We start from the raw sequence: 284220 nt of genomic DNA, 5'->3' as shown, positions 1-284220 counted from the left end.
CCTTGAGGCTTCTTTATATGAAAGTTAGAGAGCTTGAGGGAGTTCCTCACGATAAACTAATAAAACTAAATCTCACCTTCTTCCCTTCAATTGTCTCGGGAACATCACCACTTGCAATTCTTTGTGCAAGGCCTTCGGCAATGGCAGTCTTCCCTACACCAGGCTCTCCAATAAGACAAGGGTTGTTTTTGGTTCGACGACCCAAGATTTGGACAACACGTTCTATCTGTTGCTGCCTTCCCACAACAGGATCCAGTTTACCCTACAAAAGCAATACAGTTTCACTTTAAAGTAGGCTCCATCAGAAACGCAACAATAATACCCTATATGAAACAGCAAAGAAAGTAAAAGAACCGCTACTGACCTCCTCCGCCAACTTGGTCAAGTTCGTCCCATATTCCTCGAGTGTTGGCATCTTGTTGCCACTACTTCCGCCTCCAACACCAGCACCAACAGCCTCAGTACTCTCTCCAACCATTCTGATAACCTGCCGTAACAGGATACAACCATGTCACACATACTACGCCACAGCCATGTGGATAGGGTCTCCCCTATGTGTTTAGTGAAAGTAAGCTCGCCTGCGTGCGGATATTGCCAGGGTCAGCACCCAAATTCTCGAGAACACGAGCTGCCACCCCTTCACCCTCTCGAAGCAATCCAAGAAGCAAGTGTTCAGATCCGATATAATTATGGCCTTCAGTATACATGGGAACAGTTTTTGTCAGCCACAGAACAACTTCAACCAAGACAACAATCAAAAAATACATTGGCAACAGTGAAGGTTAGGGTGACAAGCTCAGATAAGATAATTTAAAATGGTAGAAAGGGAATCTTTCCCAGTTGATTTCGGGCAACATTATTTGCTTCATATAACAGACAGGCCATTCCAAACTCTTGGAAATCAATTACTTTATTCCACTGAATTGAAGTTGACTTGAAAAACTACTGACTGAATAGCTCTATGGTTCTGATTCAGGCTGTAACTTATAATTAAGAACTGTGTGTGGCAAGATAATCAGGTTAATAATAGGCAAATACAAGAAGAGAAGAATGCGTCTTACCAAGTTGACGTGCTTCTTCCAGTGAGAGCTCCAAAACACGCTTCGCCCTCGGAGTAAATGGAATCTCCACAGCAACAAACCCACTCCCCCTTCCAATTATTTTCTCCACCTCAACACGTGCATCTTTAAGATTGATCCCCATTGACTTGAGAACTTTGGCAGCTATGCCAGTGCCTTCACCAATAAGACCAAGTAGGATTTGCTCTGTCCCAACAAAATTGTGACCTAATCTGCGTGCTTCCTCCTGGGCAAGCATGATTACCTTAATTGCCTTTTCCGTAAATCGCTCAAACATGGCTCTAGCTACACAACGGCGGCCCCTTCCCCCGGGGAAGGAGATCGAGCTTGCCACTTTAGCATTAAAATCAAGGCTAAGTCCAGTCTTAACTAAATTGTCGAGAGCATTGGTCCCTCGCAAACCGGAAAAGCCTCTCATAGTGAGAGAGGGTGCTTGAAGAGCAGACATCATTTTCCGTTGCAAACCATAAAAGCCTCTCATAGAGAGAGAGGGTGCCTGAAGAGCAGACATCATTTTTACAGATCTTCTAGGCCTTCCTGACCTGCTCGAGCTGCCATGCCTCCGACTAGCAACCACAGCAGGTACATGAGTTGACTGAGCAAGGACCCACGTCATGACGCACTCTGCTGTCCTTGACCTACAGATTAGATTTCACGTGTTAGCAATAGGAGCAATAGGCAAGTAAGTCACTTAGAATCACCATGAGAGAACATAATTTTTCTTCTTCTTTTTTGGGGGGAGTGGGGATAAATCATGATACTATTGAAAGGCCAAAAGATTTACAATTACGCATATCCCAAGGAAAGCTCAAGGGAGCAGAACTATCAGCAAACTATACAATTTAACCATGAAAAGCTAATCTAAAAGGACAATTAGCAAGTTTATACTGAAGGTTAGGAGTCAACGAAATTCTTCCTCTCATATTAGCAAAAATCTGTGCAGCAATCACATCAGGGGATGTTTCATGCTCAACAGAATTAATAACCAGAGAAGCTTGGAAATGTGCAGCAAGTAGAAGCAATGGATAAAAGCATTATCAACCTATCATGGCCAGCAAAACGGTGAAAGCTCAATATATTGAATGCAGGAATATCCACACCACAGTAATGCTAATGCACGCACAAACAAGGACCAAAAAAAGGCAACATAAGACAGCTCAAAGAACAGGGGTGGAGAAGGGGAGAAGACGAGAACTGCAAACTAGAAGAAGTAGAAGAGAGGGTTGGGTGGGGCTAGCCATGACTATGGTCTGGGGTGCAAGTTAATTGTAAAGAGAACACGAGCCTTGATTGATGCTGTTAGGAAGTTAGGATGAGCTTCTCCATCGCCAAGAAATATTCTTCAGGTTATCTAATCTAACCGTTCCCAGATGACAATCCCCAGACACAAACGACCGGGAAGTAGGATGCACTGGTCACCAGAGGGAGCCGCTCGAAAATCAATAAGCACGATAAGTCAGCTCAGCTGTAGGTCGGATTGTATATTACGTATAAGAGAGGCGCAGACCGGAGCTAACAGAAAAGACAAAAGGGGGAGAGAAGCAGAAGGATTGAGAATAAGCATACGAAAACACCGGCGAGGCGAAATTGAGGACGGACGGGGGAAGGCGCTGTGTCTGCGAAGCAGTGGAGTTAGGTAGAGCACCCAGAAATGAAACCAAACCCCTCTTCCCTTTCTCTTCGTCGAATAATGGACGGCGGGGGGAAGGAAAGAGTGACTGAGAAGATGTGTTTCCTCAATTTATCAAAAGCAATCAACTTCACTCAATTTATCATTTTTAACATGAACTTTAAAAAGAGAAAAGTCACAAATTTGATTTTTTTTTTTTTGTCTCGCCTAATATGCCATCACTTTCTCCATAATTTTAACTGATTTTGCTGACATAATACTAACACTGAACAAATGAAACTAACGGTGGACAAATAAAATTTTTGTAATAATTTAAAAAGACACGAACTTTACCCATTTCATTAATTTTTAGCATCAACTTTCAAAAATCGTACCAAAAATCAGGAATTTTGACTTTTTGTCTCGTCTATCGTGCCGTTACTTTTCCGTCAAGTTTAACTGATTTTGCTGAGGTGGCATTAATGGTGCACCTGGGCATTAACAGTGGGTCCATATAATCTCTCTCTCAAATTTCTCCGTGCTCTGACCTGGGAGCAACACAGCAGGAGGGCAGTGCAAGCAGCAGAGCACGGCGAACCAATTTCAACAGAGAAGACAGCGTCGGGTCCTCGGTCATCGGTCACAAGCCAGTACCTCCTCATCCTAGCGACCACCTCTCCGACTTCGTCCCATCTCCTCCACCTTCAATGGGTCCGTCCTCCGATGTCTCTAGATCTGCACAAGTCTAAGCTGAGCAACCACTGGCGCCTTGCTCGACGTCCTCCAAAATCCGCAGCTGCAACACCTCCACGAGTCCTCCCAATTCCTTCTCTCAGCTCCCGCTTCGTCCTTTAGCTTTTCCTTCGGGCTCGTATCAGCTCCTGTGCACCCCCTGAATCGACACTGGGGTAACTCAGTCTCGGACCTAGCAGAAACAGTCGCATCCAGCAGAGTTTCGGGCTTCTATCGAGCTCGAAATCACCCCAAAATCAACTCTGGTCCACCCACGGCATTACCCACTCACGCGAACAACAAGAGCTCCCTAATCGCACCCAAACCAGCTCTGAACAAAGGACTTCTATAGCAAAGCAATAAAGACCCGAATCTAACATCTCGGGTGGGGAGGTTAGGACCGAGCCTTTGAGGAAGGAGGAGGAGCGGAGCCGGGTGGAGCCTATCAAAATCGTATCGTCAGAAAGGGAAGGTCTCCGAAAAGAGATCGCCGGAACTGGAGATGCTGGAGCCGCCGACAGGCGGAGGCTGCCGCTGCTGGTTCCTTCCTCCCTTCACCATCCTCTCCTGGTTTCTTCTTCCTAATATGGTTTTTCCTTTTTTTATTTAAGTTTTTTTAACAAACTTAAAATTATTATCTAATTAACCCTAATAATAATAAGGGCCATTATAAACTGAAAAAACACCAACTTTGACATTTAGGTCAGCTTTAACCATTTTTTAGCTAAATTTTTTTTTTCCTCCATTGTATCTGTCTAAATTTTCGTCATGTGGACGTTAACGGATGTCACTTGGCAAATTTATTTTATGATGCGATGAGCCACGTCATAAAATAACAAAACAAACGAAATTGAAAAATAAGGAAAACATTAAACAAATGATGATCATATATTTGTCAGTGGAGGAAGCAGTGGCAGCCTCCATAGTCGCCTCCTGTGAATTTCTACGGAGCCCACTCGATCGAGTCCTTTGTGGCTTCGATTGAAGCCATGAGCAGATCAGAAATCAACGGCATCAAGTGGCTCATATGGGTTCCATGAGCACAGCACCACTGATTGATCAAATTTTTCAGAGCCCGGTTTTGTACCAAGCTTTGAGTGAGCCAGCATTTACCCTATTTTCGGACAGGTAACATAGCCTCCTTACACACAACTCGAGATTGAACTCCGATCATATGTCTGCCCCATGGATGTAATACGGGTCCGCATAAGTTCCAGTGAAATTGGGCAGCATAAGCCTTCTGGGATTGCGATGAAGGTCTTGGTGATCCTCTGAGTGTCCGACTGTTGTTCTTCTGAGGTTCTTTGAAATCCCATGCTCAACTTCATCATCCTCTGCCTCAAACCTATAAAGTAGGAACCTGCATTATCTTTTAATGAGAGCAATAAGCCCATTAAGCACGAAGACCGCAGGCTCAAGGTACTTGCTCCTCTAGAAACTCGATATCAACCCTACAGCTCTTAGCATCTAGAATTTTCAATTTCTCCATAAAGAACACCCTCAGCTGAATGGGATTGGGGACTCATCCATTCTTGAACTCCTCAAGGAAACCGAAGATCTAAACTCTCAGGGCCATGTCATGCTTGCCTATGTACAAGCGGTCCCTCCTCAATTTCCTCTGTCACAGCTCAATTTGCTCCCTTATCTCTTCACTCGATGCAATATCTTTTATTAGGAAAACATCCAAGAGGTTGTATGTCTCCGTGTGCTTTGAGGCAAGAGGCAACGGAGGACATGGTGAAAATGATGACGGGGGCGACGGTAGTGGGTGGGCGAGGTCGAAGAATTAGAATTTATAATGTCACAAAAAAAATTATTTAAATTTATATTTGAAAATAAAATTATTAAAAATGTTAATTTTTTACCTTAATAAAAGGGAGAGAGGATTCCAAACCCAACCTACTAGCTCCTTCGTTCGATGGGAGCAAACTTAGTAAAGATCATACTAACTAGAATATCATACGATCTTAAACTAACATTTTTACCTACTAACTTTTATTCTGAATTTTCATTATTTGCAATTATAAAAGCATGTCGCAATATAATAGGGTTCAAGTAAATCCGCCAATTTGGAGCAACGAACCTTACTGATAGTATAGAGTTCGAAATTTGTTATAAGTATCTTTAGTCATGGCAAAATAGCATAAGCAAAAATTAGTCTGAATTATATGCTAGTAATGCATTCTTACATTTTACCCAAAAAAAATAGGACGCAAAAAGGGCATAAATGAAAAGAGCATGCTTAAATTGGTTATCCATTCTAGTAGGTATTTTATACTAAAATGAAGAAATTAAAAAAAAATCAATTAGTTTTAGAATAAGTGGATGGCACTTGCGAGTGAAAACCTACTGACTAATTTAAATTGGTGATCAATTCAAATAAGTATTTTACACTAAAACGAAGAAATTGATTATATATTAATTTAAAAAGTGTATGGTGACTGCGGATGGGGAAAACCCACCCACATGCCACTTCGATGGCATGGACCAAAAATAATGAGATTATTTCTAAGGTGGCATTTATGGTACTGTGGTAATGGGATTACTAGTAATCCACATTGGTTCAAGATAGATTCCTACCAATTAGATTACCAGTTATCCACATTATCACATTTGGTATCTCAGTTAATATTACTAGGAACCTTTTATTATCCTTATTTTATTATAATACTAAGGTGCGAGATGTTTAATTCCAAGGTGTGAATTAACATTTCTACCCCTTAGCGATAATCTACATTACCAGTTGAGTGAGAATGTGCAGTGGGAATGTGGATTGCCATGAATGGCCGAATCAAATATGGGAATTCTATGCCCTAGGGAACTTTAAAAGATCAACTTTTTTGAGAATCCATATAGATTCTCATGTATCCAATGTCTTCTAAGGGCATAAATGAAAAGAGTATACTTCAATTAGTTATCAAATTATGTAGATATTTTATAATAAAATAAAGAAACTAAAAAATCAATTTTTTTTAAAAAAAAAAGTGGATGGCACCTGCAGATGGGAACCCACCGACTCGCCTAAACCGATGATCAATTCAAGTAGGTAAAATGAAGATATTAATAATAGAATTAAATGCACTTTGCCTCCCGACCTATGAGGTGAAATTAGATTTGCCTCCTGACCTATGAAATTTGGCAGAGTGCCCCCTCACTTAATCTGAAAGTAAGCAATGTGATTCCCGGACCAAATTCCGGTCAAAATTCCGGCCAAAAGAAGTCACATGCTAGTCACATGTCAATTTGAAGAGGGCAAAATTGTCACTGAGAAATAATTAATCAAAAATTGGGTTTTTGCAAAATTGGGATTTGGGGGTTGGAGTGGTTCTATTGCGTTATTTTGTCAGCTTTCTTGTGCTTGAAGAGTTTCGTCTTTGGCTGCTACTGAGAGAATTGGATTTTTGCAAAATTAGGCACCTCTGATAGTTTGTCATCCTCGACTCTCTGCATCTCTTCCCCGATCACCAGCACCAATACGAAGACTCCGTGATTGCTCGGCGACTGTCCGTTCAAGTGAATCCGACGACCGTCTGCCTTCTCTGCTCATCTGCCACGGTTCACCCTTCTCTACCCGTTCGTCATCTAGCCTTCTTCATCTGATGATTTTCCAATTCCTAACTATTGAGTGCCATTGATTTTCCATTGTTGCATTTGATGGTCCAATAGGTTCAATTTAGTGTATGGGCGTTGTGGCCAGCTTGAAGTAATCATCATCCTCGTTGTCTTTATGCAATTTGCTGGTTTTCTTGAATTCCCATACCCCTACTATCCCTGCAGACATACGCTCGTTGTCTCAGACAAACCCAGTAACACCTACACTCTTGGCGACTTCCTACAAGCCACTCGCCAAGTGACTCCTTATAGCTACACGCCGACAACTGTCCTCGACAAAGGTGAATGAATTTCGTCTTTCAATAAATGAATTTGATGCATCAATAATGTTTTCGCCGTCTATCCGAAAACAAAAACAAAAAGAATGGTACCACATGAAAAGTAATTTTGCTCAATCTTATATGAAATTATAATAGTTAATCAATTATTGTAGTTCTTCTTCGATAGTCTTTGTAGGCACACACCTCCCCTCAATCGGCACCTTGCGATGGGTTGGAAGTCGAGAGAGGGAAACCATGAAAATTCAACTCCAGAATATTGTCACTTTAATCTTCTTGAAGCTTCTCTTTTTTGTGGAATGGAATACAAGACTGAGAGAGAATATGCATCCTCGTTATATCAAAAAGAAAATCAAAGTTTGTGGTCCTACAAGCTTCTAAAACAGAGTAGAAAAAGAGGTTGTGTTGTTTTTTTATTACTTGCTATGGTCATTAAAAAAGACAATGCGCAGGTTTTTTTTATTTTTTTATTGCCATGCACCTCTATTATAATATGGAAAAGGAGAAAGACACTTACTGAACAATTGTTTGGACCAACTTTATTATATGCATTTGTTTTGGTTGTTGTATGGGGGACTCTCTCATGTTTTTATTTAATTCCTTACTTTGTTACTGTTGTACCTCTATTATTATATGGAAAAGAAGAAAAACACTAACTAATATGTTCTTTTAAAATTATTTTTATTTAATTCCTTACTTTGTCATTGTTTTCATTTGATTTTTCTTAGTTATTTCCATATATTGAACTAACACTTTTATGAATTTTTGCAAGGGATAACAATGACTACTTCAGCATCAAGATGCATCATTCTGGTTGGTTTTATAACATTGGCTACTCTATGTGCTATGTTGGGGGAAATGTCAATTACTTTGACTACTGTGATGGTGATGAGATGTCTATGATATAAATTGATTATATGGTCGAAAAAATTGGAGTAACAGAATTTACTGCTTTTTACTTCAGTAGGGAAGGGACAAATAATTACAATACTTTACAACTTATGCAACATGACCATGATGTAATGAAATTGCCTTACTTTGCTGATCCAAAGAGGATTGTTGAGATTTTTATTGAGCATCAAAAGATAAATAGTAATGTTAGTGAGGATGCATATGATTTGAAGAGTTGTCATGCTAATTTTTTTGAGTTATCTGAACCTACTGATGCTGAAGAAATTAATAGGAGTATTTACTTAAAATGGCCCATGGTTTGCCCATTTTGTCAAATCTATCCTATGCTTTTTTTTTTGTCAAATCTATCACATGGTTTATTTTTTGTATCAAATCTATCACGGCGTTATCTTTTCCGTCGACATCTAACGGCCATGCTGACGTGACGCCTACGTGGCAAGTGTGACCCACTATCTCTCCACGTGCCACATCAGCACGGCCGTTAGATGTTGACAGAAAAGATAACGCCGGGATAGATTTGATGCAAAAAGTAAACCATATGATAGATTTGACAAAAAAAACCTAGGATAGATTTGACAAAATGGACAAACCATGAGCCATTTTAAGTAAAAACTTCAAATTAATATGGGAGTTGATGTTTCTGATTTACATGAAGAGCCCTTTTGGAAATGTGACTATGGATATTGAGGATGTTGTTTTAGACAACAATGATAGTGGGGAGGATGATGAAGCTTCCATTGGAGATGATATAGAGCACTCTGAAGAGCTGGTTGATAGTGATCAGGATCAGACAGATGACGTGGACTTTATGAACAACATAGACTTTGAGGTAGAATGGGTTGGGTTGTATAGTCAATCAATTGAGAAACAAATGAAGGGGAAATATGCCATGCAGTTTATGAGAAGATCAACCAAGATAATACAGAAGTGACTTATGATGGATACAAAGTGTTTAATCCAAAGCTGAACATGGATGATCCAGAATTTGAAGTAGGGTTGTGCTTCACAGATACTAACATACTGAGGGCTGCTATCAAACAATACTCTAGGGTGCACGGAAGGGACATCAAGTTCACTAAGAATGACAAGTTTAAGGTACAAGCTAAGTCCAAAACTAAGACTTGTTCTTAGAAGTTATATGCCTCTAAGCTTCCAAATGATGACACAATGATGATTAAGACTCTACAAAGAGTCCATAAATGCTACAGAAAGCATAAGGTGACTGTTGCAAACTCTACATGGCTAGGCAACAAGTATCATGACAGGATAAAAACTTATCCTGATTGGAAGATAAATTCAATGATGGTGGTGATGAAAAAAGAATACAGGCTATCATTTAGCAGTATCAAATTTACCGGGCTAAAAATAAAGTCAGAGATATGGGGATCGGTTCAGATGCCCAACAATATGGTCTTCTATGGAGGTATGCAGCAGAGATCAAAAGACAAGATCCCGAGACAACTGTGAGAATCAATACCAAAATTGTAGGGGATGAAATGAAGTTTAAGCGATTTTACGTGTGTTGGGCAGCTCTAAAGAAAGGTTTTCTCGATGGCTGCAAAGCTTCCTTCTCGTGGTTTGCTAAAAGACCAGCTGCAAATTGGTCTAGTTCATACTTTGGCACTCAATTAAAATGTGATGTATTGTTAAATAACATGTGCGAATGTTTCAATGCCATGATTCTTGGTGTAAAAGGTCTACCAATACTTGACATGTTAGAGACTGTGAGACTAATATTGATGAAGAGAATTCATGTTAGGATGGACCAAATTAAGAAGTATTCAGGAGAGATTTGTCCAACTATTCAGAAATTTTTGGAGAATCTCAAGAAGAAATCAAATGCTTCATTGTTCATTGGAACGGAGATGCCAAGTTTGAGGCTGAGGATTCTTATGGTGATAGGCTGAATGTCAGTTTGAGGATGCGAACATGTTCTTGTAGAAGATGGCAACTTAATGGTATTCCTTGTGCACCTTTAATTGCAGCCATTTTTTACATGGGAGAAGAGCTTGAAGCCTATGTCGATGAGTGTTATCACAAAGAAACCTACTTGAGGATCTACAATCATCTTATAAATACTCTTGATGAATCTGACAGTTGGCCAGACTCTGAGATGCGACATTTGCTCCCTCCAGAACATGAGAAGTTACCTGGTAGGCCCAAGAAGAATAATAGAAGAAAGCAACCTGATGAAATTAACTTGGGAAGCAAGAAGGTAATAGATACAGCTAAGTCCCTTGTTAAGGGTAAGTCCATTGTGAATATTGGAAAGATAGAGAGAAAGGGGATTATCATGACCTGCAGTCATGGTTCTTAGAATCATGATTCGAATCGTAGAATCGTACGATTCTACGATTCTAGGGGGGTCGTGCGATTCCGATACAATGGGCTGAATCGGAAATTCCAGAATCGCCTCTAAATCGGGCCGTGAATCGCTGAATCACGGAATCGGACCGATTCTGCGATTCCGGATTCGGCTCAGACTCGGGCGAATGACAGGCCCGATTCGGGCCCTTGGGCGAAGGCCAGGCTAGAGTGAGCCGAAGCCCAACCCATTGGCCTTGAGCCCGACAGGCGACAACTTTTTTTTTCCCCTCTCTTCTCCCCTCCTTTCCCTTTCTTCTTCAGCGCTGCTCCTTTCTCCCGAGTCCTAACAGTCTTGACGCCTGCACCTCCCGAAATTTCTATGCCCTAATCCACCGGACCGGACCTTCGACTCTCCACCAAGCATCAGCAATTTCTTCAGATTCTCCGACTCCGGCGAGCTTGAAGCTCTGGCTGCTCCGTAAATCTGAATTCGACAAGTTCCGAGCTCTGAGTTCTGAGTTCCGACTTTTCTTCGGCAGTTTCGACTTCCGACCTCCATTTCTTCCGGAGTTCCGACCGCCATTTCTTCCGACTTCCGCCATTTCCGCCGCAGCTTCGACCTCACGAGCAACACAGCTCAGAGCTCCGCTTTGCTCTGCCCGACGTTTAACTGACCTGTCGAGTGTCCAGCTCCAGACTCCAGGTACCTTGAATCGAACATCTGATCGCGTTGTGCTTCGATTCCTTCGATGTAAACTGAATTGAATGTTAGCTCAACGTTGTTTCAGTGGTCCTGTTATAAATGGTTAAGGTCCTGTTATGTCTGGTCGTTCCTGGAGTTGGTTCAAAATAATTTCTTCGGTGTTCCTATTCTTGTTGCAGCTGTTGTTGTTGTTCAGCTAGTTTATGTTAGCATAAGCTTAAGATAGCAAATTGATGGGGTGGGGATATGGAAATGAAAATGATTCAAGACAGCAACTATTTGGCTTAGTAATTAGCTCAGGACTCGGGATTGGTGGTTAGGATATGCACACAAAAGGGTTGTCTTCGTGAGTTCGTTCTCCGAAAATTGAATGGGTTTTACTTCCCCAAGTTGGATCTCTGGCATTGAGTTCTCTGTGTAGTGTCGAGCTTTGTGTCTCCTCAGTCAGTGTTTCTAAGTTAAGCGTTTCGGTGTTTTTATGTAGAGTTGATATTTGTGTTCCTTGTACATGTATGACCCTATAAAGGACTTGAAAACTCCCCGATTTAGGGGGCTCTTTCAATGAGAAGCTCCGTCAGTAAGAAACTATTCATAGCCAGACCGAACTGTATGTTTCTTGAATCTTTAAGGCGATGCTGATGCTTCTCTTGTTTCCTTTAGTTTTTGAGCATACACAGATATGTTCTTTGATTTTTTTGGCACAGAAAAGTATAATACATATATATATATATATATATGTTATTTTTTTTAATTATAGATAGAATCTTACGATTCACGATACGATTCTACGATTTACGATTCTACGACCCTCGACCGATTTTAGGTAGAATCGCGATTCTGAAAACCTTGCCTGCAGTGTCTGTAAGTAGAAGAAGCACAATTTGAGGACATGTCCCTCATTGAAGCATAATCAGATAATTGAACTAGGCTTGGACATCCTTGCATCACTTCGTGACCATACAAAGAAGAAAAAAATGGTTGGTTTAACTTTTAATTTTGCTTGCCTAAATTTGATCTGTCCCTTGCTTATAATTATTTTTTATTTTTCAGGGAACACAAGAATTTGTTGCCAAACCTACAAGTAAGAGAAAAGTTGAATTAACCCCGCTGCAGTAAATGAATCGGAGCCGGCAGCACATGCAAGGAAGAAATTGGATGTACGAAGAAATTGGATGGCTTCACAGTCTTTAGTAGCGGGGTTATTACCCAAAGTGAATTTGGAGAACGAAGTTATTTTTCTTTTGTTTTATTCTGGAACATACTGATTTAGCTCTGGACATAATTTGTTTTGTGTTTTTTCCCATAGATTAAGCATATACGGTTTCTAGCTTTTTTTTTTTGTTGTTGGATGGATGAATGACCGCATTTTATTGCTGTGAAGAATGAATGATGTAAATGGTGGATGACTGATGTAAATATTGATCTATCTTGCAAATCTAAACTCATTTTGAATGGTGGTAATACTGGCTTATTTTCTTGATTTTGACTTATAACCTGTTAATTCTAATTCTTTTGCCAAACAAAATGTTGACAGAAAATGGCATAGTAAGATGGAGAAGGGTCATGTTAGTGGCATGTGAGCTCATTTGACCAAATTATTGCCGGACTTTGATATTGCTTGCAATCTCACAAATCGGATCATGTGAGAAGGTTGTGTTATAGCTTGCAATGTCATGATATTGCTCATCCCCATTGACTAGTAATGCTTACAAGCAGAAGAATGTGCGTCACCCGATAGCTACTTTCACTGAACAATGCAGACTTCATTCTTATACATGCATTCAGTACGTACATATTAAGTCTGGCATAACGAAGCAATATTTACATGTCTCCAATTGATTTATATTGACAAATAAGAGCCATACACACAAAACAATCTGTAAATTCCATTAAAAACTAAAGTGGTTCAGCATACAAAGTGGCTCAGCAGTCGGATGAATTAGGGCACCGATCCTTCACTAGTGCCTTCTTCCCCTACGTCCAAAAACTATAAGATGGCCAATGCCTTCCCGATTCTTCCTTCAACATAGAAGTCCAAAGCCCAGGACAGTGAATCCAAGCTTGGGTTTGCTTCTAAGCTGCTAGAACTTATGCAAAGGTACCAAAAAGAAATGCTAAAAGTAAGTGATCTTCGTTGTAACCTGTTAAGGTATTTGGCTTGTAACTAAAGATTAGTAAAACGGTGATTTTCATACTATGTCACGTAACACGACATAAGCATTTAGCACGATCACTTAACAGCTACAAAAATAACATTTGCACTGCCAAGTTTAGGTCAACTACATGTGAATTAAGTACAAAATGGAGGAATTGTTGCTCGGATACAGGGCTCATATCGGGGACAGTGGGTCAGTCAATTATTTCCTGCAATGGGTAGTGTAAGATTTTCTGTACGTTAAGCAGTATGCAATTGCAATAGAAAAGAAAAGGTAAAACACTGAATATTATTTTCAAGTAAGACAATGGAGCACGATAGATTCTAGTATGTTAATCCTCATACAAGGTCCTTGACCATTCTAGCCAAACTTTATCTCTTGAAGGTTTCTTTGCCAATAGCTCCTCTTCTGCTCTACTAAACATTTGTCTCTATCCAACTCTATACTATATTACATAGGCAACTCAATCTCAGAAGACCCAACGGACTCGGCAAATTCATCAACTGAATTGAAAATTACAGATTATGTGTCATTAGTTCTCCAGCTTATCCTGTGGGAATGAAAACCCCCTTGGAATGGCCTTTTGCACTGTTCCTCTAACCTTAACACCCAACCTTGGTGTTTGCTCCTCCCATCAGCTCATCCTTCCAATATAACACAGCACAACAGCCATCTCCTCATTAAAGCTCAATGTAATCCATTAACACGACAGTTATACAATAGACAAAACTGTATAATAATGACTTCGTCCTAGGTTCACTTAATAGCACAAAAAACAAGAGACATTCTTATACAAAGCAAAAAAGACTTCAGTTTCTAGCTTTAGCTGAGGCAACAATTCTTTCAAACAAATGCAACGACCGTATACAAAAATGACCAGAAACAAAGACTTCAGAATAGAGTAAGCACTTACTTGTGGTGTTCATTGGAGAAAAAAAAGAACTTCCTCTCTGAGTTGCTGCAGAGTGCCCTGACTCTATTGTAAACAGCCATGTTTCTTCTTTTCCAGAGATATCTACTAAACTATAGTGCCCAAAGAAATTCATAATAATTTACTTGAAGAACTATCAGGATTAGATCTTATTCAATGTAGGCATACGGGAATTCAAGAAAACCGGCAAAATCTTTGGACAGTAGCGTATGGCAATTCGTAGCTTTGGATTGTGAAGATGGGAGAAAAAAGCCCAGAAAAAACTTAAAGAAAAAATAAATGTGTATTAGAATGGGAGCAATGCCATCAGAATACGAAAAATCTTTACCCATCAATGTTTCGAACGGCTTCCATTACATCTTTGGCATCTCCAAGCTGTTATATGGCCCCCATCACTTCATTATTTCCTTTATTTCTGGAACATTTCACAGGAATACCAATACAACATGCTACAGTTCCCCAACATATCAACATGCTACAGGTTCATATGGCATACTGGATCTGATCTTGTACCCAGAATTCTGCTCATCATATTGTCTATATCCTGAAACAGAATCCGGCCAAGCATTCCTAGGAATGTTCTGCCAATCCATTCCTAAAGAAGGATCATTCAATGGAGATCTAAAACCAGGATCCATTCCAGCAGAATGTGATGATGATGTTGAGGATCATTATCCCCTAAAATCAAAAATAAATCCATCGGTTTATACTAATCAAATTTTTACGAAGTTCAAATTACACAAACTACCAAAATACCCATTATCACTAAATACCTCTCGATCTCCTACATAATGACTACATGATTTTTGAGATTTCTTTTCAATTTTTTTCTTAGAAAAAAAAAAGAAGTAGAAAATATCCGGGACAATGTCGAATCCCACCAAAAGATGAGGTAAAATGTAGAATCGTATCCAGTGATCACTCTTTCCACTAGTATGTTCCGAGATCATCTAATAATTAATTTTTACGTGGTTGCCAGTCCATGTATATAAAAAAAAGTGATACCCTCACTATGGAAAAGTCATTTTTGCTTTTGAAACTTTCTCCTGCAAAACTCTCTCTCTTTCGTTTCTGGAAATGGAGCTAAAGCAATGGACTATAGCTGCAACTCTGCAAAATCAAGAAAACCAGAAAAATCTTTGGACAGTAGCGTATGGCGATTCGTAGCTTTGGATTGTGATGATGGGAGAAAAATACCCAGAAAAAACTTAAAGAAAAAATAAATGTGTATTAAAATGGGAAAATGAAGAGCAATGCCATTAGAATACGAAAAATCTTTACCCTTGAATCGATGGAGATCTCAATCTAAGATCTCTGTTGATTCGAAATAAAAGGGGAGACACTGGCGGCAAAGACCTCTGGGAAGGGGCGGCCGCTGTCGGCAACTCCGTCTCCCCTGAAACGACTCCCCCGCCATCCCCAGAACGCCGTCCAAACCAGCAATTTTTGGACAGTAAATTGCACAGAGACGACGAGGATGATGATTACTTCAAGCTGCCCAGAACGCCCACACACTCAATTGAACCGATTGGACCATCAGATGCAACAATGGAAAATCAATGGCACTCAATAGTTAAGAATCAGAAAATCATCAGATGAAGAAGGCTGGATGACGGACGGGTAGAGAAGCGTGAACTGCGGCAGACGAGCAGAGAAGGCGGACGGTCGCTGAGCAGTCACGGAGTTTCGCAGTGATGCTGGTGGTCGGCGAAGAGCAGCAGACTGTCGGGGATAAAGAACGATTGCAAAAACTCGAAAGGCGAATGCCTATGCCTATTAGAGCAACCCCAAATTTCATAAGCCAGGGACAAACCCAAGTCGGACAAAGTACATTTAACTCTTAATAATATATAAATTAAAAAACAAATCGTATGCTGGTTGCGGGTGGAAAAATCCACCCACTCGCCACTTCTATGGCATGGACCAGAAACAATGTGCTACTATAATGTTGTTCTGTTTCAATTATTTTCTTTGATTTGTTTTCAAATAATACATTTATCCTTTTATCAATTTTTTTATTAGACAGAATTCTAATTTTGATACCTAACCTTTTTTAATTACTTTTTTTCCTAATTCTTTTCTTAGTTCATTTTTTCTAATATTAAATACTTTGTTTCTTATAATTTTACCGCTCAATTTTTCATAAAAATGGCATTTTTTACAATAAAAAGATCTTTTTATAATTTCAAAAACAAAATAAATTAAAATAATAAAAGGAAAATCGTGAACCTACTAGAGAGAATGAACGGGGCGAGCATTTATGCTATAGGCAATCTTTGTAGGGGTAATAGTGGTTTGCGTTGGGTTTGCGAGCAATGAAATAGAAAAATATAGGTGATTTCAGCTTGATAGACATGCTTGTGAGGTCGGTCGGGATCCTTGATGCAAGAATAATGTCGCAAAGTGTAGTAGTAGTTGTGATTGCAAATAGAGATGTTGACAAATCTATAAGCGTAGACCTAAGGTGACCTCCCCTAATATAGTGGTGCGTGGTGTCATCCTCTATGGCTTGCTCTCTCCCTTTCAAGTTACCATCCTCCTTTTAATAGTTAGTAATACCTGAGTTGAGGTTATATAGTGCTCTAGTTTTGAATAAATTCACAAGTTTCCTCCTCCTTCTCCTCCTCCTCCTATATTACTATTACTACTACAACAAGAAGTAGTAATAGTAATAGCAGCAATGATGATGATGATGATGATGATGATTAGGGGTGGCAATTAGTATCGTGTCGTGTTTATACGTGTCGTGTCTAAACGGGTTCGTTTCCTCGAAGTCATAACCCGTACACGACATGATTATTAAACGGGTCAGGTTTGTACATGATACGGTTATATCCGTGTCAACCCGTACACGACACGTTTAAACTCGTTTATGGAAATGTGTCATAATAGGTACACGTATACACGACACGATTATAACTGGTACCCGGACATGTTAACACGACATGTTTATCCGATCAACCCGTTTATCCGGACACGCTTACACGACCCATTTATCCAGACACGTTTACCCGGTCATGTTTATCCAGACACGATTGCAGCTATAACAAGACGCAGAACACTTAGCTTCACTTATTTGAATTCTAGAAATGAGAGAAAAATGGACATTATGATGAAGAGGCATTTCCTTGGCAAACAAGAACATCAAAATTTAGAATAAGTATTTTACATTTGGCTCAGCTATAATATTCCGATGTCAGTCAAATTCGTGAGCCAAGCCATAAAAGCACCAAGCTTATAGTTTTGGGCATTTGCCGTTGGTAATGGTACTGTCAAGTGTTCAACCAAGACCTCACCATCTGGTGATGTCAGGAACTGAGGAACAGTAGGGTGCTCATGAACATGACTCCATCGGCACTTCTAAATTCAGGGAATCTTGAATATCTATTTCTGGAAAGAACAACATTCAGGGCCATGAGTTCTGAAGTAAAAAGATAAAATTCAACACCAATGATATCGTTGTTCCAAAAATAACCTCTCTATATTTGTCTCCTTCCTCATATTCTCCTATTAAAGGACCCATTTTATCTGAATGCCTCTCAACTCATCAAAGCTGTAATATTCTGACTTTGAGTATTTTATAATGACTACATGGACAGTTCCACCCGCATGAAAACAGTCCAGAAGCCAAATTCATCTTAAGACAAGTCATACAATCCATGATCAGATTCAGAAATCAGAACAGAGAAGCAGCTGACCAGAAAAAAAAAATCCTTCCAAGTGAAACGTACAATCCTTCTAGTGTTCAAGTAATAGCTGAAAAACTGAGCTAATTCCGGAAAATTCAGAAAACACAAAGCACATCACAAGTTTTCCTTGGAAAGCTTTTGCCATTACCATGGCCATGGTCATTAAATGAGTTCCCCCAAACTCTAGAAACATCACAAGTTTTCCCTGGAAAGTGCCTGCTAAGCAAGAGATCGATTTCTAACGCAACAGATATGTGAATCATGAAAAATCGTAGAGAAGCAGAATACGATTTTTAAGGAAAGGAGAAAGGTTCCTGCTTCCTGCAGAGCAGAGTCTTCCAACTACACGTACGAAAAATCGGTTGAATACAGGGAAACAGAGTTGGCTACAGAATCAACTAGAGGAAATTCCAAAGATGATTCGAGATTGAACGAGCTGCCATTGCTCATAAGTCATCGTCTACTTCTTAACATCAAGATCACTTTCTACAGTTTTTGAGTAGTTAATAGGCAATCGAACAAACGAGACTTCACATCAAGATCAAGGGCCAACACATGAAAAACCAAGAAAGATGATACCTTGACGGGGGGGAAAGATGAACTTCAAACTTTCAAGGGCCTCTCGAGGTGGAATCTTAAGCACAAGACCTGCACATTGACAAGTAACGAGTTGCTGAGATCTCCAAGTCCAGGGAACGGCGTTGATGATGATCGATTGCTAGAGAAGAAATGCAAAGGACGGTGATATCGAACTTGCTTCAGAGAGGGAGGTCGCGGGGTCGACCCGAGATCGAGGAGGCGCAGTGAGGTCGCCTTCGTCTGGGACCCTGGGTGTTGTCGACCGAACAGCGGAAGGTTGCCTTCGTCGTCTAGGTACTGTCGTCTGAGCGGACGGTCGAAGGTGTCTTCGACTCAGATGGAGGCTGGATCTGGAAGAATTCAAGAAATAAGGTCTGTCTTCGATTTCGAAGGAAATCGGGTGGAACTATGCTTGCAGGAAGGAAATCAGGTCTGTGAAGGCGAAGCAGGACACTGGAACAGAACGATCGATGGAACTAGAGTCTGGATGGAAGGAGGTAATTTCGAAATTAGGGTTACTAGTGTAAGGATAGTTTAGTCGTGTATAAACGGGTTAACGGGTTACACGATTAAATAACACGATTAAACACGTCTAAATAAACAGGTTTAATCGTGTATAAACGGGTTATACAGGTTCAACCCGTTTAGACATGATTATTAATCGTGTATAAACGAGTTGAACCCGTTTAAATCGAATATCAAAAAATGTCAAACTCCATACCCGTTTAACTCCGTGTCGTATTATCGTGTCGTGTCAAATATTGCCGGCCCTAATGATGATGATAAATTTAAGTGCTTTGAAAGTGTTTCGCTGGATAGTTGTGGTCCCAGGCAGTAAATCCTAGGGACAGGCAGTGAAACCATTGGTCAGTGACGATCATGAAGCACCCAAAGGCACTTAAAATTAAACTTACTCTCTTCAATAAACACAAGATTTTGAGGAAAGAAATTAATATGTCTGCATTATTCAAAAAACTCTCTCACTGAAGATCTAGCGTTGGTTCAGATACCAGTAGTAAATTCTTTTCATTCCGCTGAAACTGAATTTTTCACGCCAACGATGGAATCTAATCAAGACCTTCGCAATTCACAAAAAGTCCAAGAGAGAGATTAGAAGCATTAATGAAATTTAGAAAAATGCTTTTAGAAAAGGATGAAGATAAATCAGAAAAGGAGATAGTTATGTACAGCCTTAAAAATATATTTGACACATTTAACCTGAAAGTAAACACGCTACAATTCAAGATTTACAAAAAGAGATAAATGAAATTACAAGACAAATTAGAGAATTAAGGCATGAAATTTTTAAAATAAAAAATCTTCTTACCACTTTCGAAGGAGTTTCAAAAGATTTTCAAAGTAAAGACCAAGAAAATGTGAAGGAAGCACAAGACGCAACTCGTAAGTCTCAAGGCCAATTCCTATATGTAATTTCTACAATACCCATACAAAAATGACACGTAAGAGTAAAGGTAATAATATATGGAGACTTTAAGTTAGACACCATAGCCTTACTAGATATTGGAGCGGATATGAATTGTCTACAAGAAGGGATAGTACCTATAAAATATTATGAAATAATTATTGAAAGGCTTCATGGTGATAATGGATCAAGGTTTAATTACAAAATCTCGAAAGCTCATATTTATAAGGACAAATATTGTTTTAAAACAACTTTTATATTAGTCAAGGACATTTCTATGGGAATAATTTTAGGAACGTCATTTTTAACGCGATTATACCATTTTCAAGCAATGCCTAAAAGAATCAGTACTAATATTTCAGCGAAAACTCTTTGTTTTGAATTTGTAGATCCTGTTAAAGAAAAAGATATTTTGACCTTACAAAATAGCTCAATTTTTTAAACGATAAATCTAATTACAGCAAAAGAAAATCATTTAAATTATCTGAATGAGGAATTAGGGGAAAAAATAATAGAACACCAGCTTACAGGATAAAGTAAAAATTTTGCAAGAAAAATTTGAAAAAGAGATAAGCCCTACCATACCAAATGCCTTTTGGTGACGTAAGTATCATATAGTTTTTTTACCTTATGAAAAAGATTTTAACGAAAGAGATATTCCTACGAAATCTAGACATAGTCAGATGAATGAAGAATTACTAAACTCTGCATGAAAGAAATTGACGATTAATAAAAAAAGGGATTAATACGAAAAAGTAAATCTCCATAGAGTTGAGCTGCATTTTAGGGAAAATTGAAATAGGAGCTTCAAAATTAGTGATAAATTACAAACCATTAAATAAGGTATTAAATTGGATACGATATCCATACCTAATGAGAGAGATTTATTAAAAAGACTATATGATGCAAAACTTTTTATAAGTTCGATACGAAATCAGGCTTTTGGCAAGTGCAAATTCGCGAAAATGATAGATATAAGACAACCTCCATAGTACCCTTTGGACACTACGAAGGGAAAGTAATACCTTTTGGATTCAAAAATGCCCCTTCGGAATTTCAAAACATAATGAATGATATTTTTAATCCATACATGGAAGTTACCATAATTTATATAGATGATGTTTTAGTGTTTTCAAAAGATATTGATCAGCATTTTTAACATCTTCATGCACTCTTCTGTATCATTAAGAAAAACGGATTTATGGTGTCTTCAAGCAAACTTTCTAACAAAATTAAAGATAAAAATCAACATCAAAGATTTTTAGGATGCTTAAATTATGTTTTAGATTTTATTCCAAACTTATGAATAATTTGCAAACCTTTATTTCAAAGACTAAGAAAAAACCCACCTACACGGAACGAAAAAATGACTAAGGCCATACAAATCGTTAAAGAAAAGGTACATCATTTGCCATGCTTAGGACTACATCATCCTCAGGCTAGTCTCATTATAGAAACAGATGCGTCAGACATAGGATACAGATGAATTTTAAAACAACAGCCTGACAAGGAATTGATTGTAAGGTTTTAATACGAGATATGGATAGGGCTACAAGAAAATTATTCTACAATTAAGAAAGAGATTTTATCAATTGTTTTATGTATTTTAAAATTTGAAGATGACTTATATAATAAAATGTTTTTATTAAGGATTGATCGTAAAAGTGCGAGAGGACTATTGCAAAAGGATGTTCAAAATTTAGTTCACAAATAGATTTTTACAAGATGGCAAGCAATTTTATCTTGTTTTGATTTTGAAATTGAACTTATCAGAGGAAAATCTAATTATTTACCAGATTTTATTACAAGAGAATTTCTACAGGAAAAACGTCTTCGACGAAAGGATCTCCCAAGACTAAAGAGTCTTACGCAAGGGAATCACCCAATCCTTCTACCATTACTACTCTTCCTTCGCCTCCATTACTTTATCCTTAATATAGGACTCCTAGGTTGATTTCTCTGTCTACTTTTAAACCCATGTCTGCGTTAAGAATTTCATATTCTCCTTCAGCTCCAACTGTTCCTTTCCACTATCCTTCTCCTTCTACTGCCTCTCCTAGCGAAAGGCCTTCTTCTACTTTTGCCCAACTAGTTAATCCCAAAGTCAAAAATAGGAAATGATTCATATTTAATGCCACCATTCATCTATGTCCCATAGAGACAAAATTCGAAAATCTTCCATCTTACGAAATTGTGAAAAATATATATATCCCAAAAGTTCTAATTTTCCAGTTTATGGCGGGAAAACCAAGGAATTTTATGAATACATCCTTGTAGGTACCGATTTAGTTCTCATCATGGAAATACATGACACAAATAATATCAACAAGATCTTATATTGCAAGGCCAAAATCATGAAAATCCTTTCTATTCCGATTGGAACACTCGTATAACCACCCAATGAAAGTTCTCCCAACCCTATTCTCCTCAAACATATGATTATGCAGATTATGTTACAGCTTGGAGTCGAGCCTTTCTTTACTCCAGCTTTGCCCACTAGATAGTCTAAGGTCAAGTGGTGACCAAGTTGTAAACAAGATCAAGCATGTCCACAAGCAGTTCAAAGATAGATCGATAAATGAAAGACACCTTCGTTAGATGTCACAAAAAAATTCAATTTTTTTGCAAATGAAAGCACAGATGCTAGCCAATCTGCAAAAGGCAGACTCTCTCGCGGAAATGTAAGCTCCAGTTTAGAAAATTCACTCTATGTGCAGTCCGGAAGGTTTAGTCTCAAGGTCTGCAAACCCACCAGATGACCCATTTTAGGACTCTCATATTCCTTATGAGCTATAATCCACTCATCAAACCGGTCAAAAACTGCCCTTTATATTTATTTTATTCACTATACGTGAATAAAGCAAGACAAGCGACGTAAAGCTGCAAGATTCCTTGCTAGCGGAAGATCCTTATTTATTTCATTGTTTTACTTTTCTCTATTCAAAGGGTAATAATGTATCTGCTTTTAATTTGGACCATATGCATGTAAAGTAAGAAATAGTGTAAGTTATCGAAGGTTTTGGTTTTCTATTGTATAAATAGGATAGACGAAAGAGGCAGAGATCATCGCCAAAAACATCCTAAAATCCTATATTAGAATTTAGCCTTGCTCAAAGCCTGTATCCCTTTTCCCTGAATGTGTTTTCTTGCTTCCTCAGCTCGGTACAAAAAATATCATTGACGAAATAAAGGAAGATTTGTAAGTATTTCTGTTGTTCAAAATTATCTTTTACTATCTCTTATTTGTTTGAAGTGAATTATTATCAAAAGATAAGATACATAATGTTTTGTTAGAATAAATATTCTAAAGAAATCGAAAGACTAAGATTTAAACTTGATTGTTTATTTGCGACTCTAAGATATCCCCATAATGAAAGTATTGCTTTAAATAACAAAGTTATTTTTTATCTAATGGACAAAAATATTAAGATGATAGTAGATACAAAGAAGAAACATGAAGAAACTAGGTTATCAATAAATACATGCATTTGTTAGAATTCATTGCATATATCATAACATTGTAAACATGAATGATTTTGAAATCTGGATGAATAGAATAGTCTTAAAAATATTAAATTGGTATAAAAGATATAATGAACTTTTGCAATTCTATATTGATTCTTTAATATTTTATCATGCAAGTTTGCCAGGATATTTATTTAATAATCACGAACCTAGTCAAAGACTAATTGAAACAATGATGAATGCTTTCCATGAAAGGATAGAAAGATTGAGAAATGCAAGCGTAGAAAATGAGAGTCAAGAAAGTGAAGGACTTAGAAGTGAAGAAAATGAAAGCATAGATAGTTATTGGTTTCAAGGAGACGATGGCCCTAAAGCATGAATGAAATGAGTTATAACCAAAAGATTAAAAATTTAATGGATCACTTAAACGTAGATATGGATGATCTGAACGATTGGATGAAATACACCAAATTGTTGATAGAGAGAATAAATAATTTGAAAAGTCTATCAAAAATTTCAAAAGTTTATCAAACGCCGTTATTTAAAAAAGGTCAGGAATTAAACACTTATAAAAAAACAATTAAAGCAAGAGTGTTTTACGGATTTACATTAATAGAAAATGAAATGAAAAGGATTTCTTCATTTATTTGCTTGTAAGTTCGAACTCTTATTACTTATATTGTTACCTGGGTGTCATAATGGTTAACATAAGAATGAAAATTCAATTATAAGTAACGAAAATTCGAAATTACTAGCAAATAATTTAAGAAATCCTTTTCCTTTCATTTTCTATTAATTTTTGTTTATTTTCTATTAATGTAAGTACGTAGAACAACTCTTGCTTTAATTGTTCTTTATAAGTGTTTAATTGCCTACCTCTTTCAAATAATGGCATTAGATAAATTTTTGAAATTTTTGATAGACTTTCTAAATTATTTATTCTCTCTCTCAACAATTTGCCGTATTTTATCCTGTCATTCAGATCGTCCATATCTACATTTAGTTGATCCATTAAATTTTTAATCTTTGATTATAACTCATTTCATTCATTCTTTAGGGTCATCGTCTCCTTGAAACCAATCACTATCTATGCTTTTAATTTCTTGACTTCCAAGTCTTTTACTTTCTTGACTCCCATTTTCTATGCTTTCTTTCTCAATCTTTCAATCTCTTCGTGGAAAGCATTCATCATTGTTTCAATTAGTCTTTGACTAAGTTCATGATTATTAAATAGATATCTTGGCAAACTTGCAAGATAAAATATTGAAGAATCAATATAGAATTGCAAAAAATCATTATATCTTTTATACCAATTTAATATTTTTATGACTATTCTATTCATCAAGATTTCAAAATCATTAATGTGTACAACGTTATGATATATGCAATGAATTCTAACAAATGCATGTACCTATTGATCGCCTAGTTTATTCATGTTTCCTCTTTGTATCAGCTGTCATCTTAATCTTTCTATCCATTCGATCGAAAATAACTTTGTTATTTTAAGCAGTACTTTCATTATGGGAATATCTCAGAGCCGCAAATAAACAATCAAGTTCAAATTTTAGTCTTTCGATTTCTTTGGATTATCTATTCCAACAAAACATTTCATGTCTTACCTTTTGATAATAATTCATTTCAAACCAATAAGACATAGTAAAAGATAATTTTGAACAATAGAAATACTTACAAAAATTTCCTTTATTTCGTCAATATCTTTCTTATGTCCTTTTAACAGTAAAAGGAAACAGTGAATTTAATAATGGTCTTCCATCGGCAGGGAATCTTGAAGCTTTACATTGCTTGTCTTGCTTTAGTCTTGTATACATCGCTTGCCTTGCTTTATTCATGTCTTCTTTCGGATTACAGCTCATAGGGAATCTGAGAGTCTTGAAAGGGGTCATTTGGTGGGTCTGTGGACTCGGAAATAGAACCTTATGGACTGCACATAGAATGAATTTTCTGGACCTGAGCTTGCATTTCTACGAGAGAGCCGATCTTGTGTAGAAGAGTTAGCATCTATGCTTTCATTCGCAAAAATTCTGAATTTTTCATGACATCTAACAGAAGCGTCTTTTGTTTATCAATCCATCTTCGAACTGCTTGTGGACATGCTAGCTTTTCTTTACAACTTGGCCACCTCTTGACCTTAGATTGTCTAGTGAGTCTAAGGAAATGATGAACACACATGCGCGATTAATCCGTGGGCATTCTTCCGAAGAGATTCCTTCGATTTTGAAATTCCGACAAAAAATCCATGGAACTAAAAATTGAGCAAAAAAGTGAAGTCCTTTGGTCTTAAGTTCTCCTCGCTCAGTTGTGATTTCATCTCTAAACATTTTTCATCCTTAGTAAGTTTTGGGTTGCCGAATTTCTAATAGAGCCCCATGAAAATCCCACCAGTCGTAAAACCATCTTGAAAATTTTTCATATCTAACACTAAAATGAAAAAACCCTGTGTGGGCAAAGCCGGAGTAAAGAAAGGCTCGACTCTAAGCTATAATATAATCTGCGTAATCATATGTTTGAGGAGAATAGGGTTGAAAGAACTTTCGTGGGGTGGTTAGAGGAGCGTTCCAATATGAAGGAAAAAGGATTTTCATGATTTTGGCCTTGCAATATAAGATCTTATTAGGATTATTCATGTCTGGTACTTCTATGATGAGAGTTGAATTAGTATCTACAAGGACAATTCATAAAATTCCCTAGTTTTCCCACCATGAACTAAAAAATTAAAACTTTTGGGATAGATTCTTTTTCACAATTTAGTAAGGAGGAAGACTTTCGAATTTTGACTCTATAGGACATAGATGAACAGTGGTATTAACTATGAATCCTTTCAATTTTTTGACTTAGGAATTAATTATTTGAGCAAAAGTAGAAGAAGGCCTTTCATTAACAGAGGTAGTAGAAGGAGAAGGATAATGGAAAGGGAGAGTTGGAGCCGAAGGAGAATATGAGGTTTCGAACGTATTTATGGGTCTAAAGGTGGATGGTGAAATCAATCTAGGAATCCTATATTGAGGATAAAGTAATGGAGATGAAGGAGGAATAGTCATGATAGAAGGACTGGGTGACTTCCTTGTATAAAACTCTTTAGTCTTGGGATATCTTTTCGTAAAGGATGAAAATAAAAATATTAATATTCAGGTAATCTCACAAAAGGATCAAAGTGAAAACGAAAGTGAAGAAACTGAAGATGAGATTGATAAATTAGTCTACCCGTTTAAGGAAATACATAATGAAAGCAAAAATAGAAATAAAATACAAAGATATAATCCAGGCAAAAGGCATTTCGTTACAAAAACTTACTACCCTAGACCTACGCCTCCTGATTTACAATATGAGGAACCAACATTTGCTACTTCACATTTTGGTGATAGTATTTACGAATGGAATCTAGTCGAACAATTGGAACATCAGATTATTAATATACTTAACGAAATGACTATAATCGCTATGGCGTATAGAGGTAAAAATAATAATGATCACGCAATTGCTAAACTACTAATAGCGGGGTTCACTGGTCTCCTAAAAGGATGGTGGGATAATTATCTAATGGAAGAACAACGAAATTACATTTTAACTATCACGCAAAACATAAACGGAGAAGATATTAAAATAGTTGTATCAATCCTAATTTATGCGAGTACTAAACCCTTTGTAGGTGACCCATATCAGCTGCAAGAAAGATCCACGGAATTGCTAACAAACTTAAATTGTCCCACTTTACGCAATTTTAGATGGTATAAAGACATATTTTTGGCAAAGGTGTTTCTTAGAACGGACTGTAATAAAGATTTTTGGAATTAAAAGCTTATTTTCGGATTACTGCCTTCATTTGCAAAAAAAGATGAGAGAACGAATAAGGGAAAGACAAGATGGAAATATACACTATTCTGCTTTAGCATATGGTGAAATAATAAATTATATTACGAAAGAAGGATTAATGTTATGTACATATCTAAAGTTAAAATTTAAAGTATCATAAGATACAAATGGGTTTAAAAGAGAATTAGGGTCATTGCTAACGAAAGGTGAATCTCCTCCTTCTAAACGTGTGAAAAAGTCTTTTCAAAAGAATTATAGATGAAAATATATAAAACCAAGCAAAGAAGAATATAGAAATTATTCTTCAAAAAATAAGAAAATATTTATGAAAAAACTTTTTAAAGGAAATAATAGAGAAATAGTTTGCTATAAATGTGAAAATTGAAATAGGGCCTCCAAGATTAGTGATAAACATTAAATCCCCTAGATAAGGTATTAAAATGGATACGATATCTCATACCCAATAAGAGAGATCTATTAAAAAAACTTCATGACACAAAAATCTTTTCAAAATTCGACATGAAATCGAGGTTTTGGCAAGTTTAGATAAATGAGAAAGACAGATATAAAACAGCTTTTACTGTACCTTTTGGACACTACGAATGAAATGTAATGCCCTTTGGATTAAAAATGCCCCTTTGGTATTTCAAAACATAATGAATTAGATATTATTCCATACATGGAATTTACTATAGTTTATGTAGATGATGTTTTAGTGTTTTCAAAAGATATAGATTAGGATTTTAAGCATCTCCATGCATTTTTCCATATCATTAAGAAAACCGGATTAGTAGTGTTTGTATCAAAGATGAAATTATTCCAAACCAAGATTAGATTTTAGGACATGATATTTACCGGAGTATGATTAAACCTATATCTCGATCTATAGAATTTGCAAGCCAATTTCCTGACAAAATTAAATATAAAAATCAACTTCAATGATTTTTAAGATGTTTAAATTATGATTTAGATTTTATTCCAAACTTACGAATAATTTGCAAACATTTATTTCAAAGACAACATAAAAACCCACCTGCATGGAACGAAGAAATGACAAGGCCATACAAATCATTAAAGAAAAGATACATCATTTGCCATGCTTAGGATTACCTCATCATCAGGCTAGTCTCATTGTAGAAACGAATGCATCAGATATCGGTTACGACGGAATTTTAAAACAAAAGCCTGACAAGGAATTAATTGTAAGATTTTATTCCGTGATATGGACAAATCCACAAGAAACTTATTGTACAATTAAGAAAGAGGTTTTATCAATTGTTTTATGTATTTCAAAATTTCAAGACAACTTATAGAATAAAAGGTTTTTATTAAGGATTGATTGCAAAAGTGCAAGAGAAATATTGCAAAAAGATGTTCAAAATTTACTTCACAAACTGATTTTCACAAGATGACAAGCAATTTTATCTTGTTTTGATTTTGAAATTGAATTTATCATAAGAAAATCTAATTATTTACCAAATTTTCTTACAAGGGAATTTTACAGAGAAAATGTCTTCCATGAAAGGATCTCCCCAAATAGAAAGATTAAGATGACAGTAGATACAAAGATGAAACAAGAAGAAATTAGGCAATCAATTGGTGCATGCATTTGTTAGAATTCATTGTAAACATGAATGATTTTGAAATCTCGATGAATAGAATAGCCATAAAAATATTAAATTGGTATGAAAAATTAATGATTTTTTGCAATTCTATATTGATCTTCAATATTTTATCATGCAAGTTTGCCATGATATTTATTTAATAATCAAGAACCTAGTCAAAGACTAATTGATACAATGATGAATGCTTTCCACTAAGAGAGAGAGAGATTAAGAAATGCAAGCGTAGAAAATGGGAGTCGAGAAAGTGAAAAACTTAGAAGTCAAGAAAATGAAGGCATATGTATTGATTGCTTTCAAGGAGACGATGACCCTGAAGCATGAATGAAATGAGTTATACTCAAAAGATTAAAAATTTAATAGATCACTTAAATGTAGATATGGACGATTTAAACGAATGGATAAAATATGCTAAATTGTTGAGAGAGAGAATAAATAATTTAGAAAGTCTATCAAAATAAAAAATTTTCAAACGCAATTATTTGAAAGAAGCCGGGAATTAAACACTTATAAAGAATAATAAAAGCAAGAGTTGTTTTACATATTTACATTAATAGAAAATAAACAAAATTTTATAGAAAATGAAAAGAAAAGGATTTCTTAACTTATTTGCTGGTAATTTCGAATTTTCATTACTTATAATTATTACATTATTATATTACTACCTGGGTGTCAAAATGGCTGATAAGAATAACAACAACAACAACAACAACAACAACAATAATAATAATAATAATGTATAGTTTTAACAAAAAATTTGTACAATACATACAAATGATGGAAAAAAAAAAAGGGAAATGAAAAATACCCGCACTTCAGTGATTGAGGTGGGAAATGAGTGTTAGAAAATGGAATACATGCGCACTGGAAACCTTAAAATCGGTAAAATCAAATTTAATCACATGCTCCATTTTAATCAAAAACTCGAAATCACATCTCGACATGTCACCTTCTAATAAATAGACAATGATATATATGAATCAACAAGTAAAGTTACTACCTTTGAACTTACTCTTGTCAGATTCAGTTTATGTTGATTGGTCAATGGTACCATCTAATCGCCTGGCCTTTAACTCGTCCAGACGAACATGTCACCGCCAAGGATAGCGTCCTCTCGATCCATCCACTGTGATCTAGGTCACTAACTCGAATGGAATCACCTTGGAAAGAAAACGCTTGAAGGTAGTCTCGAACAATACCGATTCACCAAACCAAGTCTGGAATGGCCTCCGATTGGTGAAGCACGAGGGGCAAATGAGCGAGGGAGTCTCAGCCGAGCCTTTCTTCCTCTCTTTCTCACTTTTGCCAGGATGGCCTCTAATCGGTGAAGCAAGAGGGGCGGCTGAGCAAGGGAGTCTCCGCCGAGCCTCTCTTCCTCTCTCTTACTTTTCGGGTCTTAAGAATAAATGACAGACTTAGGGTTAATCGTATGACGCTTCATCTATATATAGACTCTTAGATTTACCCTAAGGACTTAGATGCAATTATTAATAATCCATATTAATTAATAATTCACAAGTTAGTCCTTACACTTTAAGTTATCCAATGACTTGCCCTCTAAGTAAGAAAGAAAGATCACTTTTGTCCTTGACCAAAGTTTTCACATGAAATAGCGTTTCATTTCAGGTCTAAGAACTATATGCACTAATACGATCTAGATAACATTCATTGACATTAGTAAATTACCATGTGAATATTATCTAAACGCCATGTTCGACCACTTATCACATAAGCATCCTGTCATAACAACGATTGTCAAATAGCATGAGACTCACTATTCTATCTTCATTAGTATCTATATACTAATCATTGATACTGTCAGCACCCCATTTCGGTCCATCGACTCCAAGGGGCAAAATCGTCATTTTTCCAATTTATTACCTTTTCTAAAAAAAAATAATTTAAATTAAATTATATATATATATATATGTATAAAAAAAAACGATTCGGGCAGGCCGGGCAGCGCTCGCCGGCTGCCCGCAACCCCGCCGGCCCAGGATCCCCCAAAATCGCGATTTTCGCGATTTTTGCCAAATCGGCCGAAATCTCAACGGGAAGCGGATGAAATTGAAATCAAAATAAACAGAAATGGAATTGGGATGAAAACAAACAAGACCCATTGAGAGAAATCGGAAAATTTGCTCCCGTTTTAAGGAATTTGGAGATCGGAGAACTCGGAAAACCCTCGCCAGAAAACCCCAAAATTCTCCCCGATTCCGACTGTTTAAACGCCGGTGAGACCCCGATTGACCACGGCGAAGCCCGAGCGGTGCCTAGAGCCATTTCCCGCGTCCATTCCGGCCCTCATCGCGGCGTCCAGGGGCGAGAACCGCCGCCCGCAGCTCCGTGGCCGCCGCTGACCGCCCAATCCCGACCGCCCTTGGCTAACGGGCCTCGGCCCAATTTGTTCTTTTGCAGGCCCAGCCCGGAAGCTTGGCCCATTCAGGCCCAACGCCCAGTCCGGCCCAGCTTCTCTTCCGGGCGGTTTCTCCTTCGGGCGGGCGATCCGATCCGATCCGACCCGATTGTCCGGCGATTTTTTTTATTTACAGAGAAGCCCCTCAACTTTCCGGATTAGGTAAATTCTCAACTTAGTGGCATGATTAAGGTTCCTTTCCTGAATATTATTGCTTGCTTGATGAATATAATGTAAAATGAGTATTCTTGGGTCGCGTGGGTGATCAGATTTGTCCCGAACTCGATTTTACGAACTTTCTATTTTGTCACATTTCAGTCCAGGGGACATATTTTATTTTTTTAAGATTTGCCCCGAATTTCAAAAATATTTTCAATCAAGCCCCGGTCATTTTATTATTTTTCAATTAGTCCTTGAATTTTCCAGAATTTTTCCAAGAATCCCAAAGAACTTTACAAATTGTTTCTGTTTAGTCCTGGGGCCATTTTTTTGTTTTCAGATCAGTCCCGATTTTCAATTCATTTCAAATAAGTCCTAGGACATTTTCAGTAAATCTTTTACACAGTCCCCATTTTTTAGAATTTTCAGTTCAATTCCCAATTTTTTAGAATTTTCAAATCAATCCCCAATTTTTTTTTCAGAATTTTCAAATCAGTCCCTGCTCTTTTAAAATCGTTCAATTCAGTCCCCTAGACATTTTTTAAAAATATCTGGCCCTTTTCTACTTGGATCACCCACCGACAATGTATGTGTCCCATTTAAATATTTCATATTTGTAATTATGTGACCATGTCGGAAATTAGAGTTTATCGGACGGTCAACTAATGGCTATCTCGACGGCTCAAAATCCGTAGACTAAAGCATTCGGCAAGTTTTTTCAATTAACCTAAAATTCTACACACGGGATAATCGGGACGTTAAATTTGGCTAAATTAAATCACTTGATTTCTTTAATTGGATTGCACGAATTGATTAATAATTTGTAATCGCGTCGACAGTTCAAGAACTGTTAGTCATGCCCTTTTCAAAATTCATAATTTCAAAAGCACCGAGATACGTACAACGTAATCTTGATTTTCATGCACACACATATTTACCGATTCAAAGACATGATTACCGGTTCTTGTTCTGCCGTGATCCTAGCGTAGGTTTGTGCATAGAATTGGTCAAAACATGAGAAAACAAATTAATCACAAACTCGGCTTAAATCAAACATGGACAAATAGTCAAGTAGAGGGTTAGGTTTTGGGTTTTAGGCGAAAATACTTTTAATCTGTAAAAGCCATATTGTTACGATACAGAATAATCTAAAAACAACCCACACATTCGAGACTTGACTATAGACATCACGTCTGTCGGGTCCGTTTAAATAACACCGAATGCTACATACCCTATCCATCATCCCTTTTGTTTGTTTTTTAAGGTAGGATTTGTATGTCAATATACCCCGGTTAATAATCAGTTAATTCACGTAAATTCGACAATAACAAAACCCCATTGTTTGATTATTTGTGCTTACTTGTTACATTTTTTTTGCACTCTTTTGTTATGCGGGTCGAACCCGATCCTTTAGGACACGATTTACATGGGGTCCAACGCCCCAATCATAGATTACGGGATCGACTCCCCTAAACACTGAGTGCTCATCTTAATTTCAGTTTCAGTCTTTTCAAACCACACGGTGAGCACGAGTGTAATAATGACCGAGTGCGAACTGATCGGGATTCAGATGTTGTAATTTTTATTTTTATTTATTTGATAGGACAATGTAAGGATTTATATTATACATTTATTCATGTAAGAATCCCGGTCGGAGAGTGGACGGTCGGAGTGTTTCTTCGAATTTACGGTGTCAAAACGCATAAGATGAGCGGAACTTAATTAAGCGGTAATTAAATTAAAATGGCAAGCCTAGACAAGTTAGAGTACCGAAAGGGCGTGTGGGATATAGGTCCACACGTAATAGAACCCCCGAATTCGGAATTTTCGGTTCCGTACAGACAATAGGCCTTAGCAATTAGGTGTATCCCGTACCCTTAGACCCGGGCGACTCACCGGCCCTCGACCCTCGGGTCGTAAACAGGTAGTGGCGACTCCTTCTCACGTGCGTCCGTCGCGCGTCCCCGGGAAGATGGACACTCCCAAACTGCGTTGAATAGGCGCGCGCATGCGTGCCCCGACGAGACGAAATTCGGGTGTGCACAGATACAGACGGAAGTGACGATCTATCAGGAGAGATAATACTCAGTTAAGTCTCGTACGATTGTGAACAGCTTAAAGATATTCATACTGAAATATTCCGCTTCTCATATTCTTAACTCTTTAAGAATGAAACATTTATAAAATATCTTATAGACTTTATTCTAATAAATATAGACAATATATGGACATGAGTATTATTATAACACCTTGAAATTTTCTAATATATTTTTCAATTATTCAATATTGTAAAAATTTAGATATGAATGATTTTAATAAATATTATTTACTTCTTTTAGAAATATATTATTGGTTACCTATTATTCTTTTTCATTTTGTTGTCTGTTTAAGAACCCCATTTTGGTCTACGCTCGGTCTCGAATAGAAGTAAGCTTTAGCGCATTATCAATCTAAAGAGCATACACAAGCAGAAGAAATTGCCAAGGGATAACCTCGAAAGACAGTAATCAAGACCCATCAGATAAGTCCTCGACTGCTATCCTTAAGCATTTCTATATATTCGGTGTCATTTTAAAATAGGGTTAATCACTTAAAAAAACACAATCACTACACTTTTTTTTAAATATAGCACAACTTTTGAAAAATAGTACATAAATGCACGACCTTTACATTTTTTTTTCTAAATATGGCACGACCTTTAGAGAGTAGCACAAAAAGATACGGCATTTACACTTTTTCTTATATATAGGAAGACCTTTAAAAAATAGCACAAAAAGGCACAGTCTTCTTTTTTAACATGCTAGAATCGTAGCTAAACTTGAAGATCGTGTCTTTCTATGCTATTTTTTTAAATGTCATGCTATATTTAGGAAAAAAGTGCAAAAGTTGTGCTTTTTGTGCTACTCTAAAAAAGATCATTCTATATTTAGAGAAAAATACAAAGGTCGTGTCTTTATATGATATTTTTAAAGGTCGTCCTATATTTAGGAAAAAGTGCAAAAATCGTGCTTTACAGGGTAATTAACTCTTTAAAATAATACGGTGATGGGTAGTGTTTCCTTAGCGTTTACACAAAATCAATTTTCCAAAATGATGTGTAATTCCCAGAGATTGTTATTTTGAACCCGATTATCTGTATTTTTCCTTAAAAATCGACACCTTAATCATTATTGACTGATATATACTCAAAACCCTTTGATTCCCATAATTTATCCAATAGGAAAAATGACCGAGACGGAGAAATCGATATTCTCCAGTAGTGAGAAATATTCATATCGAGGTGTTTTCAGACAAATAATCATCTTCCGAAATTGAGAATATTTTTCGGTAATTTTTCTCCACTCAAATATGCTTGAGATCTTCAAAATGGGTGAAAATAAAGTTTTTTTCAATAAGTTCAGGGATGGACAAGTTATTATTTCTGATTAAACTAGTTTGGTTCCATCAAAATGCGAAATTTAGGACTGGAGTGCAGACAGTAGCCACACCTCTATGCGGAGGCGCGGTTAGTGACTGCTCCTAGTAGCTGGACCGTGCCCAACTTGCCAGCTAGGCGTCTAGATAAAGCGAGCTGGCTTCGTCTAGAACTTCAAAAATCTCAAAAAAAAAAAACCATTTTCACCCACAGATTTCGTTAATTGCAAAATGACCCTCGACTCCCCTTTTGTATATAAATAGGGGCTATTTTCAGCTCTTAGGACTTTCTAGCCAACTTCATGTGCTGAAGTTCTGCCGAACTTACCCTTAAAATCCTAAATTACTTAATCTAGTAAGGACACACCCGTTTCTTTTACCCGGTGTATTATCTAAAGGTAGTTCTTCCCGGAAAAAAAGTGAGTAAAAGGTATAGCATGGGCCATGAGCCCTCTGGTAGGTGCTGATCCGCACCTCGAGTTATTTTTACATCCTATGTCCATTTCTAGCTAAAATCGGGATTTCGGTTAATTTCTCGTTATGTATGCCCAGGATAGATGAAGTTATGCTAGAAATCATGTTTGTAGGGTGTTTTAGAGTATGATTGGATTGTTTATTTCATGAGTGAACACTAGGATTAGTTAAATCTTGCTAAATATTGCTTATTTTGCTTGATTAGTGCCCGATTAGGATTAATTGAGTAGCGGTATACTTAATTAGGTTCAAATTTGGCTAAATTTTCTTCAATTGCTTGTGGGTCAGCTCTGTTCTTGTTGAGTCCGAGTCGAATTAGTGGCTAATTAGGTCAATTAGAGTGTTAATTGCATGAAATTGGACATCTAATGACTTGACCTTGTTAGGATTAGCTCTAATTGTGTTTAATTGGACCGATTGAGCATGAAATTGACTTCATTAGTGTCTGCCACATTCTGGTCTGTGTCGAAAAATGGGGCTTAGATGGGAACCACCGCCCTATGGTTTCTACAAACTGAACTCAGACGGCTGCTCAAAGGGCAATCTGGGGTTAGCTGGCTCAGGGGGCCTCATCCGAGACTCCTTAGGACGATGGATTATCGAATATCAGATGAATCTAGGACATGCTACCAGTCCTATTGCAGAACTTAAAGCCCGTAGACAAGGGTTAATGATAGCTCGGGACCTTGGCATTGGTTGCCTCATTGTTGAACTGGATGCACAGCTAGTTCTAAAATGGGTGTGGGGCGATTATGCCAATAAAGCTCTAACTAATCTGATTGATGACTGCAAGACTCTTTGCCAACATTTTGATGTCATCACTGCAAAGTATACCTACAGGAAAGCTAATCAAAGTGCTGACCATCTCGCCAACCTTGGAGTGGAGCTACCGAATAGCCTTCTTATTTTACAACAGCCTCCTCTTAGCATTAGGAAGCTTTTATTTGAAGACGTTATGGGATTTTCGTTCCCGAGATCTGTAAGCGCTTTGCGCATGGATACTTAATTTATAATGCACCTCATTTCTTACAAAAAAAGAAAAAAGAAAAATGGGGCTTAGATGAGTCAATTTGGGGATTTTTGGCTTAACTGTACTAGATTATGCATTTTTATGGGTAATTACCCTCCAATTTAAGCTAGAATGTGTTTAATTCTTTTCAATTGATGCATGAATTAAGGATTGACACCTCTGTTGGTTTCGGATTTGGGTTGGCCGAGTCGGCATTAGAGAAGATTGTGTCCAATTTTTATTAATTAGGGCTTAATTAGAATTAATTAAGTGAAATTAGCATAATTAGGACTTGGCCACTAAAAATTAAAGTCCAATCGAGTCCAATTTTTTGCCAATAGGTGTAAATGATGTCAATGTGCATTCTGTGAAGTATATATGTGTGGCCATGTATGTATATCTGTGAATATGTCTCAATTTGTGGTCAATTTGTAAAATTAGAGTCCAAATTGTACATAATCACGTGAACGGGACCTAATTATATGGGATTGAGGGTTAATAGACACCAATTAGGAGTCTTAGGAAGGGCCACGTGGCCTTGAGGGTGGGTCATTGGGACCGGGGTCAACAAATTGATTAAAGTCCTCCATTTGATTTAATTGACAATTAATTGGATCAAAATCCACCCTTGTGAGTAATTTTGATTAATTAAGGCTAAAATGCGTAACTCACGTAAGCTTGAACACAATAATCACGGGTTAAAGGGGACAACTCGCAATTGAGTTATAGGAATAAATTTGAAGGTTATTTGGACGTTGTGGGAAATAGGAACCTTTTAGAATGTGTTTGGATTGAGAGTTGAGTTGAGTTGAGTTTTGGTTTTAATTAGTTTGTAATGATTGTATTGTTGAATTATGAGAAAAAGTATAAAAAAATAATAAATAATTGAGAGAAAATAATGATTAAGTAATAATTGTGTTGTTGAATTGTGAAAAAGTAATGAATAGTTGAAAGAATTTAATATTAAAAATTGAATTGAATGGTTAAAAATATTTAAAAAATAAAAAAGTAATGATTGTGATGTTGAATTGAAGATAAGTGGAGTTGAATTGAGTTAAGTTGAACATTATTCCGAAAAAAAACACACCCTTATAGATTCTTGGGGAAATTGAATAAATCATGTACAAACGACTTTGTGAATAAAATTATAAAATAAAGGTTAAAAATTGAATAAAATAAGTGGACGTAGGCCTAAAGCACAGGTTTTTCATAGGTGGGAGTTATAGACTCATCTATACCTTTTTGGGCTATAGGCCCATTTGAAGGCCCGGTTGGCCCGTTTGTCAAATTGGCCCTAAGGAGGGGCCCATAAATGAGATTCGGCTCGAACGTATGACCCGTGAATGGATGAAGGCCCGAATGTGTGGCCCATTTAAAAATGAATGGATGATGCATGTATGATGGAATGTATCTATGTAGGCTTGTGTGTAACGTGCGAAAACCTTGTAAATCTCGATCTACTTTTGTACATATACATGTATATACGCGTACATACGATCTAAGATCCTAGGTTGAAGCAACTGGACTTTAATAAAATGTGTTAGGAAGTTAGAAGTCTAAGTGGGTATAGAAATTATAAGTTATTGGCTTGCGAACCCTTAATCCCTTAATAGAGCTCCGGATCTAGCTCTTTAGTTCGAAAACCAAGTCAAAAGATTAAATCTATAGGTGATTAGTGTCTTGATCCCTTAGACTTAGGTGGCTCATCAACCTTAATGAAATTGGTATAGTGGCGACTCCAAACCAATCTCAAGTATCACAGACTAATCTAATCATTCTTTGTCGGGTCGGGAAATTTCCCATTCGACAGTCTATATAAATTATTTTTCATATTTATCATCCTAATACAATTCAACGATTATTTTCTTAACCCGAGCCGTTGTCTTTCAATTATATTTATATATATTTGTATAAAATAATAAATGTAAATAATAGCGGGCCTTGTATCCAAGTATAAAAACACTTGGGCTGAGCAAACCTCTCCCACACAGGATGTTTTCCCTTTTTGCTTAACCCATTTATCGCCGCTTCAGATGCGCTTTTTTCACTCGTCGCTGGTTTTTGTAGGTTTTGCGGCTTTTACCTTTCGATCAGACGAAGGAAAACATAACAGAAGAGGGAAGCAAGTCCGATAGCGGAGAACAAAGAGAGAAGGAGATACATACGGGAACTCGACAGAACATCGAGAGAACAGGTAGAGAGAGAGAGAGAGAGAGAGAATTCGAGAGAACTGAGAGCGAGGGCTAAGAGAGGGGGAGAGCTCCTACCAGCTACCTTTCGGTCTGTCCTCTTCTTCCTCTCTCTCCAACGGAGCGTCTGCTCAGTACGTCCTCTTTAGTTTGAGTTTTGGGGGGTCGAGGCTGCTTTATGGTTTGATTGACTTTTGTGGTTCAATTTTATTGTTTCCCGCGCTTAACCCAATTCACTGCTGGCCGCGCTCTCCTTTCTTACTTATATTATTATAAGTGAGTATTTGAATTTGATTTGATTTATCAAAGTAAGCATTTCATTTGCTCTTTCCTGTTTCAGGAATCAATAGATAAGATTAAGAGCCGCAATATATATACAAACAAGGAGAAGTAGACTGGGGGAGTTATAATAATGTTCAAGAAGGCGTTCGAGGCTAAGAACCAGCAGAGGCTGTCTGGAGCTGATAAGAAGAAGCTCCGAAGAACCCTCCGCGACAAGCTCCCCAGAGCCTCCGACTCTGATTTTGATGCCCTTCTTCCTCCTAAGGTAAAATCTGTCTCCACGCTAGCGGTGTCTGATTGTGAAGAGTCCTGGATATGTCACGAGCTTCTCCCAAGTGCTCGTTTTCTGTTGAACTTGATTATCCCAGTGGCATAATAAGCAGAATTTTGCCAAGCACATCGGGGGATGTTTTACTTTTGTTGTGTCAAATTTGACAACTTTCATTCTTTCTATAAAAAATAATAGCACCCCCATATGTCCAAAGAGTCGGCCTTAGTTGTTTGGTCATACTATTCACATTCTTTGCTTTTTTGCTGCCTCGGATGGATGCCCTCTTCCCGCAGACAGAGGTAACTGTTGCAAAGCTTCAAAATCGGGTGCATGTGTATACTGTGGAAGGAGGATTTCCCATGTTCTTCGATGTTGATGGAAGAGGCTCCGAGATATTCCCCACAGGTACAAATATTGCAACCCAAGCCAATACCACTGACAATCATAGCTCGTTTCACGTCAGAAATCTTGTTTGAAAGAAACATAATAGAGGAAAACGTGGTTGAGACTAATCAGTGGATTCGATGCATTGTTTTATTCCAGATATATTCAAAGAGATTGCCTATGTCAATACTAGCCCCTCACATTGCTGATGTTCAGCAACTAATTAAAAGTCCATTTCCTACTTGAATACTTGTCAATAGGAAGCTGGCTGAGAACATCTGTAAATCCTTTACTCGTAATACAATTCCATGAACTATTCCAAATAATCTCATAGTTGATTTGGTTGATTTACATCACTTGAAAAAGACTTAGCGAGTGATGTGACAGCAAATCACTGAATATGAATGACTTGCAATTACTAGTCGTTTTGACAAAAAATCCTGAAATGGGTATATGCGTTTCACCTCAACAATCCGCTGAACCCAATACTGGAAAGATAGTCTCATACATCAATATCCCTTTTTGTTTTATCCCCCTCCCATAACTCTTTTCTTTTCTGTATTTCAAGCTATATCCCTCCTCTTCTCACTTGAAAATGGAACATAAAAATAAGCAAGCAAAGGCAAAGGTTGGGAGAAGTGGAGATTCTTGTTCTTTGGGTTAGGATTTTGTGTGGAATGGTGTGCCTTCATGTTAGTTCCACCTACAACTGAAGCTCACTTTTGGGGCATTTATGATTAACTCATAGTTGCAATTGCAGTTTATGCTTTGTGGAAAGCCCCTGAAATCTTACCTGCTTTCACACTTAAAGGAGGGGAGGTTTCTCGCTTTATCATTGGAGGAGCGGATTTGATGTTTCCTGGGATAAGTGTACCGCTTGAAGGCCTTCCTTCTTTTACAGCTGGCGAACCATGGGCAATAAAAGTTCCTGGTAACCCAGCTCCAATTGCCGTAAGTGCCCATAACAGTTTGTCTGCCATCAACTTGAAGCTCCTGCATCTTCTAAGGATCATATTATCAGTATATTCCTTATGAACAACTGATGAATTCACATGCAGGTTGGAGCTACCACCATGAGTAGCACTGAAGCAATAAAAGCTGGATTGCGTGGAAAGGCTTTAAGGATAACTCATCACTATGGAGATTTACTTTGGTAAGTATCTCTGAAAACTAATTTTGTGTTTATTTGCATAATAATCTCTATTGGCATGATCAATGGGTTCAATTATTTGCTCAGGCAATCAGCGGAGAGCCACTTTGTGCCAAATGCCGGGTTCTTAGAGGACATGGTTTTTGAGGATCCTGCTTTTTCATCATCTTCTCAAGCTTCAGAATCTTGTGAAGCTATTAGTGTGGCCTTTAGTGATCAACAGAATGATGTTGAATATAAAATGTCTGAAACTGCTAGTGATATGAGTGTAAATCCAGGTGACAAACTGATTCCGGTGATAAGCAAGGATGCTAGTAAAGATAGTGATCAACAGCTAGCCACAGATATTGGTCACCTTGAGGTAACAGATACTGTTTCTGCTGATGGATCAAGTGCTAAAGGGCTTCATAATGCCAATGCTGAGGATGTTGATACACTTCTCGACAAATGCCTTTTGCAAGCCTTGCATACAACAGTTAAGGATAAAGACCTTCCAATGCCTGGAAGCACTCTATGGTAAGGATGTACATCTCTCAATGGGTGTGTATGTTGTTTTAACTAGTGCCTTCCGATTCTCTACTTCGACTCTTACTGCTTTAAAAAGTGTGCAGTGGTCTTGGTCTCTCCTGTATATTGTTCCATCAATGACTCTCAGTCAACTCACTCCCTCCCGTTTAGTGAGTCTCTGTGGATGACTAATCTCGTGACACTAGCATATTGGTATTCTTTAGTACCGACTAGCAGGGCTAAGCTTGATTATTCTTTGCATTAGGATGTTTATTTGTAATTCTTAAGGGCACAGAATGGAGATGATGAAGGCTATGCTGGTGCATTTATAGAATGCATTGTCATCTTTATTGATCTATACATTATTGCTATGACAGAGCACAGATGTATATCATGAGTATTTGCCCCTTATGTTTGCATTTTGCTGTGTAAACTTTTACTGGTTCGGGCCATATTAGTCTGAGAATTGCTGTTGTTTGTGCTTGCTGCAGGTCAAGTCATGTATTACCCTGCAGGCCTTCAGGTGTCACCTTAGATATCAAGAAATCATCGTACAAAAAATTGTCAAAGTGGTTGCAGGCCAAGTCAGTGGCAGGATTGGTCAGTTTTTGCTGTTTCTTGTTTGTCTTGTCTGGTGCTTGTACTTCTCTTTCAACTGGCTCTTACAGTTTCCACGGTTACCTAAACTTTCCCAGATTACTGTGAAAGAAGACAAGTACAAGAAGGAAGTCGTATTGTTAAGTGTCAACCGCAATATTGCTGAGTACACAATGTTCAAGCCAGAAAGGCGGCTTGTGGTTAAAGCTGAGCAATTGGGTGATCATGCTGCTGGTGAAAATAAAACTCTTGAGGTTGTTGAGGTCTTTAAGTCAAGCGTCCATGTCAACGCCATTTTCGCTTCTGTTGGAGCTGAAAAGGAAAAGCTTTATACTGCCTCAGAAGCTTCTGATGTCGTATTTAGGTATATTGACCAAGAAAATCTGGTCAAGCCGACTGATAAGTCCATTGTGGTTTTGGATGCAATCCTATGTGATGCTCTTTTTAAAGGTTCCATAAAGAAGGGATCAGCATATCCTACTGAAGTTCGTAAAAAAGATTTAGGGTCGATGTTCATTAGCCGTATGCAACCGCATCATTTGGTGAGAAGAGGTGGGGATTTAGTTGTCAGAAAAGGAGCCCTTAAAGATATTCAGATAATGACAGAACGGAGGCAGGGCAATAAGAAAGTGACAAGACTCTCGGGTTTGGAAACATTCATGGTGGATCCCGAGGCACTGGCATCAGAGCTACAAAAGAAATTTGCCTGCAGCACGACTGTGGCAGAACTTCCAGGTATCATATCTCTTTGATATGGTGTATAACTCATTACGTCTTGGAGCTGCGTCCTGTCATAATATTTGGAGCAAGTGACCAAGGACAAATTTGAGCTCTATTCAACTGAAAATTTTCAGTCGAATGGTATAACGCTTCCACTTTGCAGAATTTCCACTTTAGGGATTGGCAAACGGATGGTTGCAACTGAAATGATGTTATGTTGGGTCTGGACCACAAATTCAGTGTGTACTGAAGTTGGGACAGTAAATCCTCATAACCACTTCCATGATCTCCAAATTGCTCTCTTCCTGACATTGAAAAGTCTACTTAGATCCCCTTGAGTATAATTTGCCATATTAAAGCAAGAAAACCTCTTTAAATTATTCGCCTAAAGTAACTTCTTTCTGCCGACAGTATGTAACCTCCACCTGCTGCCAGTATGATCAAAATCATTGTTTCATTGTTATTGAGCGACTTCCCACCAGTGTGTTGTTTTGGTTTATGTATTGCCCTGAACATAAGAGTTATCTGATTTAATCATCTATAACATCTCTTGTTCATTTTGATCTATTACTTCCAGGGAAAAAGGGATACGAGGTTCTGCTCCAAGGTGGTGTGATTGAAGATCTGGCAAGACATCTCATCGAACAGTATGGGATCCCGAAGAAGTATATAGAAGTTCTTGACAAAACAAAGAAATGAACGTGTTTGTGCTCGATCAGATGTGATGGCGGCTGTATATAGTTTACATGTGAACTCTTCTTCCTGCTGCCGTGTTGATCTTGGACCTCCACGCCTTACATGAATACGACCAAAATAACTTGTTACTTCCGTGCACTACACTGCGATGGTATTTATTTGGATTCTGCAACCAAAATGATCTTACATAATAGTTCTTTTTTATATTTTAAATATTATTTCCCTTCCCTTTGATCTCATTTGGTATGCAAGAATGGTATGGAATGGAATGGATTTTATTGAAAGAAATGTAGTGGTATTTAGAGAAAAATTGTGATTGAGCAATGTTCAGTCGATCAAATTAAAGAGAACATTATTACGAGGGGTTGTCCTTCACAACTGACATAAGTAACACCAAATGAGAAAAATGAAGTGGAGGAATAGGTGCTTACTCTATTTTATTTCATTTCTGCGTAGCAATGGAAATATTGTTCTTTTTGCTTACTTTTTTCGCACAACACATGGGAATGTGACAACAAGTGCTGAAATGTTAATTTGAGCACTTAATTTACATTCTCAAATGCATGCTGAATATTTATTTGCCTTCACAATTTTCACTTTTTTCATCTTTCGCTCATAATTTATAGTGATATATCTATTTGGTAAATATTTTTAATTTATCGTTACATACATTTTTTCAATTTATCTTTATTCGCATCATATGGGTTTATAAAAAATTTTGCTAAAACATTACTGCGCAATGCGCAATTATCAACTCACTTTCATAATTTGATGGCTCCTAATTATTATTTTATTTTAAGATAGGCTTTTTTTAGAGAAGAGAAGTTGCACCAACTGCTTTTTATAATAGTGTAGGAGTAATTTTGCAAGTTTATTGATTCTTAACCTTTTAAATTTAATTAACTCATTCTATTGTCTTATAATCTTCTTGAAATAAAATATTGCATATAGTGTATTATCTAAAATAATTTACTTTTTTATCTCTTAATTCACGTCATTGAAAGCATAATTTTCCTTTACTCATGTACCTTAATTAGATGAGAGCGCCCGTGCATTTGTGGAGCATATTAATAAATCGGTGGCCATAATTGGAATGGTCATATAGATAGCATAAAATTCCTTCCGTAACTAAGATTTGTTCACAAAAAAATAATTTTAATTTTTCATTTACAGTCATATATATAATTAAATTTTAATTCTTATTAATCATACTTTTTTCAAGTTTCTTTGATTTTCTCAAGAAACTAATGCCGTTATGAAATCTTGAGTTTCTGTGACTAACAGGGGGAACAATTTCTTTTTGGTTCATAATGAGGCAATGTAGCTGCAAAAAGTGAGTTTTTCTATTCTTTTTAATAATACATATATATACATATATATAACTTATCGACTTCTAAGCGGAAGAACCTTTGAAAATTAGGAGTGGTGTGGCCCAATAATTGCATGTCACTTATGACATTATGATTTGTGGAAACTCTAAAAATCATTTAACTTCTTACATCCTATGTGGCATCGTCCGATGAGGCGATTAAGCTTTTATAATTTATGTAGATAGAGATATAGATGATATACAATCTCTATTAGAATTCAACAAAATTGACAAAAGGCTTGTATGAGGAGGTCTGAGACTTCGTAGGTCACTCGACCTCAGGAGCAAAGGGAGAGCGTGCGGTATCACCAAGTACCTCCTTCCCAAGTGCATGTGCAACGATTCAAAGGTACAAATACTTGGATCCATTTCTTGATGGAAACTCAAATATCTTAGTAGATTTCCCATAACCTAGCCCACCAAAATCATTAAGGATACTGATGACTGTCTGGACTACCGTTCTAGAAAGGGTGGTGTTGGTTCGTAAGCCCTATAACTTCAAAAAAATTCTTTGAGACTTATCAAAGAGGTAAACAGGAATACGACTGTGAAAACAAATTAACATTGCGGATAGAGATCAATCAACATAATAAAGACAAGAGTAATTCATTTGCTAGTAGTCAGAATTACTTACCAGAGAATACTATCATAGGGCTGACACAAGAAAGAAACCCATTTTCGGGGCAAAGAGAGAAGGTTGAGAAAGTAAATCAAAAAGAGAGGTAGCAGCTTCGTTAAGCTTATTCTGTCATTGATTACTATTTAGATCGAGAAAGCTCGCTAAATTATTACTCAAGGTGCAGCTTCGTAACGGAAATTAATTCCCCTTGGAATTGATACTCAAGAAAGATGATCTCATCAAGATCATAGCTTTAAGTTAAGACAGAGACTCCCTGCAAGAGCTAAAAGAAAGGTAGATCTCCTATATCTTGGGGGTTTTAGTAGTATCTTCATCCTGCACATGCCCCAGAAAAAGGATGCACAATGGAGTACTTTTAACTCGATTCCAGAATTGGCATACAAAGATTCTCTAACTAGGTAAATGGGGAAGTGCTTAATAAGTTATGAATGAGGCAAAGATATTAATCACCACAAAGAGCTGGAGCTAGTAAACCACTCGGTGCCAAAAAAGAATGTCAACGAAACTCAGTTATCATCTTAACAAAATAACTTCATTTTTATACAAACTCTCCAAATCACACATATAAATTTAATGCATAATCACATTAAACAATGTGAGAGGTATTATACGATCTTTATCAACTCAACTCATGCAATTGCAACTTGCTAAGTGGGTTGAGTGTTTGCAGCCATACGGTAAAAGGCAACATTCGGAGATGGGGACGGTGAAAAGGAGAAAGGTAAAAGAATAACGACCTTAGGACAATGGAATAAATTGTAAAAGCATTAAGACCACATTATTTGAGGGCATACATAAAATATACATAAATAATATAGATAATAAATATATCAATAATAAATCTATTACCATCATAAAAGTACCGAGTTGGATAAAGTGTTTCTCAATTTTCTTAATTCCAGTTTTACCATTTCAATGAATTTAGATATATTTTAGTTTATATTATACCGATTCAATGAATTTAGCCTCTTTTTATGCATTCAATGTATCTAGATAAAATTTAATTCATTCTTGTATCTTGCCACATAAGTTTCTTCACATCTAGAGTGACTAAATATGTTTTTTTATACATCAAGACACATCCATTCATTTTATCTATGCATATTAACTAAGGGATGGATGCATGCCTCTTCACTTAATCTAATATATTATTCTTTGGTATGATATAATTATCATCTTATGATGCGTTTTTACTCATTTAATTAAAGAACTTGGAATCTTCTCTTATTCTTATTCTGGTTGAGTGCATCAACAATCATGAACCTTACTTAGTATCTAACATGATTTTTTTTATTACAGAAATACACTAGTAATCATTTTAGTTTTAAATCTAACGTTCATCAATTTTGACATATTATAGCAATCAATTAGTAATATGACACCATAAAAATATTAAAAGTAAAATAATAAATTGCATAAAAATAGAAAGAGTAAAACACATAAAGTTCAGGAAAAAATAAGTCTTAGAAAAATAAAATATATAGAATTAGAAAATTAAATTTAAAATAAAAATTAGTATGATTCTAAATAAATTCCAAAAGAGTTAGAAAATTCAAAAGTAAAATTTAAACATAAAATTCAAAATCTACAAAAAAAAAATCAAAATTTACACCTATAATAAAAAATGTGAAATAGCTTGAAATATTTTTGCACTTGGAGATGTCAATTGGCCTTTTCATAAATTCATACTTTTTATCTCTAATTTATTTGTTTTCCACTAATGCATCTTTAAGGCTTCCACTTTCCGTCAATTCCCTGTTCTTTTTTCAATCCCGTTGATGGTCGCCAATGGTGATCGATCTCTATCTATATATACATCCATTCCCACAGTCATAGCACCTAGCCCTATATTTCCCCCTTTCTTCTCCTGCACCCTCTTCATCTATCTCTCTCTTTGCTTTTCATTTCCTAGACAAACTTCATAGTTTGCACAAATTACTCCAATGAATGGTGCATGACTACGACTACAAACTGTGATGAATCAGTCTTTGATTAATCAACTGATTATAGAAAATGGAAGTTTTTTTTTCTTTTATCAACGAGCCACAAATAGAAAGCACCAAGGAAGAACGGAAGATGGAGAGGAACAAAGAGGCGGTGAAGGTGAGTTTGAAAGTGAGAGCGAGAACTAAGTCATACAGCCTTTGGAGATGTGGAAATCAACACAAGAGTCTTCTTTCTTCATTTAGTGAGAAACTCAAACACTCTTTATGGTTAAACTTATGATTTCTAGAGTTAGAGGAAGAAAACTCGGTTTGCAGGCTTTTAATGACAACTTGCTATAAAGATGTTCATTTTTACGAAAGTCTTATACATTTAGACTCATATGATCACAAGGAAGACGTAAGAATGTACAAAAATCATTTTCGTTGAACAGTTCAAGAGTTACGGCAATCTAAATCTTCTATGGTTATGGTAAGTAACGAATTTTGACCTACATTTTTATCTGATTCCTTCACCTTGTGAAATCCTATTAATTTCTAAAACAAAAGTTCATTTTGTAAGGTTTTCATAGACACCAAGATTCAGTGGTTTATACATAGAGAAGCAACGATTGAATTTAGCCAAGCGAAAAGTTCGGGATCTCGCAGCTACTACGTACAACCACTTCGAGAGGCACGTGACATCCTATTAATACCTTTTCTACTACTTTTTTATCCTTCCATGACTAGAGACTGAGAAATCTCTTATATATTAATGTTTTCTAGAAAATTTATTTTTTTTGCAGGAAATATTTAAATAATTTAACTTGCATTTATAGTATTGACTTAGAATTCACAAAAAAAAAAATTTCAAATTGTTGCATAGCATGTCCCATTATCTCTCCTTACCCAAAAATATGTCATATTATTTCTCTATATATACATTAGAGTATTTTAAATATATTGTTAATTAGAGTTGTATTTTTTACTTCATGGACAAACTATAAAATTATTTTGTTCTTTTCTGATACGTATAAAAAAATTTATATCTTTTTTGGCGTACAATCTTTTTATATTTTTTACTTTACTCTTTGATTTACATCTCTTTTTGCTGGTTGATACATTGTGCTCCTGACCATTTCAAAATAAGTTAAAGATCAATTATATATATATATATATATATGAGTACTGCGTAGGTTGTATGTGTCTCTTCCATTTTATACGAGCAACATTAATGTCTCCAAGTTGTACATTGCTTACATTTCATTATTTTGATGAGACGTCAAATATTGTTCAATTAAAACTTTATTGGTGATGCTATGTAATTTTAACTTGATAATTCTTTCGATATTTTGTGCATGCAACACGCATGCTTCTATACTAGTAAATACAAAAAAAAAATAGAGAAGGGGACTCGATGGTCTAGAGAGGCGAGCCTTATAAAAGCGCGACCAATGGTGGAAGTTTGGGGGTTCACGGGGCGAAAAGGCTCAACTTGACTGGGGCATATCTGTTCAAGTGAGGGCTAACGGGGATAGGTGAAGGTGCTAACTGATCGATTGACGGTCGTGACCTGTGATATAGAGCTGCCCATTCGGTTCAAATCAAAGCGAAAATTGAACCGAATCAGCCAAACCGAAATTTGTTTTTGGTGATATAGGGCTATCAATTCGGTTCAAACCAAACCGAAAACCAAATCGAATCGGCCAAACCAAATTTGTTTCTCTCTCTTAAAGTTCAAACCGAAACCGAGCTGAATATACTCCAGAACCGAGCCATTTTCGGCTCGGATCGGTTTAAACTGAATAGAAAGCCCCGGCTATTAAATAAAACAGAGCATATAAGCTTTTCCACTTTATAGAGATCTAGAAACATCTTTTCTTGATGAATGAGATCTAACAAAAAAACAAAAGATCTAAATCCGCAAACAGCCTACTAAATTAAATAAAAAACACCAATTACGCCTCACACCAACACTTGCCCTTTTCCCTTTCTTCGTGCTTCGTTCTTCTTTCTTCTTTCTTCTTCTTCTTCTTCTTCTTCAGTGTATCTTCACCTATCTCTCTGCTCTATATGTCCTCTGCCTTTCCGGTTATGGCTTCAGGAGCTCCTCCTCATCAGCTGTTTCCTCCCTGCATTATCCCCTGCATCAATGTATCTCGAAATCTTGAGTTTCGACTCCCGTACGAGGACACCGACGAGCTGGGAGTGGGAGGCAAGCTGTAGGCCGTCAAGGGCTGGTGCTTGGGAGAGCGACACCGGCGAGCTGGGACACAGAGAAGCGACGCCAGCGACAACGAGAAGGCGTCGCTTTGTGTCAGGCATAGAGAGGGGACGAAGCTGAGAGATGAGACGTAGTGCTGAGAGGCAGAGACTTCGAGAGAGGCGGAGCAGAAGGAAAAAGGGGAGAGGCAGAGCTTCTCTTATCGGTTGTTTGGATTCGGAGAGGAAATATTCCCTTCGCATTTTTTTTCTTTAATTTAATAATACAATTATTATTTTTTTATAATTTTTTAAATTTTAATTACTATTTAATTTAATTTTTAATATTAAATTCTTTCAAATATTCATTACTTTTATCACAGTTCAACAATACAATTATTATTTTTTTATTTTCTTCATCAACTCTATTATTACAACTTCACTTAAATATATATAAATATTTTGTTACCAACATATTTATTTGTCTTTTAACTATCTCAATGAGAGTTGAGTTAAATTTCAAAATTTAACTCTATTGTTCAACTCTATCCAATTTAATTCTATTCTTTTTAAGATTTAATAATATAATAATTATTATTTTGCAGTATTGTCAGAACTGGACAGAATGGTGAACTGGAAGAGGTATGAGTCCATGGGTTTATAGGTGCAATTGAGATTTCGATATGTCGAACCTCACGTTTAATTAAAATAAAATAAGTATTGATATTATTAAAAAAATTATGATAATTAAGATAAAAATATGATGATTTCAAAGAAATATAAAGATATTGTAAGAAAATGTTTAAATTTAATATTTCTCATTTCAAAATAAATATTTGATTTCAATAAGTACTTAAAAGTAAAACTAAAAGAATAAGAAGGTAATGGTGACTTGATTGGCATCATGCTAGTATGTGAAGCAAGGTTCAAAACTTTATACAATCTCGCAATTTTTACATTAAAATAAAACCCATAAAACTCATAGAATCGATCGATTCAATGAAATTTTGCTTAAAAATCGACCGGTTCAATGGTTTGACGATTTAACTCTGTAACTTGGGTCTTTAGGTAGATCAGATTGGACATGGTGTCGATTCCCGATCCGACCGATCGAACCGGCCGATCTGCTCCGATTCGGATAACAATACTACTTTGTCTTTTTTGTCAATTAATAATAATTTCTTATTCATACTTTTTTCTTAATTATTTTTATAATTAATTTTTTAATAATAAATTTCTCATTTACTTTCACGTCTATATATACATACATATATATATTCTCACACATCAATATATTTATCAATTTTTACAATTATTACAAAAAATCAAGTTTAGTTGGATAATTATCCGACTCGAAAACCAAATGCAAGCTAATCTCATTTCCTCTTTTTTTTTCCCTTTTTTTTTAAAATTTCGGTTTTCGGTTTGGTTTGATTCCTAAATCCTGAGAGCTGAAGCTGAATCGAACATTTTAAACTTTGGTTCAGTTCGGCAAAAACTGAAATTTTCAGAGCTGAAACTGACCTGAACCGATAATTTTCGATTCGGTTTTCCGTTTAGGTTTGAATCAAATAATGGACAGCCCTAATTGGCGGTGAATTGAAGGATGTTGTCGGAACTCGGAGTCGGAGCGTGTGCAACTTGCAGAATGAGAGCGGGGCGAGCTTTGTGGAACGGGGAAGGTGACTGAAAGGATTTGGGAAAGTGCAATATTTTGTGATTTGTTGCGTCGTTCTGTAGTTAAGCGATACAGTACGTTGTATTTGGACTTAAAGGCATTGTAATATTTTGAACCATCAAGGGCGTGATATAAATTTTTAAAAATAAAGAAATAATTGATTGAGTTTCATATTTTAATAAGGGTTATTTTTATAAGGGTTATATATGGATTAAAGATTAAAGATTTAACTTTTTTGTCACGTAAACCATTACAAAAAGAAATGTGTCAGAAAGACCTATAAAATTTGCATGGTTCCTTTAAAAAGGAACTAGGAAATCTTTCTTCCGCGGTTCCAAATATTGTTGAAGCATATAGATTCGTGACAGCAAAGTACCAATTTTAAATTAAAAAGGTTAACGGTCTGTTTATTTATGAAGATTTTTTCAATTTTCCAGGAAAATTTTCTAAAATATATTGATCTACAAAAAATATGTTTCCTTACACAAACTTGAAATGAATTTTTAGTTCTATAATTTTTCACTAGTCAATTCTTTCCTTATCTATTTTTTAAATTTATGACTCTCTTTCCTTATTTATTAATCATAATTTATTTTCACAAGATTTGAGGCTCAATGCTAAATTAGTGATTGATTTACTACGAATTATGATTTTCTAACTTTGACATTAGTAAACATATTATTATATTATTCAGTGGAAAAATAAATTTAGAAAAGGAGAAGAAAAATGAGATTTAGCTTTTTAAAAGTAAAATCGTCCTAAATCATCCTAAAAGATGTGCCTAATTAGGAGAATTTTTAGGAGAGTTCAGAAAAACTCATTTTAGAAATAAAGGATGAGAATGAAAATTCTCTGAATATCAAATATTCCAATAAATATTTTTTTCTTTTTGCAAGTATCTCAATAAAATGTTTAATACATGTCAAAGTATAGGATTGAAATATGAAAAATGACCAAAATGTCCCTAAATAATTTTTTTTAACTCCTCAAAATAAAAATAATATTTAAAAAATGTGAATTGAATTGCGGATATGTGAGAGCAAGCATGACCCAACTTTAACTACCACTACCCTACCCTATCTTCATGAATTTACGAAATCAGTCATTATTTTCACAATTTTTAAATTTTATAAAAAAATTATAGATATTTTATGAAAAGAATCAAATAAAATAAATCACGTAAAATCATATTTTATTTTCAGAAAAACAAATTAGATCACATTTTCGTAGGGGAATGTGTTATATATTTGCTTTTGAAAATGCAAATAAGATGATATTTCTTTTTTAGATATAGATATGTCATTTTATCTTTATTCTATTACGCACGGTACGTTATAAATAGTGGAGGTACCACATGTAAATTGTGACTTATTCGACTCTGAAAATTATTACCACTTGAGTTCAACTTTTCGCTCGCATACGAGCTTATTTTTATACGCCTAAAATTACGCGTTTGAAGGTGATTTCTTCAACTTTACATTTTTGTCACATATAAACTTTTATAAAATTTTGAGTTCTCCAATTTTTCATATGTAATTAACATAATACAAAATGTTCCACGCTCATAAAAAAAAATGTAACACCATATGAATTTCGACAATATTGAAAACAAAAATTTATCTTGTTGTGTTTGGACTTTCTCATTTTAATTTTTATGCATAATCTTGACAATGTTGAACTATTCAAGACTTCTATTGATTTATCTTCTTTTATGTAATTTTTTCTTATTTTATTCGTCAAATTAAATTACTGTTAGTCTTAATCTAATCATATAATGTATTGATTGTAAATATATTTTTAATAATTTATAACGCATATTTTATATAATAAAATTAGAAAAGAAAGAGATCACATCCTATCCCATGCATATCTGATAACTTCATGAAAGTAGAGTTAAAAGGTCACATTTACATGCTTAATTGATATTAGATGTTCGAGTTTAGGTTTATTTAAGGTGTTTTAAAGTTGTTTTAGGTTAGGTTAGTCTAATTTAGCCTTAGTTTTATTTTAGTAGGTTTTTATTTGATTTTAATTCGATTTCTATGCGATTGTTGTAGCCTCTAAATTCATGTTATTTTTTGTCAGAAACACTAGAAGAAATTGGCAAAATTGATGTCTACAGATAGCTTATCAAGTAAAAAAGCCAGCGGATCAAACCGGACACATGTCGGAGTTTAAATGAAGAAGTGATGAGCAGTCAAAGTGACAAGGTCAAGAAGACCACGGTCAGTTCGTTAGAGACTGCGTTGATAGAACGCTGATTCAAGGTTTCATTGTCTCGTTTCCCCGAGTCAGTGTGGTTACGAATTTTTGTTTTTAAATAAGAATATCTGTAGCTAAGGGGGTATTTTTTTACATTGAGGAATGTCTATCTATAGAGATTTGGTAGATATTGTATTTGCCATTTAGATTAGGCAAGATTTTAGGATCTTTGGGGGATATATTAGTCTCGAGGCTGCACAATATTAGGGGAGAGGCTGGAGCACTAATTTTCAGAGAAAGTTCGAGGCAAGGAACGAGAGAACGATCAAGAAGACGTATGTGGATTTGAGTCGGTGGACCAGATTCGTTCTATTCTTTGATCCTATCTTAGTCCATTGTTTCGAAACTATGACTTCTATTAATTCGATGTTGCTTTTGATGAACATGAGGAGCTAAATTTCTTTTTTTAGGGTTATCAGTGGAACCTAGCATTCGATTTTAGATTTTGTGACTTCTCTCCTATTTTATTAAATGAAATATATGTATTTATGCTTATCTTGTGTTTAATGCTTTTCCATTGCTTGATCACCAATTGAATTGATTAGGTAATCCAGTTGAACTCGGAAGAGGAATTCTAGGTTTAGCCGTGGATAGCATAACCTAAGTTTGATTTGTGTTGGAAAATAGAATTGATTCGTGGGGAGGATAGGAATATATCCGATTACCTTATTGATCAGGGTTGATTTTTAATAGGTTTCCACTAGTTAATTGCTTAGGAATAGAGTAATTAATTCGATATATGGGAATACATTTCCTTATGACATTCGGAAGGTGCTTAAGGAGATATTAGAACTCTAGGTTAGCACATAATCATTCAATAGATAGAGAGAGGAAGCAAATATGGATAGGTGCTAGGGGAAGTTGTATACCCTAGGTTTGTGTCCATTGATTGTCTATCAATTAAATTTCGTTGCTTGCTTTAGTTATTTGTTAATTTTCTAAATTTTCTGAAATCACTTGAATTTGATCATTTGGATAAAAGTAGCCTGCTAATTCTAGTAGTTAGTGAAAGTTTAGAACAGTCTATGTGGAACGGTGCTCTTATTAACTCAATATTACTTGTTCGATAACGTGCACTTGCGTTGATCTTATTTTATTGTAACACGTTTTTGGCGTCATTGCCTGTGATTGTTTCTTTACTTTCTGCTACTATTAATACCAAGCAGTTCGCTTTTGTTTAGACTTTTATTATGGTTAAAGCACTTTCTTTTTCTTAATAATCTTTTCAGGTGATGGCATCATGTAATTATCGTTAGTTGGTAGGGTTGATGTGGTCAAGTGCGAAAGCAACTAAAGTTGAGCTTGAGAGCCCGTTTATAAGTCATGATTTTGTGGAGACTACCATGCGACTAAGCATTGCTCCAATTAGAATCCATGCTCCGACATATACAACCAGAGCTGGTGGAATCCTCCTCCTAGATTTGAGTCGCAACCAAGTCTCCCAATGCAAGAGAATAAGCTAAGTATTGAAGAAATTTTATTGCAATACATTTCTAATACTAATACTCTCTCGCAGGAACACGCCATATCCCTTAGGGAACACACCACATCCCTCCGGAAAGTAGAAAATCAAGCCGCCTCTCAAGCGGAGGCCATTAGGAATTTTGCAATCCAACTGGGGCAAGTAGCCCATGCTTTGAACTCTAGATTCCAAGATGTCTTGCCAAGTGACAACGAAGTTGACTTGAAGGAAAAGAATATTAATGGAGTCACAACAATTATGGCGCAGAACTAGAGCGAGCAACAACTGTAAGAACCCATGCGCACTTTAGAGCCCAAGAACGATGTCACACCGATAGAAGAGGAAGACAAAAGAGGAACTCAATGCCACGATATCTGCCCATCCAGCTCTCGATGCAAGCGATCTCAAAGTTCCAGGTGAAGTTTTCTTTATCCCTAAATTTACGAATGGAGATGTTGATTTTATTGGTGTACTTCAATTGCTCGAACCCACACAAATTGCACAAAGGGTGATAATGTGGAATTCGAGAAATATTTTATTTGCCCAAACTAACTAAAAATTTTGTTCCCCAAAGGTGAAGTGAGAATTTAAGGAGCGGAGTAGTTGCTTGAGGAGAGTATTGCAGTGCCTTTATCAAGAGCTAAAGGAAAGAGTTCATAGGCAGCAAAATGAGCTAAAATGGCAATTAAGGAAATAGAGAAAACATTTATGCCAAGAGGAATATTTACTTCAATTCATGGGAGTCTTCTATCTATCATTTTTTTTGTTCGAATTATATTGGTATTGAGGATATTATTTAGCTTTAAGCTTAGGAATAAGAACTGGAATCAATTTTATTTTGTTAGTTATTTGATTTGATTTGATTTAGGTTTAATTCGGTGTTTTTCATTTTTAATGATGCAAGATCGACTAGTGACCACGGTTTGGAATTGAGAACCGTGGTCTAATATCAAGCTTCGAAGTCAATAGCATGGTGCATTGTATCAAGATCATGGTCTGGGTTTGAAAGACCACAGTTTGAATACGAAAGGGTCAAAAGTCAGTAGCATATGAAAAAAATTGAAGAACACGGTCTAGGTATAAGAGATCGCAGTCTGAGATAGAGAGACCAAAAAACCAGTAGCACAGGGAAAAAAAGGAAGACCGCAATCTGAGAAGGAAAATCGCGGTCTCCTGGAACCGATTTTATTTTAATTGGCCGTCGAGGGATTGAAATCCCTAACCCCTAAATTCAATCTCAAAAATCCATTATGATATCTCCATCCTCTTTCTCGTCTCTCTTTCTATGAACGCTCACTCTTTCTTTGTTCATTCTTTTTCAGTGAAGAGCAACATAGGATGGATATGATCTTGCAACTTTCCTGAGATGCCTGATTGGTCGACCTTCCAAGTCAAGCATGATGATGACAATGAGCAACAAGAGTGAAGAGTTAGGGCAACACAACAAGAAGTATAGCTACTTCAATAATTTGGGGAGTTCCTTCTGACATTATCTTCTATTGTATAAATTTACTTACACGCTCTTAACATTGAGGACAGTGTTAGAACTAGGTTTGGGGGTGTCTAATGTGTATTTAGCTAGTTTGGTTGTTGCTTGTTACCAGAGCTGACTTGATACTGATTGTTGATCCTGATGATTAGTTGGTTAGTTTAGTTTTATTTTATGTTGTTTGAGTATTAGGTTGCCTCAGCTTGACTCATTTGAAATCAATTATGAATTGGTCCTTGTTCAATGAGGATTTTAGTGGTTGCATTCATATCTTGTGGTTAGAGGATTTCCTGGACTTGTGTTTAAGTTAGAGTGCATTTACTGTCGAATTTTGAGCTAAAATTCTTTTTCTTTTAAACCATGCATATTTTAAGAGTAGAGGAAGATTAAGTTGAAAATTATATGAATTGATTAAGCATATTAACTTACCATTTGAGTTGTTCTTGGAGTGATATTTAATTGAGGAATCAAAGCATGTTTGCATAGTGGATTAATTAACCCTGTAAGATTTTGAGCCTTCTTGCAAGATTGATGTATCTTTTATCGATCAAGATTTTCTTTCATGAGGGTCATTCCATGTCTATGACACTTTAGAACTTGCTTTAAATACTTATCGAGACTACATTCATATGCATACATGAAGAAGATGAAGGCAATTAGGTTGAGTTTGAGCTAGAAAAGCCTGTCTATTTTATTTGATCCACTAGGGAACCAATTTGAGCCTTATAATTTTCCTATTTCTTTCTTCATAATCCATGGGATATTTGGATTATTGATTTACAAGGTGAGTGATGGTATTCATTTTTGGGGATGAAAGTGAATTAGAAAATTGAGTAAAGGTGCCCAGTATAAGTTGTTTATTTGTAAATGATACTTCTCTTCTTCTGAAAAAATTAAAAAAAGAGAAAAGTAAAAAAAAAAAGGAATGAAGAAAAAATAAGTGAAAGAGAGAATAAAGAGAGGAAGAGAAGTCAAGAAAAGCGAAAGAATTAAGCTCTTGAGACTAGAGGTTTGTGGTTAGTTAAAGTTGGGAATTAATGGTTTTAAGGATAATGGGTATTTGAAATTCATTTTTGGATGTGTACTATTGAGAGATCTTTGTTTGCGAGCAGAGAGAATAGGGTAGTCTTCTAATGGTTTAATCCCGGGATTGATTAGTTCTATTAGTTTATATGGGTTTTGGCCACTCTCTTTTCCCCATATATTTCAACCATATAATTGGTTGAGATACCTAGCCATATTTTAACCAAATAAAAGATCTTATGATTCATGTTTGCATTTGAGTTTAGTAGTGGAGGTGAGATGGATGAGCGAGCATATGGTAGTGCATTTTCATTGGAATTGAATTGAGTATATACACATTGCCCATATTCATGAGAGCTGAGTGCATATACATTGCTTGGTGAGGATTTGCCATGTTGATATATTAGGTTTTTCGATGAAATATCACGCTACGACTCTTAAGTTGTTAGAATAATTTGTTTATGAAAATTCATTCTCTTGGACAACTTGATTTATACCTTGCTTTTAGTGTGTGTGGTTCATAGATATTTTTGGACAATGATAATGCAGTATTTCTTAAGTATGAGTAAGTGATGAAAGGAATTAGATCATTAGTCTGGATGCAGTCATTTCTGAGAACTTTGAGGGATTTATTCATATTGATTGACTCGTGTTAAGCTGAGGATTGTTTGCTTTGCTTGGTTTTAGTGTGTTTTTCTCGAGGACTAGCAAAAGTTAGGTTTGGGTGTGTGATAACTCCACGAAAGTAGAGTTAAAAGGTCACATTTACATGCTTAATTGATTAGATGTTCGAGTTTAGGTTTATTTTAGGCGTTTTTAAGTTGTTTTAGGTTAGGTTAGTCTAATTTAGCTTTAGTTTTATTTTAGTAGGCGCAAACTCCTCGACTAATATATGTATTCTTAGGTACCATAGCAAACTCCATCGTTTTTTTTTATTTAATGAAACAAACTCACATATATATATATGTTTATTTATGGTACCCTCATTAAATATAATTATATATATATATATATATGTATATATATTTAAAATTATCTGTATCATAATTTAGTTGTTTACTAAGCTTGTAATTTTGAAGTTTTCGAAATAATAAATCATTCGCTTCTGTGATTTTACGATTTTGGCCGTTATCTCTATTCTTCTTCTTTTATATTTTTTTTAATAGATATAGAGCTCAAACATTACGCAGAGTAGCACGGGATAGAATGTTAAAATTTAAAAATCTAAAAAAATAAAAAGAACCCTTCTATCTCCAATCCCACGAAATGTAGTGTATAAGGATTTTTCTATGACTACGAATTAAGACCCGGGCTTTCAAAATGCAGACCGCCAAATATTGTTGCCTAATATATGGTATATAGTTTCAGGTTTTGGAACGATGGTCGCTGCCATGAGATGTTGGTCTGTTCTACAAATGATTTCCTCATCCTCAAAATTATTCTTTTTCCTTTGTACATTTGTACATCTTTTTGGTTTTTTGCGTAAAAATTGTGGGAGATATTTGTATATCTGTAGTAAAACAGTCTAATGTAGAGCTTATCTAATATCGCATGTACTTTTCTTTTGTAGTTAATCTGGGTGAATTTGTCGTATTTTTCCAATTCTTGTCGCCTTTTTATTGGTGGGTTGGTGGGGTTGGGGTGGTTTGGGGTGGGTGTGGTTATGTGGATGCAGGTTTGCACCCTCTTGGTGCTTTTTCAGCCTTCTGTTAAAAAAGGATGATAACAGAAAGAAAACAGAAGATGCAAATCATGTGCATGACAAGTGCACCAAAATCCCTCTGCCTCTGGAACGTACAGTGAGGAGCAAAGGGAAAGGAAATCAAAGACCTGTTTCTTCTGCTGCAATTCTGCCATCCATCCTGGTATTTTGATTTTTCCAAACTCTGGCTAAGATACCTCAATTTCATAATTACTTCTAGCATGGATTTAGAGGTAGAAAGGGAAAGTCTCTCTCTCTCTCTCTCTAATCCATGGATGTCGAGCCTTGTGTTCAAGGCTCGGGGTGTCTCTCAGCTGCGACTCAACCAAGCCACCATGATTGATGCTGATGGTCGCCGGTGAACCATCATGGCAGACAGTCAAAATATTATCGTCAGAGATTGTTAGGATTGACAGGAACCAATGGCAAGTATTATTAAAGGTCATTTAGGTTAATTCAGAAAGTGGGATCCGGGGCCAAAAGTGGCAACCAAACGAAGGAATGTACCATCCGATGGAACTGAGCCGAATTTATGAAATCCCATTCATCCCAACCAAACATGCACCCTGCTGTGGTTTGATGGTCAACCCCCAAAAAATTTGGTCACATAGCAAATTTTCTATCAAACTCCGAAATCACGGTCAAACCCCAATTTTCATGGCCAAAATCTGGTGAAAACCCATCGCAGAACACAAAATCCAAACAGCAACTCCAGAGTAAGATATTCAAATGTGGTGCATCTAAGTAAAGCAAGGGGAGCCAGAGCAACAAAATTAAAGCATCAGCAGCAAGTTCGAAAGTTGATAAAAACGTCAACGATAGTACTAATTATTACCACCAGATAAAAAGGAAACTTAAAAAGGGTCCTGCCCTTTATTCAAACCAACATTACCTGTCTACTGCTTGCAATCTCACTTGCCCTTGAAGCTCATTAATCAGCCTCGGCATAAGCAGACTCGAGGTGGGCTTGCTCAGCCTCTTGTACCTCCTTCTCAGTCTTGCGCCCTTTCTTAGACTTGTAGTATACACTCATGAAGGTCCCCACAGCTCCATACTTCTTCCTGCAGTGCTCATACAGTGAAGCATCAAACATCCTCCAGAAATTCTTCTCAGACAGCTCGGAGACTGCGTATTGGGGCTGGAACCCATGGTTCTCTATCAGCCAATTCTCCAAGCGACGCGCTGCCTCAGCTCCATCAAACACCTCCCCTCTGAGTACTGGCCCTGGCGCATAGTACACCCCTACATCAGTGTACATCTGGGCATAGTGTGTGTCTCCCTGTCTGCGGTGTGCCTCAAAGCCTGGCTCCGGATACACCATGGTTTTCACGGGCAGCTTGTATAGTCGGTGTGGGCACAGCCATATGGGGTATACCTACTCATATTCAAATGCAAGTAATATCAGATGCGGTATGTCCAACTCCAGTTACATAGATATACATCAGGATGGAAGACAAGCCATCAAACTGGAACGACTGATTCTTAATGATAATTGTTTCGAACAAACACCAGCATAAGCAAGAGGGAAACCAAAAGAACAAAGCATCCATAACAGAATCACGTGTGCTTTCTTACCTCCATCTCATGGTGCACCCACTCGAGCGCATCTCCAACCTTGTAAAGGGGGATGAGCATATCCTGAATGACATGCATCTCGTGATAATAGTTCCTTATGGCTTCTCCCTGAGTGGCCTTCAGAAGAGAGACCTTTGGCGGCATCATCCACCCAAGGAGAAACCTAAACCACCACTGGTCCGCGAAGGGAAGGATCAGCTTTCCCTCCCAATACAAGCACCTCGTGTGTCTGTGGTAGTACTCCCTGGTGGGAATGTATTCCACAAACTCGCCCTTCTTAAGTGCTGTCTCTGCATGCTGATAGAACCAGGGTTTAAACCACCACCCTACATTATTGATCACATTGCCCTTTCTCTTTGCCTCCTCTTTAGAAGCATATCTCCCTGTCATGCACACAGCTCGAGTCGGCGAATAAACCATGGTCTCCACAAAATCTGGAACCTTCTCCGGGTTGTCCTGGTCTCCATCCCGGGGTGCAAAGGAGTCCACATATGCCTGAGCAAGATCTTTGATATTGCCTACGATGGGTTTGTATGTGAGTTTCATGTATTCCTTAACGGGTATGAGCTTGATCTCTGCAGAGACAAGAAGCCCCAGAGTTCCCTGGGACCACGGGATAGCATAGAAAAGGTCAGAGTACTCATTATCCTTAGTAGCTCTCACGACTTGCCCATTTGCCAGAACAATCTCATAAGCCACAACTGTGTCTGAGAAGAGCCCATACAGGTGGGAGCTCCCCTCAATGCCATAGCCATTGATAAGGCCACCAACAGTTAGGTCATCAAGCTCAGCAACCACAGCAAGGGAAAGATTCATTGGCACTGTCACCCTGGATATCTGCCCCATGTTGACAAGTGGCTCCACTCTCGCTATCATCCTCTCCTTGTCAATTTCAAGGATATTCCTGAATGCTGATAAATCGACTTCAAAATGCCGAGCCCTCTTGTAGTCAACATTACGCATTCCAACAGCAATCCAAGGCTTGCGGGCTGTGCACACCAGCCCATCCCTTTTCGGGTTCCTTTCCTTGAGGCGCTTCACCACTTTCTTGACATTTTCATCATGTTCCTTCTGGCGCTGCTTGAAGGATTTCATCTCTGATCTGACATCCCCCAGATATGTGAGGAAGTACAGGGTGACTGAGATGGGGAGCACAACAAAAATGACAATGATCCATCGGAACTGAATGAAATAGTCCACCCAGACCTTCTTCCTCTTGGGCCTTACTAGAGGAGCCTGGAGATCAGACATTGCTGAAGTTTACACGCCTATGGGTAGAAACAAGGACAGATCAGATGCATGTCTACAAAAGCAGTTGTTCAAGTATTAGCAGTAACAAGAAAAAAGTTTAGACAATTAACATAAGAGGATTTTACGTTCAAACAAGTGTATTAATTAAGCAGCAGGTGCAGTCCAGAAATCAGTAACCAGATTCAACATGTGTATGTCATTACAAGTCAAGTGGATGAGTGATGCTCAAACTTTAGGAGGCACATACGCATATTGGACAAGCGAAAAAATTTTCTCGTGTACTTTTACAGAGACAAACATAGAAACATGTGTCCACTGAAAAAACATAAAACATAATGGATCTAGGATTATTACATACACTTTACCCCGTGAGGATGGACATATAGACCGATCTATGATTTTTCACTCACTTGGCAGAACGTAATTCTTTTCAGGCGATGGAAATTACAATAGTTGGGAAACTTTTAACAATTCCAACGCCCTTTGGCGTTGCAGAAGTCCAAACTGACCGCCGGACATTTAGCTGAAGTTCTTAGTTTACAGTAATAATCAGTCAGGTAAATATTGTGGCACTCAGTCACACATACATGTACAGAAAAGCAATTTCTTTTTTTTTTACAGCTATCTGGAAATGCAACCTTACCTGCTCTGCAATGCTCTTTGATTAAAATCTAGAACAACGACGACTGACTGAACTGAAGACCTAATATCACGTATCGAACAATCTCAATCAAAGTTATAATAAGGGGTGAAGCAACATCCGACATGAAAGTAAAACAAAGATCTGGGCCTTGAAATCACAAAACACAAATGTGGCCAACGAATTAAAGAAAAAAAAGCTCGCAGAACAAGAAACGGAGGTGCAACGAAAACAAAAAGGGTATGAGAGAGAGTTGTCAGTTAACATAAAAATTGAAGAAAATGCAAAACATAGAGAGAGGAACATCGCAGAAACCATGTTGTGGATTTGGAAACCCTAGTCTTAGTCAAGAGGAAGAGAGAGTACCCGGCTGTAGAGCTGCGGAGTGAGTGGGGGCGGGGGAAGACAGACAGCAGAGAAAGGGCTATATTAATAATGGAGCTCCCTTCCCTTCCCTGCCCTGCTCTGGAAGTGTACAAACTCACTCACTGCGTCTCATTAATATATAGACAATAACGAAGGTGCGAGGAGTGAGCTGTATTTTATTTTATTTTATTTTATTAAATAATAATAATAATAATAATAATAATAATAATAAAGGAGTGTGTTCCCGGCGTCTCCCTGTCGAGCCTCCGGTTTTCAGATCAAATCGGTCCTAAAAAGTTTTTAGGAGGAAAAATGATAGCAAATAGAAATTTAGAGAATAACAATAACAATTAACTTTGACAAATTGACATAAGAGTATAGATAAGGGAGAGTCTATGCGTGAATAAGGGCTTATTTGATTTGTGGATGAAATTTTAGAATCATAATTTTAACTTAATTCTATCAATAACAAAACAAAATAATTTATACAAATTCAAAGAGTGAACTCCATTTATATCACTTTTTTTCCACAACAAAACAAAATAATTCATACAAAGTTAAAAGGTGGGTCCTATTTATATCACTCTTTTTCAAAATCAAAATCTAATTTTAAAATTTTACTATGAAACCAAACGCAACATAATAATTTAGCAAAAGAAAAATGAATAGAATATGGAATTTTTGAATTCAGGCGACAACTTATAACATTGTATCACATCCTTCCTTTGGGAAGTTTTAATAATTTATTTATATACCTCTCAGGTGTTCTTATTATATATATATATATATATATCAAGTTTCTGTTTTTGTTTGGATTTGTTGAATCAATTCCTCCTTTTTAAAGAATTTTCTTTTCCAGCTTCGTGCCTGCTTGAGTTTTGGAATTCCTCCCTTTTGTTTGTATAAATCAAGTAATCAAAGGCCGATCTCTGTACATGCACAGGGTGACAAATATTATGTATGATACAGTATCAATACGTACATTTTTTTTTGTGCAAGACAATATTAATAGATATATGCAATATTAAGAGTCGGGAATTGGAGGTATTCATGGTGAGGGAGTCGAGTGGGTAAAATGGTATCGGACGAGTCAGAATATAGCTTATTTCGCATGTGATAAGAATCTGAACTCACTAATCATCCATTGGTGCACCACATCAACCTTTCATTTAATTTTCACGAAAATTTGACGTCATGTCATAATTAACACTACATCATAAGGCTTTCTCCAGTAGAGGTGTCTCTCTCCTATCTCTGAATTGGGCCACACAGCGTCACATAGACTCCACATCAAACAGAGACCAAGTCTAAGGAAGAAGAGAGACACTTACTCCATCAGTGTCTATGATTTTGGTGTCTCTAATCCGAGCTCACATACATATTAAATTCATCAAACGTATATAACTACTATTATATATAATTAATATATATTTTTAATTAGTTTTAATTAATTAAATTAATTTAAAAATACAAAATAAATAAATTAAATTATTAAAATTAAAAATAAAATATGTGTTAATTAATTAAATTCATTAAAATAAAATAATATTACATAACGTTAAAAAATACACGACGTAAATAGAAAAATACACCCGTTAAGGGAAAAAAATGTCGAAAGACAATTTTTTTTATAAAAATTACACCCCGTTGTGGTTTTCCCGTCGTTGCCATATATGTTTCACCAAATCGGCCTGTAGTTGTCGATGCTTTTATCTATCCCAAAGCTTGATATTATTTTGGAAAATATTGGAGAAAAATTTTGCTCTCCTTGCTCCGGTTATGGTAAGCCGCCCTTGGGGGTTCATCGTACAAGGTCGTCATATTGACGTTGACATCATACGTTTCTCGTTCATCCTCAACAATCATATTATGTAATATGATGCAAGCTCTCATAATCATTATGAGCTTCTCTTGGGACCACAATCTAGCAATGCCACATATAATTGCAAAGCGAGCCTTCAACACTCTGAATGCACATTATACGTCCTTCTGTGCTGATTCTCGAGCTTTCGCAAATAACTTACTCTTCTCTAAATGTGGTCGGGGGATTGTTTTGACGAATGTTGCCCATTGGGGTATATAACATTCACTAAATAATATCCCATGTTATAATTGTTGCCATTGATAGTGAAATGTACCCTAGAGCATGACCTTGTAGCACATCATCAAAGACCGATGACTGGTCTAAGACATTGATGTCATTATTGGACTCGGCTACTCTAGAAAAAACATGTCATATCAACAGGTTAGGTCCTGCCACTGCTTCAAGTACTAAGCTTGGGTCACTATGATAACCACTCCGATACATACCGTCCAAGCTTTTGAGCAATTTCTCCATTGTTAGTGCATGCAATCAGTGCTGCCCATCACACTTGGGAAGCCGCGGGCCTTCCCGATTCATAGCAGGCATTCTACATCGGCTATGTTAGGCTTTGCAAGTATTCACCCCCGAACACTGCGATGACACCGAAGACGAACCTTTCCAAACATTCTGTTGCAATGTTCTCGATCATCCAGAGATATTCGTCCACGGAGTCAACTTCAACTCCATAAGCCAAAATAGGCATGGCGACTGTCCACTTTTGTAGCGGGGAAAAGCCTCGGTTGCCTATCACATTAGACCTCTGTTGCAAATATGGAACATGATTTGAGAGGCCCTCGACAATGCGAAGGAGTAAAGGTTGTCCCATTCGGAATCTTCATCGGAATAGCTTAGGAGAGTACACCTCCTTTTTAGTGAAGTAGTCCTTCACAAGTTAATTGTGCCATGTAATGTGATTTTTGTTTACTTTCTTCCTTTGAGGCCTTGAGGAAGAGCTTCCCCAAAACAACCCCCCACCCTACCCCGCTGGATCATCTTCAGTATTTCAAGGCATTGCTCTTCTGTATCATTGAACAAATCTTCGAGGATCATATCTAAGGGATCCATTGAGTAGTTAAATTCATCAAAGCTTTCGACCATGTTTAGAGGATAAATATTTGAGTAGTGGTTTAAAAGGACGTAAATGGATAGAAATGAGAGGATGTTAGTGGGTCAATATGATATGAGATTGAAAGCATTTTATAGAGAGGAATCTATACAAATGGCTACCTTCCAACAGCTAGTTCTCAACGGCTACTTTTCCAACGGCTATGTTCCAACGGTTATTTTTCAATGACTAGTTTTTTTTAGATTTAGATAATTTAGTAATTTTCAATAACGCATGTTATTAGTAAAATTTAAATTTCACTAAATAGATAATATTACAACGATACACAATTCGATTAATTTAGAAATTAAAAATATAATTCAAATGAAAATTACAGCTACATAGCTAATTAGAGGGGTACAACTTCTCCAAAAGATCTGTTATCAGTTGTTTATGAATGGCATGTGCTTCTGGAGGCATGATAGACTAGTATATAGAAATGAGATGTGACAATAATTCCATATCCTTCGCTTTGATGCGCCCTTTTCTTTATAGCAAGTTCTTCTCTCTTTAAGCCGGCTTCAATCTTCTTGGCCTCCGACTCCTTTTGTCTCATCTTGAACTCCTTTGCCTTCATCTTCATGGTGTCATCATACCGAGAAGCTTTCGAATCACATCAGGTAGAGATAACTTCCAACGCTTCATTTACAGAAAGAATAGATTTACCTTTACCTTTTTTCTTTCTCTTTGCAGCATCTCTGCCTTCTGGGTGAGGTTGAGGGCCTTCATCTTCATCGAGGTTGGACGATGTCGTGTAACCCCTGGAAGCATTTGTCTTAGTTCTCTTCGAACTATCAGTTGGATCCCAAAGTGCTCTCATTTGGACTCCTTCCTAAGTATGTTCCAATGTAATAGGAAGGAGAAAATTGATTTTATGTTATGCTTATCTTTAAATAGCTTATGCCACCTCCATGACTTCGTCTTCATTTGCTCTGCTTTGACGATGTTGCTCAACAGTCCGGTAGCACCTTTCGAAGCCCTAGCAGTTTTGCTTAATCTTGTACCATCGTTGCTTGCGGGAGTTTTCTATTTTCCTCGAGAAGAAGGCATTGTTGTGTTGGCGACAATGTTCGTGGATTTGGTACCAGAATTGGCTAGCGGTTTGATCGTCCTCGTCCACATAATCTTTCTCATATAATAGCCACCTATTGATTAGCAACTCATCTTGTTATCACTACCATTTAATCGAACTGCGAACTCTTGTGTCTTAACCTTTAACAACTTCATCATCATCATCGCGGGGGTTCATACCCTCTAAGCCACCAGTTGGAGGAAGAGTGAATGGTGAATCCTTCGGTGTCGAATGTGGGCATTAATCGAAGCCAACAACACTCCTAGATGCGGACCCGGTACCACCCATAAATTGGGAGGGTGAACCCGTATGTCCATAATACGGAGAATGAACCGGATGATGATAAAACCCGGGATGATGATAATTTGGTTGTGTAAAATTCAGATTTGGAAAGGGAAAATTAGGATTTGGATGGAGAAAATTGGGATTTGGAGAAGGGAAATTCGGATTTGGATGGAGGCGAAAATTCTAATATTGAGGATTTGGATTTTGGGGGAAATTAAGATTTGGGATGTAAAACCTAGGAGAGTTCGAAAGTTGATTTGGCTTGGCCATTTTCTATTTTATAATAGAAGAAGAAATAAAGAGAATTTGATGTGGATTTTAAGTGGAATTTGTTGGGTGTTTATAGGAAAATTTTATGAATTTTTTTAAAAAATAACCAAACGACCAATTTTCTAATTGGTCATTGGATGCAAAGGTTGCCGCATAGGGCTCCAGGCTGCCACACGACAGCCCCCTATTGGCTGCCTCGTCGTCTCTGGTCAGAGGTGCACGTTGATGAGCTCTTAGATCAGAATGGATCAGAAAGTAAGGTGAAAGGTAGAACTAACTAAACTCACTCAATAAGATAAATCGTCACAAGCAAAAAGAGTTGTTTTGATTCAACACGCTCAAGGATGAACGATAAAAATCAAGGTTTTGCCACTAAACAAGAAACTTATTCAGTTAGGAAAAGAGAGGAAATGTTCTAGCAATTTTGATTCAAAATATTCATCATCTTCTCATTGATCAAAATAGAGCTTATATAGTGCTCTTATAACCACTTAACCATAATGACAGTAATGGAAAATGAAGACAACTAGTTTTCAAGCACATAAAAGATAAATTTAAATGAAAATGGTTGAACAAGAATGTCCAGGCATTAACTCCCAATCCACCTTGCTGCAATTACTCTTATTTGAAGGAAATTCGTCCAAAATGTAGGCGGGTAATTAATGAGCCACCTACTTTACTTGATCAAATATTTGACTGCCTATTTTCATGCACTTAAGTATGGTAATGGACTAGGACCTTGTTGCATCAAGTTTCTTGGCCTTAGAACGTGTCATTGGGCCCGAAACAAATCTGATTGCTTCTTGGATTGCATCCTAAGCAAATCATTCACTTGCCGCTGCAACTCCTTAAGTTCCTCGGGATTGCACCGATATACTAGTTGATTAGGCAAAGTAGCACCGGGGAATGTGATCGATTTGATGTTAAATCCCTCTAATCGGAGGCAATTCTTTTGGGAATACAATGACAAACTCCTTTAATAAAGCCAGGAATTGAGAAGGAAGAGAAATCTCCTCTTCAAGTGTTGCTTCTTTCATGAACAAAATGAGAACTAAGTTGAAGTTCATCAAATTCCTCTCCAGCTCTCCCAAAGTCAACATCAAGCTTTCCTTCTTTGGGCCATTCTTGCTCTCACTCTGGTCCTTTTGCACTTGTTGCTGACTGAGTGCTACTAGGACAATGTTCTTCCTCTCTTTGGTGAATGAATAAGTGTTCTTGGATCCGTCATACAAAGCCCTACAATCATATTGCCATGGTCTTCCCAAAAGAAGATGACTTGCACTCATTGGAACCACATCGTACAACACTTCATCTTTATATGTTTTTCCAATCGAGAGAAGGACACGAATTTGCTGAGTAACACGCACCTCACCTTGGTCATTCAACCACCTCAACTCATAGGGAGATGGATGTTTCGTTATGTGGAGATTGAGCTTTTCCACTAAGCTAGTAGAATCAACATTGGTGCGACTCCTACTATCGATAATAACTCTATACACCTTGTTGTGGATGGAGCACCTAGTTCAGAAAAAATTTATCCCGCTATTCCTCTTCGAACTTCACTTCCGAGCTTAAAACTCGTCGAATCATGAGCATCTCACCCTCATCAACAAACTCCACATTTTCTTCACAAGGAACTCCCGAATCTTCTTCAATTGCCTCTTCATCTTCACTTTCGATCTCCTAAGTGCTCTGAATGGTCATCACCCACTGATTAGAACATTCGGAGGCAATGTGTCTGAGTCCAAGACATTTGAGACACTTGATATCTTGGCTTCGAATAGGGAGTTGTGCATCAGCTTTCTTCTCCTTCCCCTTTGCCGGCTCAACTTGAGGCTTATGAGAGCCCCCAATTTCCTTTCACTGCTCACTCTACTTCAAGGAAGACCCTTGGGATACGAAACTAGCAACTGAGCATTTCGAACTGAACAACCGTTATAGTGGGTTTGTTGCGTTTCCGCTACCTTTCCACCTTAAGGGCCAACTTAATCACATCTTCCAAAAACACATAAGACTGCAATTCCACCATATCTGCAATTTCCTTGTTCAAGCCCTAGGAAACATGCAATAGTTTTCTCCTAGGGCTCATTAAGCTCGCATCTCATTGATAACATCTCAAATTCCTTGACATAATCTTCCGCCGACGTAGCACCTTGCTTAATGCTTTGCGGTCGAAGATAAATCTCTTGTTTATAATAATCAAGCACAAACCGTCTATGCATGAGTCTCTTCATCTCCTTCCAACTACGAATCTCATCTTCCCTATCTCTTCTTCGTTGGGCTTTCATGTTCTCCTACCAGATATTTGCATAATCGGTAAACTCGATGGCAGCAAGCTTACACTTTTGGACTTTCAAGTATTCATAGAATTCAAACACCTTCTCGACACGCTACACCCATTTGAGATACTCTTCGGGGGAACTAGTGCCCTTGAACTACGAAATCTTCAACTTAATGTGGTTACCGACGCCCCTTTGTTGTCGTTGTGGAATCAGCTGCACTCCCTCATCCGCAAATCCTTCCTCGTCAACAACTTCATCTTATACACGAATATTCCACCTTGGATCTGCTCGTGCATGCTGCGGAGGAGCTGGAGGTAAAGCCAACCTTTCGAGAGCTTGGGTCGCTCGATCGAGCTGTGCTAGAACTTTCTCTTCCCTCCGCTGGAACCAGAAGAACTAGGCTTACTCGAGAGTGAGTCCTCTGAGAATCGGATTCGGGTTGTCTTTAGCCATATCTTCGACTTTTCAGCAAGGATTCCTCACAATCACTCGTGTTTACACTCCCTAATGTGTTTCACTTGACCAATAGAAGATGTAAACCTTCGCTTTGATTCTAAGTGATGCGCTTTCAAATCATAAATGGATAAGAAAGAAGGGTTGAAGATAGAATCAACTAAACTCACTCGATAAAATAAATTGCCACGAGCAAGAAGAATTGTTTTGATTCACCTCGCTCAAGGATGAACAATATGAATAAGAGTTTCGCCACTAAACAAGGAACTTATTTTGATAAGAACAGAGTGTAAATGCTCTAGGTAATTTTCATTCAAAATATTCATCATCTTCTCATTGATCAGAATAAAGTTTATATAGTGCTCTTACAACCATTTAGACATAATGACATCAACAGAAAGTAAAGACAACTAGTTTCCAAGTATAGGAAAGATAAAGTTTAAGTGAAGATGGTTGAACAAGAGTCTTCAGGCATTAGTTGCCCATACACCTTGTTGCAACCACCCTTATTTGAAGGAAATTCGTCCAAAATATAGGTGGGTAATTAATGAGTCACGTACTCTACTTGATCAGGTGTTTGACCACTTATTTCCATGCACTTAAGTATAGTAATGGGCCGGACCTTGTTGCATCAAGATTATTGGCCTTAGAGCGTGTCATTGGGCCCAAAACATGTCCGGTTGCACCTTGGCTACATCCTGAAGCTCTACAAGCGCGCCGTTGCTCCTCTAGGGTTTTAGAGATAGCATAAACAATGTGCTTTATACTGTAATTTTAAAATGTTATGATATGTCACAAAAACAAAAGGTTATGATATGATTGACACTACACCTTAAATGATGTGCTATATAGTATAATTTTAAAAGGTAATGACAAAATTGATACAAAAGCAAAAAGGTCGTGTTATGACATATACTTTTTCCTTTTTAAAATAAATTTAAAATATGTTAAAGGCTATAATACAAACAATAATTTGGTGGAAAACACCCACTCATTTCACATTGTGATCTTTGGTTCGAATCTTGTCAACTTCTTTTTATTTCTTCCCTCTTCTTTTTATTTTTGTCTTTTTTAAATCTCTTTAAAAATTTAAAAAAATCAAAAAAATTTCAAAAAAATTTATTTGAATAATTTTAATTATTAAAAGTAATATTCTTTATGTTTTTTTTAAAGTTTTTTATTTTTTAATTATGATTAATTAATTTAATTAATTAAAACTATTATTAATATATTATATATAATATTAGTTATATTCATTTAATTAATATAATATGTATGTGGACCCTCATCAGAGACTTGGAAAGCAAGACTTGCATTGGAGTGGGGTATCTCTCTCTTTTTTTCTTTTTTCCTTTTTTTAGTGTTGTCAGCGCCCCATTTTAGTTCACCTTTCCAAACAATGATACTAGTAATGGTCCAAGCCACAACTTGAGCAAAATACAGAAAAACGACTTAACAGAGCAGAAATCACTATTCATCCTCAAGTCGGCAAAATTAAGCAGAAGACATGCACATATGATAGAAGAACTCCAGGAGTCACCAAAGGGTAACAGAGTGGCTAGAAAGCTCAACGTCCAAAACCGGCATTTCCAGTGTACCACATGGACAGTCCTATTTTTCGATAGTTCGCTCGACCGTTGGAAGATAGCCAACATTGGACTTCAAAAATCCACATCGATGACAAACCGGTGAAAAGTGTCTTCAAACGCATTTCGCAAATCATCTGCTCTATACAAAACAACTTTCTGTATACAGACAACTTTTCAGTGGAAGTCCAAAAATGCCAATTTCTCGGAGAAAAGTTAATTCCAAATATCAGATGCGGCCATGCCCCACAATCATACAAAGCACGAGCAGTGCTTCAGATTGTCTTTTGGAAGCCATACAAACACCTTGAATGACTTCCGAGCGACAAAAATGGGCACACCCCTCTTCAGAATAGCATAACCGGAGACTAGTCTGATGAAATTACGGCAAACGAAGTTCACACTACATTGCCCTGAAAACTCCAGCAGACATTCGCAATTGGGCAAAATAGACAGCAAAACCCTTCACGGTTTCCCGAGTAACCTCCGAGGAGCACAAAAGGCCATTTTCAGTGAAGATCCATATCCGGAGGTCCTCTTTGGGGAAACTTGACGCCGGATGCTTACGTTACACAATGCTAGCCTTCTCAAGACTCAATGTGGAATCGTCGGAATGAATCACACAACTCATCTAGACCCCTCGAGCAGTGCTTTAAGGGTCCCAGATGCACTTTTCATATCCTTAGAGGCCCAATCTCAGCAAACAGAGATCACAGTGATCTCCGGATGGCCCAAGAAACTCATAAAGCAATCTGAAAAATCCAGTTTCGGCTTCCTAGGACATCTCCGGCTCCATATTTGCATTTACCGGCTTAAAGGTCAAGTGCCCACGTAATTTGACAATTTATGTCAAAATGACCGACGTGGGATGCAGATACAAGATATGCTGTCAGAAGTGGGTGACCTCGCTCTGAATGCATAAAAGGAGCAAAACTGGCTTCCGAGCCTCATACAGACATTTGGCAATTTTTCACGAAAAATGCCAATCTCAGACTCATTAAATCCATTCCCTCGCGTATATCGACAATTCGACGTTCAATTCAAACCACGAACTTCGAATACGAGACCAATTGAGACCCGAACTTTTTCCCGATTTCTCCTCTTCGGTCATGGGATCCACGGGCTACCCAAGATGAGTCACCCTTTACTCTAGAAGCTTCTTCTTCTTCTTCAATACAAGAAGCCAACTTGCCCTCACTTTGCCAAAATATCTTGGAGAGGTTGAGGACAACACTCAACTTGTCATCAATGCTCATCAATGTTCATCAATGTCTTATCTCTTCTCCATTAATGTAATGGAAGAAGATGAGGCTTGATATTTTCTTAATCAAACCGAAATTTGCTAAGCATGGAGGTTAAGAGCATTTGCTTTTGCTAATTGTGTCATTAGTTTTGCCTATAAATGGCCCAAAAGTGATTAAGATAATCACTTCTCCTTTTGCACACTCTCTCCAAGCTTTCTCCCTCAAGAAAAGCTCTCAACTCCATAGACAAAACCAACAAGCTTCAACACTTCAAAACCAAGAGAGAAAAACCGAAGAAAACCCAAAGAAAGCTTTGAGTTTCTTAAGTCGGAAGCCGATGTTCATCATCCCGACTTAAGTTCAAAAATTCTCAAACTCCATGGACCACATATTTTGGACCCAAGGAGTTCATTTATGAACTTAGATTTTTGATTTGAAGTCATTTGCCCATCATTTCAGGTCATTTAGGTGATTTCGGGTGAAGGACGTGCTCTCGAGTGAACAGTACACCCGTAGCCGCACAGACGCACACACCCGCGCGCCTGCTGCCCGCGCACGCCCGTACGCCTGCGCGCCTGCCCGCACGCCCCGTGCACCTAGCTCCCCGAACGTGCATGCCCTTGTACCCGAGCACTCTTCCAAGCGTTCAACCGAGTCACCCGACTCTTGAACACTTCCCCGACTCTTTCCTTGTATCCCGAGGCTAGGTAAAACATTCTCGACTTAGAGAAGTTAGAACCTTTTACATTATTTGCATGGCTATGGAGTAATATGGCGTTTTATGCATGTTTAACTTGCAAGACTTAATTTTTATACACTTTCATGTTATATTATGCATGTTCATCATCATATAACATGTTAGCATGTCGGGAAACATTTGGATCGACCCTCGGAAGACCTTCCTGACCCGAAATAAGCAAAAGAGCTCTCGGGTTTGCCTCAAGAAGAGTTAACCGAGACTTGGCTTGCTTTCCTCGGGTTAAGAACGGCCTTCTTAACCCGATCTAAGTTCAATCCCGAGTTTTCTTGTGTTTTCTTACATGCATGAAGTCGGTATTGTTTTATCGATTCCTTAAATAACTTGTTTGTGCATGTTTGCATGTTCGAATGCATTATTCAAATCATGGCAATACCGACTTTCGTTTAATCGTGTCATTTATCATGTTTGTCGTTTAAGCATGCGAGAAATGATTCAAAACGAGACGGGGAAACCTCGTGGAACCTCATTCGGGCCATGAGACCTCTCGGCTATCTCCAAGGAGAAGTAACCGAGAGCCTCTTAGACTCGTACGGGTTGCATGAGGATTCCTCTTCCCGTTTTGAGTATGTTCTCGGCTTTCGTGTAATTTGCAATTTATATTATCGTCACAATATCGCATGAAAATGTCTTTTCAAAACAAAGCATGCATGGATTCGGGTATCGATGACTCATTCGGGTCCATTCGGTTACGAGGGTAGTTTCGGTCATTGGACCAAATTATCCTCGATCCTTATGGAATTGTCTTTGTCGCCGAGTCACGAATCGTTTTCATAATTAATGCATTTGGCACAACCCTTAAGCATTAATTCCACAAACGGGTTAATCGGGACGCTCACATGATTAAACCCACTTCACACTGATAAAGTTTACACGAATTGGCCATTAACTGATAACTCGCGTCGATGAGTTGTCAAATGACGTTGGTGCCCTTTTCAAACTTATCAATTTCAAAACCGGAAACGCGCGGTCCGATATAGCATGGACGCCTGAAAAGGGCTTCTGTGTCTCAACTTGAGTTTTTACCTAATTCCAAGTAACTCAAGTCAGGATACAGAAGATCTTTCTAGATCACTTTCGGGCAGATCGACCGGTTCTTTGGCTTTTTCGGGGTTCTTACACAACCTTGGATGATCCAGGGAATTGGTTGACACCGGCTATAGGCCGAGGTGGCCCGCACTGCGATGTTTCCCCTTTTCTGAAAATAATTTTCAAATAAGGGCAAAATCGTATTTTTACAATTTAGCGACACCCTTAGGGTTAGCATGATAGAAACACTACAGTGCGGGATAAGAACGGGCTACCTGTTCAGGTGCAGGTTCATCTGCATAGCCTTTTCTTATCTAACTGATGAGTTTCTGTCATCCTAACATAAACTCGGGTAACTAGAACGGTTATCTCTGTCAGAAAACATGCAAAATGCTGATTAACCTTTCACTCGACCTAACCAAACACTAGATAATGGTTAGGAGGAATTCTAGATTCCAAATCTAGAGTCAAAATAGGAGTTTGGCTAATTCAGTGAAAATTCAGTGTCACAATACAGAACAACTGTAAAAGCAATCCACACACATGAGATTTGACTCTCCTTTTCAAGTTTCAAACCAAAGTCGAATCCTAAAACATTGGCACGTGTTTGATTGCTTAGCATATGGCATTTGCTTGCAAAAACACCACTGGGTTAATAATTTGTTAATTCACGTAAACACGACAATAACAAACACCTTTTCTGTTATTAAGATGTTGCGTGTTATCTTTCCGCACCTGTTTGCCATGCGGGTCGAGCCTGATCCCTAGGCAGAATAATATTAGGGTTCAACGCCCTAATCATCGATCACAGGGTCCAACGCCCTAATCAACACTCACAGGGTCCAACGCCCTATTCAGTGAGAGCGTGCATTGAATTTCAGTTCTTCGGTCTTTTCCTTAAACTCAAGGTGAGTTAGAGCGGAATAATAACCGAACGCGAGTCGACTGGAATTCGGCCATTTGTAATATTTTATTTATTGTTTTCGAGAGCATTGTAAGAACTTTTATTTTGTACATTTGTTCTTTAAGAATTCCAGTCGGTGAGCGAACGGTCTGAGAGTCGAATTAATCGAATCGGTCTAATACTTGCCCAGACACAAGTAAATCCAAGATCTTGCGGTTTTGGTTCACGCAGGGATTCAACCTCCATGGTTCGATGAACTGTAACGCAAGATTGTGAACCAACTCCTCGACATACGGGTTTACTTCTTTCTCGGCTTCTCAACCGACATCGTTTAATTCACCGAATCTCCGGTGTCAAAACGTGCGAGTCGAGTGCAGCTTAATTCATGCGGTAAATCATAAAACATGCAAGCCTAGCAAACCAGAGTACCGAAAGGGCATGCGGGATATAGGCCCGCACATAACATGAACCCCCGAACACGGATTTTCCTGTTCCGCACAGATCAATGCCTTAACGACAAACTAGGTGTTCTATGCCCCTAGACCCGGGTAACTTATCCGCCCTCGACCTTCGGGTCGTAAAATGATAAGTGGCGACTCCTTCTCTCATGCATGTCTGTCACGCGTCCCCACGGGAAGGTGGACACTCTCAAGCCGTGCGATCCAAAAGCGCGTAATGCGAGCCCCGACGAGAGTCTACATTCGGGTCCATACAAGTGTCTTTATTTAAGGCGGCGCCTATGTAACACCGTAGAGCCCACTTCGGATTTGAGGGAGAGACGTGCATTGGAGATGGCCTAAAATGTAATCAATATATTAGCAAGTATGTTTTATTTATTAGAGGACAATCTATCTTAGAAAGAGGTTTTATCGAATATTTTTCGAAATTATTTTATTAGAATTTAAAATTGCATGCACTTAATTAAAATTAACGCACCCATTAAGTTTTCCTATTTGCGTATATACTTAATTACAAACAGAAAATAGATGACTATAAAAAAAACACAGAAAATAGATATCAAAAAGGTGCCTTCGTGTATGCTCAACCTTCAATCTCAATCATGTTGAACAAAACCTCTAACCATTACTAATAGTATAGATTATCATTACTTATAGAAAATACATAGAGATGATTACATATACACATATATAAATATGAAAAACCACACTAATAAGAATTGAATCCGAAATTTTACATATATTTTAACTGTTATTACGTCAGATATCCCATAGTATAATTGGTTTCTTAAATTTATTTGTGGTTTAAAAATTACCCAAAAATGCCCATGATTTACATCTAGTTCCAAATCTATCGTGACAATAATTTCTCCATCAACATTTAACGGTATTGCTGACGTGGAAAATAAGTGGACCCATTCTTGCCACTATGACTCTTTGTTTTAGGATAAATTTGAGATAAAAAATTAAATCTTGGGATAAATTCGAGAAAAAAATAAAATCATGTGATAGATTTGAAGCCCACCTACGTTTCATTGACGGATAAATTGACGGCGTGATAGATTAAGAAAAAGATGTAAATCATAGGCCTTTTCGGGTAATTTTTAAAGTATGAGATAGATTTGAGAAACCGATGATATTATGAGATATCTAACGTAATAATCGCTATAATATATATTATGTTGATACGACAGGGTAAGGATGAATGCTATTGCTCCATTTGGATGAATGCCATTGCTCCATATGGCAACCTGAGGCCCCGTAAAATTTCTCAAACTTTCTACTACTTTAAATCTAAAGTGTCATTATGGCCCTCTTGAATAATAAAATTTCTCAAACTTTGTATTATTTTCAACCTTAAGTGTCATTATAACCCTCTTGAATAATAATTATATCAAGAAGATGAAAGTCAAGCTCCATACAATTTCTCAAACATCTTAACTAGTTTAATCTATAAGTTTCATTATGGCATTTAATTTTTACATAAAAAATCGTGAAAAACTTTACTAACAAGAAATAGGAAAAAGAAATAATTAAGGTGTGATTATACCAATGACGTTCCCCGATGTGCATATGTGTGTCATAGGACTATTGGTCAGGTATATTTAGGGCGGCATCTCTTAGAATATATAAAGGGCAGGATTTCACCCAAAAAAAATATAAAGGGCAGTATAGCTGTAATTAAGATTAAGCAGCTACTCACTGTTATTTCCAAATTTCTTGTCATTGGCCGCTCTAACTAATATAGAATGCGACCCCAAGTTAATTCTCAACATATCTATATCTATATTTATATCTATAAACTGGCAGTATTTCAGAAGTTCTCGCGGAGAGAACATTCGTTTTTCATACTCTCGAATTTCTCTTTTATTTTTTTAAAAATGCGAATAAATTAATGTAAATATAGACATTACTTAATCATAAAGTAAGTAATTATATTATTATGTAATTATATCTTAAAATAATAATATAATATAATACATCTATATATAACATAATATAATATATTTATATAATATATCTATATGATATAATATAATTTTTCTTAATTCAATCTTATAGTCCAATTGATAAAGTATTTAGATAGGGATTGTTACTTTTGAAACTTGAATAAACATCAATATTATGGATAAGATGCATTAATATAATGGCATAATAAGGATCAATCGAAGAATACATCATGTATTTTTAATAAGGATATTGAATTGTCAAAATTTTCAGATGTTTTATAATGATTTATTAAATTGAAGTAGAAATTAATTATGAAGCAAATAATATATGTTTTACATCATATATATATTGTGTATGATTTTATTTATTAGTTTTCTCGTGCATTGCACGGGCAACCCTACTAGTATATATATATACCGCTTGGTAAATATATACATGCTAGCCCTCGGCACACGTGATTACTTTTGCGTTTCCATGTAAATTCGAGCATTAGAATTTATTAGCTTTTTTTTTTCTCCAGATAGAATACACTCCTTAAGCTCGAAGTTTTCTTGAATGACAACGACCCCAAAGTTTATTAAAATTGACACTTCCTAAGTCGACCGAGTTAACTAACGGAGCTATTAATAGGGTTAATAGAAAAAGTTAACTTTAACCACTATTTTATACCATGATAAATAGAAAATATTCAAATTATCAAAACTATTATGTAAATAATCATACTTATTAAAAACTATTTATTTAACATATAGAACCGTGTAACAACTACATGAGATAGTCAATATGGGACCTCACCAATCGTCAATGCATGGGGTTCTTGTGCTCATCCTCGCTCTAGATGGTGAAGATATTATTGATTGTAATATGTTGAAAAGGAAGTAATTATATAATTTGCATTATGACAAGTTATCAAAAATTTATGATTGAGTGATAATAATATAAAGAAGATATTCAAGAATTTTTTTTATATATTATGTAGATAATAAAATCTTATTAGAATACTCAAACAATATTTTATCTTAGAATAATTATTTAATTTATTTAAAAATTAAAAAGTTTTTGATGTATTAATTTTAATGATTATTTCAATTATGATGTTAAATTTTTAAAAATCCTTTTGAAAATGATTACTCTAGCAAAAAAAAACCCGTGCATTGCACGAGCAAACAACTAGTTAACTCTTACGCGAGAATTTATGTTGTTGTGTTGCCCCTCTTTCTAACAAGAAAAAGAAAAGGATATTTAAGCTCCGTTTGTTTGGAGAAAAGTAATTCCTTATTTTTCTATGGTTGGAAACACAAAATTCTTTAGTCAATAAAAAAGTGTTTTCAGTCAACTTACAAATTAACTAAAGGTAAAAAAAAGGGAAAAATGAATTCATGTAAAAATTTTCGGAATTTATTTTTTGGGATGCATTACTCTTTCTTTCTCTCTCTCTTATATACACTCACCTGACACGTCTCTCCAAGCAAATGAAGATGATTTCATTGATATCCTACCAAACATCGAAAAATAAATTACATTTCCAAAAATTGTTTTCCATGTAAATAATTTTTCTTGAAAACTATTTACATGAACAAATGGAGCCTCGTACCAAATAAGGCAAAAAAGTAAAATAAAAACAGTGCAGTATTTACTTTTTATTTTATTTTAATTTATTTTTTGCTGATGGTGCAGTGCTAAAACAAATGGCACTCTCCCCTGCTCCAAATCTTTATCATCATCGTAGCAAAAGCTTGTTGTGTTCATCAGCGCTACATACATATACATATCTTCGAGCATCAGGCTTTCTCTACATACAATGAAGTGATTTGCCTTATTCTAGTTTAATTTTTGTTTTCTCATCTATATTAATGACCTATTATGTGTAGTTAAACAAACTATTTACATGTCCCTCGTGCGGCCACCTCCCAAATGTGGAGAAGTCTTATCATCGCTTAGAGACTATCGCAAAACAACATCGTTACTTTAATTATACAAATATTATATAGTGAAATATATATGAAACATTTGATATGCAATGGAATCTATATATTAGCATGTGAAGATAACATATAATGATACATTTTATAAATATATATGCGCTGATACAATAAAATATGTAGTGTAATTCTTATGTTGGCATATATGTGTGTATGTGTGTAAGATGTGGTTTTCTCTAATAGACGATATATAGATATTTATGAATATATATAGATGAGTTAAGTTTATATTTTTATTGTTATATATTAATATATATTCAACAACTTCATATTAATATGAAAGTATATACATGTTTTTCTTCTTTCTTACATATATATATATATATATATATATATATATATATACATATGATCTATTTGTTTAGGAAAGAGATGATATATTTAGCATTCCGTAAAAAGAAATAATTGGACGTAGATAAAATGATATTTCCTATTTTGATATTTAATTTTTATTCTATTTTATATTTTGACATATTTACTTTGAAAATTATATTTTTATTGGAAATTGTTAAATATCATGCAATATTTAAATAATAAAATCAATAATATTTTAATTAGCATATAAAATTCATATATAAGTATTTATTGTTAAATTTTTAACATCACCAATTTTTTTATTTCATTCCTATTCTGACACGATAAATTTTTGCTTCCTCTTCATTCATATATCTATGTATATTTTCCCTCTTTCTTCTTGGATTTTAGTTCGATCTCTTATTCATAATATACAAATTGTTCTTTTTACTTATGAATATTTATTCTATATATTGTCAGATATAGTTAATTACTTTGTTAAAATAATTTGTATGTATTTGATCTGAATGATTTGTTATGATATAACATGTATAAATATTTAAGCAAATTAGTTGCAATTAGAAAATAATTAAATTTCATCAAAAGCAACTCGCTGGTCTTCATTTAATTTATTAAATATAAGAAGTTATCCTTCTTATTTTATGTCTCAGAGATTTATGGATGTAAATCCAAGGTAATTTCTCCAGGAGCGAATCGAGCCATCCAAACTTGACATTTACGTTGCCCAAAAAAAAAAAGATATTTACGTTGGGTTAATTGCACCGGTGGTTCAAAAATTTTCATGAATGTTTCAGGTTGGTCCAAAATATTTTTTTGATAACTTGTTGGTACAAAAAGTTTCAAACCCGTTTCAATGTAGTGTATTTCGTCAATTGCCCCTGACGCCGTTAATATTTTGCTGACGTGTCACGTCATATGTATCACTTTTGTTACGTGGAACCAATCATTGTGCGCCACGTTATTTAAGAGGATATAAAATCCGAAAAAGTTCAATAAAAATACATAAAATAATAAAAAATACATAAAATACTAAAAGTATAGAAAAAAAAAAAAATTATTTTAAAATTATTTTAATTATTTTAAAAATTTTTAAAATAATTTTTTTAATTATTTTTAAAGTTTTTAAAATAATTTTAAATTTTTTTAAAAATAATTAAAATTAAAATTAAAAGTTTAAAATTATTTTTAAAAGTTTTTAAAATAATTGTTTTATTATTTTTTTAAATTTTTTACTATTTTTTGTATTTTTCAAATTTTATATCCTCTTAAATAACGTGGCGCACTATGATTGGTTCCACGTAACAAAAGTGACACATAGGACGCGCCATGTCAGCAAAATGTTAACGGCGTCAGGGGCAATTGACGGAATGCATTACATTAAAACGGTTTTAAAACTTTTTGTATCAAGAAGTTACTAAAAAAACATTTTGAATCAATCTGAAACATTCATGAAACTTTTTTAATCACCGGTGCAATTAATCCTATTTACGTTACCTAGCATGTTAAAGGGAATTAATTATTTTCCACGGCCCTCTAACCGGATCCGAATCCGATATATATATATATATATGTGCTCAACCTTATGTCTGCAATATGTTATCTCATTAATTATATGCATATATTTTTTCCAATAGACAAGATTAGTTTGAATAAAAAATAGTTGATCGGAGTGATGTATACTTTACCCAAATGATCAAGATCAAGAGATCCTTGATTCTACACGTATTGTAGCATTTTCCATATCACTTTATTAATTAGTAAAATTTTTATTTTTTAATAGGGTAAATTGCACTAGTGGTCCAAAATGTTTTACAAATATTTCATTATGGTCCAAAAAGTTTTTGTCACTACATGATGGTATAAAATGTTTCAAAGTTTTTTCATGATTGTACAAACCGTCAACTCGAGCTTAACGCCGTCAAGCCGACGCTGACGTGGCTACTACATGTCACCTCCTTGCTGACGTGGCCGAAAAATTTAAAATAATTCTAAAAATATTAAAACTTTTAAAACTTTTAAAAATAATTTTAAATTTTAAAAACTTTTAAAATAATTTTTATTATTTTAAATTAAAACTAATTTTAATATTAAATTTACAAATTTTATAAAATTATTTAAATTTTTTTAAAAAAATAAAAAATATATTTTAAAAATTTTAAAAATTTAAAATTTTTAAAAATAATTTTAAAATTTTCAAAATTTTAAAATAATTTTTTATTTTTTCTAAATTTTTACTCTTTTTTGTATTTTTTTTTTTTTGTATTTTTAAAAAAAATTAAAAAATTTTAATTTTTTAAAAATAAATTTCAAAATTTTAAAATTTTAAAATATTTTTTTCAAAATTTTTACTCTTTTTTTGTATTTTTTAATTATTTTTTGTATTTTTTTGGACTTTTTAAAATTTTATTTTCTCTTAAATGACGTGGCGCATTATGATTGGTTCTACGTAACAAAAGTAACACATAAGACGCGTCACGTCAGTAAAATGTTAACCGCGTTAGAGCCAATTGACGGTTTATACCATTATGAAACAACTTTAAAATATTTTGTACCATCATATAACGAAAAAAACTTTTTAACCATAATGAAATATTTATAAAACATTTTGAACCATAAGTGTAATTTACCTTTTTTAATATTATTAGATTTATGGGCTCTTCCGTAATGGAGAACAAGATTAGTTTTTTTCCCTCTTAAAATAAAAATACTCTGACAGCGAAAGAAACAAGAAGAGAGAGCTGACAGACAACACACGCAGGTGAGGTGGCGACAGAGAAAGCGGCAAAAGGAGCGAAGATATCGAAGAGGGATCAATCAATCAAACCCAAAGATTGGCTTTGGCCGGCACTCTAACTCACACACCCCCACGTGATTATGATCCTCATATGATGCCGTAGCGTCTGATTTCAAATATCTTTCTTAATTCTTAATTTGTATCAGTATATATATATATATATATATAATTATTATTGGTTAAAATTCTATAATGCATATCATCGTTTCTTTGTGCCTAAATATCATACGATATTTTCTTACGAGAAAAGCAAAAATTACCACATCAACATTAGCTAATTATTGAGATATTTCCTCCTGTATTGCACATCCTCTGAATAGCAAAATAGTCAGGTTAAATCGCCCTATATTTGGAAGAGTTTTAATGAATCGATTCGAATCAAACTGAATTAGTCATGATATTTTAGATTATTAAATATTATATTTTTATCTTCTTGGTAAAAGATTTGGAACAAACTTTACAGCCAGGGAATTGTTATTGCACCTCCCAGGCTGAAGCAGATTCCAAGGAATCTTTCTCGGATGGAGAAAAATTAAGGAAAAAATACAAAATCCCCTTTGTGATTTGGCGTAAAGACAAATTGCACCATGTATTTTTGTTAGAAACAATTAGTCCATTTGTGGTATATTCCGTTAGCCATAGAGAGTTACGATATTAGTTTTTTTCTTTTTTAGTCCTCAATTTTTAGCCTTTTAATAATTTTGGTTCTAAATCTTTTTTCTTTTATCATTTATATCCTCAACTTTTTTAAAAAAATTTTAGTCCTCGAAAGAAAATTGAAAAGAAAGGAGTCGAGGCAGCTGATTGGCGGCCCCAGCCCGCGAATCGATCGGGAAACTCCGACTCAAAGCTCTTGATCGATTGGGGGGTTGAAGCCGCTAATCGGAGACCCCGACCCCTCCACCGAGGTCGCTGGTACCCATGGAGGACACTGGCGACCTCAATGGAGGGGTTAGGATCGCCGATTGGCTACCCCAGCTCGGGAATTGACGATCCCGACTTCTCCATCTAGGTCACTGGTACTCACGGAGGACGCCAACGACCTCGGTGGAGGGGTCGGGGTTGCCGATTAGCGGCCCCAACCCCTCCTTCACTTTCGATTTTCTTTGAGAACTAAAATGAAAAGCTGGGGATAGGAATAATAAAAGAAAAAAGTTTAGAACCAAAATGATTAAAAGTCTAAAGATTGAGGACTAAAAATGAAAAAAAAAAACTAATGTCGTAATCCCCTAAACTAACCGAGTACACTACAAGGGGCTAATTGTCCTCAACAAAAAACACAATGTGCAATTTGTCCCGACCTCAAATTACAAGAGGGATTTTTGTACTTTTCCCTAATTTTTAATTTATTAGTATTTTAGCTTAAAGGTTTTGTAGTTTGGAAATACACAAAATTATTAACATTAATAACTAAAAGTACTTCAATTGGTCTAATTTCAGTACTACAATAGTATTTAAAAATAATTAGTATCTTAGCTCAAACGTTCGGTATTACGGAAGTTCTTCAATCGGTCAAATTTCAGTACTACAATAATCCTTGGTATTGCAATTTTAAATATTTAGTATTTTAGCTCAAACGTTTAGTATCGTGGAAGAGGTACACACAAATACTAACATCAATAACAAAAAGTACTTTCGTCGGTCTAATTTCAATACTATAATAGTGCTTGAGTACTACAATTTAAAAAATATTTAGTATCTTATTTCAAAAGTTTGGTATTGCGCAAATACTAAATTTAAATACTAAAATAAGTATAATTTCAGTACTTTATTAGTACTTAAAATATTGAAATATCAAAATATTTAGTATTTTGGTTCAAATGTTTAGCATTTTGAAAGTATAAGCAAATATTGACATCAACAACTGAAAATTCTTCTATTGGTTTAATTTCATATATAGCTTCTTTTATGAAAGCAACAAAAGGATCGGCGAGCTTAGCGTGAAAGGCTACTGAGCTTTTCAAAGAAGAATAGGCTCCTTGAATACTGCAATTTTCAAATACTTTTATTGAAAAGTGTGGCATGTATTTGTACTATTTAAAATTTTTTCGATAATTTTCAGTATATTTATTTTCAATATTAAATTGGTGTTATTTTCTAAAATTTTCCATGAAAAATGGATGTTTTCTTAAATTGCTGTAATTTTTTTCTTCTTCTATTATTAGAAGTTCATATATATATAAATATATAAAGGATGTTTATAATTTAAAATTAAATAAGTATCAAATAAAAATTAAATTAAATAAGTATCAAATAATTATATTTTTTCAGTATTTTTCTCATTATATATTAACAATACTCAAGAACAGTAGGGAGGGGGGAAAAAACGCTTCCATTAGTTAGATGCATTGTTAGCAGAACTGAACCAAACCGGCCAATTCGACCGGTCGGTCCGAGAACTGGCGCTATGATCGGTCCGATTCTATCTGTGGATCCAAAGTGTATGAATGAACACATGAACCAAAGAACCACGTGATTTTGGAAGAAAACTCACGTGAACCGGCCAGTTCTATGGGTTCTCTTTATTTTGAAAAATTGTCAAAATAGCTATTACTATGAATGAATTAAACCTTAGGCCTCCAGACTATTACGATGAAGTTTTTGACCCACTAATCCACTGAGCCAACTTTTTGTTGTGCACTTTTTACCATTCCATTGTTATTTATCTAAGTGACCTTCCTAAATGTCTATTCATAATCATATTTTAATTGTTTTCTTAGTAATATTGTAATTATTGTATATTTATCAAATTATAATTATTTTCATTGGTAATATTATTTTTTATTTAATTTTAAATTAAACGTGCAGTCCTACTTATCGAGCTCCCGATTGAACCCATAAACTCGTGAATCCATACCTTGATCAGTTCGATATCCGATCCAATTCTGATAACACTGGTTAGATGCAAGGAGACGATGTAAAGGGGAAAGGGGAGAGAGAGAGTGCAGGAAAAAAAAAGGGGGAAGAGAGAGGAGGTTAGGAGTTAGTGGGTAGTCATGCTTATATAATTTATTATTTTGGCCCCAATTTTATGGTTATTATTAATTGAATTATATGTAATATAAGCAATTTGAGAAAGTAAATGCTAGACCAAAGGGGTCTTCTTCTTTTTATAATAGCATTGATATAGATATAGATAATCTTTATTTTGAAAATCGTAATTATTCAAATCGGTTTAAGAAAAGAAGTCATCGTTAATTTGCCTATATTAGTGGAGACAAGAGAGGCCCCATCACATGTGATGTCATTAACAGTGGAAAACTATGGCTCGAACAAAGAACACGAAGGAGAAAAGGGAGATTTTAAAAATTAAATATTTTGTTTTATTTATTACTACTTAGACGTAGAGTACACTTTCAAACATATTCTTTCAGTTATTTTACATGTTAAATGTCAGTGAAAATGCGAGATTTATCGAGATCTTTAGTTATCCAATTGATTTTGTATTTATCGAATGTTTGGATCATGTGAAATATTCAGAATTTATATCGACTGAATACATAAAATTCGTATTTAAATTCCTTTCAATTTGCTTTTATTCGTAAAATGGTGGTAGGGCAACCGGCGAGGACGCTGAGACCCCAGAGTGAGTTATATGTAATATTTTAAGCAAAGTTCACATTAAAAAAACACGAAAGAGATGCTGGATATTTAAGCAAATCTCAAATTTCTAAGTGCTAATACATGATTGCATATATACATATCCAACATATTTTCTTAATGACTATTTGTTGAAATTTTTAAATAGATATATGTGCATAGAAGATGAGTTTGGAAATAGCTTTTCAAGTGTCACTCTTCCTTTCAACCCATAGCCCCGTATATTTCTCCTCCACCGCCAAAGTTTTGTTCCCTCTAAAATGGCCTTTCATGCTTATAAGCTTTACAGTCCGGAAAAATCCGACCTTGAATGTATGCCTCCCCTGTGTGTCTCATGAATCTCGAACCTCGACAAACTCGGCACGATCAACCTGCAAAAAGGGGTAATCGAGAGGAATATTATGGAAAGATTTCCTTTCCATTGTAACTTATGTACATAGCCTTACATACAGTACTTAGGACACCCTAGTTTAGCCATAGATATTGCTTTCCTTTTATTTGTCGAATCTGGTTATATACATACCATTTTGGATGAATGAAACAGTAAAAAAATAATCTTTTCGCCCAATTCCGTTCTTGACATGATATCAGAGCGGTGGTCTTGAGGCCAACCGACTCACCTCATTGCCGGCTGATATAGTCGAGCTTCCATCTGCCAGCGATTCTTGCTGAGCATCTTCCTTCACGCTTCTAATCTATCCTGCATTTTTTTTCTCTCACATTTTTCTCTGATCCATCATCATGTCGAAAGCCACAGACCAGAATACTTCGAGTGGAGGCGTACCACTTGTCTATGTCTTCACTCCCTTTGATGGCCATGGTACTCAGGTTATTTCCTGTAAACTCAATGGCAGGAATTACAATACTTGGTCTCAATCGATGCAGATAGCACTACAGGCAAAGAACAAGCTCAGTTTCATTGATGGCAAGGTCAGGCTACTGACAGAAGGAGAAGCTTACCATGAGTAGTGGGTGACATGTAATTCAATGTTAGTCTCGTGGATTTTCAATCACTGGGATGAAGACTTGCAGAACTCTGTTGTAGGGGCAAGGAACGCAAAAGCGTTTTGGGACGACCTTAAGTAGCGTTTTTCTCAGGGCAACGAAACAAGAATCCATCAATTAAAGACCGATATTTGCCTGCTCAGACAGGAAAAGAGGTCGGGTTCCAAGTATTATTCGAAATTGAAGAGTCTTTGGGATGAATTAGACTTATACCTTGATCTTCCGACTTGTACTTGCAATGCTGGAATTCAACTTGCTGCTCACAAAGAAAGAGAGAAAGTACATCAGTTCCTCATCAGGCTCAATCCCGAATTTTCGACAATTCGCTCACAAATTCTGAGCATGGAACCCTTACCGAGTGTCAATAAAGCTCACTCCATGGCCGCACATGATGAAGCTCAACGCCTTATCAGCCAGGGCAGGGATTCTAACACTGAGGCGATCGGTTTTACGGCCAAGATCTGTACTGAAACTGGTAGTAGCTTTAACCCTAATTTCGGCTCGAACAAGGGCAATTGCAAGCCCCGTGGTCGTCCTTTCTGCGACTTCTGTTGGCATAATGGTCATTATTGGGCCACATGCTATCAATTACATGGGTATCCAAGCTCCGAGCAGACGAATCAGAGGACTTCGAAGGGCAACTCGTCAAGGCAGTCTCGACAAGGAGGAGGAAGGAGCTTTTCGCCCAATTCCATTCTTGACAAGGAAATCTCGATTTTCCTCTTCCGATACCTAAATGAGAGTGTGTAGGAGAACGAATAGAGAATTGAATTTAGAATTTAAGAGTACCTAGAAAGTATTTATAGAGGTTAGGGATATTTATATTGGATTATCGTAATCTAAATAAAAGTACGTGATTGCACGTAATATCCATAGAGAGATTTCTAAAGTAAAAGGATATTACCAGAATAGAGAAGATCGAGGTGGACTTCATTTGGTAAATAGGGTTGATATTTTTGGTTCCTAGCATAAGCCATGTCATTCCCATGGTTTGAGCGAGTGATAGATTGTAATTATTCAATGGACTTCAAGCTCACCCACCAAAGCATACTCCTAAGTTATTTTTATAGGTCAGAGCGGCAGTGAAAACTTGTTTATTTGGATTTTATGTATTCGGTGAAATTTGTATTTCGTAATATTTATCAAATTTGTTTTGAGAATTATATATTTTAGATCATGTTTGTATTTATCGAATATATGGAATTTGTATGGGAAAAGTCATGTACTATCGATTCTATTTATTGGATTTTGTTTTTAAAAAATTGGGATGTTACAATTGGTATAAGAGCCATTTTTCATAAAAAGTTAAACGATGGTGGGGCAAATCTTAGCGAGGACTTGAGTCCCTAACAGGGGATGTATGTGATACACTAAGCAAATCCCATGCCGATAAAATACGGGAAATCTGGGGTTTTTCATGGTACAGGCAAATGTTTTATATTTTTCAAATCTTAATTAAATTTTATCAAACATATAAGGGTAAATTACAAAAAAAAAATCCAAATTTTGTAAAATGTTTCAATTTTGTCATAAATTTTTTTTTGTAACAAAAAAAACCATAAGTTTTCTAAAATGTCTCAAAAATGACCTCCGTTATAACTTCCGTCAATTTTTGCTACTGATGGTGGGTCCCTTTAACAGTCCACGTAGGTCATACGTAGGCTAGTGGGTCCCTTTAACAGTCCACGTAGGTTACACGTAGGCAAAAATTGACGGAAGTTATAACGGAGGTCATTTTTGAGACATTTTAGAAAACTTATGATTTTTTTTGTTACAAAACAAAATTTAGGACAAAACTGAGACATTTTACAAAATTTGGATTTTTTTTTGTAATTTGCCCAACATATAAAGCTGAAGCTCCTCTATAACATGCATAAAGCCAGTCAGGTGTGTCTCTCCACCCGCGGTGAACAACCTTCCTCTTACATACATATATATATATATATATATATATGTTAGGTTTTTAATTTTTTAATTTTTATTCAATTTAACACTTACTCCCCTTGGTGTGCACCACCCGGTACTAGGAGTTCCACGGATACAATTAATTTATATTCAAGAGAAATCATCTTGCTAAGCTTTAAAGGTCTTCGGATCATGAACTTTCTCCAATCACAAGACTCGCAATCGAGATCTTTTTAAAGAGATAAGTGTTAAATCACCTAAAATCAACCCACCTCAATAAAAAAACCTATTTCAATTTATCACCAAATTAAGTAGTATCTTTTTATTTGTAATGTTATAAATATTCTTATATTTTTAGGTGAAATGCAAGATTATGCTAGTTTATTAATGAAAACTAACAAGATGCTTTTAATTAATATTGAATTGGCATAAGTAAAATTGGTCCATGTAGACTAGGGGTATGGAAGGCCTATTATATTGCAATTATGATTTTCTAATTGGGAATATGGAAAATTTAAATGAAGATAATTGGAAAAGATATTAGCTATACAGTATGTATGAAATATTAAGTCGAACTATATTTTGAAAAATTAGGATTTGGATCATTTACTATCAGTTGAGAATTATAATTTTTACGCATAAATAGTTTATTATTTGTTTTGATGAAAATTTTTTTAAACCAAAACATGGTCCGGGGATTGCTAGTGACAAGTTATAACGATATAATGAATTGCAAGTTAAATAATAAGTTTTTTTTTTCGATAAGTGCATGTCTAATTTTGGAGTTCCAATGTGATTCAATGCAACAATGCTGATATGATGCACCCAAGTTAAATTATTAAAGAGGATATAGTGTAATGGTGCACGTTCTTGTAGGGTAATCAAAAGATTTCATATTTGATATTCGGTGGGACTACCTGTACCCCTTTATTGATTATTATTATTTTTATTTCACTATGTTACATCAATGGATCTCCCTTATAATAAGAAAAATTATAATAAGTTATTCGACGAGTCACCTCACAAATTGCCATTTGACAATAGACGGCGTGTATAAGAGCCGAAATTTTTATAAGATGAATACACATGAATTTCCTTAAATATAGAGTGTATTTCAAAAAAGACACAATTAAATAGATTAGTACAAATGAATATCCATACAAATTAAAAATACTCAGAGAATTACAAATTTGAACAGACGAGTAAAAATCCCAATAAAATTTCACGAATCCACTGCCTTTTTAACTTGTAAAACACTGAGAATATATTTTGGAGCGTGAATTTGACGCTCAGTGAATAACCACAACCTAAACTAGTCGGATCATAACACGGGTTCAGTAATATTATAAAATTATCGTCGAGACCTCTAGAACTCAGATCGCTCATGTGCCTATTCCCAGCTCCCAATCGCAATGACGGCTTCACACTGGCAGCCTCTTTGCTCAAGGCAACCATTTCCTACTGCTCGGCTTACAACTGGCTTAGGGCGCCACAGGACTCACTGACTCCCATCAACCTCATTTACACAACTCAATACCTCACTTTTCATTTCCAAATATCATAATCAATTATATAAAAATACAAGCATGATCCGTGATACTGACATGATCATGACAATGCAGTTCTAAAAATATCGATATAATAATAATAATAATAAAAATACTAGTTTAAGAATAGGTTACTCACCTTGATAATTCCCCCAAACATCAAAATACCGAAATCAATTGTTCGCTATTTTTCTCAAAATTTCTCACGTTGCTCTCGGCTTTTCTCTCAAACGGCTGAAACTTGAAATTGAAGGAAGTGGCTGAGAATTGAACGAGCAGCAAATTTATATTGAAGAAGAGGACATGGCCGTGGAAATTGATTCATCCTAGTGGACCGCGGGGAAAGTGAGGGGTTGAAAGAAAATGGACACATGGAAAGCAAATTGTAAGCTTATCTACATCAAACAAGAATTATACTATAAATCAATTAATAAATTTTGGATTGAAATTGCAAAAATTAGAAATTACACGTGAATGAGAACATGAAATTTGGGATGTTACAAACTCCCCACCTTTAAAAAATTTTGTCCCCAAAATTTCAAGTTCCTGAAAATAGATTTATACCCCCATAGACTCAGGAGATCGAAAAACCTACGTTCTAATACCATTTGTAAGATCCGAAATTTTTATAAGATGAATACACATGAATTTCCTTAAATATAGAGAGTATTTCCAAAATGACACGATAAAATAGATAAGTACATATGAATTTCCATACAAATTAGAAATACTCAAAGAATTGCAAATTTGATCAGACGAGTAAAAATCTCAATAAAATTTCACAAATCCATCGCCTTTTCGACCTGTAAAACACTGATAATATATTTTGGAGGTGAGCTTGACACCCAATAAATAATCACAATCTAAACTAGCCGGATCATAGCACGGATTCAGTAATATCATAAAAATATCGTCGAGACCTCCATAACTCAGATCGTTCCTATGCCTCTTCCCAACTCTCGACCGCAGTAGTGGCTCCACACTGGAAGCTTCTCTGCTCCAAGCAACCCTTTCTTACTGCTTGACTTATGACTGGCTTAGGGCTCCACATGACTCACTGACTCTCATCAATCTCATTTACACAACTCAATGCCTCACTTCTCATTTCCAAATATCAGAATCGATTATATAAAAATACATGCATGATCTGTGAGTAAGGAGTGAAACTTTTCAACTAAGGTGAGTAACCTATTCTTAAACTTTTCATCCGTGAGTTGAATCGATCAACTAAGAAGTGAAATTTTTCAACTTATTTAATAGAAATAAAGTTTTTTTTTCCTCTTTCGGCATTCACCCTTTTCTCCAAGGCGATATACTAAACTTTGACGATGGAGTCATCGAGCTCCTTATCAGTTGGATTGTCATGTTGAGAGGGCCCACAAAAAGCTGAGACAGAGGCAGTTGCTTAGCCGTGTGAAATTGTTCCATTTCACCACCAAGGTGGTAGCCCAGCTGGTAACGAATTTCGTCTTCCAAATGGGAGGTCAAGGGGTCCGAACTTGACTTAAACACAGAAGCGTTTTCGTTAATAGACCCTCATCATCTACCCTATAAGAGCTGTTTTGGTCCACTGTGCGTCTTGGTAGGATCATGGTGACCTAGGGGAGATATGTCTCGCTAAGCCCTTTACCCATTCAGACGAATGAAACATTTCATGATGACTGTGGAGCCTCTCTGGTCTCCAGAGGGGGTTGCTACGCTAGTCTCCCCCTCCTGACCTTTTATTAAGCAAAAAAAAAAATATTTGTTCCATCTCTCCATGGGTCTTGTTCTTGAGAGTGGGCGTAAATAAGGTTTCACGTTCTATATTCAGTGAGACTACATGTGCCCATTTATTAATTATTAAAATTTTCATTTCATTATGTTAAATCAATGACCTCTCTTATAACAAAAATAATAATAAGTTATTCGACAAGTCACCTCACCAACTAACATTTGACAACAGATAGCGTGCCTTGTATATTTTGCGATTTGAAAAAAAAAAGGAAAAGAAAAAAACAGAAGAAAAGATATAGGATTCTGATCCACCTCGGAGCAAACTAACTCATACATGGTCGGAACCAATAACATGTGAATGTTGTCAATTTATTGTGAGCAGGGCGTTATTGGCCATGATATCAGTATACTGCTTTTTTTTCCCTTTTCGGGCCTGGTATATAAAAGTCCATAGACACTTACTAATTCAATTCGGGCCGAATCAATCTACTAAGGAGTGAAACTTTTCAACTTATTTAATAGAAATAAAGTTTTTTTTTCCTCTTTCGGCATGCACCCTTTTCTCCAAGGCGATACACTAAACTTTGACGATGGAGTCATCGAGCTCCTTATCGGTTGGATTGTCATGTTGAGAGGGCCCACAAAAAGCTGAGACAGAGGTAGTTGCTTAGCCGTGTGAAATTGTTCCATCTCACCACCAAGCTGGTAGCCCAGCTGGTAACGGAATTCGTCTTCCAAAGGAGAGGTCAAGGGATCGAAACTTGACTTAAATACGAAAGCGTTTTCGTTAATAGACCCTTATCCTCTACCCTATGAGAGCTATTCTGGTTTACTGTTCATTTTGGTAGGGTCATGGTCTCCAAAGGGGTTGTTATGCTGGTTTCCCCCTCCCAACCTTTTAATCGGCAAAAAAAAAAAAATTGTTCCATCTCTCCATGGGTCTTGCTCTTGAGAGTGGAAATAAATAAGATTTCATGTTCGATACCGATGAGATTACATGTGCCAATTTATTAATTATTAAAATTTTTATTTTATTATGTTAAATCAATGGCCTCCCTTATAACAAAATTAATAACAAGTTATTTGACAAGTCACCACACCAACCAACATTTGACAACAGATAGCGTGCCTGGTATATTTTGCGATTTGAAAAAATAAAAAAGAAAAGAAAAAGAAGAAGAAAAGATATAGGATTCTGATCCACCTCGGAGCAAACTAACTCATACATGGTCGAACCCAATACCATGTGAATGTTCGTCAATTTATTAAGAGCAGGGTGTTATTGGCCATGATATCACAATATTTTTTTTTCCCCTTTTCGGGCCTGGTATATAAAAGTCTACTATACGCTTATTAATTCAGTTCGAGCTGAATCGATCTATTAAAGAATGAAATTTTCTAACATAATTTTTTTTTTAATTTACATATTCAAATTCTAGAATTTATTTAATAGAAATAAAGTTTTTTTTTCTCTTTCCGCGTGCACACTGTTCTCCAAGGCGATACACTAAACTTTGACGATGGAGTCATAGATTTCCTTATCGGTTGGATTATCATGTTGAGAAGGCCCACAAAAAGCTGAGACGGACGTAGTTGCTGAGCCGTGTGAAATTGTTCCATCTCTCCATGGGTCATGTTCTTGGAATTTATCGGCAGTTACTAAATTAGGCTCCCCTGAATCAATCGGTCAATCCACTCCAAAGATAGTAGATATAGATGTATATATGTGTGCATGGAATGGGGTCCGACCAGGCCCACTGACTGGTCCTCGAACCAAACATATCTTATATAACTAAAACTCTTGCGCATATTATCACATGTCAACTCTTTATTTTTCTAACTTCTTTTCATTTATTTTCTTTATATTTTGTTATTTTACTTATCCATACTACAAATATTAATTAGCTTTATTTGATAAATTAAAGTTTATATAATAATAATAATAATAATAATAATAATATCAATTGTTATTGAGGTCATTGGCCCTTACATGTAAATCCAAGATATCTTCTTTGCACAACCGATGTGGGATTCGGGGCGTGACGATCATTTTATGATATTTTATATAAAATCTAAAATATTATTATAAATTGAGAATTTATAATTTTCATGAATATTATCGAAACTAGAAAATTGGATTTGTATAAATTAATTTATATACTTGTAATATTATTGTCGGCTAATCAAAAGGTACACAATCAAACAAACTTTAATTTTTCCCTTGTAATAGAAAGAAGCACTTCCAGTATCATGTGGGTATTTAGAACATTGACTCATGGATAATTGGATCGGAAGTTCTATAAGTATGCAAAAATTTGAGGTTGAGGTATAAACGGTTAAATTTGAATGAATAAATTTGTCTATATATACATATTTAATGCAAATCGACCAATTTTTTGTTATGTCTACGCCACCAAAATATGTGCATTATACAAGCTAATGAGTAATGAAACTAATAAAAAATAAGATATACATAAACTAGTTTAATCAGAACCAACAGTATGAAAAATTCAATAGTCAGGCAAAAGATAAAATATATTTACAAATACAAAATAATAATCATATTTATAACTGTTTCGCGTAAAATCAAGCAATCCCACTTTCGGCACCGGCTAGGTGAATTTCTTACGAGATCGATGTTGTCAGGCGTGCCGGGACGCAGTCCTAAGGATTGGTAGTGAAACTACCAGCCGATCTCACAGTGCTAGAGCTTTGCACCATGGCCTAGAGGTTCGTAGGTCTAGTGGGCAACTGGGTTTTGGAGAGTTGTTCATGGAAGCAGTGGATGACGAATGAAGCGCAGAAGATTACGCGGCTCGATGATTTAGTTGCTATGATTGTCCCCAAATACAAGTGAGTGCTAATAAGGATGATGTCAAGAAACGACTAGAAACTGATTTTTGTGCTTTAGCTGGCTAGTGAGGGGCTTGGATAGCTTCATGGCTGAGTTAGCCGGAAGTGGAATGAGGCGTTGGGTCCAGCTACTAGGAGCCGAAAAGAGTAAGCTTGGGTCGGGACCTTAGCTCACGGAGACCTCCTTGATCGGAACCAAGTAGGGTAGAAGGGATATGTCGACGGATTGGCGGAATTGCCTCAAAAGGCTATTGCATGGTAAGGAAAGGGTGCATGAAAAGTAGATATTGTAAGGTGCGAGTGCAATAAGTAAAGATAAAGATAAAGGTGTGTGGTGTAGAGCCGTTTTGTGATTGATGTTGGGGGTTTAACAATAGACAGACTTAACTTTTATAGGCTAACACACATGAGTGTCGCCCAAGATAATGGAAAATGGGAAATAACATAGCAAACTAAGCAATTAGCTAACCTTGGGACTACATGGGAAATATCATCCACTTATTGCCTAAAACAATAGACTAATGAAAGAAACAAACATCTAACTGATATTTGGAGAATAATTCTCCATTTATTCCTAATTGCTAATAACATAAAGAAATCAAAATGGCAGGAAAACTCCCAAATGTGCAGCAGATATAATCTCCTTTTCTTGGCAATTTCGAAGACATCTCCTTCCTTAGGGATTTCTACCATCTTGGAGTCAAATATTGCTTCCATATAATATCTTCTTCTTCTTGAAAACTCTTGTATGGAGACAATTAAATTTGAAATGTCCCAAGATTTAGGGATCTTGCCAACCTTGGAGTCGTCCATATTCATTCTAGCCTGTGTTTGAAAACTTCTCACGATTTCCATCCTTTGAGCAATCCCACCCTATGCAGCTGTCCATGATGGGGTTTTACCGCAAGTTTGGGTCGGGTTGGATTTTGCCTCTCAGTCGTGGACTAATCTCCTTGCACGAGTTGGTCTCGTAGGCTACACACATCTAGGCCCCATTTACTGTGAAGCGTGGAAAATGAGTGTAAATAATAGCATCGATCTATTTGCCAACTGCAAAGCGCATGTTTGCTTCGTAGTTTGTTCTAAAGCATTTGTTCCTTCCTACAATATTGTAGGACCGACCCTGCAAAGGCCCGAAGAAGTATCTCGCGCTAATGGAACGAATGATATGCACCATTGATAGGGTCGACAACAATTGCACTGGAATGGCCTATGGACCCCAGCCTTACACCCCATGTGGGGGGCCAGGGCTCCGCGAGCCCCTCCCTAAGGCTAGGAGTCTGGTGGACCTTGACTGAGCGTAGCTTCGTGGGCCTCGACTATGGGCTGTTATGGGCCCGACCAGGCCTCCATTAAAGTAATGGGTCTGCCGGCCCAAGAACAAGAGCCACATTAAGCACGCCTGATTAGAGATCAAGGTCCTACCAGCAGTAGGTTCAAATTACAAAAGAGTATGTCTTTACGAGTTTTGCTATAAATATACGCATCAGTAATTAAACCGATACGATGTTTGTTTCACATTTAAAAAAGTTGCCTCTTTTTCCCAAATAATTAATTTGAGCAGGGGATTCCTTTTTTAATTCCTTACCGATCTAATTCATGATCTAAGTCATTGGCCTAGTTTTTAGGAAGATTTCGAAATTCCAAACCCATTGTATTTCCACATCAACCATATAAATTTTCAACCAGTAAACCTCATTAACCTCAACGAAGGAGGAGTCTTTGGTAAGTCAGTTTGGCTTTGAGACATTATTCCGTCGATTGAACTCTCTCCCGGGTTTTCCGAAATTGCAACATGAGCTGCCAATGCCCTGTCAAAAGCCAATAATTCACATGGAATAGCTGCATGAAAGGGAAGGATCATTTCTGGGAAGAGTACAAAAACCCCCTTGTGGTTTGGAGTTGGGAGAAATTGCACCATTTGAATTTGTTATGGACAATTAGCCCCTTATGGTGTACTCTATTAGCCAAGGGGATTACGACGTTAGTTTTTTTTTTCATTTTTAGTCATCAATCTTTAGCATTTTAATCATTTTAGTTCTAAATATCTTTTCTTTTATCATTTCTATCCTCTACTTTTCATTTTTTCATCTTAGTCCTAAAAAGAAAATCGAAAGGAAAGGAGGGGTCGGGGCTGCCAATCGACGACCCTGACCCTTCCACCGAGGTCGCCAGCATCCTTCGTGGGTATAGGCGACCTCGGTGGAGGGGTTAGGGTTCGCCAATTGGTGGCCCCCACCCTCGAATCGACTAGGGACTTTGAGTTGGAGTTCCCGATCAATTCGCGGACTGGGGCCACCGACCCCTCCACCAAGATTACTGGCGTCCTCCGTGGATACCGGCGACCATGATGGAGGGATCGGGGTCACTGATTGGCGACCCCAACCCCCGAATTGATTGGGGACTCCGAGTCGGAGTTTCCGATCAATTTGTAAGCTAGGGTTGCCAATCAGCCACCCCGAACCCTCTATCAATGTCACTGGCGACTTCGGTGGAGGAGTCAAGGTCACCTATTGACAGCCTCGACCCCTCCTTCCATTTCGATTTTCTTTCTAGTACTAAAATAAAAAAATGAAAAGTAGATGATATAAATGATAAAAGAAAAAGGATTTAGAATCAAAATGATTAAAAGGCTTTGATTGAGGACTAAAAATGAAAAAAAAACTAATTCGTAACGCCCTATGGCTAACGGAGTACACAACAGGAGGTTAATTGTCCATAACAAAAGCATATGGTGCAATTTGTCCCGACCCCAAACCACGGTAGGGTTTTTGTACTTTTAACAATAATAAAGAATGCCCTTTATGTACTTACTACTGTATTCATTGCAGTCCTCAATAGATTAAAAACAAAAAAAAATCAGAAATGAATAGAAAAAGTTTATGTTGGAAGAATCTTACTCCTTAATAGATCGATAGGGCTTCCACTGGATTAGACAAAACTAATTGGACATCCAAATACCTAGGTGGATACAAAAAGAAATACCAAAGGTGCACCAATGCTGCATTTTTTTTTCAACAATCAATGAATATTCATTAATGACAAAAATGAGTACAAGGTAAAGTGACCAAGAGAAAGATGACAGGGTATAAGAAAGTATAGCTACTGAAAACGAGAAGCAGAGTTATAAAAAATCATATAAGTAAAAATATAGTTATAGAAATCCTTACATTTGTTGTAGACCTGCTCTCGACGCCTTGCAACAACTTTGTATGGGCCCAGTCAAAATCGGGAAACAGGGTTAAGCGTAATCCACAGAGACTGCTAATATGTGGAGACTGATGAGTAGAGTCAATAGGGCCTTAGACCAGTACTCGGCGCAAGAATAATTCAACCATAGATCGAATCGGCTGCCATTCATCACCACACCTCCGACCAGCTTCAAAGGAGGATTAGAAACCTAATGGCAACAACTAGCTGGGAAGGCCACATGGAACCGACCAATCCAATAAATTGGGGACTTCTCTGACAACCAACCAATCCCGCCAGTAAGCATCGACCAACAACCGGTGATTCTGGCCATAAATCTATCGGCAAAGTTGCTTCAGGCAGCGAAAAGGAGACAAAAAGAGTGGATCGATCGAAAGTCGACCAGATCTGGCCAAAAAAACAAAGACTATGCCAGGCCAATCGAATTTCTTGCTGATCAACCAACAAAATCTCAAGTGTTCAGCAGGCACAGCAAGATCAGAACAAGCGCCGATGATTAATAATTTGTCTCGAGGACAAGGAAAAGCATGGAAAACATTGCGCTTAAAGGGAACAGGGGAGCCAAAGATAAAAGAAGCTGCCACCAGAAGAAGGGGAGAACTAGTTGAACAAGGTGATCAGGGAGGAGGAGGGAACCGCCACAGCACCACTAGTCATCGGCATTGGTCCATGTAGGGTCGACCACAGCAATCGACCTTTAAACCCTAGAACTGCAGTCGATTTGAGGCGAACCCACATCCGCAATCAACGTGACCTCGACAGGCCGGGAGTGCCCTGCTACCTTAGTCGACTCAAAGACACCTTTATCCTACCGTTGGTCAGACTGCCGGAGAGGGAGAGGCATGATCACCAAAGGGGAGGGGAGATCTTACACCACATTCTCCATGCTAGACACCAAGATGAGAAGGAAGGCCACTGCAACAGTCGAGGGCACTATCAACACAGTCACCGCCACAACTATGTGCTGGTGTAGGAGAGAGATGACACCTCAACTGCAGGGGAAGGACTGAACTTTAAGCCTCGGGAGGAGACGATGTTGGACAAAAGGTGGAAAGAATGGCACCGTTGATGCCTTCTCCACAACTCCGGTTATTGAGCCACCAGACAGGGATAGAGGGGGGAGGGGAGAGCTCATCGGAGAAACAAAGACCATTTGAGGAGAGAAGGGTCACCCAACTATCCAGTGGGGGAAGGGTGGCGCTGGACGCACTGGTGAAGGGTGGTAAGGGTTTTTTTACAGAGGTGAGGAGAGCGACAATTGAAAGAACTTTAATTAAAAGAAAGAGGAGTGTTTTTAACTACTACACCCACACCAACATTGCATTACGTATGTGTTTAGACACCTTCTACAGTGTTGAAAACACCTTAATTAAAATAAAATATTAGATGGAACTTAAAGAGATGGCAAAGTATGGTTGAATCCTCACTCGTAAGGTGATGTGAGTATATTCGATTATAAATACACTGTACATGATTATCAAAGGAAAATATAAAGCACATAAATGTGTATAATACATGTCTAAAGTACAGTAAGTATAAATGGAAAACTATGATTTCATATCATCCTTTATTACTCCTCAGCAAGCTGAACGAGGAAGTCTTCACGTGAAGCTTGGAGCAAATATCAGCAAAGCGGGATGAAGATAAACCTATTATGAGTCCATCAGCTAGCTGATCATAAGAATTGATAAATCGAATAAGAAGTTACTTGTGCATGAATCTTTCTCGCACAAAGTGATAATCAATCTCAATGTGCTTAGTTCTGAAATGAAAGATAGGATTCGTTGTAAGATAATTCGCCGAAACATTATTACACCAAAGAATAGGAGGATAATGTTACGATATTCCTAGTTCCTAAAGAAGAGATTGTAACCAAAAGATCTCAACATCTCAGCAGTAGAGTTTGCAAGACTTTTATACTCGAACTCAGTACTGGACTGAACGACAGTCTGTTGTTTCTTCAAGCTCCAAAAGACTGGATTTGAGCCAAGGAAAATCACAAATCCACTAACTGATCGACGATCATCAGGATTTCCGGCCCAATCCTCATTAGAAAAGTCATGAATAGATTATGTAAGACTGGGATGAAGATGAAGTCCAAAAGTGATGGTTCCCTATAGATACCGCAAGATTCTTTTCACAACCTGCCAATGAGTAGTGGTGGGACAGTGCACGAACTGACAGACCTGATTAACTGCATAGGCAATGTCAAGTCTAGTGAGAGAAAGGTAATAGAGATAGGGATCCTCAAAGAAGCTTCCATCATTAAGAGAGGAGTCGAGACCTTGTGGTAATAGGTGAGCTAACAGGCTTGCAATCTAGCATGGAGGTGCAAGCAAGGATGTCATGGATATACTTGGACTGAGTGAGATGGAGTCCAGTGGAATTCCTATGAGCCTCCATGCCAAGAAAGTAATGAAGCGAGCCAAAGTCTTTCATAGCAAACTCCTTCTGCAAGGCAGTGATTATGGACTGAAAAAGGTGCTCCTGGAGTCCCTGTAGAATGATATCATCAACATAAACCAAGAGGTAAACAATATATTGTGGTCCCCAAAGTATAAAAAGAGAAGAGTCAGCCCTTAGAATCTGAAAAGCCAAGCCCTAGGAGCTTGCTTAAGCCCGTATAGAGAACGACGGAGTCTGCATACATGATCAGGACGAGATGGATCAACAAAACCAAAAGGCTAGACCATATAGACTTCTTCAGTGAAATGTCCATGAAAGAACACATTCTTGACATCCAATTGTCGAATAGGCCACCAAGAAGAAACAACAATTGAGAGAATTGACCGAATAGTAACCGTCTTAATAACTGGACTAAATGTCTCTAAATAGTCGACCCCTTCCTTCTAATTAAACCCTCTCGCCACCAATCGAGCCTTGTAGAGATCGATGGTGCCATCGAGTTTCTATTTGATACGGTAAACCCACTTACAGCCAACGACATTCTAAGCAAGAGATTGTGGAATAAGATCCCACGTATGATTTTGAAGTAGTACTGTATACTCCTCCTGCATTGCTGCTCGCCAAGCAGAATGTTTGCATGCCTGAGCAAAAGACTGTGGCTCCTGTAAATCTGTAGACATAGTGAAAGCAGAAGGGTGACTGGAAATCATAAAATGAAGAGGAGAAAGAGTTCCATCCTTGGATCGTGTTGTCATCTTGTGAGTATTCTGAGGAACAAGTACAACATCAGAACACTCAGTATCCTCAACCGGTATTGTAGAACCTGCAGACTGGTCAGGAATCTCAAGAGTAGTGAATCAATGGGAAAAGTGGAGGAGTTACGAGAATCATGAAATGGTAGTGAAACAAACGGGATATGAGTGATGATGGCACCAGAAGAAGAAGGATTAGACATACCAGCAGCACATATGGGCCCATAGGAAGATCTTACAGCTCTCTTCGAGATAGGCAACACTGTCCTGTAAGGAAATGAATGCTCATCAAAGATTACCTTAGTTGACGGGAAAATTCGACTTGTGACGGGATTAAGGCACTTATATCCCCAATATTGATAGGGCTACCCTAGAAATACACAAGGTTGAGACCAAGGTTCTAACTTATGACGAGTGTAGGAACAAAGATATAGATAACAAAGACATCCAAACACTCGTAAATTGGAATAGTCTGGAGTATGACCATGAAGGACTTTATATGGTGGTTTGAAACTAAGGGACTTTATAGGCAATCAGTTGATAATATACACGGCGGTTTCAAAAGCATAGTCCCAGAATTTCGTAGGGAGCGAAGAATGAAAGAGTAATGAGAGACCTATATCAACGATATGATGATGCTTACGTTCAGCAGACCCATTTTGCTGAGGTACATGAGGACAGGAGATTCGATGAAAGATGTCATGACTCTGTAGTTCAAATTGAAAATCTATAGATAGAAATACCTTAGCACCATCGAACTAAAAATATTTTATACGATGTCCATAAATATTCTCATTTTGAAGACAAAATGTACGAAAAACACGAAGTACATCATAGAACCGGGAGAACTTACTATAATCATCAAGGAAATGAATATAGTAATGATGCCCCAGTATGTGAGGTAACTAGTGCAAGTCCCCAAATATCAGTGTGAATAAGCTCAAATAAAGACGTGCTCTTATGATGAGTCGAAGGAAATGAATTATTTATTATTTTGCCTTGTTGACAAGCAGAACAAACATAGTCAACATGGTCATTATTGAGGGAACAAAAGGAATTCAAAGCACAACGAACAATGGGAAAGGATGAGTAACCAAGACGCTGATGCCATAATATACTGGAACTAGATGTGGACATATGAGCCTGAGGACTATCAGTGTGTCTGTCTCTTGGGTGGAAGCAATAGAGATTGTCCTTAACTGAATCACGCATAAGCTCCTGGCGAGTGTGAAGGTCCTTCATAAGAAAACAATCTAGGTGAAGTTCAAAGAAATATCTATTATCCTTGGCAAACTTAGATATAAAGATAAGATTTTTAAAAATATGTGGCACATACAAAATATGATTTAAGTGCAAAGAACATTGGAAAATTTGAATAGTGGAGGAACTATAGGCAAGAACCGAGAGTGCTTTACCATCACCTACAAAGACATGATCTTATCATCACGGAGATTAAGATTGGATAAATCGGATGTCACATGATGTGTTGCACCTAAGTCCATATACCAATCGAGATCATGGAGTCCCGAAGAGGAGTCGTGGGTTAGATGAGCCTGAGCCCCAAAAACTTGACTAAGTTGACAAACTGGTGCGATGTGACCGAAATGATTGCATAATTGACAGAAGACAGCGGATCTGGGCCCAAAGTACTGAGCCAAGCCAAGAGCATGGCTACTACAAGGAGCTGGGCCACGAGCAGCATGGGTAGATGAGATGGGCCGGTTTTGGAAAGGCCCAGCAAGCCTAGCAACCAGACGCGGGTCGCGAGTCTGACCCGCGTGCAACCTACCCAATCCGGAATACACGGCCGACTTGAAAGTCGAATTATATTGCATGTCGGAACCGAAAACTTCTCCTCCTCCACCTGACATCTAATTAGGGTAGAATCCTGCACTCCCCGATCCTTCTCTAGTGAAATGCTTCCCAGAACCACCTTTACCTTTTCCTTTCCTTCCTTTGTCATTTCCTTTTCTACTTCCATTGCCACGACCTCCATAATTACCATGACTATTGGCATAGTTGATCTCGATTGGGACTAGACCGAGAATACCTGAGAGAGGGGCCGAAGAAGAAGTGACCGAAGGAGCGTTTTGGACTGCTGCATAGAGGCGTCGCTCCTCATGACTGACCAGAAGGGATTATAGTTCCTCAGTACTCATGGTGAGCATTCTTTCCAACTGGGCAAGCACAATCAGGACCAAGACCTGTGTAGATTCGTCAATTAATCTCGGCAGGTGTTTTTGGCTTCCCTATTTGTGAATAGCGTAAGGCATGCTCTTTTACTTCTCCAATGAATTTCGCCATTGATTGGTCTCCCTTTTTTCATGTCACGCCATTGTTGATCAAGGAGATCCTCTTGTGCAACAGTCTGAGTGAGAAAAGCAGTGGCGAGAGATCTCTAAGCTTCGTAGGACGTCTTAGCGGAGAGGAGGGTTATAGCAATTTCCTCCGCAATCGCCAACATTATGCAGGTAAGGGAAAAATTATCCCTTGACTGCCAATTAAGATAGTCCGAGTTTAGTGTGATTGTTCCATCTACCCTAGTTATAGTCTTGCTCGATACTGTGACTTTGCCTTCGACATAATCGAGCAATCCATATGTAGTAAGTAGAGAAGTCATTACTTCTTTCCAATAGAGATAATTTCTGCCATTAAGCTTGACAGGTATGATTGGAAAGGATGGAGGAATAGTAATAGAATTTGAGTAAGAAAAGGGAAGAACTATGAGGGTCGAGGAGGAAGAGCTGCCAGCCATTTCTGCAAAGAAGAAGAAGATAGGCGAGTTAGAGGGATAAGCGGAAGCAAGCTAACCAATTGGGAGTTATCCGGTTAAGGCTCTAATGCCATAAACTAGACGCCCTCTATGAGGTATCCTACCTCAGTGAGGACAACAAGATCTCCTCTACAGACCTTCTCTCATAAACCCATACACCGCCTTTTCTAAACAACCGTCATTCTCTCTCATCAGATTCATCCGACAGCTCATCCGTCAGTCTCCTCACCGGGTTAAGGAATATGTCCAATCTACAAGGTTTGACCAACATCCTATTCAGGCCTCGGAAGCTGAATAGTTCGTGACTCTCTAGATCCCTCCAGAGTTTCCATGGCAGTGGATCTCTCGGGGATATATGCATCTGCACTTCGGTGCGATTCAACTTGCCCTCAGTTACCATGACAGGAAGGGTTCGCCCGTCGTGGCACGCATGGCTTTGCTGGACACCAGATTTCTAGAGTACCAGCATGTCTACATAAGGACGATAGAGACTACCCTTCACGCAGGGACAATCTTTGTCACCCTCTTCCCCAACTTCAATATGGCTCTCTCAGATCCGCGGCTTTTAATAGCCCTCAAGGTCCAGCTCCAGATCACTGGAGCCCCACAGGTTCAAGACTCTGTAGCGGCCACTCTTCACTACCAGATGGCCTACTGAGTCTAGAACCATGCTCTGGATCTTTTGCTCCTAGGGTCCGAAGATGCCCTCATCATCTCTGTGGACTCTATGAACGCACCAACTTGCGTCCATGTTCCCAGACAGATCTCTAGAGCAGACCTCGTGAAACTACTCCCAAAGACCTGGGTTACGAACTATGAGCGTCTCCACTAGAACGCTCAGCCGATCCAGTCCTCAGAGCCCAAGTTTAGAAAAAGACCATACGGAAAGGTCGTGATCTCCTTCGACCACCATCATGTTGAGAACCCAGAGTCATCTGCTCCTCTCATGTTCTAGACCATAATGATGATGCGGCCTGCAGAAGAAGGAGTACGTGACAACCTGAAGGCTCAGAAGTAGATGCCTCCTATTCACTCATTTTTTAGTAATGGGATGCCAGTGTATTTCTTCCGAGAACCAGGAGGAAAACACTATTATTGGGATATCTGCGACTGTGGTGACTGTAATGTTTGCCACAAAAAGAAACGAAAGGAACCTCCTTGTTCGGAGGAGACCCAAAAGAAAGCAGATCCCAAGCCAGATCCGAGTGCCGACGAAAGTTTATTGACTGTTCTGAAGAAGAAGGTGCTATCCTCCTATAAGCCCATTCTCAAGTGGGTCAGGAAGCAAAAGTGGGAAATCCTGAAGAAATTCGGGACTATCTCAAAGATATGGTGCTTGCCTCTATTTTTGAGAGGCTTGTCCACAAGATGGAGTAGGAAGGTGAAATAGCTGTCATTCCACAAGCAGCTCTCGCCTGTATGTTTCGCCCGACCTCGCCAAGTTATGATGAACAGTTCCCCCAGTTGGGACAGTTTACAGATGGCGATGGAAGGCATACTCATGCCTTTAAAGTTCCATACCCCACATATCGTGATGAAAGGGGAAACCCTAAGTCCGTTACCCGAGGAGAAGCTGTCCTTAACTGATAGTCTAAAAATGCGATATCCCAAAACCGTGTACTCTCCTCTATTGGAACTAAAGTGGACGCCTTAACTTCAAAGGTCAACCAACTTGACAGCAAGGTTGACAGGCACCATCAAGAAACTCAGTCACTCCTCCGTACACTCCAAAAGCATCTTAAGGAGATCCAGGATACCCCTCATATCTCCTATTTCCATATTGATCTGGATCGAAAGGATGAGAGATTCGCAAGCTCAAAAATCAGATTGCGATTCTCTCTAGAACTCAAGCACCATCACTGCCAACTTCCTCGACCACAAGCATCTTCAACTTTTTGGAGAGACCAATTGGAGAAAGAACCAGGCCGGCAAGGCTTTCACTGTTCTCTCCTTCTTAGGAAGAACAGCAACCTAAAAAGGCTACACTTGTGGAACTAAGGGAAAAGGCAAGACAGGCTACAAAGGCAGCCAAAAGAAGAGCAGAAAGAAAAAAAGAAAGTGTATGAAACCCCTCCAGGACTAGTTCCATTTGCCTCTAAAAGAAGAAAAGAAAAAGAAGAACGGAGACAGTGAAGAAGAAAAAGAAACGCGGGAAGCCTTCATGGTTTTCCCTAAAGAGAATCCTCTGAGCTCTTTCCTTAAGGAGCAGTGCGAAGATAATCAGATGCTGGTAAAGGATGAAGCGTCTGATTCAGTATCAGAGGAAGAAGAATAACAAGAATCAGAAGCCTCTTCCGAAGAGTCAGAAGACTCATGGGAAACAAAAGACTCATATCCTCTTGTAAAGATGATGGGAATGGGAGATGGAGTTAATTCAGAAGACACCATATCAGAAATGGCAGATCCACCGCCTCCAGTGGCAGCAGCAGTACCCTCAAGAGGGAATCTCGTCTTCACCTTAGATGATATCCCTTACTCCAGGTGGCCAGATAGGCTCCAGGAGTTTTTGGCTTATCTAACTATCCAAGCACTCACCATTCAAAACAACCACGTACTCATGTTTGAGTTTGTATCCCGTTTTACTGGGACATTAAAAAACTGGTGGATAGGATTAACTGAGCAAGACCAGCTCTAATTCCTCATTAGAAGCCCTGCATAAGTCATCCATATTCTGCATGTGCATTTTATAAGGCATCCTAAAGATCTCAGAGAACTAAAAAAAAAAAAAGAGTTCTTTGAGAGGAAGTGTTGTTCCTACAAGAGAAAGCATCTGGACTTGTACTTCAAGCACATGGTCCGGTTATTATATGAGCTCGGGGCAGATATTTCTCTAAAGCAAGTTTTCCTATCCTCTATTCCTGCATCATTGGTAGGAGCAGGGGAAAGGTTACTTCAGGCAAGAGGCAAACGAGTCATTAACTGCACTGTTGGAGAAATCCAGCAGGAGATTCACGTGACCCTTGAAGATGCCTGTATGAAAAAGCGAGTCATCAGAGAAGTCCTAAAAGGAGATAAGTCAATGGAAAAGGCCTGCAAGCGGCCTGAGTTGTACATCAAGTGCTCTTCTAAGGACAAGACCTGCAGCTACCCAACCAAGAAGAAGAAGCACTACAAGAAGTGGAAAATGTTGAAAGCAAAGTCCAAAAGATATTCTGGAAAGATATGGAAGTACCTGAGGAAGAAGCGAAGGTTCGGAAAGAAGTACAAATCCTTCAGGTGCTATATTTGCAATCGACCAGACCACTTTGCTAAGAATTGTCCAAGGGCCTTGAAGCAAGGAGTAAAGCTTGTCCAAGACTTGCAGCTACCCAACCAAGAAGAAGAAGCACTACAAGAAGTGGAAAATGTCGAAAGCAAAGTCCAAAAGATATCCTGGAAAGATATGGAAGTACCTGAGGAAGAAGCGAAGGTTCGGAAAGAAGTACAAATCCTCCAGGTGCTATATTTGCAATCGACCAGACCACTTCGCTAAGAATTGTCCAAGGGCCTCAAAGCAAGGAGTAAAGCTTGTCCAATAGTTAGAGAATGCCACGGGGATCTCACTGGAGAAAGATGATGTGGAATCCCTTCTCTCTGGATGAAAAAGCTAGGCCATCTTCCATAGCAGCCCTAGAAGTTCTAACTGACTCAATCTCTGGTTTTTCAGGGTCTAACTCATACACATTCTACGTGGCAGTCGAGGATACTGAAGGAATTAATTTGGTGAATTCAGTTCCTCATGTTCCAGTCTCAATTTACATGTCCAAGTACGAGAAACCTATCGAGGTTATTGCGTTCTTTAACACTAGAGCTGCCCAAACGATCATGAACCTAGAGGTACTACCCAAAGAGTGCTAGAAGCCACACACTAAGCATTTCAACACTGCCTTCAGTGAGGTGTTCTCCACGCACCTCATCAGCCGACCCATCAAGATCCAGTTCTTTCATGGATGTTATCTCATTACTAGGGCATTTGGTTCAGCCTTGCCCAAGAAGAACATAGTGGTTGGTTGGGATATCATAACCAAGATAAACAAGCTCAGGATGACGCCAAAAGAGTCCGTTTTAAGCCCTACTTTCAATTGTATGTGCAAACCCCTCGACTCTTCATGGCGCAAGAAGATGAAGTCAAGCAAATCCTTAGTGAACTGGTACAGGAACTAAAGCAGCATTCTTGTGCGGACTCTCATTCGGAGTCCCTCAAGAAGTGTCATCACCCATTGTAGAAAAATGAGCAATTCTTTGTCAGACTGCTCTTCAAGAAAAATGAGGACATCAATCCTACCAAAGCCAGTCACTCAGGGATGAACCCTGAGCACCAGAAACTTACTACCGCTGAATGTGCTGAGCTACTCCAACAAAATCTCATAGAGCCCTCTGATTCACCATAGGCTTGTGAGGCCTTTTACGTCAACAAGCAGTCAGAGCAAGTTAGAGGAAAGCTGCGGCTAGTCATTAACTACCAGCCCCTCAAATCATTTCCTACAAGATGACAAGTTTCCATTGCCCAACAAACAGACCCTCTTCTCTAATCTTTCAGAGGCTAAGGTGTTTTTCGAAATTTGATCTGAAAGCGGGCTTTTGGCAACTCGGGATCCATCTAGAGGACAGGCCCAAAACTGAGTTATGTATCCGAAATGCTCATTATCAGTGGAAGGTCATGCATTTTGGGCTTAAGACAGCTCCTTCATTGTTTCAGAAGGCTATGTGTCGGGTCTTTGCTCCCATCATGGATCAGGCCCTTGTATACATTGATGATATCCTTTTGTTCAGCCCATCAGAAGAAGCTCATATCCACTTGCTCCAACAATTCTCAGAGATTGTTCAGGATTATGGAATCATGCTCTCTAAAAAGAATATGATAATTGGTCAATGAGAGATCAACTTTCTTAGCATGCAGCTTGCCAATGGCCAATACCAACCAGAGCCACATGTAGCTCAGGAGCTACTCAAGTACCCTGAGGAGTCACTCACCAAGAAGAAGATCCAACAATTTCTTAGCACAGTTAACTTCCTTAGAGATTTCCTTCCGAAGATAGCCAAACTCACTTGCCCATTGGAAAAAATGCTGAAGGACGCCTCTGCTTGGAGTCCTACTCAGACCAAGGCGATTAAGGAGCTTAAGGCTCAACTGCAGTCCTTGCCTCCACTCCAGATTCGCTTTACAGGGAAAAAGATCCTCCAGACAGATGCAAGTGACAGATACTGGGGAGTGGTCCTACTTGAAGAGCTCAATGGAAAACGTCATATCTGTGGCTACCGGAGTGGAAGATTCAAGCCGTCAGAACAATACTATCACTCCACTTTCAAGGAAATCCTAGCGGTCATGAATGGGATAAAGAAGTTCGAGTTCTACCTGGTTGGATACAAGTTCCTGGTGGAAATGGATATGTCTAGCTTCCCCAAGATGTTGAAGTTTAAGCAGAAACAACTGTCTCATCCGCAACTACTCAGGTGGGCAGAATGGTTCTCCAAGTTTGACTTTGAAGTCGAACACATCAACGAGAAACACAACACGCTAGTGGACTTCTTGTCAAGGAATAAACAAGCATTGACTCGGCAGACTCTGCAGGTTTTGCCTATAATCTGCATGTTTTCAAGGTTGCAGTTCACAACCCTGTGAGCACAAAATCAAGCCGCAGGCGTTCATTGGAGAAGTCCTAGAAGGATAAGGGGAGATATACCCCCTGAAGTCCATGACTTAGTGCGGGAAAAACGTTTCCAGACAGAGGCACGCAACCTCTTCTGGCATTATCAATGGAGGATATTCTGATACTATGGAGGACTCACTCTCCTTCCTTTCGAGATGCATCCTCAGTTCCCGTACATTCATCCATTCAAATACTCCGCAATTGCTCTATATCCTGAAGACATGAAGTGGTCTTCTAATATGCATGACACTGCTACACCATTGGCATCCAGTTCAAACTAGAAGAAATGCTCAGGTTCTTTAGGCGCCATGCTACAGTATGAGACATGATTAGCTACCCTATTAAAACTAGGAATTCAAACTCTCATTTTATCCAATTCCTAGAATGGTTCAAACTTCTTCAGGAATGAGAAGCGCTCTTCACCGAGGAAGTAAGAAGGGTACAACCACTACCACAAATGGATAGACATGTCATTTTCTTGTTCCAGCAGATGTGGTATGTTGGTCCTCCAAGGAAAAGGAGCACTGGAGCCCAAGCTCGAGCCTTCATAGTTCCAACGGACCTACTCTTCAGAGGTCTAGAAAACTCTGCTCACATATATCCTTGAAGATGGAGATGAATACAGGGAATTCCAACGGATCATCTGTGAGAAGAATGGTGTAGTCACACAGATTATATGGCCACCAACCCAAATTCCTATGGAGTGGGACTATCCGGAGGATTATCATCGCACTTAGCATTTCCCTAATCATATTCCTCCTCCTGACTCTCAAGACCCGTATTCTCCTGATCCAAAAGCCCTCATGCAGCTGGATATTGGCCCTTTAGACAGCTCTCCAGCACAAGCCCAATCCGATTCTACTGCCCAGCAGACAGCCCGAGCCAATGATCAAGCAGGCCCAAGCGGAACTGCCAACCTACAGGACCTTGATAGCTAGCTTCAACCTATCCTACCGACACAATCACATCTGTGAATGGTGGGATGACAACTTGACCATTGAAAATATTAATTGAGCTCTGAACAAGATAAAAGATAAGCAAAGAAAAATAGTCAACAAAAGAATTATGCGCAGTAATTACAGCAGCAACGACGACTCTTTAGAAAGCGGAAATGACCCTACTACTTCAACTTAAAATAAAGTAGTATTTTGATGACAGACACTGTATCAGTTACTGTAGAAAAATCACTGTAACAGTTACTATAGCATTTTATCTTTTCGTGTCGGCGTGATTATCGTGTCCGTAATTGTAGGAAATTTCCGCCACTCCGGAACTTTCCTGTGTTCACTATGTTTGTCTGCTTGTATTGAACCCCGCCTATAAATTGCAAGCTCCTCCTTTGTAATCCTCAAGATCAGATTGAGCAATAAACTACTCTTTTTGAAATACTCTCCATGACTTTCTAATTCACTCTCTTCTGGATATTGAACTTCCAGATACTAAAGTTCATACCGAAAAAAATAATAATAATAATAATAATAAAATCCCATAAAATAAACAACCTCCCCCTTCCTGCAGTTCGAAATATTGTAATTGAAAGCAGAGAGATCCGTGATAATAAAACGCGTATTCCCTGTGAGTCCAATTGTCAAAACACCCCACCCCCCCAAAAAAAAAGTGTTCCAAAATGACAAGTAACGCAGGACCCAGTCTCAGTTTCCTGTGGCGTCTGTAGTCGGAGGGAATAGAATAGAGATGATGATAGAGATCATCATAACCAGTGTTAAATCTATCTGCATTCAGTTTTACATTAAAAATCTGGAAGGTGGGGAAGGAAGGTAAATTAATTTAGCTCACACACACACAAGGAGGAAAAAGAATGGCTGAATATATATGTATATTAGTATACCATGCTATACTTTCTATTGGCACTCAGCGAGCAAAATGAAAAGTTCCTCATCAGTGATTGCTCCCATCTCCATTGCTCTATCCAATGCGCTTTGGCCTCTGCCATCTTTGATTGACGGACGTGCTCCCCTGCAATGCATGATCTTCATGTATGTTAATTTAACATGGATGGGAAAAGAGCTGGACCAAAAAGAAAACAAAAGAAAGCGGGTTGGGTTGGGTTGGGTTGGGGGGCGCATGCATGACATGACTTGTGGTGACATGACAGACGCTTGCGCTCTCTGAAACTAAGCCCACTAGACTAAACTCTGTTTTGCAGAGATAAAAATAGAGTTGTGAATTTCAGATATTTGATTGATTAGATGAAAGAAAAGGTTCCACTGCAGTGCTTAGACTTTGCAAAAAATTTTGCCTGCTCTGATATTGGTTACTATGGAAACATCATGGTGAGACACCAGTGGTTCAGATATATAGACACTAGGAGCTTCAAGAAAAAAAAACAAAAAAAGACGGCGAGAAAGATATGGATGGTGCATGTTAATGCATTTATACGTACTAGGCAAAATTGTCAAAAGTACATAAGGATTATATAACAGCTACATAAACAGCTACCAGCTGCTATTACTTGGAGCATGCACTCAAGTAGAGCAAAACCTGATTATTATAGTTGATCAGCTCCAAGACAGAACAGAAGGTCAATGGCCATCACAGACAGTTACTTCAAAAACTCTGACTTCAATTTTCAGTCACTCTGGACACACACATATTATTGATTTTGGTTGGCACCATATGAATAGTGAATTATATTACCTCTTAAGCAGAAGTTTTGCTAGTGCGTTGCGCCCCAAAGATACACAGTGGTGCAGTGGGGTTCTTCCATGGAAGTCCTGAATATTTATATCAGCACCAAATTGCAACAACAGTTCCACCATCACTAGACTGCCGTGTTGACATGCCAGATGCAATAATGAACAACCTTCCAGGCAATTTGCAGGATTCTCCTTCACATTCTCACAATTTGCAGGATCAGTTTGGTCCGCTTTGTGAAAGATATCCCCACCCACCACTTCATCGAAAACAGTATTGATCATACTCCTCTCTGTTGTCACTACAAGGCGATATACTTCTCGCAAGTTGTTATTCTCGACAGCATCCCAGATCGTCCTAGCAGCGCTTCCATTTCTATTTGTATCTCTGACAACCATCAGTTTGTCTACATACTACATGAAAAAGAAAATTCGTGAAATTCAGACGGAATATAGAGCAAGAACAGCGCTCTCCTGAAGTGAGAGAAAAGAGGGACAGTCACAAATATAACAAGTACACTGCTTGGTAGTGTGATTGTGCAGATATTACAGTTCTATAAGAAATCCATATCACAATAATGTTCAAGATGTTATATGAAAACTATAGACTTGTCCATATGAACAAATAAAGAGTGGGCTATCAGATATAGTACCTTAGCATTGATAAATTTCTCTTTGTACCCAATGCCATCACCAGGACATGGTTTTCTTATTGGTGTTGAGATGCTATCTAGCTTGTTCTTACTGCAGAGTAATTCTCAAGCCAAAACTTATTATTGAGGAATGTAAAAATAGCTACGATATGTTTCAATCTTTGACTATGCAGTGTTACGAGATATCTGAAGAATTCACTTGTCAGACGAGCAAGAAACTCAAAATGCGCTAACCTCAACAAACACTATGTAAAAACCTGAACAACTACAGCTATTCATGCTTTCTTACTCTGATCAACTGGCACCCCAATCTTAATATTGATAATTTCCCAGGCGATGTGGTGAAAGGGTACCAACCCTGAGTTCGGATCTATAATACTATCCCCTAGTACTTGCGTATCATATGATCTTGATGTAGCGTGACATGCTTGTGAACTAATCTTTTTTGCTCACATCTTTCCTCAATTGTTTTATAAGAACAGAAAATAGTTACTTCACATGCATTTCACATTTTTTCATAAAGAATCAACTTTCAAGTTACTTACTGAAGGCTGCTTCATAATTCTCACAGCTTAACATTTGCGCTGTTCTTTGTAACATTTTCGCTGTTCTCTCCTTCAGTCTTTTTGGCTGTGATAATTGTTTGTATTTCTCATAGGTCTCTTATAGAAGGACCACAAAGACTTTAAATGGTGGAGAAAGGAAGCGTGGGCTAACTGTCCTTCAGTTTCTTTTCTGTATTTAAACTTGAAATAACTTCCCTAAACCAATTGTCCCAAAAACTTCAGCATTCAAATAAAATAATCTGAAGATTTTTTCAGGGTAACATTTCCTGACGCAAACAGCTCCAATATATTATACTCTTAATAACTCTTGAGGAAGCAAAGGCACTATTACCTCATTGACCCGTCTAGCAGAGCCTCCTCCCATATGGAATTACAGTAAGCATTACCCAGACTGCGAAATAGGTCCAATACTGCAGGTTCCCATACTTTAACATCTAATACTAAAGACCGCACCTGCAAGCATTTCAAAGGGAAACATAATGTCAAAAGTGAAGATGGCCCAATCATGGACAGGCCAAGCTTTTAATGACAAGTTATGAGGCTGAAACCACACTTGGAAGGTTTGGCCACGCCAGGTCTCACCTCTAGAATGGCCAGAGTGTTCAAAACAGCTCGTGAAGTCTTTTTGAGGTGGTGATATGGCAATGGAGAACATCTCCCATTCCCATCATTGGAATTGACTCAGTTGAGGGTATTATGGGATTTGGCAGAGGATGCTAGAATTTGGAGGTTCTCGGTTGAGGGTACTATGGGAATGATAAAGAAAGGCGAAGGGTATTTGCACAATCAAGAATCTAGGGTTTGCATTGAGAATCCCCTCAGTCAGACTCAGACTGCAAAGGAGAGAGCAACTGCACATGCAGGGAGACATCCCTCTCAAAGGGCTGCTTGGAGATCAACACTATCATACATATGCGTCAAGAGTGAGTGAAATTGCATGAGGAATTGCACCTTTGAAATATGAACACCAAGATTTCGATGAACTCCAGAGCATTCGATGCAAAGTAATATGCCAAGGTTAAGAGAGGCCCAATCAGGTTCAGGTGAACGACACTCCGCACAAAGGTCATTTCCTGGAATTTTTCTCAAAACCTTAGCAACAGAATCAGGCTCATTGACATCAATACAATCCTTGTAGCTGTCACTGCTGCCCAAACATGGAACATACAGAGAGTCACCACCTCGGTCATCTCTTCTTCTTTGAAGTTTTCCACCGCCTAGATATGACTGCAGAAGACTCATCAGAAATTCATCATCAGGAACTTTAGCGCTTGCTCTCTATGCAAACATAGTTAACAAGATGAGGAGGGAGCAAGGTCTGCAGGCATCAACCTGTTGCAGAAGATGTGAACTCAAAAGAGATGCAATGACTCCTTTGATTTTGGTTATCCAGTCCCTTCTATCTGCCTCATTTTCAGCCTGAAGAGACGATACAAGCACAGGGTTGCAATTGAGTCCCATAACATTTACCAATGACAATCAATTTAGGCATATAAAACAGAAATAAAAGAGAAGGAACAGTTCAAGAATTCCAGTCATCATTAGCCAGTATGGACATTTCATCACCATCTTAGTACAAACATAGAAAATATTTTCTGCATATGCCATAATAAAGCAAAAAACTACAAAGGTCTTGTCAATTGTGCACAGCTTTGCATCTGGGACTGCTAGAACTCCAATATCATATTTATCTTGTCAATATCAGTGTCATTAATTACTTGCGACCTCAAAATTTTCTAAATTACCAAGCTAGATATAGATAATTGAATTTATTCTGCTAATGGATCATTCTGTGGTCATAAGTAAGAGTGTCTCATCATCAAGAATCAGTTAAAAGTTAACAAGTCAATTGGAGGCAAAAGCCATTCCTTCAAACTCAACTGGACTTGATGGCAAGTTAAATATCCATCCCCCAGGAGACAAATAATAAGCGTAACCACAACTACAATGACAAGCTGGGTAAAGATGATCAACATTCTCATGTAAGAGAAAGCACTAATACATTTGAATACTTGATGTGGTTGCTACGTGGAATCTAAAAAGATAGGACACGCTCTTTGTTTTACAGACTCTAGTCTCCTCAATCCTTTAACCCAGCCATTGTTCTTCAATAACCTTTTCTTTAAACTGAATTTCTTTCATCTTTTCCTGTCTCAATTCCCCAATAACTTCTTCCACCAATTTCTTTGCACATACCACACTGGCCCGTTTCTTTCTTTTGTGATAAAAAAAAACTCAGCTCTCTTTCTCCCTCCCTCATGTTGGTCTATCTCCCTCTCTAACTTCTCAGCTTCCACACGGTACAAGTAATGAGTTCATTCTCAGTCCAGATCCCCCTCCTCAACATTCTTTTCAAGAATATCTCTCAACCATCTTTATTCATACATGAGCGGCAGCAGATGATGACCAATCCAAAAATGGACAGCTAGTACTCTAATGCCTGCTATCAAAGAACTCTTCGATGGCTGTTTTACCATCCAATTTGACCAAGCATTTGACTGTTTTCATATTGTTCAAGCAAATCAACTGGCTTTTCCTAAGGAAGCTGTATCCTTGGATAGGCCTCCTCTGTTGTTGGTCAACTGGTTTAAACAAACTTCAAGAACATGAGCCAAGATGAGGAATCTAGGTAACTAAGAAATTTGACATCAGAACAATGTAAACCCTTGATTTTTGTATGAAATCAACATGTAATTACTATAAATAATCGACTACAGGCTGACGATATCTAACCTGCAACGTGTAAGATTTTAGCGGAGAAATTATTCTGAAACAAAGCCGCAGATCTGTATCCTCAGCATCAATTTTTATTGTGGAAGTGTGAAGATCAACTATACAATAGTCCAAAGTTTCTTCACCAAGTGATGATGCCCTATTGTGCTTCGAGCGGAACCTACCAAACACGCTGCTATTATTTTCAGAGGAACTGCTGGAATGATGTGACCAAAAACCCTACAGGAAACATGCAGAAAAATCTGTTTCGTTATAGCGCTTGCACCACAAGTGAAGAAAGTAAAATTGAGAATTGACAGCACTCTTAAGGGCTCAAACACAATAAATGCCCCTACAGTGTATTGATAGATATGAATCCATTGCCCCTCATGCATGCAGTTTGTGCACACTGGGCAGACAAAGATTCCAATGGACATCATTACTTGTCACAATTTTTCATCTATATATAAGACAAACTTCGTGAAAGACAAGCCATTACAAGGGAGGAAAAAGGTTCCAGTGCTCGTACATGGTGTGATGTATTTGGGAAACTATGGAAAAAGAATATGCGGAAAAGACGCGAGTAAAGAAGGTGGAAAAGCAAAACTTTGAAGAGAGTACATTGCCACGGATGATGCTAAAGGAAGCATCATTTTCTCAAATTTTACTATGTTGACAACACGTATAGCTCAAAGTTGTATCATTATTATCCAGCTCATGGCGATACTAATATAGCACCAGGATTTGAGTTCCATCCAAGAAGAAGGTACCCATCATAAGAGAACAGACATGATAAATGCAGGAATTTTCAGTTGTTATAAGTTAATGATAAGAATTCTAACAGTATGACATACCACAGGATTGATGCCCTTATTTCTGCAGTAATACAATTTCCCATGACTGTCAAGAATGAAAAATCTCCTCTTCCAGTCACTCCTTGAACTTGAAGACCGCTTCAAAAGATAACCTTGTCTAATTGTTTGAACCTTGGAGTCAAAAGTGAAAATGCAAAAAAGACAACAATTCAATACAACTCAACTTGAATTAATAGCTAAGGAATCAAATCAACAGCATCTTGTCTATTTAATAAATCATCTTATCTAATAGTTACCTCGCCATTGCTGGAGGATTGCATGATTGCTTCTATTGTTTTGTTGCAAGAACTAACATCAACCGCATGAATGCCATTTCCAATCATACTATCATCAACAGTAGCCGAATCTTGTGAACTTTCATATTCAGTTTGCGTCCTGAACTCCTGAATTCTTTTTGCTAGCTTATCTTGCTCGACTATAGCCATCTCTTTAGATTGTTGAGCATAGGTTAACACCTGATTTTAGTAGAAATAAAACAAACAGCCATTCATTCAAACTAGGTGAGAACTCGCACACTGCGCATGAAAGATTTTTAGGTTTTATTGGGTAGGAATATTTAAAATCAAATACATTATGAACTGCTATCCAAGAAAAATATATTATGAATTAAGATTGTTTCACTTGAAAAATTAAATGAGTTTAGTTAATGATGACTGTCCTTTCATCAAGGAATGAGATTATGATATCCTAAGCGGGGTTTCGTGACCTGAAATGAAACAATGCGGTCTAAGATAGATATCTTCGGAAAGCAAACTAATTGGAAATTATACAATCTGAAATTAAAAAATAAAAATGTCAAAAAAGAAGCAATGTGCCGATTTTTCAAGTATAGGAAAACACACCATCTTAAATTATTATTTTAGGAAAGCAAATAACTTGAAAAGACAGTTGTCGGAAGGTACTTATTCGAGGAAATGTTTTCTCTAAGATAACACAATTAAAACCTATTTGAAGAAATCTCAAATTTTGATTTGATGATGCAGTAGCAGTTGAATATGTAATCTAAGAAAATTATTAATTTTGAAAAATAGATTCGGAACATTTATTTCTATTTAGGAAACTATTAATATCAATCTGGTGATGTGTATTGACATAAATTACAAAATATATATCATAAGAGGTCAGTTTATCACATTTACTGACATATTTATTAGGTAGTGTGTATTTAAAATATGCACATCCGTATGGATATCTAATTTCTTCTGTTATCATAAGAAAATTTACAAAAAAAAGTACGATATTCATAAAATAAACCTATATAATAATTATGAATTAAGAGGGTTGAATTTGTAATATACATGATATGGAGAAAACTTTAGGAGGAAAAGCCCTAAAATATTTTTTGGATATTGAAGTAAATATTTATACGAACCTAATACAAAAGGTAAATTTTTTCTCGAAAATATAGAGAAAGTAATACCAAACTTTCTAAATAAAACAATTTCTTAAATTCTAAAGAATAGACGAATCATCACCTATCGAGGAAAATTGATAATATTATGTTCTATTTTGTAAACCTTGTCGTAAAAATTTTAAAAAGAAAAACAGAGAATCCTACAAATGTAGCTAATAAGTCTTCGCGTCTCAAATATATGAAAACTAATCCAATAAAATAAAATAATGAGTCCAATGATATGAAAAATGAAATCTTTCGATAAAAGGAAAAAGATAAGAAGTAAAAACTTTCAACATATAAAAATTTCAAAAGTATTACTGAATAGAAAACTTCAAAAGAACATTGACTCTTCGTATTCTTAAGAGTGTTAGATTTATATGGAGGAAATTTTAGGAGGAAAATTCCTAAAATATTTTTTCAATTACAACATTAAAGTAAATACATATACAACATTCATACAAAAGGCAAAAAATTTCTCCGAAAATATAGAGAATAACTTATATCGAAATTATATTTGATATTGTAAACCTCATCATGAATCCAGAAAAAAAAAATCAATAGAGAATCCTACAAACATAGTGAATAAGCTTTAACATTTCAAATCTACCAAAACTCAAAAATAATAATAATAATAATATGAGTCTTATCCATAGTTTTGGTTGAGAAGGTCATGTGGACGACCATGACAAGAAAGGAAGCCATCAAGATTTTGAGGGAGGCTGTTTAATAGTGCTGTGAGGTTTAGATTAGCTGGCATTCTTCCTACTCATCTCGAAAAAAAAAGACACGCATACAGAATGGTATAAGTAGTATGTATAAAACACTGAGTACCATGAACTAAAACTTGCAAAATGCTTCCTCATTAAGATTCACAAGAAGCACCAAGGACATCGGGGGTAGGTCATGTCTGATTTTAGAGTCTAACTGAAATTTCACATATTCAAAAAATCATAAGGATATGATAAGGATAATTGTGATTATACCTGATGGATAAATGGCTCCATTTGACTTAATAGTTCATAGCCCTAGTAATACACAAAATGAAAAAAAAAAAAAAAAGAGAGAGAGAGAGAGAGAGAGAGAGTGAGATAAAACCTCAATTGCCAAGACATTATAGAGAAGAAAGTAATACCGATTACCAACAGATTGGAGAACGGACCAGCTTGAAGTATCTTAAATGTGCATCCATGATGGCACTTATAGATTCCAAAAACTCAAACTTCTTTTTGGCTTCTATATTCATAAGCGCATTCACCTGAATTCCTTGAAATGATTGGTGAATAATTATAAGGATTAATATTGATGGAAAAGGATAATTTTGCAACAAAAGAAGACATGCATATAAGAGGACATACTAGATTGAAGCGGCCTCTATCAAATGCCGATTTTGAATTTTGCAGATTCTGTAAATATCAGACGAGGTCCATTAGACTTCAGAGATAGTAATCTATCAATTTTAAGACAACGTAACCAAAAAGAAAAAAAGGACAAGTTGATACACATGTAAAGCTCAAAGGCGATTTCGTAACTTCTAAGTTTCTTTGCGGGTACTATGCTTTTCTATGTATATTTATATGTAATAACTTCTTGACTAGAAATGATATAATGCAGCAGAATCTGGGTTCCATCTACAGATTGTATAAAACCTTGAGTTTTCAAGGGAATTGAAGAAGCATTGCTAAAGGACATATGAGAGAAACTAGCATTGGGAATACATAGAACATCAAAAAAAAACCCTGACCTTCATTTTCTAGTTCGCATCAAGGCTCATAGCTATAATCCCTCATAATTCAGAAGAGGGGAAACTTTTAAACTATGCATTAGAGGGTTGAGCTACTAACGGGGAAACAATTAGAGGCTTCACACACTCATGCAAGCCTAGGAAGTAGGAAGACTTCTATTTTGATGATGCGGCGATGTGAAAAACAGAAATTCTCCACACAGAAATTCTATGAATATATCACATAGGGCAATACATATGAGAATATTTATAAAATATATATCCTTAATAGTTATAAAAAATAATATTTCCTTAATATAAACGATTGATATTTTGATGATGTGGCGGCATGAAAAGGCTATATAGCTCTGGTGTCATGGCAACATGAGAAAGCTCTATTCAGTTTTTATGACGTGGTGGCATGAGATGCCAGCGTGATAACTACTTATTATGTCATATGAGTGCTGCTGGGCTTCAAAGCATCTTTAAAAAGATGCTCCAAAAAATAATAAGACTCTTATCATTTTGCAAGATATCTTGTTAGTTAGCAAAAGTCTTGTTGTATTGAATCTTATAAACTTTTTACAAAATAACACGTTTAAAAAATAAGTTTTTTTGGCATGTGCCTTACTATATTTAAAAATAACATCACACACACAATGTCGTGCTGTCCATATCACACACACACACACATTATGTTTAAAAATTGCCCTTTAAGGAGCCTGCGGATATATATATATTAGTTTTTAAAATAGTTCTTAAAATTTACATGTTTAGCTTCTACCCAAAAAACAAAAAAAGAAGTTACACGTTTAGCTTGTAGCTTCATTAAAGCTTATTTATACATTAACTAGAGAATCACCCGCGTTACATGTGGAATTGCTAAAAAAATAAAATGTGAATAAGTTTATTCATTAAGAATGAAATTTTTTTTGTTAAAGGTATTAATTAATAAGTAATTAAGGAAAGCAAGAAATCATAAAATTGAATGAGAGTCTAGAAAAGAAAGGATTTTATGTGATATTAGTGCTCTCGGCAAAGAGAAAGGAAGAGGGAGACAGAGGAGAGGGAGAGAGAAATTTATGGGAGTGGGTGACAAAATGAGCGGTTATTATTTGTGATTTTACTTTCTTAACCCTCATCTAATGGCTCTTATAAATCAATATATATATGTTACAGGTATTTTCGAAAAACAAAAGTGAGACCAAGAGTCTCACCTTTCCCATTATATATTAGTATATTATTATAATTTTAGTTTTGATTGATTCGTAGTTCTATTTATATCATTTGCATAATTTTATTCTATATATACATGGGCAATGAAAACATGAACCTAGATTTAATATTAACATGTCAATATATAATGCTTTTAAAATGATTGATAAAATGTGGATACTTAAATATGGGGTCCATCAGTTGTTTGCAGAGATGCTTCTTGCAGAGTCAGCAATTGGCCTCATAAATTTCAACACAGTTGGCGGATTATGTTTTCAACTCAATGGAGCTGTGTTATTTAAATTGTTCGCAGCTAAGTATTATTATATCTTCAGGTGGGGAACATACATTAAAAGGCAATTACCTCTCAAAAATGAAAACAAAGATGAAGCACGGACTCTATGCACATCCAGGTGGGGTACATACATTGCAATGAAATTAACTCTCTCAAAACTGAAAATAAAGATGAAGCACAGAATCTATGCACATCCACATGGAGACATAATAATTTATTAAATTGAACCTGACATCGTGATTTGGATATTTCAAGTACCTCCTCTAGTTCCGTAACAACGTCCAATGGTGTACTCTTTTTCAAGGACACAAATTTCTCACGTGCCTGTGCAAGATGTATGAAGACAATCAGGTCAATTTCCTAGAATAAAACCTTCATATGAAGGGAGGCGACAAATGAAAATAGATTATAATTCATAGTATTGACCATGCAAATGTTCCAAGAATTCCACAGGTTCCCTGAATACAGCTTTCAGATTTGGTAACAAATTACACAAGAATAAGATGAGAACGTTGCCAGTGATTGGTTGTAGCAGAATATTGAAAATGAAATATTTCAGAGATAAAACAAAAATTTTAATTTGTCATCCGTTTACGACCTCCAAAATTTTCCTGCACCTATAGGATAGTTTTGCATCATTCCACTGGCACAATATAATTTACAAAATAAATGCATCAAAACCTTCTTTCACTGACAAGATTACAGTACTGCTTTCAAAGATCTGGCAACCTGAGAAATGGTGCTCGTAGTGGACAATCTCAACTTGTTCCACCAGAGATACTGAAACTCAATAGTAATTCATAACTATCCATCGATTTAGTCTGTTCTTCAATCAAATGTCATCAACAATTCACCAACTTGGGTCCCTTCAATCTCTCACGTCTCTCAAAACATGAAGGAGCTTGAGGACTTCTGGTACCCCGAGGAAGAAACTAAAGACATCGGAGAGATTGCTTAGAATAGAACAAGAAGCATGTGAAATCTTAATTCTGTGAAACTTTTTAACATGTTATGGGCTCTTTTTTGCCCATATCATAGTTATGTTTCTATTTTTTTAATAGCCAACATAGTTATGTTTCTAGGCACTAACATTGCTATATTATTAACATGATGATATTCAAAATCCAATCTTTATATAAAACTATAGACAAGTAATATATTTACTATTTCCCTACATTAAAAGTCCACCTCAAAACTTAAGGTACTAAAGATATGCCCACAAGTTTGTAAAAGAAAAACTACAGAAAAATAAAATAAAATAAAGTTTGAACATTCCACATCACATGAGATGTCTGAATTTCCCCCAACTTTAGAATAGATATATTTCTTTGTTCTTTATTTTCCTTAAGCACTCAATTTATCATTCAATAAACCTAACAAGTTATTGCAGTGGCTTTACATTTTGCACATTCATTTCTGATTTTCTGTGGATTTACAATATCGATTTGTCTATTGTTATTTCCATGGGTTCTGGTTTCACACATGGAACTGATGTAAGGCAGTTTTACACCACATTCATAGAACCTAGTGAATTTGCAATCCAAGTTCTGGACTCTCCATACAGATCCGTGGTATTGTCATGAGTTTGACCAAAATAATAGCACACCATGTGGTTGCATCTGATAGTTGAGTGCTGACTCCATTTTCACTATCAAAAGGTTTTTAAGATTATAAAGTCATTCGAACTCTTTCCATAGTCCTTGCCCCAACAACACCAAGTATTCAAGCCTAGGTGGTCCAATCCCAGCCACCTTGGCCCTAGACCAGGCTGCCAGCTTTTTCCACAGGAGCCAGCTGGCTACCTGGGTTTGGGCCGAGGTGGCTGGGATGCAGCCTCCTCAACTCACCTTTCCCAGTTGGAAGATCAGCCCAGTGGGGTCAAGTTGCCTGAATCTCAGCCACTCAACCCCGGACAAGGATGCCGGCATGGTCAGCCGGTGCTGGCAACCAGGTCTTCATTTGAAGTGGCCAAAACCAAGGTACCTCAAACACTCTTGAGCCTAAATCAGATCTTGGCAGAATGAAAGGTGGTTCTACTTGAGCTTACTCAACCTGACATCCCCATGAAAATAGTGGACCCCGTCTGGGATCTAGGTGGCTCGATCTCAGCCACCTCAGTCCTGGCCCAGGTTGCCGCTGCAAAACAATGTCGGTCACCTTGGCCAAGGTTCTTGGGATCGACCAACCTTGTCCAGATCTTTGGGTTTGTGTGGAGAAGGGTATCTTCTCAGAAGAATGAAAAACAGACTGATGACTTTGCTAGAATGCTACCTACGTGACCAAGGCCAATACACTACAATAAGAGCCATCCAAAAGGGGGAAAGTAGATGAATAACACTATTTGTCCTGTATCACAATTGGAAGCCAAGCTAACAGATGCATAAATAATAAATTATCAGAATGCAGAATAGCATTCTCTTTCCATCACACGAGCCATTGACGATTTAGATACAAAGAGAACTCAAAATAGCATCAATAGACAACCAGAAACAATGGATGGTCTGTAGGATCTTCAGTACCTGATCATAGGCATGCGCAGCTTTTTCAAAACGTCGGCGTGAGTCCTGTAAAGAAATAAGGCGTAAACAGGATAACACATTTGAAAATAATACAATTGCACCTTAATCCATCCACTGGTCACACATTTTAGACTTTAAGAAGCATGCTTGAAAAAACCAGGCAAAACATGCAGAGGGTTAATAAACAAAGGAGACGAATCTGAAAACTTTCATAAGAAACCCAGAACATAAGTTTGAAGAAAAGCATTTATTAGCTTCTCATTAGCAAATATATTGTCAACATCATTAACCAACAACAAAAATATTGTGAAGTAGCGTAGCTGACACCTGCTAAACACACCCAAAGTTTACCTAAGATGGCACCTTTGGACTTATACATACAATTACCAAAACTTTAAAAATGAGATGTATAGATATAAAAACGAATGGGAAGGAATGACAACATGTTTCAGGCCATTGTCCAACCAATAGAAAAATAGGAAATCATATATTAGGGATATTCAAAGCGAAATATCACTAGTTTTTTCTCTACCATTTTGATTTCTCAAGAAATAGAGATCTCCAGAAAAAGAGTGACCTATGAGGAGAAAGCATGAGCATCATGAGAACGGGATGAAGATAAAGACCAGGTGAACCGGTAGAAATGAACTAATGGAGTACACATAGGACGCTTTCCTCTTTCAGTTTTCTGGTTGGTTTGGAGAGAAAAGTCAGCATTTCAAGATGCCGGGAAAGCCGACAATTGTTGCCTGATAGATGGTGTGTAGTTCTAGGTTTTGGACCAATGATCACTGTCATGGGGATGTTAGTTTGTTCTACAATTGATTCTCTCTCATCCCAGTAATTATTTTTTCTCTTTGTCCATTATCTTTGGTAAAACCTTTTAAGGTAGGTTTGCACCCTCTCGGTGCCTTTAGCATTTTATAAAAAATAAGAAGATAATAGAACCCTTTTTCAATTAAAAAAAAACAAAGGAAACTGGTGTAAACAGAAAATGCAATAATGTCAATGACGATTGCACCAAAATCCCTTTGGAACATAAAGTAAAGGGCAATGGATAAGGAAACCGAAGAAAGAAAAGAGTTATTCCTAGCTTTGACGACTAAAATTTTTATAAACTCCCTTACTGTGCGAGCCACCATTTGCCCATTTTGAAGGGAAAAAAATTCTCAATAGCGCATCAAATTTTCATGGTTGTTAGAGAGTGCATGACTATCGTCCCACATTTTTTGATAGGTCACTGTTTCCTAATTTCGTGATACTATTACAGTTCTTGAATAAATTTATCAAATTAGTAACGCGTTTGGTTCACTGGGGCACAGGGCGGGGGGCATCACTATCATCTAGATATGAACAAAAAGCTGCAATCCTGCCATCCTGGTATTTTTGCTCTTCAAGCTTTGGCTAAGATATCTCAATCTGGTAAACGCCTCTAGCAAGGATTTAGTGCTGCACCTAATGAACTTGGTTTCCAAAAAATGGTGTGAATGCCTTTAGCATATAATTCACTTTGTTCTGGGGAAGCCGTAAACATTCGTTCACCAATGACATGCTCCTATACTTGCTTAGCAGACCAAAATACCATCGAACTTGGCTAAATACACTTCAAAGATCCTTTAGAATACAAGCAAAAATTACTGAAAACTTGTAGCAAGTGCAAAGAAGAGCTTGGCTTTCAGAAGTCCAAGACTACCCACAACAATTTGCTGTCCACACTATCCACATTTCTTTGATCTCATCAACTTCCTCCACATTGATTACACCACCAACAAAAATTGTGAACAGGAAATTAAGGTTTTAACCTGGAAAATTGACCTTTTGAGAAAGAGATGCTTTTTTCCTTCAGGCTTTTGATTCTCACATTTGTTGGCTTTGCGGTTCTAGAAAAATTTCATAAAGTGTTTCTTCTGCTGTTTAAGCTTCTAGATTTTGCTTCTTGTTTAAAGACCATAAAGTGTCCAAAATTATCCAAAAAGCAAGTAGGTTTCCTTTGCAACTCGCCCTAAAAACACATGTTAAATGCAATGCCAATATCATTTCTTTTCAATTTCCAAAACTTATTCAAACATATTTTAAGACAAATATGAACAGTGAAAACATTTATCATATTTCGTGGAATCCTCTAAATGGCAAAAGAAAGAAAGCTTACTTTGGAGATACAGGGCTAAAATATGGGGTGTTAAAGGGAATTCAGTCTTTTGGGATACTCATGTTTGCCAAAATGCAGCATCAATTGATATAGGTGCACTGGCCATAAATACATGCTTACCAATCAAAATTTAGCAGTGCCACGTGTCAAACATAAAAGATGTTACCAAAAGGAGGAAGAAAAACAATGCTTAATCCCTCTTATCACAAATTGGAAATCCTCGGACAAGAAAGTTCTACCTTTGCCTCCTGTAGATCAACCGTTATAAAGTGCATCAACCGATCAACCAAAACATGTTCCACCTGTAACATATGTCACAAGATCCTCTTATAAGACTAGTGTGTGTGTGTGTTACTCTATATATATATATATATATATATATATATAACTTACTACATCAAATTTCATGCATCCGAGACAAAACTAGAGCATGTTAAACAAAAGCAATATGACAAATTGGACAGACTAAATGAACTGATAATACATGCCAGAAAACAAGTTGGCCATCTCTAAAAATGTATAGGCTCCCGAAGATTACAAAGAGATGCAGAGGAAGAACAGATAGAGAAAGGAAGTAAGAGATAAACTATCACATCACATAAGGAAAAGAGAAAAAAGCTACCCCTTTTGGGCCTTTTTCTAGGTTCAGCATCTTCACAGGATTATAAAGCAATGACTCCACTGACCAAAATTGCATGTCTCATGTAGTCGATACATGCGAAATTCAAGAATAATCATTACCGTAACATAAATGATGTATAATAGTTTCAAATGACATGTACTTCCTCCTCTATATAAAAGAAAGTCTTTCTTCCATTAAACTATTGCATGCGAGTGAGCTGACTCTGTATATGTTTATTGCATAATCTCATATATATGCTACTCAAAATATGTCTTGTATGATATCATAAAAAAGCTATTTCGGTGATTAAGTATGCACATAAATGTGTTTTCATATCACATGCAACATAAACACATACTTACAAATGATAAGTGTGAGATCAAAATTATAATAGGAAAGGGAAAAAAAGCCAAATAAAAGGAAAGAATAAAAAAAGAAAATTCCAAATCCAAATCTGCTGTACTAGACTGCAGATAGTAACATTTTCTAACACAAATTGCTATAAAAGTATTGCAGTTGCATCACAAAGCAATCAGACCACTCACTTGAGAACGCAGGAGCTCTTTGTAAGAAGCAATCTCATGGAATGCTGTAATAAACTTGGATATAACTGGACCTGAGTAGAAAATAATAAGAAAATAAGGAACACTCAGCTTGCAGAATACCGTTGCTAGGTACACAACTTTTTTCCGGACAGAGATGCCACAAACCCATGGCCAATTTTAATTTTTTGTTCCTTGCGCAATTGTGCAGCATCTAGTGTCATAGCCTATGGGCAAAAGCCAACAATCCCCGTATGACTTGTAGCAGCGTGTAAGTAGACTAAAAGGGCCACGTATGTACAATTAATTTAATGAGGACATGAAGGGAAGTTTAATCATAATATTTCGTATTGCTTCGAAAGATTCCTTTAGAAGAGGACCAATGGAAGAAATCACCAGCGTCAAGGGTCGTACTCACTGACCAAAGATAAAAGACTGAAAAATGAACACGAGAGAAGGACAACTAGTATATGCCTCAACAACCTCCTGTAGATATACTAATTGGATCATCCCCACCACAAAATGCTTCCAAGGAATCTGCAAATGCTGTATCTCCAGTACATGCTTCTCCAAGAGCTACCCTGTAAAAGATTATACAAATATTCTCCAATAATCACAAGGCAAGTAATAGCTGTGAACCTAGCTTCATAGTACAACAGAGAATACACCAGATCTTCCTGCAGTATTTTTAGCAAAACTAGTTCCGTTTAAAATGGTGAGAATCAAGTCAACAACAAAATATTTTAGATGATCCATTCACATATACTTCCAGCCAGGCAACTACTCATTTCCAACAGTATAAAATGTCCAATTGTAAGCATAACCAATGATAAATCCGATGTTCCATGACATCAGAAAGACATTAGAAAGATTCTGATTCGTCTATCAGCTCAATGTCATGAGATACTTACATAAATTTCGTACAGCCTCTATATAGAATTTGGCAGCGGTCTTTTAACTCCTCAGCTGTCTGTTCTAGAGAATGTATCTGTTTAGCAGTTGAAAGATTGAGAAAAGGATGGTAAGTGAGATATATAAGTATCCGGAAAGCAATGAATACGTTTGACACGAGAAGAAAGCAGCCTCCAGTACAACAAAAAATAAGCCACAAACTTACAGACTAAACACGCTAACTACATGTCACGCACTAAGTAATAACAATGATATACAGTAAGAGTGCTAGTGGACTATTGGAGACCCCTCTGATGCTTCCATGAGCAGTAAAGCCACATAGAAGCCCCAAAGTGACACGGACAATCTAAGAAGCAGCAGCAGGAACTCAGACTGTCAGTTGACACACATCTTATGCATGGAAGGCTAACTACATATATATATATGGGAAAAAGAGCAAGACCCACACCACTGATGACAATGTTGCTGTGTATCGTCCCATAGCTCCACCCCTTTTTCCCCACTGGCATTTTCATAAATTCATAGCACATTCTAATGTTTTCAAATTTCAGATTCCCCATCAACATCCTTCTTTCCTGGGTTGCTCAGCCACAAAGTACACAACTTATAGGTAGGAAAGAAGGGACAGATTGGTGCTAGTAAGGTGGAGTTTCTTCAGCAGTGATAGATGGAGAACTGGGAGGCTACAGCGTGCAGAGGTTCGTCAAATACTTGCCAAATCACGAGGATTAACATCCAAATAACATCATAATCAGTGAAGGATAAATTCGATTGCGGGTGCAAGAAATGGAAAAGTAGAAGGCATTCTGGTACAATGGCAATTAAGACAGGCAGCAAAATCGATGAAAAGTATCGTAGTCATAGCCGGATCCAGAGAGAGCAATGAACGAATGATGAGCAGAGCAGTGAGGTGAGAAAGTGGATTTGATTACATGCTTCTGAAACATTGGAGAATCCTCCAGCTTCATAAATGCTGCCATGCTTCCTCTCTTTCTATTTATCTCTCTCTATCAATCTCTTACTCGCTGAGCTTGAAGCTTGAGGCTTGAGGCTTGAGCTTCAGCTGAGGAGGATGGCCGCGAGATCTGTTTGGAAAGGGGGGACTTGGGAGGGACCACCTTTCCACGACATAAATCCAAACTAAGAACATCCTGTATGGAAATTTATAAACCAGCTGAAAACAATACTAGCATACCTCCTAGCCTGGGATGGGTTGCAGAGAACAAAAGAGAGAGATGGAACTGAATGGAGGAGCGCAGATTAAGATGAACGAAGGAGAAGAAGATGATGATGATGATAAAAGTGCGCCGCGGGCAGACAGTTCAGTTGACGCCACGGAGTTTCGGGGTTGCCTTGCTGCTTTACAAGTCTTCCTTGGGTTGGGGCGAGGCCTGGCCTGACCAGACTGACCTACTAAAGTAGCACGACGTAACGTAATTTCTCCTCTTCACACAACGATCACAAATCCATCCACTAACCCCAAATGACCTCTTTCACTTAAGTTGGACAATTTCATCGCAGCTGCATCGGAAGAGGTAAGCTTTTCACATACGGATAGATACAGATCGGAGATCAGCGACAGGCCACCGACAGCGACAGCGAGAGAAGAGAGAGAAAAGTGGTGGAGGTATGGAAGGAGTCAAGGTAAACCAAGGCTTAAGGCTAGGCAACCGCAAATAATAGAATAGTGTCCGCTTTGGATACCCTACATTTTTCAAGATAATCGAACATAGCACCGGTTCAATGGTTTTGGAACCGTATCCTACCCTACCTTGTTTAGTTAAACCGAAGTCTATCTGGAATTTGTATTATACACAGGTTTTCGATACCGTTTAAAACCAATAGTATTCTTTTTCTTTTTTCTTTTTCGTTCACCCACCTGTGGTAGTCTCGAGGAACTCCCGCAGGACGTTAACCACCGTTTCGAAGTTTCGAACCCGCACTAGATTACATTGTTGGAGCACTCCGAGCAAAAGGATAAGGAGCCATCGTCTTAGAAGGGCTCCGAAGCATGTCAGTGGCCACTTCTTGAGCAACAAAGCTTCTTAGTGCGGCTAGCTCATGGTAGTTGTTGAGGATATTAATCACATATAGAAAAAATGAATAAAAATCCATTGGTTTACATGAGATTTGGGTACCACCACTTATCAGCTTAAGCTTTTAAGTGAATATGGGCCCAAACCTTGTATAAACTCAATGAAAATTTAATATGGTATCAAAATAAGTTACGCTTCTGCATGCCCACGTGGACTCACATTACGCCAACCCAATATCGAGAGCAGCCAAAAGAGCGCCTCATGTTAGTTCCCCCTTGCCCGAGCATGGAAAATGAGCCTGGCTGGAGGTCAATTGTTAAGGGTGGGTGTTCAAGGCCACATGACAACGTATAGGCAGAAATAGACCACACGTTACACGTGAGGGTGAGTGTTGAGGATATTAATCCCACATAGAAAAGATGAATAAAAATCCATTGGTTTACATGACATTTGGGTATCACCACTTATTAGCTTGAACTTTTTAAGTGGATATGGATCCGAACCCGTATAAACCCAATGAAAATTTAATGTCGGCAAAGAAGAGTAGCGGCAGCTCACGCCTCAGGTGGTGCGGAGAGCAGGAGATGAAGTGCCTCAAGCCTAGGGAGCAACAGCGGTAGTCGGCCTGAGAAATGATTGCGGTGGCTGAACGACTCTGGAGTAATGGGCGTCAATGGGGAGCTCAAGGGAGAGATGAATGAGGCAGAGATAAAGAAAGCTAATTCTAGGGTTCTCCCTTTTATCTTTTTCCTTTTCTTTTATTTGAGATATAATATATATATACTTATACCATATAACCTAACGTTTGAAGGAATTTTTAGTTTTAACCAAAACTTAATTTTTTACCTGACATATCTCAATATTAACATGTTAATTTCACATCTTGTTTCGATACTAACTTTCCGTCCAAAATTGACGGAATTGCACACGCGGCACGTTAATTTTGTAATGTTGTACAACGTTACAAAATTAACGTGCCGCGTGTGCAATTCCGTCAATTTTGGACGGAAAGTTAACGTCGAGCTAGATGTGAAACCAACACATCAACGTTGGGATATCCCGTTACAAAATTAACGTACCACGTGTGCAATTCCGTCAATTTTGGACATAAAGTTAATGTCGGGATAGATGAGAAACCAACACATCAACGTTGGGATACCTCCGGTAAAAAATTAAGTTTAGGCTAGAACTAAGAATTCCTTCAAACGTTAGGTTATATGGCGTAATTAATCATATATATATGTGTGTGTAGTATATATATAAGCAGCAAGTTCCAGATTCCGGTTCTAGTTCTGGTTTCGATTCTGCGTATTATGTCTATTGGAACCGGAATCGGAACTGGATTTCACCGGTTCTTAGTTTTCATATCCGAACCCTATTATATTTTCAATATGAGCTATCTGAACCCTATCTTAATGGATAGGTTTCATCCGATTTCGGGTATACTTTGTATCCGTGCACGCCCGTAAATAGAACTGGACAAAGCTGAAATTTTTTGTTTTATTAATTTGGTAGCTGCCATAACAATCTTTTCCATCTCTTCCAAAACAATCCTCCTCTCAAATTCAAGACCAAAATGGCTCTCCCTCTCTCTCTTAATTCTTCGAAATTCAAGCTCAGTTTTTTTTTTTCGTAATGAATCTTGAGAATTCACCCATAACATGAAAAAAAATTTCTCGTGAATTTTGAGGATTCATTCATAACAAGAAAAGATTATAAGACATAAGTCCATGACAAAAAGCTCAAGAAATTAAAAATTACAACATCAGAAATTCAAACTGAGTTGATCTTTGCTTACTATATAAAATTAACATATTAACTTAATAATATAAGAAATAATCTCTTTTGATTCATAACATTTAGATGTGTTTATACCCATTTTCCACACCTTGTAAGAATTGTGGGGTTGAGACATGTGGCCACTTAATTTCGTTAATTTGGGGTTGTATTTTTTCGAGCCCGGTCTGATGAAGATGAAGCCCGCGTCTAACTAATTGAATATGGATTACATTTAAATGGAGCCAGGTTCAAGAAGAGGATTGAAAAGAGCTCATGTCGGAAGATTGTCCAAGTCTTGGACGTGCAGCCTTGTTGAGAGAAGGTGGAGGAAATTCAAAATGGCAGTGTACTTGTTCAGCAAGTATTTACTTATGCGATATTTTCTCAATTTTAAAAATCGATTATCTTCTCAGGTGTTTCTAGAAGATTATGTCTTGGCGATTCTATGATATTTAGATAGCTATTTCCTTTTAAATAATATTTCGATATCGTATTTTATAGGCATATCCGATTTAGGTCGATTTCTAGAGGATTCTATTGTTACGCCTATATATACCAAGTTCGGAATTCATTATAATTCTCGTCGGCACAACTATTAATCCCACTACATTTTTCCATCTTTTTTTTCTTTGCACTTTGCTTTCTCGCACTTTCTTTTATCGTAATTTACTCTTCATGCACTAGGAGTAGTTCGATCCTTCGACCGCTTTTCACAAAGTCGCCCAAGTTGGCTTTAGCAAGTCGATTCTCTTGAAACTTTTTCCATCTCTGGAGCCTTGGACGTTCAAGGCAGGGACTTCAATCCCTTTAGGCAACGCTTGCCGAACCTTCAGTGGGATTTAGGGGTTCAATTGGTCAAGTGTCCAAGCGAATTAAATCAGATCGTAACTCAATATCTTTGAGTTGTCTTTGACCGAGATTAGTGGCTGGCCTTTTTATTTCGAACTTGTCCCATGGATACTAGGTGGAGAACTCAAAACTACTAATGTTGTGTTTGGTTTTTAAAAAAATTTCAACTCTACTCAACTCACCTTTATTTATCTTCAATTCAACAATACAATCATTAATTTTTTTTCATTTTTTTAAAAAAATTTAATCATTCAATTTAATTTTTAATATTAAATTCTCTTAACTTTTTTTTTCACAATTCAGCAATACAATTATTACTTAATTATTACTTTCTCTCAATTATTCATTACTTTTTCATATTTTTTCTCATAATTCAACAATACAATCATTACGAATTATTTAAAACCAAAACTCAACTCAATTCAATTCAAAAACCAAACACATTAAATTTTCGAGTCAATGGGTCATTTGAGGCGCATTTCGACTTTGTTTGTTAGAAACTCAGCCGCCATTCAGTCTCGCGAACTTTCAAGGCCGTGGCACAATGCTTTGTATCGGTGGAGCCGATTAATGACATGTCAAATTACTTGAGACCGCTTCCTGACACGCCTGAAATTTCCACATGTTAATAATTAGGTGTTTAGATTATTCTTTTTTGCGTGAACATCTTTTTGACACACCCAATGGGACCCACCTTCCACCGAAGCAGTCTTAAATTTGCAAAGATGTTAACTCGTAGTAAGTCTCAAGCAACTTTATTAGTTGCGCAAGAAGAAGAAGAGAAGCGTTTACGCGATATCAGAAAAAAAAAAAAAAAAAACTCTCAAGACGGCGTCGATAACCCAATGCCATCTAAAGAGATTATGCCCGAGTGGGCATTTAAGTTTATGAAGCAGATGAAAGATGAAAATAGAGATTAGTTCCAGCGCGTTGATGAGAAGAGAGATGCTTTGAGTGTGCGACAAAGCCAAGGAATTACTCGGGAAAGGCTCATTGAAGAGCATATTAGCAAAGATTTGAATTTGGCAAAGGCCAAGACTTTCGAGGCATCCACTTCTTCCAATCAAGGGATTTCGAATTCTGCCGGTTGCTTGAGCATACCATGGTGTCCTCCAGGATGCTTCCGAGCTTTTGTGCCATATAAAATCTTCAATTCGGCAAGTAATATGCCAATGTTACCGATTCATAACTTAGTCGAAACACAAGTTCCGACTACATCAGTGTTTCCTTCAATATGGCAAGCGTCAAACCAGCCAACGGCGCCAACGTGTCGTTAATGCAGCAACAGTACGGGGAAGCACAGGTTCAACAATCACCTTACGAGAATTCGCATAAGACCCAACCGAATTCGCATGAGACTTAGCTGAATTCGCATCAGACTCAGTCGGTTGTCCAAACTCATCCGGCCCAACCTTATGTGCAGCAAACTATGCCATATGCTGCAGCCCATCAAATTGTTTAACCTTCAATGCGCAAGCTCAACAGCAACTAGCGAAATTACCTCCAGCGCCAGGGCCACAATTGCCCGCAGCACCCCCTGCTCATCTTACCTTACGGGCAGGCTAATCATAATCAACAAATTTCCTCAATCTTGTCATCACCACCGTCACCGATGAAGGTAGAAGTCGATCATAATGGTAAGAAAGTCTCATCTCAGTCACCACACGAGGAAAATTTAATGGAAGAAAGGATGGCCGATCATGGATCGTTCTTGTAAGACGAGGTCATTTGGCAGCGTCCGGTTTTGCCGCAAGCGAGGGCAGTAAAGAAAGGCCCATGAAAGTCGACACCAATCCTTTACCGCCCACGGAGCCTGTCCTTACCGGTGCCGCTGACTTGAGATTGATTCTTTCGAAGCCGGAAAAGGTACATGCAGCTTGCTCGAATGTAGAACTTCAAGAGGAAATTTGCAACCGACCTTTCCGAGGCTGTCCTAGGGTAGCAAAGCACATCAAACCAATCAGCCACAATTGTTAGAAAAATGGCTCCCGAAATCGACGCCACAAAGTAACGACACGAGTAGAAGTTGAGCAGATGAAAAGTCGTTTGGAGCCAAAAAAGACTCGAGGAGCTGCAACATTTGGGGGGTCATGCATAAGTTTGATCCTGAACCAGCATGTAGAGCTCGGGGGGTCCAGTGTAGACCTGAGATCATGCTTCAAAAGTCGAGGTATGATGGCTACAATGTCCAAGGCTCAAGATACAAGAATTCTAAAGCTCGGGTTGAGTGTAAGTTTGAGCCTACATTCCTAGATTCAAGATACAAGAACTCCAATGCTCAAGGAGCCGTGCACATGTTTGATTTCGGGTCTTCGAGTAGAGCTCGGGGGGTCGAGTACAAAACTGAACACTTGCTCCGAGAGTCAAGAAATGGGAGCTCTAAGATTTGGCGGGTCAAGCATAAATATGACCATATGCACAGAGGGGTGAAAGACATGAAGCACAACACCGTTTTGCATGGATCTTCAAGTAGAGGTGATGGAGTTGACTCCAAATTTAAGCTCACATACAAAGAAATGATCCATGGGAGTAATAGGCCTCGGAGGGTTGACTCTCCATGCTAGGCCGCATCTCAAAAACACGTACGCTCAGCCGAGAGACCTGGAAGATTTCACACAATTATTCAGCGTGTCCCGCCCATGGAACGGTTGGTGGTTCCTCCCATAGGCGTTCCTAAATATGAATGGTGAAGGCTACAACATCCTAAGAGGCCCGAGCCATTGACTCGAATACAACGTCATGAACAACGGCGAAGTCAAGCGGAGAGGATTGCGGCCGGTCGAGAAGGCCACCCCGTGAAAGATGAAGTTCGAAACAAGATGCTTCCCATGAGGAGACTGGAGACGGTTTTACATGGATTGACAACCACGAGAAGAAGCCTCTGTGGGTCAATGGAATGAAGCCATCGTGAAAGGAAATGTGACACAGCGTACACGCAAACAACCTGTCACAAACCCGTTGATTCCGCAGAATACCGAAACTACGACCTTCAATCTCTATTGATTCTTCGAATTCCTAAGAAATTGGCATCCAACTCGAATCAAATTCTGAGAATGGGCAAAGAGTATGGTAGCTCCAAACTTTATTGAATGAACAAAAAGACAATTGTCTTTAACCATAGGGTTTACAACTTTAAATATATATAAAAAAAACGAAAAGATAACGAAGGAAATAAAATATTCCTAAAAATTATAAAAACGCTCAAATAACATAAAATTGCATATTTGATGTTCTAAACGATGTAATTCGGCCTAAATATCGTCTTTTCACGGCCAAAGGCGGTGAGTTGTGCTCTAGAGGCCGTTTTCCCTTGAGACAGGGTTGTCAGAACATGTTTTTCTTGAGGTACCGATTTGTCACATCTTCTACCATATCATTCTCCCATGGGTGGAGAGAATTCGTTCTCAAATAATCATCGTCCGAGCTATCACCTTGATCTTCAAGAATAGAGAGATTAATACGCTTTTGCTACTTTCTCACTTGTCACTTGAATGTTTTATTCTTTTTGCGAAATCTTTCTCTTAATTCTTTGTACATAAAATTCCACACACCTCTTAGCCAACACTTTCATTGAATCTTTGCTTTCTTGATCGAGTCGCATGCACTTCGACCAACTTTGGCAACTGAATAATCTTCGAAATCGGCACCGTAAGCATCCATGCATATTTCTTTACATTGAAAAATTTTTCATCTAAATATCCTCAATATGAGCACGATAATGAAAAATTTTATCACATCTAATATCCTTTAATACGGATTTGTTGACAACGAACGTTGGTTTTCCTTGATTATCAAATACAAATTCTGTAACTTCTTCTTAATCTTTATCTGGGTATATATCGAAAATTGGATTGGTTTCATCACATGATATGTCTTCGATCCTCCAATACAATTTGTCCTCCTTCGCAGCACGACGTTGATTAGCCGTCCTTCGGGGCGGCATCGCTAATCCAAGAGCGAACTTGGCTCTGATACCAACTGACGCAGCGAAACTACCATTTTTAGCCCTAGAGCTTACAACGCTTAAATAGAAAAAAACGAAATTATAACGATGGAAATAAAATATTCTCTAAAATAAACTATTCCTAAAAATTACAAAAACGCCCAAATAATATAAAATTGCATGTTTGAGGCCCTAAACGATGGAATTCGGCCTAAATCTCGTCTTTTCACGGCCAGAGGCGATGAGTTGTGCTCTAGAGGCCATTTTCCCTCGAAAAGGAGTCGTCAGAGACTCAGAACCTATTTTTCTCGATGTACCGATTTGCCACATCTTCTGCCACATCAAAATGATGAACTAATTCTTGGTAAATCGAAGTTCGATGACCGCGACATCGAGAACTTGGTACAATTCAAAACGTTACTCCCGGCTTCATTCATGGCTAGGGAGTCTATACCTCAAGTTGAAAAAATTCAACAAGCTGGAGTTATCCATGCTCCTGAGTCCCCTGAAGTAGACGAGTTCTCGACCAAGGACGTTCAAGTGGCTGAGAAAATAAAGAAGTTGCATGGGCAATCCTTTATTTTTGAATGAATTCTCGAGGTAACGTCTCAACATATTCGTCATTTATATATATATTCGTTCACATGTGTTGGATTTCTGGTTCCAAAGTTATGGTCGATAATGGATTTGCGGTTGACATCATGCGGACGAGTACCATGTCACGGCTTAACATGGTAATATTGTAATGTACTGATAGAAGAGATGGAAAAACTTCGTCGAGATATGGAGCGGAGATGGCGGCCGAGCCACGGCCTGAATCAAAGGAATTTTAATTCCTAAAGCTGAATCACAGCTTGGCTGAACTACGGCTTGAAACGTTAACATAATATGGTTGCAACTGATTTTAAAGCCTTGACCAAGACGAAAAATTCAGCTATTATTGCACTTGGGGATAGCGGCAATGTAAGAGACCGTGATCAAGATCAATATTTTTTTATTATTTTCGTTCTTGGGGGGTTTGTTTTGAGGCTGTCCGTCACAAAGAATCATGTTCGGCCACATTTTCCAGATTCATGCAATCTCGCGAGAAAATTCATTTCTTGCTCTAGGAAGCTCGGATCGAGATGATTCAAGATACTATGGAAATATAACAGCAAGATCTACAACTTTCATGTTTTGAGCTCAGCCTAATTAAGATCAGAAGATGCTCAAAATTGAGGAAGAACTGAAGCTGAAATAGAGAATACAGAATTGCAAGGGTTGGTGCCAATGCCTTAGTTCACTATTAAATCATGCACAACGGCAATTCTTGCCGAGAGGTATACGGTACTTTCCTTCAAGTGTCCATCATATTGCTATGATCATGAGATCGTCCGGCAAAAAATTCATATATTTACATGTCAAGTCGGGCTCAATTCGATTTCGTGCGACTAGACATGTGGGGTATTATTTACACCAATTTTCCACACATTGTGAGAATTGTGGGGTTGAGACACGTGACCGATTAATTTTGGTTAATTTGGGATTGTATTTCTTCGAGCCTGGTTTGATAAAGAGGAAGCCCGTGTCTAGCTAATTGGATATTCAACAAATTAATAACAACATTATCGAAAATGACATATATGCAATATATTCTGAATAATTGATGTGAGAAACGTACTTCATTTCACTGGTTGCTCCGCTTAAGAAGCAGTATAACTTGTAAAATTTGTATTTTTTATTATAATATCAGTAGTTAACTGATTCACAAATATCAATTTCAAATAATGGCAACACATACACATAGGATAATACAACTTTGCCCCGACAATATCAAAATATACAATAGTACTTTTTTTGTTTCACAACTACTGTATACTCAAACTATTACTACCCGTTTGATTTCGCAATCTGATTTCAAGATTTTAACTCTAACTTTAGTTCTACTCACTACACAACAAAAATCAACAACACAATTATTACTTGTTCATTTTTCTTCAATTTTTTAACCATTCAATTCAATTTTTAATAATAAATTCTCTCAACTATTCATTACTTTTTCCATAATTCAATAATACAATCATTACTTTTTTTTACTTTTTCACACTTTTTCTCATAATTCACAATCATTACAAATAAATTAAAATAAAAAATCAACTGTAAAATCAAACGCACAATTAGATTGTTGGACTTGACCTTCAATAATCGTACTACGTCACATCAAAATAACATAAAATAAAAACGTATAAACTACAGCAATAACAACAATGCAATCTACCACCGCCAAATGCTATTCCGTACATAAGCATTTGATGGATAAACCAACACCTAAGAAGTCCACAATTAACAAAATGATGAGATCAAATTCTAAAAACCCGTTTGATTTTACAATTTGATTTTAAAATTTTAACTCTAACTTTAACTCTACTCACTACACAATAAAAATCAATAATACAATTATTACTTTTTCATTTTTTTTTCAAATTTTTTAACAATTCAATTCAATTTTTAATAATAAATCCTCTCAACTATTTATTACTTTTTCCATAATTCAACAATACAATCATAACTTTTTTTAACTATTTATTACTTTTTTACACTTTTTTTTCTCATAATTCAACATCACAATTATTACAAATCAATTAAAATCAAAACTCAACTCTAAAACCAAACACACTAATATTCTTTCTAGAAACAAAGGTCTACAATTAAGAAAATCAATAGAGCAAACTATATGCTCATATAATAGAAACAGAGGGATCCATCTCCTATATATATATACACACACACATTCCTTTTTGCTCCATAAGTTAGTGACTTTTCGTTTGCATGGGTTGAAAATTTTTGAATTTACTTAGAGTTATTTAACTCTATGACTTTTCCAATGAATTAATGACTTTTGAATTACCATAACTGAGATAATATTACAAATTATTTATATTTGTCAAATTTTCATTGGCAGTGACTTGAAAAGTCACTCAATTATAACTTGGGTTCATTATACGTGGTACTCTCCTACACGTTGCATCGGGTTTTATTATTGTATATAGATATAGATAGATAGATAGATATAGATTGGCTGGCTACTTTCAGTTTAAGAGGGTCAAAGTGAGCCTTCTCTATAAGTATGGAGACTAAAAATGCAAAAACCCAAAAGGCGGGGTACAGGACAGAACCTTCAAAGGGAAACCCCAAATAAACCCTCGTCTCCTCAACTCGTCCTCGGCTCAGTCGTTCCTCCGTCCGTCGTCTCCCTCCTCCCGACTCTCTTTCATCCTCCGGCGCCGTACGATTCTACTTTTAAGCTCAGCTCACTTGACGGCAACGACAGCGAGGAGCTTCCCGGCGCTGAGAAATCGATCACCTTCTTTCTCGTGGCACTTGGGTTCGTTGTTGGTGCTGCACACGAAAGGATTGGATTGTTTATGACCATCGATAGCATTTCTTTTGACTCGTCGAGATGAAGAGCTTGAGGGCGCTGAGAGCACTCACAGCTCTAGCCCGAAATCCCAGCTCGGCAGCCGCCGCTACCTTCTCCCGCCGTTTCTATTCTGCGCAGCCTCAGGCTGAGCTCTCCCCCTCCACCTCCCCTGCCTCCTCCGACTCCGAGGGCTACGATGATGATGCAGTCTTCAACAGCTCCCACTTCCCATTACCAGGCGGTTCCTCCGACATTCAAACCCCTCCACAACCTACCTGGGATGAGAAGTACCGGAGGTTAGCTGATAAGGTCATATCTGAGGAGGAGACCCCCCAGAAAGGAAGGTTGAGAATCTTGGAGGAGGAAGAGAAGAATAGGCAAAGGATGCTCGCAAGGGCGCTGCTCGGGGCTGCCCTGGAGCCCCCCGACTATGAAGAGGCGGAGGGAGAGATGGTGGTGAAGGAGGAGGATCAGAAATCCTTGGCTGTCGGAATAATTGGCTCCCCTAATGCCGGCAAGTCTGCTCTCACCAATTACCTGGTCCGTTTGACTCATAAAAGATTGAGCCATTTTGAGATTCTTGGGATTCATCGTTTGGTTTTGGGTGCATTTCTTCAGTTGCTTTCTGCTTTTTGTGTTGTTAATGTAGGTAGGGACGAAGGTCGCTGCTGTCTCCCGTAAAACGAACACAACTACGCATGAAGTCTTGGGAGTCATTACTAAGGGAGACACTCAAATTGTAAGTTCCCGTTGTTTTCCTTTCTAAGTTTTGCTGTAATTAGTCACATTACAGTCATTGTGATGCCTTGAATTATAAGACCACTTTTTGTGTTCGTGGAGATGATTCTTGCTGCCAGTGTTGTTGCTCCAAGGCTAATGAGGCTACCTTGATATGATCTTCTATGCGTGATGAATTATTACTTCCTTGTTTCTTAGCTTGTCAAATATTTGTATATAACAGATGCAGTTTCCTGGGCGCTTCTGTTTTGTTGTTTAACTTGTTTTGGCATAAGGTATTTTTCTGTCAGTCATGGAGATTTAACGAAATTATAGTGCCGTTACTTTGGTTACATTTTCCTTTGTGGACTGCAGCAATGGGGGCTTTCATGACATGTCCTTGTGAAGTCTCGAGCTTCCATTTTACTTTATATTAAAAGAATCGGAGAAAACGGTGTCGCAACTTTGGTTGTCTCAAGGAAATTTTTTTTCCTTACATTCCATGCAGTGTTTCTTTGATACTCCTGGACTCATGTTGACAAACAGCGGGCTTCCTCACAAAGACATGAAAGTCCGCGTTGAGAGTGCATGGAGTACCATCGGGCTGTTTGATGTTCTCATCGTGATATTTGATGTCCACAGGCACCTTAACAGGTTATTGATCTTCTGATTAGCTCTCCTGCCTGTTCATCCTTGTATGAAGTACTTTGTCCATTTTAAAGTACATAGTCCCTCTTTGTCTCTGTAACCTGTATGTGATGCTCAACTTTGGTCCGTCCTAGCATATTAAGTGATAAGCTCAACTTTGGTCCGTCCTAGCATATTAAGTGATAAGCCCTTGCAGTGAATGGTAATATATGAAGGCTCTATATTAATATGAAGTTGCATAATATGACTTTAAGGCTAAATGTTAATGTAGGCAATAATTCTTCTTTCCCCTTTTCCATCCATTTTTTGCTGCTTCAAAGTCTTATCTAATCTCTACCTGTTATAAATTTGTGCAGACCTGATACGAGAGTGGTAAAGTTGATTGAGCGGATGGGAGCAAAATCCCACCCAAAACAAAAACGGGTTTTATGCATGAACAAGATAGATTTAGTTGAAAAGAAGAAGGATCTCTTAAAGGTAGCTCAGCAATTTAAGGATCTTCCAGCATATGAGAGGTTGGTGTCGTATGAGATTATCAAATGACAAGATGCAGAATTCAAGGTTGCTTCCGACTGCTGATTTTTCTCTTTTTATTAGGTATTTCATGATTTCTGGACTAAAGGGTGCTGGAGTAAAAGATCTTACTCAGTACTTGATGGAGCAGGCAAGGGCCAATTTCTTTACACATGTCACTCTTAAAAGTCTATAATGACCATTTCTTCTATGAATATGAATTGCAATTTCTATTTCTACTCTGAAAGGATGTGCCACGCGTATGCTCTATTGACTGCGTGGTTTTAAAAGGAGAATGACAATGTGGAGATATATTTATTTCTTAACGCAAATAATGGGGAAAAAAGGCTTGTTAGTTGTTGCTTCTTTAGATGTGCTTATGCCCTGACGAACACTGTTGCAAGTGGGTTATATATGGTATCTGGTTTCTTTATTCTTTGAAGTTGGCAAAGAGATCCAGAAACTGTTGGGCCAATGAGACAATAAATTCTTGCTGCTGGCTGTTGAAGGACCCGCATTCCTATGTTTTGCTATAGGCCTCTTTTGAAATTAGTTGGTTCTGCTTGCAAACAAACCACTGACTAGTTACTTCCTGTAAACCATGAATCAAGTACATATACATTCTATTGCACAGGCAGTTCAAAGACCTTGGGATGAAGATCCATTTGAGATGAGTGAAGAAACCATGAAAAATATATCACTGGAAGTGGTCCGAGAAAAGTTGTTAAATTATATACATCAGGTACCTGTCTAAGTTTCTCTGTGTACTTATAGGCTCCCATACTCTCCCCCCACCCCCCCCCCCCCCCCCCCCCCCCCCCCCCCCCCCCCCCCCCCCCCCCTTCTCTTTTTGTTGAACTCTGATGGAACCATAACCAAGTACACATATCTGGCGATTTTCAGGAAATTCCATATACTGTTGAGCATCGTTTGGTTGATTGGAAAGAGTTGCGAGATGATTCTATACGAATTGAGCAACACCTTATCACCCACAAGCAAAGCCAGCGCAAGATTCTGGTTGGGAAGAATGGTTCAAGAATAAGGTATGAATCTGTGGATTTTGTTTGAATGTTCCATTTCACAAACTGAGAGCTTTGTAATCAAAGATAGTTTGGAATGAGAAACTTCAACTGCAAGAAGAGGATTGGACTCTTGGTTTGTTTAGGATCCTCTTTCTTTTATATTGCCTTGCAAAACATGTAATGGTTCATTACAGTTTTCAACACTATGGTGACGAAAACCATTTGTTGGCTTGGTGTAATGTATTTTGCTTCCATGTCCTGTTTCTCTGCTGCATGTCTGATGACCAGGTAGTAAATAGAATGCAAAAGGAAAGATGATTAGCTATGTTACAGTATGGTGACTGTTGGTTATGGTACAGGACGATAGGGATGGAAGCCAATGAAGAGCTGCGATCCATCTTTAAGAAGGAAGTGCACCTCATCCTCCAGGTCCGAGTTAAATGAGCATATTATGATTATCATTGCCATCAGATCGGTAATATGAACCAGGAAACTTGTCCCTCTCCTCATCTCTGGCGGAGATTCGGCTGGACAGCTAAGAGGCAGTGGTGTGGGCACATGGGATTATGTCATGAAAATTGTGTGGCCTGGTGATAATACACTATTATGAAATGAAGAAAGAGGGAGTACAAGTGCAAAAAGCTGGAATACCTGTGGGATGTGCTGCTGAGCATTAACTGTGGGCTTGTGCTAAATCCAAACACTGTCAAAGGAAGAAGCAGGGGTCGGCTTTGAAGGGAACGATAATATGTTACATCCTCTGTTTGTCTTGTAACATCTTTGTTGCGGAAATTTTGAGATCCCCTCCCGCGTCTCATTTAATTTTATCTGTTGTTTTCTTTATTTTGCTTCTCTTTCTTTCTTTGATATATCGGCGACATATAGATAGACAAATAGGATTGCTATGGTGGGGAGTGGTCTAGGGAACGTACTACCTAGTCCCATCTTCTATCAACAGTCGATCCGTCCTTGGCTGCATGTTTTTTTGATAATCTGCACTGCATGTAACAGTCAGTTATTTATTGAACTTTCATAACTTTTTTTCTGATCTTGTAATAATAACTTATATGTGCGTAGAGAGAGAGAGAGAGAGAGAGGATTACTTTCATCAAGTTTGTGTGTGCACTATGATATATTCACTACACGTACAGCTCCTCCTACAATATAATCAAATGGACTGCGATGATCTGTTGAATCTTTTTCCCATCTTTCTGGGTAACGTCGCTGTGTACAATACGGCTTACAAAGTAATTGTCGTTTAAAAACTTGCTGCGCGAGTCATTTCTACGGTAAAAATGTGCCTTTTCGCTTCTGCTGAGTGGGGTGTAGTTCAATCGAATCGCGTACACTCACTGCAGGCATCAAATCTTCTCCACTACAATACCGATTGACTTCTGGTTGGTCGAATGATCACATCGATTCTACACCAGGCCTTCACATAGATTCTGTCAAATCAAATCAGTGACGGGCCAAAGCCAAGGCCTATCCTACTCTTGAAGTCTCGACGGCGAGAAAGGGAGGAGGACAACACGCGCGCGCACACAGAGCAGCGGGCGGGGCTGGGTTTGCCTTTTTGTTTTCTTCTATTTTATTGGGTATTTCTCTTTGGCGCGCTTTTCCGACCCGGAACTGAAACCTCTCTCTATCTCTCTTCCCCAATTTGATTTGATTTCATGTCATGAATGAGTGAAAGCGCAGCAGCCCAAAGAAGACGACAACGGCAACGACGACGTTGATGGTGTTCTTCTTCTTCTTCTTCAGTTTCTGGGAGCGAATTGTCTCTGAAATCTGAACCACGGAGGAGAAGAGAGGCCAGGGGGATTGATTTGGATTTGGGGGAAGGGGAAGAAGATGCCAGTGGCCAAACCCGAAGCGTCCGATTCTCGAGTTATTGCTCACATCGACATGGACTGCTTCTATGTCCAAGTGGAGCAACGGAAGCACCCCCAGCTCAGGGGCTTGCCCACTGCCGTCGTACAGTATAACTCATGGAAGGGCGGAGGCCTCATCGCCGTCAGTTACGAGGCCCGCAACTATGGCGTCAAGCGGTACTCTTAACTCTCAACTCATACATAAATACCACTCGTCCTCCTTGTCCTATCCCCCAAAAACAAAAACAAAAAAAAATTCATCCTAGCATTGCACAGTTTTCACTTCACTTTCATTTCAGCTCTATGCGAGGGGATGAAGCAAAGGAAGTCTGTCCTGAGATACAGCTTGTCCAAGTTCCTGTTGCCCGCGGTAAAGCCGATTTGAATACCTACAGAGAAGCTGGTTCTCAGGTCGGTCTATCTACCTATCCATCATCACTCCCTCCCTCCATTGGGCTGGCTGGCTTGGCTTGGCTTCTCTTCCCCCATCACTTTATCTTGTTAACTTCATTTTTTTTTCCTTTTTCTTATCATCAGGTGGTATCAATTCTCGCAAGGAGGGGCCGCTGCGAACGGTCCTCCATTGATGAGGTCTACCTCGATCTCACCGATGCAGCAGAAAGGATGCTCACTGAAACTTCGCCTCATAGCCTGGAGACAATAATTGAAGAAGCTTTGAAGTCGCACGTTTTGGGGATTACTAGTCGGGAGGTGGGGGCATACTAAAAGTTAAGACTTTGCTGCTCCTCAAAATGAATTATGGACTGAAATTGATGCAACCATTCTCAACGTTTATGCATTGGCCCTACTGTTTCAGCAACTGGAAATGTGTTTTGACAGGGATTGTATCTGGCTGGATGCTTCTTAATCTGAATATTGATCTATTCATATAAGCAGGAATGTTCGTACCTTTGTATTATAAATGTACTTGCTGCTGAGCTGGTTTGCTCGGTTTTCAGCTTATTTTTGCATTGATAACAGCCCCCATACTGTATGGTTTATATTAAACAGGATGGCATTGATGTGAAGGAAAAAGTAAGGGAATGGCTCTGTAAAAGTGATGCTGATCGCCGTGATAAGTTATTAGCTTGTGGGGTCCTTATTGTTGCAGACCTCAGGATGCAAGTCCTCCAGGAGACACAGTTCACATGCTCAGCAGGGATTGCTCATAATAAGGTGGGAGAGATTATGTTACCTCTTCTCGTTCATTCCATTTTGGAGAAAGGTGCATTCCTATAGTCTGCAAATGGTTTCATATTCTCAGTCGCTAATTGCCCTGCAAATTTATTGGTCAGATGTTAGCAAAGCTTGCTAGTGCAATGAATAAGCCTGCACAGCAAACCGCCGTACCTTTTTCCTCTGTAAAAGGACTCCTTGAGTCTTTTCCTATCAAGAAGATGTGAGTGTTTTCTTCTTTTCTAGGTAACTAGCCATATAACCCACGCGATGCGCGGGCATTTGTTGACATTATTGATGTTACTAATTTTATAATGTAAAATATTTAAAATAAATAAAAATTTGGAAATAGTAATATTAATTGACAGTTGTAAATAAATTGTAAAAGTTTAATTCGGTATATATAAATTGTAAAAATCTCATTGGGAATATATAATAAAATTGTAAATATATTATGAAACTTAGGGAAAATTTTTTAAAAAAGGTTTAAGTTTATATTAATGGAGAGGCTCGAGGAGACGGCCGACCACGAGCCTAAGGGGCACAACTAGAAGAATTTCGTGAGTCCATGCGGAAAGCTCTTACTCATTACACGAATGGAACAATTTCGTGAGAGTAGTTTGAATTAATATATACATACATATATATATATATATATATATATATATATATATATAGATTAGATATTTTATTAGCGTCTTAAATAATAATAGATGAAAATCTCAACTGAAGCCTGTGAGCGGTCGTTCTTTGATAAGGCCTTGCCTTTTAGAATTGTGTTAGAAATTTGCTTCTTTATTTTCTTATACCATTATCAGTTTTAGTGGCAAATCTTTTGTACGTTTTAAATTTGAGTTGCTTTGTTGGAGACTTCATTTGCAGGAAGCAGCTTGGAGGAAAGCTTGGAAGTTCTTTACAGACTGATCTTGGTGTGAATACTGTTGGAGATCTATGGCAATTTTCAGAGGGAAAGCTGCAAGAACGTTATGGCATCAATACTGGGTGGCTGTTTATTGTTATTCTTCACTCTATTTGACATCTTGCTTCTAGCTATCGAATAGTGCATCTCGTTTTTTCCCTTTCAAAACTCTGCCCTTACATCCTGACTATGCTGTACTTTGTTTCTTCATTGATGAGTGATCTTCTGGTGTTGAATTTTGCCCATTATCGATTATAGATGTTTTTCGTTGCAATTTCTGCCAATAATACTTAACTGTGTGCTTTCTTGTTTCGATGATTATAGCACTTGGCTGTGGAATATAGCCAGAGGAATCAATGGGGAAGAAGTTGAAGGTCGTCTTCTTCCCAAGAGTCATGGTTCTGGGAAGACATTTCCTGGTCCCAGGGCTTTGAAGAATCTTCCTTCTGTAAGGATCTCTGCCCCGGTGGATGTAAACTGATATGCATGCTGTTGAGAGTCATTCACTGTATCGAATAAAGAACGACCAACTGACCAAATGCTGTGTGGAACTTAAAATTTTACTTTTTCACAATGCTTGATTTAATTCTGTCATCTGTTCTTGATAGCATGAAGTGTGTAGGTTTAGCATTTGTAGTAGAGGCTTCTGGGAAGGTTTTATCAGGTCAATGCAGTTGGTTATTAGTTAATATAAAGATCTACCACCCTTCTTTCCAGGTCCAACATTGGCTCAATGAGCTGTGTGAAGAGCTGAGTGAGCGTCTACAGTCAGACTTGGAGCACAATAGGAGGATTGCCCGGAATCTGACCCTGCATGCTCATGCATATAAGGTATCATCTTTATCATGTATCCTGCTTTTAACATCCTTTTAGGTTGACCAAAAGAAAAAAATCCCTTTAGTTTGTTTCATCAGTCTGTTCTTTACATTAATCTTAAATCCCATATAACATACAAATGTCATTTAATTTCCAAGCAATTCTGCAGCCCAATGACTCTGATTCACATGACAAATTCCCTTCAAAATCATGTGCATTAAGATACGGGACTCTGAAGATTCAAGAAGACGCCATGAACCTTTTTCAAGTAGGATTGCGTGAATTTTTGGACTCATCCAAAGTTACACAAGGCGGATGGGGAATAACGGGACTTTCTGTTTCTGCTAGCAAAATTATTGCAATACCAAGCGTAAGTTGATTCTCTCTCTCCCTCCCTCGCCCCCACCCCCCCGGGGCGCCCCCCATGGTAACTTTGAACCTAATCAAGGGGGTCTCATTGAGTCATCCATATACATAATCACCGTTATTAAAAAACGTGAGGTTAGGATTTTTCTTATGGCTTTTGAACTTCTTTTAACCTGCACTTTCCTCTAGTTTGTACCAGGAAGCGTGTGATAGTTTTTTTATTCATTATCCTATTAAAATTTTGGCAGGGTACATGTTCAATCAAAAAATACTTTCAGGGCCAGCAACCAATTTGCTCTTCATCAAAGCCGTTAGAAGATGGATATATTGAAACAACAGAACATCCATCTCTGTCATTCTCTGGTACTCCCATTTTCTCTATATGGTGATATTTTTTTGGGGTGATTTTCGCATTTTCTACTGTACTTTTCAATATTTTTATAGTATTATGCCCTTTATTCAGGAGATGAAGATTCAACCAGCGTCCCAATAGAATTACCTGGGCAAGAGGCAAGTATGCAGGTTCATTTGCTAGCTCTAGAGACTGGAATTTAAAAGTGATAAGAGTTCCCAGGTTTGAATCGGTTGATACATATTAAGTAGGTAAGGTGTCGCCACTTGGCAGTATCTTTGGGCTCGTGTTGATTTCCACAGATGAGATAATGCCACTCAATACTGATGATTCGTGGACGTGAAAGACTGAGTTCTGAAACACAACTTTTTTTTGTTTAATAGATAGCAATATTAGTGGTTCAGTGTACCTTTTATCATAAGATTTTCTCAAATGTAGGTCCCCTATTTTCCATGCAACGGGGTGGACTTTGGCCAGGAAGCTGCAGCTTCAACTTCAGGTAATGTTTTTACTAGGTGAATTCCTGTTGGTTCCACTTTTCTCCTCCTAATTCTCTACTAAACAGAGTTCGTTCCAGGGCTCACTTTTTGTGTAGGAAGAGAAAGCTGCTCAGAGTCAAATTTGGTAGAGCCAGAGAGTACATTGCCTGAAGAACCTAGGCGTGAGCCTAAGACGCATGCTTTGGATCAGCAAGTCAGAAAGAATCCATCGGTAGAAAAGGTTCGATTGATGACTGTTTGCACGATATCCTATGACTTAAAGAGTGTTTCCTATGTTACACGTTTCTTCACAACTGATGTACTATCTCAAGTGACAGTCCAAATCTAATTTTCTAATCAGTAAGTTCCCAGCAAACAGGTACTCCAAAAATTGCAGTACTTCTTGTTAACTGATTATCTCAAATTTCTTTCTTTAAGGTCTTGTTTTGGGTTTTCTCTTGACTATTTGTGTTGGTTATTGGTCTTCCTTTCCATGATCATCGCCGCTCATGCACTGTTCATTAAGTATCACCTTTTACTAAGAACAAAATCTGTTTCAGTTTACCTGTGTCATGGACTGTCTAGTCTGAGCTGGGATTGGAAATTTAACTGAAATAATGTTCCATAGTAAGAAGATATTCTCTCAACTTCTAGTCTTCTTTATTGGGTATGGTCTGGCAGGGAAAATCGTCTTCAATCTTGGACTTCTTTAGAAGGGCCGATACGAACAGCCCTTTACAGAAGCAGGATCAAGCTGATAAAATGCAAGGCCGCCATCAGAGTCACAGGAGGGGCTCAAGTCAGGAAAGAGAGACATGGCATTACAAGGCTGATGAGATTGATCCCTCAGTGATTAACGAGTTGCCCCCTGAATTCCAGGAAGAAGTTCGTGACTGGCTTCGGCCTCTTAAGCGGCCTAATGTAGTGAAGGGAGGGTCCGGTGTCAGTATTGCGTCTTTCTTCTCATCAACCAATAAACCCTAGCTCCCCCCTCCTCTCCTTGCATTGTGGTCGAAATATTGTCCCTCACAAGAACTTCAGAGAAGCACCATTTGTAGCGACAAATGGTTGGATATGTGTATTTTATTGATCAATTTGTATTCCTTGATTGTAAACATGAGCTTTATGTTGTCTGCAGGTTGAACTCTCTCTTAACAATGATTGTCTAATATTTTATTTAAGTTAATCCACATCTAATAGTCTATTTAAGCTAATCCATGCCTAATATTTTATTTAAGCTAATTCCAGTGGGATCGTCTACTTACATACCCAGATTTAAGGAGAATGGATACAACGATGATCATACAGTACACCATAAAATCTATATTTATGAAACCAAGATACGAGGTGGTTTGACCAAATGATCTCAGAAAGATCCATTTCTAAATGAAATTTTCTTAGATATTTTACTCTTTAAAATTTTAAATTATCTTTTATTATAAAATTTGCAATAAAATCTTTCAAAATTATTTTCGGTTATAATATTTCATTTAAAAAGATAAAAAAATATCATAAAACCTTTTGGATATTATGGTGATATTCAATTAAAGGCAATATGAATTTTTTGAATGGAATTTTGTAGGTTTTTTATTTTTTTATTTTCGTGATTATTTTTAATAAAGAAATATTTTTTAAAGGTATCTCATCACAAAAGTCATTTTATTTTTTATTTTCGGAATTATTTTTAATAAAAATATATTTTAAAAATATCTCATCATAGAATCCGATTTTTTGATTTCTTTAATTTTAATAATTTACATAACATAATGTATTTGAAATAAATAGGTAGATATTATTTCCTAATCTTCAATTTTTTAAAATAAAAATTAACATTTAATCACATAAATATAAATATCAAAATAAGTATATATTAGTATGTATTCATACATAATATAAATATATTAATATATGGCCTTAGAACGCTAATTTTCTGAATGAAATTTTCAAGTTTTTATTTATATATTTTCATTTTCCGAATTATTTTTTTAAAAAAAATATTTTTTAAAGATATTTTATTGTAAAATTCAATTTCTTGATTTCTTTACTTTTTAACTTTATATAACATAATGTATTTGAAATATAAGAGATGATTTTATTATTTGTATAGATATTATTTAAAAATCTTGAATTTTTAAAAATAAAAATAAATATTTTATCACATCAATATTAACATCAAATAAGAATATATTAGCATATATATTTTGAAAAGAAATTTCTAGGTTTTTATTTGTTTATTTTTACCAGGGGTCTATTAAATCGACAAAGAGAAATGTTATTTCTATAATTTCGAAATTTTTTTAATAAATTTTTTTTAAAGATATTTCATCTTAAAATTCGATTTCTTGATTTCTTTAATTTTTTTAATTTATATAACATAACATGTTTGAAAAAATATTATTTCTAATGATCTTGAAATTTTTTTAAATAAAAATTAATATTAATATATTTCATCACATCACTACATGAAAATAAGTATATTATATATGTGTATATATATTACGTGGAAACCTTCAGTATATATAGGAATAACAATTATATAAAAATTATATGTTTTATAGATATCTATTTTAAAAAAAATAGATTAGATAATATTTTATAGATATATGTGAATTATATTTTCTTTTCAAAAAACAAATCATATTTGTTTACCAAAAAAAAAAAAACAAATTAGATTATATTTTATCCAGATTTTTATGATAGTTATAAATATGAATTATCATACACATTACGTGGATATATTCAGTTCTCAAATAATACGTTTACAACTAGACATGAGCTCTTGAAACGTACGTCTATCCCTAGAAGCAAGTGAATTGATTAAATTTATACGTTGATTTTTTTTCTCTATCCCAAGATTCAAATGAGTTAATTAAATTTATACCTTAATTTTTTTTCTCATTTTTATCGTAAATTTTCATTTTTTTATTATTTTTCCTAATTTTGTATTTTTTCCTCATATTCTTTGTTAAAATTGGGAATGTGCCTTTTACTCCTATACGCAAGCTCTTAGAAAGTACATTTCTCTATCACGTGAAGGTCGCTTGTTTCTTATTTTTGTTTCATTTTTATTCTCAAATGAATTTTTTTAATTTGTAATTATAATTTCTTTTCAGATTGGTGAACTATTATGTGCAACGCACGGTCTCCACGACTGATTATTATAGATGATCCTTTCTTGAATGCTACAAAATTTAAGCAATGGCATTAATATTTTTGAAAGAATGGAGTAAGTAATGCTTCCCCGGCACAAGAACAGTGTCAAGAATCAATTTGAAGTTCACGTACAGCATCTGCCTTAGGTTTCATGGCAGCCAAAAGCGTGTCCAGCATCGAGTATATCTCATCGGACCTGAGATGTGATCTATCTCCCACAATGAACCTGTGAACTCTCCCCCCATATTCGATGCAACTGTATCCAGCTGCCTTTGTGATACGGCCACCTTTCATCGTCTTCCTTAGTCTTGCAACTCCATCCCATTTGCCTGCTGAGGCATAGATATTGGAAAGGATGACATAGTTGCCCGGGTTAGATGGCTCTAGCTCGACGAGGGACTCCGCGGCTTTCTCGGCAATCTCAACATTCCCATGGAAGCTGCAGGCTCCCAGAAGAGCACCCCATATGACAGAATCGGGTTTCATGGGCATGCTTTGCACGAGATTGTAAGCTTCTCTTAACCTCCCAGCACGGCCCAGGAGATCAACCATGCACCCATAGTGCTCTAGCTTAGGGGTCAGTCCATGGTGCCTCCCCATGGATTCAAAGATCTCCCGGCCCATCTCAACCAGACCCCCATGTGTGCACGCAAGGAGAAGTCCGACAAACGTGACATCCTCTGGTCTGATACCTTCACTCTACAGCAACAGCAGCAACGCACAGAACATTAAATTGTATCCGAGTCTATGAAATGATGAAATGCCAAACACTTTCAAGTACGAGGTTCCTTAGTTAATTACTCACTTGCATCTGATTGTAGAGCCTGAGGACCTCGTCGCATCTCCCGTGGACAGCCAAGCCCATGATCAGGGAATTCCAGGAGCACGAGTTCCTCCTCCCGCTGGCCCCGATCTCATCAAAGACCCTCCTCGCGGCATCAATCTTCCCGCACCTCCCATACATCTCCAGTACTGCGTTGCTCACAAATATGTTGTCGTCGAAATATCCATTCCGCCGGGCATACGCCTCAATCCTCTCCCCGACTTCTAGCGCCCCGAGATTGGCACATGCCGGAAGGACGCTGGCTAGGGTGACCTCATTCGGCCTCAGGCCTTCCTCGTCCATCTTCAGGAACGTGGCGAGGGCATCGGAGTACTGCCCGTTCTGGGAGTATCCGGATATCATGGCAGTCCAAGAGATCACATTCCGGGAGGGCATGGTGGCGAACAGCTGCGCAGCTCCCTCCATGTCCCCGCATCTGGCGTACCCCGCGATCATAGAATTCCAGGTGGGGACGTCCCTGTGGGTGGCGGGCATTTCGTCGAACACCTGGCGGGCGGAGGAGAGCAGGCCGAGCTTGGCATACATGTCGAGGAGGGCGGAGAGGGCGAAGACCTCGGAGGCGAAGCCGGACTTGAGGAAGCGGGCGTGGAGGGAGAAGGGGGTGGGGGAGGGGATGGGGAGGGAGGCGGAGGCGGAGAAGAGGAAGGTGAAGGAGAGGTGGTTGGGAGAGCAGCCGCGGAGGGACATGAGGGAGAAGAGGCGGAGGCAATGGAAGGGGTGGCGGAGGGAGGAGTAGGCCTGGATGAGCTTGTTGTGGAGGAAGACGGAGCGGTGGAGGTGAGGGGTGTGGTTGAGGAGCTTCTCAGCGTAAGGGATGCAGCCGCTGCCGATGCCATGCTGGTCGAGTTTGAGATGATGATGGTGGAGCTGAAGGAGATGGCAGATGAGGGACTTGGTGTGGTCTATTACTGCTGCTGCTGCTATTCCAATGCCATCATCACTGGTAATGTTATCAGTGTTCTTGAGGGTGTAGGCATGCACTTGCTTCAACTGCTTCAACATTCATTCATTCGCTCACTCCTTCATGAGATGAAGTTCAATTCCAGGAAAAAAAAAATAATAATCCGGATTTTTAATACATCTCCGTCGTCGTCATCATCAACAACAACAACAATAGCGATGACGACGACAACAATGACAGCGACTGTTCTTCACTTTAGCATCCAACGATCAAGCAGACGAAATTAATGTTTCCTTTGACAAGACAAATCTCTTTCATTTCATGAGTAAAATTAACTTGCCGTCACTGTCAGACAGTATATTCATTCGTTCGTTCGTTCCATTCGAGTGAGAACAATGAGCCTCGCTCGGTCTCCTCCAAACAAACACAAGCCCACAATACTCAAAATAGTGTTGTGGGCTTCCTTTCCTGTGTATGGGCTCTCTGCTAATCCAACGGCGGGACCCAACAAGACCAGACCACACCAGATATTATTCTTATAGATAACAATAAGACAGAAAAAATAATTCAAAAAAAGGACTAAATAAATACAACGGGCAGCAGTCCCCCGGTTTTCATGTCCTGTTTTTCGGTTTTGGCTCGCTTATCAGTAATCTCTGCTTAATCAGCAGTCCCTCCCCGGCCAACACCCTTTTTTCCTATTCTCACTAGTTAATTATTATTAATTTGTAATCTAATCTTTCCCTGCTATTCATTTTCAACAACCCCGTCCTCTCCCTCCCACAATACATAATCAGAAAATCCTTCCTTCACTTCACGAGTTAAGGACACTAAATTGAAACAGAAAGTCTTTACTGTTGGAGGGAGCAAAAATGGAATGCACCAGCACCAACCAAGAAGAGGTACGTATTTATATATATATATATATATATAGCTTAGAATTGGACTGGAGACGCTCCTAATGGTTTGCCCATTGGATAGGACCATTAATTAATTATCAACATGATACGGAGGATGTCTATCTAGAAAAAGTGTTAAAGACGTTCCTTGCTCCGATTGGTGCAGTAGCAGTAGCAGTAGCAGTAGCAGTGGCTTGTCCTTACCTTGTTGCACAATACAACCATCTTTTTCTCTCCCCCTCCCTCTCTCCTATCCCAGCGGCTGCCAGCCTGCGTGCGACGGTGTGAGGATATTTATTAATTAATTAAAGAGATCTCTCTATCTTTTTTAATTCCTTCCTTCCTTCCTTCCTTCGTATAAAATAATTACACACACACACTCACCACATCATCAGTTCCAAGAATGTGCAAGTGAAGCTAACCTTCAAGGGCATGGCGAGGCGATCTTGATTCTTGACGAAGAAGCTCATTTTGGGTAGGCAGTCAAGTCTTGAAGTCTTCTTTCTTCCGCTTGAGCTTCTAGCTCCGGTCTCTTCTGGGTATGTCTCAAAATCATCCCTTTCATCGCTTCCATTATATTATGCTTTTCCCATGCCATGGTACTTGTTTTACTTGCTCTGTCTGTCTGTCTCTGCATTCTAAGCATATTCCCGGCCCCAGCCCGGGCTCTCTCTCTGCTTTAATCGGGTGATCTGCATTGCCTACCTATCTAATTTGCTTCCCAATGTTGTTGCTTTCGTGTGCTATTAGGATTGTGAAACCTGGAACATGCCGATATCTCCTTCCCTTCCAGTTCAGATTAGCTCTCTATCTATCCTGTTCATCCGAACAAAAAATTGTAACGGGAAGGCATTTCCAGCTTTTGTTGCTAAGATGAAGTTCTCTGTTCCAGTTTAGTTATCACTTTGAATGCGTTTTGAGCGTTGGCCATTTGATTGCTGCTCTCTCCAGGGTTCAATGTCTCGCCGATTTTCTTTCAATATTTCCTCCCCCTCCTTTCTTCTCTCAAACTAATGTCTCAATTTTCACCTACTTGAAACCAAGTGCTGGTTGATGCAAAAGTAATATTACATATGAGCTGCAGAATTTCTGTTAATGTGAGACTTGTATTCATTAACTCTTCTCTTACCAATGGAAAGAACAGAATACCTTAATAAGTGAGTTGGTTTTTCTTCCTGGGAGTTTGCTCCGAGATTCGGCTGGACTCTCTCTATGATATTCTTGTTAGTCTCCGCTCTAGGGACCGACAATATTTTTCACTATCATTTTCGGAGAATTCTATACTTGAATTAACATATATATGGAGGAATCATATTTTCCTTTCAATCCGTCCAAAAAACAAGCTGTGGAACTGATTCTGCTGCTAAGAGTTGAATGATTGGATGGAAAAGCTCGTCAATCTGCAAATTTGGGATCATGCAAGACCACTTACTATACTGCTAACTGAATAGAAGTTCTGTGAAAAAGTTTGAGAGCTACTGATGGCTGTTTAGCCAAGGGGGAAACAGGAAAGGAAAATATGACTTTGATACAGCTGTAGCTATGAAAAGTCCATAGCATATATAGGACGTGCATGGAGATATACATAAGTATGAGTGCGTCAAGGTTCAAGGTAGGGTATTGCATTGGTATTGAGTTAATATTTTTGACAGAGAAGCACATAGGGGTGCCTACTACTACTTTAGACTTGTAATGGAAAAGATCATGTATGCGGTACCAAAGCTGCAAAGCAAAATTTTTGGGCCCATTACTGTCATCCTCGCTTGTGTTGTACCTGTCAAAATCTACATTAATAAAGTTCATGCTTATGTGCGTACTCAGTATTCTGGCGTTCTCGATATTTATTGTTTTCTCGTGTATCCGCGAGTGTATGATTTCTCTGATAGGTTCATCTAACGAAATGCATTTATAATGATGAAGCCTTTATTCATGAATTTTTTTTGAGCCTGATGGGCTAGTTCATACTGTGATTATAACTTTGTTATTCCATTGCGAAAACTTCTAGATAGGTACCCTACAGCTGAACTGAATTCTTTCTGGTTAAAGAATCTCTTTCTAGTTGCTTTGGAAAAATTAGGAGATTCTCTAGAAGAACTATGGAGTTCTGCTTCTAGTGGCAACATGCTATGGGGTGGTGGTCCCGCTTATGGGGTCAAATCAATACGCTCCACATATCATGGAAATCCCTTTTTGCTTCGCTTAGCCCTATCCCCCTCTAGAGGTATTTTAGTGATAGGTTCTATAGGAACTAGACGATCCTATTTGGTCAAATACCTGGCGACGAACTCCTATCTTCCTTTCATTACAGTATTTTTGAACAAGTTCCTGGATAATAAGCCTAAAACAAATGGGGTTGATCGCGTTGCCTAATCCTTCTATCGTTTTCTCTTTCCTTTTTTTTTTTCCCCCTTTCTATAGTGGAGATAGTCGCATGTAATGACAGATCACAGCCATATTATTAAAAGCTTGTGGTAAGAACGGGTTTCATTCTATAAGATATTCCTGCCATTTGTTTGAAACTGTCCTTCACATTTCTTTACCTGTACTATACCCCCTTAAAACATTAGGAGATGTTATTTATACTTATGCCTTAGTCAACCAGGCCATCTGTGATGGGAATAGCCTGTTTTCATGGTTGTTTTTCTCATATTAACAAAATCACAATTCATAAAGGAGAAAGGTAAAATTGATATTTACCAGATTTTAGATATCATTTAAATCATTGATTTTACAAGGCCTATTGATCTGATCGTCTTAATTTTCACAGGTTCATTTAAGGACCTGACTTCCTCTGTTGCTACCATGTCAATGCTATCAAAGCTACGGTGTATCACAATAGATGTTACTGGTACTCTCATAGCCTATAAAGGGGAGCTCGGTGACTACTACTGCATGGCAGCAAAATCAGTTGGGCTCCCATGCCCAGACTACAAGCGTGTGCATGAAGGCTTTAAACTTGCATATTCAGAAATGGCAAGGAAGTATCCGTGCTTTGGATTTGCAGCGAAAATGCCAAACACTGTCTGGTGGAAGACTTGTGTGAGAGATTCATTTATCCGAGTAAGTGTTGGAATTTCTTTGTGCTAAGTAAACGGGTCATCTGCTGGTTATTTTCATTTTTGTGATTGCAAGCCTGAGGGTTGCCTTAGTCAGGTCAGGTCTGGTGATATTCTCGCCTGAGGCTGTGCGATTCTGTAACAGGCAGGATATGAGTATGATGAAGAAACATCTGAGAAGATATTTAGACGTATATATGCTTCTTTCGGTTCTTCTGCGCCTTACAAACTGTTTCCGGACTCTCAACCATTCTTGAGGTGGGCACGGGAGAAGGGCCTGAAAGTTGGAATAGTGAGCAATGCCGAGTACAGGTATAAGGAAGTCATTCTTCCAGCCCTGGGATTAAATGAGGTGAGCTAATTAATTAATTAACATGCATGATCTCGGGGGATATGATATGATTGAATTTTGCAATCTCTTGCTGAGGAGACCGAGATCCAGAAAGATGACTGCTTCCGTCAGTATGATTGATATCTTATTGCAGGGCTCGGAGTGGGACTTTGGTGTATTCTCTGGTCTGGAAGGTGTGGAGAAACCAGACCCGAGGATATACGAGATAGCTTTGGAGAGGGCTGGGAATATTGCACCTGGAGAAGCACTGCACATTGGTGACAGCATGCGCAAGGATTATGTGCCAGCAAAGAGCATTGGGATGCACGCTCTGATATTGGACAGGTTTAAGACGCCCTATGCTGAGGAATGGAGGAAATCTGGTGCTGTTGTCCTCCCGGACTTGATTGCAGCCCAGGAATGGCTTACTTTGGAGAATAGTACCTTACCATGAGGATGAGGACGGACGAGGTTCTGTTTGTTTCTTCCTGCAAAAATTAATTGCCATCGTATGTACTATGTTGCTGCTCGCTCTTTGATCAAATCCAATTCAATGAGCCCTGCCTGAGGACATTAACTTGACCTTTCCATTATGAGGGAGATACAGTAATATGGCATTCACTAGGCTGGGTTATAATTCGACCACAGCCATATCACAGATACACTAATATCTGTTTCATACCATACAGTTTATTCTCCTAGTGTTGATATGTGAGTTTGTTCATCGTTCCAGTTCTCGTGTGAAAAGTTCATCAAAGTCACACTTGAAGATTAGTACTGGGGAAAACAATCAAAGAAGTCGTAGTTAAAGGTATTTTCAGCATCCCTTTCATGTGTCGTTCGTGTCATGATAGAGTCAGAAGACTCTAGTAAAGAGCAAAATTTTTCTATAAAAGATTCTCTTAATCACCTGATGTGTGGCCTATCAAACTTTGCGTGTATGAAAAGATTAGATGCCCGTGGCTAAGACGAAGTCACCCATGTTAAATGAATGAATTATACAGGGGCGGTCGAAGACTAGTTAGTCCGGCGTTGAATGGATTATGCAATGCCGGGGCCTTCTGTCTATTTGCAATGATTAAGAGATGGATAAGTAGTCAACAGACAGACACAGACCATATGTTCATAGGCCCGACAAAACAACTAGAGTGAGGCACGGAACCATTCTTACCGGCACGAAGTTTGAATAATAAGAAAAGAAAGGAATCTTATTGGTGCAAAGACAAATCTCAATCTCAAGTATGTGCTATTCCTAGAATTTGGACACATTTGAAAGATATTTGTTTGGTAATACAATTCCATAGATACAACATATAATTAAGTCTTCCCTCCCCAACTTGAGTTTTTTTTTTTTTTTTTTTTTTTTGGGATTTGGGGGGGGGGGGGGGGGGGGGGGGGGGGGGGGTGGTGAAATACGGACCTAGGTTAGCTAGCTGAGCTGATCATTCATATTTTGTGTTGTTAGTTTTCATTTATCACAAGGAATGAGAGAACTTAACACTAGCCAATAGCAAGCAATTAGTTTTGGTGGACAGGACAGTTTACATGTTCAAATGTTTCTTTCTTCCTGACAAGTAACAACTTGTATGTTGTATTGTATCATTATCACTCACTGCAGACTACTGCAGCCTATAATATTATATCACGAGATTCACAAAAACAAGAACAACCTTATCATCTCGGTCCCTCCCTCTCTCCCCATCGCTTGAGACAGTTTGTTTGCTGCAATTATGGGGGAATCGAGTGATGCTGATAACGGTGGGGTTATTGATCAGCAAAGAGGCTACTGGCGCTGGAGCAAAGATGATTTCTTCCCGGAGGAGTCATTCCAGAGCTGGCACAGCTACCGGCTTGCCTTGTCCCAGACGTGTTCCCGCCTCAAGGACAGAATCACCACCAGGTCTGATGATGCTAGCGAGCTTGGGGAGCTCCGCAGACGGAGCGAGAACGACATGAAGCGTTGCCTCACCTGGTGGGACCTCACTTGGTTCGGCTTTGGATCTGTCATCGGAGCCGGCATCTTCGTGCTCACCGGCCAAGAGGCCCGCGAACATGCTGGCCCCGCCATTGTCCTGTCCTACGTGGCTTCAGGGATATCAGCCATGCTCTCTGTCTTCTGCTACACCGAATTCGCGGTAGAAATCCCAGTCGCCGGCGGTTCCTTCGCGTACCTGAGGATAGAGCTGGGAGACTTTGCCGCTTTCATAACGGCGGGAAATATTCTCTTGGAAAGCGTGGTAGGAACGGCAGCAGTTGCCCGAGCTTGGACTTCCTACTTCACTTCCTTATTGGACAAGCCCACCAATTCACTTCGGATCCACACGAACCTGACAGATGGCTACAATCTCCTGGACCCCATTGCCGTGGCCGTTCTTGTTACCGCTGCCATGATCGCCATGATCAGCACGAGGCACACTTCCTACGTCAACTGGATAGCTTCGGCAATCAATACCGTGGTGATCCTATTTGTGATCATCGCCGGGTTCACCGAAGCCAATCCTTCCAATCTGACGCCTTTCATGCCTTTTGGGGTGGAAGGGATATTCCAAGCAGCTGCAATCGTGTATTTTGCGTACGGAGGATTCGATAATATCGCAACGATGGCCGAGGAGACAAAGAATCCGTCAAGAGACATACCGCTGGGGCTGCTTGGATCCATGTCCATCATCACTGTGATATACTGCCTGATGGCACTTTCGCTCAGCATGATGCAGAAGTATACTGACATCGACCCGGGGGCAGCCTACTCGGTCGCGTTTCAGAGTGTGGGGCTGAGGTGGGCAAAGTACTTGGTGGCCCTGGGGGCCCTCAAGGGGATGACCACCGTCCTCCTCGTGGGAGCACTTGGGCAGGCACGGTACACCACGCACATCGCATGGGCACACATGATACCTCCTTGGTTCGCCCTGGTGCACCCGAGAACTGGAACACCCATCAATGCCACGCTCCTCATCACCATCTCCAGCGCTGTCATTGCTTTCTTCTCGAGCTTGGATGTCCTGGCAGCACTGCTATCTGTGAGCACGCTCTTTATCTTTATGATGATGGCAGTGGCACTCCTGGTGAGGAGATACTACGCGAGAGAAACCACACCGCAGAGGCATCTCGTGAAGCTAGTTGTCTTCCTGCTGATCATTGTGGCTTCCTCCATGGGCACCTCAGCCTACTGGGGGCTGAACCCGAGCGGATGGATCGGGTATGTCATAACAGTCCCTATCTGGTTCCTGGCTACTGCAGGGCTAGCCCTTTTCCTTCCACAGCAGAGAACTCCAAAGGTCTGGGGGGTTCCTCTGGTCCCGTGGCTTCCTTCACTGTCCATTGCGACGAACATCTTTCTCATGGGGTCCCTGGGATCCGAGGCTTTCATCAGATTCGGAATCTGCACCCTTGTAATGCTCCTTTACTATCTTCTTGTTGGTCTTCATGCGACCTACGATATCGCCATCAGCACCGCAGCAGAACCGACATCAGAGCCAGAGCCGGACTAGTACCGCATGCCAAAGAAGGCCCCTGACACATACAAATCTGCTGTCGTGTTGTTCTTAGCTGATTATGTATGCATGCATGCATAATCAAATGTTTGATGGGAAAGTGAGGAATCGAGCTAGTGCCGTAACTTGTCACTCTGGCTGGCTGCCTCCACCGGCCTGCCTCATGCTTATTATAATGTCAGTAAAGTTCAGCAACAATGTACATATACGTATCCTAAGTCCAGTGCGGTAAAAAAGGTTCACATTGTTGAACTGCTCGATGCATACAGCCCTCGACTCGTCGAAATTTTTATATTAGAGAGACCGATCTAATTGATCCAAATTTCCACCGTATAATATACGATTCTCTCGTTACTATTGGTGTATATCATAGACATGGCGGGGGGGGGGGGAAATCAGATAATCCCATCGACATTGAGGTGCTCAATAAACTCGAGCATCCAGACACATATATCCAATTGAAAGGTTTAATTTAATTAGTTTTTGTTTTTAGGGTTTTATGAGTCGTATTAATAGGTTAATGCATAACTATAGCCATCTGCACATATGACCTTATTTGAAATATTGCTTTGATCAATCAAAAGAGGACGTAGCATAGTGGCGCACGCCTTGACTTGGTAACTAAGAGATTTCATGTTCGATACTTAGTGGGATTGTCCGTGCTCTTATACTAGCCATTAGAATTTTATTTTATTGTACTAGACTTGCAGACCTCTCTTATAACCGAAAAAAAAGTTGCTTTGATTAGTCACAGAGTTTGTTCAAGTAGTTCGGCACTTGTTCCCCTAACCAAGGTTCAGAGTTCGAGTCTTGGGAATAGAGAAGACTCTTGATTGGGAGAGTTTTACCCTTTAGTGGGCCCACCTGCCTCAAATTGAATTAATTAAAATCTGTTGGATTTCTGGATATCAGGGTAAACACTGAAAACTTGCTTGGATTATTTAGTCCTTATTAAATTTGCTGATTTTATAAAATAGATAATTGAGGAGATATTTTTTTGCCATAATTGAGGAGATAATGTATAAGATTTTTTAGGTAATAAAGTAGAGAATTATATTATTTTTTGCATTTTTAATATTTGAACTAAAAATAGGAAAAGATTTAATTGTTTAAATATGTTTATAATAAAGTTTAGCTAAAATAATGATCATTTTAGTTTTTCCTTAGATAATACTAGAATCATTGTTTGATTGGTCGAATGAAGAGATTATGGACAAGAATATATGTAGATTCATTGATTTAATAGAATATTAGGTGATGTGCTTGTGCTTGGACGTGAATAAAAAACTGTCTCAGATGATTGTTACATACATGTAATATCAAGAAATTATTATTTTTACACCCATTTATTTATTAGTGATGATAGTATCTTAAATTAATAGGTTGTGTATGTTCATAGGTCCATGAATTATAAACTCATCGTTATAAAATAACTATCATTATTATTTATAATTTATCTTATTATAGAAATAATATTATAAAAATCAAACATTAAAAATGGCTAAAAAAAATATGGTGATATTGTTTTTATTGCAACAACCCGCACTTCATTACTGGTCTATTTTTTTACAAAATCTAAACATCATATCAAAACAATCTCTATTTTTATTTTTGTATATTCCAATACAAAAACACAAAATTATATTTGTAATATTATACCATTGTTAAATATATTCTCTTTACGTAAATTCATTCAAATTTATAAAACTTCTAGATATAACTTTTTTTATATAACTTCTAGGGAAAGAAGTGGGATGGAGATGCATGTTGAAGTCTTGAGGGTGGAAGAGAGAGAAGCGAGAGAAAAATGTAGAGTAAGAGAGGTATGTGATAGAGTAAATTTTAAGTTATAAATTTTAAGTTAATCCTTGAATCTAATGGTAATTATTTTCTGAAGGAATCGGAGTAAAAACAATGTTGGAAAAGGATAGTAGTCCCATGCACTTCCTTCTCTAATTTGTAACACGGGATCAACTAGCCATATAACCCGAGCACAAGGCAGGTAATCTTTACAATAGAGCTTATAAATATTTATTGGAAAGGAAAAAAATTAAAAAGTAAAGAAATTAACATTGTACAATCACATATATCGGTTAGTAAATAAAAACGTGGATTCAGCGAAAGCGAAGACGGACCTAAGAAACGAATTTGCTTGCAAGTATAAGAAGTTAGTAAACGATTGCCGAAAACAGTAATGCAAATTTGGTTTTATGACAGAGATCGCAAGCTTTATGAGAGGGAGTGGGGAGACAAAGAGGTGGAAGAAATCAGGGGAGAGGGTGTTCTAGAGGGGGGAAACGATCGGATACACATACGATGCATATGCATGGAATTTTGGAAAAAAAAATGGAAAAGTCTACGTATATTTTTAATTGAAGACTTGAAAGGATGCTTACATGGAAGCTCCTCATCGCTTCAATACACTTACGTGGAAGTTTGTCGTTGCACAAAAAGAACCTCCTCATCAACCCTCGTAAGAATACTTTAAATTACATAATATATAAATGCCCGTACTACGCACGGGTTTTACTAAATCTCGTGAATTGGCTACCATAAATTCTTTTATCATGTTATATTTTACGCACACTTAAAATCGGGTGACTTTTTTGTAATAAAGGTTAAGGATCCGTTTGATTCACTTTACTTTTTCTTCAATTCAATAACACATTCATTACTTTTTTCCTCTTTTTCTTCAATTTTTTTTTATCTTAACTACTATTTAATTTTTTAATATTAAATTTTCTCAACTATTCATTACTTTTTCTTTCACAATTCAATAACATAATCATTATTTTTTTTATCTTTTCCTCAATCCCATTATTACAACCCCACTTAAATATATATATATATATATAAATATTTTTTCATCAACATACTTATTTGTCTTTTACATATTTTATGGGAATGAAGTTAAATTTCGAAATTGAACTCTATTGCCAAACCGACCCTACTATTGTAATAAATTATGAGAAATATTAATAAATTATTAAAAAAAAAAACAAGTGCTGTACGTTGGGTTTAGAGTGAGGAAGAGAGACAGAAAAGCGGAGGGAGAGAAAAAAAGGGGGGGGGGGGGGGGGGGGGGGGGGGGGGGGGGGGGTGGTGTCGTCTTGGAGAACTTACAATTTTATCATTAATCTAGTGGTTTGTAAAATTTGAAACATATGTATTAAGGCTATTTTGTGAATATGAAAGTCCATCTCTGACTTTGTATCATATATACTAGTTGATAGTATCGCGCGAATTTTATTTTTAATATAAATTTAATAATATTTATAGCAATATCTTAATTTAATCATTTTGATATTTGATATTTTTATTTTTTCATTATCTTATTAGCTTTTATATATATAAAGAATATAAAAGTATTTGAAAATAATTATAAGAATATCTAATACTTCAATCCTAGTAAAAATTTCATTCTGTTTTTGCAATTTCAATTTCATCAATATAGTAGTAATTTTTTGAATAAGTTGGTTCATAATCTTTTGAATTCTTTTTTGATAAAGCGTTGTATTTGGATAAAGAATAAAACTTTGTGTAAGTTATAAACTTTGAAAATTAGAAAAACAATTATTCCAGGTCCTTATGTGCATTCTGAGTGGGGTGGGTTTTCCCACTCACGAGACTGACCCCCTCTTTTTCTTTTTCTTTTTTAAATATTTTAATATTAACTAATATATATATATATATATATATATATATATATTTCTTAGTTTGCACTACCTGGTATTCGAAGTCTAATGTGTCTCGACTAATTCGTGTTCGAGTCGAGTCGGTTCAATAAAGTAACGCGCCTCAACTAATTCATGTTTGAGTTGAGCCGGTTCATCAATGAAAAAAAATCCTAATCGTGGATTTTTTTTTATTAATAAGTTTTAAATCCGAGACCTTATTTTAGGGAAACAAGTTTCAAGCCACTTAAACCAAACGTACCTTGGTGATATTTTTTATTATTTAAGTATGGAAAAAAAAGTATTTCAACTGATCACCAGTTTAATTCGCCTCTTCTTATTTGTGCCTGCATTTAGGTCCTAGTTTTTTGTGGTGAAACGCAAGGTTATGCCAGCCCATGACTAATGAGACTAATTCTCACAGTTGGGAATTGACTTGACCTTGAATAAGAGATGCTTTTAATAAATTTCAAATACGTTCACTGCAAGTAAAGTTCATCACAGAAAATTACTGGAGCCACGTAATGTCTATCATATTGTGATTATGTTTTCTAATTAGAAATATTGAAAATTCGAATTAAGTTTAGAAGAAGAATTTTTTTTCTATACCGTATATGACATATTATTAGAATTTTTTTAAAGAAAAATTGAATAATACATTGATAATCAAGAGTTTATATTGTTTATGCATAAATAATCTTATCACTAATTACAATTATACTCTATATCAATTGTTACATAAAATAATATGATAAATCAAAAGATCGACAGAAAAAGACTTTTTTGTCCCGCGACAGCACGTGAGGCACTTCCTAGTTATTAATTATTACTCTTTGGATCACCAATACTAATTATAATATTTTATTCTATTTGTACTATAATTATAATATCTATATAATTTCTAAGAATAATAATTACTTTTTTATATATTTTTGGAACTGTATAATTAGTTATATACTATATACGTTTATCCATATATTCAAATTTATTTACAATTTCATGTTATCTATTAATTCACCTTATTCGATGCACCAATTCTCCTTTACATATCATACTAATCTCTTTTTTTTGGATACATGGGTGTTTGATGATGTTTATTTTGCTCAAATTTGTGTAAAATATTATTAAAATTGTCGAATTCTAATTGAATGTATTTATGTTATGATATAATTGTATTTTGAGAACTCAAATAATGAATAAAATATACAATTGTGAGAAAAATATAACTAGTTCTCTTGGAAAATGCTTTCTTTTATAAATATTTGTATTTTCAATTTGCTTCAGATATGCTTTCATAAGCAAACTATATCTTTTTGTAAATCTCATATTAATGATTTTCATGTTGTATAAAAATATGAAAAAAGATTTTTTTTCATTTTTCAAATCATAAAAATTAAAAATATCAAAATATAGTACACTATACTTCTTCATTAATATATTATCAATGTTATATATATATATATATATATATATACGTATACTTGGTTGATGCTATTATACTACAAGAAACAATAGCTTATTGAAAAATTTTATCTAAAATACTTTTTTAGTTATTATCATGACAGAAAAGTCATAAAATCTTTTATTTGAAGCATCTTTTTGAAATTAAAATTGAAAATAATTAATTAGTTGCACTAAAATATTTAATGTGTAATATGTATATTGATTGGCAATAAATATATTAAAAAAGTTATAGTACATTTTTATAAAAAGAGCATGGTATTTGATAGCATAAAAAATTGAATAGATAAAAAATTACAGAAATTTTATAAATCTATATTATAAATAAGTATACAATACTTCTCTGCTAACAATGACTAAACATATTTAATAATTAATTTTCAATTTTTTTACTATTTAATGCATTTAATGCTAGAAATTTACTTATTTTTCCTATAAATGATATTTTAACCATAAATCTTATTTACATTTACATTGGTGCCCCTTTAAAATATTAACCTTCACTTTTTAACCCTATTTATTGCGTGGGATACAACTATATATATATGGATAGAATAATATTTAATAAATTTATAAAAAAAATTAGTATTACTCTTTCCTCAGAGAAAAAAAGAAGAAAAGATACTATGATCATATTTAGATCGGGCCCATTTTAAAGCCCACATGGGCCGGCCTCAATTGTGCCCAGCCCATGGTGGCACGTTTTTGGGGCCCAGCCCATTGTTTCGCAGGCTAGCGCATTTTGCCTTTCTTTTCTATCCATCCGTTCATTTCGTTCCCTCCCCTGCGGCAGCCGTGTTTGTCTTACGCCTGCAGTGCGGAGGGCGGCGGCTGAGCTGAAGACTGAAGTGAAGGCCATTTCTAGGCGGAAGGAACTCGATTGGTGAGCTGGGTTGCGATTGCGAGCGAACAAGGCCAAGGGAGGGAGGGAGAGAGAGAGAGAGAGAGAGAGAGAGAGAGAGAGGATGAGTGGTCAGAAGCTTAAGGGGATAATGGCGGCGGCGGTGAGCAGGGGCGTCACGGAGGCGAGGGCGAGGATATTCGGGCATATGCTGAACCCGACAGGTCAGAGGTCTCCCCACAAGATCCTCCGTAAGAAGCTCATCGGAGAGAAAGTCGCTCAGTGGTACCCCTACGACATCAACAAGGACGACCCCCTTGTCATGGCCCGCCAAGAACAAGAGTACCCTACCCAACCCAAAAATCCTACACTATACTATTACTTAATTAATCCCTCTCTTCATCTCTTTCACTCTCTCTGTGTCCGTCTATCTGCTGCTATGTTCTCTAACTTATAATATATATAGAATCAGATCAGATCAAGTAGTATTTGATTACTTCACTGCTGAGCTGAGAGTACTGCATGCCATTTGGTGCATTTTGGTTTTGTGTTGAGCCATTGGAGCCTGAAAAAGCTTTCCGCTTTTTCCTTAGTTTGTGTACTGTAGTAGGACATGTCTTGAGTTCGTGGTGTAGCATGCAAGCAAGCAAGCTTAGTATCAAAACACTGTATCAATTAATATGCATTGAAAGGGTAAGCAAGCTACTCAAAAGAGAGATATCCAGTTGATCTGCTTATCTGCGCACACACACACACACAGTAGGGGGGGGGGGGGGGGGGGGGGGAATGAAATGAGGGCTAATTTGTAGTTGGATTAATGTTTGCTCTTATACCCTGAACCTTTTGTTATCCATGGTCAGTTGTTAATCTAATCTCAGTTTGAGATTGCCAGCAAATTCAATGTGCAAAGCTTGGGTTGAATTGCGTCTCTTCTATTTATTTTTTTTTCCCTCCATTAAGTGAATCCATTTGCTATATTGGTGGAAGGGAGGTGATTTGACAGGAGCTTTTTGGTCTTTTGAGATCTATTGCAGCAAGTGTTGGTGTTTGGGCTAATATTTTTCTTATATGACGAGCATCCACGATGCTGAATCAAGTTTTATGTCAAACATGCCAATTTCAGCTTCTTTACATTGTCTAATGTTTTCCTTTATATTCTTCCCAATCATTTGTTTGACAATGGGAAATGCTCCTATATTTGAAGATTGAGAATAACGGTATGGCCTTATATGATGTATCTTGAGTTTTGATACGGAAAGGTGTTGGCTAATTTTATTGAATTTTGACCTTCAAATACCAAACTAAACTTATCATCTAACCTAATATATCTTGTCTTGATTTGCAGGCGATTGTCGAAACTTGAAATGTTGAAGCGTCGTGGGAAGGGACCACCCAAGAAAGGCCAAGGAAAGCGTGCCACAAAACGTAGTAAATAAACCATTCTGGTTTTGACCTCAGCAAAACCTCTCCAGGGACATGTCTACTCATGTTTGATCTGTTTTGCGCATATTAATATTTGTTATTTTTCTATCCAAGCTAGTCTAGCTTGTGCTCATGGTTAAAAGGATGCTTTGGGCATTGAGTCTCAGATTTCAACAGGGGCTGCGGGATTTATTTCCTTTTCCCTCTCATTTTGTATGAAGTAGCAGAAAAAACGAAGAGGCTAGACAGTATATTGTGCATCTCCTTGACTTGAGCAAGGGGGGGACTGTTGATCAGTTTCAGAATTACTTGTAGAAACGAGGTTTGGGACCTTTTACCGAAAGACTCTTGTTGAAGAAGTTGCAGCTACGATGAAAAGAACAGGTTTTGGGATGCGTTTTATCTTCTTTTTTTTAAAATGGGTGGGATGCATTTTATCTTATTAAGCCTGTAACATCCACGAGGTTATGTTACCTCTCCATTGAAGAAATAAAACTTTGCTTATACAAAAATGGTTGTTTATAGTGAGTAGCTTCTGATTCCCTGAGAATTATTGTTGCTATGGAAGTCCTTAGTAAATCAATGTCAAAAAAATACAATTGCCTATCTTCTCCGACCTTTCCCCTTGAAGACATCAGCTGATCTGCAGGTCGGCCTCTGGGTGCAACAGATTAAAATTTGAGAAAATCGTAGAACTATGAACAAAATGTAGGATCTTTCAACAATTTTGCTGTGTTGTCGAATACAAGACAAAGAATACTATTTTCACCAGTAATCGCTGCAAGAACATCTTCCCTCTTTGAAATGATGGAACCTCCTGACATCTCTCAGAACAATCTCCCTGTTTTCTATCTTAGAGATGAACTTGGTGGCGGCATGACAATCGTTGCAAACCCTCAAGTTCTTGGCAACTCGTATGGTAGTTCCCGGGGAAGTATTGAGAATGCCAAAAGCTATTGCCAGCTTCTCGCTGTGTTCACAGAGTAGACTCTCCTTTTCTTCTTCATTAACATTGTGAAGTACACAGGAAGTATCGGGGACATACCCTTCTTTCCTCATCCTGTCCGACAAGGTGTCTAGAAACTGATGCAGCTGCTCACTCTGCGGATGCAATGAGTCCCCTGCAATGAATTTGTGGAACTCGTCATCAAACTCAATCCAACTGCACCCGGGTTCTTTCCTGACACCCATTTCCTTCATCTTCTTCCTAACATTCATCGCCTTGTCCCAAAACCCAGCAGAAGAGTAGATATTGGATAATAGCACATAATGACTGGCCACGTTAGGCTCTTTTTCTAGGAGATTCATGGCTGCAATTTCTCCTATCTCCACACTATGGTGAATTCTACAGGCACCAAGCAAGCTGCTCCAGGCACCTGTCTTGTCAAATTCGGAAGGCATTGTCTTTACAATTCGATATGCTTCATCCACCTGACCAGCTCGACCAAGCAAGTCAACAATGCAAGCATAGTGATCTGGTGTGGACTCGACTTGGTGGTCATCCTTCATCTTGTAAAACAAGTCCAAGCCTTCTTTTACCATTCCAGAGTGACTGCATGCAGCAAATACTGCGATAAAGGTGACTTCATTAGGCTTTGCCGCTCCTTTGGCCCTGGATGCTTCCTCTACCATTATATTGAACATTTGCAAGGCCGCCTCCCCTTTCCCATGCATTCCATATGCCATAATAATAACATTCCAGGTGATCACATTTCTAACGGGCATTTGGTCAAATGCCCTCCTAGATAGGTTCAAGAGGCCGCATTTAGCATACATATCGACCAGAGCACTTCCTACTGCAACATCTGATGCTAACATGCTCCTGATTGCATAGCCATGGATCTCTTTCCCCTTTGATAAGGCTGCAAGTGCAGCACAGCCTGGGAGGACTGTCATCAGAGTCACTCCATTTGCCCTAGGATTAACTCTTTCACCATCACAATCTTTCTCCTTGAAGTTAGCATCTTCTTCTACTACTTGAATCTGGCTTAAGAGAAACAGCGCCTTATCATGGCACTCACGGAGGACATAAGCAGTGATCATTGTGTTCCAGGAGACTATATCCTTTACTTGCATTTCCTCAAAAATAGCTTCTGCAATGTCCAACCTCCCCATCCTCGCATACATGTCCATGAGAGCATTCTGCACATACCTATCCCTTTCCAAGCCTTTCTTGACAACATGCCCATGGATGCTTTCTTTGACAGAGAATGCTTCAGAGCACACACAAGCGGGCAACACGCTGGCCATGGTGGTAGCATTCGAATGAAGCCCCGCCACTGTCTCCATCTCGATGAAGAACTTCAGCGCATCATGCTCATGCTCATTCTGGGCATAACCAGCAATCATCGCATTCCAAAGTCCAATTTTACGATCTGATGTGCTGTCAAAAATATGGCGGGCACTGTCAACACGCCGACAATTGGAATACATGTCGACCAGTGCGCTCGCGACGAACGAATTCTGAATTATTTCTTCATCTTTCAGGGCTTGAGCGTGGATCTCTCTCCCTTTATCAAACATCTGTAGTTGGGAACATGCAGGAAGTATGCTGGCAATCGTGACCGCATCTGGTTTAGTTCCGTCAAGAACCATGTGGTGCAGACACAGCAGTGCCTCCAGGTACCGTTTGTTCTGGGACAGTGAGCTTATCACGGTGTTCCAAGAAACGAGATCCCGGTCCTCAAATGATTTGAATAAAGCTATGCAGTCATCCACCCGGCCAAGTTTAGCATACATGGCAATTAGAGCATTGACTGTGAAGGTCTCTGAATGCCCGTTTCTCAAGCTATAGGCATGGACCTGCTTCCCGAGCAGGAAGCCAACGAGCTTGCTTAAGTTGGAGCATGCAAGTGCCAAGCTCACCAGAGTAAACGAACTGGGCTCAGCGTCCCCCGATGTCATCATGGACCGGAACAGCTGAATTGCGAGTCCCCAGTCCTCAAAACGGCAGGCTGCAGCGATCATCGAATTCCAGGAGACCTGGTCCCGGTTGGATATTCTATCAAACGCCTGAGATGCATCTCCAATGTCACCGCATTTGCCATAGAAGTGTATGAGGGTATTGGACACGGTGACAGAGGATGATGCGTATCCCAGCTTGAGAGCTTGGGCGTGAAGCTGCTTCCCCAGATGAAGGTCCTGAAGGGCTGCGGCCGCCTTCAGGACAGCCGGGAAGGCGAAGTTGTCCGGTGGGATGCCGGCGGTGGTCATACAGATGTAGGTGGAAACGGCCTCCTTGAAGAGATTGGACCGGGTTTTGGAGCGGAGGGATTCGATCCATGAAGAAGCTGAGGGAGAGGGAGAGGGAGATGCAGATGCAGATGGAGACGGGATGCTGACTGCAGCAGGGAGGAGGGCGTCGGTGTCGGAGGAGGTCTGGAGGTGAAGTTGAAGGGAGGAGGACTTAAGTGGTCTCTGGGAGCGGTGGAATTGGATGATGGCATGAGGCTGAGGTTGGGATGGGGGCAACGGTAAAGGGAAGACTGGCACGGTAGTGGAAGTGGACAGGGACATGGACATGGAAATTCTGTCTTTGGTGCGTTTTATCTCATTTCCCGCTCCCTCCCGGTCTCGTCAGGCAATCACTGCTTGCCGGTTGCTGCTGTCCTCTGTTGTTGTCCTCTGTTTCTGTTTCTGTTTCTGTTATGTTATGTTCAGTTATGAGGGGGTAGGAATACTGGAAGGAAGCGCACACGGGGCCCCAGCGAAGGTGGTCCTCGTGCCGTGGCACGACCTGAACCAATCCAACGGCGTGATAGAGGATATTATCAGTCCAATAGGACAGCGTAGATTTGGTAGCATATATTTGAGATATGTACAAAGAAACCATCCCAAGGACGTAATCGGATAATTTTCCGAGGTTTCAAAAGCTACTCCAAAATTTTTCTCTTTCGGTAAATGACATAGGTATGATCATTTAATTCAGCTCTCCCCTCTCCGGCTCTACAGTTTCCTATCCTCTGCGTTTACTGAATTTTTTTTTTTCCCAACCCGGTTCGATGATTGACAAAATTTCTTTGCAAGGGAAAAGAGAGAAGAACATCACATGAAATAAACACTAATGAGTCGCTTCCCTGCCAGCGATACTCATACCACCACTATTATGGGCTACTTTTGCCTGTCATTCGCCTGACTGAAACACTGCATGCAACGTTTATCTTAGACCCTGCCCCACTAGTAAAACCATACTAAGAAAGAAAGCTGCTGTCAGTACATAGATGGCGAATGAATATTGCTGCTGCTCTTTACGATACTCAGAAAGAGACTGACGATTTGCCAAACTATCAATATCGGGAACTTGTCTGAATGAATTAATACAAGATCAACTCCTGGTACATGTCCTGCGCCTGAATGACCTTCTCTATATACAGCTTCCGGTGCAACCTATACCTGCATATAGTGCAAGTTGTTTGGATTTATATTTTAAAGAGAAAAAAGAAAAACAAGAGTTCATTCAAAGAAAAGAAAAGAGAAAGAGAGAGTGACTGATCATAACATACTTGATTGCGCTTACGAGTGTTCTCCTCGCTTCTGGCATTGAGTCTGCAAAGCCAGTAGACAATGAACTTAATAATATAATATCAGAGAGAGAACTCAGCAACCAGATTTCTTGAAAAATTCCACAATTGCTGCCACTACCTAGGATTTTCTGGTCTTGCTGGGACGTAGTAGGAAATGCTAAGAGCATCTTCTGGCCCTCTTCTTGCAGCTCTTTCGCTGCTTTTCTCTCTAAGCTGGGGATCGGCGGAACATCCCTGTCAGACCAAGTTGGTAAAGTCCTTGCAGCAGCTAGGATGGCTCCATCTACAAAAGTATCTCCACCGCCAAGGCTAGATAGATGACCTGCTAGTCCAACAGCACCAAGCGATCACATTAGACAAGTACTAGAGAGGACGTTCTCACATGCGAGCAGTATAAGAATGTGGAAATCGCAGAAGTCCATACTGTTATGGTAATATTCTTGGGGAAGGCCTGAAATATTGAAGGCTGACAGGAACGATTCCAGATGAATGCGTGCATTGCCTGAAAACTCGATCACATCCCAGGGATTCTACAGAATTTTTCAACAAGTCTTCATTATTAATAATATAGTGTGGGTTTGCATTAGAGAAAATACTATTCAACAGGGAGCTCTCTGAGAAGGCAAAATGAAAGGATAATCGATGGTTCCCTTGTCATGTGATGAGGACTACTATGTCATGTCAACATTCTTTGCAAACTACTGCAAGTACTACCTCCAATGATATAACTGGACAAAGTAATTTTAATATGATCATCTCATTTGGAAATTGAAACACCTACAAACAGAAGCATAGTGGCCATAGGACAACTTACTGCTGCTGATGAAAAGCCATATCTTTGCATGAACATATTGTTTTTTTGTCCGCACATGTAATTGATAGTCATCTGTCAACATTGGGACACAAAGACAGGTCATGAGACGGGGAAATATAGGGAATGACCATGGGAAATGGAATGGTAGAGACACAAGTGTTAACCTCATCACCCTTTTTTATTCGTTGACCAGCATTTATCATCACCTCAAGCATGCGATCCTTAAAACGCCAGTGTAGAAAACAATTGGGTTGAAAGGAATGGTTGAGCATGTCTGTGTTCCATGAGCATTTATTAGATTGATTGGCATAGAAATAAGAAAATGGTTCCCCACACTTCTAGCTAGCAAGTGATATTATTTTCAGGACTACTAGCCTTTCACCAAGGATTCCTGACTGCTCCATTGCATTTTCTATTTTAAGCAATACTAAAGGCAATAAGAACTTGATAAAGAAGGGGAACATATGGAAAGATAGTGAAAATTAGGAACTGATGCAAATGCTTGTATCATCAATCCACTAACAATTCCCCCAACCAAAACAAAAAATAAAAAAATTGCTCTTGGTATGACCCCATCAAGCGAGGACACTATGCATAAGCATCTATCAGTAATTCTATCCTTTGGCTAGGGTCAACTAAAATATGTCGAGCATCTTTACATCAAAAAGCGAAAGAAAAAAGATCTTTTCAATTGATAAAATTATGTAGAATGCGTAACAGGGAAAATCTAAATGACTCTACAAATAGAGCAATTTGAAAAATGAGAATCACATATTAAAAGAAAAAAATGGAGACCAATCTTATGGCCAGCATTGAGTTGCAAAAAAAGAAAATTACCAGCATAAGGAATCAGCATATTTGCATCCTGTACTAGGGCCCCGATCCTCATTTGCATGTCTATACATCTTGATTGTGCCACACTAACTGCCCAGATGAACCTCTCAGGATCACGAGCAAGACGCTTAATTTTAAGGGGCACGCCATTATGCTGCAAAATTTATGCAGGCAGTCATTTGAAGAGGGAATGGAGTTGTTTAGAAGGAAAATGAGAAAATGGAAAGGAAACGCCGCCTATGGTTGCATGTAACCCACCCAATTCTTCTCCCAAAATTCTAAGGCTCGTTTTTGTTGTTGTCTCATAGTTGAAGCGAGTGCTTCATCTTGCAGCTCCAAGAGATCCTCCTGTAACACAGTAAAACAAAGGGGAAGAAGAAACCAAATGATGATTTTTAATATCTTAAGAGAAATGTTTGAGAAAAGGTAAGTTATTGCAGCCATGAATATCGTGATTTATTCAAGAACCAAGTAAGAACCTAATCCGCTTGGTGGAAACAAAATGAATTTTCATAAGGGGGAAAGAAAAGTTTAATAACAGCCAAGAAAAGAATGAACAAGATAACTCTATAACAATGAAGATTGTGGAAGAAATGTCCATTATCCTATTCTTTGCAACTATATGGATCAGATTGGTGCAGTGACAAGTGCAATATTGCATCAGAAAATAGCAAACAAAGATTTATCCAGTAGAACATGGATGAGTGCATATGTCCGGGCAGGATTCCAAGCTTCTCCTTTTTGTTTGGTGGGGCATAAAAATCGTGGTGAAGTTTCCATTTCCTATCGCACTAACTTTTGGGTTTGACAATTTGAGATGCTACAACCTTGAAAATGATGGCATAAAACAGAGTAACATAGATACTTAAAAATCATATTGAAAGATCACCTCTGTTGCTAGAAGCAGGCTAGTGCACTCATCTGCACTAGGCAAAAAGTCCCCATATAATTGCCAGAAGTTATCCTGCTTGTCAAATGCATATAGAAGCAGACATGCCAACCTCAAATCCCAATCTTTCTGTGATAGAAAGGACTAAGTCAGTGCAATAATGGCAGCACTTTTTCAATGAGAAACTAAGTTTCTGCTGAAACAGCAAGGAATGTAGATAATTTCAAAAATGGGATGGCCAATAAGAAGAACTGAAGTACCTCTGGATCGGTGGAGTTGATAATGTCAAAAATGGGATGGCCAATAGGTATTATGTCTGGGAAGAACATCCAGGGGAGCTTCTTACTAACAGTTAACATCAGTTCCAGGGGAATTTCCATGATTACCTGAGCAGTTAACAGAAATTCATACTTTTTTAACTCATTGCACCTTTAATACTAGACCTTCGAAAGAATTTAGTCAGCATATATGATATGTGGACCCTCATCGATGATTCGTGAAATTCACTCTCTCCATGCACCAACCCTCCAACCTCCACCCGAACAAGCAAATCCTTGGGATGGAGAATGTGTGCAGATGTAAGTGTGACATAGAAAGGAGAAGAAATTACAATTGACGCACCCTAGCACGGCGAAGTGGCTCGACATCTTTGGAGGCATACACTCCAAATCCTTCAGGCCCTTCCTTAAACTCTATCCCATAAGCTCGCATGCTCCGAACAAATCCTATCTTATAGAAATCTGGGTCCGCGGGCTCCAACTGCGGATGTAAAACTAAATTAGGAAACCAGACGAGACAGGTATAAGCAAATCACTTGACCCGATAACGTTTCAGGAATGCCTTGAGAATTCATCGGATATCTCAGCTGCTGCCAACACGCATTTGAGAGCACTGCACTGCGGAGTGATTTGTCGGGCAGAGAAACAGACGGTAGTAATCCCAATCAATTAAAGATGAAGGAAAGGAAAGAGAAGAAATAGGAGACCAGACCTCGGATGGCGATTCTTCAGCCTGGAGAGGTTGAAAGAGCGGGAAAGTGGGTGCCTCAACCGCAGCGGCTCTAATGGGCGGGAAGTTGGACCGACTGTTACTTTGGAAGTAGCAGCTGCGTCCCCGTCGTCCCAAGGGCACCGCTTGCCACTGTTGGCGTGAGGCACGCAATTGCTGTCGGATGGACAAAATGACGAAGCTATATCAACATGAAAGCTGCCCGTGACGGCGTGTCGGGGGATAGAGAGAGAAAGAACCTGAGAGACAGTGCTGACAGAGTGATTCCGATGAGGAAGAGGAACGGAAAGCGCCATTACTATTAGGAAGGGAGGAGGAGAGGAGAGCGGGGCGGCTATGGACGGAAGGGGAAGGAAAGAAGGGGAGGTGGCCGTTGCCCAAATTGCAAAAGAGAAACGCTATCCACTTTCACTTCCCCGGGGGAAGTCCACCGAAAAATAATTAACCTTTTATTTTAGAAAAAAACTGTTAAATTAACTCATAAAGATGATCTTTACATTAAGCGCGTGATCAAATTATTTTTACATCACATAAACATTGACTTGACAGTTAAAAAGCACATCCGATGAGACCTTCCACCAAAAAATAACGGAAAATGATGATTAGCAATTTTTAATTGTCCCCCATCTTTTTTATTATTATTATTATTCTTTCTTTCTCATTCCTTTCTTTATTTAAAAATAAAACCGAAAAACCACCTTACTTAGAATTACAGAGAGGAAGGAAGGGAGGGGGGTCGACGTTGGGGGCAACCCGTCGAAGCGACATCTCCAAATGCATATGTGGAGGCGGTGGTCGGCAGGGCTACTGTCAAGGGGGGCAGATCCCTCGGGTGATGGTTTCGAGGTTCCTCAAGGTCGAGAAGTCACCGATGCGAGAGCTGCCTTCCAGCTACTACCCGTCCCTTCTACCACCCATAGGAAGTCGCCAGTCACTCCTGGGCATTGCAACGACCTCAACTGGGCGAGCGCAATTCCGAAAGGCTCCCATTGTTCAATTGCCTCCTCCTTGATCCTGATCCTACCCTTCTTTTTTTCTCCCACATCACCAAGAAGAGGGAAAACAAACACAATTTCAAGCATAGTAGAAGCAAATCCACCAATTCACATGAATGAGTGTTCTAAAATTCCTTCAATTTCCAGTACAATAATCACATTTTAAAAAATCAGACAAGGGATTGAAAAATGTAAGCTATATGGAGTTATTGTTGTTCTCGATTTCATTGGCAACGTGAAAGATCGTGGAAATCTTGACGAGGGAAGAGCGATGTCCACCCTATTGAATTGAGAATGAAGCAGCATGGACCCAAAAAAGAAATACTTAACTTAGCCCAATATTAAGGTTGAGAAGATCACGAAGCAGAGCACGATGCAAAAAATTAAAGGGAGAGTGGATACAAGGGCAATGTTGGCACTCCAACGACCACAACCCCCATCTATTCTTTCCTGCACAAAACCCCTATCTCTTTATCTTTTTCCAGAATTAAGCACAGTGCCATCTCGAGCTCAATGTCTCTCATATCTCCTTACCACCGATGTCCATTCTGAGCTTGCAAAGGTCACGTTCTTCCATTGCAGCCGCGATTCATTTGATCCACGATGTACAACCTCGAACAAAAAGCGGCCGAAAGGGATTACCTCTTGGCCGGGGTCGCCTTAGGGGGCGGTGGCCCGCGCAGCCGCCTCGCCTCCGATCTTCCCCTTCCCCCTACCCCTGCCCAGCCTCTAATTCGATCATAGTAGACTTTGTTTTTTTTTCTCTGGGTTTTCATATTTTTGTTAAGATAAGATTGTAAGTAATGGAAAAGAAAGAAAGAAAGAATAATAAAAATTGCCACGTTAGACGATTTCGTCCATTTTTTGATGGAAGGCAGACGGAAGGGCTCATCAAGTATACTTTATAATGCTCAAGGTTTTATGTAATGTAAAAAAATAATTTGAGTACACTCTTAATACAAAGTTCACCTTTTGTGGTGCATTTGACTATTTTCTCTTTATTTTATTGCAAGCTCCTCCTTGCTGTGCCCGAGGACTCTTTTTTTGGATTTTAATTAATTAATTATTTTTTGCTTAGATTATATTTTTCAAGCGATAGTCAAACCATGGCCCATTTGGTTTGATAGTTTGATTTTAGAATCATAATTTTGATTTTAATTCTATCAACTACACAATAAAAATACACATTTTCCAAGTCAAATTTATAATACCATCTCATTTGTCATTTTTCACAATCAAAATTAAAATTAAAAGTAACTTTAATTCTGAAATCAAATGCACTCTTAGTGATCGAGAGTAATTCATGTTCAGGCACTAGCTTATATTAATCGCAGCTATTGAAATCATATATGGTAGGTAAAAGTTTCAATTTTTTCTCAAATCTACCAATTTTTCAAATTTTCACTTGAACATGCATAACGTTTCGCTCCGTTATCACGTCTACCAAATTGTCATTAGTCCCGTCAATTTTGCTTGACGTGGAAGAAAACGATGATGATTTGGCAGGCGGATTCATACGCGGATAGTCTCAACCGTCTACATGGATAAGATACCACCATTGCGCTCCACTTTCCCCGTGGACAAGTACAAACGAACCGGGGCAATTTGGTCATTTAATTTTGGGGAAATTTTCCCCCTCAATGTCCCACGCCTCTGCTCGATTAGGGCAAGTGAAACATCAGATGGGGAAGAAATTGGGGCCGATTTTCTAGAGTTTTCATCTGCAGAAGTGCGATTAGGGCTTCTTCTGTGAGGATTTTGGAGTTTGGATGGTGAAATTTGGATTGTGGATATCAAATTGCAAGCGTTGGAGTTGGCAGCAATCGTTTGAAAGGAAAGTGCATTTGTCCCGTGTGAAGAGAATGTAGTTGTTGGTCCCCCCTTGCTGTTTCACACTAAGACAGTAGTGGTCCAGCCCCTCCTTTGGTGATTCAAAGCCCAACTGTGGAAGGTATGTTTGTTATCCCAGAGACAAGTTCGGATTTTTAATCTTCAAATTACCTGATGTGGGTTACGCTGCATTGATTGGGGCAGGCGTTGTTGTTTGATTTGTTGTTTATTGATTATTATAATGATTAATTGCTTAATTAGTTGATTAGTTACATATTGTATATATATTTCCCTGTAGGATGGGCTCTAACTTCAATCTGATACTATACCATGGGGGAAAGATGGTATTTCATCTTCAATACAGCATGTGCGCGTTTGCGCGGGGTTAATATTGGAGAGATAGTGGATCACTTATGGAATAAGGTTATAAATGATGCAAAATGTTGAAGACTAACAAAAAAAAATTTGTCCGATTGTATTAGCAGAGTTTGTCAGTAATGAAGCTGTTTTTCTCGATAAGTATCAATAAGGAAATTGTTTTAATTTGTTTTTAAATTCGTGATCAATTATTTTTAGTTAAAGATTTTTTTAATATTTTTTTGATTAAAGTTCTTTTGATTCTCATATAAATTAAAGTTCTTTTCGGGAAAAAAAAAGGTTCCTTTGGTTCTCAAACAAATTAGTAAGGTAAAAACAGTATATGCTTTGCTATGTGAAGATGCTAAAAACATGTATAAATAATTATTTTTTTTCTTAATTTTAATTTAATACTAAAATAGATGACTTTTCATCTTTCATAATAAAAAAATATTTAGAGTTCCATGAATGATTTGATTTAATAATAATACGTCATTTTTCATATTGTGATTGGCAATAATTTCAAGAATCACTCAATCAAAAGTTACCTACATCTTACATGACATTATTCGAACGTTTCGTTCGGACTTTTATAATTATATATAGATTGTTGGTTCGTTTCTGGAAACATTTGAATTTCTCAACATTTTGGACACTCGTGGGCGCCCAAATCTCGTGGGTGTCCTTACTCACCTTGATAAGTTCAAGGATCCGAAGAACTCAAGAAAACAAAGCAGCGACTCAAGCATCGTTTCTGTACTGAGACTTATCAGGGAGCAAAACTGTTTTACTTGTCCGGTCTAATTCACAAGAAGTGAGTACTCTTATCACCGGACTCGTATCATATGCTCATTTGTGCTTCGGTTGGTTTATGTTACCTTATGATTGAACAGGTACCTTAAACGTGAAATTCACAATCTTGCACGTTATATTTATGTTATGAAGTTCCGTCCTTCGTCTTGGAGAAATGCTCATCCATATATTCTAGCTGATCGTTTTGAAGATGTCACTCCTCCTGAAACAATGCAGCAACATAGAAAATGCGACAAATATTAACCTTTATGATTATTTACAGGGCTGCAATTTGAAAAAGGGAACACAGGTATTTGTTCATTGTTCAATTGATATTATTACCTCATAAATCATTAAGTAGACCATAAATGGATCGTATTATACATAAATAGATCATGTTATACGTAATTCATTCAGCAGATTGAAAACGACCTGACAGCAAGGAGTCTACATGACTGAAAGTCAAACATAAATCCTCGGACCAGTTCTACCCGTACTTTGATCCACAAAGAGACTAATCATTGAGCTGATACGCGAGTACTTATATTTTAGGTGGACGTTGAAAATTTATTGAAATTTCTTTTGAAAAATTCAAAATTCATTAATTTCTATAAAAATGAAGAGATTAGAGTAAAAATTAGAAACGTTAACATGGAGAACATGAAAAGACGATAAACCCTTAGCTCCTTATTTTTCGAGAACGCTTATGTGAAAGCTCCTCAATAAATGAATCGGAAACTCTCGCCGAAAGTTCTTTGAATTACTATATATATAGATAGATATGGATAGATTGCTGGCTCCCTTCAAACAGGAATGGAAACTGTCCTGTCCTAAAGCACTTGAGACGGGTCAATCGACCTATATACAAGATCGGTTAATGTACCAGCTTCCAACCCATTTCAATTCAAATTGTTTTCCAACAACAAAAGGATAAACCAGCCAGGTAACTCAGAGTCATCCAAGAAAAAAGGATGAACAAGTCCTCAGTGATACATTCAACTGATCTGCCACATTCCCTCGCTCCTTGAATTTGATGAAGTAGTAGAGCGGCTGGCCGAGAGCATCAGCTTTTGCGGATCTATCTGCTGGGCTCCTCTCTTCCTGCCTTTAAACTTTCCTTCTCCATGCATCAGCAAACCAAAGACTAAAGCACTTACAAGATCATACAATCTAGCTATATGGACACGGCATCATCTTGGCTGCAAGTTAGAAATAAGCAAGGTGCTGAATATCCGGATGAAGATCCTACATGTGTAGCGAAAGAAACAATGTAAATGCACTGGGTTCTAAACTTGTAATTTCTGTCTGACAGTTCAGTTGGATAAATGTGGAACAGATCTTTACCAGAAAAATTAGATGCACCGCTATTACATTGTACGTTACAAGTGCCGCCACCCAACTCAAAGCAAACTCTGCATTTGAGTTTCAGAGGTGAAAAACCTTTCCATTAGTCCAAACTGACATGAGACGGTGAAGTGTCTCTCTCTCTCTCTCTCTCTCGCGTCAGGTATATTGTAATTCTTGATAAATGTATGCCAACTGATGACACATGCCTAATTAAGTCTAGCAACTCCGAATGTCATGTTGTCATATCTTCCAGGAAAAAAGAGAGGCCGAGCAGCAAGCCAAATGACTGACACAACAAAGAGAAAAGAACAACAATGGCTAAATATGAAATGGGCTCTGAAGAAAATATCTTACCCCTCCCTTTCCTCTCCTTAACTATAACCGACAGGTTACTACAAAAGGAAAATGGGAATGCCACCAAAGTTGAAATCTATTTATTTCCCCCCTTCTGGAAGACGTGAAAATGCCTCTTCATGCGTTTTGCTTTCATGAGAATCAATACAAGCACAACTTACAGATTTTCCCAGAAACAGTCCTTCACTACCATCAGAAAAGGAATTTTTTTTTTTAATTTAATTTAAAGCAGGTACCAGAATCACAAGCTTCATGGTCAAGATTAGAATTACCTCATTCATTCATTCATTCATTATATTCATTCAGTCCAATCTCTGAAGATACGATCCAGCAGCAGCGCAGCCTCTCTCTTGCCACCACCGGTGCGGTCAGATGAAGCTTTGGCTAAAGCCCGATCCAGTTCCACGGCTTCTGCAATCCTAGCTTCCCTCAGCAAACTCCTGTGGAGGGACCTCCTCAGATTGCTGCCGGGGATGACATTCGAAGCCAGCATGGCACTCAATACCTTGAGAGCTTCGAACACCATCCCATTCCGACAGAAAGCACCCAGCAGAAGTCCAGAGGATGCAGGGTGGGGCAGGCACGAAGAAGAGCCCGGTCTCATCAACCAATCGTCGAACAGCTGGAGGGCGTCGCGGGGCCTGCGGTTCTTGAGGTAGTAAACGATGAGAAGTGTGGCAACTGGGGTGAGCTGAGGTGGAGAGGAGCGTTGGAGCCGAGTAAGGAGGGAAGCGGAGAGGGATAAGTCGGGTTGGGAGGAGAGGGAGTGAATGAGGACGGGGAGGGAGAGGGAGTGGAGAGGGGGTGGATGTGGGAGGAGAAGCGCAGCGGAGATGAGGCGGATGGCAGTGGCGAGCTGGTTGATGAAGCACAGGCGGGGGATGAGGAGGTTAATGCTGGCCAACTCCTCCTGGGTTAGACTCTGATTCTGACTCTGAGACTGAGTATACTCTTTTTCGATTTCAGCTCCAGAGGAAGAAGAGAAGAGCCAAGTCAATGATGATGACTTGAATCGTCGAGAGAAGGAGGAGGAGGAGGAGGCGAGGGGCTCAACCTTCTTAAACTGTAGCTGGTGAAGCAGAGGATGACGAAGCTTGAAGAAAAGGGAACCCATGGCTTTCCAGTCCAGTCTAGGGGGAACGAGTGCCACTCACTCACTCACGCTCAGTCTCACACCCCACAGACAAGAAGCGTCGGGGCAAGGCAGAGGAAAGGAAAGCGAGTTACATCGACTTCCCGTCCCAATTGAAAATGCTGCAGATTCACTGACGTGAATTGGTTCGATGCTTAATTAAAGTCTTACTTTGAATGTAGAATTGGACTTTCGGATACGAGGTTTCGTGTATATATATATAAAAAAAAGGTTGTAGATTCCCGTTACCCACCAGGCCTTGCCTGTCTTTCAATCGCACTGAAAACACATTATGACTAGAATCAGATTGATATATCTATGACAGGAAATGAAATATAATTAGCAAGTCCTTGTTTGTAACCTCGCGAAAATTGTAAAATATTATTATTCCAATCGTTCAGTCCAAGTTGCTCAAAATGGTACCATTCGCACCTGCAACTATTCAGCACTGACCAGACTTTTTATTTTATAAGTAAGGTAAGAGATATATTAATGATAAGGAAGTAGTACATCAACATTTGAATAACCCTCAAATATAAAAAAGGTGGGAAAATTGGACTTATTGTCGAATTGACTTAAGTTATTAGTTTGAGAGTTATCCGCACTGACCAGACTCTCATTCATTCCAGTTAGACGCACTGACCAGACTCTCATTCATTCCAGTTAGACGTCGAGAACGTTTTCCTTCAGGGAGACCTCAAAGAAAAGGAGGTCGTAGCCAATCTCCCGGTTATGAAAAGACTTTTCATCCAAACTGTCTTTTGGTTGCTTTCAAAAAGGCTCTCGATGGACTCAACTCAAACAGATAACGGTCCAACTGCATTAGCTGATACCAATTTTCTCCAACTATAAAACTAGCAATGCATCATTTCTTAAAACTCGGTGGCATTGGCAATGCAACCATTTCTCAACCGCTCAGTAATTCCAACTCAAGATTTTATTTCCCGTGGTGAATTTAGATCAGCTATGCACATGGACTCCCTCACGCCTGGTACATGTTTGGTATCGGCAAATGGAAAGGGATTGAGATATTTGAAAAATATTACAATACAATGAGGCTGACGTCCATTCAACCCATGATCATTCTGCTAGTTGCATAAACACAGCAATCTGACACACTTGTTTTGCTTACATTCCTTTTTTGTGTGCCAACTACCAGCTCAGATGAAATGATATTATCTCCAGGTGATCAGAGGGAGGGACTCCTGTCAAAAGTTAATTAGCACCTCATCCACCCACCCCTGTTGGTCCTTGCAAATACCCGTGGCTGCTTTTCCGGAAAAGTCATCCTCCAATCTGGGTGTTTAATCAAATAATCCCACTGCCTGCAAGCCCAGATGAACCCACCACCATTCAGTCCTCCTCATGCAGATAGCAAATTTATTCATCAGTTTAAGGATGGCTGACTTAGAGCACACATTACTCATACAAGATGCCCGAGAAAGAATAATGAAACTACCCATGAAAGGAACTAGTATGCTCATAACACAATGTAATCAACTGTTGTTGTTGTTATTTCAGCTGCATGAAGGACTTGCTAAACCTTATTACTATCATCAGTTTGCAAAGGTCAAGCACATTTGGCTTAAGATATGACAAGTCAATAAGTATATCTTATAGTTTGGCCAAAAAAAAAAAGTGCCAATTATAATCGCATTTACCCACATTCATTTCTAGAGATCAAACTACCACAATCAGATGGCAATTCCATACAGCTGTTCATCATCAATAGATGATAAAGCAAAAAGTTGGGGATATACAAAGAATTTGGAGAGCATGAAAAGCGTTGATTTTGTTCAACTAGGGTACCTTCTTATATTATAGACAAAATCTGGGCCTTCAGCAAGAGGTGAAGTTGAACATGTGAAAAGAATCTCGGGATCTGATAGGCTGTAAAATGTCAAAGCAATACGCAATTGATGCCTGGACCTGCATCAGTCAAGCAAACAAGCAAGCTCGCAATTGAGATCGCTATATAACAGTATTTAAATGCAAGCAAAGCTGCAGAAATATGGGCTGCAAAAAGATAGGGCTTACCAACAGCATGGAGCAACTACAAATTTATCAGTTAGCGTGTCATATGTTTCCAGCAACTTGCCCTTCCAACTTGGATCATCATTGCATGCAGTTACACGAATTCTCCGGACTATTTCATCAGGACATCTAGAAGTTCCATCAAAAGAGGCTGGGAATACAGATCCGGTAGCTGTTTCTACCTTACAAAGGGAAAAAAAAATAAAAATAAGAAAAGATAGCACAGTTCATCAGAATGCATGGCACAGTTCATTAAATGAAGTATATTTTCAATAAAACTAGCTACCTCACCCTTATATGTGTAAGGCACTTGTGCAGCAATGAGAAAAATTACACGAAGTCAATGCATCTGAAAATGATTGAGTAGTACAGCGGAGATCAGACGCTACATGTTACCATTTTAAAAGAGGAGTAGGTCCCATTTTGTTTGGTCTTAATGGAAAGTGAGCATGCAAGAAAAACAAGCACATATACCTCTTTACTTCTTTGACATGAATTACACATTATGAAGACCATAGTATAAAGGATGTCCAGGTGATAAAACTAACCAGAAAACCGTTAAAAATTGGGTATGCATTTCCTTCAGCATCTCTTTTGGTGTTGTGCCCAAGGACAAACATAGTCTGGATACGAAACTTCTCCTGTCTTTTCCACAACGACTCCACTATTTTAATACATAAAGGCAATGAATAACCGACTTGTTTACCAGGCCTTCCTGTTCTAGAGACTTGATTAGAAACCTGCACATGCAAAGTTCATGTTTTTTAAGTTAAAATAACTGTTTCATGAAGTATTACTTATGTCACTAAAAGATCACAAAGTAATGGATCTAGGCCGTACACCAGCAGGAGCATCTTCAAAACCGCCAATCAGATGAACCTATATTCATGTAGTTTCTGTAGTTACTGCAAGGACTCTGGGTGTATCAAAAAATCTATAGAATATGTACGTTTGAATTTAAACAAGAGTACATCTAACTCAGCACGCGAACCATTATTGACAACTAGCGATAGCATCTGCGTTAAGCCAATTTCGACAACATCTGGAGAGTCCATATGGGCAACAGAGGTCCTGAGATTCAGAAAGGAAAGGGAAAGAAAATACTTTTAACATTAAATATGCTGGGTAAGAACTTGTATGGTATTTTAGAAGATCGTTAAAAAAAAAAAAAATTAGCTTCTCACATTCCGCTCTGGCGATTCCGGATTGCAAGGCCCACACATGTCGTTGCTTCATCGGTGCCAACAAACTATTACATAAGATGGAAAAAGAAACTTGTATCTAGTTAATGGAGTATTTATAGAACCAAGGAAGGCACACATGGATCAGTGCATCTTCCGCAACATAAGATGGAGGTATGGCTCATGATAAAATTGCAATGAAGGTAAGGTGAGCACAAGGGTTAAACATACATCAACCATTGCTGGATCAACCGCGGCATATTCTCTCTGAAACAAGTAAACAAAGTTGGGCTGTGAAGGCCTCTCTGAAGAAGACTCCTCTGAACTAGTAAACTTCCTTTCTGGGATGTCCTTGAATGCATGTGAGGAGGACAGCACAGTGGGGTGCCCCATTAAAGCATTTAGGATTTCAATTCCCTGTCCAAGGATGGGATACTGAGTTTATGTACAGCTCAAACAGTTCCAGAAACGAATTCCATGCACTACAATCAAGAATGCAGCAAGAAGAATAATGCAGCTGTAATTGCCACTTGCTTTCTTTCCTAGGAAGAGATACAAGGCAGAGCTCAGCACAGCACGTACATATATAAAAGTCAAATATTTGCAACCCATAGGGGCAGAGTTCTTCTACAAGCTTAAGTAAGAGCGGAATTGGAGCACATACATATGGAGCCGCTTCTTCTCTGCTAACGAAAGCCTTCAATTCGACCCAAGGTAAGGTTTCTGATAGAGATATATGCGTAGAATTCTATTTAAGGGCGAATGGAATTCCAACAAGAAGATCCCACGGAACATGGAACAGAGCTGCTTTTGCATAATAAATCAATCAAAAGCTATGCATCACGAACAAACGGCCAAAAGATCTACAGCCCAGACAAACCAGTCTAGTCTAGTCTAGTCTAGTCGCAATAGATTAGGGACTCAACTCAAAACTTTACAGCCAGAAACAACAAAATAAGCAAACCTTGGATTCTAAAAGGTCATGAAAAACAGCTATGTGGTGGGAAGGGAAGACGGACAAAGTTGGGTTAAGGGAATCAGAATCAAAGCGAAGGAGGAGGAGGAGTAGCAGTACCTGAGGGTGAGGGGACGAGGACGAAGAAGAGGCCAACATCAACGGACGCCCATCAATGAATATCATGTTTCTGGGATGGGAGTGGGACGACAAACAATCGTTTCGTTAACAGAGCGTGAGAGGGAGGCAGGGAGGAGAGCGTCCACTATCACTTCACTAACTAATAAAGCAGCTGATGCTTGCCGGTTGCCGATGTTGCGGAGGATCTCTCTCTCTCTCACTGTAGCTGTACCGTGACTATGCGCGCGGCTGCGTGCGTCTGGGGTCGAACCAGAATTTGATTTGACGGTGAAGGGCAGTTTCGTCACCCAAAAAAAAAAAAAAAAAGAAAGAGCAAATTTGGAAAACGAAAACGCAAAGGCCAGCCAGGCCCAGATCAAGCCCAAGGTCCATTACGCCGCCACGCGACATCAGATAGTCCATCTGGGTCTGACAACTCCTCCTCCTTTCTCCCGCTTTCTCAGTTTCTGGCGCCGGCGGCCAGCAAAAGAGGAGAGGTTTGATAGTCTTTAGAAGCAGAAGTAGAAGAACAGGCAGCAGCACAGCAGAAAGAAGAAAGAAGAAAGAAGAAGAAGTAGAAGAACAAGAAGTCGACATGCCCAAAGGTTGGATCTTTCTCGTTTCTTTTGTACTTTAGAATGAACGATGAATATATTATTTATACGACGACGACAAGGACTAGTCAGTAGGCTGGAATTAGATAAATTTTTATTTATGGGGGGTGCGGTGGTTTGTCGTGAGTAAATGGAATGGGTGTTGTTGTGGTTGCAGAGATACCAGGTTTCTATTATGATGAAGAGAAGAACAGATACTTCCCAGTCAAAGGCCCCATACCAGGCTCCAACTCCACCCGTAAGCAGCCTTCATCAGCCTCCTCAATGCCTGCCACCGACGCCACCAGTGGACGTGTAAATCCGCCCCCCACTGCCCCCTTTTCTTATGCGTTCCTTCTTTCTGCCTTTCTCTGCTTGTTTGTATCCTTGCTTGCAAATTGAGAGATATATCCCCCCCCCCCTTCCCCCTTTTTTTTTTGGTGCAGTGCCGTCCCAACGGAAGCTCTATTTCGACCCTTGTGCAGGCCAGGGAGTTGGATGGGAACGCTTTACATTTGAGGACTGGGAAGAAATGGACATGCCATTTTGAGACCGAAATACTGAACAACCAAGTTTCTCAACCTCAGGTAACAGTAGTAAGGAGCTGCAAACACCATAACCCCACCAATACCAAAAACCGAAAAAGAGAAAAGAAAAGAAAAAGCTTTTCTTCCACTGACTTCAATCACCTATAATTGAAACTTTTTGCAGGTGTGGAGCTATGATGAGACTGACCATGTTGCTGAGGGTGCTTTAGAAATCATACCTATCAATATGATCACCCCAGAGGGTGAAACCCAAATTCCTGCTTTGTTAGCGGGCAGCATTCATGGTCTGTTGAGGTAATACCCAAAGTAGCAGCCCCCTTTGTGCCTTTCCTTTTGCATTTTGTAGCTTCTTGGCAACAATACGATATTATTTACTTGCTGTTGTGTTTTTGTTGCACAAGTCAGTGTTTTAGCGAAAATTAATGCTTTGATGAATTGTAAGATTTACTGTTTATGGATTCTGGTTCTTTCCCTCAGTTTCTATGTGGTTGGGAAAGCTGGTGAACACCTTGTCTATGGGGTGAAAAGCATGTCAAGTCGAGTTTGGCCTCAGAATGGAGAGAGCGAGAGCGAGAAATGGGCAAAACCACCTGTTCCTCTTTGGAGAATTCCAGGAGCATTTCATAGATTATCTTCAGATATATCTCGCATTAGATCACCGCGAAAGCCTTACTCTGTAACTAGTACTCCTTGTTCAACAGCCAGCTATACACTGTATCCTTCAATCTTTGTTGGTTCATAAATTCTTTAGAGTATGTTCATCTGCTTTTCTTGAATTTGTTTTTCTTTTTCCTTCCTTCCCTCCCCTGCCTTCCCAAAACAAGTAACACCTGCCTATGGTGGTCAGGCAAAGTAAAGACTATCTGTTATCTGCAAGACCTTAATATGTGAGGCAGTATAACTACTTTGGGCTCAGATAGGTTTGGTGGATCAGTTTTTGTTCTGAATCCAGTTGATCCATTTGATCCTCATTCGCGCAACAGTTACCTTGGAGTGGTCCACAATGTTGCTTCTTTCAACTATACCATATGGACGGCAGATTGCAGCTCTAAGAAGAATCAAGCAGTGGTTGGCAAGTCTCCTCTCTCCCTCTCTCCCTCTCTCCTTCTGGCATAATATGAGACAGTTTTAGATGATAGGACATCCTTCAGTTGAATAGCTTTTGGGCTGTGCCTGTTTTTCTGAATTTCCACTCATCACAATATCTCGTTATCTCTATGATGTGATGTGGGCTGAGAATCTCTTCTGATCACTTCTTTTTCAAGTGAGGGCTTGTCAATTAATATTGGATTGTTAACCTATCTCTACTTTTGATTGCAGGAACAAATAGGGGAGCTGCGTTAGTAGACTTGGAAAACGGGAAAGTATCCTGGGTGTTTCATAGTGGAAGTGATGTTCTTGCACAACAATTTGAACTGTCGGTAATATACCATATTCAAGATTCAATTTGATCCAATGAGGATTCAGATTTATCTTGCTATTAAACTTTGCACTTTGGTCATAGAAAAGGAAGATTTTGACCAACTCACTTAATCAGTCTTCTCCTAGTAATCAGTTGGCATAACAATGTGAAAGATGGACTATTTGTCTTGGCAGTAGGGAAGAGTGTAATTGTGATGGGAATTAGCAGTAGGTGTGCGCTTTCATTAAAGAACATTGCAGAACAAGAAAGAGATCCTAAAGTTTTGAACACAGGAGGTGGATGCCTTGGAAATCGAGAGCCAATATTGTTGAACATGCTTCTCTAAGATTCTCCTTAGTCAGGGTTTTGTGCTCTGTTAACTTCAGTTTTGGTTTTATTGTTTCTGTGGATCAGCCTCTTGTAGGACTTAGACTGTTACTCTAATTTTTTTCATATTTCAGGGAAATGGTGTATTATGTGGACTCAGAAATGGGGCTATTCTGACTGTTGACGTCCGAGAAGGACCAGGGGCCTCTTCTGCTAGGCTTAGGAAACATCTAATACCGTGCACACCCTCTAACAAAAATGATCGGAGCTCCACCAGAAAATGGTTTAAGGTAGTGTTATGATTTACTGATGTACCTTTTGTGACTGGTTTAAAGAATTATTAAAAAGCATTTTACTTCAAGTTCTCGTATTTGATTTGCTAAACATTGGAAATGAAGCATTCTTCAGCATTTCCTGAGGTCTTAGGATCTGGCTAGGAGAATTTTTTATTCACCTCAAAGAGTATATTAGTTTCCCAGTATGAGAACGTTGAAAAGATGACCAGGTCCCATCTAGAGGGAAAGGACAAGATTATCTAACCTGATTATGCTTGAAGTAGTTAGCTGAATCACAATCTCATAACTTTTCTATTTTCGTCCCCCTACTATGCAAAGATGGCAGTTGGTCATAAGGTTGAACATTATGATGATACGATGAATCTGATGTGCAGATCAATGGGAACATACATCCAACTTCTACTACTTATATGCCAAAATCTGTTTCCAGGTTAGTGTATTCGAGTGGAGCTGTTTTGTGTCGATTTTATTAAGTTCTCTTGCAGTATCATAATGATGATCTGATTTTTGAACTCTAGTCTGTTGTCGCTCCAGCTGTATGACCAATACTTCTTGGCAAGCTCCATGGATGGTTCAGTAAGTTTCACATTTCATTCTGCTCTGTTGTTCTGCATTTATTTATTTAGAATTACAAAGTGTATTTAGTATAGGGATTGCTGCCCATGAAAAAAAACACGGGAAGATGGTTTTCTTTTCTCTTTTTTTGTTTTTTGTTTTTTTTGTTTTGTTGGGGGGGGTGGGGGGGGAGGGGAGAGGAGGGGGTTTGAAGGCACAGGGTTGGAGAGTCTCATGTGTGGGTGCCCATTTAATTCGCAGATCAAGCTGTATGATCAACGCCTACTTGGAAGAGGACCTCTGCAGTCTTATGAGGGGCATGTGAATACGCATACTCATATCCAGCTTGGAGTTGACCCATCTGAGAAGTTTGTTGTGTCAGGTGCTTATTCTTTTCATTTTGGTTTTTTTTTGTTGGAATTGAAGTCTGACACTTGAAATATCTAGGAATATAAGGGGAATGAGATCCACCACCTGTCGATTTGAGCTTTTGGGTTTACCAATCTATCAGCTTAAACTTTTGGATTGGGGACGGGTTAATCTACTTAGAAGGCCACTGAAATTTATATTTTAGCCTTTTTCCTTTGAGCCTCATTCCTTGATGAAGTTGAGTGATTTTATCCCAATTCCTCGATAAAGCTGGAATGTATTGTTGGCTAAGCATAAGACAAGTTTCACATGTCCCACTGTACTTTGGACTTCCAGCAAGCGAATCTTTTCTTAATTCCCCCCTCAATTTGTTAAAAACCTTTTTTATTGCTTATATATGTGCATATCAGGGGGTGAAGACCACAGTTTGCGGGTTTGGAATATCAGGTCTGGGAAGCTGCTCTTTGAGAAAAAAGTTTTTTCGTCGTACCCCTTAACCTTGTGTACCCAGACTGATGAAGGTAATATAACTCAGCCTTGTATAATTTTCCCTTTCTCTCTCTTTCTGCACTAAGTATACATACGATCAATGAAATGTAGGGTGGAGTTGGGCTCTCATTGTTTTTGTCATCTGTCCGTTTTTGCATTGGTTCAGTGATTAAGTTATTAATTTGTCACTATAGGGTCTACACAGGAAAGAGGAAGTTGTATGCAGTACCTACACGAACAGGGTAATTGCTGGGGGTCTTGGCATGGATCAAGGGGAGGTTTATTCTACACGCGTTGGTGCTGACTCATGCACTTGAATGAATAGTGTATCATGGCAATGGTTTTGAGCACTTACCTCTCTGAGAGAAAAGGATATGTTGGGCTCAGATATTGGATTCAGATCTCTTTTGTGCTTGAGGCTCTCATTTATCTTCGAGAAATTTCTTTCTTGGCTACTTGGCCAAAAAATTATAAATAAAAAATCTCAGGTCCACTTAATCCCCCCCACCCCCCCCCAACAAAAAAAAAATAATAATAATAAAAAATCCCAGGTCTTAGAGGAGGGATGAGCAGCTGGAAAGTTAGAGGAGGCTCGTGGCTGGAAAAGCTCAAAGTCATTCATGAACAGAAAGGAGAGAATCCCGAGGTCTGCTCAAGCAACATACACCAATAGTGTGATATATAGCTTAATACTTAGTTGTTTGGCTTCTAGAGTTAATTTAGGATCATGCTCTTAACTTTTTTGTTCTTGTTGCATATTTAGGATATAGAGCATCACATCCTATAGGATAGGATAACAACATGAGGTGGCTGCATCAGTTGTGAGCAAATGTAGTCTAACAATGTATACTGATTTTCATTTGCGAAATTTTTTGTTCAAATCATATCATTTGCCCACAGTTCACTTTATTTCAGGATTGAGAAGACATGTAAAGAGAAAATCTGAAATGCTTTGTATTTTCTGGAGCTAGTATTTGCAGAGGGTAACATCTTATAGTATCTCTCTATTGTATTTCATATCTCTGTATTTTGTAATGTGATGTAATTTTCCCAAATGCAACGTTTAGTAGATAGATATATGGAAAAACTCAGCAGAAGAACCCTGTGGAAAAGAACTTTAATTTCAAGAAACACAAAAGGTAAAGCGATATGGATGAGGTAGAAGTTAAGCTTTCAGTAGCGGTTGACGAAGTTGCAGTTGGAGCGGACTTCCCCTTCTTCCCCAGTAAGGACCTGAACATTCCCAAGCTTGGCCATGGACACCCCAAACTGATAGTGGAAAAGATGGGGCTGGGAGGCGAGTGCAGCAACAATGGGGGAGGTCCTGTGGTCGGAGTGGAGCAGTTGATCAGAGGTCAGGAGGCCCATCTTCTTCTGAAGGTTCTTGTAGTACACTGAGTCAAATGCCTTTGGGGTGGTGGCGTCCAGGTCGACATATTCGGAGGCCCATCTGCATTTTCTTCTCAAGTAGTTGAGGTATTTAGGGTCTATGGTGGGGTCAGCCTTCCCCGTTCCCTTGTGGTTATAGATCCGCGACTGTACTGAGCCGCATGTGCAACGCCCTATGGTATGTGCCCCTGCAAGCAAAAATTCAATATTTTTACTTTTTAAAAAAAATATTTTTAGGGATATATGCCAGTCACACTGCAAAAGTATACTTGTATGTAGTATGTTCTAATTATTTTCTGGCAGAAAGCTGCCGGTAGAATTGTATGCATATATACATACCTGAGAGCACGACCAAGTCTAGCACATTGAGACCCTGGGACTGGAAGAATTCAATGAGGGAGGTGATGTTCTCGTGACCCATTGGGACCAGCTTGGCTTCCTTAGCAATGGAGACGCGGCCGTCTCTTCTGCCATAAGGAACCATCCAGAATGGGCCTCCAGCCATGACAGTGGCATCCCTTGCGGCTGCTGTTAGGATGTCAGCGCAGGACACTGTCTTTGGGCACTTCTTCTCCAGTTCTGCCTTTATTTCGTCTATCAGCTCAAAGCCCCTCAATGACTTGCTCTCTTCAGCCTTCCTCTCGCTTCCCGGTTGGTTCAACAGGATGGACGCGTCACATCCCTGTAAGATGCGAATACAGTATGTGCGTATTTGAGTTTCAATGCTATATGTTGTATATGTAAGGAGTGACATGCATGTTCATTGGACAGCCATGGTCTAATAACTACGTGCGCTACTTACCCTGACGGAGCAGTCATGGAAATGCAACCTCATGAGGGCGGGAGCTAATGTGCGGTCCTTGTCAACCCATTGCTTCACTTTCCTGTGGACAATGGCTTCGAACTGTGGACACGTCCGGTGGTAGAAGCCAAAGAGCAGGTCGAGTTCCTCCTCTTCTATAAATTGTGCCCATGCTGAATTACATGATAATTGAACAACTGTCAGGACAGCGATCATTAAGACCAGGGATGTCACCGGAACCTTCATGGTCGATACGTATATCTGTAAGATAAGCTGGGATGAGGGAACAGGCCGGGCAGCTAGCTGGCTGAATAGTTGCCTCGGATGCGATGAACGGATGGATGGATTTGAATTTGATGAGTTTGGTTGTGTTGTGAAATTGGGATTGCTACTGTACTTTTATATACATACCGTATGTGAGCGCAGGTAGGTAGGTAGCTAAGGGAGGGGATTGGAAAGGAAGTGTTTGTTGTGCTAAAAAGAAGAATGAAAGACGTGATATCCACTCACGGGAAGGGACTAAGTTTATGAACGAAAATACAGTACATGGCCGGCATGTATGTATTAATTATTACGTGCATAGTTTATATTTGATTGAATAGTACTAATATATATATATATATATATATATATGGATTAATAAGGAATTATGTCGACTGATATAAATAAATATCTACCAGTAATAAACAATATTTATAACTGATAAATGTATATGAAGTATATATGAAAGGCCTCACTTTACTACCAATCGCAAGAGTCTTGTTTGATTTGCCTCTTACAATAATTCTGTCGGACAGGTTCATGAATGAATTGGATATAAGAATTTCCCGAATGGGGAAGCCTCTTTGCATAGCATCATTGCACGCACGATGTATTTGTGTATAATATATTGAAATGAAATGAATCAGTCATTAATTAATTAATTACTTAAAATTAGTTGGTAGGTTTAAGGGTTGGATTTTCACTCACTATTTATTGTTATTAATATTATTATTAATTTTTTGGCCAAAAACAAAACATCTTATTCAAGAAATTTAACCAGTATCAAGTACAGACTCCTCACTAACACCGATCCTTACTCAAAAGAGAGAACAAAGAGAATGGGGGTTGTTTGACCCAGTCCAGAAGGCACATTTTCTTCTTCGAACCAAATTAAGATGCATCTTCGAGGGGGGGGGGGGGGGGGGGGGGGGAAAATCACTAATGTCTTCCACCAGTGGCTTGATTTTCCAATGAGGCGCTGCTTCACCTATTAAAGGCTTGAAAAGCACCTCAGAATCCATCTCCAACACCACCTTTGTCCATCTGTTTGTTCTGGCCAGGTTGATGGCATATCTGTCACTGCTATGGCTTCCATCAATAATGCAGACCGTCCTTTCATCTTGCTTCCATGGCCATTAATTAAATTTCTGGTGTTGTCTCTGGCCACCACTCCAAGCTCCTGCATCACCAGACTCTTCATCAAAAGCAGCATCCCAGTTTAGCTTTATATCATCCCTTCTTTGGGTCTTTGCCAATTTCCTGGAGGTTTTCTTTCCTATTTACATATCATATACCGGGGCCTTCCTTTGCACTCTGCTCATAGCAAGCAGCTATGTTTACAAACTCATTGACATTTATCTTGGATACCACACGCAGAGGATTTGGATCCCTTTTCTCATAAACTGCAGAGTACCTTTCTTTCCAAATGTGCCAAAGAGTGAAAGCCATCTTCCTCATAAGTTCAATCCTGCCTTGCCCCTTCAACTTACTTGAATCCATAATATCTTTCAGCCAAGTATCAAGCCTTCTAACTTGCTCTTTCCTGATCATGAGTCCCATCCTACACAGCTAGCTACACGCCTCTTTCCCATTCACAGGTCAACAAAACATGCTCAATCGATTCTTCTTCTTCTGAACAAAAAAGGACAAGTACCATGCACTAGCCCCCTTCTTTTAGCTAAGCTTGCCTTCCGAAGAAAATTCTTTCTACGTTGAAGGCCTATTAATCCTCCTCTCTTTTGGAGATCTAATAAACACATATGCAGTCTCAACTGACATTTTCACCTTCTTTTTTTTTTTTTTGTCATGAGGCCATATTAATCTATCAGGCCTTTCTTTCAGCAGAATAGGTATCTTCATTATGGTTTTCACTTCATCAGTTGACACCACATGCTGCAAATCATCCAGCTTCCATCTCAAACTGCCCGATCAATCAACGAGCAGACCTTCCCCTCCATATCCTCATCCACAGAATAGAGCCTGTGTAACCTGTTGACTCTGCAACCAGGATGCCATGCATCATTCCAAATATCTATACATCTTCCATCTCCTAGCTACTTGCCATAAAGCTCCTTTAACTAACACCTCCTTTCCTTCTAGTATGCTGCTCCAGCCCCATGAAGCTCTGGCACCTTTGGAAGCACATAGAAAATCACAATATGGAAACTAAAGCCCCTTGGGCAAGATTTTCACTCTCTCCAGTCCCGCAATTTATCAAGATCATCACCCACCAAAGCAGTCCAAGAAGGCTAACTATATATATATACACTAGTTGTGAAATCCGTGCGTTACAAGGGATAGTTTCACAAATAAAAATAACATATTAACATAAATAAAAATATTATTATGAAAGTAAAAAACATATTGAAAAGTCAAAGATGCAAATTAGAACATTCAAACCTATAGTTAAAAATTATAATTAAGAAGTAAAAAAAAAAACGAAATAAGAAAAAAAAAAGTTTGACCTCGCATAGCATAAACAATCACTTTCTTCGTTATCTTAAGTTGGCTTAACTTCACAAACTGCGCGGTGAAAGTCTCAGTTGTCGCATTTATAATGTACCACAAAAAATCTACAGAAAAGTATAATCTAAATTTTTTGATAATTTCGGAAGATTTTATAATCGAAAATAATTTGATCATATTGCCTTTAATTGGAGAGTACCGTAGAATCCAAAAGAATTTTTTGGTTTTTTTAAAATGAAATATTAGAACGAAAAATAATATTGAAAGATTTTGTTAATAATTTTATAAGAAAAATGATTAAATTTAAAAAACTCAAAAAACTGAGAAAATTTCATTCGAAAACTGAGTGTTCTGAGGCCATTTGACCGAACCTACCTCGTCCTTACTTTCATATATATATATATATATATATATATATATATATATTAGGCTATTAAACCAATGCGTTGCATAAATTTTATAAAAGAATTATTACTAAATGTTAGATATTAAGACAATTATTAATATTGATATATATGTTTTTACACTATATAAATTTTAACACGATAAATTTCACACCCACATTAGATAACATTACTTTTAGAGCTCATAAGCAAATAATTCATATAAGATGTTTTATAGACATGATCAATTCAATTTATAATATAATAATTACAAAATAAAAAAAGAAGTACAAAATTCCTAGTCTTTAGTTAATGCAAGAAAACTTAAGAATCATAGTATATAAAATTTTAACACTAAGCATTTGTAATTGTCTTTTTCACCCTCATATTTCATATATTAAGTTTTAGGAAAAATGACACCATGCATCAGAGTTTGAAAACAAGTATCACAATGCATCATATTTTGAAAAATTAACATGGTGCATCACGAAAATTTTGAAAATTTTCACCATGCATCATTTCCGTCAACTGAAAGACGGAAAGCTGACGTGGCACGTTATTTAGACAAACGATGCCAATATGGTTGTGCTTACTCAACATCTGGGTCCCACCTGGTCATGAAAATATGATGCACTATGAAAATTATTTTTAGACTGTGATGCACGGTATCATTTTTCCATTTTAATATTTGTTTGTTAACTTATTTCCTAAAACGGAAAGGCACTAACAACCATATACAAACTGACATGTCCTGAACAACTTTATTCCTATCTCTCTTCCATTTTTTGTAATATTTGGCACAAGTTAGCTGATCGATTAAGAAACATGGCCTCCATCGTCGACTGAGCCACAAAACCTCATGCGGTGTGTTTCCCTTGCTCGGGTCAGGGCCATATTAACGCAACCCTCAAACTCGCCGTCGAGGAAACCAAGCCCTTCTCTAGAGTTGACCATTCGTATGTGGTTGAACTCTGTGTTAACGAAAGCGATGTGGAAGCCCTTGCAAGAGCTCTGCGAGTTTGAGGGTTACGTTAATGTGGTCCCGACCCGAGCAAGGGAAACACATCGCATGAGGTTTTGTGGCTCAGCGGACGATGGAGGTCATGTCTCCTGATTGATCGGCAAACTTGTGCCAAATACTACAAAAAATGGAAAAGAGATAGGAACAAGATTGTTCAGGACATGGCAATTTGTATATGGTTGTTAGTGCCTTTCCGTTTTAGGAAATAAGTTAACAAACAAATATTAAAATGGGAAAATGACACTGTGCATCACAGTCTGAAAGTAATTTTCATAGTGCATCATATTTTTATGGCCACGTGGGACCCAGATGCTGACTAAGCAAGGCCACATTGGCATTGTTTGTCCAAATAACATGTTGCATCAGCTTTCCGTCCATCAGTTGACGGAAGTGATGCACTGTGAAAATTTTCAAAATTTTCATGATGCACCATGTTAATTTTTCGAAATATGATGCACTGTGATACTTGTTTTCAAATTGTGATATGTTTAGGAATTTTTCCTAAGTTTTATAAATTTGCATAAGTTTAGATAAAAATGACTAATCACTTCGATGAGAGATTTATTTAATTTAACTTTTATAAGGATAATAATGATTATTAAAATTAATTAAGTTAAATTTAATATTTCTTAATTTCTTTAAAATTATGTATATTTATTCAATAATAAAATGGCAACTACTTATAAAATAACAATAAATGATTATAATTATAATTCTTCTTTAATGTTTCTTTTTGGATATATTTTCTTTAACATATTGATTTATTAATACATTGACTATTCTACCCCTATTTAATAGAGACATTTACAATTCTACCTATTTTAGAGACATTTACAATTCTAGCCCTAAGTATTCGCAATTGTCTTTTTCTTACTTAAAGTTCATGCATTAATTTTTGTACATTTGAATAATTTTAGATATATGACTAATCATTTCAATGAGAGATTAAATTAATTTATCCTTTATGAGGCTAATAATGATTATTAAAATTATGTATATTTATTTACTAATAAAATAGTAAATGCTTATAAAACAATAATAAGTGATTAAATCCTTCTTTAATTTCTCTTTTTTCATATATTTTATTTAATTACAATAATAAGGAGTATTATTCAATTTCTATATAGCATATTGATTTATTAAGATATCTACCATTCTACCCTTATATAATAGAGTTATTTACCATTCAACCCCTATTTAATAGGGTGGGATTCAACTTTATATATACTAGTTGGGGAGTCCGTGCGTTGCATGAGACCGTATACCAATTTCAAAAGAAATTATAATTAATAATTAAAAATAAAAATTCCTTCAAGAGTCAAAAGTGAAGCAAAATAAAATAAAATAAATAAACGACCTTCTTCACGTTTAGTGGTAGACAAACTTACTTTCTGATAAATTCACAACACCAATCTTGAGAAAAAAATATGACGAAAAAAAAGCAAAAATCAGAGAAAAATAAAAAAATGAAAATTATGATAAAAATGAGAGAAAAATCAAAACATAAATTCAATCAACTCACTTACACTGGGGATATCTATGGATAGACATACATTTCGAGAGCTCATGACTAATTGTAAATGTATTATTTGAAAGTTGATTAGGCTCATGTGTATGTGTACGATGATTCATATTTATAGCTATAATATAGAATCAAGATAAAATATAGTTTGATTTATTTTCCTTTTTTGGTTGATAAATGTAATTTATTTTTTGAAAAGAAAATATAATTTATATATATCCATAAAAATATTATCTAATCTATTTTTTAAAAATCGATATCTATAAAAACATATAATTTATATATACTTTTTCTACCAATATATACTAAAGGTTGTCCGTGTAACCATATATTAGTATATTTATATTATGTATAAATATATACTAATATATATATATATATATTCATATTAATATTGATGTGATGAAATATTAATTTTTATTTTAGAAAATTAAATATAAATAAATAATATATATCTATACATATAATAAAATCTTCTTGTTTATTTCAAATACATTATGTTATATGAATTCTAAATATTAAAGAAATCAAGAAATCAAATTTTATAACGAGATATCTTTAAAAACATATTTTTATAAGAAATAATTCTGGAAATATAAATAAATAAATAAAAACCTAGAAAAATCCTTTTAAAAAATATATGGTAATATAAACTTATTTTGATGTTAATATTGATGTGATGAAATATTAATTTTCATTTTTAAAAATTCAAGATTATTAAACAATACCTACACATCTAATAAAATCATCTCATTTATTTCAAATACATTATGTTATATAAATTATAAAAATTAAAGAAATTAAGAAATCATATTTTATGATGAGATATCTTTTAAAAAATTATTAAAAATAATTCCGGAAATAAAAATAAACAAATAAAGACTTAGAAAATTCCTTTCAAAAAATATATAATATATACTTATTAAACTCCACTCAGAAACTGAGTATTTGAGACAATCTATTAATATATTTATATTTTGTAGGAAAATATACTTATTTTGATGTGAATATTTATGTGAGGAGATATTAATTTTATTTTAAAAAATTCAGGATTATTTAATAATATCTACACTTATAATAAGATCTTCTCATTTATTTCAAATACATTATGTTATATAAATTAAAAAATTAAAGAAATCAAGAAACTGAATTTTATGATGAGATATCTTAAAATATATTTTTTATTAAAAATAATTCCAAAAAAAAATAAATTTTAATTTTAAAAAATTCAAGATTATTAAATTTATATCAACACATATAATAAAATATTCTCAGTTATTTCAAATGCATTGTGTTATATACAGTAAAAAAAATTAAAGAAATCGAGAAATCAATTTTATGATGAAGTATCTTTAAAAAATATTTTTTATGAAAATAATTCCAAAAATAAAAATATAAAAGTCTGGAAAATTCCGTTCAGAACATTCATATTGCCTTCAATTGAAGATCACTATAGTATCCAAAATATTTTAAGATATTTTTTTATCTTTTTAAATTGAATATTATAACCGAAAATAATATGAAAGATTTTATCGCTAATTTCATAATAAAAGATAATTTAAAATTTTTAAAACTCAAAAAATCTAGAAAATTTCATTTAGAAACGGAGTTTTCTGAGGCCATCTGGCCGAGCCCACCTCATATCTTGCTTTCATATATACTAGCCATGGAGTAATGGAGCCCGTGCATTGCACAAAATAGAACACGATCATGTTTTTTTCTTTTTATCAATTTTATTATATATCGTATGGGTGTTATAAACTGTTAATAATTGTAATTTACTAACAATTAGAATATAATATATTAGGTATATTTGACTTATATTAATTGAATCTAACCAATAAAATATCTATAAAAACTATAATAAAGATTGCCCTCACAATGACATTTTATGGAAAAAATAAAAACATATTTATATTTATTTTAATATATTTATCTGGTATAAATATGCATTTAATGTTAATATTGATCGGATGATATATTAATTTTTATTAGTATGTAATGAACCGTATTCCATTATAAAATTAGATAAATTTCATATTTAATTTGGATCTTATCATAAAATATATTTTATGAAAATATCATTTTTTTTTATAAAATCATTATTAAAAGTTTAAGAATCAAGAAAATCTCATCCTATCATAGAAAATCTTTTAAAATCAAAATAAAATAGTATTTTATTATGTAATTAATAAAAAATTATTATTTAATATCCTTAAAAATATAAAAGTTCATTTTTATTAAAAATAATTATTAAAATTGAAAAATAAGAATACGAAATCTCATTAGAAAATCTTTTTAAAATCAAAACAAAATCATTTTTTATTAAAAAATAATTTGATTTGTTTTTATATTTTTAAGACTTTAAATTTTTCATTTAAAATTGGATTCGATCATAAGATATCTTTTAAAAATTAAAATTGTTTTTATTAACAATTAATATAAAAAATTTTAAAGCTAAAAAATATGACGAAATTCAATTTCAAAATCGAAACAGAGAATTTATTGAATCGTTGCACGGGATAGTTACACTAATATGAAAGGAAATTATGAATACAAATTAAAAAGAGTGTTATTAGCACAGATACATGTGCAACGATCAAGTGAAACAAATGTTATTGGTTTCTATCATTCCTGAAATCTTATCTGTAATGTAGAACATGATTTTTTTTGTTTTTATTATATAAATTATTTGTTAGAAAAACTCAAAAACCCAAGAAAATTACGATCCGTCCCACAAATATATATTTATATCTTTTCAAAGATTTTAAGAAATAAGATTTTACATATAATTTTATTTAAAGAAAGCTAAAAAATTTGAGAAAATGACGGAATCGGAGGGCTGACATATGGTCTCCAAATTCTGCTCGTAACGATCCTCGTAATCTCCTAAGAGTAAGTAAGAATTAGGAGGAAAAGAATCTATAAAAAAATTTACCTTGAATTTTTAAAAATTTCGTAAGATTTTAATTTCCAAAATATTTTTGGGAAAATAATTTCAGAAGATTTTGTTGATGATTTTATAACAAAAAATAAATAATTTCAGAAGATTTTGTTGACAATTTCATAAAAATAATTAAATTAAAATTTTAAAAAACTCAAAAATTAAGAAAATTTCATTCAGAAACAGAACATTCTGATACCTTTTAATCGGGTTCAATTCATACCTTACTTATATATATATGGGCGGTAGCATTCATTGCACATTGGTATTTGCTCCCGAGAAACCCCCGTCTTTATTTACAAATTACAATGTACATAATGGTGTATCGATATCGACCTCCTTGTGCTTGTTAATTAGTCCTCCAGTTCCGTCCAGTTATCAAATATATAAACCTCTCTCTCTCGCCAAGGCGTACGGCAACTCTAATTTTACAATAATCACATATTCATTCACTAGAAAATTAATATAATAACAACTATCTCTCGATCATTACTTTCATTTCATCGACGTTAACACATAATATGAGCCCTAATTGGCTTGTGGTGTTGACTTCTGAATAGGCCAATTTTTGACATTACTAGGTAGGTAGAATGCAAACCAAGCTTCAAGGCATGACATGCATTGCACGAGTTTGTTTGAATTGTAATTATTATCATTTTTTATAATTTTCAACGATAACAAAAAGAATTAAATGATAATTCTAATACATTAATTTAGCTATTGATAGTTTAGTTGCAATTTTGCAACTAATTCTCTAATTTAAAGTGTATTTAACATTTATTTAAGTTAGCATTATGCAAATTAATTAAATGCAAGTATACAAACTTGATATATAAATTTATTTTTTGGAAATAATATATTTTTATATCCTTACTTTCAATTATTATTTTTAAAAACTTTTTATGAGGCCCCTTATTTCGTAGGTTTAGTGTCTTTTGTCAATTTTATTGGAAATCCTTTGTATAAGTAACTAATTATTTTATTTAATATGCCTTATATATATAGAGCTAATCAATATAATTCAAATATATATTAAAAATATTTCGTTTGGTTAAACGTTATAGACATTGTTTGAGATATTGCTAATCAAAATCATTTTTTTACATGTTAAATTTTATTTTCAATATTCTAGTAATTTTATATAATTAGTGTGCCGTGATAATTTATACATGTACTTAATCATTTTCGAGTACAAATCATTATAATTATTTATTTTCTTATTTGTCTCATACATTATTTATAATGTTTTTGTCCGGTATGTTACACAGTTTCCTTTTACATACATCTAAATATCATTTTTATTGCACAAATTCACATTTTGAAGCACTAATTTTCTTATAAAATAAGAATATTTCCATTTATTAGTTTTAATTTGTAAAACAAAAAACTTCAATATTTTTTTTACAAATAGGAGTAACTTAATTATTACAATTAAAATTTGAAATTAATTGTTTCAATTAACTTGCATTATATATGTGAGATAATTAGTAATTAGATATGTCAAATATACCAAGTTTAGTGATTAGAATAAAGCTTTATTTTTTTTCCTTTTTCAATTAATATGCATCATATATTTAAGTTTCATATTTTATTTTATATAAATTCATAGGGTAGTATCATAAAATTTTTCTCTTATAGAATTTTTCTGTTAAGTTATCTATATGATTAACTAGATTTTTTTGTAATTTACATCCTTTGCAATGTGTATGTTCATTTAACTCGTTTATATATCATTTCATATAGCAATTGTTCTAATTTAGCACATATTTGATTAGCACAATAAAATATTTTCAATGTTTACTTTGAAATTTTATACAATATTAATTAATAAAATTAGACTATTATGAATGATTCAATAAATATATTGCTATGATCTCGATTAGTATGCAATGTATTATTTATCTCATCACTTCTATTGATTATTTTATCATTTGTATTATTTATTTTATTACTTGTACTAATTATTTTATCTTATTGGTTATATATCATTTCTTATAACAATTGTTCTAATTGTGTGAGCACATATTTATCTCTTACCACAATAAAATATTTATAATGTTTAACTGAAATTTTATGCAATATTAAAATCAAATATTTTCAATGTTTTAATTTGAAATTTAATATGCTCCTTATAGGACTTGTTCTAATAATAATTTTAATACTTATTTATTGTATCAATATGAATCTATCATTTATAAAATAAGTTTTTCTTGTGAATTTTATAAAATAATTTTCATTACATTATAAACAATATTTATCATGAGTGTAGTTAATATTATTATCTAAATATAAATTGACTATTTTAATCTTATATGATATGACCTATTTACAGTAAAGTGTAGGTCGTTTTTCTATATATATAAGAGAAAAATTCTTTTAATTGTTTCTTATATCCTAATTGAATATTTAAGCTTCCAAGGAACATCAGCAAGTCTTTAATTTTTTTTATCTTCACCAATTCCCCATAGCAATTACTATTGTTTCCATTTTGAAATTCTGAAATTAACTATATTTAGGGTCTCATTTCGTTAGGCAATAACTATAATTAGATTAACTATAATGTTCATTCTAATATTTCTTATGTTATCTAAAATATTTATTTCAATAAATTATTTTAATACTTTTTTGTTCCATTAATAATCCATTATGAGAAACATTTTCAAATTAGTTTTACATAATATATAGATAGAGAGGTATGGATAAGGGAAGTTGAATAAAAAAAAAGGAAAAAAAGAAAAGCCAGACAACAAATAAATGGACATTCATGAGCTTAATAAAAGAAAATAAAAAATTAAACAAATAACATAAGTAGTCCCATTAAAGAGAATAATCAAATCTAATTTTTTATTATTATCATGTAATGGCGTGTACCACTGCTTTATAACCCTTTCTCACATTACATTAGATTTTAAATATTATTTTATATGCTAACATTAACGTCCAAGCTTCAAAGCAATAGGCCGGGTAGAGCGATGTCCATCGATAGTTAGGAACTTGCGAATGTAATTTGGAATTACTCTTCCAGTCAATAACTTATAGGAGCGTTAATCTCCCAATAATTAACTATAACTCTTACTCTATATATATATGTGTGTGTACGTGTATCATCTTTGTCGTATCTATTTGGAGTAAGCATCTTCAACATAGCATGCATATATATAATATGGTTTCTTCCAAAAATGAAAGAGACAAAGAAAAGTCGATTAATAATTAACGTGTATATGTATGTAAAGCCCCGATTTCCGTGTGCCGAATATTTTTTTTAAAATGTGATGAACTATAAACGGCTTAAAACTTTCATACATATCCATAAATCCATAAATTATACAAATATGTAATAATACATGATTTTTCTAATAATAATTTGTAAATACAATTAACAAATAAAATCTTAAAAGTCCATTTTTGCTTACGCTGTGCACTCTAATAACTTTTAGACCTGTAAAAAATATCTAAAAGGAAATTGAGGGGTAAGTTCGGGGAGAACTTAGTAAGTAACCATAACTAATATTAGTTGGATCATGCATGTAAAATAACTTATCTCATAATAAGACATATATTTTGATCGTGAAACATAAATTCAAAATTCATAAACAAACATACAAATGGCCATGCCCACCTTAGCCCGTGAGAAGGTCCACAAACATTAATCATGTAATTCAGCGTATATCTCCACTGGCGGAATCCAGACCATAGCCAAATGTATCATACACAAACAAATTCCACAAATGTTTGTACCGTATCATATACACAAAATCAACAATATCTGTTGAGATATGCTGTCCCACATCGAAAAATTGAGAAAGAAACCACAAGCTTATATGAGACTTGGGTCCAGTAATCTATCAGCTTAAGTTTTTGGGTTGCAGATGGGCTCAAGTCCGTGTAGGCCCAAGTGGGTATTTTACATGGTATCAGAGCGGGTTATGCTTCCGCGCGCTCATGTGGGCTCACACCACGCCAGATTCGATTTCGAGGTAGCCAAGAGTGCGCCTCATGTTAATCAGGCCCAAGAGTGGTCCGGTCCAGTTCCGAGATAGCTAAAGGTGCACCTCTAGTTAGGCCCGAGTGTGGAGCTCGAGGCTAGTTTGGTATTTGTCCCCCCTTGCCCGAGCATGGAAGAGGATGCCCGGCTCGGGTCAGTTGTTAAGGGCGGGTGTTTAAGGCACGTGGCACGTGTTGGACCACACGTTACCACGTGAGGGCGGGTGTTGAGATATGTTGTCCCACATCGAAAAATTGAGAAAGAAACCACAAGCTTATATGAGGCTTGGGTCCAGTAATCTATCAACTTAAGCTTTTGGGTTGCAGATGGGCTCAAGTCCGTGTAGACCCAAGTGGTTATTTTACAATATCCACACATGATCCATGGTCTTAGCAAATAATAAACCATAAACCAATATAGATTTCAGAAACTATTTTATTTACAATATACAATTGGAACTATCCTTAATAATTTTCATTTTGAAAACATTAATAAAAGCCACGATCACTTACATAGCAAACCTTTGAACCTCAAATCTCTCTGCTAACCTCTCACAGTATTTCTCTCATATCTCTCTCTAACCAAAGTCTCTCTTTCTCACGGATTGTTTTAAAACCAGAGATTTGTGCATAGAAGACAAAATATATACTGCATATATATTATATAAAGTGTTTAAGAGACGACACGGTAAGTCACCGTAACTAAGACAAAACGGTAATGAAAGTCAATGGGGCAGAAAATGTCCATAATTTTACTTAAACCAAATAAGTAATAGTCATCGTAATTAATTAACATAAATTCTTGAAAGTAAACGTATACTTCATAGTCGGTAAAAAAAAAAGCAGTAAATATTTCTAAAATTTCAAAATATACTCTCAATACATTTACTGTCCAAAATTAAAATTCGGGGTGTTACAATATATCTAAAATATTTTACAAGATTACTTGTAATTATGAACAATAATTTTTTTCCAGTAATAAGGGAGGTACATAGGCCTAATACGATAAATGAAATGAAGTAAAAAAAAATGGGCATATAAGTCCCACTGGTGATGATCAAACCCATGACTTCTTAATTCCTTGTGCCACTACACTAAGACTCATTATTCCTGAACTCATGAACAATAATTGTGTATAGATGTGTTGTGCATGGGGCCAAAAGAATTAGTTAATTGATTAACTACATAGCTTACATGTGCATTCATAAGAAATAGGTTTGTCTCTCTTTCATTGTACTAGATTTTGAGTTCATTTATAACCGAAAAAAAGTATAGGTTTTCCTAACCTATATATGCATATCATTTATATTATTTGTGTGCATCCTTGGCTAGTCATCGATCTTCTTGACCTGTTCTCTAACAAAAAAAATTTCAAACTGCTCTTTTAATTAGGTAGTAGGGGACAAATGTACTTTCAGATCAAAGTTGTCCTCGTATGGGAAAGATTGCATAACTGACTACCAGTGAGCACCATATTCACACATATTTTATACCAATTATTTGCATTGCAAGTGTGAATGCCTAGAAAATATGGAACACAGAATAATGTCACGGGGAGAGAATCAACTAAGGCCTTCGATAAGTATATAGGTATGTATCTATATATATATATATCCAAGAAAAGGTCGACAGATAGATGCATGCATGGATTATTTATGGGAGGTCCACTTCATACCATTCTGCGACTATATAACACATACAAAAAAGAGGTCCAAACCCTCGTATTTATAATACACCTAATATATATACATATGAGGGAAATATGCGATGCATATTTTTAATTTGGAATATATATATATATATATATATATATAAAAGGTTTCAATAGTTGCTCAAATTTACTGTGAAAACTTTTCTAGTAGTTACCAAATATATAAGTCAGAACTGGAATGAACCGAAGGGCAGTCGGTCCTCTAAAATTCTGATATTATATTTAAAAAAAATTCATATATCATCCTTAATTTTTTTATGAAATTTCTGCCTTTAACTCCCGCTAAATCGGAAAGTTTATGTTCTTTGTCCCTTCAAGGATCTCTTGCCCGCGGGCGCCCATAACTGTGTCAGCATATTTTCTTGCATAATCTTCTTATTTTATTTACAAACATCTGTATTTGTATATATATACATATAATTAACTATGATATCTCTTTAAGATTAGTCAATTTCTCTGTTACGTCTGCATCAACTCCAGAATTATTATAAGAATTTTCTCCACTTTCATCTCTATAGTGATATATTTTGGATGTTTTTTGGTTCTAGCAATTTCAGTTTGAAGTTGTTCAGGTGCTTCTATGCATTTTTTTTTTGCGTATGTGTGTTCTTTTCTTTTTTTCTTTTTTTCTGGGGATAGATTCTTTATTTTCTCCGAACTTTTGGTTTTTGCCATAGGAGGCTGCCGACAATACCATTAAGTTACTACATCTAATTTGGGACAATATAATATGCATTTTTTAGGGTGAATGACATAATATGCATTTTTTTTCCTATGCTTTGACACCTCCTTTACCCTCCTTTAGTTACATTTTAGTATTCTATTGTAATTCATAGTTACAAGTTTAAGCGTAATTTCATGGTTATAAATTTCGTACCTTCCACCCATCTCCCCGCAACTTTTCTGTTTACAATCTTCCCCAACACATTTATGTGTTGAGAAAGTGAAACCACATATATAAAAATTAATGTGCAAAACTTACATGGTCTTTCGCTATTTAGCTCTGTGTCCAAGACATATAGAGATAACCTTCAACAGTCGTGAAGGTTCGTGAACAGCCTGGATAAGATTATACAGGAAATAAGAGCCATAAATTGAAAATCAAATTAACTCAAGGTCTCATGATGTGTCAATGTATGTGTGTGTGTTGATCAAATGTAATGCTTTCTCAGCAACATGAAAAAGAGATATATAATTGAGGTTCGGATCCAAACATGTCCCTTGCATATTACAGTACAGCAGCTAGTATGTCTATTTTACTACGAAAAATTAGTAAAATGGAATATGTATATTTTCCTTCAAAAATTCAGTAAAATGGAATTATACGTTTCTTCTAAAGAGTATTGTAAAAGAACTAAAGAAGAGGGGTCAAAAAAATTATTAATTGAAGAGAGAGAGAGAGAGAGAGAGAGAGAGAGTTGGGATAATTAAGCAACAGGAACTTTCAACAAAAAAATATTAATAATAAGCATCGGGAAGTGGACGAAATATGGATTTGGTAGCATATTGCTAAACCTAATAAGAATAATTGAAGTGTTGTACAAGTCTTTTATCTCTACTATATATCCAATATATATACACATAATATGTTGTATGTTTATCCATCTCAAATTGATCAGTTGATTCTATATATTAAAGCGGATTGAACAGTATAGACAGATGGTTGTTCTCAATTCAAGCCATGGAAATTATCAAAAGAAAAGGAAAAAAAATGAAATTATTGCTGGAATTAATATAAATTGCATATATATATATATATACAAGATTAATACTATCGGTGATTAATGCAAGATAATAACTATTGGTGATGCGTTCATATGAGCTTGAGGACGTTAGTTTATATTATTATCGAGATGCATGAGCTATGACAACAAACAAATGTGGGGACTCCGTTTGACTTTGTAAAGGCCAAACTGTATATATATCAAAAGTACAGAATACGTGTGTAGGGTAGGGAATACAAATATATATGTGTGTGTGTGTGCGTGTGTGATAATTGGAAAATGGGAATTCAACCACTCACTTTCTGATCATAAGCCAATTCCATTGAGCTAATGCACTATAAGGAGCAAATTATAAAACAGACTTACCCCATAGCCAAGTCAGTCACCTGGTCTCATATATCATACAATATAATACATACATATATGTGCCTCTCTCAACTGAACTCACCTCACCTCGCCGGAAAAAAAAGTGACAATAATTTTCAGGAATATATATATATATATATATATTCCTTTTCTGTTCTTTTCCTTCTGCTTTAATTAATTTTGGCTGAAGTGAAAGGTAGATATAGTTATCTTCTGTTTTGTGTTTTATCTGAAGCAGCTGAAAGGCTATGAAATTATCCGTCCGTGCATGTTTTAATAATTCATTAGTCTTTCATTAATTCTGCTCATGAGTCATATATATATATAGGCTGCGTTTGCGGTGGAATAATCACTCTTTCACCCGCCGTTTTGCAATTAGCAGCGTTTGGGAGCTGGCGTTAGTAACGGCGCTTCTGTTATTTTTGCGGTGGAAACATGGAAGTTCATAAGCAAGAAAGGAATAGCTTGAGAAATCTGTTGTTTTGACCGCACATCTCAATCTGATAGTTTCATTATTATAATGTTATTTTTTGGACACTATTAAAATATTATTGTATTAGCATACTGCGATATAGTTTTTCATCATAAACTACAGAAATAATTTCCAATGTTATATCTTTTTGGCAACCAAATTTTATAATAATAATAATAGTAGTAGTATTAATATCATCATCATCATCAAAGAAATTTTTGTATATATATTATTGAACGCAATTTGAATTGGGATTTCAACTTTTCAATTTTTAATATATTTCACTAGTGACATATTCAGGTTGTTTTCTAATATATAATGCACTTATAAGTCATTTTAATGATCTTCAAAAATTGCAAAAATATTTTTCTTTTCAGTTTCAACAGATTTAGGAAATAGCGTGTGAAATATTCAATAACTTTTGAGAATCAGTAATTATATTTCAGACTTCTCTTTCAGTAACAACACTCCCAAACCAAGTCATAATAAGCTGGGCGGCCCTGACCATGCATGTTGTTGCCCATGTAATCTCTCTCTCTCTCTCTGCTCTCTCTCACACACACGCACGACTCATATATATATATATATATATAGTTGGTAATATTCTATTCTATATTTCAGAGCATTTAATTCTTTCTCTTGTTCCTGATGAACTGTCCGTCTGACCAACTTTGACCTTCTTCGTGCATCTTCTTCTTCCCTCTGCTCTGCGATTGCATGCCTTGAGAAGCTCACAGTGTGTGTGTGTGTCTCTCTCTCTCCATCTCTCAATGGCACCGTTGTTCGGTGGATATTAATGAATTGCAGGGAAGCGGGCAGGCAGAGGATTTAATAGCAGCACACAGTTGTGTGTGTGATTGTTACAAACATATATAGCTGATGAGCCGCAGAGGACGAGTTGCCAACCGAGGACGACGAGGAGGCCGGGCGGCAACAAAGAGGAAAACAGGCATCACAGCAGGTTTCTTATTCCTTCCCTGAATTCTCCAGCCAAGCCCAGGAATTATGTGTCATATGATACATGCATGGTGTCATGGCATAATTTACTTCACTTCACTTGGCTACTTATAAAGAACACATATATATCTATATATTCTATCGTGAGAACCTCTTTTTTTTTCCTCTTTTTTTTTTTTTTGGGGTTCCTCTTTTTGTTTATTCTGGGCTTTGCCTGAAGAACTTGCTAGTTGCTAGCTGGGGTTGGGAGCTCGTGATCAAAGAAGATTAATAAATAACCGTTTATAATTACTTGATGGTCACAGGATTAATGGCCGTGTCAGGGACTCTCCGAGTTTCGCCTTTTCTGCTACTACTCCCGCTACTAATCTTAACGGTGATGAGTTCTTTCTCATCTTCATCATGCAAAGCCCAACAAGTTGATGCTGATGTTACCACAACAACGCTGAGTATTCTTCTGGAAGTGAAACAATCCCTCACTGCAACAGCAGGGGGAGACGTAGGAGAAGGAGCAGCAGCACTGCTCGATTGGTCCCTGAACAACCCAAACTTCTGCACTTGGAATGGCATTTCCTGTCAGCCAATGAACTCCTCCTCCTCCTCCTCGTCATCATCATCGCCACTGGCTGTCGTGGTGGGCCTCAACCTTTCCGACTCATCCCTCACCGGTACAATATCTCCCTCCCTTGGCCGCTTGGGGAACCTGCTCCACCTTGACCTGTCCTCCAACAGCCTCACTGGCCCCATCCCACCTAACCTCTCTAACCTTTCCTCTTTGGAATCTCTGCTCCTTTTCTCTAACCAACTAACTGGTCCCATCCCTCCTCAACTCGGCTCCCTCTCCGCCCTCCGCATCCTCCGCATCGGTGACAATGGCCTCACTGGTCCCATCCCTCCCTCCCTCGCCAATCTCTCCAAACTCGCGACTCTCGGCCTCGCCTCCTGCAGCCTCTCTGGCCCGATACCCCCAGAGCTCGGTCGGCTCTCTCGGCTCGAGAACTTGATCCTGCAGCAGAATCAACTCCAGGGTCCCATCCCATCCCAGCTGGGCAACTGCTCCAGCCTCACCATGTTCACTGTTGCGCTCAACGGCCTCAACGGATCGATCCCGTCAGAGTTGGGTCTTCTCAAGAATCTTCAGCTTCTCAACCTTGCCAACAACAGCCTGTCGGGCCATATTCCTAGCCAGCTGGGCGGGCTGACTGAACTCGTCTACTTGAACCTTATGGGGAATCTTCTCCAGGGCCCTATCCCCAGTTCCCTGTCCTACTTGTCCAACCTTCAGAACCTGGACCTGTCAATGAATGCACTCACCGGCGGCATCCCCGAGGAGCTTGGCAACATGGGTCAGCTGGTCTACCTGGTGCTCTCAAACAACAATATCTCCGGTGTCATTCCTTCCACTCTATTTTTGAACACCACGAATCTCGAGCACCTTATGCTTGCACAGATGCAAATCTCCGGAAAGATCCCGGCTGAACTGAGGAACTGCCGTGCTCTGAAGCAGCTAGATTTGTCAAACAACACACTCAGTGGTCCAATCCCGGACGAAGTGTACGAGCTGGCCAATTTGACGGACCTTTTCCTACACAACAACACCTTGGTGGGTCCAATTTCTCCATCCATTGGAAACCTCAGCAACCTCCAGGCGCTCGCCTTGTATCACAATGGCTTAGTTGGCAATCTGCCTCGTGAGATTGGCATGCTGAATCAGCTTGAAATTCTATATCTCTATGAGAATCACTTAAGCGGGGAGATCCCAGCGGAGATCGGCAATTGCACAAGCTTGCAGATGGTAGATCTTTTCGGGAATCATTTCTTTGGGAAGATACCCGTCACCATGGGAAGCCTAAAGCAGTTGAATCTTCTGCATCTGAGGCAGAACGAGCTTGTCGGCGAAATTCCCGCCAGTTTAGGTGACTGCCGTCAACTGACCATCCTCGACTTGGCAGACAACGGTCTCTCTGGTGGAATAGCTGCATCCTTGGGGAATCTTCAGGCATTGGAGCAGCTCATGCTTTACAACAATTCCCTTGGAGGTAAGCTTCCTGATACGCTGGCCAACTTGAGGAACCTGACCCGGGTGAATCTCTCCAAGAACAAACTAAACGGTAGCGTAGCTGCTCTTTGTAGCTCCCACTCCTTTCTGTCTTTCGATGTCACGGACAATGAGTTCGACGGTGAAATTCCTTCCCAGCTAGGAAATTCACCGGCCCTTGAAAGGCTGAGGCTCGGGAACAACCACTTCACTGGGGGAATCCCGTGGACCTTGGGGAAAATCCGTAAGCTGTCACTCCTCGATCTATCTGGCAATTCCCTCACAGGAACTCTTCCAGCTGTGCTTTCACTATGCAAGGATTTGACCCACATTGATCTCAACAACAACCTTTTCTCTGGACCAATCCCGTCGTGGGTTGGGAGTTTGCCGCAGCTGGGTGAACTCAAGCTCTCCAACAACCGATTCAACGGATCTCTCCCACAGCAGATATTCAGCTGTTCAAAACTCCTAGTGCTTTCTCTTGATGGAAATTTTCTCAATGGGATGGTTCCATCCAGAATCAGCGAACTGGCCGCCCTTAATGTCCTCAACCTCAACAAGAACCAGTTCTCTGGGCCCATTCCTGCAGAGATTGGGAAGCTAAGCAAGCTCTATGAGCTTCAGCTTGCAGAGAATTTCTTCACGGGTGAACTGCCCTTTGAACTCGGGCAGCTTCAGAATTTGCAGAGCATTCTGGATTTGAGCCACAACAACCTCACAGGTCAAATACCACCGTCAATAGCCTCTCTTTCGAAACTCGAGGCGCTTGACCTATCACATAATCAGCTTTCTGGGGAAGTCCCTTCTGAAATTGGCGAGATGAGCAGCTTGGGTAAGCTTGACCTCTCCCACAACAAGCTCCAAGGCAAACTGGGAAAGCAATTCTTGCGATGGCCAGCAGATGCTTTTCAGGGAAACGGGCAACTCTGTGGAAGCCCTCTTCTCAACCGCTGCAACATGCACAAGCAGCGGTCAGGAGGACTGAGTGAATCTTCAGTGATCATAGTCACGGCAATCTCCACACTTGCTGCCATTGCCCTTCTGGCTCTGGGAGTTGCTCTCGTTTTGAAGCACCGCCGAAGACTTGCTGCTTTCGACAGATCATCCAAGGAAGTAAAGAAGTTCTCTTATTCCAGCAGCTCTTCCCAAGCACAGCGGAGATTGCTCTTCCAACATGGCGCAGCAAATCGGGACTTCAAGTGGGAAGATATCATGGAGGCCACAAAAAATCTGAGCGACGAGTTCCTCATCGGCTCAGGGGGGTCAGGGAAAGTGTACAGAGCAGAGCTGACCACGGGAGAAACATTGGCTGTTAAGAGCATAATGTGGAAGGATGCAGTGCTGAGCAAGAGCTTCACGAGGGAGGTCAGGACTCTGGGGAGGATACGGCACAGGCATCTGGTGAAGCTGGTGGGCTACTGCAGCAACCGAGCAACTGGTTCAAGCCTGCTGATATACGAGTACATGCAGAATGGCAGTGTGTGGGACTGGCTGCACCAGCCCGGAATGACCGGGAAGGGGAAGCAGGGTCTCGATTGGGACACGAGGCTGAGGATAGCAGTGGGGCTAGCTCAAGGCGTGGAGTACCTGCACCACGACTGTGCACCCACCATCATTCACAGGGACATCAAGTCAAGCAACCTGTTGCTCGATTCCAACATGGAGGCACACTTGGGTGATTTTGGGCTCGCAAAAGCTCTGACTGAGAATTACGACTCTTTGGATACCGAGTCAAATACATGGTTTGCAGGATCCTACGGTTACATTGCACCAGGTATAGTATTTCTTTCTTACCAGTCTTTCAATTTATTCTCATGATTTTCTCTCTCTTTTCTGGATCACTTTCAAATGGTGAATGATTTATACATTGGTTGACAATCACAGAGTACGCATACTCTATGAAGGCAACGGAGAAGAGTGATATTTACAGTATGGGGATAGTACTGATGGAGCTAGTGAGCGGGAAAATGCCGACAGATGCAGCCTTTGGGGTAGAGATGGACATGGTGAGATGGGTGGAGAACCATATGCAAGGCGATGGTGGCAGTGGGAGAGAGGAGTTGATCGACCCAATACTGCAGCCGCTGTTACCTGGTGAAGAAAGCGCAGCATTTCAAGTCCTTGAAATTGCCCTGCAGTGCACAAGAACCGCACCCCAAGAGAGGCCTTCATCCCGACAAGCATGCGATCTCCTCTACCACATATTCAACAACAGGACGATGACAGGGCTCAAGAAGACCAAGCACTGACTAGAATCTGTTCCTTGCTCCCTGGGGTTCTCTTCTTTGAGGACTCGACCACCCAACAAATTCTCATTGCTCTGGCTGGTTAAGAAATTCATCACGTAATCATACGGTAGTGGGTGCGTAGCATCCTGTAAATGCCAATCTGTCTGTAACCGAGTCCCCGTGTCCAAGTCAAAGAAAGATCAACAGACCTTAGATCGTGCGGATTTTTATTTTTGTTTTTTTCTCATGCAATTGACACCTAAATATTCATTACAACATGGCCTCTTCCTGGTCAAAATTTCTTTTAAGGTTATTGTATTTCATTTACAGAAGAAGAAATGTTACAAATCGTCTGTACTCTTCAGTCTGCATATTTATCTACAAAAGAGATACTAATAATACAAAGGCTTTAATGATCAACGGCTAGTTTCTACTGGAGAGAATTATAGAACAAGATCAACACGACGGAAACACCAATGATGATTGGAAAAGCTGTCACCAGATACAGCGCTCCATAGCCCTGCGATGATTAGTGAAGAAAGCTTGATCCGTCAACTACAGAATTCTCAAGATCAACAGGTCAACGCCGTCAAGTTTGTACATGATAAATTCAGATGTGCAATTTGCGTTTGGAGTTCCATAACAGATTCAAGCAGCCACCCCATGGCTGGCTAAGTCTCCCACTGATAAAATGGTATAATGACAGGCAAGACCACCGTCTACCGAGAACAAGAATTCCCTTAATGCATACATAACAGCTGTACGTACAAATTTTAATTTCTGCATTGAATAATCTGGACAGCTAAATGCACAGATGTTAAAAAGAATTATGATGATCTGATCAGATAAGGTTAACTTCTGCCACCTCAGAACATGTATATCAATGGCAGAACAGAAAATGAAATTTAACTAAAGATGCTCCAAAAGCACAGAGCACGGGTACACCTTCCAACTCAGTTAACCTATAGACATGGACAGCCACTATATGATTATGCACATTATAAATCTTCCCTCTTCCTAGTGGGTTATACTTCTACAAGAGACAGACTATTGAAGATTCAGGCTATATCATCCATGAAAGAGCAGCAAAGATGTTCTAATCTGCACATAAAGCAAAAGACTGGAAGGAAACTTTTAGTAATCCAAGTGACATATATTGCTTTTATTCTTCTATAAAACCACCTCCTAGGACCTCCCTACTTGAGAACGTAAGAAATTCAAATACTACAAAACTAGATATAAATCAGACCATGCCTGTGCAAGGTCTTCCAACAGAGAGTCTGGAGAATTGTTAGGAGGCAAAGCTTACGAGATACAGACTATATGGATGTCTATATGGTACAAATGATCACTTGATGATAAGACATAATCTAAACTGAATCAGCTTTTTGACGTGCTCATTATACGTCAATAAATCAATCAGAAGTCAAAGGCCCTACGAAAACAGTGAATGTTCTCCAATTCTTTGTTAAGTCGGGTTCCAGAATCCAGATCCAGATAACTCTTTGCCACCAATATCATCCATATTCAAGTATTCCGACAAAGATACCAATCGACAACCACATACCGAAAGATATGGAGTATCAAAGCAACTAAGATATCTCAAAACAACCCATAAACATGCTTCAGAGTAATAGCTTAAGAAGTTTAAAGCAGCAAGTCAGAAACCAACCACAGCTGGAGGCACTTCTGCCTCGTCATTTGCATCAGAATCATCAATTTCAGCAGCTGAGTCCCAATCGATATTCAGCCTCTTTGCAGCCACCTTAGGGTCAACACCAGTGTCTGTAGCTTTTGCATAGAGAGATTTGCTTGGCTTTTTCTTTGGCGCCTCAACCTAGTTAAACAGGGGCAACATTTAAAAACAATTTTTTTTCATATGAAGAACCAAATATGAATTGCAAAGCGGAATGATTTCACAACTTTCAATTTCGCTCTTTAATATTTACAATAGTTCATGAAAAAAAGAAGTCTCTGACTCTAGTTGATAGGCAAGATATTGCAAAGATTCATCCATCCATTAAAAAAGAATAGTGCAATGTGGTGATGGCCAAGCACTAGTGCCATATCAGTGATGATGAACCAATAGAAAAAGAAAAATGCACCATATGAATCAAAGAGAGGTAATTGATGAACTAAAAAAAAAAGCACCATATCAGTGAAGATAAACTACTAAAAAAAAATTGCACAAAAAAAGATGCAGTGGATGATAATTTTCCGAGTAAATTACATCAAAAAGCGCAACATTTGACTTTTTTTCTCAGATTTAGCCTCACTTTCAATTTTTCTCAGATTTAGCCTCACTTGCAAGTTGCCCCATTACCTTTTGCTTATGTGGAGGAGACTAATGGAGCTTTACATGAATGTCGACCACATCAGCTCCACATAAGCAAAGATAAGGAAAATGTTACAGCCGACTCACGACAGGCTATATCCGAGACAAAATCGAAAATCTGGGAGTTTTTATGAGACAACCTGAAAGTGGGGTTAAATCTAAGATAAAGGTGAATACTCGGGCTTTTTGGTGTGTAATTTATACATATTGCCCCCTAGTGTTGTTGAGTACTCGTACACACTAGCAACAGAGCATTATTGTGACCTCAATTTTAACTTCACTCGTAAGATGCCAAAGGCAAAGGTATCACATAGGTTGCTTAATCTACAAAACAAACAAAAGCACTTAAAAGTAGTTTGATACAACAAGTAAACAGTACAGTTTCCTAATGCGTCTTCCATTATTAAGAACTTACTAGTAAACATAAAGATGCTCTATACAAAGACAGAGTCACTAAGAGTGTGTTTGATAACTCAAATTAAGTGCTGAACATAATCATTCAGCTTTTAATTGAGTTTAGCTTGTTTGATAACACCAAAAAAAAATTACTTAACTTAATGATTCAGTCAAAAAAGTGCTTAATGATTAAGTAAATGAATACTTAATCATTCAGTCATTTTGAGCTAATTCGCTCAGCTGGATGGCTATTGTCTATTCATTGCAGCAGTGCCCCTAAACATTTTCAAGTTTGCAAACAGTCCACTGCTTAGTGGCAGACCCGAAAGAGAGCAGGAGGAGGAGACCGAGCCCTCCCCCCCCCGGGTCCTTGAATCCCGGTGATTGGGCCACCGACGCCGGGAATTTTCCCCGGATCTTCTCCCTCTCTTCTTCTTCGAAGAGAGAGAGTGGGGGGCGAGGAATCGACGGCTACCACCACCTCCTTCCCCAAATCCCGATCTGCTTTCTCCTCTTTTTTTTTAAAAAAAATTTTCGATTTTTATTATTTTGAGAAATGATAAAAATAAAATATAGTAAAGATAGGGGTCAAAAGTGAAAAGAAAGAAAATAGTGGGTTGGCATGTGAGTACTGCACCAAAAACTCTAGACTTTCAAAACTTAACTTTATCAAACAATTTTTACTTAATCAATTAAGCACTTATTTGATTAAATTCTTAAAATTTCAGCACTTAATTTTCAACACTTAAAATTAAGTCCACACAAACATAACCTAAGTTTGGTGCAAGATAATGTTATATAGCAAATGAAAAGAGTTCAGATCAAGGCAAAGGAGTGGCAGGTCTATGCCCACAGAATGCACCTCACTCTATTCCAACATCCATTCACAACGAATGAAAAAGATAGATATACATTTTACCTCCAAATTGGGCCATTGGGACATTTCCTCAGCCAGCACTCGCAAAGCGAGGCGATTGTCTGGCACTTTTCCTTCATTGACCTAGTCAAGAATTTTCAATCAATAATGAGTCAGCGGATAGCTTTGCTTCTTTACCAATGAGTTATATCAGAAAGATATGGAACACTGAATTCACAGTCAGCTCTAACAAAACAAGGAGTAACCTAAATATACAAATAGTTCAGGCCGATGTCCAACCTATGGTTTTCTTATCAACTCCAAATATTTACATGTATAAATACACATGTACTTTATGTAAGTAGCAACTTGGTAAGGCCGATATAATAGCATCAAGATGATAGACCACCCAGCAGAATTTTCAGAAACTTCCCAATGTTCCTTTATTTCTGTAAATATTAAATAAGTAGTATATATAAGAGAAAGGGTAAATATTGTCTCCAACATGATGACATTTAGTGATACGGAGAAACATAAAATTTTAATTTTCAATTACATTTAATTTTTTCAGATTTAAGATATATCTGTACCATAAAGTTAAGGCAGTGCATCACGACTTTTCAGAACATACACAAATAGAATTGCCAATTCAACAATAATGAACTTATCAGCATCAAGAACCATGGAAGTAAAGCTGGGAGGTATTTTACAGGCTCGTAGCTCCTCTGAAGGCTTTAGTACACAACTGAGCGATCAGTAACATCTTTCTACTAGTTTCTTTGTATCTATGAATGTTGACAAAGCCAATGGTCCAGTGCTTTGAGAACATGATTTGCAATTACTGCTGTAATGCAACTTCTATTCTACTGGAAAACCGACAAAGAAACAAGGAAAATCCATAATGCAGCAATGAAAGGTTATAGAAACCGGATACATGAATCATCAATTTTTGACCAGATAAGATGAGAACAAACCGTAAACTGCTAAGGACTGGAATCCCAAATTCTCTTGATGTAACTCATAGGTGCAGAATGAGGCGTAAAACTATGATCGAGGGAAAAGCTAGCTACTGAAGAGAAAAAGAGAGAGAGGGAGAGGGACACTACTTGATCGAGGGCAGCAACTAAATCCTCCCTGGTTGGGGCATCGGGATCTTCAATTCCAAGGAGTCTCCTGCGTTCAACTTCCCTTGGGTCCTCGATCAGGATAGTCAATCTAACCTGGAGAATCGGGAAAATGCCTAATGAATACTCAGCCAGTACAGGACAATAAATAGCACAAGGGAAGGGAAGGGAAGGGAAAGCTGAGGAACAGAGAAATCACCTCGCTGAAGAGCATATCTCTGTTTTTCTTGAGAAGCTCCAACGCCTACCAGCAGCAAGCAGTCGTCAAGTCAAGGAGGGAAAATCGGGAGAGCTGTTAGCTGACGGCGGCAGGAAACCATAATAATTTAATAGAGACCAGAAAGAAGTGACAGAAAGACCAACTCTTTGGATTTGGCGGACGTAATCGATGTCCTCGGGGTCGGCCGTCTCATCATCCTGCGCTTGTACTGGATCGGTGGAAGTGCGTAATTCAGTCTTCTCTTGGCCCGCAGAGGAGACTCCGACACTCTTCCGGTTCCGGCGGTGGGGTTCGGTGAGAGTCATTCTGCAACTGCTGTGCTGAGACGAAACGGGTGGCGAGACACGTCGCCATTGACGGTTGAAGTGGACGACGCCGACGGGGAGCGATTGAGGAAGAAGAGCGCCGGGAGAATCCAATTGAAGCTGAAGAAATGGTTGCGCCTTCATCATTAACGTCGTCATCTAATCTCTACCTACTTCACCATCAATAAAATATCATATCCGTTCTCTCCTCTTCCTTTCTATTTCTGCTCTCCCACAAAAACAAAATAAATAAATAAAATTAAAAATACTGCTCTCTCCCTCTCTCTCTCCCCCTCCCTCCCTGAGTCCCTCTCGTAGCTTTTACAGCCGTCCGCTCCTCACTTGCTATTTACCAAGCTACCATACAGTGACTATCATGTACGCCTGCTTCCTAAAATCTTGCTGGGTATTTGGCACGAAAATATTAATTTAACTCTACTCTATTTTTCTCCCATTTAATAATATAATTATTACTTTTTTATTTTTCTCTCATTTAATAATAAATTCTCATTTATATTTTTCTTGTAACAATTATTATAACTAATTTTTAATAATAAATTATCTATCGCTTTTACATCCATATATATACATATTTACTTTTTATCTTTTTTTTCCATTCAATAATAATTTCTCTCACTTATTTTTTTCAAATATTATTCACCCAATTTTTTGATACCAAACTCTCCAAACCAGAACATTATAGAATTATAATTCTGATACCAAACCAAGCCTATCTATATCTATCTATTACTACTTATAATGAAAAGGGATAAGAGATGTAGCATTCACTTCTTCTTCTTCTTTTCCATGTTCAGATAATTCTATTAATTAAGAGCCATTAGATTATGGGTTTCATGGTAATTTCAAATGACAACTACCTACTTCAACTCTCCACATTTTTTCTCCATCTCTCTACCCCGCTCTCTCCTCTCTATCATTTCTCTCATCTGCTAGAAAAAACCGTCCCCTATTTCGGGGGAGGAATTGCAAATCACACAAAAAGCAACCTCGGCTATCATTTGGCATTTGCACTATTAAAACAAGAAAAAGCAGTCGAAGCATACTAAATTACAGAACAAATTACCTCAAAGCTGAGACTTAAGCTGGCGATGACTGGTTTAGCTTTTTCTTCTAAGTTAGCAGGATGGGAGCTCGGGATAGCCCCACTAACAGCATCTCAAGTACAACTCTGTTAAATTCAGAAACAAAGCCTAGAAAAAAAAAATGAAAATTGAAAACTAAGCTGTGGGTGAAGATGAAATAAAGAAAGCACCTCCATAGATCGTTAGCAAGGCCATTAATGAAGGGTTTATCTGTAGATTACAATAGGAGTATTTTGCTTCTGATAGGGAAATTTGAGTCCATAGTGATTGTGTACTTGAGCCAAAATCAGAATTCACGTAAAAACTGTCGTTAGATCATGGTCGTTAGAATCGGAACATAGCTAAATCAAAAGAAAGGCGTGAATTCAGAATGAACAAAGCCAACTTACATGAAATGAAGTCGATGTCAGGCAGTCGAGAGCGATTTTGAACCAAGCCGAAGCATCGATTTCAATCCTTAACAATTGATATGAGGAGGCACATTTGCAGCTGTTTTCTTGCTCATATTGTTGGAAATGAAACTCTTTGGCTACCTATACTGTTAAATGAAATAGTTCGGGGGCCGAAACAAATACGATACTTAGCAAATCACCGTCTTCAGTATAACGGTTACAACTTCAACAATTCTATTATATAATAGTAGTGGATAAAATAAAATAAAAAAGCACATACGTATCTCCATTCTCAAGCTGCTATCTTGAGTAGCTTTTTATCGAGTCCGTCATTGGATTTATGCTGAGATCACTTAAGATAGCGTGAACCACACGCAATTTTAGGTGTGTGATTTTTACCGAAATTGCTTGCTTCTTGTGCGTAGATTGGTTTAGCTTGACTTGTTTATTGGATCCAACTATAGAAATAGATATCCATTGCTTGCTTCATGTGCATTGATTGGACTGGTCTATCATATTTGTTGGTTTGAACGTACAGAAATAGATATCCATAACTTGCTTCTTGTGCTTTGATTGGTCTGTTCCATCTTTTTGGTTGGTTTGAGTTATTACAGAAATAGATATCCATTGCTTGCTTCATATCTGTCTTTATCTATTATTGTCCTCAATGATGGTTAGACCGACATCACCTTTGCATTATCTATCTCCATGTCGTAGCGGCAATGGTTGGAAAGAGATCGAGAAAGTCTAGCTCTCCTTCTCTGACGGGAAATAGGGGTTTTCTCAACCGGCTTCCACCAAGTACACCAAGATCCGGGGTGAGGCGACATTAATTTCTGTCCAATTGAATATTTGTTTCCCTTTGCTTTCCTGTTATGTACTAATGCAGTCATTTATCTTGCAGACAAGCACTGTTGGTCTGAGTTCTAATAACTTGGATCCGACCATCCATAGCCGTGTGATGGCTCTGGAGATGTCACTGGCTTCGATACTGCCTTTGCTCAGTCAATTGTTCACTTTAATAAGCCCCGCTAGCATCACCCATGACAAGTCATCTGCTAGCATCGTCCATGACAAGTCTCCCTCTTTGTTCTTAGATAGCAACTCTGGAGATACTACCGATTCAAATGATCCAGAGAAGGGTCGGGTTCCAAAAACTGCCAGGAGGGTAAAAGAGCAGGCAGGAGAACAGACACCCGTGAGTCGAGCATTGCAGTTTCCGGTGAACGTCGGTGGTGGCCTTGAGACTATGCGGGATTACCAATCTTGTGAGAAGGCCCATTATGGGAAGGCAAGTGGTGGGATGTTGAGGAAATGTGCTGATATCATAAGGAGTGAGGTAGAAAATAGTCCATTTACAATCGAGAGTTAATTATATTTTGTTCAGCTTTGCTTACTCATTTGTTTTTCATAATGAACGTCTTTATTCAGGACAAGACCTGTGTTGAGAAGGTTGATAAAGCTAAGAAGGCTGAGAGAGTTGAGAAACCCCGAGAAACCTATCAAGGCTGAGATAGTTGAGAAGGCGGAGAAGGCTGAGATACCTAAGAAACCTATGAACGCTGAAAGGATGACAAGGCCGAGAAGGACCATAAGGCTACAAAGTTTGGAAAGGCCGATGAGGTTGAAATCACGAGCGGCGATGACGCAAGAATAAGTTAGTCGAGATTTTATGACTCTAGAACTATTGGTTACTATTGATCCAAATGGCTTTTACAGTTCGATGATGACCGAAGGATAGGTGAGCACATCATTGTAAACCCCAGGCACGATTTGTATCCGTATTATAAAAAGATGGAACGGAAAAATGCGCTTATGTTCAAGATGATGCTCCAAGAGAGAGAGCTGGACGATATGCGAACGTGATTTGATTATGTTAACTTGTCTCCTGCCCGGCCAAATGCTGGATGATATAGTATTCAAATTTTCTTCAGATATCATCCATGTTTTGCATATCATTAACTTATTGTCACTGTCTTATGAAATTGTACAAGTCCTTAATGTTTACGTGATCTATATTATCATTTAGCTTATTTCTCTACTTTCGTATAATTTTTGATAACTTTATATGATCTAAATCTTATGAAGATACATTTAACCTTAAGAAATATTTCTATATTATTTTGATAAAAAAGGAATATTAACGAAAGTAGTATATCAAAGCACAATTGGGAGTGAAAATTTTCTGAAAAATGTCAATAATATTGCACTAGAATAAAAGATATAAATATAACAAACATCAAAATTATTATTATTATTATTATTATTATTATTATCATTCAATATATTTGGGAAAATGTAAGAGCAAGAAAAATGATAAAGTAAAGAAGAAGAAAAGTTAAAAGATGTAAACATAAAATGGTTTTATTAAAACACTATATAACTAACTATTTAGATCAATTTGTTTGTTATACTTGAAACGGGGTTAGTTTAATGATTTGAAGATATGCTTGATAGATGATATATTATCTCTACATAAATGGGTACGTTGGATAGATGGAAGTTAAAAAAAAAAATCAACAATGGGTGTAAAATATTTATATATATACACATAGTACATTTAAACAATTATTATTGAATTTTTTCATAATATAAATAGGACGTGTTTGGTTTCGAATTTAATTATTAGGAAGATGAGTTTGGAAAGGGAGGAGAAAAACACATGATGATTGTATTCAAATATATTCGAATGTATTAGAGGGATAAAGTCGAAAGATTATATAAGTTGGTAGGAGTTTGTAGAGGGATAAAATTAAAAGATTACATAAATTCATAGGAATTTTTGAAGATATAAAAATTATCAAAATCAATTATATTTATTCAAATTCACGGACACTTAATATATAAGAAAATGAATAAGAGAATGTAGAAGTTCAAAAGTGGTGCGTTTGGTTTCAGAGTTAAAGTAACTTTGATTTTAATTTTGATTTTGATTTTGATTGTGGAAAATGACAAATGAGATGAGAGTATACATTTGACTTAAAAAACGTGTATTTTTGTTGTGTAGTGTGTTGAGTTAAAGTTAAAGTTAAAATTTTTGACTTGGGAAATGTGTGTTTTTGTTGTGTAGTGTGTTGAGTTAAAGTTAAAGTTAACTTACAATCCAAACAAGGCCTAAAGACTTTATAATACTTTTCTTTTATCGAATAAAATTGAGGATCTTGATTTAATAAAAAATTTTAAAATCATTTTATTTAGAAACTTATTGATAACTGAAACAATAAATATCTATCATTACTTTTAATTCTAGAATTAAATATTTATCATTGTAATATAAAATTTACCATATTTAAAATTGTAAGATAAATAAAAGAAGAAGAATTGTAATGTAGCACAAACTCTCTAATCATTTAATTATTATTATGAAAATTTTTAACAAAACCCGTGCACTAACCTAGTGTGTATATATATACACATAGTTGAATCCAAGGCATTAAATAGGGTTAGAATGGTAAATACCAAAATACTATAGAGTTAAAAATTTAAATATCTAAATAAAATTTAAAGTTAAAAAAATATTATCTATAGGAAAATAAGTAATATTCATTATGAATTAAATGCATTAAATAGTGAAATAGTAAAATCATGAAAAACTAATTATTAATTATTTTTAGTCATTGTTCGCAAACAAGTAATCATATATTACGTATTACATAAATATCTATCTTCCATACAAGAAATGGAAACGTCCCATTCTTGACCTACATGTAGCCACGTTCTGGCTTATCATTTGTTACCTCTTTTTGTCTTTTTCAACATTTTCCCCTCTTATTTCTACAATTAATTGTTTTTTTATTTTTGTTCCACTAGGTATCTGAAAAGTCCAATGGGTACTGATTAATTTATCTAATCTAAGTTCAAACTCAGTCGACTTACTAAGAAGTAAAGTTTTCCATTATGAGTTTTTTCATTCTTGATACTCAAATAAGAAATGTTGTTTAAGAGAAAAAAGTGTCGAACCACCTAAATCAATCTACACTATGATTTAAACACCAAAACAAATAAGTCCTATTAAATATTAATTCTAATCACAACAAGAACACACGTCAATTATTTTCTCACAACCAATTATCACAATGAATTACCATAATTTTCATCTCATTATCTAAAATTTTAAAGAAAAAAATATTATGTTCACTCAAAAAAATGTAATAATTGGAATCGCTTGATAATAACATAATTTTATTATACAATTAATTATGTTCCTTTAGAGAAGCACGGGGCTGGATGCTTATTCTTACTCTTGCTTGTGCTGGGTTTTTTTTTAAAATTTTTTCTGTTAGTCTAATTTGATTATATGAATAGATTATAATCAATATTTTGGATGAATAAATCTTTATTTTTTTTTTGCAATTTTATGTTCGTAGGTCTACAAAGAGATTCGGATTCAGAACTGCCTTAGATATGTGTACCTAATTAAAAAATATTTTATTTGACCCTGGTATAAAATTGCTAAATATTATTAGATGAACTTCATATTCCTCTCTTTTAAATTATTTGGTCTTCATTGAGATCCATTTTATTTCATGAATTAGTACAAACAATTACATATAATCGGTCAATAAATAATTTAACTCGCAGCAACGCGCGGGATGATACCGAGTAAAACAATTAAAATTGATCCATCTTCACAATAGGGAGAGTAGCACACTTTTTTATACTCTCAAATGTCTTTTTTAAATTTTTAAATTTTTAGTTTTTAACACTTTTTAAAATAATAAAAGTTGTCGGTGGGATTCACCTAACTATTTCCCATGGCCCTCATGACCATCCTGCAAATACGAGAAAGATAAGTTACACTACACATATCGTGCATGTGACCCTACAATGAGTATTCTCTTACATAATTTAATGAAGCCTTCTATACATGTTTTTCGTCATTGTCATTGCTATTTTTTCTATATTTATGAAATTAAACATTTCTTTATGTATTTTCTTTCTTTCATATGTTGAGAAAAACACAATTGCATTAGGCATGACAATATAAAAAATTAATAAACAAATATATCTAAATAATAGTGTTTGGACTAATCATATCATACAAAACAATTAAAAGAGATCTATCCTACCCACAGAGCGAGGAAGGTGAGTTTCACCATTTGATGGACCAGCTTTGCTCTTTTTTCTTTAATTTTTAAAATTTTAAATTTACTTTGACTATATAAGTTTTTTTTTATGTGCACCACATGGTATTTAGAACCACTAAGGAATAAAGCTTTTTGAATCGTGAATTTTATCCAATTACAAGACTTGTATTTGACAAAGACCTCACTTTAGGTAACATATGCCATAATACCTAAAACGAATCCATGTTCATAAAAAGCATATTTTAAATTATCACCAGTTTAAGCAGTCTCTTTTTATTTGTAACGTTAGAAATGCCAACATATTGACTGGGGCTAATTCTTACTTGAGACTTGACTTGAGAGTGACAATTAGGGGGTCACTTAAAACCTATATAATTTAATCAGAGTTTTCTAATTAGAAATATTGAAAATTCATAGATAAGTGACAATAAATATTAGCTTTTTTACACCGTATGAAATATTAACTAGTACAATCTTTTAAAGGGTAAATTACACCATATATCATGGTTTCTTAAATAATTTCACATCACATTTTCAAAAAATTTCACAATACATCACGAAAATTTTTTAAATTTTCACTACATGTCATATCATTACTTTTCCGTCCAAAATGGGATTGAATGGTAACGTTACAACATTTTCAAGGATAATTTTGCATAAAAAAAAACTTGAGGGATTTAAACAAAATTAAATGAAAGATGTAAAAAGAAAAAAAAAGGAAAGGAAAGGGTTGATCAGGAGGAGAGGTCGGGAAATCTCGCCGGCCACCCGACGCTCCTACCGATAGTCAACCCTGCAATTGGAATTGACGGTCAGCTCAAACCAGGCCGACGACCCCAACTGGGGTCAACAACCGGTAGGGGCAACCTCGACCCCCCGATTCGGGGAATCCCAGCAGTAGGATCCCCCAAATTGGGTGGGGGGGCCCCCCGCTAGCAATCGAACCCCTTCCCCTCCCATTTGAGGGTTGGGTAGCGGGCAACCCCAATTTGGGAGTTGGGTAGTCAACGGGCCCCCCCGACTTCCCTTCCCAATCACCTCTTCTCCTCTTTTTCTTCTTTTTTTTTTCTTTTTTTATGTTTTAAATCCCTCAAATTTGCGTTTGTGCAAAATTGTCCCAGGAAATATCGTAACATTACCATTCAATCCAAGTTTGGACGAAAAAGTAACGATATGATGTACGGTAAAAATTTTAAAAATTTTCGTGATGTGTCGTGAAAATTTTTGAAAATATGATGTATCATATGATTTTTCCTCTTTTAAACGTTCATATCATTTACTATCAATCGAAAAAGTTCATAAGTCTTATATACAAGTAGCTTCATCATTTGTTTCAAATATACTTTACATTGGTTATTATATAAACTACTATTATACACCCAAAAAATTTCTTGTTAAATAATCATTCAATTACATGTGAATAAAATATATTAAATTCATGAGTCATCCATAAAATATAATTTTCATAATAAATCACAACCTTTCCATTTTTTTTGTTATACCATGAATTTTTTTTGTTTTTTAAGAAATGCACAAATTATCGATTATCAGTTTACCACATTATTAGCTTTCCTATAAATTTTAACCAAAGTGTTGACATGGCACTTAATAGTGCCATGTGGCACATACAGATTGGTTGAGTGTGACCAATAAACTTTTTTAACAAATAAATATGAAAATTTTTAAAAAATAAGGGGAAGGGGTCGATCGGTGGGGCTCGTTGCCGGTCACAACCCCTCCAATCGGAGTCACCGGCTACCACGGCGGTGATTGGCAACCCTGATTGGGGGAATGGTGGTCAATGACGGGACCGCACCGATCAAAATTAAGGGAATCCCCAGTTTCGATCAAAGTTTGGGGATTCCCTCAACTCCAATCGGTGGGGCCTCTCAGTCAACCATCAACCTTCCCAATTGGGGTCGCCGGGGAGAGTCCGATTCGAATTATGTATTTTCGCCACCGTGATTCGTTTTCATTTACTTTTATTATATTTTTGATAAATTTATTTTACTTATAACATATTATATTCGACTTTCGATGAAAAAATGAATGAAAACAATAAGTATGTTCACATTGCTATTTGTCATATTAGGCAAATAAATTCTTAACGATAAAGTAAATAATAAAATTATAAAGAAATACAATAATAAATACATTACTTAACGCTAAAGTAAATAATATTATAAAATAATATATTAATATATATTTACTTAACGATGAAGTAAATAATATTAATATGCATGTTTGTTTTTCTATAAGTTTTATAACAAATTAATTTTCATGAATTTCATTATAAAATTGATTGGTAGCATACTCGATCGAATAGGTGATTTTCTCGCATACTATGTACCACATTCTACCATTTCGGGATAAATGTTCAGATCTATTATGTCATAGTCTTTTAGGATTTAGGATAGTATGAGTACATACGGATTCTATACTACTCATACTTACATTTTTTCTATATATTTTAATGGTAAAAAATAATAAACTTTAGTTAATTTTATCACATTTATTTAGTCGAAAGTTAAGTAATGTATAAATTTCAAATTATTTTCAATAAATTACAAAATGTGTTGTTTTTTGTTACTTACCAAGTGCATGTTAACTCTGATATTATTCAAGGAGCTAGCTTCATTAATTGCTTCAATTTAATTTTCACCCACTACAAAAAATTAATTATTCTATCAATTTAAAAATGATTAATCTCACATAATTTTTCCCCATTAACTATCCTATATTAGCTTAAATGCCACAATAAAAAAAATTCATAAGAACATCATTAAGCAAAAATGCTCACATCATTAGGCCATCAACCTAGTTACAAAGATGCTTTACTTTCTACCAACTACTAAAACACTTTTTATTTATGGGTAAATTGCACTGGTGGTCCAAAATGTTTTACAAATGTTTCATGATGGTTCAAAAAGTTTTTTTCTCTACATGATGGTACAAAATGTTTCAACGTTGTTTCATGATGGTACAAACCGTCAACTCGAGCTGACGCCGTTAACATTTTGCTGACGTGGCGCGTCTTATGTGTCACTTTTGCTATGTGGAACCAATCATAGTGCGCCACGTCATTTAAGACAAAATAAAATTTTAAAAAGTCCAAAAAAATACAAAAAAAAAATTAAAAAATACAAAAAAAGAGTAAAAAATTTGAAAATAAAATAAAATATATTTAAAAATTTTGAAATTTTAAAATTATTTTTAAAAATTTAAAATTTTTGTTTTTTTTGAAAGAAAAAAAAAGAAAAAAAAAGTTTAGAAAAAAATAAAAAAATTATTTTAAAATTTTTTTGAAAAATTTTTTTTTTTTAACCCCTTTTTTTTTTTAATTTTTTTCATTCTTTCCCTCCTTTTCTAAAAATTTAAAATTTACTATTAAAATTCTTTTAAATTAATATTAAAATTATTTAAATTTTAAATTTTAAATTAAAAGTTTCCCTTATTTTTAAAAGTTTTTAAAATTTTATTTTTTTAAAGTTTTAAAATTTTAAGGTGACACCTAGTAGCCACGTCAGCGTCGGCTTGACGGCGTCAAGCTCGAGTTGACGGTTTGTACCATCATGAAACAATTTTGAAACATTTTGTACCATCATGTAGCGAAAAAAACTTTTTGGACCATCATGAAACATTTGTAAAACATTTTGGACCACCGGTGCAATTTACCCTTTATTTATTGATATGGAAGTAATACTAAATTTATATATTTTGCAAATAAGAGTGGTACGATCAATTCAATAAATCATTTGAATCAGAATTAACATTATTAGTTAGAATGAAAAGGTTTCATTGTCCATACGAATTTTTCAAAAGCTATTATCGGAATTTTCACAATTCACCTTTGACAACATGGCACAAATCGTCAGGAATGAACAAGATTGTAGATAGATGAGTAGAGTAGATGCCAGAGACGGGGAGGCAGCAAATGGAAGTTCTCTTCTTGCGAAAGCGTAGCAACGATTAGGTTACGAAGAAAAACAAAAAGTTGGAACTGACTCGACCAAAAATGATTCCTTCCTTTCGCTGCAGAAGAAGATTAATTAGATTATGCTGCGATAAAAAGAGACTCATGGAGGTTATTGTTATGGAACTTTCACAATTTGCCATTAACCAACTCAAAGACAATTAGTTAGCGCTAAATAGGAAGACCAAAAGACGAGAGGACGCCAGGAGACATGAGGCCGCAGATGGAACTCTCCTCTTGCGAAGGGGAAGGGGTGGCATAAAAGAAAGGAAGGAAAAAAAAAAAGAATAATCAGAGTGGTGGAGTTGATTCTTTATTTCGTTGTGTACAATAATGGTCATGATGGCCAATTAATAGATATTTATTACTAATAGTGGCAATTTAATATGTAGTAATCAATTAGCGTCATGATAGGTGCACGGATAAGATATTTTGTGCACTGAAATTTGCGTTCAGTGCATTTAGAAAAATAGGAAGAGGCGATGGATGGCGCTCGAAGACACCGCCACCGACGAGGATGTCGATGGCACATTCATACTTTCAAATTAATAACACCTATTGATAAAAAGAATATGTCTCATTATAGCAGGTAGAATATTTGTTTCCCAGCGGTTTTTACTCTTATATATTTATAGTAAATAATGATAATTGCGGTGACAGTGAAAGTAGAGAAATAAAAGAAACTGAAATGAGATGAGAGAGAGAGAGAGAGAGATCATACTCCGCCCAGAAATAGAAACTGGAGATCACAAAAGCAGAGCAGTCGGCCGAGAACAGAAAAAAAAAGAGAGATAAAAGGAAAAGAAAAGGCCCACAATCTCATGGATATTCTTTTCTGGGCTTCCGACATTTTGAAGGCCCAACTCCAAATCTTTTTGACCTTTTTTTTTTTTTTTTTTTCCGTTCCAATCCATCCATCCTCACTCCTCATGACATATCATAATATCATATATTACAATATAAATTTCTCTTTCCTGCTCTGCTCCTCCCTCCCCCATCGTTTAAGACAGAAGACGGCTTCTTCCTTCCGCCTCCTTCTGTGTCCACCCACCCAAGTGGGCGATCTGATAACTGCACCTCGCTCATTCCATTTCCAGGTGAACTCACATCACAGAGATAGATCACAATTCTCTCTTCAGACATCTCTGATCTGTGAGCTGAGTGTATCGATTTGCATTTGTTGGCTGATTGGTCGTTCGAGATGGATTCTTTTCTATCCTTTTTTAATTTAATTAATTTATTAGTTTTGTAGCTGCAGCTTCTCCGATCTGTAGATTTCTCTTGAGTTTTCTCATCTAATCACATATTTTTCATGCGGAATGACTGACCACTCTCATGGTTATGTTGGATCGGTTTTTGAGTGCTTTCACGACAGATCAGAATAATATATATACATACATATATATATATATATTGGTGTCTGTGTCCGTTTCGAAATATCATCAATCAATAAATTCTAACAATAGGCTGTTCTGTTCTGTTCTGCTGCATGGATTTTTCAGACGGCAAGCATGGCAGGAAGCGCTGCATGGCTGAAAGGAAGAGTAAAAGCTGTTCCATCGGGAGATTGCATGGTGATAACTGCTCTGACCTACAGCAATGCAGGGCCCCCTCCCGAGAAAACCATCACTCTGTCCTCTATAATTGCTCCTAGACAGGTAAAGTTACGATCTTTCACTTTGTTAAATTCATTCATTCATTTTGTGGCTTTGTTCAATTGATCTATTCATCATTTACGCTAAGTTGATCTTTCTCGACTTGATTCTCATAAAACCTTGTTCATAGTAAACTGCAATCGTCTTGGTGAATTATTTGATATAAAGCCACATGCGTTATTTTTCACAACACCCTCTCTCTCTCTCTCTCTCTCTCTCTCTCTCTCTCTCTCTCTATAGGCCCGCAGAGGTGGAATTGATGAGCCATTCGCATGGGACAGCCGCGAGTACCTGAGGAAGCTTTGCATAGGAAAGGTGCATAGTCTTAAGAGTAATTTGGTTATATCACCACCTTCCTTATCGTTCCCTACTGCTAGTTTATTCCCTCTCTGAGTATAATCCTTGTTTTTGTCTTTCATATTGACAGGAAGTCACTTTCAAAGTGGACTACACTGTTCCCTCCATTGGTCGGGAATTTGGATCGGTTTTTCTTGGTGACAAGAATGTAGCCATGCTGGTTGTATCTGAAGGATGGGCAAAGGTTAACATCCATACTGATTGCTTGCAACTTCCTCGAAGTAGTCTTCCGTCTTCTGATTGTTGTTCCATTGACAAACCTAGCATCTTAAATTTTCAATTAAGCAAAATTATTCTATCTATGATTTATTTAAAATTGAAGGCCCGGCTAGGTACTGACCAGGCTAGGCCATGAAAGAAAAAGCAAAAGCTAAGTTTTTTTTTTTAACCAAAATTTATCTTTTGAGCCTTTCCTTCACCTAAATAGGATAAGAAGGCTTGTCGAAGTTTTAAATGTCCATATATTATAGTACTATCTAGAAAGGAAAATTAATCTATTGACTAAAAAGATGGAGATTTGTTTCAAACCTTTCATTTTGTGTAAAGTAACTATGAATTCTTGCAGGTTAGGGAACAGGGTCAGCAGAAAGGAGAGGCAAGTCCCTTCCTTCCAGAGTTGCTACGACTTGAAGAACAAGCCAAGCAACAAGGTCTTGGTCGTTGGAGCAAGGTTAGCCTTTTGCAGTGTTGGCTTTATAAGATTCGCAGTATAATATCCTTGTATAAGTCTGAAGAATTCTCTTTAATCAAATAAAAAACTTCTGTCATCTTTCTGCACATTGTGCAATGCTTGGGGAAAGCAGTACGAGCAGACACTCTACAAAGGTTCATCACCAAATACCTTTATAGGTATGAAAGGAAATTCAAATTCACAGAAAAACTAACCAAGGGTTGATGCCGCCGCCACTCTACCACTCTAGATCTCTAGCAGCATGCAACGTCATCGGAATTATTGCAAGAATAATGTATAAATAGTTGAATTAATGCCTAGTGTGGTGCAACTTGTCCACGAGAAGTTTGATGTGGCGTTGCTCATGTGTTTCTTTTATTCAGATCAGCCTGCTCTCTATTTTATTACGTGGATGAAAATAATAGATCCTTTTGGTTGTAATGTATAGTCTCACGGTATTATTTAGATTACCAGTAAGGTCGAGATTGTAAAATAAGTTTGTCAATATGTTCCATAATAAGCTATGCAGCAATTTTCTCTTGGCTGCCTTTTGAGTAGTCAAATCACAATGGTTATTGTTTTAAGGAGGCAAACAGCAGATGGTTCAGTTTTAATGCTGCTACTATATAATGTGGTCTGTTCTTGCCTTCTAATGATATGTTGACTCTTGTGCTGCTTTTCTATGGCTACAGGCACCTGGTGCTGCTCAGGCTTCCATTAGAAGTCTCCCTCCGTCTGCTATTGGTGATCCTAGTAATCTTGATGCCATGGGTCTGTTATCCGCAAACAAGGGGAGACCTATGCAAGGCATTGTCGAGCAAGCTCGTGATGGCAGTACTGTCCGGGTGTACTTGCTTCCAGATTTTCAGTTTGTCCAAGTTTTTGTTGCTGGAATTCAGGTAGGGATCTCAATACTACTGACAGGTGTTATGTTTACGGTGGATCATGTGTCCATGTTCCTAACTATTTTCACTATGCATGTACTATGTTTGCTTGCATTAGGCACCATCAATGGGTAGAAGGGCGCCGGCAGAATCTATCAATGAAGCAGAAACTATATCTGTTGAACCAAATGGAGCAACTCCTTCAAATGAGCCACGCGCTGCTTTAACATCTGCACAGAGGCTTGCAGTTTCAGCAGCCACATCCAATGAAGTTGCTCCTGATCCATTCGCTTTGGAAGCAAAGCACTTCACTGAGATGCGTGTTTTGAATAGAGATGTGAGTTTAATTGCTAACCTTAGCTATCCTTTTCAATGCATTTTCCTTTAACTAAGGCTAATGAAGCATTCCTTGGCAGGTGCGAATCGTATTGGAAGGTGTTGACAAGTTCAGCAATCTGATTGGATCAGTATACTATCCTGATGGGGATACGGCGAAGGATCTTGCACCAGAGCTTGTGGAAAATGTATTATTATGAGCTTTTCTGCTACATTTACTTCCTTTTACGATGATTGGTACCCTTCACTACTGTATTGATGCGACTTTTACTGTTAACGTATGGACACAAAAAGTAATAATTCATGCTGCATCTTGGTAGTGCAATTTTTGTGTGATTAATTAATGAATTGTTCTGCCTTCATCATCATGGGGATAAGGAAAATAAAGAAATAGTATTAGGGCCTGCAGAGAAAACTCTTGATCAGCTTTTGCTCCTCCAGAGTAGGAAATTTATTGGCATTCATGATATATTTTTTTTAAAATTACGGTTATATGTATAAAATGGAGCTCCATGCATTCTAGAAATGGTCCTTTTGTCATTGCTTAATTAATTTATGTCTCAGTAAGAGACTTCTCTCTGATGTGTTTTATATTATTACAAATACATTGGATATTATTTCTTGTTTTGTCTTTTGTTGCTATCCTGGATTGTGCACTATCATGTTGATTTGTGTTACAGTTAGTCAGCTGCTAGATTTAATGCTGGGCTAGGCAACTAAGGATGGTTAAAATAAGATCATGTCCTGTGGAGCTTGGCATAAAAAGATGTTAGGGATCTCATAGGTGTGTAAAAAAGAAAAGGAAGAAGGGGCAGCAGTGATGTTTGTGGTTGGTGGATGCTGGGAAAGTTATAGTTTTGGTATGATAAGCATGGGATTCTTGAGAATGGTATAATAAATAGAGGGCAGAGTGCTTGGAACATGATAGTCTTTATAAAACTTATGGAAAGTGGTTAATGCATCTAAATTAATTTCTTTCAGTGGAGAGGAATCAATAATGCTAATGCATGAATGCTCGGAATATCTTTATTAGACACTTACCCAATGGTTGCTGGTCACGGAGTCTCTAAAATTAAGTATTTGCTCGTTGATTCATCAATTGGTTTGACTCTGTTGTGGATCTAGTTGCAGTCATGTTGAAAAATGCATACCTTGAAAATGCTCTAATGAATTGTGGTCATGCAAGTATTCTGGGACTGCCTTTAAATTCCTTTTTATTATGGAGTTTCATGAATTATGCTCTTGCAATTTACTTCCCTCTCCTATCCTTTCTTTTTTTTTTTAAAGATGTCTTATCTTATCCCGCATTTTTAGAAAGCTGTGTTAGCTCATGGAAGTCCTCTGTCGATGTTCTTTATATATCACTGGTCTATCTTTGTGGTACAATCATGGTTTTATGTAGACATGCAATCATGGCACGATTGATTCTGTTTCATTTGTACATTTTGTTCTCTTCTTTTATATGTTTGAAGGAAGGGTTCCCCTCGGTGCTTCATTTTAATTAATAGGATATCTAATCTTTTCCATATGGAGTTGTATCCTGAAATGTTTCATGCTATGATGATTTATTCTCCCTCCCATGTGCATCTGCACGTCTATCTAACCGAGATTCCCTCTCTCTTCCATCCCAATTAAGGGTTTGGCCAAATTTGTGGAATGGAGTGCCAACATGATGGAAGAAGAGGCAAAGAGACGGCTGAAAGCTGCTGAACTTCAAGCTAAGAAAAGCCGACTAAGGATTTGGACAAACTATGTACCTCCAGCCTCAAATTCTAAGGCGATTCACAACCAGAACTTTACTGGGAAGGTAATTATCTCTATCTTACGCAGATTCTTTCTATATTAATTTTCACCATGTGAAATTGCTGACTACCTTTTATGGTATCAGGTAGTGGAAGTTGTGAGTGGGGACTGTGTTGTCGTGGCTGATGACTCCATCCCATATGGCAGTCCACTGGCAGAGCGACGAGTCAATCTGTCAAGTATCAGGTGCCCCAAAATGGGTAATCCTCGTAGGGATGAAAAGCCGGCACCCTTTGCTCGGGAAGCCAAGGAGTTACTAAGGACACGCCTCATAGGCCGACAAGTGTGAAAATTTTGCTTATCAATTTGTTTTCTATTTCTTTTTGTTTGTTAGACCAGATGGTCAAGCCTTGAAACAAAATTTCAGGTGAAAGTGGAGATGGAGTATTCCAGGAAGGTCCCCATTGCCGATGGAGCTCCCTCTACAAATGGGTCTGGAGATGCAAGAGTGATGGATTTCGGTTCAGTCTTTCTGGTTTCCCCCATCAAAGGTGAGGGTGATGATGCTCCCTCCGCAACTCCATCAACAGCGGATGGGCATCCTGCAGGGTCTAATGTGGCAGAATTAGTGGTTGGACGGGGCTTCGCTACTGTTATTAGGCATCGTGACTTTGAGGAGAGGTCGAATTATTATGACGCCCTACTAGCTGCTGAATCCCGCGCTGTTGCTGGTAGAAAAGGAATTCATTCTGCCAAGGACCCCCCGGTCATGCATATAACTGACCTTGTTACGGTTAGTAGATTGCTATTATTGTCAATTATCTTCGCTTTTTGCTGATCACAACATTCAGTATTGTTCTGTGGCCATGCTTCTCAGGCATCATCGAAGAAAGCAAGGGATTTTCTGCCATTTTTACAGCGGAGCAAGCGGACTCCGGCCATTGTGGAATACGTGTTTAGTGGCCATCGTTTTAAGCTCCTGATACCTAAGGAGACATGCAGCATTGCTTTTTCATTCTCGGGCGTTAGATGCCCTGGTCGAGATGAGCCTTATTCCGAAGAAGCAATTGCTTTGATGAGACGAAAAATATTGCAGAGAGATGTTGAGGTAATGATTCCTTCAGAGTAGTAGTTGACCATTCAGTTCCTTGTGTGGACTGCTAAGCACACTTCCTCTGCAGATTGAAGTGGAAACTGTTGATAGAACGGGAACTTTCTTAGGATCACTGTGGGAATCAAGAACCAATGTGGCGATAACTCTTCTCGAGGCCGGTCTCGCTAAGCTTCAAACTTCTTTTGGTTCTGATAGGATACCTGATGCACATCTTCTGGAGCGTGCCGAGCAGTCCGCCAAGAAGCAGAAACTGAAGGTAGGGAGAGAGCCTTACCATCTTGCAACTCTTAATTGTTATGTTGAGGGAGTGTGCTTACTGGTTGCGCTTTCGCAGATATGGGAGGATTATGTAGAAGGACAGGAGGCATCTAATGGTTCAGTTGTGGAGAGCAAACATAAAGAAGTGATGAAGGTAAACTTGCTTAGCTTTATAGTGGGGACTATTGCTTTCAGTTATATTTCAATGGTACTTAAGCCTCTAAAAATAATCGTTCCGCAGGTGGTGGTAACCGAGGTTCTAGGTGGTGGTAAGTTTTATGTTCAGGCCGTTGGAGACCAGAAAGTGGCCTCCATTCAGCATCAGCTTGCTTCCTTGAATTTCCAGGAAGCTCCTGTTATTGGTACCTTTAATCCAAAGAAGGGTGATATTGTTCTTGCTCAGTTCAGTGCAGACAATTCCTGGAACAGAGCCATGGTGAGGAAAATCAGTTCTGGTTTATCTCTCAACTGATTTAGCTATTCCTTCTTACATGTATCAAGTTGGCATGAGTTTTGTGTTCTACCAGACCACTGTTTTTTTGGTCCATCGAATGATGAATTGTATACCGACAGCTCAAAGCGCAATTGACTAACTACCTGTAACTTCTCTTGTTAAGATTGTCAACGCACCTCGAGGAGCTGTTGGATCTGCACAAGACAAGTTTGAGGTGTTCTACATTGACTATGGGAATCAGGAAACCGTTGCTTACTCACAGTTGCGACCTCTCGATCCATCAGTATCGTCTGGACCTGCTCTTGCTCAGTTGTGCAACCTCGCGTATGTGAAGGTGCCAAGCTTGGAAGAGGACTTTGGCCAAGAGGCAGCAGAGTATCTGAGCGAGCACACACTGAATAGTTCAAAGGAATTTGTAGCAACAGTTGAGGAGAGGGATAGCTCTGGGGGGAAGTCAAAGGGCCAGGGAACTGGGATGGTATCTATAGTGACCCTTAAAGCTTCAGATTCCGAAGAAAGCATAAATGCAGCGATGCTGGAGGTTCGTACGGTTGATTCTTGTTGAATTCCCTTGTCTTGGTTTCCTTCTGAGCGCCCTTGGGGGTTTGCTTTTCTTGTAAACCTCCAGTTGCAGTTCGTGATTTGGCTTTGGTGTGTTGATATGGATTGGTCTGAATATTTGTTTCTACTGCAGGTAGGACTTGCCAGGTTGGAGAGGAGGAAGCGGTGGGAGTCCAAGGATAGACAAGCAGCCTTTGAAAACTTGGAGGTGTACCAAGAGAAAGCTCGGACTAAGAGGCTGGGAATGTGGGAGTACGGTGACATCCAGTCGGATGACGAGGACATGGGTCCGCCTGTTAGAAAAACCAGTGGAGGCCGGCGATAGAGGCTGCAGAGGTTGGGGGGTTTCCTCCTCCTCCTCTATGGAGAGCTATTAAATTATTATAATAACAAAAGGAAAAAATAAAAAGGAACTTCGGGTTTTCTTCTTCTTAATTATCTTTTAAGAGTGGTGGACTAGGAAAGGGGTAAAAAACCTTAGAGTGACATGTTTTTTTTCTTTAGAAGCAATAATAAGTGCTTCTGGCAGAGATGGTCGCATGTCAACTCTTTTCGATTCGCCTGACCCTTTCTTTCCCTTCTTTTTTTTTTTTCTCTTTTTTGGTAACATTTTTAAATTGACTATAGGCGTGGAACTATTTCTTTTACTGCGGGAACATTTATTAAAAAAGCTTCGTCTAAATAAGCTTTGTCTGTCAAATAAGTGTTCTGGTGACAGCATGTTGTTGGCGTTGCTGTTGTGATGAGCTTCCGTTTAATTATCTTTTCTGCTTATTTATTTCAGTTGCTTTATAATGACTATTAAGTTTGTGTGTGCTCGACCCTTCCCAAGGGCAGTATGTATCAGTCTTACGTGACTGAGGGATGCTGTTGCTTGGCCATGTTTTATCATTTATTGGCGGGAAAATTGGGTGATGTCTAACGGCAGTTAAGGGACGTCGTGTTAAGGATGTATATATGTATATAAACACTATTTATTTTTATTTACTTTTTTGGTAAAAAAACTCTTATTTATTTGTCTTTCATGCATTCATCTCTCAAAAATAAAATGTCGGGAAGCCATGTTATCTCAAAAATAAAATATCGTCAAGTCATGTCATCTTTTATCGGTCACTCGTGTGAAGTCAGGTCATCTTTTATATCACTCTTGAAATTGCATTATCGATATAATTGATTAACTATAATATAGTGGGATTTTTATATTTGATATATAATAAATATATAGCAGAGAATATTTGATATGCAATGAAATATATAATATTACATTACAGGAGAATATAGATAGATAAACTTTCCTACAGAGTCTCCTTAAAAGGGGTATTTATAGAGTTCAATTACAGTGCGTCAAGTCATAGTTTGTCGGGAGATTGTCGATAATAAAATAATAAGTAACTTGTTAAATAGTAAGAAACTTATTTATTAAAAAATAAGAAACTTATTATTTTATAAGAATTTATTATTTTGAATACAGTGAGACTCTTATTAAATAGCAAGTTTTCTTATTAAATGGTAAGAAACTTATCTTTTTTTGAGCCTCCTTAATAGCGTACTTTAAGGAGGCTCTAGCAACACTCATATACATTGATATAGATGGACTAATGTCTCACTGAGCCGTTTATCTAATCGGGCGATATAACCACCAAGATGGTAGCCCAGTGGAACAGCCTTTGACTTCAAAAGGGGAGGTCAATGGGTCGAACATTGACTTAAACACGAAAGCACTTGCGTTAGTAAACCTATGTCCTCTATTCTATGTAAATTGTTCTGGTCCAATGTGCGCTTGGGTGGGGTCATGGTAACTTAGGTGGACTGATGTCTTACCAAGCTCTTTACCCAATGAGGCGAATGGATCATTATATATTTATTGATATAATAAAGAGATAACCTTCCCTACGGAGCCTCGTTAAAAGGGGTGTTTGCAGAGGCCAATCATAGTGCGTCATATAATAGTTTGATAAATGATTGTCGGTAAAGAAATAATAAGAACTTATTAAATAACAAGAAATTTGTTATTCAACAAAAAATTTATTTATTTATTTTATATAATAAGATACCTGCTAAATAGTAAAAAAAATTATTATTTTAAAGACAGTAAGATTCTTAATAAATAACAAGTTTTGTTACTAAATAGCAAGAAACTTATCTTTTTTGAGCCTCCTTAACTTTGAGCCTCCTATCCTTATACTAGCAACACTCCATAGTAAAATATATAGTGTAATTTTCACATTGGCAGCTATATGCACAGGGCCGGATCCAACATGCATTTAGCCTTCATTTTTTTGTATATATTTTTACCCTCCATTTGGAAATGAAAACGGAAGAAAATGAAAGGGAGGGAAGGAAAAGTTATATGAGAATTTTTTAAAGTTCTATATAACCTTCCCTTCCATTTCCCTCCTATTCAAATGATCTCTTAGTTGGGTCAATTAATTCCACTAAAGTATGGAAAATTGTTTTAGAATACCTGTATTATACATTTTTTTTTCACTACCATGAGGTTCTTGAAAAATTCCAAAGATATATGGGGTAAAATGCAAATTGAACCCACTTTCCCTTTGTCATATGTGAAACGAAAGAAAAATTGGGGTCAATTCTGAAAAAGATCCCACAAATCCCTTTTTCATAGAGGACAATCTTAAGATGTTTGAATATATTTAGATTCAGATCTCATTAACTGAATTATTTCCAACATTTTCTACCATAAATTACAAAAGTAAGTTTGAAAGATACCGACGAAATTTTTGACATTTTTCCCAGAACTTTCAAAAAAATTATTTCTTATGGAACTTCTTTGGAACTTAAAAGAAAAGGACAAATATAAAGAATAGTATGATAAATAATAAAATTTTTCCTAATTTGATTATTTTAAAATATAATTTTTGACCGGTCGAAAAATTGTCAGAAAATCTTTTAGGAACTTTCAACATAAATTCATCGGAGATTTTGGTTTCTTGGCAGAATATTTTTGCTTTTCTAATAATTAAATTTCTATTGGGCTTATACGGGCTCGGGCCCATATCCACTTAAAAGCTCAAACTGATAAGTGGTGGTACCCAAGTCTCATATAAACCCATGGATATTCTTTTTATTTTCCGATGTGGGATTTATCCCATTTTTACTCCTCAACACCCGCCCTCACGTGCAACGTGTGGTCTATTTCCGCCTACACGTTGTCACGTGCCCTTAAACACCCGCCCTCAACAATTGACCTAGAGCCGGGCTCTTCTTCCGTGCTCGGGCAAGGGGGGACTAACACGAGGCGCACACTTTGGCTGCACTCGGACATATTGGGCCTGATGCGGTGTGGGTGCGCACACGCGCGTGGGCGCGCTACGCTTAACCTGGGCTCTGATACCAAATTAAATTTCCATTGGGCTTATACGGGCTCGGACCCATATCCATTTAAAAGCTCAAGCTGATAAGTAGTGGTACCCAAGCCATGTATTAACCCATGGATTTTCCTTTTCTTTTCCGATGTGAGATTTATCTCATTTTACTCCTCAACACCCGCCCTCACGTGCAATGTGTGGTCTATTTCTGCCTACACGTTGTCACGTTCCCTTAAATACCCGCCCTCAACAATTGACCTCGAGCCGGGCTCATCTTCCGTGCTCGAGCGAGGGGGGACACTAACACGAGGCGCACTCTTGGCTGCACTCGGACATACTGGGCCTGGCGTGGTGTGAATCCATGCGCATACGGGCGTAGGCATGCGGAAGCATAACCCGCTCTGATACCATATTAACTTTCCATTGGGCTTATACAGGCTCGGGCCCATATCCACTTAAAAGCTCAAGCTGATAAGTGGTGGTACCCAAGTCTCATATAAACCCATGGATATTCTTTTTATTTTCCGATGTGGGATTTATCCCATTTTTACTCCTCAACACTAATGAATCAAGTGAAATTCCTTGGCATATATAAAATTAGTAGATTGATTATATAATATTTTATAAGATTAAGAAAGATCGTATTTGTACCCACTAATTTTCGGGTCCTAAATCCACCACTGTGTATACACTAGGAATACATATATATTTTGATTTTGATATAATAAAAAATGTGCAATTTTTATATTGGCAGCTATATGTGCATATGTAACTGTTTGATACATTATAGAAACATGTATGTATGTATGTGTGTGTGTGTATATATATATATACTGGCTGCTCACATACAATTTTTTTTGGGTAAATTGCACCGGTGGTCCATGTTTTACAAATGTTTCATAATGGTCCAAAAAGTTTTTTTCGCTACATGATGGTACAAAATGTTTCAAAATTGTTTCATGATTGTACAAACCGTCAACTCGAGCTTGACGCCGTCAAGTCGACGCTGACGTGGCTATTACGTGTCACCTCCTTGCTGACGTGGCCGAAAAATTTTAAATAATTCTAAAAATTTTAAAATTTTAAAATAATTTAAAATTTTAAAAACTTTTAAAAATAATTTTAAACTTTTAATTTAAAATTTAAAATAATTTTAATATTTAATTTAAAATATTTTAAATATTAAATTTTTATAAAATTATTTAAAATTATTTTTAAAAATAAAAAATTATTTAAAATTATTTAAAAAATTTAAAAATAATTAAAATTTTTAATTTTTAAATTTTTTAAAATTTTAAAATAAATTTTTTTTGTATTTTTTTCTAAATGTTTACTCTTTTTTGTATTTTTTAATTTTTTAAAAAAATTAAAATTTTAAAAAAATTTAAAAATTTTTTACTCTTTTTTTGTATTTTTTTAATTATTTTTTTGGACTTTTAAAATTTTATTTTATCTTAAATGACGTGGTGCGCTATGATTGGTTCCACGTAACAAAAGTGACACATAGGACGCGTCACGTCAGCAAAATGTTAATGGCGTCAGCTCTAGTTAACGGTTTGTACCATCATGAAACAACTTTGAAACATTTTGTACCATCATGTAGCGAAAAAAAAATTTTAAACCATCATGAAACATTTGTAAAATATTTTGGACCACCGGTGCAATTTACTCTTTTTTTTTAAAAAACATAAACTTATATTGTATAGTTGGAGATATATGTACATTGATGTTATTTGCATTGGAACCTGTAGCATTATATTTCCTTTTGCAAATATGTGGGTGTCTTCACGGATTATATATATATATATATATATATTTATTTATTTATATTGCAGCATTGTATTTCCTTTTGTAAATACGAGGGTGTCTTTGCGGATTTGATATAGGTATATGCTGTGTTATATGCTTATGCAGTATCGACACTATCTCATGTCAATTTGATGATTTCAAAAATGTTTCATCTGATTTTCCCTGACATACTTATTGTAATATTTTGCATAGAGAGTTTATTATTATTATTTTGATTGATATAGTTACTTACATATCTTCATTAATTTATTTTTTCGCATATTTGCTGTATTTACCATTACTGTTATTATTATTATCACCATCATCATTATTTATTATTATTGTTATTAATATATATATATATATATATATACACTATTATAAAACAAGCCTCCTTTCATCTAACTTTCATCTTCCCAGAATACCCATGCTCCGCATGTTTTCAATTTGGAAGATGTATTAGGGATATGATTGTAATTTCAAAAAATAACTGCCAACTATTTCCCCTTTTTCTTTTTCTCTCTAACACTTTCCTCTTTCTTCCGCTCTCCGTCCCAAAAAACCAATATACAAGCACATTCTTTCTTACCACCCAAAAAAAAAAGATTTTATTGTTAACTATTTATCATAATTAACTGTAGTATTTATAATTTTTATTATGTAGGGTAAATGTCCAAAAAATCACAAACTTTACATTTTTTGTATGTTTTATCACAAACTATATTTTTATTAAGCAATACATAAACTTTACATTTTTTTTTATGTTTTATTGCAAACTATATTTTTTTACTAAGAAATACACAAACTTTCATTTTTTCGTCCCATTTAGCATCCGTCCAAATTTTCGTTAGTTTTGCTGACATGAACGTTAACAAATGACACGTGGCAAACGATTACTAACAATGACTGATGTGGCGAGCTATGTTCTAAGAAAATATTATAAAATTTGAAACTTGGACAGTCGAAGGTAGGGAGGAAGGCGGCAGCCTCCACAGCTGTCGCCCATGAAAATTCATCGGATAAGCCATTGAACCCTCAATCGAGCCCACTACAACTTCGAGAGCTTTGATTAAGCCTTGTGTGGTTTTGATCAAATCCCAGAGGACCCGGTTGAGAAGCTTCATCGAAACCTCTGTGCTTTGATCGAAGCACACAGATGATTCGATGGCTTCTCCAATGAAGCTTCATGGACAGCAACTATGAAGGCAACAACCTACCTCCTTACCTTCAGCTGCCCAAACTTCAAATTTTTTTAATATTTTTAATAATGTGATTCACCACATCAATCACCATTAGTGACCGTTTGCCACATGTCATGTGTTAATGGCCATGTCAACAAAATTGAAGAAAATTTGGACGATGCTAAATGGGATGAAAAAATGAAAGTTTTTGTATTTCTTAGTCAAAAAATATAATCTGTGATAAAACGTAAAAAAATGTAAATTTCGCGTATCTTTTGACCAAAAAATATAATTTGTGATAAAACGTAAAAAGAAATGTAAAGTTCGTGATTTTTTTTTACATTTACCGTATATTGAAAGTGTCATGCGACTTTAATTGTGTATAAAAGAAAAAAAAGGAATACTATAACCCATTATGGGGTTTAATAAAATCCGTGCGCCACGCGAGCAGTCACTTTTTAAAGATGAAACATGGAGAAGTCATGTCATAGTTTACAAGTTTCTTGCTTAGGCTCTCTTGCGAAATCGCATTGTTGCTTTAATTATGTAAATATTATAGGATAAATTGCACTGGTGGTTCAAAAAGTTTTACAAATATTTCAATATGGTACAAAAAGTTTTTTTTGCTACTTAATAGTACAAAATGTTTCAAAATTATTTCAGTATAGTACAAACCGTCATTTCGTCATTGACGCCATCAAACCAACGCTGATGGTACAAAACCGGTTGTTGTGGGACGTTACATGATGGCGCAAAATGTTTTGAAGTTGTAACTTAATTTTACACAATGTTTTACGTAAGTTACATGATGGTATAAAATTTACAGATCTTGTAAAGGACGGCTTGACGGTGTCAATGGCGAGATGACGGTTTGTACTATATTGAAATAATTTTGAAACATTTTGTACCATCAAGTAGCAAAAAAAAAAATTTTGTACCATAATGAAATATTTATAAAACTTTTTGGACTACCGGTGCAATTTACCCAAATATTATATAATAAAAATGTATGTTAAATATTTGATATACAATGGAATCAATATATTAGCAGGTAAAAGTATCATACAATCTTTCATTATAGGAATATGCATACATATATATATATATATGCTCTGATATAATAAAATATATTATGTAATTTTAATGTTGGTAGATATGTATATGTGTCTGTGGTTGTTTGATGTATTGTTATACAAATGCAAAAATATAGTTTTCCTATAATAGACAACATATCGATATTTATGAAGGTATATTATTATTATTATTATTATTATATATACAACGACTTCAGTTTGATATAAGTATATATATGTTTCCCGTACATATATACCTATTTGTTTCGAAAAGATATGATTTTTTTCGGTGTGAATTTTGATATTCAAAAGTCTAATTGGGCTCCGGTTAATCTAGTCAAACTGAACCAACCCACTAAGGGGTAAATCTCTTACAACATGGATTTTCTGCAATCATAAAGATTCGATCCGAAACTTTATTTAAGCATAACAAACGTCAAACTGCTTGAATCAACCCACATTAGTAAGATATGATATACTAAATAAAGGGTAAATTGCACTGGTGGTCCAAAATATTTTACAAATATTTCATTATGGTCCAAAAAGTTTTTTTCGCTACATGATGATACAAAATGTTTCAAAATTGTTTCATGATGGTACAAACCGTCAATTGGCCCTAACGCCGTTAACATTTTGCTGACGTGGCGCGTCCTATGTGTCATTTTTGTTACGTGGAACCAATCATAGTGCGTCACGTCATTTAAGAGAAAATAAAAATTTTAAAAGTCCAAAAAAATACAAAAAATAATAAAAAAATACAAAAAAAGAGTAAAAATTTTGAAAATTATTTTTAAAAAATTTTAAACTTTTTTCTAAATTTTTTAAATAATGTTTTTTATTTTTAATTTAATATTAAATTTATTTTTAAAAGTTTTAAAATTTTAAAATTTTTAGAATTATTCAAAATTTTTCGCCCACGTCAGCAATGAGGTGACACATAGTAGCCACGTCAGCGTCGGTTTGACGGCATCAAGTTCGAATTGACAGTTTGTACCATCATGAAACAACTTTGAAACATTTTGTACCATTATTAGCGAAAATTTTTTTTTGGACCATAATGAAACATTTGTAAAACATTTTGGACCATCAGTGCAATTTACCCACTAAATAAATGGACATAGATAAAATAATATTTCCTACTTTGATATTTGATTATTTTTTTCTTTATTCTACTTTCATATCTTGACACATTTACTTTAAATTTTTTTTTATGGAAAATTGATAGATATCGCGCAATATGTAAATAAATAAAAGCATTAACAATTTAATTGGCATATAAAATTCTTATATAAGTAGCTATAGTCAAATTTATGACACTACCAACTTTTTTTATTCTATTCATATTTTGAGACGGTAAATTTTTTCTTCTTTTTCAGTAATATATCTATCTATATTTCCCCCCTTTTTTTCTTGACTTTCAGTTCGATCTATTGTCCATAATAGTTAGAGATTATTCTATTAGAGTTTGTCTGTATGTTGTCAGATGTAGTTAATTAATTTTTTAGAATAATTTATATGTATTTGATATGAATGGTTTGTTGCAGTACATTAACAAATATTTGAGCAAATTAATCGCAACTAAAAATTATTCTTTAACTAGTTATTATTAGGTATGATTGCGCCATATAACCTAACGTTTGAAATAATTTTTAGTTTTAGCCCAAACTTGATTTTTTACCTAAGATATCCCAATGTTAACGTGTTGGTTTCACATTTAGCCCGACGCTAACTTTCCGTCCAAAATTGATGGAATTGCACACGTGGTACGTTAATTTTGTAATATTACTTACATGTATTACAAAATTAATGTGCCAAGTGTGCAATTCCGTCAATTTTGGACGGAAAGTTAGTGTCGGACTAGATGTGAAACCAACACGTCAACGTTAGGATAGTAAAAAATTAAGTTTGGGCTAAAATTAAAAATTTCTTCAAACGTTAGGGTATATAGTGCAATTAATTCATATTATTAAAATAAAAAATAAAAAAATAAAAAAATGGGGGGGGGGGGGAAAAGAGAGTGAAAGGCGGGGGCCATACGACAGGCTCCGGCCACTCCAAACGCGCCTTCATATGGTCAAGCGGAATACAGCGCACGAAACCGAGGAGGAAAGCACCGGCGGTTGGGGGGAGAGGAGATTTCTGGAGGCATTGGGATTGACTGATTGATTGATTGATTCACCGATCTCATATCCCCCGATCGACTTCCACCCAGTCCCCGGATCCTCACCGACACCGCATCCAATCCCATAGAGACATCTTCCCACTGCATCTGTAATCAGGTCTTCGGTGGTGTTCATTATCATGGCCCTGAACATGAAAACCCTGACCCAGGCCCTGGCAAGGACTGCGGCGGTGATCGAGAAGACAGTTCAGACGACCGTGCAGGAGGTCACCGGGCCCAAACCTCTTCAAGACTTTGAGCTCCTCGATCAGATCGGCTCTGCTGGGCCCGGCCTCGCCTGGAAGCTCTATTCCGCCAAGTCTGTCCGTGACTCCACGCTCCCCCAGCAGTACCCGCAGGTCTGTGTCTGGGTTCTGGACAAGCGGGTCCTGTCTGAGGTGCGCGCCCGTGCCGGACTTTCCAAGACTGCTGAGGATTCCTTCCTTGACATAATCCGTGCCGATGCAGCTAGGCTGGTGCGCCTCAGGCACCCGGGAGTGGTTCATGTGGTGCAGGCTCTCGACGAGAACAAGAATGCCATGGCTATGGTCACTGAGCCGCTGTTTGCTTCTGTGGCCAATGCTCTTGGGAACCTGGAGAATGTGACCAAGGTTCCTAAGGAGCTTAAGGGAATGGTACGAAACATGCCGCTTTTTTCTCTGCATTAGACGAGATTGTTCGTTCGTTCGTCGGTTCGCTTCTCTAATTATCATTTAATTTGGCATAACAATCATATGATGTGTGTGTATGACTGCTGGATCTATTCCCCTCGTTTGTTTCTTCTAGTCCCCAAGTCAAAAATATCATTGATATTACATACAAGTGCAGAGATGCAGCTCTCTTTCTAAGGCTAGACTAGAAGTCATTATCTGTTGTTCCCATCATTAGTGAGATATGTTTCGCGTAGGCTGCTACTTTGGGGGTTTTGAGTTCATACCGGCGATGCAGGGAAGTGGAGTTTGAACTCTGATAGATTTTCATGCAGTTTTCATCTTTGAACTCGTATTGCCTGTTTAAGTTTAAAAAAAATTTATAATTTGTTATGATAGAATTTTGTCTCTCTCCATTCATGACTTTTTTCTAAGCCCCCCCTTCTCTGCAATTCAGGAAATGGGACTGTTGGAGGTGAAGCATGGTTTGTTACAAATGGCAGAGACCTTGGACTTTCTCCATAATAATGCAAGCCTTGTACATCGTTCCATATCACCTGGGGTCAGTTATTTTGGCTCCAATTCTTTGTGAAACTCGCATTTGTTCCTGGTTTTACGTAGGGTGCTGTTAGTTCTGCAGGCGCTTGATCACCATTTATATGTGTGTATGTATACACACACACACACACACATATATATAGGATTAATTGGCTGTGAGTGTTCCACCTCGTTAGGAAGGATGGTAGACCTGAACTTTAAATGGAACATTCTGTAGGGTATGCACCCCCAGAACAAAATAGTATTTTAAATTATGTTATACAAAAAGATAAAGCTCTGGGGGGTCAGACAGTTTTTAGCCACCCAATGTTGTGTAGCTGATACAATCCAATGATAGAAGCAAATTTCAAAGTTGAAGCTAACTGGCAATTTGCATCTTCCTGTAAGAAACTATTCTAATGTCAAGCCTCCCTAGTTTCTCAAAAAATTTTAACTTTAAAACAAAATATATGATATTGGCAACTTTAATCGCTTCTCATAGAGTGCTAAGCGATGGCATCATAATCATCCATTGACTTTTGCTTATAAAACTTATTACCTGAGACTCCTTTTCAAGGTCAGAAATGATAGAGTTTGTCTTCACACCAATCACGCAACTTACACTCATTTCGAGTAGTATTATTTTCAACACTTGTTTGAGCTACGATCTCCCCTGCATCAGTGTTTGTTTTTTAGATGCTAGCAACTAGCAATTCTAGCTGATTGAGTATTTTATCAACGAAGATCGTCGAGTCTTTGGGAGCTGGCTTATGCTTTTTACTTAGCTCTATGTAGATGGAATACAGAATGCCAGGCATCTTTAAGTATCTGTTAAGAGGTTCTCTGAATATCGTAATCTGGACTTTTGGAACTATCCATTTGGCCTGTCGAGCAAGCAGTAACTCGAGTATATAGGAGGAGTCATTCTGCTCATCCTACAAAGCTGTGTTTTGGTTGCATTTGTAGTTTTGCCTTAATTAGCTGCGGCGAAGAGGTTGACTAGATAGAAACATTTAACTACGATAACAAAATTAGCTCAATTGCATGCACCCAGCGAGTTAGCTTTTCTCTTTTTTTGGATAAGTAGTGAATTAGTTTCTTCGAATGAATATTATGGTGGTGAAGTCACAAGTAAGAAAAAGTCGTCTAGAGGGTACATACTTGCATGATTTTCTTGCAGTGAAATCACTGGGGGTGCTGCTGCCAAGTTTGTGAAACAGCACTTATTGTTGACTGCAAACTAAGAGCTTGGCTTGGCATTGCTATTAGCAAGGAGAAGCGGAGATTGATTAACATGGTTCCTTTTTTTCCATTTTTTGGATTTCTTGAGCTTTTTTGGGGGAGTCGAATCCCCTGATTGTTTGTTAGCCAATAGATAGAGCTGTTAATTTATGGTATAGACAGTACAGGTGTGATATGAATGTTGTCCTGGAGTTCACTAACTTCCTTTCTCTCTTATAGGGGTGCCTTTTTTCTTTTGGTGATCTTTCTGTACACGTAAATCTTTACTCCTTCTCAGAGTTTCTCTATGAATCTAGAAAGTTACTCAAAAGTGACAGAATTTGCAAGTGATGCACATGTATAAAAGACCAGGACCTCAGACGGGGATAAATCAGCGAACATATGCATGAATGGAAGCTTCTTAAAGAGGCATAAGAATTTGTTCAAACAAAGTAAACCAGTTGTTTGCTTGATTTGAAATCTGTAGAACTCAAAGTGCAACCAAAGCATCCAGCTAACATTTGAGTGATCAGAGTGCAAAAAATCTTTTGCAATAACAAAATGAGAAACCACATGTTCCAGTAAATTTTTGAGACCATCTTAACAGAAAATCTATTGGAAAAGCCGAATTCAGATGAAGACAACTGCACAATGATTAATATTTCCCACCATAGTTGAGTTTTCTGGTGATTAGAAACCTATAGATTGCTAGAGATTCAATATTGGTTATGTTTTTTTCTTCATAAATTATGGTTAAGATCCCAGATACTGATCTCTTTTATAATAATCTTTTTAACGGCTACTAGTTCTTTGTGCCGAAGGAGTAGTTATTCTGGAACTACTGGGTAGTTTCTCTCTTCCAGTATCAAAATATCATTGTAATTGTCTTTTCATTTTGAGGTTTGTAACATTTTTGCCATGATTTTTCCCTTCGCAGAATATCCTTATTACTGCCAATGGAGCCTGGAAACTTGGTGGATTTGGTTTTGCAATCTCTACGGACCAAGCCTCGGGTGATCTGATTAATGTTCCTGCCTTTCATTATACTGTGAGTGTATCATCCATAAGATGAGGAGAAAAGAAAGAGTAATTTGTTTATTGCATATTGCTACATATGTATTATTCCGTGGCTGAACTGGGAAGTCTAATTCAGGGGAGATATATTGTCAAAGATAGTAGGCGTTCTAGGTTATGGCAAGCCAATAACGTTCTTATGTGGATAGATTGAGAAATGTGGAGGTTTCGATTTCACTCTCCTTGTTCAATCTTATGAGAGGATGGAGGTATAGATGGATATGTTACTAATAGAATACAAATTGGATAAATAAAAATAAGAGTGCGTTGCTGACTCTATATTACTGCTGTGATGCCTCAAATTCTAGAGGATGTGTTATGCAAGTACCACAAGGATAGGGCAAAAATTTTCTTGAGCATTGAACTATCTTTTAAGATGGGCATTGACAATTTGCTCTTGATTATGTTGCTTGCTCAATTCATAAGCGAATTGTTGTTTGTTTCATACAGAAAAGGAACACTGCTCAAACAAGGATGTTTTGTGTATCTGTATGCTAGATGAGCTGGGATTAGAAATGAATCTGTTTGAAGAAAGCACAATTGGCAGTAATAAAGGATAAAATAGGAGACAATCATTTTTGGTGCTATGACATGATGAGCAGGTGCATTGCTTGGAGTATTTGAGCTTTTTATCGAACTGTGTTGCAATATCTCGGCTCGTTAGAAACACTCAACTGTTGAAAAGAAAACATGGTTCCTTCCCACGCTTCTTGATATAAGCTGTGATCACATTGATGTGTTATTTTATCTTTGCTAGGATGTATTCATTTCTAAAGAAGATGATGGTCTCCTTATATGCCGTTTTTCAGTCTTCGCAGCTACTTATCCAATTGTCTGCAATGGATTATGCAGGAGTATGATGTGGAGGATTCTGTACTTCCCCTTCAGCCATCACTAAATTACACTGCTCCCGAATTAGTTCGAAGCAAATCTCCTTCAGTTGGGACTTCTGCGGATGTTTTTAGTTTCGGGTGCCTTGCTTACCACTTAATTGCTCGGAAGCCCTTATTTGACTGCCACAACAATGTGAAGATGGTACTTTTCCACTCAAATCTAGTTGCTTCTTACGATTAGCTTCTGCTCAAAGACAGGAGATATCGGTTGATAGAAAGTCCTCTCAGGACTGTGTTTTATAGAATAGTAAGTTGACCCAAAAAAAATATCACGTTTATAAGAAATAAATTTTTTAGGTAAAATTAGAGTGTCCTAAGACATTGGAGTAATTTGTTCCAATACATACTGTTAGTTAACATGAACAATGCTGATTAGACCAAGTGACTGTTAAATGTGGACATCTGTTGGCACTGTTGCACTCTATCTGTGCTGTGCCAATCTCCAAGCTGCACGTGTCTATCATAGATATCCTTTGTTTTGGGTTATGTAAGGATGCATTCATAAGCAGTGCATGTATCATTAGATCCTGGCGGACTTTTTATTATGAATTGTTTATCATAACCCTGTTGCATGCTGGGACTTCTGTAACCTGTGTTGGATTGTTAATTTCTTGATGCATTGAGGTAGACTGTTAGACTTCATGAGTGATTAAAATTAGTAGATCATAGGAAATGAACCGTTAAGCAAACTTGTGGCATATTTATCTGAGGCTGATGATACTTTAAGCTAGAGGACTGATTAATCTTAAGCTACTTTAGCATGCAGCTATCTATCGGAGCTATTTTATGGCCGTTTACATAAATTGAAGATAATAAAAAACCTTCAAAGATAAGGACCATGCTAAGGAGGCCCTTACTAGCACAAGGCGCAGACTCCTTTTCATCTCATTAGCCCCTTTTGTTCGGTTACCTACTCATCACTTGTTTGAAGTATCGATTGTGAGAAGGCAACAACAGGATTTGAATCTGGTCAACCTGATAGGTCTAATCACAGTCATTATTCACCTAACAGTAATGGTTGTCTCTGCATCAAGATTATAAACTGCTTTTGGGACCATGTGAACTGGAACAAGTGATACATGCATTGGTGAGGGCCCAAGACAGGGATCTAGATCTGATCAAGATAGGATCTGGACATAATAATGAACATTATAGAATTTGCTTCTAAAGACTCGTATTGGCTGATAGTATGCAAGCATGTTGCTTTTAATCTAAAGATGACGGTCTGCATGCTCTCATTGCTCTCTCTGTCCTGGTCCATCTTGCTTGGCCTTCTTTTCTTAGTGGTAAGCTGGTGTCTTTGAGTATTGCCAATTTAGTGTGTGATGATTTCATGTAGAGCATTCATTTTATAAATGAGCTAAGATTGACAAACTGCTATTTAGGTATGGTCTTTTCCTTAATTCTTATATGTCATGCTCTATTCACAATGGTTCTTTATACGTGCCTTCTGCAGTACATGAACACTTTGACATACTTATCAAGAGAGGCTTTCTCATCTATTCCACCAGAGCTGGTTCCTGACTTACAGAGGATGCTTTCCGTCAATGAATCTTTTAGGCCGACAGCTCTTGATTTTACAGGTCCTCGTCGCTTTTTGTTTGAATTTCATCCCAGATATGTTGAAGATGACCATATAAGGAAGAACCAGGAATAACAAGGACAACCAGTGAAAGGCTATCTGTTTATTTTTTGATTTGATTTTCAATAGTTGCCATTACTTTTGGTAGATGTGATACACATCTATTGAAAACCTGTGATTACCTTGACGTATAAACTCAAACGAAATTTTTTGAAACTTCTTGGGCTAGAGGCAATGACACATACTCGAACTGGTTGTACGGTCCTCACAGGATGCAATCCTTATCAAATTGTTAATTGGTTGGCAATGGCCCCATATTAAGTGTTGAATTAACTGACAGTCTTTGTTGGTTTACCATATACATTTGAAAATGTTGTCCAAGTGATAACGCACGTGCATATTCTTCCTTTTAACAGATTAGTTTTATAATTTTTGCAGGTTCTCCATTTTTGCGGGATGATACTAGGTTGCGCGCTCTTCGTTTTCTTGACCACATGCTTGTATGCAACCATATTTTTCCTGTTGGCTCCATCTGTGGTGGAGTTACCTTGTGATTGTTTGATGTTATCATTAGTAATGTTGCTAATATCATTCAACCAGCTATCTGATGAATATTGTGTTCACTGTAGGAACGAGACAACATGCAGAAATCTGAATTCTTAAAAGCTTTGTCAGACATGTGGAAAGATTTTGATTCTCGCGTTTTGCGCTATAAGGTTTGACTGTTTATGGCTCTGTTTTCTGTTCATCAGGATCCTTTTAAATTTTGTTGCCACTTCACTCATATTTGATTAAGAAACTGACTGCCTAGCTTATGGTGCTAAGATACTTGTTACTAGAATTAAGGGTAAATATATTTTATTCTTGGTCATTTGTACCTATATCCTCGAGTAAATATTGGGTTGCCAGTGTCATGCGTCAATACCTACCAAGAAATTGTTATTTCTACTATTATAAAGCCTGAACATGACTTTCGTCTCACTTTCATTTTCCCAAATTGCCCATGCCAAATTATGTTTAAGTAATCATTAAATTTCTGATAAGATATTATTTTATCAAATAACACCACCCCGTTCGCCCGGTTTTAGCTCCAATTTTTTTTCCTTCTCCGACTCAATTTTAACCTGTATCAGCTCTCTCTTTACATTTGTATGTATACGTGAAAGGTTTCAACTTTCAACCTTCCCTCCGTTCATTTTGTTGTCCTTTTTTTTTAAAACATTTAATTTTAATTTTTTAACAAATTTCAAGATTGCACTAATTAACATGGACAGAGTAATTAAACATTTAGTGATTATATTAGAGATTTTATCAAATTATCCGTGCATAGCACGGGTGGACCTGTGGTCTGACTTATAATGCCAACTTAACCTGATTTTGCAATAAGCAACAGTCTAAAAAATCATGATCTAATGAGATCGCACAATCTTGCATTGTGAAATTATGGTAGTTATTTTGATAATTATAACATATGTTATGTAAAATACTAGTTTTTTGTTATACAAATAGTAACACTGCAAATGGGTGGTTCTGGTTTATAGCTCTATCGGTGGGGCTTGAACAACCTTTCCAGGCTATTGAACTATGGTGGACCTTGACGAGGTGCCAAAAATTGGATCCAACACAATCTAGACTTAGTTTACAGTCTCTTCTGCTACTTGTGGGTTTCAAATTGAAATTAGTAACCAATTTTTCGTTCATCCAGCTGCAGTTTCCTTCTGGCATTGCATTGCTTATATAGATCTGTTTATTTGATGCTCTAAATTGGAGAATTTAAGTGGTTTTTGGTATGCCATGCAGGTACTTCCTCCGCTATGTGCAGAGCTCCGGAATCTGGTGATGCAACCGATGATACTACCCATGGTTCTCACAATAGCAGAATCACAGGTATTGGATCATCTTGGCATATGCAGCAAGCACATCTAAGTCACATCCATGGAACCTGACTAGGTCTATTTATTGGCTTTGATGTTGACCCCTTTGCATTGCATGGGATAGTTCCACCAATTTGAAAAAAAATATATAATTAAAAATTAAAAAGAAAAATTGCTTGGAGAATCAAAAGTAAAAAAGAAAAAAACCTTAGTGGTAGAAGAACTTACTTTCTAAGAGCTTGTGTATAGGGGTAGCAATACCTTTTGAGAGTTGAAACTCACATCACCAATCTTGAAAAAGAATATAATAAAAACAAAATATTAGAGAAAAGTAAAAAAAATAAAATTTTCGATAAAAATGAGAAAAATCAAAGCATAAATTTAATCAACTCAGTTGCGTCTAGAGAAAGTTTTGAGAGTTCTTGTCTAGTTGTAGAAGTATTTTTCGAGAGCTGAATATGCTCCTATTTATGTGTGTGATAATTCATATTTATAATTGTCATGCAAAATACAGATAAAATATAATTTGATTTTTTTTTTGCCATGAACAAATCTTTTTTTTTTGAAAAGAAATATTATCTAATCTAATCTATTTTTAAAAATAGATATATAAAAAACCTATAATTCATATATACTTTTTCTTGCTATATATATACTAAAGGTTGTCCACATAACTATATATTAACATATTTTATATTGTGTATGAATATATACTAACTTATATACTTATTTTGGTTTTAATATTTATTTATGAAATATTAATATTTATTTTAAAAAATTCAAGATTATTAAATAATATCTATACGTATAATAAAATCTTCTAATTTATTTCAAATGCATTATGTTATATAGATTATAAAAATTTAAAAAATCAATAAATTGGATTTTATGATGAGATATATTTTAAAAAAAATAATTCTGACAAATAAAAAATTCAAAAAATCTAGAAAATTTCACATATATATAAAATATTATCTAATCTATTTTAAAAAAATAGATATCTATAAAAAATATAATTCATATATACTTTTTCTTGTTATTTATATATACTAAAAGTTGTCCACATAACCATATATTAATATATCTATATTATGTATGGATATATAATAATATATACTTATTTCGATGTTAATATTTATGAGATGAAATATTATTTTTATTGAAAAAAATATAAGATTATTAAATAACATATAGTTTATAAAAATAAAAAAAATATTTTATGACGAGATATCTTTTAAAAAATATTTTTTATTGAAAATAATTCTGAAAATAAAAAATTTTAAAAAAATCTAGAAAGTTCTATTTAGAAAATTCATATTGGATTCAATGGAGATCACTGTAGTATCCAAAAGGTATTTTTGGTTTTATTAAATGGAATATTATTTCAGAAGATTTTGTTGCTAATTTTATAATTGAGTATAATTAAAAATAAAAATAAAAAACTCAAAAAATCAAGAAAATTTCTTTCAGAAATGGAGCATTCTAAGGTTATCTGAGATGAAATATTAACTTTCATATTAAAAAATTCAAGATTATTAAATAATAAATAAATTATATAAATTAAAGAAATCAAGAAATCATATTTTTTGATGAGATATCTTTTAAAATATTTTTTATTAAAAATAATTCCGAAAATTAAAAAAAATTTAAAAACCTAGAAAGTCCATCTAGAAAATTCATATTGCAATTGAAGATCACCGTAGTATTCAAAAGATTTATGGTATTTTCAGTTTTTTTAAATGGAATATTATTTCCTTCAATTGTAGATAACCGAAGTATTCAAAAGATTTTATGGTATTTTCGGTTTTTTTAAATGGAATATTATTTTAGAAGATTTTGTTGCTAATTTTATAATCAAAGATAATTTAAGATTTTGTTGCTAATTTTATAATCAAAGATAATTTAAAATTTAAAAAATTCAAAAAACCGAGAAAATTCCATTAAAAAACGGAGCGTTCAGACGCCATCTGGTCGGGTCCACCCCATACCTTGCTTTCATATATATATATATATGTGTATATATATATATATTGATCAATATTGATATTGATTGATTAGGTCAGATCTCAGCTTATTGCAACCTATTCCTTCAAAGTTGCAATACCTCTCTAGTGAAGAAAAACTGAGAGGATGATAGGCATCTCCATAGCCACAACTCATATACAATGAAGAGTCTAGGATATGTTTCATACGGGTAAAAAACAAAGCAGACACGATGTATATTATAAATCTGATCGGTGGTATCTTTGCCACGATTTTTCATGTTTATATTTCTTGTGATATGATTATGATTAGCCTGTTATGATTTACTTCTTAGAGATTGCTTCATACTTATTAAAATATTGCCTGCTTAGATTTTACATTTGCTGAATCTGTGGTGCAGGATAAAAACGATTTTGAGCTATCAACACTGCCAGCACTTGTTCCGGTCCTAAGCACTGCAGTTGGCGATACTCTGCTGCTGCTTGTGAAACATGCAGAGCTAATCATTGGCAAGGTACAATTGAACAAATCTCCTGATGCTGCTTGAAATTAGGCCGGTGGTCGATATCTGGGTCAAGTTCCTCTTTCTCTGTTGAAGTATGTTTAGTGGCCCGCCTACATAACCACTGGGTGAATTATATTTGTCCCAGTGAGTCATGAAAGAAGAGAATCAGAGCCAAAGTGCCTTAGTGAATATTTGTTGGAGACCAATCTTGTTCAAGGCTTAATGTATATTCGCTTCATCAGTATCAGATATTGACATGCAGACGATTCTTTAGTGTATAACCTTCATTCTCCTAGTGCTCTTGTATGTGGAATACTGTCTGTAGGCATTTATGTTGATCCTTCATCAACGAATGAATATAGCAGTCCTGCTGAATCTGTTTGTGCAAATGATTGCCATTGGATAGGAAATCAATCTAGTGTTCACTCTTTTGACTATCAATTTATGGAAACAAAGTTTTTGGCACTAGTTGACTATACTGAAGTTCCTTAAGCATTATATATGATGCATTTATCTACCTTCTATTATATTCTCTATTCTTAAAAATGCTTGGCACTCTATTTGGAGGGGGTGGATTGTCCTTGGTTTGAAAGAACACTGTTATAAGGGAAGAGGAATGGAAATTATAAGAATTGGGTGCTAAACCTTCCAAATTGGGAGGAAGGCACTTCTAATAAAGATTCGGGAAAAAAAGAAAAAGACAATTTGCCCTTTTAACTTATGATGCATCCCCTTTGCTAACATGATCGGAGCATGGGAGATTCTTTCTTCCATTCCCTTGCCTTCCTCTTTGTACTTTCCTTTTTGAACAGTTCAGAAGTCATATCCCGATTAACTGATCATTCTATGTACTTTTTGTGTTAGACTAGTCAAGAGCAGTTAATTTCTCATGTGCTTCCTTCACTAGTTCGAGCTTATGATGACAATGATGCTCGCATCCAAGAAGAGGTTTTGAAGAAGTCTGCCTATCTCTCTAAGCAACTTGACATCCAGGTGATTACTTTGTATCCTATGTGAGCACTGCTTTTGCTTTAGAATAGTTATAAGACACCTTATCATTTTGTAGTTATTTATCTAATATATGCAAAGACTTAATCTGTTTCGGTAATTGGATAAATTTCTTTATCATGTGCTTTTAGGACATAGCGTGTTATGTCTATTCTAAATCTCTTTTTAAGTTTTCTTTGGGATGAAGTTAAATTGGTAATCCTTATCAAATGAAAAAATATTTCTGCCTGCTGCTCTGGTGGGTGGCAAAGCCTCTTCTTACCAGTCGTTACCTGTATTCTAGAGAGTGACTTTCTTTTCTTTTTTAAGTAAAAGGGGATTGTATATTTTGGAAATAATCATCAATAAGAATGAAGAGGGGAAAAAAGTAGAAGTTCAGTCTTTGTTGTCTGAGTTCAAGAGTTGCAGATATTTAGTTAGCACCCTAGTTCCAGAGTTTCATATGTTCAGTTAGGATAACATAGTATATGGACATATCAAAGACACTTAACTTTATGGTCAGTTAGCCTGCTATGGTGTTCTGTAACTCTATTTATTTGTCTGATAGGTTCTATTATTAGACACGTTACATGTGCTATGATATGAAATTTGCTCAAATTTCTGAATTTTCAACCCAAGATATATATCTGCATGAGAGCATGAATTAGTGGAGACAGGATATACATATAGATACATATTGTATTTTTACAGAGGATGTATTATACTTTTGGTGCTGGTTAATTAATGATGTAATTTTCTCATTCTTTCCAGCTGGTGAAGCAAGCAATTTTGCCTCGTGTTCATGGCTTAGCTCTTAAAACAACTGTTGCAGCGGTATGTACAATTTCTGAAGATGCGCTCATGTAAAATATGACAGTGCAGATGAAAGATTATGTTATTCTGTGTATTTGCTGCTGTTACATTGATACATTTAGTTCCTGAAGCAGCATCAAACACACTGCCTGTTACAAGATCTGATTTGATGAAAGGGTTGCTTTGGAGAGAGGGAATATTTCTATTCTGTAAGAAATACGAGACATTATACTCAGAATAATCAGAAGTAATAAAAAATGGCTTTTTTCTGGTGGTAGTGCTAGCTGAAAAGAAAATTGCTTGCGTGGTAAAATTCTTATTTATTATAATACTCTGGCACATTCATTTGAGAAAGGAAAAAGACATTCTAGCCATGGTGGAGCTTTTATTTTGTTTTACTGCTGACTTAGATATTTAGGGTGTCACTGTCACTTCTTGGACTATTTTGTTTCTCTTCTGTGAATCTGTCATATATCCCTCTTTAAGTTAGGTTTTAATATATTATAATACAAATTTATTTTAAAAAACTATTGATTTTCTAATCCCTGTAAAATTTGCTGATTTTTAAAAATATCCAATAGAGGATATAAAGGAAGAGAGTTTGAGGTAATACAATAGTGGATTTCTTTTTTAATTTTTTGTTTTCAATATTTCCTTGAAAATGGGAGAGTTTTGAATAATTTATGTATATAGTAAAGTTTTAACTTTAGAAAAATGGTGGCGGTTCCAGAATTTTTTCCCTTAAGATATAAGATATAAGACATAGGACTTATACTAATCAGAAAAAATATGTCAAAAAATACACAGTGCAGCTCCGTCTCCTAACTTAATCTTTTAGGTGAGTCGGTTGTTTATAAGATGGTATTAGAAGCTCCTACATTTGACTATCCATCGTTTGCCTTTCATTTATGCAAACTGTGATGTTGAATCAGCCCAAAATGTTATTACCCTGTAAAGTAACAAGTATTCTATTCCCATTCTGTCTATGAACTTAAACTTTTCAGATAAGTAATGATGGCAACCAATTTCTTTGGTATCATTGGTTTGTATTCAGTTATCAATAATGCTCCCTGGACCTGTTATGCAGCATGTCTATTTTTCCATAGCTGTTAATGTAACAAACTTCTATGCTCCAGGCTACAGACTTCCTCTTGTGTGGACAATTTCATTGATTTCTCATTCCAATAATTGATAGAATGTCTCTTCTCGCCTTGAAAGGTGAGGGTCAATGCTTTGCTATGCTTAGGTGAGTTGGTGCCTACTCTGGACAAACGTGCTGCTCTGGATATTCTGCAAACTATCCAGCGTTGTACTGCTGTAGACCACTCTGCTCCTACTCTCATGTGTACCCTTGGAGTTGCCAACTCAATGCTCAAGCAGGTAAAACTCTCCTGTAGAGGGCCTGCCATATGAACTTATTTCGGCCTTGACTATTTTCTGCCAGCTGTTACAGCAACTCACTCTCTTCCTTTGTTCATGAACGTACCTGGTTCAGTATGGTGTAGAATTTGCTGCAGAGCATGTCCTGCCCCTGCTAACTCCCCTTCTGACTGCCCAGCAATTGAATGTTCAGCAGTTTGCCAAGTACATGCTCTTTGTAAAGGACATATTGAGGTATCAATCTTGCAATCTCTCCCTTGTTGCCCAAGTACATCCGTTTAGGTGTTTCTCCACCTCTCTTTTTTTTGGTTTAATCTTTCTCGACAACTGTGACAACAGGAAGATAGAGGAAAAACGGGGAGTCACTGTAACTGAGACTGGTGGTGCAGAGATGAATAATTCACTAGGAGATGGGGCGCTGTCGTCCCAAGCATTTGCGTTCAGCAAGGCTACTGTCCCTATTGTCTCTGCAGCAAAGAGTGGCCCAGCATGGGATGACGACTGGGGCATCCCTTCAGGTGGACCACCACCTGCCCCCAAGGACTCTGCAACAAATGCAGTACTAGCACCAGTGCCGCCCTCTATATCTTCTAGTGCAAGCCAGTCAATTCAGATGCCTTCTTTGCAGACGCTATCTTCCTCAATGCCATCTGCTGCAACAGTAGGATCTACTCAGCAGTCAGTCACAACAACATGTGCCCCAGTGGCTGACATAGAATGGCCACCACGAGCATCTTCTATGCCACCTCATCAGTCAAATGATGCAAAGCAGCAGCAACTGACCATGACGATGGCGGCACCTCCATCAACTCAGGGCTTTGATGATATCGATCCTTTCGCTGACTGGCCTCCACGGCCTGCTGGTGGCTTGGCCGGTGTCTCCGGTGCTTCAAATGGCAATACTGCAGCAGCAGCTGTCAATCCACAAGGTTTAGCTGGCGCGGGCAAGACATCAACCAACAATGCAATATTCCCTGCGAACAGCAGTAACAGCTGGGCATTCAGCAGCAGTTACCAAGGAAATCCGGGTTTGATTGGCAATAGCAGTCATAACTCTATCGGATCCTCAAGACAAAGTCATGGTAGCTCAAATCTACAAGGTCATGGTGAGAATAGATTGGCAGATATTGGGTCCATTTTTGGGACCAACAAGAAAGAACAAGCGTCTGCACCGAGGCTTGCTCCGCCCCCTTCAACCGCAGTTGGCAGAGGCAGAGGGAGAGGAATGCGCCTGCAGTCATCAACCTCTCGGTCCACCACTACAAAATCGTCTTCTGAGCAGCCACCTCTCTTAGACCTACTGTGAAAGTAATACCCACAAATATGAAGAACGTAAATCAAAAGTGAAATTGAGTTTACCAGCCATGCCTTGCGGGGTAGGCCATTCCACGGCGTTGTTGAGCAACTCTTCTGCATCCAAAGAACATGCATTGAGGTATATGCTAGGGGATGGCAGCTGGGTAAGTTGTGTGCTTGTGTCTCTGTGTAGAGTATAGGTCACGGTAATTGTACGGTAGAGTTTCTTTGACAGTTTTGTCCAATTCTTTAATCTCTCGATAGCCTGCTTCATCGCGTGAATCTCTGTGTGTGTGTTTTCTCCCCGAAAGGGAAGATGTATCTGAAGAACATCATTTCCTCTTATTTGGATAATAAAAAAAAGTGATTATTCTGCCTGGTCCAATGTTCTTATATCTGCTTGGAATCTTCCGGTTATCAAGTGATCAAAGAAAAGAAGATGATGGATTACATACATGGATTTAAAGTTGTTTGTAGCCTGTAGTATGGCCACGGCTTTGAAGGTTATTGCTGTTTTAAAGTATTTGTAATTCTTTTAATTATAGATTAGTTGAAGACCCGCGCAGGTGAGTTCAAATAATTTTTAGCTACAACTAATCTACTCAAACATTTATATATAACATATTGGAACAAACCATCATATCAAATACATATAAATTTTGACAGAATAATTAATTGTATCCCTCAACATCTACAAATATTTATAAGTAAAATAGAATAATTTCTAACGATTATGAACAATAGATCGAACTAAAATTCAATAAAAGAAAAAGGAAAAATATACATACATAGATATATGAGTGAAGTAGAAGAAAAAATTTACCGCGTCGGAATATGAATGAAATAAAAAAAATTGATGTTAAAAATTTGACAACAGGTACTTATATAAGAATTTTATGTCAATTAAGAATAATTTTGTTTATTAAAATATTGCACGATATCTATCAATTTTCAATAAATATGTGAAGATATAAAAGTAGAGTAAAGAAAAAATAATCAAATATAAAATTAGAAAAAATTATTTTATCTACGTCCTTTTTTTTTACAGAATATTAAATATATCTTATATTTCCGAAACATATAGGTCATATATATATATATGTGTGTGCGCAAGAAAAAACAAGGAAAACATGTATACACTTTCAAATCAAAATGAAATGGTTGAATATATTAATTCATAAAGCCAATATAAATATACCTCCACTATATATATTCATAAATATCTATATATTGCATATTATAGGAAAATTGTATTTTTGTATTGACATAATGCGTCAAACGGCTATACACACATACATATATCTGCTAATAAAAAATTAGACTATATATTTATTATATCAAAGCGCGCGCGCACATATATATATTCCTGAAATGTAAAATTGTATATTATCTTCACCTATTAATATATAGATGTCATTGTCTATTAAATATTTCACATATATTTCACCATATAATATTTACATAATTAAAGCAATTACGTGGCTTCACAAGAGAGTCTGCACGAGATAACCTATAAGCAATGACTTGACTTCTTCACATTTCATCTTTGGAAGGTGGTTGCGAGGGAGATAGGCAAATAGTTTGCTTTTATATATATACTGGTGATATATATGTAGAAAATTGTTCATCGAATATGACACGAATTATGTTATAATATTATACTATGATTTAAGCAATAATTGGATTTTGGAATAACCTCCACATTTGTATAACGGTTGAAAAGTCGAAAACAAATATTTTATTCTTACTCTCACTATTATATAATTCAAAATAAAATAAAAAAGTTAAAGGATAATATTGTCCATTTTATTTTATTCTCCTCTCTCTTTTCTCCCATGTGTCGATTTCTCAATTTTGCTCTCTACTGCCTCTGCCTCTCAATCCCATCTTCTATACTTACTTTTTTATTTTGATGTATGACATTCATATGTAAAGCGGGTACCCTCTAGTATTATATTGGTAGTAATCATGTTATATATTGAGGTAATTTATTTTGTATTTGGGTCTATTACACTTCAGTGATTTCATTGGCCAAATTGATAATAAATAAGTTAAACAGACGTTGGTTGTCCCTCCGCCAATCTTGTACATGATTTCACTATTTGGGGCTGGAGTCACATAATTTGAAATAATATTTTAGGAAATTAAAGCAATTGGAAAGTACATATTTGAATCGAAGAAAAAGGAAATAGAATCTAAGAAATCACGTTAGGAATGTAAGACATATTCTGAAAATTTTATAATTTTTGCTCGATTATATATATAGATATAAAGATATAATTATGCATTACAAAAAAATAACACAATAAGAAATAACATCTATATGTATTCACATATTCATTGAATAGTTTATATTAAGAATTTATATCTTGTTAACTCTATAACTATCAAACCTCAATTTCTTAACATAGATGTATAGCGCTACATAAAATTTCCTGAAACTACAATATTCAAGTAAACAAAATTATCATTAGATTTATTTCAATATATTCATGTAATATCACATGATAATGAGAAATTATTTGTGAAATAGTTAATATTAAGATAAATATATTTTGGATTCTTAACATCAAAGTAAATAACAATGCAATCCATTTGGATTAATTGAAGTGGTTCATCTCTTATTTCCCTTAAATAGGGCATTGGATGTCTTGTGAATAGAGAAAATCCATACTAAGAGAATTTTACCCCTTAATGGGTCGAATCGGCTCGAACTGGATCAGTTGAGGCCTAGTGGGCTTCCGAATATTAAGATACACGTCAAAAGTAAACAGTAATGCAACAATTGAATATAAAAGTAATTATTTGGACGAAATATTAAAAGGATAACTAATGTCTAACTTTCCGTACTATATCTTCTCGTTTTAATATTGTTATTGATATCCTAACGAAAGTTTAAGTTGACGACCCAAATTCCTAACAAAATATAAGAAAGAAAAAATGGATCTTCTTTACGTAAGTTATGTCATTATGGGGTAGCATCTACACTGTCGATTGGATCCTGTACCAATTGAATATGGAGCCAAACTTATGGAGCTTCGAACATAGTGGATAAATCTGCCTGTGAAATTGATCAAAAAAAAAAAAGAGAAACGACTTTATTTGCAAAACTACGATTGTTGCTAGTCAACTAAAGAGAGAGATCTAGATTCAATAAAAAGGAGATGTAATATTTTAAAGGGGTTTTACTTCATATATCCTATGGAATTATCCTGTTTCTTAAATTTATTTAATGGTTTAAAAATTACCCAAAAATGCATGTGATTTACATCTAGTTCCGAATTTATCTCAGCGTTAATATTTTAGTCAACATTGAATAGTGTTACTGACGTTGAACGTAAGTGGGCTTATTTTTACCACTATGATCCTTTGTCCGTGATAGATTTGAGAAAAAAAAATTAAAATTATGGGATAGGTTTGAAAAAAATCAAAACTATGGGATATGTTTGGAGCTCACTTATGCTTTATTGACGGCATGATAAATTTTAAATAAGATATAAATCATTGGTTTTTTTTGATAATTTTTAAAGTATGTAATAAATTTAAAAAAATTATAAAATTATGGAACATATGTTGTAAAAACCTATTTTAAATTATATAATAATATATACATAACTGAAATAGAAATATATGCATAAACTATAATATATATATATATATATATATTTGTATATTGTATTTATGTACAACTTAGAATAATTAAAAGATATATCAAATATAAAAGTTATCTATAATTAAGTCCAAATAAGAAATTTGATATATTTTACTCAATATATGACTTACATAATTATATAATTGGAATAGAATTATATACATAGACTATTACATTTTTATATTTTATATACGATATAGAATAATTAAAAGGTATATCAAGTGTAAAAATTTCCTCTAAATAATTTGTTAGACAACACCGCGGAATGCATGATGTAATTTTTTCTTATGATAAAAAAAAATCATGTGGCATTACCTAGCAAATTCTTTATGCATACATGTTAAGAGAAGAGAGGTATGGCTATTCGAACCAAGCCCCGAAAGCAATCGCGCGCAGGCGAAGCCCATGCATGAAGGCTGATATTATATCTTTCAGTTTCTATTGTATTATATATTTAAAATAACGTCAACTCATAACTAATAAATTTATAATATCTTAACTAACAAATTTTAGAAAATTAATGTAAAGGACATAATAAAATGAGTTAGTTCTTTTTCAGTAAGTATAAAATGAGTTAATTTCATTAAATTTATTTATAAACTCAAGTATCAATATATATTTTCACTAATAATGTCGAAGTAAATTTCATTTGCCACTTTAAACGACAATATAGGTGTAATTTTCTTTTAATTTATTTAACTCGCTACCGTCTTTAATTTGCTGCATCCTTTTCTTTTAATCTTGCATTTTTATTCAAATGCATTTCATGTAAAAATTTTATCATTATTTTTAAAATTTCATATAAATTTTCGTGGATCCATACTTATCTTATAATATCATGTTATAAATTTTAAAAATTTCATGTAAAATTATGTTCGCACAATTGAAACAATTTCAAATTAGAATGTTCAATTAGTTTTAAAATGAGTCACGCTATACTTATCTGTATATATACTTTCCAATAATATTTGTTCTCATACTTCGACCATATGAAAATGGTAATTGTTGATAAAAAGAGTTTTTGAAAACCTGCGTCATATAGCTGGCTCCTTCCTAGTTCATATTGTGCCAATTGAATGGCAGGGGAAAAAAAAAAGGGATAGATAGATAGGTGGACCCTAGCAATGAGTGGCTGATTACACCAATAAGGATGAAATAAAAAGGGCAAATTACGCTCTCCTTCTTAAAGTATTGTTAAATGACATTCCAATTTATTTTTAAGAAAAAGACATTTCGCCCCATTCACCCCATTAACCATATTTATTGACATAATAGAAAATATTTTCTTTTGTTGTCAATCTTTAATTAACTTTTCGATTTCATCCTACTTCTTTTTTTTTTTAATTTTAATATTGTTTTCAACGTGTCACGCTAAGTTCTTTTTGGTCTTGTCATTTGAATTTACGTCCAATCCATTGACATGAAAATTATTTGCGAATGAGAAAATATTTTTTGAAAATTGAGAAATTTTAAAATAAAATACAACTGCTACCAATGTAGGTTGGTTCAAACGGTTCTACTATTGTTCCGCTTAAAATTAATAAATAAATAAAGAAAAGGAGAAAGGCAACAAGAAGTAAGAGTGGGAATGCCGGCCACCATCTCCTGGAGGGTCCAGAACAGTTGTAGATGAACAACAAGGTAAGGGGCTTGTTTGGCGCCGATGAACCGTTGTAGTCGTGGACTTTACGCAGGCTCTTTAGAGTTATTTATCTTTTTTCTTTAATTAAAGACTTATTGTTCACAAAAATATTGCATGATAGTAAACTTCCCTTGAGATCACGATAAAGTAGCAGTTTGGGATATTGCGAAGGGCTTGATTGCTTGTTGACGTGTTGTTCTTTTTGTAGAGTCTTTTAATCTTGAAATTATTACGCATCAATAAATTTATGATAAATTCTAATGACAAGATGAATGAGACAAAAAAACGTGTAATATTGAGTGATGTTTAAAAAGACTAGATGTTTATCCGCGCTACACGCGAATTTTGTCAAATTAATGGAAAAGCACGTCCTTTGCTTGAAAATGGAAGATTTTGAAGGGAAAAAAAAAGGCTCTTTATTGAAATGATTAAAAAAATTATACAAATTATGAGAAATATTATTGTAATTAAATATTTAAAGGACTTCGCCTTGTGTGTGGGTTGATATAAAGGAGATAGAAAGAGAGAAAAGAAGAGGAGAAAGATGGAGGGGAAGCGGGTGATTAAAAAGTATATCAATCGACGAAATTATCCTGAATTTCTACCTAATCCAGTGGTTTTAAGTCTATTAAAATTATTTATTGTCGGCATTGTCGGAAGGTGAAAGGTAGACAGAATTTTTTGTTCTCCTTTTTAAAGTAGCATAGATTATGGTTAACAAGTAAAAACATCTTATTAATGAAAAAAAAGAAGTCTAAAAACGTAATTGGCAACACTTGAGAATTTCAGGCGTGTCAGACAGCGATCACAAGTAAATTGATGTGCCACCAGTTGGCTCTACCAATACAGAGAGTTGTGCCACGACCTTAAAAGTCTGCGAGACAGAACGGCGGCTGAGTTTCGAACAAACGAAGTCTAAATGCGCCTCGAACGATTTTACGACTTGAGAATTTAGCCGTTTTGAGTTCTCCACCTAATATCCACGTGATGAGTTCAAAATAAAGGGAGCGGCGAAGGGGCCAGCCACTAATCTCGGTCAAAGACAACTCAAAGATATTGAGTTACGATCTGATTTAATTCGCTTGGACACTTGACCAAGTGAACCCTTAAATCCCACTGAGGGTTCGACGAGCGTTGCCGAAAGGGACTGAAGTCACTGCCTTGAACGTCCAAGGCTCCAGAGATAGGAAAAAGTTCCAAGAGAATCGGCTTGCTAAAGCCAACTTGGGCGACGATTTGTGAAAACTGATCCAAGGATCAAACTACTCCTAGTGGATGAAGAGCAAATTGCAAGAAAAGAAAGTGCGGGAAAGAAAAATGCAGTACGATTGATAGTTGTGCTGAAGAGGATTATAATAGATTCCGAACTCGGTATATACAGGCGTTACAATAGAATCCTCTAGAAATGGACATAAATCGAATACGCCTATAAAATACGAGATCGAAATATTATTTTAAAAGGAAATAGCAACCTAGATATCCTAAAATTTTGAAGATGAAATATTCTAGAATCATCGGATAAGAAGACATCTGATTCCTAAAATTGAGAAATATCGCATGAGTAAAATACTTGCTGAACGAGTACACCGTCACTTTGAATTTCCTCAACAAGGCTGCATGTCCAAGACTTGGACAATCTTCCAACATCAATCCTCTTCTTGAACTTAAGCTCCAATTAAATATGCTAGCTTCGCGCATACGCCCCGGCCGGCCTTTCGTTTAGTTAGGTAATGATGCTCCCTCGCATTCTCGAATATCATTATTATGGAGAGCAAATAACATCAAAAGATTTGAAGAGCTACATCTCAAAAAGCAGGACTGAATCATTGACAACCAACGAAAATTACAGAGACCCCCACCCCAAGCAAAATTATCAGCGCGAAGAAAAAAAAAGAAAAATCTCAAATATCACGGCATTGAGTGGTCTTCACGGCTTCTTTTGAATTGGATCGCCAAATGGAAAATTAGTAGTCAGGTACAGTTGAACGCTTTCGATTGGATTGAGAGTGTCGTATATGAAAGCTCAAATACGATGTTGAGAGTCCACACAATTTGTGAGTGTCATATTACTATTCAATCTTGTGATTCTATAATGTAAAAATAGACACGTCATATTATCTGAAAGCTTCTATTTTTCCATTGGGAGGGAGGGAACAATTCCAAATTTGAACTCATGCTCATGCACCCTAAACATGAAAGGGGCTTTTTCATTACAATTGAGATGAGATGAGATGAGATGAGATTTGCATACTCGTATCTTTCGGTTGTCCTCTGACTGCAAAGGGATCAAATCCCACACTTGGTGGACTTCTTAATAATTCGTTCGTTAATAATACGTGAAAAAGGAGGGAAAGCTGCACTTTCGGTCGTATCTAATCTAATATGTCAAAAAGGGCCGGTTGCGAAGGAGAATATGGGCCTAGCGACTGGCCCAATAAGAGGGAAGATCGTGCGCTGGAGAGGGATGGGCTGAGTCAGGCCCATTTTGCCAAGAAGGACATGCAGGCACTGCCCAGCAAGAGCGAGAGGCTTGCCCCAAGCTGGAGCCTCGGATCGCTGAGCATCCGGGGGCTCATGTAATCCGCTGCTATGAGGTCCACCAGCGCCATGTATATCAGTATCCCAGCCGATGCTGAGTTCAGCACTCCCCCGACGATGAGGGCCTCCCGGCTGTCCTCCCTGTACACTTTCGAGATGCCTATCCCCACCGCGATCCCTGCTGGGGTCGTCAGTGCAAAATACAGCACCATTGCTGCTACAGCCCGGCTCTCGAACTTGGCCTGCACCACAGTGCAACAGACTTAAGCGAGATTAGTTTGTAACTTTCCAGCACTACATATGCTTTGCTTGCGAGTACATCGCAGATATTTATGGACTCACTAAATGTTACCAGGGACTCATCCCGCACCTTCGGTTTTATAAGGATGATTTGACCATGCACAGACAGCATGTCACCGAGCATGACTTCTTTAATATAAAAACAGAACACGATATACGGTGAACTGAGGTTGAGTAACAACCCAACCCACCTGAGAGATGCATCCGCCGAGCCCGATGCCTTCGAACAGCTGGTGAAAAGTCAGAGCGACTATGATCGGCTTGATAGTGTCTGGACTCTCTGAAGCTCCCAGTGAGACTCCAATTATCACCGAATGGACTACTATCCCCATCTCCAAGACCTGCTCCCAATTCCATTGCCACCCCACCCCAGTTAGTCAATCACAAACAAACAAATAAGAAGAGCTACCTAGCCATATTTATCTAATATTATTAATCCTGATCTTCAACTACACTGCTGGCACTTAGCTCAGTGGAATTAGATGTGCCTAGCTACTACCTGAGTCACGATACGGTGGCGGATGAGGTCAGATGAGCTAGATCGCTCGGTGACTGGAGCAGAGCCATGGGCATGGCCATGGGAGGCATGAGTGTGGACGTGCACATGACCCTGGTGCCCTCCCTGCATCTCCTCGTCTCCGCTCACTTTTTTCATGAAGTGAGACCTCTTGTAGTAGCCCGTCACGAAGGCATCGATCATCATCGTCCCGATTGCCGAGACCATCGAGACGAACCCAGCAAATGGGAAGTCCTTCCACGGAGCCACTCCCAGGCAGGGGCTCGCCAAGCTCCCGAAAGCGTCCGGCAGTATGTGAATGAAACCCGTGGCTAGGATCACTCCGGCTGCGAAGGACTTTATGAGAAAGAAGGCGGTGTTTTCAGGGTGGAGAGCAGGGATCTTCTTGCCCAGGATAGGAAGAGAGACACCCATAGCACCCGCGATGAGGATGGAGCAGATAGCAGTGAGCTTGTAGCTCAGGGCTTTGCTTCCATCACGACCTTCAGGTTTCGACTCGCATGTGCATTCCGCCGCAGTAACCGACTGAGCAGAAAGAAGAAGAAGCAGAAGGAGAGGAAAGCAAGCAGTGAAGGGCTTATTCATGGTCACTGTTTGGTTGCAGGGAGCTGAACTGAGCTGAGATGATCAGAGATGGGGTATGGCGATAGTGTGACCGAGTTGGGTCTGATGTATTGTATTTATGGGAGTGTGTTTAAGGAAAAGTGGAAGTTGAGGTATATATTAAGGAAAGGTGGGAGTGGGAGGCAGCAGTAACATGGCGACATGCAGCCTCATGCAATGCAGCTCTAAGATACAAAGTGAAGGGCAGAGACAAAGTGTGCGGAGATTAAGCCCAAAATGTCGACATAATGTGTTAATTCACACAGTTAAAAAATTTAAGTTAAAAGAGAGAGAGAGAGAGAGAAAAAGAGAAGGCAAAGTTAGAGAAAGAAGCTTTCGTTTAGTGCTTCTAGTCCAACACTAAACACTGCGGTGCTAGGCACTAGGAGGAAGAGGAGAGGAGATGTGAGGAGAAGACCCCAAAGGAATAATAATAATATAATTAGAAAGTCCATAAAAAAAAAAAAAGCGCGAAAAAAGTGACCAGTTGGTGTTGTATTGTTCTCCCTGCCTAGGAAACCAACCAATCAATTCGCCCCAAAAGGTTGTTGAATGAGATCACGAGGTGTATCAGGCTTAAAACTCATTCCTACTCGGATGTCGGCATTTTTGCTTGCAAAATACCTTCGTTGGGTTTCAAATTCGTCGACTGCGTTGTACACGGACAATGCAATTTGTCAAATTATATCATATCTAGTGTCTCAGAAAGAAGTAAGATTGGTCTTTTATTCCAAACAAAGCAGGTCATTCTCTTCTCTTGCAGACGTAACTGACCATAAAGCAAAGGATTTGATTCGGCTCCATTCTGCTATCAGCTATGGCGTGCTAATAGCCAAAGAAAGCAGAGAAATCTACTCAACTGTGTTAATTAGTGTTAATAAACCAAAGCCAGCAGGAGGAGACTCACTGAGAAATCGTTCCTCATGATCCAAATTAACACGGTAAATAATGTTCTAGGAGCTGTAAAAACTCGTAGAATGAATGTTTGTCAGTCCAGATCATCTGAATCCGTGAGCTCATCACGAATAAGATCAGATGCAGGCTGAACACTAATTAGGAGAGGAACAGAAATGCATGCAGAATGTATTTTATTATGTTGAAGGCATTTCGGGATAATCGGGACAAAAGCTCGAATGCCACCTAATATATTGATATTATTGAGACATACCATGTATAATTATAATTATTGTTTTAATTAATCGCGAGAACATAATATATATGGCAGAGGCACCCTATGCTACAAGCCATTAACATGAAAAGGGATGACAGAACACCATTGAAACAGTCCAACTATCGAACAACTTTATCCCCGAAAAAGAAGCTTCTTCACGAACGGTCCACATTTTAATTCTCTTATTCCCACCCTTTTCAACTCTTTCCCTGCCAAACACATCAAAAAATTCTCCCTCTCCGCGTAAAGCACTTCATGTTGGAAGTGATAGTCAACTAGAGTCCTTTCATTCTTTCATATGTGGTATCATGTCATATTTTGAGACAGTAGAGTCACATTCGGTGGAAGGAGAGAAATCGAACCAACAAATCTATATAACTGAGATATTCATAGGACTATAATCACGAAAAAAGATGGAAAGGGATAGAAGAAAATGATGGCAAGAGAGAGTGCGTAGGATCGAATTGTCAATGGAATAAATTATACTGGCATAATGAGTCTACTGTACAATTTTGGTTCAAAGTCGATGAGTTTCACATTACATGTGGGTCTCCAGGAACGCCAAGACTGCAAGACCAGCAGCCCAAACATCATCATCCAATACATGTTCCTTCGGGGAGTGACTTATGCCTCCACGGCACCGAACAAATATCATCCCCACCTGTAAAACAGTTTGATTTTCCATTTTAGTTGTCTGTAATAATTCACGTTTTTCAATCGGAACCAAAAGGAAAATGAAAAGGCCGGAGAAAGCAGCACGAAAATTACCCAACCTTTGTAAGATGTGATATTGCCATTGCATCGTGTCCTGCTCCGCTCATCAGAACAGGAACTTCACTGTCCAATTCATTTGTCATCTTCCTCAGTGCAGAGTGCGCTGCAGATTTCAGTTGTGTGCTCAACTCGGGGTCGCACATAACAGCACCTGCGTTATGCTGCACAGAGCCAAAAAGTCAACATCACCCCCATCATTATGCTAGTCAATTCAGATAAGGTTTTCATGTGAGGAGGCAAAACACTGCACCTTGCGCTCAAGGTTACATGAAACGGAACGCCTGTCACAGATTTGGTACATCCTGCTAGAAAATTCATATATTACAGCTTCACGTCCCATATCATCCATTGCACGTATGTCCACAGTAAAGACTACCTAGAACCATAAATGTTGATGCAACAAACATGTCACGGGAGAGACCATTGGAACTTGCTTAGGACTACCACTCGTTTCACGTAAATGAAGGTATCTTGCCTGGCCTGGAATAACATTACTTGCACTAGGCCAGGGAGATATCTCCCCAACAGTACAAACAAGGGAACCTGAAAGTGATTGGACACTGGAGTCCTTGCAATGGTCATCGAAAGACAGGAAGTCCTCGGGATGTTTGCACACGTTTTCGAGAAGTACAATAAGTTCAGCAGCAGCTACCATGGGATCATGGCGCATGGACATTGGAACTGTCCCAGCATGCCCTTGTGACCCTCGCACAGTTACCTATAGAGTTCGTTAGGGCATAACACTGTAAATAGAGCATCAAGATGAATAAGCTAAAAAAAGTGTCATTTCCCAGAATGCAGATATGTTTTCATTCTCATATTTCCTAAATCCTAAACAGTTCAAAATATTCCAGGGAGAAAACCATATGCATGATTCAAGTAGCAATAAATGTCGAGCAATGCGATCATAATTCTAACACCGAACGGTTTCCACATAAAATTTAGCCTCTTAAAAAGATAATTCTAATCAAAATTGAGGAACCGATTATTTGACAGGAGGTCAAGTCATAGCATAGCTCTTATGATCCAAACATATGGTTAGCCAATAAATAGGTAAGTACAAGAAAATATTCGCCGGTCCAGCATAGGAATAAGCGGAAATAGGAGCTCACAAACAAGAATGCAACAAACCCTTGCATACCTTTAGCCTCGTCTGTCCAGCAATTCCCTTCACTACACCAAGAGGCATACCTACCCGTTCAAGCACAGGTCCTTGTTCAATATGAACCTAAACAGACGGCGTATAAGAGAAGATTTGCTAAACCTTACCAAATTTAATGCTCTTTTATAATTAGTGCAAGTTAACGCACCTCCGCATAACCCCAAACAGAATCTGGATCATACTTGAGCTGATGCAAATTCTCCTTCGTCGCTTGTAATGAGTTCCTCTGCAGAACCTCTTGCACCGTAGCACCACTGGAACAAACATAAGGTAAGTTAGCCAAGTGGACACAAATTCAACTGGCAAGTATAATTTGTTGATTACTCTACAAACCTTTTATCTGAATATTGCAATGCAGAATCAGGCAAAATTCCGGCAACAGCAGCACTTCCGATAAAAGTGGACTGGAATCTTACTCCTTCCTCATCACTAAATGCAATTACCTGCAGGATTGCAAACTCTTTTATGTAGGTCAGATCGCTGTTGCATGTGGCCAACAAAAGAAGAAAGATTTGACAATACAATCTCCAGTCAACCTTGTCCAAACACATCACACGTGTTGGAAAATATAAATACAGGTGAAAACAGAGGTTTGCTCTGAGCTGCTGCATGAAGAGTATATTAACAAAGTCTGTATAATAAATCAATGTGGAAATCGGAACTCCACAATTCTTTCTTAAATGACCGTGACCTTCCAAGTGCAGAGAGTAAGGTGGTGAAAGGGAAGGAAAAATCTTATTTTCCTTGACCTATTGAAGGCAAACAACTAGGCTCTTTAGTAGGTCCTTTTTCAATTCATTACAGAAACATCTCCTTGTTATCTATTTTGCCAACAGATCCGATTTCTCCCCTCATGTCTTCAGGGTTTTGTGAGTTTCTACATTCTGTTCCAAGTGCAATCCTCTTTTGAAGTTTTGGGATGAAACTCATTCAAATTAACCGTTAGTTTCATAGACAAGCAATTCAAGATTAAACAAGTTATCACGGTGAGATATACTCACTGCTCAGGTAGTCCAGAGCAAGTGGAAAGATACAAATGAACTGTGCTAGAGAACACTAAATCATATGGAAGTGGAGCAACATAAGTAAAGCTCGTACCTCTACTGGCCGGACTAGTCTGCCCAATGTTCCACCAACTCTAAGAGCCTTTAGCGCTGCTATTGCTGAAACTATACCTAATGACCCATCAAAGAATCCAGCATCGACAACCGTATCCTTTGCCAAGCAAACACTGTCAAAAATCAGAATGGGATGCACAAGACACGAATGACCGTGGCTTCAACCATCACAAGTTAACATTAGATATGTTTCAAAACGTGGGCAATAGGAGATTACCAGGTGCGAACCAATAAGGAGTGCTTTTGAACTGGGGTTCAAACCATCCACCCGACCATGTACATTGCCCATGTGGTCAATCCATCTGAACAGAGAGAAAGAATAGCGTCATAAGAGTGCTTTGACCAAACTATTAAACACATCGAGAAGGGGAAAAAAAAAAAGGAAAAAAGAATAAACTTTTAACTGGGAAAAGGGGAAAGAGCACAAACGTTCGCAAACCAGCATCCTCCATCCAGATGCGGATAAGATACCCAGCTCTAACAGCAGCTGGGCTCATGAATGTCCTCTCAAGATAATCTTCCGCATCACTGACCTATTATTGGGGCAGCACTCTGATGAAACTCAAGCAGTTCTTGACGGTGTAATCAGACATGAATTCGGTTGGCCAACTGAACCAAAAAATGACTGTCTCCAATACTAGCAATAGATAATGTGGCCATGCTCAACGTGATCTGTTGTTTTATATAATTTCCTCTAGAATCTTGTTTTACACATTCCCCATATGCATACATGCATGCAGCTAGCTAAAGAAAGGCTTTATATGGATATCCCTCTGTGTCTGTGTCATGTCAAGAATATATATTATGCATTGAGTAAAGTAGTCTCGAATGCATATGGGGGTGCGGCATAAGCATAACTACGGAGCCATAAAGACTAGATGGGTCTAATAATTCGTAATCAGTGCTGTGTCGTGTTGTGTTGTGGAAGAAATTAAGGGAAATGGTGTGCGGCACGTGAACAATGTGGGGGGAGGAAATTAAAAGTGATGTTGAGCATCGAAGAATATAGGACCTTTCCGAGCTGGTAAAGTCTGGAGACAGCCTCGTCCCTGAGGATCTCTGGATATAGACTGCCACTAATACTATCAACCTCACTCTGAAGACCTGAGAGGATCATCATCATATGATTACATGTACATACATTATGTGTATGGATCGAATGATTGCAGTCATCATCAGGTTCCGGCCGATTATTGTTTTTTATAGCTACGTCAACATCGCATCGCGCGAATAATAAATTAATTAAGATACGAAGATGTGAGAGAGATGGGATAGTAATTCATAACAGATTCTGCAGTCAAAATCCGGCAGCTAAGTAGGAATCAGAGAGGCAAGAAGAATATTCGATATTCAATCAAGAATATTATTTTCCGATTTGATTAAATAGAGTCGTCAATACATATTATACAGGGTGGGAGAGAGGAGTAGCTCAGCTGATCTGACAAGAGTACGTATTAGTTATGAGAACGAATGAATGAATGATTGAGATGCAAAACAATGATTGATAATGATAAACAAATCAAAGATTTAAAGATCAACACGATCTAGGGAAAGGAGGATAGGATATATATCGTACCTGTGGCTGAGGCTGAGGCTGAGGCGGCGGCAGAAGCGGAGGAGGAGGAGGAGGAGGAAAGGAGAGGATAGATGTAGAAGTTGAAACAGAGGCAGACGAGCATGAGGGAGCAACCCATGATTAATGGTTTATTTATGATTCACAAACAAGAGTCGATCGCGAGGAAGAGAGAGGCTCAGCGGTGGCTGCACACGGACAGAGAGAGAGAGAGAGAGAGAGCAACAGATGAGAGCGGCCACCGCCTACTAAGACTAAGAGATGAGAGCAGCCGCCGCTGAGTTATTCATCCCTAGCTGATGATATATAGATATAGATATAGATATATATTATTTCACTCCCCTTACTCGATCAATCTGGTTTCTTTCATGCATTTGCATTTGCATTGCCTTGCCGTCATTCATTATGAAGGAAGAGGGAGTGGAGCTGGGCCCATCCCGATTTCCTTTTCTTTTCTTTTTTTTTTCCAAAAAGCACGACGGAAGAGAAAGAGAGAGAGGGAGAGAGAATCCTCCTACAAACTCCAGAATTCCAATAGGACAACAAAGAAAGCAAGCAGAGAGAGAAGGGAGAGAAAGGGGGGGTGGGGGAAGAGATTCACTACGAGCTTCTCACTTCGTCGTCCTCTCTGCTCTTGCAAATTGCAAATTTGCAATCGATTACATCAAGCTATCGCTTGCGTTTGGTGGTTCCCATGAAATGATGTGACTGATGGATGGGATGGAAAATGATGTGGGTACGGTTGCTCCGCAGCCAGACGGGACTGGGTCTGGGACTGCGACTGGGACTGGGACTGGGACTGCGAGGGGAGGGTCGGCCCTTCCCTTTCCTTGTCAACCGTCGATTGTGAGGGTGACATGTACTCATCTGAGTCATCTCCCAGTAACACGCTGTTTACACCCCATACAACAGATAGCTGGCTTATTCAGCCAACGAAAAAAAAAAAACCAGCTAGCCAGTAGCGTTATCATCCATAAAAATAACATTAAATTAAAAGTAACAACAACCGAAGTAATCTTAAAAATAATATTAAAAGTATAAAACTCTATTATTAATATATATAAAAACTTGCGAGTGGCTATTGAAAATTATTATCTGTAAATTCTCAACTCATGATTGACTGTCTTCTCGACTGCTTTTCAAGTACTTAATTCTTCGTGATATATTCAAGTATTTATTTATATCTTATCCTTGATAATTTCTCGAAGAAATAAATATTTTTCGATCACGCAAAAATATTAAATGCAATTTTTAGAAAATAAATATGAAAAGAGGCACCCCTCCCCTCCCTTTCCCTCCTATTTATGTTATCCAAACACACTGCTAGTGGTTTCCATAGTGAGTTGTCATGGGAGGGTAGCTTCCCCAGTCAAAACCACCGAACGACAACCTGCAGTGGAGCAGGCAATCACTGGCCCCGACGAGGTCGCAAACATCATAACAATAGTCAGACTAAATGCTAGTAGCCACTATTGAACTTCCATCATGTCGCCGCCCCAGAAATCTTGCCCTCTCCCCCTCCTCTCCATGAAGAGAGAGAGAGAGAGAGAGAGAGAAGAGAGAAGGGAGAAGGCTGGCCATTATAGTCCAAATCGATGTTGCCGATGACTTTTAAGGTCACTTATCTCATCCTAATCCCTATTTCTATTCAAGGACCAAACATAACCTAGAGATGAAAGGGGAGTTTCATTTACGTAAATCAACATTTAAAAGAAAAAACACTTAATTTAGGTTGAAAGCCATGTCAAATAGATCCCTTTTATTATCCTAATCGTCTAAAAAACTCCGAGAAAAAAAAGACATACTACAAAAAAAAAAGAGAGTAATTTATTGATAAAATGAGCACTTAATAAATGAACATAGGAATTCAAAACTTTAATAAATAAACAAATGGGGTGAAGTGAAGATTCCATATGCAGTGGGGTCAGTCGATCTCCCAAGATGCATGGGGTATCATTATTATATAACTTTTTGCTGGTTGTCAGTATGCGGCTCGTGACTGCCTGCCTGCCTGATGGGTGGGTGGGTGGGGGCACAAATGGATAGTGAGCGTGGATCCTACTCACCTCCCATCAACTCAACCCATTTATTCTATTTTATTTATTTGGTCGAGATTTCTCTTTAACTAATCTTAATTAATTATAATTGATTAATTGAAGGAAGGAAGGAAGGCAAAGCAAGGTGGGTGCTGAATCCCTTGCTTGTCACTGTGCACGATTACTAGTCCATCCTTTCTTCTTCTTCTTTTTTTATCAATCACTAGGAAAATAGTCCAAGTAAAGCCCAGATTGAAAATGATGATATAACGAAAGACAATATTGATATGGCTTTCATAAATATATTTCAATGCAAAATCATGTCATATTTTTGAGGATTTTTAGCAATTATATTCATAAAATGAATTTTAATTCAAATCATGATCTATAGTAATATAGATTCAATATATATTATCCATATATATAAATTATTTATTTTTTTCAAATTTTGTATATATTAGAACTTGCATACTTAACATTGGATTTCGGAATACAACAATATTCACATTCGAAACGCCATGTAAAAGTAAAAAAAGAAAGAAGATGAATATTTCCTTCTTTTATCTGTTATAATTTCACAGATCTATTCTTTTACTCGTCATCTTAATCCGGTAGTCCTGCACTCCTTATTCATCTCTTTACTTTCTATCTCTCTCAAT

At 37.3% G+C, this 284220-nt stretch overlaps 23 protein-coding genes and 5 long non-coding RNA genes across 58 annotated transcripts in view; 13 read left to right on the top strand and 15 right to left on the bottom strand.

The window, feature by feature from the left end:
* Positions 1–3705, bottom strand: part of LOC116207448 (ATP-dependent Clp protease ATP-binding subunit ClpA homolog CD4B, chloroplastic-like) — a 7355-nt gene extending 3650 nt beyond the window's left edge. Inside the window, exons 1-6 of one of the 5 annotated variants that reach the window (XM_031540392.1) lie at positions 2646–2816; positions 2365–2510; positions 1062–1717; positions 579–694; positions 365–487; positions 77–262 (exon numbers count right to left, since the gene is read on the bottom strand). In XM_031540392.1, coding sequence (XP_031396252.1) covers positions 77–262; positions 365–487; positions 579–694; positions 1062–1695 — 1059 coding nt within the window. In that variant the 5' untranslated portion in view covers positions 1696–1717; positions 2365–2510; positions 2646–2816. Of the gene's footprint in view, positions 1–76; positions 263–364; positions 488–578; positions 695–1061; positions 1718–2364; positions 2511–2645; positions 2822–3179; positions 3203–3236 lie in introns of those variants that run through there. The other 4 variants (XM_031540391.1, XM_031540387.1, XM_031540388.1 and 1 more) reach the window with 4 other exon arrangements.
* A 331-nt stretch (positions 3706–4036) lies between these two features.
* On the top strand, positions 4037–8376 carry LOC116207449. Its single transcript, XR_004156923.1, has 3 exons — positions 4037–6993; positions 7198–7313; positions 8083–8376. It is a non-coding gene; the product is annotated as an uncharacterized LOC116207449 (long non-coding RNA).
* Positions 8377–13648: 5272 nt separating this feature from the next.
* Positions 13649–16266, bottom strand: LOC116208483. Of its 3 annotated transcripts, none has more exons than XR_004157083.1 (3): positions 15601–16266; positions 14302–15429; positions 13649–14032 (listed from the first exon to the last, which is right to left on the bottom strand). It is a non-coding gene; the product is annotated as an uncharacterized LOC116208483 (long non-coding RNA). The 3 variants fall into 3 exon arrangements; XR_004157082.1 differs by having other exon boundaries at positions 14302–14411; positions 14648–16223; XR_004157081.1 differs by having other exon boundaries at positions 14302–16234.
* Positions 16267–17409: 1143 nt separating this feature from the next.
* On the bottom strand, positions 17410–19115 carry LOC116206739. The gene is made up of 3 exons (XR_004156782.1): positions 18762–19115; positions 18588–18656; positions 17410–17709 (listed from the first exon to the last, which is right to left on the bottom strand). It is a non-coding gene; the product is annotated as an uncharacterized LOC116206739 (long non-coding RNA).
* A 19281-nt stretch (positions 19116–38396) lies between these two features.
* Positions 38397–43423, top strand: LOC116208441 (eukaryotic translation initiation factor 2D). 4 transcript variants are annotated; one of them, XM_031541891.1, is made up of 9 exons: positions 38397–38594; positions 38930–39136; positions 39436–39547; positions 40287–40477; positions 40585–40679; positions 40764–41192; positions 41675–41783; positions 41879–42515; positions 43078–43423. In XM_031541891.1, the coding sequence occupies exons 2-9, from the start codon at positions 39002–39004 to the stop codon at positions 43197–43199; spliced, it is 1830 nt and encodes a 609-aa protein (XP_031397751.1). In that variant the 5' UTR covers positions 38397–38594; positions 38930–39001; the 3' UTR covers positions 43200–43423. The 4 variants fall into 4 exon arrangements, with proteins under 4 accessions (XP_031397751.1, XP_031397750.1, XP_031397752.1 ...); XM_031541890.1 differs by having other exon boundaries at positions 38397–38680; XM_031541892.1 differs by having other exon boundaries at positions 38397–38723; positions 40338–40477.
* Positions 43424–59645: 16222 nt separating this feature from the next.
* On the bottom strand, positions 59646–62932 carry LOC116207466 (delta(24)-sterol reductase). 2 transcript variants are annotated; one of them, XM_031540423.1, is made up of 3 exons: positions 62778–62932; positions 60521–61788; positions 59646–60320 (listed from the first exon to the last, which is right to left on the bottom strand). In XM_031540423.1, exons 2-3 carry the CDS (start codon positions 61769–61771, stop codon positions 59877–59879), a joined length of 1695 nt encoding a protein of 564 aa, XP_031396283.1. In that variant the 5' UTR covers positions 61772–61788; positions 62778–62932; the 3' UTR covers positions 59646–59876. The 2 variants fall into 2 exon arrangements, with proteins under 2 accessions (XP_031396283.1, XP_031396282.1); XM_031540422.1 differs by having other exon boundaries at positions 60521–61823; positions 62778–62923.
* Positions 62933–86748: 23816 nt separating this feature from the next.
* On the bottom strand, positions 86749–91614 carry LOC116207029. 2 transcript variants are annotated; one of them, XR_004156842.1, is made up of 6 exons: positions 91324–91614; positions 88088–88464; positions 87946–87988; positions 87688–87867; positions 87348–87563; positions 86749–87098 (listed from the first exon to the last, which is right to left on the bottom strand). It is a non-coding gene; the product is annotated as an uncharacterized LOC116207029 (long non-coding RNA). The 2 variants fall into 2 exon arrangements; XR_004156843.1 differs by lacking the exon at positions 91324–91614 and adding an exon at positions 88637–89252.
* Positions 91615–112076: 20462 nt separating this feature from the next.
* On the bottom strand, positions 112077–130981 carry LOC116206966 (ADP-ribosylation factor GTPase-activating protein AGD2-like). Of its 4 annotated transcripts, none has more exons than XM_031539806.1 (20): positions 130550–130981; positions 130287–130472; positions 129354–129430; positions 128926–129023; positions 128446–128516; positions 127518–127580; positions 125130–125174; positions 122839–122934; positions 120736–120783; positions 120540–120635; positions 120364–120405; positions 118221–118439; positions 117964–118095; positions 117131–117349; positions 115730–115816; positions 115349–115624; positions 114729–114850; positions 113832–113922; positions 113183–113592; positions 112077–112501 (listed from the first exon to the last, which is right to left on the bottom strand). In XM_031539806.1, exons 2-20 carry the CDS (start codon positions 130332–130334, stop codon positions 112387–112389), a joined length of 2355 nt encoding a protein of 784 aa, XP_031395666.1. In that variant the 5' UTR covers positions 130335–130472; positions 130550–130981; the 3' UTR covers positions 112077–112386. The 4 variants fall into 4 exon arrangements, with proteins under 4 accessions (XP_031395666.1, XP_031395668.1, XP_031395667.1 ...); XM_031539808.1 differs by having other exon boundaries at positions 122869–122934; positions 130550–130980; XM_031539807.1 differs by lacking the exons at positions 130287–130472; positions 130550–130981 and adding an exon at positions 129803–129850.
* A 10123-nt stretch (positions 130982–141104) lies between these two features.
* LOC116207415 (GTP-binding protein ERG) lies at positions 141105–145369 on the top strand. The gene is made up of 8 exons (XM_031540339.1): positions 141105–141901; positions 142011–142100; positions 142587–142732; positions 143083–143241; positions 143324–143390; positions 143874–143981; positions 144143–144282; positions 144621–145369. The coding sequence occupies exons 1-8, from the start codon at positions 141401–141403 to the stop codon at positions 144703–144705; spliced, it is 1296 nt and encodes a 431-aa protein (XP_031396199.1). The 5' UTR covers positions 141105–141400; the 3' UTR covers positions 144706–145369.
* A 200-nt stretch (positions 145370–145569) lies between these two features.
* Positions 145570–151442, top strand: LOC116207414 (DNA polymerase eta). 4 transcript variants are annotated; one of them, XM_031540335.1, is made up of 15 exons: positions 145570–145824; positions 145960–146309; positions 146432–146543; positions 146670–146843; positions 147144–147308; positions 147428–147531; positions 148191–148310; positions 148552–148675; positions 148945–149058; positions 149213–149413; positions 149658–149772; positions 149873–149931; positions 150200–150260; positions 150339–150481; positions 150922–151442. In XM_031540335.1, exons 2-15 carry the CDS (start codon positions 146113–146115, stop codon positions 151222–151224), a joined length of 1992 nt encoding a protein of 663 aa, XP_031396195.1. In that variant the 5' UTR covers positions 145570–145824; positions 145960–146112; the 3' UTR covers positions 151225–151442. The 4 variants fall into 4 exon arrangements, with proteins under 4 accessions (XP_031396195.1, XP_031396196.1, XP_031396194.1 ...); XM_031540336.1 differs by having other exon boundaries at positions 145570–145856; positions 146023–146309; XM_031540334.1 differs by having other exon boundaries at positions 145570–145856.
* A 1978-nt stretch (positions 151443–153420) lies between these two features.
* On the bottom strand, positions 153421–155526 carry LOC116207700 (pentatricopeptide repeat-containing protein At5g08510). The gene is made up of 2 exons (XM_031540770.1): positions 154199–155526; positions 153421–154092 (listed from the first exon to the last, which is right to left on the bottom strand). Exons 1-2 carry the CDS (start codon positions 155237–155239, stop codon positions 153499–153501), a joined length of 1635 nt encoding a protein of 544 aa, XP_031396630.1. The 5' UTR covers positions 155240–155526; the 3' UTR covers positions 153421–153498.
* A 498-nt stretch (positions 155527–156024) lies between these two features.
* LOC116207701 (haloacid dehalogenase-like hydrolase domain-containing protein 3) lies at positions 156025–160108 on the top strand. Its single transcript, XM_031540771.1, has 5 exons — positions 156025–156040; positions 156433–156576; positions 158805–159097; positions 159239–159445; positions 159579–160108. Exons 3-5 carry the CDS (start codon positions 158840–158842, stop codon positions 159876–159878), a joined length of 765 nt encoding a protein of 254 aa, XP_031396631.1. The 5' UTR covers positions 156025–156040; positions 156433–156576; positions 158805–158839; the 3' UTR covers positions 159879–160108.
* Positions 160109–160829: 721 nt separating this feature from the next.
* On the top strand, positions 160830–163237 carry LOC116207699 (cationic amino acid transporter 5). The gene has a single exon (XM_031540768.1). It carries the CDS (start codon positions 161155–161157, stop codon positions 162910–162912), a length of 1758 nt encoding a protein of 585 aa, XP_031396628.1. The 5' UTR covers positions 160830–161154; the 3' UTR covers positions 162913–163237.
* A 5583-nt stretch (positions 163238–168820) lies between these two features.
* Positions 168821–170708, top strand: LOC116207698. The gene is made up of 2 exons (XM_031540767.1): positions 168821–169233; positions 170237–170708. Exons 1-2 carry the CDS (start codon positions 169016–169018, stop codon positions 170325–170327), a joined length of 309 nt encoding a protein of 102 aa, XP_031396627.1. The 5' UTR covers positions 168821–169015; the 3' UTR covers positions 170328–170708.
* Positions 170709–171005: 297 nt separating this feature from the next.
* LOC116207695 (pentatricopeptide repeat-containing protein At3g57430, chloroplastic) lies at positions 171006–174198 on the bottom strand. Its single transcript, XM_031540764.1, has one exon. The coding sequence runs from the start codon at positions 173833–173835 to the stop codon at positions 171079–171081; it is 2757 nt and encodes a 918-aa protein (XP_031396624.1). The 5' UTR covers positions 173836–174198; the 3' UTR covers positions 171006–171078.
* A 164-nt stretch (positions 174199–174362) lies between these two features.
* Positions 174363–180185, bottom strand: LOC116207696 (protein PLASTID TRANSCRIPTIONALLY ACTIVE 14). 2 transcript variants are annotated; one of them, XM_031540765.1, is made up of 15 exons: positions 179911–180184; positions 179085–179826; positions 178621–178827; positions 178364–178537; positions 177995–178132; positions 177634–177759; positions 177374–177502; positions 176743–176832; positions 176488–176638; positions 175815–175924; positions 175651–175722; positions 175261–175366; positions 174955–175158; positions 174816–174858; positions 174363–174705 (listed from the first exon to the last, which is right to left on the bottom strand). In XM_031540765.1, the coding sequence occupies exons 3-15, from the start codon at positions 178675–178677 to the stop codon at positions 174627–174629; spliced, it is 1479 nt and encodes a 492-aa protein (XP_031396625.1). In that variant the 5' UTR covers positions 178678–178827; positions 179085–179826; positions 179911–180184; the 3' UTR covers positions 174363–174626. The 2 variants fall into 2 exon arrangements, with proteins under 2 accessions (XP_031396625.1, XP_031396626.1); XM_031540766.1 differs by lacking the exon at positions 178621–178827 and having other exon boundaries at positions 178364–178620; positions 179085–180185.
* A 2913-nt stretch (positions 180186–183098) lies between these two features.
* On the bottom strand, positions 183099–185449 carry LOC116209544. Of its 4 annotated transcripts, none has more exons than XR_004157277.1 (3): positions 184329–185449; positions 183700–183767; positions 183099–183600 (listed from the first exon to the last, which is right to left on the bottom strand). XR_004157277.1 is itself a non-coding variant. In XM_031543203.1 (2 exons), the coding sequence occupies exon 1, from the start codon at positions 185168–185170 to the stop codon at positions 184355–184357; it is 816 nt and encodes a 271-aa protein (XP_031399063.1). In that variant the 5' UTR covers positions 185171–185449; the 3' UTR covers positions 183099–183600; positions 184329–184354. The 4 variants fall into 4 exon arrangements, 2 of the variants coding, with proteins under 2 accessions (XP_031399063.1, XP_031399062.1); XR_004157278.1 differs by having other exon boundaries at positions 183099–183554; XM_031543203.1 differs by lacking the exon at positions 183700–183767.
* A 744-nt stretch (positions 185450–186193) lies between these two features.
* LOC116207568 (protein N-terminal asparagine amidohydrolase) lies at positions 186194–189729 on the bottom strand. Of its 3 annotated transcripts, none has more exons than XM_031540566.1 (9): positions 189479–189729; positions 188635–188820; positions 188407–188471; positions 188194–188293; positions 188063–188101; positions 187771–187962; positions 187226–187404; positions 186998–187117; positions 186194–186550 (listed from the first exon to the last, which is right to left on the bottom strand). In XM_031540566.1, exons 1-9 carry the CDS (start codon positions 189542–189544, stop codon positions 186493–186495), a joined length of 1005 nt encoding a protein of 334 aa, XP_031396426.1. In that variant the 5' UTR covers positions 189545–189729; the 3' UTR covers positions 186194–186492. The 3 variants fall into 3 exon arrangements, with proteins under 3 accessions (XP_031396426.1, XP_031396427.1, XP_031396425.1); XM_031540567.1 differs by having other exon boundaries at positions 186194–186547; XM_031540565.1 differs by having other exon boundaries at positions 186194–186513; positions 189479–189723.
* Positions 189730–189924: 195 nt separating this feature from the next.
* LOC116207566 lies at positions 189925–194941 on the top strand. 3 transcript variants are annotated; one of them, XM_031540564.1, is made up of 13 exons: positions 189925–190083; positions 190250–190386; positions 190557–190658; positions 190783–190913; positions 191097–191333; positions 191516–191691; positions 191940–192040; positions 192483–192638; positions 193019–193074; positions 193163–193220; positions 193461–193581; positions 193979–194089; positions 194252–194941. In XM_031540564.1, exons 1-13 carry the CDS (start codon positions 190074–190076, stop codon positions 194359–194361), a joined length of 1506 nt encoding a protein of 501 aa, XP_031396424.1. In that variant the 5' UTR covers positions 189925–190073; the 3' UTR covers positions 194362–194941. The 3 variants fall into 3 exon arrangements, 2 of the variants coding, with proteins under 2 accessions (XP_031396424.1, XP_031396423.1); XM_031540563.1 differs by having other exon boundaries at positions 189926–190083; positions 190518–190658; XR_004156944.1 differs by lacking the exon at positions 194252–194941 and having other exon boundaries at positions 190518–190658; positions 193179–193220.
* Positions 194942–195202: 261 nt separating this feature from the next.
* LOC116207569 (peroxidase 7) lies at positions 195203–196530 on the bottom strand. The gene is made up of 3 exons (XM_031540568.1): positions 196249–196530; positions 195786–196128; positions 195203–195634 (listed from the first exon to the last, which is right to left on the bottom strand). The coding sequence occupies exons 1-3, from the start codon at positions 196492–196494 to the stop codon at positions 195231–195233; spliced, it is 993 nt and encodes a 330-aa protein (XP_031396428.1). The 5' UTR covers positions 196495–196530; the 3' UTR covers positions 195203–195230.
* Positions 195465–196847, top strand: LOC116207570. 2 transcript variants are annotated; one of them, XR_004156946.1, is made up of 3 exons: positions 195465–195624; positions 195750–196130; positions 196218–196847. It is a non-coding gene; the product is annotated as an uncharacterized LOC116207570 (long non-coding RNA). The 2 variants fall into 2 exon arrangements; XR_004156945.1 differs by lacking the exon at positions 195465–195624 and having other exon boundaries at positions 195629–196130; positions 196218–196842.
* Positions 196848–213628: 16781 nt separating this feature from the next.
* LOC116207633 (LRR receptor-like serine/threonine-protein kinase GSO1) lies at positions 213629–218633 on the top strand. The gene is made up of 3 exons (XM_031540669.1): positions 213629–214063; positions 214365–217871; positions 217982–218633. The coding sequence occupies exons 1-3, from the start codon at positions 213982–213984 to the stop codon at positions 218344–218346; spliced, it is 3954 nt and encodes a 1317-aa protein (XP_031396529.1). The 5' UTR covers positions 213629–213981; the 3' UTR covers positions 218347–218633.
* On the bottom strand, positions 218611–223850 carry LOC116207634 (ycf3-interacting protein 1, chloroplastic). The gene is made up of 6 exons (XM_031540670.1): positions 223400–223850; positions 223236–223280; positions 223019–223132; positions 221976–222056; positions 219998–220162; positions 218611–218845 (listed from the first exon to the last, which is right to left on the bottom strand). The coding sequence occupies exons 1-6, from the start codon at positions 223718–223720 to the stop codon at positions 218756–218758; spliced, it is 816 nt and encodes a 271-aa protein (XP_031396530.1). The 5' UTR covers positions 223721–223850; the 3' UTR covers positions 218611–218755.
* Positions 223851–225655: 1805 nt separating this feature from the next.
* On the top strand, positions 225656–226996 carry LOC116207198. The gene is made up of 3 exons (XM_031540086.1): positions 225656–225874; positions 225961–226395; positions 226488–226996. Exons 1-3 carry the CDS (start codon positions 225779–225781, stop codon positions 226566–226568), a joined length of 612 nt encoding a protein of 203 aa, XP_031395946.1. The 5' UTR covers positions 225656–225778; the 3' UTR covers positions 226569–226996.
* Positions 226997–235030: 8034 nt separating this feature from the next.
* LOC116207583 (ribonuclease TUDOR 1-like) lies at positions 235031–242848 on the top strand. Its single transcript, XM_031540590.1, has 17 exons — positions 235031–235213; positions 235619–235774; positions 236012–236086; positions 236199–236312; positions 236694–236798; positions 237491–237697; positions 237801–238019; positions 238099–238206; positions 239655–239825; positions 239907–240104; positions 240189–240554; positions 240639–240869; positions 240943–241131; positions 241210–241287; positions 241375–241569; positions 241751–242128; positions 242282–242848. The coding sequence occupies exons 1-17, from the start codon at positions 235046–235048 to the stop codon at positions 242471–242473; spliced, it is 3150 nt and encodes a 1049-aa protein (XP_031396450.1). The 5' UTR covers positions 235031–235045; the 3' UTR covers positions 242474–242848.
* An 8972-nt stretch (positions 242849–251820) lies between these two features.
* LOC116207409 (SCY1-like protein 2) lies at positions 251821–266860 on the top strand. Its single transcript, XM_031540331.1, has 14 exons — positions 251821–252315; positions 252788–252892; positions 255026–255136; positions 256015–256197; positions 257512–257638; positions 258076–258137; positions 258267–258353; positions 259438–259524; positions 261895–262008; positions 262864–262992; positions 263758–263820; positions 265018–265179; positions 265295–265413; positions 265519–266860. Exons 1-14 carry the CDS (start codon positions 251821–251823, stop codon positions 266483–266485), a joined length of 2811 nt encoding a protein of 936 aa, XP_031396191.1. The 3' UTR covers positions 266486–266860.
* Positions 266861–273864: 7004 nt separating this feature from the next.
* LOC116207195 (zinc transporter 8-like) lies at positions 273865–275859 on the bottom strand. The gene is made up of 3 exons (XM_031540082.1): positions 275107–275859; positions 274799–274948; positions 273865–274549 (listed from the first exon to the last, which is right to left on the bottom strand). The coding sequence occupies exons 1-3, from the start codon at positions 275707–275709 to the stop codon at positions 274244–274246; spliced, it is 1059 nt and encodes a 352-aa protein (XP_031395942.1). The 5' UTR covers positions 275710–275859; the 3' UTR covers positions 273865–274243.
* A 1473-nt stretch (positions 275860–277332) lies between these two features.
* Positions 277333–282390, bottom strand: LOC116207193 (allantoate deiminase 1). Of its 5 annotated transcripts, none has more exons than XM_031540077.1 (12): positions 281529–282390; positions 280965–281062; positions 280382–280485; positions 280170–280254; positions 279933–280049; positions 279168–279277; positions 278983–279088; positions 278814–278900; positions 278148–278390; positions 277923–278048; positions 277672–277833; positions 277333–277559 (listed from the first exon to the last, which is right to left on the bottom strand). In XM_031540077.1, exons 1-12 carry the CDS (start codon positions 281644–281646, stop codon positions 277437–277439), a joined length of 1479 nt encoding a protein of 492 aa, XP_031395937.1. In that variant the 5' UTR covers positions 281647–282390; the 3' UTR covers positions 277333–277436. The 5 variants fall into 5 exon arrangements, with proteins under 5 accessions (XP_031395937.1, XP_031395938.1, XP_031395940.1 ...); XM_031540078.1 differs by having other exon boundaries at positions 280965–281056; positions 281529–282386; XM_031540080.1 differs by having other exon boundaries at positions 277336–277559; positions 280357–281056; positions 281529–281755.
* Positions 282391–284220: the final 1830 nt, after the last annotated feature.

The sequence above is a fragment of the Punica granatum genome, chromosome 5 (assembly GCF_007655135.1).
Source record: "Punica granatum isolate Tunisia-2019 chromosome 5, ASM765513v2, whole genome shotgun sequence".
Taxonomy (NCBI): Eukaryota; Viridiplantae; Streptophyta; class Magnoliopsida; order Myrtales; family Lythraceae; genus Punica; species Punica granatum.
Note: the sequence above shows the minus strand (reverse complement) of the source record. Positions and strands in the feature narration are given on the sequence as shown.

What these genes read in the sequence shown, in the direction of transcription:
- LOC116207193 (XM_031540077.1), bottom strand. Translation starts at nt 281,646, where the DNA reads ATGGGTTGCTCCCTCATGCTCGTCTGCCTCTGTTTCAACTTCTACATC. An exon ending in TTGCAATATTCAGATAAAAG is followed by an intron (nt 279,089 to 279,167) that starts GTTTGTAGAGTA and finishes TGTTTGTTCCAG; the next exon opens with TGGTGCTACGGTGCAAGAGG. An exon ending in GTAATGTTATTCCAGGCCAG is followed by an intron (nt 278,049 to 278,147) that starts GCAAGATACCTT and finishes TTATGGTTCTAG; the next exon opens with GTAGTCTTTACTGTGGACAT.
- LOC116207566 (XM_031540563.1), top strand. An exon ending in ACCAAGTTTCTCAACCTCAG is followed by an intron (nt 190,659 to 190,782) that starts GTAACAGTAGTA and finishes AACTTTTTGCAG; the next exon opens with GTGTGGAGCTATGATGAGAC. An exon ending in CCACCAGAAAATGGTTTAAG is followed by an intron (nt 192,639 to 193,018) that starts GTAGTGTTATGA and finishes TCTGATGTGCAG; the next exon opens with ATCAATGGGAACATACATCC.
- LOC116207698 (XM_031540767.1), top strand. Translation starts at nt 169,016, where the DNA reads ATGAGTGGTCAGAAGCTTAAGGGGATAATGGCGGCGGCGGTGAGCAGG. An exon ending in ATGGCCCGCCAAGAACAAGA is followed by an intron (nt 169,234 to 170,236) that starts GTACCCTACCCA and finishes CTTGATTTGCAG; the next exon opens with GCGATTGTCGAAACTTGAAA.
- LOC116207634 (XM_031540670.1), bottom strand. Translation starts at nt 223,720, where the DNA reads ATGACGACGTTAATGATGAAGGCGCAACCATTTCTTCAGCTTCAATTG. An exon ending in ACGTCCGCCAAATCCAAAGA is followed by an intron (nt 223,281 to 223,399) that starts GTTGGTCTTTCT and finishes TGCTGCTGGTAG; the next exon opens with GCGTTGGAGCTTCTCAAGAA. An exon ending in CCCAATGGCCCAATTTGGAG is followed by an intron (nt 220,163 to 221,975) that starts GTAAAATGTATA and finishes CTGTTTAACTAG; the next exon opens with GTTGAGGCGCCAAAGAAAAA.
- LOC116207409 (XM_031540331.1), top strand. Translation starts at nt 251,821, where the DNA reads ATGGCCCTGAACATGAAAACCCTGACCCAGGCCCTGGCAAGGACTGCG. An exon ending in TTAAAACAACTGTTGCAGCG is followed by an intron (nt 263,821 to 265,017) that starts GTATGTACAATT and finishes TCGCCTTGAAAG; the next exon opens with GTGAGGGTCAATGCTTTGCT. An exon ending in CCAACTCAATGCTCAAGCAG is followed by an intron (nt 265,180 to 265,294) that starts GTAAAACTCTCC and finishes TACCTGGTTCAG; the next exon opens with TATGGTGTAGAATTTGCTGC.
- LOC116207700 (XM_031540770.1), bottom strand. Translation starts at nt 155,239, where the DNA reads ATGTTGAAGCAGTTGAAGCAAGTGCATGCCTACACCCTCAAGAACACT. An exon ending in GGCTCTACAATCAGATGCAA is followed by an intron (nt 154,093 to 154,198) that starts GTGAGTAATTAA and finishes CTGTTGCTGTAG; the next exon opens with AGTGAAGGTATCAGACCAGA.
- LOC116207583 (XM_031540590.1), top strand. Translation starts at nt 235,046, where the DNA reads ATGACATATCATAATATCATATATTACAATATAAATTTCTCTTTCCTG. An exon ending in CCAAGAAGCAGAAACTGAAG is followed by an intron (nt 241,132 to 241,209) that starts GTAGGGAGAGAG and finishes GCGCTTTCGCAG; the next exon opens with ATATGGGAGGATTATGTAGA. An exon ending in TAAATGCAGCGATGCTGGAG is followed by an intron (nt 242,129 to 242,281) that starts GTTCGTACGGTT and finishes TTTCTACTGCAG; the next exon opens with GTAGGACTTGCCAGGTTGGA.
- LOC116207568 (XM_031540565.1), bottom strand. Translation starts at nt 189,544, where the DNA reads ATGATATTCATTGATGGGCGTCCGTTGATGTTGGCCTCTTCTTCGTCC. An exon ending in TTGATCCAGCAATGGTTGAT is followed by an intron (nt 188,472 to 188,634) that starts GTATGTTTAACC and finishes CTTATGTAATAG; the next exon opens with TTTGTTGGCACCGATGAAGC. An exon ending in GTTCGCGTGCTGAGTTAGAT is followed by an intron (nt 188,102 to 188,193) that starts GTACTCTTGTTT and finishes ACATGAATATAG; the next exon opens with GTTCATCTGATTGGCGGTTT.
- LOC116207633 (XM_031540669.1), top strand. Translation starts at nt 213,982, where the DNA reads ATGAGCCGCAGAGGACGAGTTGCCAACCGAGGACGACGAGGAGGCCGG. An exon ending in GAAAACAGGCATCACAGCAG is followed by an intron (nt 214,064 to 214,364) that starts GTTTCTTATTCC and finishes TGATGGTCACAG; the next exon opens with GATTAATGGCCGTGTCAGGG. An exon ending in CTACGGTTACATTGCACCAG is followed by an intron (nt 217,872 to 217,981) that starts GTATAGTATTTC and finishes TGACAATCACAG; the next exon opens with AGTACGCATACTCTATGAAG.
- LOC116209544 (XM_031543203.1), bottom strand. Translation starts at nt 185,170, where the DNA reads ATGGGTTCCCTTTTCTTCAAGCTTCGTCATCCTCTGCTTCACCAGCTA.
- LOC116207415 (XM_031540339.1), top strand. Translation starts at nt 141,401, where the DNA reads ATGAAGAGCTTGAGGGCGCTGAGAGCACTCACAGCTCTAGCCCGAAAT. An exon ending in CTAAGGGAGACACTCAAATT is followed by an intron (nt 142,101 to 142,586) that starts GTAAGTTCCCGT and finishes CATTCCATGCAG; the next exon opens with TGTTTCTTTGATACTCCTGG. An exon ending in GTCCACAGGCACCTTAACAG is followed by an intron (nt 142,733 to 143,082) that starts GTTATTGATCTT and finishes AAATTTGTGCAG; the next exon opens with ACCTGATACGAGAGTGGTAA.
- LOC116207414 (XM_031540335.1), top strand. Translation starts at nt 146,113, where the DNA reads ATGCCAGTGGCCAAACCCGAAGCGTCCGATTCTCGAGTTATTGCTCAC. An exon ending in AAATTATTGCAATACCAAGC is followed by an intron (nt 149,414 to 149,657) that starts GTAAGTTGATTC and finishes AAATTTTGGCAG; the next exon opens with GGTACATGTTCAATCAAAAA. An exon ending in AGAATCCATCGGTAGAAAAG is followed by an intron (nt 150,482 to 150,921) that starts GTTCGATTGATG and finishes ATGGTCTGGCAG; the next exon opens with GGAAAATCGTCTTCAATCTT.
- LOC116207195 (XM_031540082.1), bottom strand. Translation starts at nt 275,709, where the DNA reads ATGAATAAGCCCTTCACTGCTTGCTTTCCTCTCCTTCTGCTTCTTCTT. An exon ending in GCCACCGTATCGTGACTCAG is followed by an intron (nt 274,949 to 275,106) that starts GTAGTAGCTAGG and finishes AATTGGGAGCAG; the next exon opens with GTCTTGGAGATGGGGATAGT. An exon ending in TCGGCGGATGCATCTCTCAG is followed by an intron (nt 274,550 to 274,798) that starts GTGGGTTGGGTT and finishes ACTGTGGTGCAG; the next exon opens with GCCAAGTTCGAGAGCCGGGC.
- LOC116207198 (XM_031540086.1), top strand. Translation starts at nt 225,779, where the DNA reads ATGGTTGGAAAGAGATCGAGAAAGTCTAGCTCTCCTTCTCTGACGGGA. An exon ending in CAAGTACACCAAGATCCGGG is followed by an intron (nt 225,875 to 225,960) that starts GTGAGGCGACAT and finishes TTTATCTTGCAG; the next exon opens with ACAAGCACTGTTGGTCTGAG. An exon ending in CTGATATCATAAGGAGTGAG is followed by an intron (nt 226,396 to 226,487) that starts GTAGAAAATAGT and finishes GTCTTTATTCAG; the next exon opens with GACAAGACCTGTGTTGAGAA.
- LOC116208441 (XM_031541891.1), top strand. Translation starts at nt 39,002, where the DNA reads ATGTTCAAGAAGGCGTTCGAGGCTAAGAACCAGCAGAGGCTGTCTGGA. An exon ending in ATGCCCTTCTTCCTCCTAAG is followed by an intron (nt 39,137 to 39,435) that starts GTAAAATCTGTC and finishes CTCTTCCCGCAG; the next exon opens with ACAGAGGTAACTGTTGCAAA. An exon ending in ATGCCTGGAAGCACTCTATG is followed by an intron (nt 41,193 to 41,674) that starts GTAAGGATGTAC and finishes TGCTTGCTGCAG; the next exon opens with GTCAAGTCATGTATTACCCT.
- LOC116207466 (XM_031540423.1), bottom strand. Translation starts at nt 61,771, where the DNA reads ATGTCTGATCTCCAGGCTCCTCTAGTAAGGCCCAAGAGGAAGAAGGTC. An exon ending in GGGTGCACCATGAGATGGAG is followed by an intron (nt 60,321 to 60,520) that starts GTAAGAAAGCAC and finishes GAATATGAGTAG; the next exon opens with GTATACCCCATATGGCTGTG.
- LOC116207699 (XM_031540768.1), top strand. Translation starts at nt 161,155, where the DNA reads ATGGGGGAATCGAGTGATGCTGATAACGGTGGGGTTATTGATCAGCAA.
- LOC116207569 (XM_031540568.1), bottom strand. Translation starts at nt 196,494, where the DNA reads ATGAAGGTTCCGGTGACATCCCTGGTCTTAATGATCGCTGTCCTGACA. An exon ending in TCCATGACTGCTCCGTCAGG is followed by an intron (nt 196,129 to 196,248) that starts GTAAGTAGCGCA and finishes CGCATCTTACAG; the next exon opens with GGATGTGACGCGTCCATCCT. An exon ending in AGACTTGGTCGTGCTCTCAG is followed by an intron (nt 195,635 to 195,785) that starts GTATGTATATAT and finishes TTTTGCTTGCAG; the next exon opens with GGGCACATACCATAGGGCGT.
- LOC116207695 (XM_031540764.1), bottom strand. Translation starts at nt 173,835, where the DNA reads ATGTCCATGTCCCTGTCCACTTCCACTACCGTGCCAGTCTTCCCTTTA.
- LOC116207696 (XM_031540765.1), bottom strand. Translation starts at nt 178,677, where the DNA reads ATGGCGCTTTCCGTTCCTCTTCCTCATCGGAATCACTCTGTCAGCACT. An exon ending in AGCCACTTCGCCGTGCTAGG is followed by an intron (nt 177,760 to 177,994) that starts GTGCGTCAATTG and finishes TTAACTGCTCAG; the next exon opens with GTAATCATGGAAATTCCCCT. An exon ending in ACACTCGTAAGCGCAATCAA is followed by an intron (nt 174,706 to 174,815) that starts GTATGTTATGAT and finishes CACTATATGCAG; the next exon opens with GTATAGGTTGCACCGGAAGC.
- LOC116206966 (XM_031539806.1), bottom strand. Translation starts at nt 130,334, where the DNA reads ATGGCAGCATTTATGAAGCTGGAGGATTCTCCAATGTTTCAGAAGCAT. An exon ending in AATCCTCCAGCAATGGCGAG is followed by an intron (nt 118,096 to 118,220) that starts GTAACTATTAGA and finishes TTTGACTCCAAG; the next exon opens with GTTCAAACAATTAGACAAGG. An exon ending in TTGGTGTTCATATTTCAAAG is followed by an intron (nt 114,851 to 115,348) that starts GTGCAATTCCTC and finishes AAATGCTTGCAG; the next exon opens with GTGCGGTCTTTAGTATTAGA.
- LOC116207701 (XM_031540771.1), top strand. Translation starts at nt 158,840, where the DNA reads ATGTCAATGCTATCAAAGCTACGGTGTATCACAATAGATGTTACTGGT. An exon ending in TGAGAGATTCATTTATCCGA is followed by an intron (nt 159,098 to 159,238) that starts GTAAGTGTTGGA and finishes ATTCTGTAACAG; the next exon opens with GCAGGATATGAGTATGATGA. An exon ending in CAGCCCTGGGATTAAATGAG is followed by an intron (nt 159,446 to 159,578) that starts GTGAGCTAATTA and finishes ATCTTATTGCAG; the next exon opens with GGCTCGGAGTGGGACTTTGG.